Below are 288,358 nucleotides of genomic sequence, written 5' to 3'. Positions count from 1 at the left end.
GAGTTAATTGGAGTCTAATCAAAGCCTGAAAGCTCTTAAAATCAAATGTAAATAGGGTGACCAGATGTTCCAATTGTATAGGGACAGTCCTGGTTTTGGGGTCTTTATCTTATATAGGCTCCTATTACCCCCCATCCCTGTCCTGATTTTTCACATTTGCTGTCTGGTCACCCTAAATGTAAATATCTGGCTTTTTGGGGAAGAAGAGTGTGGAAAAAGTTCTAAACCTATTTTCAAGAGTGCTTGATAGTAACTGTGTAATGTTACTTAGGCTTACTGTTGCCATATTATTGCCTCCCAAGAACTTGCAAGTATTAAACTGTTCAGGTTGGTTTCAACATCCTAAGCCCTCCTAGGACCTGATCAGGTAATATAAGTAGGAGCCAACCAAGGAGATATGATTGGATCCATATCCAGCTTAGATTAGAGTTTAGATGTAGATGCAATAGCATCAAAATCTTACAAGCTGTTCCCATAAGCTCTTGAGTCAGACAGGCAGAAATTTTGCAAGATCTACTGATCTCAGGAGATACTGGCCACATTCAAAGCAAAATTGAAAAACAGGCCCCTTCTGTTTTTTGTTTCCAACCTTAACAACCAAGTCCATACAGACAAGTTTATATCCAGGGATTCGAATCCGAACACCCCACCTCAAGAGAGTTGAAGGGTTCAAAGTTTTGATTTTGAATCATCTCCAGTGAAGGATCCCCATTCCTACTTCAATTGAAATAAATGATAAAACAGCAATTGACTTCAGTGAGAGCAGGATTAGGCCCATAAGTAAGAGCTACTAACCTTGTGAATATAGAAAGTACACTCTTCTTCCGCACTCATTAGGCAATGGGAACATATACTAACGAAGGTCAAAAAAGGAATAGGAACTTCAGAAATGTCTAAAGGTCTAGCTCTAATTGTGTACCATAGTCTTGCCAGTTAAAGAGCATGAGGAAATACCTGGTTCCTGTGCTAAGCAAGAGCTTTTGGCTGAATCTGGCATTGGGTCATGAAAAGACATTTTTAACCTCCAGTTTCCTTGCTGAAGAGGGTTTGTATTTTAAATTTCCTATTACTCACTTTCAAGTTAAACACAGGCACATTCACCTTTGAATCTTGAAGATGTATTTTAATTGATTCTCTGAATATTTTAAGGTCAATTAATTCCATGGATGTTGCAAACACTGCATTTTCTTTATTCCAGCTGCTGTTCTAATCATGTTCATTAACTGGATTACTTTTACCTGCCAGCTAATGTTTTATGTTATATTAATAAATCTTCTGTTTGCTATCTGAGCTGAGTGGACAAATAAAATGAATTACCCAATCCTATGATTTTCCACAAGTCTAGCACTATTCTATCATTAGAATGTCATTCTATCAAGGGAATGAACTAGATAAAGGTGACAAAATAAAAATAAAAATATATGCATATATTTTTATTTTAAAGTGTACTGTTAACACAACCTTTCCTTGTTATAAGTCAAGTTTTTCCTTGTGTACTTTATTGTGATGGAAGCCTTATGGCGTGTTTAGCTTTCATTGTTTATTATAGCTGTCAATCATTCATATATTGTGCATGTTTATGGATTTTATATCCTATTCATATTTGTAGGAAACACCAACAAAGTGATACAATAAGATATACATCACATCATCCTACTGATTGACTGTGTAGACATATATTCTAGAAAGGCCCACTGCAAAAATAATTTGCACTTGTACTATTTCCATGTAGTTCTAAGTTAATTTTTAAAAAGCTCTGAACTTCTGCCAGCAGCACATGTGCACTGAAGATAAAATGTAACAGCAATTAATCCAATCCTTTTTGATTTAGTGTTAATTTAACCCAGTGGATTATGCTTTGTTTTACATGCAATTGTGTTGATCCTACTACATATCAGAGAGCCCCCAAATCAACCAAGCTGCAACCCAAAATTTGAATTAAAATGGTAAATAACTTTCTCCTTTTCTAAAGGATCTATTCCTCCAAAAAAAAGAAAAGCAAGTCACAAAGAGTGGCATCTTTAATATAAGGTTGATAAAATTGCATCTGAAAAATGTCAAGATTAGCAGTGGGGTGCAACAGAGCCTGCCAATAGACTCAACTGTGCATTGGTCAGTTACAGATTAAATACGTCAAAGTAAAAGGAGATGATGGCATCATCAATATGTTCAGACACAGACTGTTAGTGCAGTAAACTCCCGATCCAGCAAACATTTATGCATGTGCTTTATTATGAGTAGTTCCTTAAAGCTCAATCGGAATTACTTATGATATTAAAGTTAAATACATGCAGAGGTGTTTGGGGCCTGACTACTCAGAATCCCCCTTTGTTTTCAAAATAATACTAAAAAGGTTCAAAATGATCAATTTTATTGCAATGGCAACCAATGAGTTAAGAACTACTAGGACTAATTGTATAATACTTCCATTCTAACACAATTCTTAAACTGCAGGACTAATTCAGATACTTGTTGTGGCCTATCTGATTAGCGTCTGGCTGCTTTATTTTCCATTACACACAGCTTTCACTGCCATTTCAAGCATATAAGGTTTTCTGGGCATACATCCCTTCATTATACTTCCATTATCAACATGTTTTGGCGGTTACGGGATGGCCTAGATTCATAAATGATATCATTTGTTCACATGGACACCAAGCAAAGTTCAACTGTAGTTCAGCCTTAGTTAAGAATTCATTAATAGACACTTCACATAAAGCACTACCATGTTCGCTGTCATATTTCCCCTCCCCCCACCTTTTTTTTTGCAGCTGAGAATAATTAACTGTTCCTTTGTGAATGTCATTTGTTCTCAAGGAATTAAATGCCACCTTATTTCCCAGAACAAGAATTCAACTGTCATAATTATAGCTTCATTTCAGGAGAAAAAAAATCATAATTTATTACAGATTGTTGAGCATGTGTGATAGGTTTAAATGTCTTTGAAAGTAAATTGTGGCATGTCATGAAGGGCTTTTGCCATCACTGTAATTGAATTATAATTTTGCATTTAAAATTAACAATATTCACCCATTGTTCTTTTATTATGTAAGACTCTGGCAGGGAATTTAGAATTGTGTGTTCAGTTCAGGTCACCACAGTACTGTTATGATGATACATGTATAATAGTTTAAAAAATAAAAATGATACAGGAAGGGACACTGAGGCGAACCCCAGCACTAAAAATATGAGCTTGAGGTTGAAAACTGTGTTAAACTAAATCTCTGTGGCCTTTAAAAGGAGATTTAAGAGAAGATTTATTTGAATTATATTAACTTTAAAAAACACAAAAATAACCAAGATTACTTTAATGTCACAACCATGATTTAAAACCCTGCCCCCAATAAAAGACAATTCAGAGTTAATGTTGAACTACTGGGACAAATTCTACACTCTTACACACCAGTTTAAAGCCAGAGTAATTCTGTGGAATTACTCTGGATTTATACTGATATAATTAAACAGAATTTGGCCAGCCATTCTTACCACCTCACTGTGCAATTGTATCCTTCCTATAATTCCTACATTTACCTTCTGAATCTGAAATCCCAGGGTATCTTCACTTTGCCCTGAACAATCCTATAAGGTTACACACTATTAAATGTCTTATGAATCCATCCTAGAAGTGGCAGTGTTTCTGTGGTGGCTACAATATTTGGATTTCATAGAATATCAGGGTTGGAAGGGACCTCAGGAGATCATCTGGTCCAACCCCCTGCTCAAAACAGGACCAATCCCCAATAATATGGGCATAATTCTGATCTTCATTGCACGTGTGTATATCCAGAGTAACTCTACTTAGGTCAATCTGAAATGTTCATGGAATGAAATGGATAGCTGAATCTGGGACACTTATTACACATGATATTTATTTCATCATTTACAAGCACTGGCCTTGATTTTGACCTCAGCAGTTTTATACCAGCATAACTCCATTGACTTCATTGGGTTTCACACCTCAGTTACACCAGTGTAAACGAAAACAGAACTAGTCCCCTTAATTAAGCATCTGTCACACACCTATATGAGTAGGGTGATATTAGCTCTGTTTTACAGATGGAGAAACTGAGCAAGAAAGGTAAAGTGATTAGTTTGTCAAAGGCTACAGAAGAAATATGGGATTCGAACTCAAGACCTATAGAAACCCACCTTTGGGCTCAGTCCTTTTAGACCACTATGCCTTCCTAAGGCAAGTACTCTCTGTATGCTCCATAGAGTTTGGATACTAACCCTAATCCCCAAAACGAGCTTCTGTTTTCCACTTCTTCTCTCTTCCGGTTGCCTGTGTTTGTCTAGTGCCTTGACAAAGCATTCCACTGTCTGAGTATATTTAGAACACTGGGGTTGCAGCATCATTAACAGTGTCATTATTTAAGAGGAAAAATGAGAAAATAAACCTGGTTTTGTATTTTACAGGTTTCCTTGCACACGGAAACAACAAAACAGACTATTTACCATCAGTATGGGTGTCTAGCAGGAAAGCCTAAAGCTATGAAGTGAACCTCAAGTTTTAAACAAACAAAAAGTTAAATGTTTAAACGTAAAGAAAGCTCCATGGGCGATGGTGTCTCAAAAGGCACTGCCTTTCCTGAGGCTGCTTGCTGTGCATGGTGTGCGCTCTGTACCATAGATTAGGGGGGGACCCACACATTACCCACCCTAAAATGCCCCAAAGCGGAGTGAGGCCATGCTACCACCTCCTCCACAACTCTCATTTGGACAATTTGCCTGCCAGGTGTTTTGCTCAGAGGGCTGTGATTATGATTGGGCCTTGCACAAATTGGGGGAGATTTCTTGTGTCCCATGCCACCCGCACATCCATGTAAGAGCAAATCTCATTCTACCCCTTGGTATGAAGGAGTAGAGTAAATAGAGCAACATAAAATTTAGAACACAATCTTGTCCTTGGGAACCCAAGGAAATCAAAAAACAAGAGAAGGACGTGGTCTTGCACTGACCACAATAAATTTTTCCACAACCTACAATAGATGGAACAAGAAATTGTACATTCCTGATGCTGAAGGAATGTATGTCAGAACCTAAAACTGTTGAGAAATTTTTTAATGACAGTTCATGCTAGTGAAAATATCGTCACATAAAGCTGGCAAGGTCAGTGTCAACCTGGCTTACCTGTCATGCAAGCGCCAACCATGCATGATTTATTTGCCTTGGCTAGTCGCTTATGTTCCCAACTTTCCAAGGACTTTCTTTTGTATCATCGTTGGATTATACGGGACAAGCATAATGTAGCTTATATTGTATAGACATTGATTTTAGAGACTGTAATCTGACAATGCTCTGAGCCGCTTCACGTTAGAAGACCTCAGGAAGTATTTCCTTTGATTTCCTTCACATATGTAAACTATGAGAAGCTTTTCTTCATTCATCTAATCCACCCATGCAGCAGAGTGTCCTTTCACACACTGAAAAAATCTACAGCCACCTGATCAAAGTTATATCCGACTGAGCAAGCCAATTCCAGTCAGTACTCTTGCTCTCATTCACCATTCCCTCCATTGTGTGCTTCTGGGAATGTTGGGTGTCTCCTGCACAGGGGTGTAAGTTAAAGTGTGTGTAGAGAGAGAGGGAATTTGGGAGGTATGGGAGAAGGGGGAGATAATATTTCCTGTTTACAAGCAAGCAGTTTGATCACACCCCCACACAGCTGTCAGAGTTGCCAATCATGGAAACAGGCACCCACAGCTGCAACCAATAGAGAAAATATAACCTGCTACTAAGAATACAGAGAAGGAAGGGGAGGTAGAAAGGCCTGGAATAGCAGAGGGGTGACCACCCTACACTAGGCTACCTTCAAGAAAGCAGCCAAGAGATTGAGGGAGATAGAAAGCCCTAAAATTGAAGGGCTGATAGACTTAATTGGAGGAGAGAGTCCAGGAAATGTCCTGACTGAGAAACAGACTAAGGAGGGTCAGTCAGGAGAAGCAGAGCCCCCTTCCAAAGATCACAGTGAGAGATTATGACTGTTGCTTTTTGGGCTCCTTCACTGCTGCAGAATTGCCTCAGTGAAGGGCTGCCCTGACTCACCTGTAACATGCCTTCTGTGGCAAGGCACTTCCTTCACCAAGCTCAGTGTTTTGCTTAGGGTGACCAGATGACAAGAACAAAATATCGGGACACGTGGGGGCAGCCACAGGCTTCCCCCCTTCCCCCCCCCACCACCACCACCACGGCCAGCTCTAGGTTTTTTGCCTCCCCAGCAAAAAAAAAAAAAAAAAAAAGGCAGAGCACCAAAGCAAAATATCGGGACAAATGGCATCCCAACTGTACATCGGTCAGGACGCGGGACAAACAACTAAATATCGGGACAGTCCCAATTTTATCGGGATATCTGGTCACCCTAGTTTTGCCCTGTGGCCATGTGAGAGCCTGGAGTAAATCAGTCCCTCTCCAGAGTTTTATTCCTCACTTGTGGGTTATTTTTCCCCAGTATTTTACAAGGTGGGCTACAAGGTAGCCCATGCAGCCCTCTTCAGACAAACCAAAGGAACAGATTCATAACACAAAAAGAGTATTCTGCTCCCTGTCTGGGGTGGTGCCTTGTTATGCTGATTCTGGGGTGCCAGTCATTCCCAAAGTCAGTCAGGGGTGCTAGAACAATTTGTATAGTGAGGGTACTGAAAGCCATTGAATCAAAACTGTAAACCCTGTATAACCCACTTCAAGTGCAAGTTCCCGCACCTATTAAATCAGTTAACTTGGTTGCTTTTCCCTAGAGGGAGGAAATCTACCTTCCATCTAGGAGAAGGTGCTGGAGGTGCTCTCTGCTGTTGGTAGCCTGCTGCAACTTGTCTTCCCCCCCACCCCACCAGAAGAGAGATTTTTAAAGGTCACAGACAGCCCTTAATTGGGCTTAGGAGTTCCTAGTTGACCTGAGGTAACCTTTCAGCTCCTGGGGAAAATGGCTTTTACCATTCTAGGGCTGACACACCTCTCCTCCACCCTCTCTTACAGCTCTCACTTTGAACCTGTCCTTGTTATTATTGCTGTTGTCCCCCATACATACTTGTGACCTGGGCTCAGTGGATCTTCCCCATGGGCTGGGGAAGGATCCTTTAGCTGTGGGCGGCCTTGCATCTGCCCACTTCCCAGAACTCAACAGGACCATCTCTTACGGCTCTCCAGTTTGACTTTGTCACATTTCTTTTTGGCTAGCTGCCCCCCCCCCAGTACACACACACTCACACATACCCCTACCTGCTTAAAGCCCGAGAGCATCTAACGGCAGTTAGCAAAGCCAACTATTTCAAACTCTGCACTGATTTAAATTTACTTTATCTTTTATGCCTAGTCTCTAAACTAATTTTCATCCAGTGGATGTCACTACAGACTTTGTCCCGCTCCTATGCGCGAACCAGGCAACCAGCAGATGCTGGAAATCTGGAACAAAGCTATACATGGCGTATGTACCCATTTCTTCCAGTGCTCTGATCAACTACCATTCTTAGAGGACACGTTTAGGAGTTGTTACTGAGGCTGATGTTTTTGTCACTCATATTCTGGTGGTTTAGACATATGGCTAGTTTTGCCATCCACATAGTATTGGCACTAACTGAGAAATATGGTTAGTAGTTCTAACATTTCACTGACAATGGCATTCAGATACCATGGAGATCTGAATGCCATTGGCATAAGCATCTGAATAGAAAAGAAAATGATGCTGTGATTATAGTGAATTTTTAATGGTAGCAAACCAAAACTACATTTAAATTCATTCTATGTCCATTGAGTATTATGAAGTGTGATGATACTCACTATAAACTGAAGCAAAATCACCTACATATGTTAAGTAATAAGAACATACACAAAACTTATCAGGTAAAAACAGCTTTTAGCCACAACAAAACTGGATGAGATTCAAACCAGAGACCTAAGAGTGAAAGGCTCTCTTTGTCTCATTACCAGTTGCCTGAATCATCCAAGCCCTAATGCTCACATTTTTTGAGCTCTCCTAATTTGATAAGAGTTTTACAATGGATTAGATGTATGAAATTTTCACACTCTGAAATCAATTGCTATACAGTATAACATACAAAACAGCAGGGTCTACATGTTCTATATTCTTTTATTTCACACAATTTTTGGCAACTTGTCATTCAACAAGGGATTTATTACTGATATTCCCTTTCTCTAGGGAGACAATGTAGTGTGATGGGACATTGGTTTTGCAGTGATCAGAAATCATCTTCCAGATAGCCATAAAAATTCATTTCAATTTGATCAACCTCAGGCAAAGGTTATCACCTACTCCAGCTTATGCTTATTTTAATAGTAACAAGTGACTTTTTAAAATCTTCAGTAATATGAAATTACTGTCATTTGAAAGAACTGTTTAGGTTCCTTGACCAGAAGAGGCATTTAACTGTGTCATGTGTGATGTATGACACATTTAATTGCTCTATGCAGCTATTCAAAAAGCATTCAGAAGTAATCATTTAGCATTAATATCCTGGGGCACTCTGAGGTCACAGTACATTAAAAACTAATTCAGACTGGTTCGAGAATGCATTTTTCATATACAGAGTAACATAATTCTTTTAGGATAAAAGTGATAGTGGCTCTGCAGCATTTTGAGAGACAGGGTGATCTACATATCTGTCAGTGGTATTGTTGCAAAAGCAGCAAGTCAGACCTTTTTCTCATCATAACTCAAACTTATGATGAATGAATATTGTCACGTCTAAAATAGCTTCTGTAGCAATTTGTTTTATAATGTATTTTTAACTCGAGATGTTTGGTTCTTCTTTTGTTATTTTCCCACAGATCAACCTGCTTGCCATCTTTTCCTGGACAGACCATCATCTAGTAATTCTAACTTGTCTGCAGGTGTTGGTTTCCATACAGAAGAGCAAAAAAAAAATTTAGCTTAAAATGACATTTTAGATTATGGAATACAGCAAGAAGCACAGAGATAATGCCTCTGAGGGAGCATTGTGTGTGTGTGTGTGTCTCCTCTGTACATAATGCAGCAATCTCCTGAGAACAGAATGCCAGCCCTTTTGCAGCAGGGAGGGGAACTTCCCTCCATTTAAGAGTGCAGTACATAGAAAAATCATAACAGACACCAGCTACATGCACCAGAAAATGTTGTTCAGTGTAGAACATGTTCATAACCAGTCCTGCTGCAGCCACTTTATTATCCTCACACGACACAAGAGATGTGCCACCAGATTACAAGTCAGGGCTCTAATTGGAAAAAGTAGTGGTGACACTCATTCAAGAACAGCCCACAATCCACGCCCCACCCTCCTGAGATGCCAAAATGAGATGCCACTTGTAGCAAATTGGGGAAATCTTCAAAAAAAAAAAAAAGGTCAGGCGAACTTGGCTGGTGTTACAGTCTCCATACTGACTAAAATCAAGGATTGAAGCAGGGATCTCCAATGCCAGAAGGGTAAATTTCTAAAGCTTGAACTAAAGAGCTAGCCACTTTGCCTGAGTGCGGTACACCAAAACCCCAAATCATAACAGCCACAAGCTACATGCACCAGAGAGTTCTATTCAGTGTAGGCTAATAATGCTATTCAGTGTAACAGACTTACATCCTCTGTGGATCAGGCACATGGAGGAACACGGTGCGACATAATGCACACTGACCAGTGGGATACACAGGCTCCTAGTGGTTTCTTCCCTCTCAGTGAGATGTGGATAACGCTCTTGTGCTGGTCTGGGCTAAGGCATAGAGCACGGCAAGCCTGTGCCTAAGGCAATGGCTCCCAGGGTCTGACATCAGAATCTCTACTTTCATTTTTAGACATTGTTTCTAGCCCTTATGGTCGCAAAGAAAAGCTTGAAAATATGAACCAAGTGTAACCAATGTAGTGATGTCTGCTTCAGTCGAGTCTGCAAACAGCCTCCAGCAGAGGAAGGAGCAGCAGACCTCAGAGGCAGGGAAGAAGCTGCCCGTCCTCTCATACAGCACCTGCCTGGCTGTTGCTGCTCTAGCAGTGGGACTGGTTGGTCAGGAGCTCTGAATCACTCATTGTGAGAGATTAAATGCACCCTAGAGCAGTGGTTCTCAACCAGGGGTCCAGGGTCCCTGTGGGGCCACAAGTAGATTTCAGGGGGTTCAACAAGCAGGGCCAGCATTAGACTCGCTGGGGCCCAGGGCAGAAACCCAAAGCCCTGAGCCCCGCCATCCAGGGATGAAGCCAAAGCCTGAGCAATGTAACTTTGTGTGGGCCTCTGTGGCATAGGGCCCCAGGCAATTGCCATGCTTGCTGCCCCCTAGTGCTGGCTCTGGTTTTTATATGCAGAAAAACAGTTGTGGTAGCACAGGTGGGCTGTGGAGTTTTTATATCATGTTTGGGGGTGGGGCAGCTCAGAAAGAAAAATTTCACATTTTTAAGGATCTCTCTGCAACCACAATGACTAAAGATTGAAAGTAAATAAACAAACAAAAGTCAGTGAAAGCTCAGGGTCTGGAGCACAAGATGGAAGCCTCAAAAAAAGCATCAGGTCACAGACCTGCTGTGACAAGACCCAATTTGGTGGCCTAGCAGATAATTCCCAATGATAGAACTTCCCCATCATGTCTAGCTGTTCTATAAGTGATCTTACATAGCCAATCCTTTTTCTAATATTACTACTCTCTTGCATTAGGGAGAAGTGAACAGTTTTATGGGATGTCATTAAAAACTTTGACTTTAAAAATAGCAGGGGTTTCTATGGTCATTTTTTAGAGCAGAATTGCACTCTTTTTTAAAAAAAAGTGTTTTTGTTTGTTTGTTTGTTTGTTTGTTTGTTTTTATAAACAATGCTTTAAGCTCTGCTACCCATAAAAACTTGTTAGGATAGCTGAAACTGTTCAAGTCCTGATGATGTTTACAGTGCAATGCAAAATAGGTATATATAGCCCATATGAATAAAATATTTTACATATCCATTGGGGTACTATTAGATAGATGCTGTAGCCATGATACAAGAGTAATGTACCTAAAAGTTTGTTAACCAGTAAAGTAATTCTCTGTCCACAATCTCTTCTCTTTGTTAAATATGTATATATACTTTATATTTTATAGATAGGTATTACACTTTTGGAACCATTCCACTTTGTCATACAATTATACAATGGGGACACAGATTATCAGTAGGCAGGGCCTTAGGAAAGTGTGAGGAAAAATATACTGCATCTCTGCAATGGCCAATTTGCAGACATCAGGTAATTCAGATTTTTTTTAATCAAAATTACCAACCACCAGATCACACGACAAATTAATTAAATACCAAATTTTAATGTGAAATTACTGTTTTTAAGCAATTGCACCACAAAAGAGATTCTCGTTTAACATTTTTATACTAAAAAGGACTAAGTTCTGGTCTCTACATCACAATTCAAAATACAAATATGATTTGATGAAATATTTCAAAATTTTGAAATATTTCCATTTCTCAGAGTTTCTGTTTTGTGTGACTTTTCGTGACATTTTTCCTGAGAGCACATTTGAATTTTTTTTTTTAACTAAAATTTGGGTTTCAGTAAGAAATCACTTTTTTCACTAAATGAAAAGTCAATGATTTCAAAAATGATTTCAGCAAAAAAAATTTTTAAAAAAATCAGAAAATTTTGTGAAAATTTGAAGATTTTCAATGATGGTCAACAATTTTCCTGAAAAGTTAGATTTTTGAAAAAGGTCATAAACACACACACTGCAAAAATGTTGACTAGCTCTAATTACAAAACATAATGTGCATAAAAATTCTTTATGATTTTTAATATAGTATTTTCAATTCCTTTCATTTAATGGTTTAATGTATTGTTTTATGTAACTGGGGTTTTGGGGAGTGGAAGGGAGGGATGGTAATATTTCACAATTACAAAGGTCCTTAACAGGTTACTTCTTGAAGATAAGGGAAACCATAACAAGTGAGAGCAACAAACAAGGGAACGGAATGAAGGGGAATGGTTACAGACAGACTATGCAGTTAGGCCCTGATCCTACAATATCTTATGCATGTGCTTAACTTTACTACCATCAATCAGTATTTTCAAGATTAGGCCCCTAGACTCCTAATATTTCTGAATCCCATACTTAAAGCTAAGTAGATGCTTAGATGGCCTTCCTTTGGTATGCTGAGGGCCTACACATCCCAAAGTACAGTAGGCTGACATTATTGAATTTGAAGGAACATGACCCAAAATACATAAACAGATTTACAGACTGGCCTTTTATAAAATGCCAGTTGCTGCACTTTAATACAAATTTTTCCCAGACTGTCGCAATCTCAATAGCACCATGGAAAACAATAAAATGTGCCAAAGTAATCAGCATTTCCAGTCACAGAACCTGGCTTCAGGGTACCATGGAATTCTATGGGCTCTGACAATAGTTCCCTAGTCCATCGGACAATGGAGCAAGCTTTTAGGCTGATTCTGCTCCAATTGAACTCTCTGGCAAAGCTCCCAGTGAGTTTAATAAGAGCAGGATAATGAACCTTGTATGCTTTCTCCACAAGGCAGAATGGTGGGTCAGGTGGTGTGGTGGTGAATGAATTCTAATGGCTTATCCTCAAGTCTAACGCCTCCTTTCTCCTCCCCAATTCTGGGCTCAGCTGGGTATTCGTTCAGTTCCCAGCAGGGCAACTGGAGATTCCCCATCAACAGGGAACCCCAGCTGCCATGCTAGGACAGCTCTCTATCATTTTTGCACTGCCAAAGTAGCACAAAGGGGATGGAGGCAGGGGTCACAATCTGTCCTTATTTGCTTAAAATGCAGTTCCACCCTGAAATGTAATTCAATAAAAGTGGAAACCTTGGCTTTCCATGTACATAGTGATTCCAGGTAAAATGTGTTGTTTACACATATGATGTTTTTCTAACCGGCAGCTCAGCAAATTCAACCTGTACTCAGTCAAGGTGCGTTATTTCTATCCTGTGCACCATCAGCAGTAACAAACATCCTGTAAGTCCAGCACTGCTTTTGGCTATCCGTGTGCAACCCCATTGGAAGCTACAGAACAAATAGGATATGGAATGAGTAAGACAAAATGTGAAACCCTGTTTTGTCATTTGTATACTGTCTTCTTTCAAAGCAGACTCATACTTTAAGCAAATCCTTCCAAACATAAAGAAACTAATTAAAAATATCCTGGGATGGCATACTAGCCTCCCCACTTCTGAGTCCCAGTGATGGAACAAAGTCCTGCTCAACTGCATTTTAATTCAGTGACAGGAAAGATCCACCTTGAAAGGTCAGTGAAATAAAAAATCTTTACGTTAAAAAAGGTAGAAGGAATAAAAATAGAAAAGTAGTGTAGACATTGTCCAATCTAGGCAATTACAGATAGCATTCTCAGGCACAATTTTTAGTATGCTTAATAAGTTTTCTGCCCAACATTTGATATTCAGTTCAGGCAATCCATATTCAGAAAATACTATGCAGATAGTGTGATAATCTTTTACAGTGTAAAGGCAATGAATTCAAAGCCTGTTTGCTGCAGCTGGTGTTGCTCACCACAGAGGACAAAATAGATAGATTAGTTTGGATACACAGCAATTGTCTTTGCATTTACATTGCTCACTGTTTCCAAATGAGAATCTGGGTCCTACTTGCCATGTTTTGTAATTCGTTACTAGGCCTTTTCCAGTGTGTGACTTTGAACTCACATAAAATGGAATGGAGCTGGAAGGGGGAGAATGATGGTAGTCGGTCAGGCCAAAGACACACACAGGCAGCTGGAAAGGATGGGAGACAACACAGCCCCCTGCAGCCCTTCTCATGTACACTCACCTATTTATGAGGGTCTCTGAATGATCCTGCTCACCCCAGTCCTCTGGCTTCCCTCTCCCACCACAGGCACTTCTGCATGTGTTGCAGTAGCCACTGAGATCTCTGCATGGGGAGAGGCTAGGGACAGGATGGATAACAGAGTGTGGATAGAGTAGAGTCTCTGTAGGTCTTCACTGCAGAGAGGCTGAACGGCTACTCTGAGGCCAATGATGTTCTAGCCTGACTGCCCTCATAATGGTCAAGGCCAAGCATAGCTCCCTTATAAATGATTAAGCAGCATCTACAGATCTCACAAATTGGGTCCTCAGATCATGCTAAGCATCATATAAGCAGAAACTGCACAAAGTTCCTTCCAGGTCTCGGGAAATAGTCTCCAATGCTGGCCAGGGGCACCTCCACTATGTATCACATGATAGCTTTCCTACTAACCCACACTCAATAGAGTACAGGAATTACCATTATTTATACCAAACCCAAAGATGTGTTTGAAACCTCAGCAGCAAACAGACAAAGTCCCTCCGCAATGAGCTTTCAACTTAGAATGTAAAATATGACTCGAAGAAGGGAGAGAAACAACAAGGAGTAGGCTGGGGAAGGAGTCACATAAATAAGATCCTGCAGTGGCTTCTGTACATCTGGGTAACTTTTTTATCAGCTTAATTTAATTAGTTCACTTCTTTCCTGTAAGTCATTTCACTTGAGGCCTTAGCCTAACCAGAAACTGAATCCAGGTTTCAGAGGGCTGCAATCTATGAATTAATTCACTGCACCTTCTAGCCCCCATATAGATCCAATTTTAAGTGCAGGAGAACAAAATAAAATTTTCTGTGTTAAAAAACACACACAGGAATTGTAGCACAAAGAAATCAGAACAGCAAATTTAATGACTTAATATTGTACAATATAAAATCATTCCAGTTGAATAACTTTTAATTTATTATAATACATAGATGCCAATTATGCCTGATTTATTAAGAGAAGTTCAGCGGTACCAAGGCCTATGTTTGACTGGTTGCCATAGCATCAAGCTTTTACAAGGACATCTTAAGGATCATTAAAGTGTCAAGGTGACAAGTCCGACACTCAGTGGATTTAATAATGGATGCTAATAATGTTACCTCTTCACATCACGAAACATCTAGGAGTCAAGTTAAGTGGCATAAATTTTATAGATTTCTCTTTTTTATTTTAGATATGTTCTAAAAAGGAGGCCAGCTGAAGCTGGTGTAACTGAATACAGTATTATTCATCCTACATTCTGCTCTCTCGTGTGTGTTCCTGACAGATTTCCTAATGATTGTAAAATCCAACTTGCAACCATCCCACACTGGCTTGTTATTTTTCAGAACTCATAGGCTAACACACTATTGAGCTTGGCCAACACTTGCAAAAGAGGCCTCCAATGCGGGGCAGGAAGTGGTTTGGTGGTACTCTTTCCCCCTGTGAATCAGTAGCTAACCAATGCCCCAGCAAGTTGCTATGGGATGCTGTGATGCAGGAAACACTGTACACAGGAACTATAAAATGAAGTTCCTGGCTTGTGCTCATTAAAGCCATCTTGAGGATATACTCAATATCTAAAAAGGAATTGCATCACAGCTGACAATAAGCACCACCAACTCATTTCTAATAGGTCAGAGAACAACTTTTGGCTGGTAATGACTTCCAGCCACTTGTATAGACTTGTGCCAAATTCAGGTCAGTAACCCAGAATTGCCCAGTGTCTAAATGAACACTATCTGGCTGAAACTTATTACAGGTGTGTTGGTGGCTGTGCAGTTCAGCACATGCCTGGGCTTTAAGGAGGCATGCACAAGAACAACTGTGACACCCCTTGAAAAGGTGCATCCCCCATTTGTTCCAACTGCTTCCCCTAGCCCCACCAACATTATCTTAGTCTTGTGTGGAATGAGTGTCAGCCAATACAGGCCCCAAGATCATCAAGGCACAGGTTAGTCATGCCACTGATCCAGTTAAGGCATACATGATGGAGACATAGAACTGGGTGTCAACAGCATATTGAAAGTACTGCAGCCCTTGTCTTCCCTAACCCTCCTCTCAGTTTCATATGAGCACTGAACATGTGCAGGGGCACCACTCAGGGAGGGCAGTTGCACCTCTCCCATTCCTGTGCTTCATACCATGTGTTAATTTTAGGACTGATATGTCTATCTCAATACCACCTGAGCTAGAGCTCAGTGCCATCCCTAGCAGTGGGAGGATGGGACCAAATGGCCTGGGGGGAAGAAGTAGTGGGGAGACAGGAGCTCCTGGACACTGGGGAGAGCAGCCGGGGCCCACCGCCTCCTGAGAGGGAGGTTGATAGGAAAGGGGCCAAGACCCCAAAAGATCCTGAGGCAGCTCCGCTCTGTGCAAACAGGCCTCTCTCACCATTACCTGAGCCTGCAGCAGCACACACTCACCAACTACCACCATCAGTCTGCCTCCACCCACCATAACGAGTCAGTTGTCAGGAGCCTTACCTCTAGAAGCAATCCCACCTAATACTCTAAGAGAAAGTCAGCAGGATCCAAGGGAAATTATACCCCTCACGTGGATGACTGTGGAGGAGCAGAAACTATACTCCTTACAGCCTAAGTGGCCCCTGAACCTCACTGAATGTTGCCCTCCCCCAAATACAATCTGAAATAGTGCCACTAGACAAGAGAGGTGACAATATCAACCCATGTGGCATCCCACACCAGGAACACTTGGGACAGAGGAACAATGGCCTACAGCTAACTTTTCTCTCACAAAGATAAAAAGAGCCACTCAAAAGCAGCTCTGTGCTACCCCTGCTAGTGTTTGCAAGTAAGCCAACAAAATCCCATGGTCAGCTGTATCAACAGCAGGTGAGAGAGACAAAAGAATCAGCATGGACACTTTCTCTCTATCCTAGGAGGAGATCATCAACTAATGCTACCAGTGCAGTTTCTATCCAATACCCATGTCTATAATTCATATAATTCATATCCAGGAAATCTGGGGAATTAAGAAACTGCCAGGGTTGCCTTTCCACAACCTACAAATGACCAATATCAAGAGTTAATATTTTTGAGCACGAGTCTCACAAAAGCTTCCTTAAAATCTGCTGGAGCTCTGCCCCACTAAAGGGAAACATTGACACTCTTGACTAAAAATAGACCCTATACCTCTCACTGGCCTTCAACAGCCAGGAAGGACAAGCATCCAACTTGCAGGTTATAGCATTAAGCTGCCCCAGCACCATGAGTGATACCAGCTGAAACTCAAAAAAAGAGAACATAACCCCACTACTTCTCTTTAGAGGCTGAAATTCTGGCCCCATCGATGTCAATAGCAAAACTCCCATTGACTTTATTCAATGGAGTCAGGATTTCAGCAAGGGTGTTTAGTACCACTCCTCTCACATTCACAGAGCATGACTGTTTGCCCCTGCAAAAGGTGTACTAGTTCCCCACGCCCTTTGCTTCCTTGAGAACTTGCAAAGCAGAAGCCAGGATCTTGCCCAGGTTGTGTATTAATAGGATACTTACAACCTGATCAGGCTTCAGAAGTTACTATGATAGAGGCACAAAAGAACAATGAGGAAATTCAAAGCTGAAATCTATGTCCTAAACTCAGCCTATTGTGCTCAGATAGTACAGAAGTAACAGAGCAATGCAAAGTGTCACACACTGTGTTCAGTTCACAAGAAATAGATACAGAGGCCAGAGTGTCCATGCTAACTTTTGAATTCCTGGTGTTTCTTCCCCATTGTGCATATAATCAGTCCCCTTCTGATGTGTGCATTAAACTCCTGAGTTTGCGTTGATGAAAGTTACATACATCCCATTGAAAAGATTTTTCTCCTCTCTGTCTATAGCGTGTTCATTGTTAGACTCTGTAGTCAACCAGACTCTCAAATAGCCAGTGAAATGGAATTCTAGCCCTCTGTATCTTACAGCAGCATAAGAATTTTGCCAGATATTTCAGGCATGCTTGGCAGAAATTAAGGGGTTTAACCATAAGTTTAGTTTATTCCATTCACCACATCTCTTCAGAAATACATATGCCTCTCATGCTGGTCATGTATTTGGCTCCAGGTTAAGTTATGCTCTTTGAAAGGTATTGTGCAATCTAAACCCTCTGTGTAACTATCATGTTAAAATGGAAGCCAGCACTAGCCATATTCTTCACCATGAATTTGTGTAGAAGCAAGGAGAGTGGGGTTTCTGAGGGAGCAGGGTACATCTTTTATAAATGCAGCTGGGCAATTTTTTTTAATTCATTTGAACTTTTAAATGAATTCTCTTTGGCACATCTGCATCCTTTCTGTGTTCATTTTCAGCAAACATCTAAGCAATCAAGTTTATTAGTACAAATATTTTCCAAAAGAGAACTTCAAAAGTCCAGGGATAATTATTTGTGCCAAAAGTGCTTACCTGCTTACCGAATCATGGTACAGAAACAATGTGATTTAGGGTTGTGTGATATATGAGCTAACACAACTAAACACCACAACTAAAATTCTGAATACTTTGTTAAACCACGGTGTAAAATATCAGAAAAGACATTCATCCAATAAATTTGGGCAGAGAATAAGTCTGAGGAAATGGCAATTGTCTCCTGGATGTTCAGGAAACAGAAAGAGCAGCCAAATTCATTGAACAAATTGTTTGTTAAGAATTATTTTCTCACCTCTACTTATCACCATCTTTGCCAAAAGCCTCTAAAGGCTCTCAGAGCTAGTAGATCAGCACTAAATGGATGCTTCATAGTGTAACGACTGAAGGAGGAGTAATAAAAATGTACTCATATCTGCCAAAACTAATCTGTTAATAGGAAAGTTTGTGGCAAGCATTCTGTAATTCATATTTAGAGAAAATGGAGCTGTTTTTTTCTTAAGCAGCGAGATGCCTATTGTGCAGGTAATTATAAGAAGGCCTATGTTGACCTGGCAATGAAGTAGTGTATCTAAATACCTGAAGAGAAGGAGAAAAACAGAAATGAAAGCTGAGGCCCCATCTGTTAGGCTGTAATGATTGGGCTATTTGAAGGCAGAAAGGTTTGTCTGAAGCAGCTGGTTTCTATCCAAGTGACCTTTTAGCATTTCTGCTTTTGCCATCTGACAGATGTGTCAACTCAATAATTTCAAAAGCCCCTGAGTAAATAACCAATTGTGAGCAAGGATGACCCAAAGCGATGACAAAATGGGTGCACACAGCACATTATAGAACATAATACCTATTGAAAGAACTGGGAACATTATCAAAGGGGAAAAAACATTTTACTCTTTATTTTTGAGTAAATGGTTTTCCTGCCCACAGATCAGTTGTTTTCGAGATTGTGAAATGAATGGAAGGATATTGTGATGTGGTTGCCTTTGGAACACTTCTATAAGCTGGTTGCAGGACTCAGGTGGTGTCTCGGAGCTCAAAATGGACTCCTGCTCCCTCACTCAGTTCACAGCTGGGAAGAAAGACTGAAGGCCAAAGCTAATTGGTTTGGTGAATGATTGGGAAACTGCAGAGAAGTGATTGCAATCAGACCAGGTCTGATAGAGTTTAAAGTCTTCTAAAGAGTTTTCAAAAAGAAGGGATGCAGATGCTGCTTTTAACGTGAAGGTGAATGTCAAAGCAATACTGAGACTACTGAACGTGCTCTGTTTTGAAAATGCACCAGAGATTCTGCTTTTGATTCACACCATTATATAATACCTCTTCCACAGTGCTATAGAGCAGTGGTCCTCAACCAGAGGTCTGGGCCCCCTAGGGGGCCTCGAACAGATTTCAGGGAGGCGTCCAAGCAGGGCCAGCATTAGACTCACTGGGGCCCAGGGCAAAAAGCTGAAGGCCTACCACATGGGGCTGAACCCCAGGTCTCTGAGCCCTGCCACCTGGACCTGAAGCTGAAGCCTGACCAATGTAGCTTTGCGGGGGGTCCGGGACATGGGGCCCCAGGCAATTGCCCTGCTTGCTACTCCGTAATGCTGGCCCTAGCTTTTTTATGCAGAAAACCAGTTACTGTGGCACAGATGGGCTGTGGATTTTTTATAGCATGTTGGGCGGGGCGGCAGGGGCTCAGAAAGAAAAAGGTTGAGAACCTCTGATATAGAGTGCGCTCAGGTAAGTATCACATCTACTAAGTTTAATGGTATTAGCATAATTTCCATTTAAAACTAAAAGGGGCACACAGCTCACCCATTGCCAAATCAGTCCAGACCTCACTGACAGAGAGCAGTATTACAAAGAGAGGATTATAGCAATGTCAGTTAATGCTGGAAACGTAGCTAGGTCCATTTACTCTTTCATTATGATATGGTCAAAAGGGTTAACGAAACAAATGCTCTCTCTCTATACCAGTGGTTCCCAAACTTGTTCCGCCGCTTGTGCAGGGAAAGCCCCTGGCGTGCCGCGCCAGTTTCTTTACCTGCCACGTCTGCAGGTTCGGCCAATCATGGCTCCCAGTGGCCGCAGTTTGCTGCTCCAGGCCAATGGGGGCTGCTGGAAGCAGCGGCCAGTACATCCCTTGGCCCATGCCGCTTCCAGCAGCTCCCATTGGCCTGGAGCAGTGAACCGCAGTCACTGGGAGCCGCGATCGGTCGAACCTGCAGACGTGGCAGGTAAACAAACTGGCCCAGCCCGCCAGGGGCTTTCCCTGCACAAGCAGCGGAACAAGTTTGGGAACCATTGATCTATACCATTGTTAACAGGTAGAAGGTTTTAAAATCCCTTTCAGTCCAAGGAGACTAGCCTTGTGGCTAAAGTCCAAACAGTACTTGGAGTCAGGAGATCTGGACTCTGTTAAATACTGGCTCTTCCATAGACCTCTATTAAATCCTCTGCTCACCTGTTTCCTCAGATGTAAGAAAGACAGGGAAATATTGTAAGCCCTATCTCAAAATGCTGCTGTGAAGCCCAACTTGTTGATGTTAGTAATGTGCTTTATGATCCTTGGAAGGCTCTCAGGTAAGTTTAATATTTTCTTTAAAAATACTCTACCTGACCTAGATAGATTGAAACTCAAATGAAAAACCATTTAAGAAGTTTTAAGGTTGATAGTGTTGGTAGTGAAAACCCATCTTACAGATAATACAGAGCTGCTATAAGTATCATATTCCAAGTACATTTGTATTAGGAGTCACAAGTGTCTGTACAGATACCAAGTCAAAATCTCACTTCACTGCCGATCAGAAATTACAAACACAAAGGTCCAATTCTCAGGTAAAATATATTGGATATGTAGGATATAAAATGTTCATTTGTTTAAGAGAGCTTTGGGGATATTTAAAGATCAGGCTCAAGTTCCCTGGCTGAAAATTTAAAAATTTGAATTAAAATGTAACACTATAAATAGCAATCATTCCTGAAAGCACTCTGTTAGATTAAAAATGTATATCTATGCTCTTATATCATGCTCACCACAATATCTGAGTGCTTTTATATATATGCTAAGTCAGTAGTATTTAAACCCATTTTGCAGGTGCGAGGCCGTGGAGAACTGGACCTGCAAACAAAATTTTGGGGTGCAGGGTTTAAGTTAACAGAATTTTTTTCAAACCTCCAGAAAGATTATTTTTCAAGTTGCCTCCAATTTTATCCTCAACTGGTTTTTCCATTTTGTGTTCAGCATCTAATATGCCTCCAGCAATAGTTCACACATAGATCTGGGCAACAGAACCTAGCTTTGATTATATAAGGATAGTTTTTAAATCTAGAATCATAGAAATGTAGGGTTGGAAGGAACCTTGAGAGGTCATCTAGTCCAGCTCCCTGTGCTAATGCAGGACCAAGTATACCTAGATCATCCCTGATGGGTGTTTGTCAAACCTGTTCTTAAAAACCTCCAATAATGAGGATTCCACAACCTTTCTTAGAAGCCTATTCCAGTGCTTAACTACCCTTATAGTTAGAATGGTTTTCCTAATATCTAACCTAACTCTCCCTTGCTGCAGATTAAGCCCATTACTTCTTGTTTTTGGCATCCCTGGGTGGGCCAGAGGCTACAACACAAGCCTTGCCCGGATCCCTTGCAGGGACCGGCGAGTGAGGACTCCGACCGACGCCCAGTGCACACCGGTGTGATTCCCGGGGGCCTCGGAGGGGCATAGCCCAACCGGCCCCGTAGGGCACAACGGTGCAACGCGCCTGATAAGTGAAGAAGTGCTGTGGGCGACGGTGTGGAACCGGTCCTTCGGATAAGGTAGGAACCTTTTGAAATCCGGATTGTTTGCTCTGTTTTGAACCTGGGAACGCCCAGAGTTACCCTGTAGGCAAGGGACAGGGACAGAGCTTGGGAGGGAGGGCACAGTGTACGCCCCTACAGTGTATCCCAGCAAATTGGAAGGTATTTGGATCGGATCCGATGACTAAGAATAAATTAAAATGATACTGTACAGTTGACTGGCCTCAATATCAACTAGAGGACCAGGAGCGGTGGCCACCAGGAGGGTCAATTAATTACAATACGATCCTCCAGTTACTTTTGTTCTGTCAGCAAACAGGGAAATGAAATGAACATCTGTATGCGCATTTGTTTTTGGCTTTGTGTAATCGATCAGATGTCTTACAGCAATTTAATTTGACTCCGACTGGTTCAGTAGTGGCTAATGTTAGTCCCCAGACCCCCACCCCAACTGTGATGGCAGGTCCAGTGTCCCCTTCGGCCCCCATACCCCCACCTGATAGGGCCCCTACAGTGGGTTTATATCCTTTACTTACTGAAACTAAGATCTCCCGTACTGGAACGGGTGAGCGTACGGCCACGACTATGCAGGTCTATACCCATATGCCCTTTAACCCTATGGATTTGGCTGCTTTCAAAGTACAGGCAGGGGAGTTTTCCACCAACCCAAGTAGATTTATTTCAGTTTTTGAGGGCTGCCTTAGCAGCTATAAGCCGGATTGGGATGATTGCAACGTCCTCCTGCGCACTTTATTGTCTGAGGTCGAACGACAACAGGTCGTGTTCAAGGCAAGGGAGGAGGCACAGAGATGGTACGATCAGGATCATAATAATGTCTCTGACCCAGATGAGCAGGTCCCCCAAGTAGACCCCAGGTGGAACCCAAATGAGCCTGCAGATATGACCCAGCTTACCACCTATAAGCAGTTGCTTTTGCATGGACTCCGTCACTCGGCTGTCCGACATAATAATTGGGCAAAACCGTATGAGCTAATGCAGGATCTAAAGGAAAGCCCAGGGACCTTCCTACAGCGTATTCGGGATGTTATTCGACAGAACACCAATGCAGACCCCGATGATCAGGAAACTGAGGCAATCATTAAGGGGATTTTCATGAGCAGAGCAGCCCTGATATTAAGAGAAAGTTACAGAAAAAAGAGGATTTAATGGGCATGACCATGGCACAAATCTTAGAGACTGCAAACCGAGCTTATAGTCTAAGGGAGGCAGACAAGGAGAAAAAGCAAGTTAGAATGATGGTAGCGGCAGTACAGGCCGGCACTACGGGAAGTGGCCGGGGAGGAAGGGGCCGTGGACGCGGACGTCCAGGCCCGCAGGAGAGATGACTGGGTCGCAACCAGTGTGCCTTGTGTAGACAAGAGGGACACTGGAAGAATGAGTGCCCAGAGAGGAATGGAAAGGGGGGCGCCCCTATGATGGCAATGGAGGAACAGGAATAGGGTGTCAGGGGGGACAGACCACCCTGCCCCCGGAACCCCGAGTAAAGATGCGGTTGGGAAGTTAGGAAATAGACTTTTTAGTGGACTCTGGAGCGACACGAACTGCCGTGAATCGACCCCTTCAGTTGCCGGTAGCAGACTCCCTTACTGTGGTGGGTGCCACAGGTAGAGGCACCAAGTGCTCAGTGTATGCCCCAGCGGAATGCGCTTTGGGAAATAGGACTATATCTCACAAGCTGGTCTGTCTCCCCGAGTGCCCGACGCCTCTGCTGGGACGGGATCTGCTTTGTTGCCTAGGCGCCACCTTGCAGTTTACTCAAGACGAAATAACCCTTACCCTACCCCCCGAGAATGCATGGATCATGACCCTTACAGTTGAGCCCTCAGCTATGCAAGCCCCAGAATGGAGCCTGTGGGAAGACGGGTGTACCCTCTAGTGTGGGCAGCGGGGGTCCCAGGAAAAGCTACCTATCAAGTCCCTGTTAAGGTTCAGCTCCTGCCAGGAAAAGGCCCGGTGCGAGTTAAACAGTATCCAATTGTGAGGGAAGCCAGAGAAGGTTTACAGGACACTATAAATCGGTTCCTAACATATGGAATCCTCCAGGAATGCCAGTCAGCCTGGAACACTCCCATCCTGTCTGTACAAAAACCTGATGGCATGTATCGCTTGGTACAGGATCTGAGGGCAGTTAATGAACAGGTTAAAACTCTGCACCCCCTGGTTCTGAATCCATATATCTTACTGGCTTCTGTAGGAGGCGAGTATACCCGTTTTTCAGTCCTTGATTTGAAAGATGCGATCTTCGCTATTCCCGTAGATACCTCGTCCCAAGAAATCTTTTCTTTCGAGTGGAAGGACACAAAAAGGGTTAAAAAGTAACTATGCTGGACAGTATTGGCCCAGGGATTTAAAAATTCCCCCACCCTTTTTTGGCCAGGGATCTGGAAGAGTGGAACAACGAGGAGGGGGCTCTTCTTCAACAAAATGTAGATGATTTTTTAATTGCTACAGTGGGCCTAACCCCATGCCTCAAAGCCACTGTGGGTCTCCTGAATTTTATTGGCCTCCGAGGATATCGGGTATCGAGACACAAGACTCAAATTGCCCTCCCGATGGTACAGTTCCTGGGATTCCACATAAGGCAGGGGGAGCGTCAGCTTTCCAATGAGAGGAAGGAGGCTGTCTGCCAGGTTCCTGTTCCCATTAATCGTAAACGACTCAGAGCCTTCCTGGGTGTGGCGGGGTTCTGTCAGATATGGATCCTGGAATTTGGACTGTGGGCTAGACCCCTGTATGATTGTGTAAAAGGAGCAGATCATGACCACTTCTATTGGACCCCAGAGGCCGACGGCATTTAAAATCTTGAAAAGGAAGCTGATGGAAGCTCCGGCTCTGGGCCTCCCGGATCTCACTAAGCCATTTCAACTGTATGTACATGAATGAAAGGGGGGGCCCTAGGAGTGCTCACACAGTTGTTGGGAGCATGGAAACATCCCGTGGCCTATTTCTCTAAGCAGCTGGACCAAGTGGCAAAGGGATGGCCAGCGTGCCTGCGGGCAGTTGTAGCCACAGCCCTGATGCTGGCTGAAGCTGAGAAACTAACTTTCGGAGGGACAATACAGATATATACCCCTCATATGGTCCGAGCCTTACTGGATGCAAAGGGAGGTCTTTGGCTCACCCAGGCTCGGAGGGCTAAGTACAGGGCTAAACTTCTAGAGAACTCTGAAGTTACCTTACAGTCTTGCCCCTCCCTTAACCCCGCCACCCTCTTACCGGTGACTGAGAAACAGGAACATGATTGTTTAGAGATCATAGATGCCCAATACTCTAGCCGCCCGGACTTAAAAGATATACCCCTCCTAAATGCAGATCATGACTGGTATACTGATGGTAGCAGCACTGTGATAAATGGGCAAAAGAGGGCGGGCTATGCTATCGTAACCCTCCATGACACTGTGGAAGCCAAGGGTTTGCCCACTGGGACCTCTGCCCAGCTGGCTGAACTAGTCACCCTTACCCGTGCGCTTGAACTGTCAAAAGGAAAGTGGGTCAATGTTTTTAGCGATTCAAAATATGCCTTTGGAGTGCTATATGCTCATGCTGGCTTATGGAAGCAAAGGGGAATGCTGACAGCTCAAGGCTCCCCAGTCAAGTACGGGCCCCAAATCCTCTGGCTCCTAGAAGCCATAGAGCTCCCCGCAGAAGTGGCAGTGGTACACTATAAAGCCCATCAAAGGGAAGATCAAGATGTGGCCAGGGGTAATGCCCTGGCAGATAGAGAGGCTAAGCATGCTGCCATCCTGATATCCCCTCAGACTGAGAATGCCCATATGCATGCCCTTATCCCATCCGTGGGGGAGCTTCCAACCCCCCAGTACTCTGTAGAGGAGAGACAGCTAATCGACAAACTCGGTCTCCAGGAAAAGGAGGGATGGCTCCATTCCCCGGAAGGGAAGGTCCTTCTACCGAAGGGCCTGATCCAGCCAGTGTTACAGAAATTACATCAAACCACTCATGCTGGCAGGGAAGCACTTATCCAACTGATGGGAAAATACTTTACAACTTCTGGACTCCGACCCCTGGCTACCCAGGTACAGGCAGACTGCTTAGTCTGTCAAAAGAATAACCCCCGACCAGGACATCCAGGGCCACCCGCTGCTCTGGAACCCACTCCGGGCCCCGGGCGGGTGTGGCAAATAGATTTTACTGAGTTTCCTCGGACCCAAGGGTACAAATATCTTCTTGTCTTAGTGGATCAATCAGCGGATGGCCAAAAGCCTTCCCATGCCGCAATTGCACTGCCAGGATGGTGGCCCTTAAGTTTGTTAAGGAGGTCATTCCTCGCTTCGGATTTCCCCAGTGGATGGAATCTGACAATGGGACCCATTTCACATCAAAGATCGTCCAAAGCATCTCGAATGCCTTGCAGATCCCCTGGAAATTCCATACACCCTGGAGACCACAAGCCAGCGGCGTAGTAGAGCGTACCAATCAGATCCTTAAATGACATCTTTCAAAAGTGTGCCAAGAAGCCTCCCTGCGATGGCCTGATGCCTTACCCCTCATCCTGCTCCGCATCCGCGCTCTCCCAAAGGGTAGATTACGGCTTAGACCCTTTGAAATTATGTTTGGGAGGGTATGGCCTATGAATGGCACACCGGTTCTGTCAGAGGAGTGGGAGCTGGGTAATGGTTTTTTGTCTCAGTATATGTGTTCCCTGTCTGCTGTTCTCTTGTCTCTTCACAGGTATACTAAAGACTCCCAGCCTCTTCCCTTGGAGTCTCCCATCCACTCCTTACAGCCCGGCGACTCTGTGCTTGTTCGCACCTGGAAAGACGAGCCTCTCCAGGAAAAGTGGAAAGGACCGTACATCATCCTGCTGATCTCCCATACGGCGGCAAAGGTCGAGGGACACAAGAACTGGATTCATCACTCACGTCTGAAGGCAGTACCCACCCTTTCATCAGCAGAACAGTGGACCGTCCACCCCGTTGACTCCTCATCTAGTGATGATCTCAGGCTAAAGTTATTGTTTAAGAGACATAAACAGCGGGCACCTTAGCGCCAAAATGGGCCCACTCAAAAACTGGAAAACCTGGACCCGGAGGACACCAGTAATAATTAATCGTGTAACCCTGTTATTTTCTATGCTGTTATTTCTAAACTGTGCATATCGGGAACATAATTCCTTTGTTTTACTTGCACACCATGTTGCTACTTTAACAAACCAAACTGATTGCTGGGTGTGTGCTCTGACTCCACAATCCCCCAGAACAGGAGTGCCCCTTGTCATGCTGCCCTTAACCCTAGCAGAATTAGCCGCCACCAAAGAGCAGGAAAGTAGAAACCGAACGGACTCTCTGTTCTGGGATAAGATCTCTTTGCAGCAAGCTACCTACCAGGATCAGGAGTATTCAGCTGCAGTGCTCACTGAGGGAGTGTTTTGTTTTATCCGAAACCAATCTGATCACTATAGATGTCCTGTGGGAAGGAGCTCCTGTGTTATTACACAGTGGGCTGATGGATATTGGATAAAAACCGAGAGGGGAGGTCAACAGTGTGGATGTAATGGTTCCTCCCCTTTTGGGGAAACTCTTACGAATGATCCTTCCACAAAAAAAGGGTCAGGAAATATAAATTGCCGTTCAGTTAATATTACAACTATAGCAGGCCAATGGTGGGTTTGCAGCGGTCCTTACGGTGAGTGCAATTTGAATGGCACAATTAGGAACACCCCCCCTTGTATCCACTTGGGAGGATGGGAAGCCCCCCTGGGGGCATATGAATTGTTTGGAAAAGCGGCCTTAAATATCCCAGGAATCCCTCTAAGAAACAGTCCCTACTGGGCCCGACAGGGCCACTATTTTGTATGTGGCTGAAAGGCTTACAAGGTATTGCCAGCCAATTGGACAGGTAGCTGTTATATAGCTTATGGACAGGTTTCAGAGTAGCAGCCGAGTTAGTCTGTATTCGCAAAAAGAAAAGGAGTACTTGTGGCACCTTAGAGACTAACAAATTTATTAGAGCATAAGTTTTCGTGAGCTACAGCTCACTTCATCGGATGCATTTGGTGGAAAAAACAGAGGAGAGATTTATATACACACACAGAGAACATGAAACAATGGGTTTATCATACACACTGTAAGGAGAGTGATCACTTAAGATAAGCCATCACCAGCAGCAGGGGGGGAAAGGAGGAAAACCTTTCATGGTGACAAGCAAGGTAGGCTAATTCCAGAAGTTAACAAGAATATCAGAGGAACAGTGGGGGATGGGGTGGGGGGAGAAATACCATGGGAAAATAGTTTTACTTTGTGTAATGACTCATCCATTCCCAGTCTCTATTCAAGCCTAAATTAATTGTATCCAGTTTGCAAATTAATTCCAATTCAGCAGTCTCTCGTTGGAGTCTGGTTTTGAAGCTTTTTTGTTGAAGGATAGCCACTCTTAGGTCTGTAATCGAGTGACCAAAGAGATTGAAGTGTTCTCCAGCTGGTTTTTGAATGTTATAATTCTTGACGTCTGTAGGAATGCATGATAGAGATCTTGTAGGTGTTTGTCTCTGTCTGAAGGGTTGGAGCAAATGCGGTTATATATAGCCAAGCTCTACGATATAACCGCATTTGCTCCAACCCCTCAGACAGAGACAAACACCTACAAGATCTCTATCATGCATTCCTACAACTACAATACCCACCTGCTGAAGTGAAGAAACAGATTGACAGAGCCAGAAGAGTACCAGAAGTCACCTACTACAGGACAGGCCCAACAAAGAAAATAACAGAACGCCACTAGCCATCACCTTCAGCCCCCAACTAAAACCTCTCCAACGCATCATCAAGGATCTACAACCTATCCTGAAGGACGACCCATCACTCTCACAGATCTTGGGAGACAGGCAAGTCCTTGCTTACAGACAGCCCCCCAATCTGAAGCAAATACTCACCAGCAACCACACACCACACAACAGAACCACTAACCCAGGAACCTATCCTTGCAACAAAGCCCGTTGCCAACTCTGTCCACATATCTATTCAGGGGATACCATCATAGGGCCTAATCACATCAGCCACACTATCAGAGGCTCGTTCACCTGCGCATCTCCCAATGTGATATATGCCATCATGTGCCAGCAATGCCCCTCTGCCATGTACATTGGCCAAACTGGACAGTCTCTACGTAAAAGAATGAATGGACACAAATCAGACGTCAAGAATTATAACATTCAAAAACCAGTTGGAGAACACTTCAATCTCTCTGGTCACTTGATCACAGACCTAAGAGTGGCTATCCTTCAACAAAAAAGCTTCAAAAACAGACTCCAACGAGAGACTGCTGAATTGGAATTAATTTGCAAACTGGATACAATTAACTTAGGCTTGAATAGAGACTGAGAATGGATGAGTCATTACACAAAGTAAAACTATTTCCCCATGGTATTTCTCCCCCCCACCTCACCCCCCACTGTTCCTCTGATATTCTTGTTAACTGCTGGAATTAGCCTACCTTGCTTGTCACCATGAAAGGTTTTCCTCCTTTCCCCCCCCCTGCTGCTGGTGATGGCTTATCTTAAGTGATCACTCTCCTTACAGTGTGTATGATAAACCCATTGTTTCATGTTCTCTGTGTGTGTATATAAATCTCTCCTCTGTTTTTTCCACCAAATGCATCCGATGAAGTGAGCTGTAGCTCACGAAAGCTTATGCTCTAATAAATTTGTTAGTCTCTAAGGTGCCACAAGTACTCCTTTTCTTTCTCTGAAGTACAGTGCTTCCCAAAGTTCCCCAGGGGGCAGTCTCACTCCACAGCATTCCTGAGGTAGGCTTGGGCCTTAAAGTCACAATATGTTTCTTACTTCACTTAAACAATGATTGCAGAGGCAACTGCAGAAGAAATTAAATCAAATTATATAAATCAAATATTAAATTATATTATGCTGGAATGATGAGAGGACCTTGACACCTGCCATAATGCTGCACAGTAAGAGGGTTTTATTTCTCCGAGGCACAAGCCCATGAGACCTACAAGATTAACAGGGCCAGGCCTCCGAGTTTTCTGCTAAAACAGCAGAGCCATACTATTATTTTCTGTTCTGTATAGGTTCTTTTATTGCACTTATGTAACCCACGCACCTCCTGGGTGTGGTGCTCTGTCCCATGTTATGGCACTGAGACCACTTAGAGATGAATGAGTCTGCTACAGCCTTAGCTAATGGCCATGTGGCTTTTAGCTCATGCAGTAGCGGCTCCTACACTAAGCTCCCAAGGTCCCAGGTTCGATCCCCCCATTGACAACCAGGATCAGTCTGTGTTAAAAGTGGGGGTTTGTCCGGGATATCAACTGGGAAGTATTTGAATCTCAGGACACACTTCCTCAGCTAGGGGAAATATGTAACCCACACACCTCCTGGGTGTGCTCACCAACTGTTAGATCGAGATCGCCTGGCCGATCATGGAGCCTCAGAGTCAATCTCAGTCTCAGTCTTGGGTTGCCAACCCTCCTGCAGCCAAACCAGGAGATTGGCCATTAACAGTCCAGTGGCACAGCAGGGCTAAGGCAGGCTACCTGCCTGCCCTGGCCCTGCACTGCTCCTGAAGTGAGTGGGGAGTGGCCTCAGAGAAGCAGGGGGGCAGAGGAAGGGCCTTGGGGAAGGGGTGGGGCTGTGGGCAAGGCAAAGACTTGCCTCTTAGAGTCACATAGAACTTTGAAGAATATATTTAGGTTGCCTGTTGCAGCTGAGTTTAAAAACCAAAGAATGAAGTTAAGCTAGTTTTAGACACTGATGATGATGCAAGGGCAATAAGCACTTGATCAATGTGCCACACCTTTATTAATCCCTGAAAGCTGCCACAATGCCACACAGACCCTAACCCATCTTTATTATAAAGCCTCAAGAGTTGGGTACTTGATACTAGGATAGAAGAACTCATCCATAATTATAACATTATGGGTGCATATTTTTCTTTATCCTGCTCTTTAATAAAACGCTTGACATAACTCTTCTTGAAAATCATGGATTTTTTTTTCATTACAGTAAGCTGTGTGTCATAAAAATGAAGTTTCACAATGAATTTCAATACATCCGGGAACTGGCATTCAATAGCCTCATGTCAGGAAAAGCCTTATAAAAGAGAGTCAATTAGCAAGAAAGCAATAAGCTTTCCATTTCACTCCAGTCTTTACAATATGGGATAGGGAAACAAACAAACAGGAACCCTGGATTCCAAGAATTCTTCATAGCCCTCTGTGCAACTACAATCTTCTCATTGAAGTGAACTGGAACTGCTATATCCAGAGTCTATGATTGCTGCTCCTAAGAAGGTCAGAGGAAGAGCCAAAAGCAACGGGAGCCGCACCTTTTTGCTAGGAGAAAGGGACTAAGGATGTGTTCCAAACTGAGTTCCCTTTTATGGTGGCATCTTTCAACATCAGCCAGCTCGGCCAGTCTATAGCAAAGTCTTATTATAAGTAAGGCTACGATTTTCTCATGGATATTTTTAGTAAAAGTCAGGGGCAGGTCACGGGCAATAAACAAAAATTCAGGGAAGCCATGACCTGTCCCTGACTTTTACTAAAACATCCCTGACAAAATGGGGAAGGAGGAAGGTCCACGAACTGCAGCCTGCCACCCCTTCCCAGTTTTGACCAAAAGGCTAGGAGCTGGGGGAGGGGTCCCCCGCCACCTGCAGGACTGGGAATTGCAGGGTCCCCCACTGGCAGCTGAAGCTGGGGAGCTCTGGGGAATCCCCCTGCCATGGCAGGCTGGGACCTGGGGTGGGGTCCCATGCTGCCCTGCAGGGCTGGGAAGCCAGGTTGGCTGGGAGCTGTGTGGGGGTCCCCCACTGCTGCCGTGGCTGGGCTGCTGCAGGGCCCCAATGTCATGGAGGTCTCAGAAAGTATGGAATCCATTACTTCTGTGACTTCCATGACATACTCATAGCCTTAATTAATTATATGTTATGATGGATAGATTGTGTAGCCTGAAAGATCTGTTGGACTTCCATATACAACTCCAGGTCTGAAGGACTTCAGTCTGATAACAGAGAAGAAATACACTGTACTACCTTCAAGGAGAGCTTGATTTTGTTCTCGTTAAGGTGTTTTTGGTCTGAATGACTTGTTTTAGATTAGAAAAAGCACATTGTTACTAACCTTTGTGCATGAAAAAAAATAATTCCAGCTGCTGAACACACAAAATGAATCCACTGATTACATGAGCAACAGTTTCTGGTGCCTTCACTTTAAATATAATTTTGTCAGTAGAGATGGCCAAAACATGCTCATTTTAAGGGATCACCACTATTTTCATACTATGGGCCAGATCATCAGCTGAGCAGTGCTTAGTGCATCTGAAGAGGAATGAAGGGCACACTTAGTTTTTTCCTACCTTTCTATCCCTCATATACTGGGCATAGCCTGGAGCTGGTTCAGTTATAATGGCCCCATAGCTTCTCTTATTTGAGCTGGCAGTAACTGGCCACCTGGAGCTATTCTTCTGGTTCAGAATTTCTAAAGCATGTTGTCCTCTAGCCACCCTATCTCCTCTGCCCCACAATACTCCAGGGAGAATAGGAACTGGTGGCACCATGTCAATGATGGCAGCTTTCCATCACCCAGATATTCTCCTGCGCAAAGAGAACCCCAAATTTAATATTAGCTTCCCATCTCCTTTGTCCACAGAGCAGGCTGAAAGAACAGATTGAGGCCAAGGATCAGGTCTGTCTCTCTAGCTTTGGATGATGTAAAATTCACCATGTTCCTATTGTATGAATCCTTCCAAAATATAGATACACAAACACAGTGAGTTTCTAAGGATATTGTTCTATGAATTCCTTTTTGTGTTACCATTCTATCAAAGAAGACCAGATGATGTGTCTATTTTCCCCCCAAAAGCTAATCATCTAGTTTATCCCATTGCATTAAAAGAAAAAGTGCACATATTCTCCCTCACCTCCCATGCCTGCTGGCTTGATTTTCCTCTATTTTTTTAAACCTAGTCCTACGTAAAAATTGTGCATTTTCTCTTTCTCACTCCCTCTCCTCAGAGTCAGGCCCAGCTCATATCTGTGCTCTCCCGCTCCACTGAACCCTCTGGAGGTGGCCAACATTGTAAATGAGACTATATACTTTCAAACTTCTTTTTTCCTATCTATTCTCTAAAGTTTCTCCTGGCTTTTTATGCCCAACTCTTGATAACCATGTTACACTTCGAGCCAGACACCATCCTGTATTAAATAAACCATACACGGGATTTAGAAGACATTATTTCGCACACCATCAGTTCCCCGAGAGCAATTTCACTGCAGGGCTGTATAAATAATAGTTGCATACTGAAGTGGAGAGAGAATGAACACTCCGTGCAGACAATACTGCAGAATGCAAGGTAAGCAAAGACAAAAACAGTGGCCAGAACCAGCAAAACAGAAGGTAGGTATACAAGCTCATTTCTGTGTCTTTACACCAGGGATTGGCAACCTTTGGCATGCAGCCCATCAGGAAAATCCGCTGACAGGCTGGAACGGTTTGTTTACCTGCAGTGTCAGCAAGTTCGGCCAATCACTGCTCCCACTGATGGTCTCTTACATGTTAAATCCTTATGGTCTTCACCTTGGATGGTCTCTTACATGTTAAATCCTTATGCAAAATAATATGCTCCACCATGTATTTACCTGTGCCACTGAGTACCTTTCCCAGACCTGAAGAAGAGCTCTGTGTAGCTTGAAAGCTTGTCTCCCTCACCAACAGAAATTGGTCCAATAAAAAATATTACCTCACCCACCTTGTCTCTAATATTCTGGGATCAACACAGCTACAACACTGCAAACATCTCTTGCCTATGTCCTTTCCCTGATGGTGCATTTTTGTTGGCTGGGCTCTGTTTGCAGGTTGAGGATTAGGAGCAATGTCGCTTGTTACATTTGGATGTGTAATAAATATGTGATATTATTTATGTAAATAGTTTCCAGATACCATAGTGAGCAGTGCTCAGCAATTTTCTATAGTAATCAGTTAAAAGTAAAGTCAGATTCCATACTCTATGTATTGTACCCATCACCACAGTAATGGTATCCAAGTATCAATCTTATCAGAGAGAGAGAGAGATTTTCAGAAATGTTGCACAATTGTAACTTTAAACACTTAGGAAAAAAAAATAAATGGCTCTCTGAATAAAGATCAAACATCAAGTGACAGATGCCTGATGTAATCAAGTAGTAAGGTTATTAAAAGCAATATATAAAAAGATAATATTTTATTTAAAATAAAAGGCCACCATTTTAAACAGGCTGACTATTTTGCAAAATTCTAGTTAATTTAAGACTTCAATGAATGTATATGGCTCTCATATTTCACTATTGTACTACAGTACAGCTTCATTTAAGACTGTAATGATTCTGTTTAGAATTCATCCAATACTGATTCCAAGTAGTACTGTATGTTTTTAATAAAATAAATACACTGGTGCATTATTAATTATTATTATTATAGTAAATAATTTCATGCCCATCATGTAAATACTTCAGTGCCTTAAACAAAAATTAAAACACTAGAAATAGTGCCCCCCCATCTTATTGTTTTAATAGCTTCAACTATACCGAGCTGAAATATCACAAAAATTTTAAGGTGGATATTTTAAATACTTTTAATGTTTTAAGGCTTGATTTTCAGAAAAGAAATACATCTGACTCAGACACTGGAAACCTGCACAAAGCTGTGGGGAATCTCAGGAGAATGGAGCTCTGGGTTGGGTAATGCGTGTGGGCTTCCAGAGCTCATAAACCAGCTATCATTTTTATATTGAATCGTACCCTTGTGGATTGCGGGATGCTATGATAAAAATTATTGCATAAAGTCTATTTTTGAGTAATATATGTCTGTGTCTAATAAACATCTCTTCTAGATAAATGTAGCTGAGATACTAATAAAAGCAGCACTATGAAGAATAGAGAAACAATGTATCCAAATCCATTAAAGACCTTCAAAAGACAAAGCTTTTGAAGGAAGACAGTTAGCTGCTCTTTCCTTTTTTTTTTCCTTCTTTTTTTTTTTTTTAAAGAAACCCTTCTCCGAGTTGAAGAGGACAAGTGACTGTAAAAATGTAAGCAGTCAACCCCCGATGAGAAATAAAAATAGAAAAAGGGCCATTAGGCCCAGAGATGTCATCTGTGTCCCTCTTCTATATGTCTGTGCAGAGGATGTGAGGCAAGGCAAAAAAAGCAGTGAACTGGCCCACGTCCCTGCACAAAAGTATATTATGTTATCATACCATCTGTTTTTCAGTCAATACTATGGTTTCTTACCCCTCAGTGCCTAGACATTGTCTTTGCAAAGTTATAACATGGGTGTTAAGTCAGTATTTTGTTTTAATGTTCATGGCTAAAAGAGCAGAAAAGAATAGTGCTAACTTAACTGAAATTTTAACAAAATAATAGTAAAGAATCATCAGTATCTTTGATATGTGTCTGAGGTTTTGCGATAGTCCCATCACAGTAGCATCCGAGTGCTGTTCAGGCTTTGATGCTGCAAGTGGACCCTTTGAGGTCTGTCCATGTGGTTCTGATTGTAGGATGGGGCCATAGACACATTTATATATATTAATGGTTCTCAGCCTCTTCCGTTCTGAAACCCCTTTTTCCCCTGACACAATACCACTCTCATCCAGATTCAACCTTTGCTCGTTTAGCATTATGGAAAGGGCAGGGTAGTCACAACCTCCTGAGACCTGTTTCTGAGCCTGCAGGCAGGGGATGCAGGGCAGTGGGTGCGGGGGTGGCTGGAGGCAGGGCAGGGCTGGGCTGGCTGCAGGCAGAGGGTGCGGGGGTGGTTGGAGGCAGGGTGGTGGGTACTCACGTAACCCCAGCTTCAGAACCCGCTGTCATATAGACATTCTTCTGGTGTGTTCCTTCACTAGGCACATCAGTTTATTTTTGTCTACGAAGTCTGGACACAATCCCAGCATCATTTGTAATGGTTTTGTTCCCCTTGTAACCTTTTCAGGGTGTATAAGTGTAATATTTAATAATATGCCTTGAAAAAAAACTGTATTCTGAAAATGGACAAAGGTTTTTTTGAGTGGAAACCGAATAATATCTTTCTCCAATTTTCCCAACAGACCTGACTGAAAACAAATACATATACATACACTCATCTCAAAAATAATATTTCTGGGAAACGCTGAAGGTGGTCAGAGAAAATTATTTTCTCACAACTGCCAACATACAAGTTCCTCGTCTAATTGACTGAAAGACTACAATGCACCTGAAAAAGCGTCACAAGCCACTGCCACTTTTATCCAATGGCAGTTTCAGTTTGAGAAAGGGAAAATAACAGATTTTATATTAATAGGTTCTGTAATACAAATTAAGTTGCTCATAAAAAAAAATTATAGTCATAAGAATGAACAAATGAGCAACCATAAATAAAAAGGAAGGAAATCTGAAGTATTACAGGGTTCTAAATGTCAGGAAATTTTCACCTAAAAAGAAATTATTTTATTTAATATATTTATTTATAAAGGGGGTTACGTACAGTGGTGAGCTGGTTGATAAATTTTGAAACAGTTTTTAGAACTGGTTGTTAACCCGCTTCCTGCAGGGGGCGCTGAGGCTATGATGGGCTCTGGCTGGGAAGTGATGTAATTCCTCCTCCGGCCGCCAGGGGCGCTGTGCTGCGGGAGCCATGTGGGCTGCCGCCTGGCCCTGGGCAGGAGCCCTGGTGCTGCTGCTGCTCCCCTGGCCCTGGGGTTCCCGCTGCTGCCTGGTGAGTCCCCGGCTGCTCTGCTGGGCCTGGGCTGCGTCCTGCTGCTCTCCCTGTGAGTACCCAGCACCCTGCCCACCTCCAGCCACCCCCCGCACCCCCTGCTCGCAGCCAGCCCCCATCTCCAGCCACCCCCTGCCCTGCCTCCCCGCCTCCAGCTAGCCTGCCCGCGCAGCCAGCCCTGCACCCCCTGCCTCCAGCTAGCCCTGCCCCATGCCCCTGTCTGCAACTGGCCCCACATCCACTGGTGCCCTGCAGTTCCCAGGGCAGTAACCCTGCACACCTGCTTCAATGAGGGGGGCAGGGAGCAGCTGGGACCCACACATGTGCACACCCTAGGGTAACCAGACAGCAAGTGTGAAAAATCAGGACAGGGAGTGGGGAGTAATAGGAAACTATATAAGAAAAAGACCCCAAAATCGGGACTGTCCCTATAAAATCAGGACATCTGGTCACCCTAACACACCCCCAGGGAGTGGCGGGGACCCACACATGTGAAACGAAGCTCATTTCTAGTTCAGGCCCATCTTTTTAAAAAAGAACTTTAGACAGGGTTAACATACATCCGTATTTTCCTGGACAGGTCAGGCTTTTTGGTTCTTAAATCGCCGTCCGGGAGGAATTTTTAAAAATACAAATGTATGGTAACCCTGTTGGTACAAAAAAAATACATACTGGGGCACATCCCTTAGATCAGAACTTTTTATAGGGAACCGGTTGTTAAGATTTTGGCAGCTCATCACTGGTTACGTACAAAATAAAAAAAACTTTGATCAAATAAAAATATATCTTACACAAAAATATAATGGAAAATAGAAGAGTATATAAAGGATGTTTGTACACTAAGTTCTCATGTCAAATAGCATGGAAATATTGGGGGAAACAATAGTTAGTAAAAGAACCTCTAAAAATGTGTCTAACTTCAGCCATTTTCCTGTTTACATTTCATCTTGTCTATGATCAAATGCAAAAAAAATATATATATTCCATTTAACTTAGGTTTACAAATTACTTTGAGACAGGTTGGCAATGATGGAAATAGGAACAGTTATAGAAGTAACTGAAACAGACTAAGCCCCTGATCTTCCTCCAACTGACCTCAATCTAGAGCATGTAAACTAGCTTCCTAACTTGGGCAGTGCCCTTTACTGGAGGACACTGTGAAATAACCCGAGAGAACCAGCTTGCAATGTTATAAGTTTATATCAGATTTTATTGGATGGAATTTAGTTGTCTCTAGTTTAGCCTTTTGTTTTTGATCTTAAGAGTCACAAAGGAAAGGATTCTCTATCCCAACAATGGTTCGTCAAATCTTTCCACTAGTCCAGCATAGGTCTTGAACTCAGAAAGCAAACATGATTCCCAGCAGTTATCTGGGTCCATATGATTTCTGTAGCTTGAAAAGTTTTGTCACACACAAAAAAAAAATTGACTGTCCCTTACTTTCTTCTCATTTTTAAACTGACTTCCTTCATCTCCCTCAGGTCAATGTCCTCAGACCCAAAAAGAGCTCTTTTGATAATTGGTGCTATACAGAGAAAATCCTATTAAATATATACTTTTCCTTAAATTCCTGGCTCCCATGTCATATAAAAAAGTGGAAGTGGGCAGAAATAGTGATTTTGCATTGTGCTTTATCTGTAACTCTTGAGTTCATGATGGTGCCTCAGCATGAAGACAAAGCACTGGGGTCCCTATAGATATAGGGATGCATGGCTGGTTAGAGGAGCAAGCATTATATGCAGCATGCTCCCATGAAAAGAATGCTGAAAAACTGCCCCAATAGTAAATTCTGGATAGACCGTTTTACCCCCAGCAGTTGAGATAGATCTGCGTAGTCCCAGTGGGGGAGCCAATGGCTGCAAATTAAAAAACAAAAACAAACACACACTGTGTTGCCAGGGAAGTTGGAACTGGGAGGGCAAACCAAGGATGAAAGCTCTTTGGGCCTGGTTGAGGATTTGTAAAGTTTGCACCTGTGTCCACTTCTGTGAAGCTGCCATTCCTGCCTACCCAACAAGATAAATTGGTAGAATAAAAGTGTATTGACTTAGATTAAGTAATATCACTCTGCGGCTTCTGTGCAGAAAATTGACATAAGGCCTATGAAATATTAAGACCAAAATTTTCCAAAGTTATGAGTGATTTTGGATGCCAAACTTGAGACAACTTAAAGTGGTCTCGTTTTTAAGAGTGAAGGAATAAGCACTTTCTTAAAATCAGGCTCCTTTAAGATGTCTAAAGTTGGGCACCCAAAAACTGAGGTAGCCAAAATCACTTAAAAAAAATTATGGCCTAAATATTTAGGGCCATGTATTGCCCCAAATGTGCATGTATCCAGGGGTGAAAGTAACTTAAGGGATTTATCAATATGCAGGGTGGCCGGGGTCCTGAGCAAGGGGGAGAGGGGGGGCAGCTCAACCGGAAGGGGCAGGGCCTCAGGAGTGTTTTAAAGGGCCCGGGGCTCCCGGCCACTGCCACTACTACCCCAGGGCTCCGGCAGCGATTTGAAGGGCTCAGGGCTCCAGCTGCTGGCACAGTAGTGGTGGCTGGGAGCCTGGGGCTCCAGCAGCTATTTAAAGGGCCTGGGACTCCTGGCTACTGCTACCGTGGCAGCGACCAGAGCCCAAGGCCCTTTAAATTGCTGCTGGAACCCCATTGTAGTGGCGGCCAGAAGCTCTGGAGTTCTGGCAGTGATTTAAAGGGCCAGGGGCTCCAGCTGCTGCCAGGACCCCCTGGCCCTTTTAAAATTGCTGGGCCCTGGGGAAGCTGCCCCTTTTGGCCCCCCTCATCAGCAGCCCTGCACCAACCAGCTCTTACCAGTACACCGTACCATACCAGCTTACTTTCACCTCTACATGTATCCCTTCCGGCGACATCCACTGGAGTTAAAGCTTCATGTGTGAGCCAAGGGCACTATGAGGTACTTGCTGACCAAAATCTCTCTAGCTACCAAGGATTTGTTCAGCTCACAATATGTTAATGAGCAATTTCTCTTAGTTTTCGCAGACATACTGGAAATATCCAGATTGTACAATTCATTTTGTGGCCTCCCTTGATAGAAAAATTCAAACACTATTGCTGGACAAACTATTAATTCCAAGTAGTTTATTCGCTACATTTTTTTTCTATTCATGAAGCTTCCTTGAATAGATTTTGAAATTACAGATTTGTTATTCAGAATTGTTCAATGAATTTATGAACACTTTACACAAACATTTCAGCCGATGGGTTGGTGGCAAGGTTCCTTCCCCACTTTGAACTCTAGGGTACAGATGTGAGGACCTGCATGAAAGACCCCCTAAGCTTATTCTTACCAGCTTAAGTTAAAAACTTCCCCAAGGTACAAACTTTGTTTAACACCTTTGGTGGTGGTGGCAACACAGGGTTCAAGGACAAGGCAAAGAACAGGGAAAGAGCCCACTTGGAGACGTCTTCCCCAAAAATATCCCCCCAAGCCTTACACCCCCTTTCCGGGAGAAGGCTTGATAAAAATCCTCACCAATTTGCACAGGTGAACACAGACCCAAACCCTTAGATCTTAAGAACAATGAAAAAGCAATCAGGTTCTTAAAAGAAGAATTTTAATTAAAGAAAAGGTAAAAGAATCACCTCTGTAAAATCAGGATGGTAAATACCTTACAGGGTAATCAGATTCAAAACATTGAGAATCCCTCTAGGCAAAACCTTAAATTACAAAAAGACACAAAAATAGGAATATACATTCCATTCAGCACAGCTATTTTACCAGCCATTTAAACAAAAGGAAATCTAACGCATATCTACCTAGATTACTTACTAACTTTTTACAGGAGTTCTGAGCTGCATTTCTGATCTGTTCCCGGTAAGAGCATCACACAGACAGACAGACAGACCCTTTGTTCCCTGCCCTTCAGCTTTGAAAGTATCTTGTCTCCTCATTGGTCATTTTGGTCAGGTGCCAGTGAGGTTATCTTAGCTTCTTAACCCTTTACAGGTGAAAGGGTTTTTCCTCTGGCCAGGAGGAATTTTATAGCACTGTGGACAGAAAGATGGTTACCCTTCCCTTTATATTTATGACAGTTGGGTTGCACATGAAATATTCACTTTGGCTATTTGACCATTCTTTGCTATAGTTGGTGTGCGATTGGTCAGCTAGGTCACAAGGATTTTGTTTCAAGGTGAATGACAAACTTTTACAAACAAAAATCAAAGTGATGTCAAGTTAGCCATGAAGACATTTCCAACATAAGCCTTCTCATAAACAAATATCCAGATCAGTATGTCTGGATCTCAGAGACTGAACATTTAAAAAAAAAATCACTTGTATGAATGTACATGGAAAACTATCAACGCAAGTTTGCAGGTTTTTAGGAAAACAAATGTTTGAATTTTTTTTTTAAAAGAATTCACCCATATCAGTATGTGAATATGTGGCATTATTGCCTTTATGGAAAAATGCTACAGGATTTAATAGGGAATTTGATTATTTCTATAAATCTTTTGCAACATCCTACAGAATTTAACAGAAAATTATATCCTTGCTATAGACTTCTGTTGGAAGGTTTTTTTTTAAAAAAAAGCTATATAAAGAGGGTGACCAGATATTCCGATTTTATGGGACAGTCGCGATATTTGGGGCTTTTTCTTGTATAGGCTCCTATCAGCCCCCACTCTCCATCCCGATTTTTCACACTTGCTATCTGGTCAGCCTATATATAATAATCTCATTCCCTATTACATTCTACAGGGTTTTAGACTAATTTCTATAGAACACTATCAGTTTCACCCCATCAGATCCTTAGGACATTTAAATAGAGATCTTTCTCCACGTGAAATCCAAAGTCAAAGAGACACTCAAGCATTTGTTCACCATTTTTACCCTTCTCCTTTCACCCTACTGTAGTGATTAGTAGGAATTTGGTTTTAAGAATGCCATTAGAAATTATTTATTTCAAAAATGTTTTCCAAGGTAGGAAATAATTTCATACCCTTTTGAACTTGCAGGCAAAAAAGTCTTACATCTTGGGGGATTGCCCATTAAAGTAACATGTAACCTTACTCATCTGCCATGCCACTAAAATGCCTGGCAGAATCCACATTGTTTTAGCAAGATAGAGCTTGAGTATGTATCTAATTTAGGAGATTAACTACTTTGTGGATCTGGATAAAGTGTTCATTTGAAATATTACAAATAATAAATAAATGTATTAATTATTATTATTATTATTATTATTAATTACAGCGCCTAGGAGCTCTAGTCATGAACCAGGACCTGATTGTGCTAGGCGCTGTAGAAATACAGACAAAAAAGACAAATCGGGTCCCAAAACTTACAATGTAAATATATGACAAGAAACAAAGATGGAGTCAGACAGACTGATAGCGGACTACATGGAAACAATGACAATATACTGGTCAAAATGATGGGCAGTGGTATCAGTGCAGCAGCTGCCTAATTGTGGTCAAGATTTTTGTAGATATCATGATAAAAGTTTTACAGAGGGTTTTGAAAAAGGAAATTAGTTTTGTGGATGTTGATGAGGAGCTCCAACCAAGTGTGAGGGGCAGCATGGGAGAAAGCACAAAGGTGCTTATTTGAAAATGGAATGAAGGATATGTTTGAAGACTACTTAAATCATATCGGGAACATTGTTTGGGCAAATACCTTAAGAAATAAGAACATAGTAGTTAATATCAATATACAAAACTCTCCATAATGTTTATTTACCTTTATATAGATAGTCACAGCTATAACATATGTGAAGCAATCACAGTTTTCAGCACATGGACTGCTTGTTAGTTTGTGTTTTGGTTTTGTTGAATCTCTAAGAAAAACTAATGAGTTTCCAGAAGAGGTCTGAATGCTTTGGGGCTAACTGTGATTTAAAACTGGCAGTAAAAGAAAAGACGACAGGGAAGGTAGTTGGTTAATTGACCTTTATTGTGCCTTCTGGTTCATTTAGAAATGGAAATTAAATTAACATGATAATTCAGTCCTACTGTGTTAAGACTGCTATAAACCCATTAAATTTTACGGCCATTGATTTAGCATTTTTTTCTATTAACTGGGTTTAATTTTCAATATTGTCATGCAGGTTCTGAAAAGTGGTTCATTCACTCTGGTTCTTTTAACTTACCAATGTGTAGCTGTTTTATGATAGTAGCTTAATTATTGAAGAGCACAGGCCTTAACCATCAAAATACATGTAGTAATTTTGAAAGTGACTCTATACAAAGTACATGGGAAACTAGGAAAACCCAGAAATAGACAGGCTAAGTTAAATTCCTTAGTAAAACTCAGCTTGACCTTACACCCATCACCCACAAATATAGGACACTGAAATTTAGCATCAAAGGAACAAAGGAAGAAAAAAGATCTCCATTGCAATGTTCTCTGTGTCCGGCTAATAGCTTAAAAATGTTTTTTAGTTTCCTATGATATTAATGATAGTGTGGATTGTTTAAATATCCTAAAGTGCAGAGGCTCATCCCATTTCTTATTTCCAAACACATCATCATTTTAGCTAAACAGGATGATTTTCCCCCCTAAACCTTATTTCTTTCTCTGCCCTTCTGAAAGAAAGATGCAAACACACCACATACTTGTACAATAGAGGAACTTTATTAGACCCATACGTTTGCTGTTGGGCCAGGCTGAGCCCCATAAACCTATGCTTGCACTCATGTTCAGTCCCTAGACCCACAGAGGACCCTCTATGCATCCAGGGGTCATGCATGGGGACAGGAATAGATGTCAATGCATCATCCCGCTAAGAAATCTTCTATGAGAAAGTGAATTCAGCATAAAGCTGTATTTTGATTTTTTTATGGAGCACCCTCTATGATTGGAAGGGGTTGGGTTAGTGGCTGCAGAAGATGGGAGAAACAGTCATGCAGGGACCAACTGCATTAATGCCTCTGTCTCCAGCAGAGCCAACAGAGTCCAAGGCAATTTCAGTGTTTAAGATTTCTTCTATGTTTCTTCTATGATAGGAAAGGATGATCTGGTGCTTAGACCACAAATCAGGAGCCCTGGATTCAATTTCCTGCTCTACCCCAGCCTTCATGTGTGACCTTGGGCAAGTCACTTACTCTCTCTATGGTTCACTTGCCCACCTGTAAAGTGGAGAAAATAGTACTCACTTACTTCACAGGGGCTGTGTGAGGGAAAATACATTAAAAGATTGTGAGGTGTCTTACCTTGTGGTAATGGGGGCCATATAAGTGCCATAGATAGATCCCCTTCAACAGGAGAATTTAAAATAAACCTTGTGGAGTTTTCCCTCACACCTTGTTGCCACTCCCATGGGTTTTACAGTGGAAAAGGACAAGCTGGCCCACTGCACTTTTATCTTGAAAAGCAGGAGTTAATTTCAAAGGGCCTGATCCTGCAATTGGCTCTGTAGGCATATCCCTGGCACCCACATGCAATCAATTGCAGAACCAAGGCCTAAGGTGTTTTATCCTTTTTATTTGGTGGACAGATTGTATTTAGATCATGAATGCTTTACCAATATTCAATATTGTCAAAGGCTATATTTATTCTTGCACAATACCATACTTTTGTAGAACAACTACAGATCACAATGAAATCACTGCATCTAAAGGAGAACATATAGCAGAAAACAAATTCTTACCCATGTTTTAGGTAACAAAGAAAATACAAGTTTATAATACAAAGGTAGATTTTAACCATGCAATATCTATAGCCAAGATCTTCTTTGTAGGAACACTTAGCATTTATCCAGTGCTTTTTAATCTATGACCTTAAAATCCTTTATAAAAGCAGTAAAATTGTTCTCATCTTACTGCAAAGATCAAAGTGAATTGCCTAGTACACACTGAAAGTCAGGAGCAGAGCAGTGAATAGAATCCAAATAAGATGGTTACCTACCTTTCGTAACTGTTCTTCGAGATGTGTTGCTCATGTCTATTCCAATAGGTGTGCTTCAGGTACAAGAGGTAGTCTAGCATAAGGGGAATAGAGGCTTGCTGCGGAGAGATCCCTTTCTGTAGGGACCAAATGGAGAAATGCTTCCACTTCACCAGGTATGTTGTGTGAGTGGAGGGCTTCCTGCTCCCCAACAGAACTTCCCTAATAGAGTCTGAACACTACAGTTCAAGCTAGTTCAGCCATGGAGTTTCCACTCCATGAAGTGGAGGGACTCCAGGATGGGGTGTTGTAGTTGGCTGTGATTCTATGTGATGAGGTCCGGGGGCATAGGAAGGGCCACTAGCCTGTCCATTGATAGGTTCAGCAGCGTGGTGAACCAGTGCTGTCGGAGCCACGCTGGTGCTATGACGATCATTGAAGCCTGTCCTGACGGATCTTGAGGAGGACCTTAGGGATGTATGAGGGGGAAGGGCGGGAATGCATATAACAGGTGATTCGTCCACAGTAGGTGAAAGGCGTCCACTATGGAGCTGTGGCTGTGATTCTGAAAGGAGCAGAACAGCTGACATTTTCTGATGCTGTATCGCAAACAGGTCTACATGGGGATAGCCCCATCTCTGGAAGATCGAAAGGGCAATGTCCACTCTGAGTGTCCACTCATGAGTGTTGAACAAGCAGCTGAGGTGGTCCGCTAGTTCGTTCTGTACTCCCAGCAAATACGAGGCCTGTAGCTGGATGCAGTGTGCTATGCAGAAGTCCCACAGTCAGAGAGCTTCCAGTCACAGGGGAGTGGAGCAAGCACCACCCTAATTGTTTATATAGAACATCACTGTGGTGTTGTCTGTCAGTACTGAGACACATTTTCCCTGAAGATGGGCCTGGAACATCTGGCAAGCCAGGCGAACTGCTCTCAGCTCCCTGATGTTGATATTCAGCGATAGTTCTGGTGTGACCACATGCCTTGAGTTCTGATACTGCTCAGGTGCGCTCCCCAGCACATCTGTGACACATCCGTGACCAGCAACAGTGAGGGCTGAAGTTTGGCAAAGGGTACTCCCGCACAGACCTCCTGATGTTGAAGCCACCAGCTAAGGGACTTGAGAATCTTAGGTGGAAGGGTAACCAGTCTGTCCAGAGAGTCCTGGTTGGGTCTGTATACCCTCACCAAACAAGCCTGGAGGGGGCAAAGGTGCAACCTAATGTGCTGCACTACATACGTGCAGGCTGCCATATGCCCCAGAAGCTTCATGCATTTTCTGGCCATGGTAGTTGGGAACTGTGGAGGCTGTCAATGATGCCCTTGATGCTTGGGAACTGGGACTCCGGTAGGGAGGCTCCGGCCTGAGCGGATTCCAGGAGAGCCCCGATTAATTCTATTTTCTGGGTTGGCACCAGTGTAGACTTGGCACATTAAGAATGAGCCCAGCCTGCTGAAAGTGGTTGTGCCAGGGCCACATGCTTCAGCACTTGCACTCGAGAATTGCCCTTGATGAGCCAATCGTCCAGGTACGGGAAAGACCTGCACCCAGCATTTGCACAGGAAGGTTGCTTCAACTGCCATGCACTTTGTGAACGCGCATGGGGCCGCTGAAAGTCTGAATGGTAGTATGGTGAATTGATAATGCAGGTCGCTGACTACAAATCTCAGGAATCTCCTGTGTGCTGGAATAATCGATATATGAAAGTACATGTTCTTCCAGTTGAGGGCAGTGTACCAGTCTCCCAGATCCAGGGAAAGTATGATGGTGTCCAGAGAGACCATATGAAACTTCATCTTTCTTATGAACGTGTTGAGGTTTTGCAGATCCAGGATAGGCCTGAGCCCATACTTAGCCTTGGGGATGAGGAAATATTGGGAGTAGAACCCTGAGGAACCTCCTCTATTGCCCAGTCAAGGAGAGATTGCACCTCTTGTAGCAGGAGTTGCTCATGAGAGGGGTCCCTGAAGAGGGACAGGGAAGGCAGGTGGGAGGGCATAGAATTGAATAGAATATCACTCCTACCATGTTCAGGACCCAGTAATCTGGGCCCAGGCAGAGCAGAAGTGGGACAGAGGATTCACAAAGGGAGTGCAAGGATCCGGGATTTGGCCTGGCACTCCATCCCAGGGCACACCTTCAAAAGTTCAGCTTAGAGCTGAGGGGATGCTTGGAGGAGCCCTGACTCTGGCCGGAGGAGGACTGTGGGGGACGCCTCCTGTTGTTTCTGCCCATCCTTCGATTATAGGCCTGCCTGAGGGACCTGGATAGAATCAAGAGAGGGGCTGGGGCTTGAAGGATTTTCTCTGGGGTGCCGGTGTGTGAATTCCCAGGGACTTGAGGGTTGCTCGTGAGTCATTGAGACTGTGCAGTCTCGAGTCCGTCTTGTCAGTGAATAGCCCCTCACAGTCAAATGGGAGGTCCTGTATGGTATTCTTGACCTCCACCGGAGTCCCAAGACCGGTAGCAATGAGCTACACCTCATTGTGATGCCCGTAACCATGGTTCGCACTGCTGAGTCAGCGGAAACTAGAGCAGCCTGGAGGGAGGTTCTAACCCCCACCCTGCCCTCTTCCAGGACTGCAGCGAATTCCTGTCAGGATTCTGACTGAAGCAGTTCCTGAAATTTAGAGAGGTCTTTCCATGAGTTGTACGCATAGCAGCTAAGTACTGCCTGCTGATTGGCAATTCGAAGCTGGAGCCTCCCTGGTAGACCTTTTGACTAAAGAGGTCCAGCTTCTTAGTGTCTTTATTCTTAGGGGTGGTCCCCCACTGCCCCGCCATGCTTTGTGGTTTGCTGTGTCCACTACCAAGGCCCTGGGTGGGGGGTGGATGAAGAGGTGCCCATACCCCTTCTGAGGGACAAAGCAACACCTCTCTACTCCCCTAGCAATTGGTGGTACAGAGGCTGGGGTTTGACAGAGCAACTCTGTGGTGTTCTGAATGTTTTTTATAAGTAGAAGTGCCACCTTGGAGGAACCTTCCAGGGGCACGTATGTCCACCATGGGGTCTGAGTCTTCCACCACCTCCTCCATCGTCATGTTCAGGTTCTGGGACATCCTCCTAAGGAGGTCCTGGTGGGCTTTCATGTCCATCGCCGAAGGGACATGGTAGTGCCTGCCACTGCCTCATCCGGCAAGGAAGAAGACAAGGCTTGAGGTGGGATGGGGTCTTCTTGCCCCTCCGGTTTCCTGGTGATTTGCTCAGGGACATCCATCATCACTTCTACTGGTGGTACGGGAGCCACCATCACCGGCATCTCTGACCTTGAGCTCGATACAGGAGGCCCGGGGTGGGTCCTTGGGAGCCCTGGACTGATCAGGGGCAACGGATGTCACAGAAGGAGAGATATGGGCAATGGAGACCACCGATGCTGCCCTGGAACCATGCCCTTGGCCCTAGTGATAGGCCCAAGGTGTCCAAAAGGACCATTGTATTGGTCCCTGCCACTAGGGAGGCCAGGACACCATCGGTACCAAGTGATCCTCCATCTTACGGTGCTGAGACCAGTGCCGGAATTTCGACCAGTACCGCCTGCATCGGGACACATACAACTCCGCCTCTGACTCCAATGAATAGTCCGAGCCCGACCAGGGCGGATGCTGACACTGCCTGGGAACGGTACTGCGGCGATAGGGAATGGTGCTGCATCATGGTCAGCTTGCTCCCGTGCTTGATAGGAGGTGCTTCCATCAGTGCCACAGATGGTGCCGGAAGTGGTGAAGCAGCCAGTTCTTGCACTGCCTGCATCTAAGCCAGTGCATGGGAATAGGAGGCCAGGGACTGTGCCATCATGGCAATTAAGTTCCGCACAGCCTCAAAAGTGTCTGGTGTAGAAGGGAGGTCCAGGTCCTCCTCCAATTCTTCCCAGACCAGAGAGTCCACCAACACCGGACTCAACGGACCACCCTTCAAGGCAGAAGTCTAAAGTGCCAGGACCGATGGACCAGCCTTCTGGTGTCCCGACGTGGGACGCACCACGCTGGAGTCCTGTCTGCTCTTCTTGGCAGTGGAGTGGCCCCGTTCTACCTTCTTCTTCTTATGCGGCACCAGGGATTGTGATCGGTGCTGCATCGATGAGCCGGCCTTCCGCACAGGGGAACAGTGCCAATACTCAATGTAGAAGGGTTTGGCCAGAGCTCGTCCCTCTCCGGGGTGGCAGGGAACCACACCGCCTTGTTACATCTGTCTGGTTCTGTCGGGGAACTGGTCTGGCTGCGGGGTCTCGCGCCGAGGCAGCAGTAGAGGCAAAACAAGGGCTACGCACACCCGATTGGCGGGCAGTAGCGAGTCCCACACTCCGGTACTTGGACAGAGTTGGAGCAAACCATTAAGCAATAAGCCGAGGCCCTGGGCTAGGGCAGGCGGCAAAGAGTCTGTGGCTTAGGCCCTCAGGCAAGGGCCGAGTAAACAAGCAAGTTCGAAAGGCCCAGGCCCTGGGTCAGGGCGGGGCTGTACAGAGGCAATGGCTCAGGCCCTCAGGCAGGGGCTGAGCAAACAGTTAAGTTCAACAAGCCCAGACCCTGGCCCTGGCGGGCCTGGGAGAGGGGGAGACTGCCAACCACCCGTTGGGTGGCAGGGGGAAAGCAGGCCCACCCATTCCACTGCATCCCAGCCCAGGGCCCTAGCAGCGGCAGAAGGCCTGCTGCTTTGTCAGTGGGGATCCTGGCTGCAACACACTGACGTAGGCTCTGGGTGTGCTGCAGCCAGACTACGGTTGCCTGCCCCCGGGCTACTTCCTACCTCCCCCTCCAGAGGTACCTGCATCGGGACAATGTCCTCCAAGGAATCAAGCATGATGGGCTCCTCAGGGTATCCAGCGAGCAGTAGGCTGGGCAGCTCCTCTGGGTAACTTGCCACGGACAGGCTTAACCACTTCTCCGGGTTCTGGTCGGCATCAGGCCTCGGCTGGTCTGGCCAGTCCTCGGGTCAGTTGCTAGTTGCAGGAGTCTCCCAACCGGGAGCTAGGCCACCAGTATCTGGCTTCTCTTGTGGCTGGGGCTCTAGTGAGCTCTGGGGGATGAGCGCACTTGTCCTGCACCTGTCCTGCGCCTGTCCTGCACCTTGACCTTTGGGGGGGGCGAGTGCAGGCTCCACTGGCTCCGCCCACTTTAGCGTCTGGAGGCGCCTCTCTGGGGCGGTGGGGAACCACACCACCTCATTACACTCATTATGTGGGTCCTTCCTCAGTGTTGAGATGTCCTGCACCAAGGCCAGTGCACCGGTTGGGACCAGACAGCAGACTATCAAGAGGAGCTTGAGGCAATAGTCTCTCTCCCTCTTAGTTGTGGGCTTGAAGCCTCTGTAGATAGTGCACTTGTCTTGCAAATGACCCTCTCCCAGGCACTTCAGATAAGTGGTGTGCGGATCCTCTCTGGTCACACTTATCATACAGCTTGAACTCCTGGGGCTGCGACATGCCCCAGCAATGGGGAAAAATATCGGGGGAGGGGGAACCATGCAACATAAATGTACTAAAGAACTAACTGACTAACTAAGATGAAGGACAGCAACTATATACAGGGGAAACCACTAGGAAGCACTTGCTAAAACAAGAGACCAGTTGCTCCAAGGACCATCACTGGCAGTTAGAAGGAACTGAATAGACTGCGAGTTGGCAGGGACCTATATACACACCGCCACAAAGGCCCACTCCATGGGGCTCCACAGCCAACCCACCAAGTACCGCTAGGGTACAAACTTCCAAAAACCATGCACAAGGCACATGCACACACCTATTAGAATGGACATAAGCAATCACATGAAGAAGAACTAGTGGCTCCAAGCCCTGTGACTTAGGGTATGTTTATAGTTTGAGCTGAAGGTGGAAATTCCAGCTTGAGGACACATAGCTGCACTAGCTCTAATCAAGCTAATGAGCTAAAAGTAGAGTGTAGCCATGGCAATACATGCAGGACTCACTGCTCCAAGTACGTACCCATCCTAGGTGCCACGGCATGTACCAAGGAGAATAATCCTTTCCTGCTGCTTGCACTGCTGCAGCTACATTTTATTTTTAGTGCATTATCTCAACCAAAGCTAGTGCAGATATGTCTCCTCAAGCTGGAATTTACTCCTCCAGCTCAAAGCATAGGCATACCCTAAGTCCTAGGAGTCTCTAGATTCAGGTTCTATTCCCAGCTCTGCTACTGTACCCTCTCTCTTTAAATGAACAGTAGTGAAACCTTCAGTGAATCCTATTCCACACAAATATGTAAAACTCTTCCATTTCTAAAGGGTAGTGTACATTATTCAAGTATTGCTGCATCAGAATCCATTTGCTGAAGGATGATGATTCTAAAATCATTTGCCCCTCAGAAATTGAAGAAGCAATTCAATGGAAGAATGATTTTGTGACTACAGAATCCACATACTCGTGTTTAATTTGAACACTTTATGTTACTTTTACTTCTGACCTATCCTTCATTGTTTTAAGAGGTAAATTTTTCCTTACATGTGTAAGCAGGGTCTGAATGAGCTCTCCCCTGACATCTAGTGATAAGCGGGGGAGTGGGGAGGGTAGGCACTTAGAGGAGAGGAAAGTGATCAGGAACAGTCAAAATGGATTCACCAAGGGCAAGTCATGCCTGACTAATCTAATTGCCTTCTATGATGAGATAACTGGCTCTGTGGATGAGGAGTAAGCAGTGGACATATTATTCCTTGACTTTAGCAAAGCTTTTGATATAGTCTCCCACAGAATTCTTTCCAGCAAGTTAAAGAAGTGTGGGTGGGATGGACTATGAAGTGGATAGAAAGCTGGCTAGATCATCTGGCTTAACTGATAGTGATCAATGGCTCCATGTCTAGTTGGCAGCCAGTATCAAGTGGAGTGCCCCAATGGCTGGTTTTGTTCAATATCTTCATTAATGATCTGGAGGATTGCATGGATTGCACCCTCAGCAAGTTTGTAGATGACACTAAACTGGGAGGAGAGGTAGATACACTGGAGGGTAGGGATAGGATACAGAGGGCCCTAGACAAATTAGAGGATAGGGCCAAAAGAAATCTGATGAGGTTCAACAAGGACAAGTGCAGAGTCCTGCACTTAGGATGGAAGAATCCCATGCACTGCTACAGACTAGGGACCAAGTGGCTAGGCAGCAGTTCTGCAGAAAAAGGACCTAGGGGTTACAGTGGATGAGAAGCTAGATATGAACCAACAGTGTGCCCTTGTTGCCAAGAAGGCTAACGGCATTTTGGGCTGTATAAGTAGGAGCATTGCCAGCAGATTGAGGGATGTGATCATTCTCCTCTATTTGGCATTGGTGAGGCCTCATCTGGAGTACTGTGTCCAGTTTGGGGCCCCACACTACAAGAAGGATGTGGAAAAACTGGAAAGCATCCAGCGGAGATCAACAAAAACGATTAGGGGGCTGGAGCACAAGACTTATGAGAAGAGGCTGAGGAAACTGGGATTATTTAGACTGCAGAAGAGAAGAATGAGGGGGGATTTGATAGCTGCTTTCAACTACCTGAAAGGGGTCCCAAAGAGGATGGATATAGACTGTTCTCAGGGATACCAGATGACAGAACAAGGAGTAATGATCTCAAGTTGCAGTGGGGGAGGCCTAGGATTGATATTAGGAAAAACTATTTCCATGGAGGGTGGTGAAGCACTGGAATGGGTTACCTAGAGAGATGGTGGAATCTCCAGCCTTAGAGGTTTTTAAGGTCAGGTTTGACAAAGCCCTGGCTGGGATGATTTAGATGGGGATTTGTCCTGCTTTGGAGCAGGGGGTTGGACTAGATGACCTCCTGAGGTCCCTTCCAACCCTGATATTCTATGATTCTAAGACTTCAGGAACAGAGTATATTTGCACAGACACTTCCTCTGCTTAGATGCACAGCATGATGGAACTGCTTTGCCAAAAATATCACTTTGGGCTGGTGTTAGACTACAAATCATTGGCAATACCAGGAAAGATAAGATGGTGTGCCACTGAGAAGCAAAGTCAGGAAAAATACTTCTCTGTATTATATATATTTACTGAAGGACTACAGATCCTAAATTCTCAATTACTGAGGGGCAATCTACACTCATTGTTTTATTTGCTTTCCACAAGCTACTCTTAATATAACCTTTTATGGAGTGATATACTCAAATATTTAGATGCTAATATCTAAAATGTATCCTTAAATTTAATTAACCTTAATTTGGGATATTTCAGATGTTCTATATGTATTTTATGACTTTTAAACCAAACTTTGTACTTTTAAGTATTATACACAGATGTATAGAAACTCGTTCCTTAATGTGTGAATTAGATAATTTTAGCATTCGCTTTAATAAAAATGTTGAGTGCAGGGATAATGAAATTTTGTTAACCTTCTTGTACGAGTAAAGGGCAGCAAAACTGTACTTAGCTTGCCCTGATTGAGGGGTCACCCTAAACTGAACCTCACTCGCTAAGCAGATGATAAGGATGCCAAATCTCAATGGAGGAGAGAAGGGGTGAGGATAGGTGTTCCTACCTGGCAATATGACTTCTTTCCAAAGAGTCCTAGACACCATTTGACCTTCCCCCTCCAGTGTTTAAAGACAGAGCCAATTAGACTCAATTAAGAGTCATTGTTTCTGTTCAGTGATTACCAAAATTGAATCACAATCAAGCAGGTTTAGGGGCTACAGCTTATACCTGATGTAGGGACAGTGGTGAAGTGAAAGACAATGCAGAGGCTGTACAGGCAGTGAGGTTCCCTGCTACCCAGTGAAATCACTAACAGCTGAAATCACTAACCTCAGAAATGGCATTACAGAAGTGGCATTTAGTGTCCAACAGCGGTAGCCCATGGCATCAAGCAACCAGCAGCAGCAGAGAGAGGCAGCAGCAAACAGCCAGTTACAGAGGCACACAGCAACCACAGAGACATTGCTCGATGCCCCCCCTTTTTGGAGCGGGAGGGGGACCCCTGTGAACACGTCTGAACTTGGCATCTTCGCTAACCAAGAACAGACAACTGTGAGTGGGGTGCAATGGAGGGAGAGAGGAATGATGTGTCAGAGACATACATTTGTTAAACTTTCAAACCTCAAGGTAGGAAACTGAGGCAAAGGACACTGCTTAACATACTGCGGGGTCAGGTTTTGCTTATGGTTGCATGCTTTTGAATGTGGTTGTGGTGTTTTCCCAAACTAATGCTTGGTTCTCTTTCCCTTTTAATAACACTTCTCTTGTTATTCACAGACTCAGTGCTTGCAGTTGGGAAGTATTGCCTCTTAGACGTACCCTGGGGTGATGTTAAGTTTTCCCAGATTACTGGGTAGGGGTTCGAGGCAGTTCTGTTATGTATTGTTAAGAGGAACCCCAGATACTGAACCCAGCCCATGTTGCTGCCAACTTCACCTGCCTGAAGGGTTGCAAACACATCAATGCAAAATTCATATTATGAGTATCCTGTTTGGTTAACTTTTTCAATGATAACATAAAATGGTTGTTCACCACTAGTTTTCCATAATAAAATACTCCCCTGCACACTAAATTAACTTGAGCAATATCTAAGTGTATGCACAATAGGTTACCTCAAATCACAAAAGAATTGAGGGGAATATGATACTGACACAAATTCCAGTGCCTGCCAGCCAGTAAAAATACAACTGGTCTAAATTGTTTTCAAAGCCTAGAGGCACACGCTGAACTCCCCATGCACCAACAATGTTCTAATATGACATGACGCTCCTTAATATATCAGAGTTAGCAGCAAAGAGGAATAAAATTGTTTCATGCCGCTGTTGGCAATAAACACCCGTCTGTGTTAATTACACTTTATGTTTGATAGTCTTCATTCAGTCAACATTTACTGCACTGTAGTCTCTTCACAAATTAAGTAATACAAATAGTGTACATACAAATAATAAACCTGGGAATAGCAGGAAGTTCCAAATAGTGGCTGCCAGAAAAACGTTATATCATATAGTCACAAAAGGCCATGTTGACCCCTGCTGTAACTCCAGTAACCTCACAGAGTTTACACTAAGCTAGAATTTGGCCCAGTGTGTTGTATTGGGATGAGTTTGTTGTTGGTTTGTTGTTGTGTGCGCTTGTTTGCTTGCTGTGTGCCTGCTTGATTGAAGTTTATAGTGTGGGCTGTTTAGTGACTGTGCGCTGAGCCTAGCGGCATGCTAGTCAATGCTGAGAGCTTCCTAATGAGGTTCTATAACAGGGGTGGGCAAACTTTTTGGCCTGAGGGCCATATTGGGGTTCCGAAACTGTTTGAAGACTGGGTAGGGAAGGCTGTGCCTCCCCAAACAGTCTGGCCCTCGCAACCTATCCGCCTCCTGACTGCCCCCCTCAGAACTTCCACCCCATCCAGCACCCCCTGCTCCTTGTCCCCTGACTGCCCCGTCCTGGACACCCCCCACCCCCAGAACCCCACCCCCTATACAACCCCCGTGCTCCCTGTCCCTTGTCAGCCCCAACCCTTATCCACACCCCCGCCGCCTGACAGGACCCCCAGGACTCCCACGCCTATCGAACCGCCCCCTGCTCCCTGTCCCCTGACTGCCCCCAGGACCCTCTGCATCTCTCCAACCCGCCCCACCCACGCCCCCCCGCTCCCCATCCCCTTACCATGCCACTCAGAGTAGCAGGACTGGAAGCTGTAAGTAGTACACCATAAGTAGCACATTCCTACAGGGAGCAATTTAATACACTACACCAGTGGCTCTCACAGCTGCGCTGCCCGGCAGGAGCTCGCAGCCCCATAGCCCAGAGCGCTGGTGGCATGGCGAGCTGAGGCTGGGGGGGGGAACAGCGGGGGGAGGGGGGACAGCAGGGGAGGGGTGGGGGTTAGGCTCCCCAAGCAGGAGCTCAAGGGCCGGGCAGGATGGTCCCGCGGGCCGGGTGTGGCCTGTGGGCCGTAGTTTGACCACCTCTGTTCTATAACCTGCCACCCTTTGATTCCTAATCGCTTTAGGATCCCTTCACAAGGGCGAAGGGTTAACTCAGGGAGAACAAGAATTTAAAAACCCAGCTTCTAAGCAAACAGAGAAGCTAGCGAACAAGGAGCAGCTAACAATGGAGTTTTGTGACAGACTTTTAGAGAGGGAACAACCTAATAACAGTGATACCTAATAAACAGTCTCTAAACATAGGCCAATAACTCCTCCCACTCCCCCACCCCCACCCCAAAAATACATACATACATACATACACAAACAAACAAAAATCAGCAAGAGTAAAAAATACTTCAGGCAGAAGTCCAGTAGCAGAGTGGAAACTATCCAGTTTATGCACTGAATGCAGTATGTATGACTACCTGTCTTGTGGGCAGGTGACATGTATGTGCATTCAATACAAGCAGATCATGGCCCTCAGAGACTGAGTATGGGCTCCTGAGACCAGAGTGGTTGAACTGGAAAAGCTAAGGAAGACAGAGAGGTTCATAGACAAAATTTTCTGGGACCCAATAGAATGGTCCCACTTCCTGTTTGACAGCCTCTGGACTGTTGAGGAGGATGAAAGTCTCAGAGAAGGAGAACATCAAGGTGGAGTGGAGGGAAACAATTCCATAGTTGAGACCCTCCTTCCAGATGATGTCATGATATCCTCTCACACTGAGGATCCCACTCCAGATGAAGGGACCCCTGTTATTATTAAGAGACAGGTAATAGTAATAGGGGAGAATCAATTATTAGAATTAAAGATAGTTGGGTTTGTGATGACCAAGAGAACAGCATGATGAATAACCTGCCAGGTGCAAAGGTTGCAGACCTCTCGAGACATCTAGACAGGCTTATGTACAGTGCTGGGGAGAAGCTGGTGGTCATTGTACATGTAGGTACCAATGTTATAGGGAAAGGTAAGAGAGAGGTCCTGGAGGCCAAATTAAGGCTGCTAGGTACGAGATTAAACTCCAGGACCTCCATGGTAGCATTCTCTGAAATGCTTCCAGTTCCACTTGCAGAACTGCAGGGTCTCAATGCGTAGATGAGGTGATGGTGTTTGGAGGAGGGGCTTAGGCTTATTGATAAGCAGACTAAAAGAGATGGTTAGAAGGGGAAAAAAAGGCATCCTTTAGAAATTGGAAGTTAAATCTGCATGAGGAAAATAGAAAGGAGCATAAACTTTTGCAAGGCAAATGAAAAATTATAATTAGGCAGGCCAAGAAAGAATCTGAAGAGCAACCAACGAAAGGCACAAAAACTAACTGCACATTTTTGTAAGTACATCAGAAGTAGGAAGCCAGCCAAATAGTCAGTGAGGCCTCTGCATGACCAACACACTGAAGCAGCATTTAAGAAAGACAAGGCTGTTGTGGAGAAGCTAAATGAATATTTTGCATCAGACTTCACTGTAGAGGATAAGAGAGAGATTCCCACACAAGTCATTCTTTTTAGGTAAAAAATCTGAGGAACAGATAGAGATATCAGTAGAGGAGTTTTCGGAACAAATTCGTAAATTAAACAGTAATAAATCACCAGGACTAGATGATATTCATCCAAGAGTTCTGAAAGAACTTAAATATGAAATTGCAAAACTGCTAATTGTGATATGTAACCTATTGCTTAAGTCAGCCTCTGTACTGTTTGACTGGAGGATAGGTAATGTGATGCCAATTTTTAAAAAGGCTCCAGAAGTGATCCTGGCAATTACAGTCTGGTAAGCCTAACTTCAGTACCAGGCAAATTAGTTGAAAATATAGTAAATAACAGAATTATCAAATATATTGTTGAACATGATAAGTTGTGGAAGAATCAACACTTCTTTTGTAAGGGGAAAATCATGCCTCATCAATCTATTAGAATTCTTTGAGGGGGTCAAGAAATATGTGGACAAGGGTGGACATAATGTACTTGGACTTTCAGAAAGCCTTTGACAAGTCCCTCACCAAAGGTTCGTGAGCAAAGTAGGCTGTTATGGAAGGGAGAAGGTCCTGTTATGGATCAGTTACTGGTTGAAAGATAAGAAATAAAGAATAAATATAAATGGGAGAGAGCTAAATAGTGGGCTCCGTAAAGGATCTGTACTGGGACCTGTGCTGCTCAACATATTCATAAATGATCTAAAAAGGGGGTGTAAACAGAGAGGTGGCAAATTTTTCAGACAATACAAAATTACTCAAGATAATTAAGTCCAAGGCTGACTGAGAAGAGTTACAAAGGGATTTCACAAAACTGGGTGATGGGGCAAGAAAGCGGCAAATGAAATTGAATGTTGATAAATGCAAAGTAATGCACATTGGAAAACAAAATCCCAATTATACATACAAAATGACGGGGTCTAAATTAGTTACCACCACTGAAGAAAGATCTTGGAGTCATTGTGGATCATTCTCTGAAGCATCAGCGCAATGTGCAGTAGCAGTGAAAAAAAAACTAACAGAACATTAGAAACTATTAGGAAAGGGATAGATAAGACAGAAAATACCATAGTGTCACTACAGAAATCCATGGTATTCCCACACCTTGAATACTGTCTGCAGTTCTGGTCACCCCATCGCAACAAAGATCTATTAGAATTGGAAAAAAATACAGAGACTGGCAACAAAAATGATTAAAAGGTATGGAACAACTTCTTCCATATGAAGAGAGATTAAAAAGACTGGGACGGTTCAACCTAGAAAAGAGATGCGGGGGGACACAACAAGAGGTCTATAAAGTCATGACTGGTGTGGGGAAAGTGAATAGGGAAGTGTTATTTACCCCTTCACATAACACAAGAACCAGGGGTCACCCAATTAAATTAATCGGCAGCAGGTTTAAAACAAACATAAGAAAGTACTTCTTCATACAACACATAGTCAATCTGTGGAACTCCTTGCCTGGGGATGTTGTGAAGGCCAAAAAGCTTTTTTTAACTGGGTTAAAAAAAAATAAGTTCTTAGAGGACAGGTCCATCAACAGCTATTAGCCAAGATAATCAGGGATGCAACCCCATGCCAGGGGTGTCCCTAAACCGGGGATACTGGGATAAGATGACATGGGATGGATCACTCGATAAATTGCCTTGTTCTGTTCATTCCCTCTGCAGCATCTGGCACAGGCCACTGTCTGAAGTGGACTAGATGGACCATTGTTCTGATCCAGTATAGCCACACTTATGTTCATTTAATGTTACCATAGTATATTTTATTTTGTATAATGTTTCTCATACATACTCTTTCCCAAAAGATGTCCCTGACCTGCTGTAAACAACACAACTGCAGAGTTAAATAACAAATAGCAACTAGCAAGGGAGAAATTAATGAGAATAGGCCTTGGAGAAAAGGGGTTTTGCTAGTTGAGGCTGCTGAAGAAATTAACTGACTCAAGTGTTGATCATTCTCCTTTGTTGGCCAGCTTCACTCACTTTTCAGTCCTCAAAGGCCCTCTGTCAGTCTCCCCAATGAATGGGAAGGTTCTGGCCACTTTCTTCCATCACAATGTCCCTGGATGAACTTTTGATCCTGGGGGCTTTGGCACTGGGTTTCTGCTGGTAAAAGCCAATGTGAACCTGAGCTAGACCTGGTCTGTTGAGTAGAACTATAAAGTTGTTAGAAATAGGGGATCAGCTTCAGCAGTCTCTTTACTGAATGCACAATAAGAATAGCTCCTTGTCAGAGTTCACAAACACTGCACTCAGCATATTACACCATTCACTACTGTGGAAGAAGAGGAAGTACACAACAGAACTCAATGAGAAAAAAAGGACCAAATTCAGTTCTGGTATAAGCAATCGGATTCCTTCATCCCACACATAATTCCAAACAGGCCTCGCCAAACAAAGGGTAAATCCTCTCCTCTTTTGTTAAAAAAAGTCTAAAACCACCAGAACCCACTGCATAGAGCTGTTCAAAAATGTTCCTTCAAACTGTTGTATTCATTTTGGGGGCTGAAAAATTGATAACCCAAAACCTGAAAACCAAAAACCCCAAATTTTTGATGAAAATGTTGAACAAAAAGGCTTTTTTTTAAATTTTTATGAAATTTTCATGGTAACAAAATAATTTTCTGACTGGCTGTACCACTGTGGCTCCATACATGGAGAGTTGACTACAGAAAGGCCACGCAGAGTGCTGTAAACCCTAGGAATACTGCAGATTACTCTCCAGGGGGACTCACTTGAAGGAAGCACAGTGGATGTGGGATGAGGAATGGCTAGTGAGCAGTACCGGATTAACCCATAGGCTAATAAGACTATAGCATTAGGCTCTCCTATATTTAGGCCATACTTTAAGCCCTAATTTTTTAGGCACTTCTATTTTTAGGCCCTCTGTTCTATATTGAAGTAACAGCTGAGTGACAGTAGCGGGGCCATTGGAAATTTTTTGTCTCGTTAGATATTGCTTTGTTTGTACAAATTAATCCATTGAGACTGTGAATTCAATTTATGGTGGTTGTGATTTTGTCTTTGTGGGCTAAGTTTGTGGGCCCAATCAATATTGAACTTTGTGCACAGTAGAAACCATGTACACTGGACAGTAGAAACCATGTCGAAGAAATGAGGATGGCAGAAATTGAAGGAGGCCAAAGAAAGACAGCAAAGACAAGAGGTAGTGCTGAAAGGTGTTCCTTCTCTCCTAATCTTTTTTGCTCCTACTAAGTCTGGTGGCGAAGAAGTCCAGGCAAATACCAGCCCAAGTGAACCTACTGTTCCTGCATCTGATGAAAAGGAGCAGTCTCCTGTGTCTTCTCTAGCTGGAGTTTCACCCCACTCCTCTGAAGATTTTCCCAATGATAGTAATATAAAAATATCCTCCTCCAACGATCCAGGTGAGTGAGACATGTCTTCTCAAGATCTCACTGCATATTGGACTGAGAAGGGCCCACAGAAATGCCAGAACCTTTTCATTGACAAAGTGAGAGTACACCAGTCAGAATTCTTATCTGACCAAATCAGTGTTTGAATACATGAAGCCTAACAAACAGATTGGCAAGCGAGAACGGCTCATCTATTCGCCTTCTGAGAAGAAAGTGTACTGGTTTTATTGCCACCTATTTTCTGATACCAAAAAGCGGGGAATGATCTGCAAAGGCTTCAATGATTGGAAGAATACTGCATACATTACCAATCATAAAATGAGCGAGCAGCATATATTGTCAGTTAGCAGCTACCATGCCAAAAAGAAAGTTAGTGACAAAATTGATACCCAAATGGAAAACCAGTTTTTGGAAGCTCATGCTTATTGGAAGAATGTTCTCAGACGCATAGCTGAAATGATAGTTTTTCTTGCTGAGCATGGTCTGCCATTCTGTGGCTCAGATGAGACTGTTGGATCAAAACACAATGGCAATTACCTTGGATTCTAGAGCTAATCGCCAAGTTCAACCCTTTCTTAGCACAGCACATCAATGAACACACAAATCATGGAAAAGGCCATACATCTTATCTATCAAAGACTATTTGCCAGCAGTGCAATGAATTCATCACAAAGACAATGCTATCAGCCATTGTAGATGAGATCAAAGATGTGGGATACTTTTCAGTATCCATCGACTCAAGACAGGATGTGTCATTTGTAGATCGGCTGATGGTCATCTTGTGTTATGTGCTACCCAGTGGACCAGTTGAGCATTTCATGACCCTCATAAACATCACCAGCCACACAGGGGAGAAATTGCCTCGTACCTCGAAATTGCCTCAATTTCCTCACTGAAAATGGGATTGAGATTAGCCTTTGTCATGGCCAAAGCTATGACAATGAAAGCAATATGAGTGGCATAGGCAAAAATTCAGGGATGTAGGCAAAGATAAAAGAGTGCAATGCTTTGGTTGATTACATTTCATGTGCTGCACACTCACTCAACCTTGTTGGCCAATCTGCTGTGGATTGTTGTGTTGAACCAGTTTCCTTTTTTGGATTTTTCCAAGAGTTGTAGAATTTTTTCTGTAAGAGATGCAAAGATCCTGAGTGATACAATGCACACTTTGGAAACTGGTATTTTGTGTGAGATATGGAATGATATATTTCAGCTATTCAGCAGGTGCAGTCTAAGCTTGCAAAGTGCTCAATTGACCTTTCCACTGCTATAAACCTAATGAGGAGTCTTGAAACTTTTTTTTAACAAATGTGGGTTAGTTTTGAGGAATATGAAATTTAGGGGGCTTCAAGAACTGCTAACCATGAGTATAAGTCAGCCAAATGCCACCAAAGACAGAAGACATGCAACAATTGCAACTGCACTCTTCAGTGACAAAGAGCCTTCAGAGTTAATACCTTCATCACAATCATTGACAAACTGAAGAGTTCATTAGAACATTGGATCAAGGCTTATGAAAATATTGACAAAACCTTTAGCGTACTGACAAATTTTTTGCTTAACATTGCAAGTTCCGAAGTCAGTGAAGATATCAAATATCTGTATCAAAAGTTCCCAGATGATCTCCCAGTCAATTTTACTAAAGAATTTCTTCAATTTGTTGAATTCACATCACTCTCAGATATAGAGAAAAGATGATGAAAGCAAATCTATTTGGCTGTACCAAGCTATCACTGAATCCAATGTGACAGAATGTTTCCCAAATTTTGAAAGTGCCTTACGGCTGTATTTGTCACTAATGATACCAACTGTAGTGGAGAACATTCCTTCTCTCTTCTAACAAGGGTCAAAAATGTCCTCTGATCTTCCATGACTCAAGAGCATTTCAGTGCTTTGTCCCTCTTGAGAACTGAGAATGAAATCGTCAGGTCTTTGAATTACGATGACATCATTCATGACTTTGCCACAGATAAAACTTGGGCAGGGGGGTTGTTTGTTTAAAGAACTAAGTGTAGTGAGAGTAGAATAAATTTATTAATTTTACATAAATATGTATGTAGATAAAAGTTTGAGGACTTCATAATTTTGTTTGCAATATATAATTCATACTTAAGCCCTTCCCTCCCATTAGCCTTAGGCCCCTCATAACCTTAATCCAGCCCTGCTAGCAAGTCCACAATCCACAGATTCACTGACCAGCAACACAGCAGGCTACTGTTGCTACCACATCCCGGAGGCTGCAGTGCTGGACGCAATTATTTTGTGCTATGGCTACAGGAAGGAAGATTCTATCCCATAAATTCCTGTACAAAGTCAGCGTTTATGGGGGACAAGACTTTAGCCCCAAACTTGTATGTTTTTATCAACTCCGTACCACTTTGCTATTCTTACATTGTCTTTGAGTTTCCTTGTTTTTGTGGGTTTAAACCAGGTAATTAATAATGTGGTTTCTATTTCGTGGTTTAATTCTAACATCTGTTGCAAAACATTATACCGGCACAGCATTTGGATGTCCCAATGACTGTCGCAGATAGGCTTTGGAACACAATCCACCTATAATACCCTGTCTAAAACCAAAGACCAAAAAACATGGTCTAAAGTGTCTAAGCAAAAAAAAAAAAAAAAAGACTCTAAAGGGAGTGAGAGAAACCACTGAGAGAGATTTTTTAAATTCAATCCAGATTGATGCTGCTCAAAAGCAGTTACTAGCAGCTTATAGCTCTTCTGTAGCCTTTGTGAAAACAATTGGTGGTCTCAATGATGTTTTTATCATGCATTTTCCACATCACATTTGGCATCCTTGTTGGTGATAATTCTTGACCTTTCTGCTGATGACTAGGCATGGAGAGCGAACTGACCTATATCCCAAGGGGCGAAGCCACCCCCACTACGTCAGTGTCAAGGCACATCGAGAACTCTACATTGCCACATCCCACGTGGTACGCTGTGGGGCAGATTTTTCAAAGTAAAGCACACGCAGGTGCATACCTTCCTGATACATACAGAAGCTCGAAAGCTTGTCTCTCTCACCAACAGAAATTGATCCAATAAAAGGCATTAACTCACCCACCTTGTCTCTCAAATCAAATGATACAGCCTGGTAGGCACGTATCTGGCCAAGTGTGTGTGCACAAATATCTGATTTGCACATGCATATTGTGTGTTTGCTCAGAAAAAATAGGTACGCACACGTCCCTAACTGATAATTTGACTTTATGAGTCCAGTTGTACCATCAGTTTATATTCTTCTACTTTACCTTCACTGAGTTTTTGGAAACTGTTTACAACAATATGTACTTTCAGCCTGTGTCTAGGATTACCTTATTTCATGGGCTTAGGATGGTCACATGAAGGCATGCAACAAAATGAATGGTTCTGGAAAGTGAATTAATGTTAAAATAGTAGCAAGCAATTATTTTTAATTAATTTTTTTAGTAACTGAACTTTCAGCATAAGCCTACACAATCTGAAACAAAATTACTTTAATAAAAAACACAGCTGATTTATTCTGTAAGCCAAGTGTATGGCAACCTATGACAGCATATTTTTTATCTCAAACGTTGCAGATCAATACAAATCTTATTACAGACTAAAAATGATTAATGTCACATCATAACTGTAAAATGGACATTGTAAAATTAATCCCTCTTTGCAACAAAGAACCCATACATTTAGAGGAAACACACATTGGTTCACTATCTTCAACCAAAAACCTCAGTGAGATGAAAACAGTTTAGCTTGGATTCTCAATTGAATCTAAAACCAAATATAATAAGATCAGTAGAAAACATTTGCTTTGCCTGATCTTAGTGGCTGTGGGGACTCTTCTGTGATTGAAGACTGATTTCTGCATTACACAGTAAAAGTTTCTTCTGAAGCACCCCATTTTCACACTGTTATGGCCCTGCTTGCTTATAGCGTTAGAAAAGTCTCTCGCTATTAAAAAGAGGAAAGATGTATAATTTAAATTCTAGCAATCAGGTGTTTGATATCTGTCCAGTATGTGTCTTTACATTAATGTCAATTAATATTAAAGGCAAAGGAACCGCTATAGACGAGACCTAAAAAAAAAAAAAAAATAAGAGCTTCTACAAGAGTTTCTTCCAGTACACACTTCGACTGTGATACTTTTTGTTTCAGGATATTTATGTCATGCTTTACAATATAAGTGCAATGACCCAAATTATGTTTCTTAATAAAAAAATCCTGATACATTAATCAAATCTGTTGCTTTAAAAATACCCTCCCATTTCACTCCTCAAATGAAAAATTTTGCCAAAAAGGTGAACGGAATATATCAGGCCTGCACAAGTGCTATTAAGTTGTTTGTAAATCTCTCACGCTAGCTATTTTGAAAAGAACAGATAAGCTTTTGTACTCTGACTGAACATTGGTATATGGACAGTATGTGGCTGACAATTATGTTGTGTCCTGTTGCAGCCAGGGGTTGTTACAGGCAACTGTATTAGATACTTATGGGGTGAGAGGGAGTATGAGGGAAAACATCGGTTAGAAACTAAAAGATTGAAGCTTTGAGCCCCCACAGTCTGGAACCTACATCCTATGCCCAGAAAACAGAGGTCATGAGAAGAACCAGACCACAGCTTTCAGGGATGACACAATCCAGCATTAGGAATAAGTTGTTCATTCCACTCTCAAAAAAGAAGCTCTGCCAACAAGTTTGAGCTTAAGTCTTTAAGCCTCCTTTAGATCGACAAGACTGAAATATGAACACACTGAGTTTAGGAAAAAAATATGCTTATTCCTATAGGTACCACCAGAATCATTCTTCGTGCTGCATTCTGGGCCAAAGGCACCTCTGCACTAACAATGTTGGCAAAGCTGCAAACACACAATTGCAGCAATCCAAAGTAAGTACAACAAAAGCAGGTAGAACTTTCTCCAAACCACAGAAGTCAGGCAGGATTTCATTCTCACTATACTTTTCAGATAATAAAAAGTTCTTTTAAACAATATTTTTAATATGTTTATCAAAGGAAATCTGCAAATTCAACATTAACCTCCCAAATTCCTCACAGATATAGAAATGGAAATCAGAGAATTCTGCACAGAAATCTGTTGAAGTTTTTGGATAGACAGTAACTCCTGCTGAGAATCAAAAACTGTCTTCTCCAGTTTTAACTTGGATTGAGCTATAGACCACTGGAAATAATTCATCTTGGAAAAATCCAACTCATGCAGAAAGCAATCCTAGGTAGATGTCATCTTCATAAAAGGGAAAGGCAAAGTTGTACTTCTCAATAAATGCTCCCAAGGATAGCAAACCTATAGGAAACAATCAAATTGCATACAGAACAGGTGTTTCATGATATGAACTGAATTTAACACAATAAAATTAATCATTCAGATGAGATATTGCAACAAAGCTAACACTGCCTAGAAGACAGGTGAGCAATAGCTTTCAAGGTGACACTGCAACCTCATTCAATGCAGCCAAAAAACTTGCAGACCGCAAGTAAGATTACATTAGTGTCACTGCCCTGATGAGAAGCAGATGCAACTTCATACAGCATAAGTGAATTAATTGCAGAGTTAGGTCCTGACTTCCTTTTCTACTCTAAAGAATCAGTAGGTTACTGAGAAATGGCCAACAATTATTCATACTGCCCACTGAGAAGATCTTTAGCACAAACCACGTGGGAAACAGAGAAGTGTGTTCTGTAAGGACCAAGCCCTCTCCTCTCCACTGTGGCTGCTGAAATAGTGCAGTTCCACTATCCTGAGCAGGCAGGATTTGGAGAGCCCATGCAAAGAGACTCTCCCATGGCTCCATAGGAAGGCAGAGACAGATGAAGAATCTGCTGCTGTGCTAAGAAAAGTGGGTTCATGGGAGCTACCCCTTCCCCTGCTTCCCACTTCAATGTCCAGCACGATTACTGAGCTAGGAATTAATGAGAGGATTGTGGGCATTTGCAACACCAGAAACAACAGGACACACACCTTTGCACCATGAATCCAAATCACAAGTGGTCAGCGTCTTTTGCAGCAATCTAATCAACCAGTTTTTTGAGACTGGCCAATTCATTCTCCTCAAAAACACTGTCTGGAGCAGAGCTGGTCAAACTGTAGGTAGTGAGCTACTTACTTGATTAATTTAATTCATTTGTTTGGTTGCAATTTTCCAGAGGTAAACTCTGATCCTTCCAGCTGAATGAGTTATTTGTAAATGGCTGACTAACACTTTGTCTCTATGCAAAATATATCCCAGTCTATGGGATGTTCTCAAACTGTTCACTAGTCACATGATCATCACTTATCATGCTGTTCTGAATTGTCTCATTATATTGCCTACCACAATATAATAGACACGCTAAAAAGAATGGCTATTTGTTATTCTTCGTGGGGGACTGGTCACCTAAACTACAGGGAATATGCTTCAGCTTCCAAACTGAAACTTTACAAATGAAGAATCCCCATATTCACACATATATGCTCGTGGTTAGATGTGAATACAGGTATTTCACCAGAATAGCCATTTCCCTGTTTGCTGCAATGTTTGTGAAAACAGTGAGTAAAAAGGGCTATAAACATGCTTACATTGAAAAGTAACTCAGAATTCACAAGACTGTGTCTGAACTACTTTCCTGCACATTTCACTCAGCTCGAGTCAGGAGTGTCATTCTGTAGACAACATCCTGTGCTGTATAAATGCGAGTGCAGCAGTGGGTCTGGAATTTTGCAAGGGAGGGATGTGCAGTAGATAAAATAAATATATAATTCTCATGCAAAATACTATACATGATAATTGTGTCTTTAGGAAAGAGACCTAATGCTTCATACAAATAGTAACCAGTAATTCCATGCTGTCTAACTATAAAGTTCTTCTTTAAAAAAAAACTAACCTAGTTTGAACCAATTATTTTTCTCAGTTTTCTATTGAAAATCCATGTTTATGGGAAATCATTTCATTTTTTAAATGATAAAATATTCTGCCAAGATACATTTTCCTTTTTAAAAAAGGAAGCAAACAAGCACCAAACAAGTTTTCAATTGATACTTGAAAAAATAAGCTAGTCATAAATACTTCCTTTTTTAATAGCACAAACAAAATTACAACTAAAACACAAAGCAACCAGAAAAGTAGCAGCTAGGGAGTCAGTGTGGCCTGGAGAATAGTGCACTGGATTGGGTTTCAGGAGACCTGATTCTATTGCTGACTCTAATACAGCCTTCTGAACAAGTCACTTCATCTCCCTGTACCTCAATTTCCCCATCTGTAAAATGGGGATGATGATACTGACCTCCTTCATAAGTGCTTGAGGTGTACTGATGAAAAGTACTGTATAAAAAGCAGATATTTGTTACTATTATTAAATTTTCAAATGAAAAAAACATGCTGGCCACAAACAAAATGCCCCTTTTACCAATGAAGGTATGATTGGCAAACTACAGCTTTTCCCCTCTTTAAAATGATCAAATGTGCTGGGGAGTCACTCAGGCCCCAATCCTGCAAACACTTACAAACGTGCTTAACTTTAAGCACAAGCAGTTAAATTAACTTCAGTGGGGCTACTCATGTCAGTAAATTTAAGCATGAGTGAATGTTTGCAGGATTTGCCCTTCATTTCTGTCCACATTCTGCTGGCTTTTAGGTTATTTTCCATTTAGATGCTGGAAAGGGCAAGAAGGAGAGGAGAGAGAAATCACACAGTCACCAGAGTAAACATGAAGCCCTTCAGCAGCCCCCAGACATCTGGTTTATTTGAAAAGTTGTCCCTCAAAGCATTTTTCTCCTGTTCCCTCACAGCTCCCTCATAACTCTAATTCCCCTCAAACACCTCTCCATGTTCATCCTCCCTCGTGCCATCTTCCCTGTTTGTTTTTTTCTTTGTCCCATCTACTCCCACTTTCAATTTCCTCTAAAGGACTGACCTCTGCTTTCAGTCTCCATGGAAGCCTCTTGTTGGCCGTAGAGAGGTGGATGCTGGAGACGGAGCCAGCTGCCTGAAGTTAAGAAAGAAAGCTGACAAGGACAAGAGGCGTGAGCTGATGAACAGCTTGGCTGCCTGTCCGTCCCAGGGACTTGACTAGTGCAGCAGTTTTATGATCTGTTTTTTCAAAAACGGACATGGTCAGAACCAAAACAGGGCTGTTGGCAGCTCTGCGGGGGAGAATTGCTTTAAGTTCTCAGATCTCTTGTCCTCTAGTCATTCAAGTCACAAAGAGATTGAATGCATCAGACTTGCTAGCAGGAAAAAGAGAATTCAGTAAGCAGCAACCAGGTACAAAATGGCCACTTCTGGGCCCAGCTGCTTCTCTCTGCTAGATTTAAAGGGTTAGAACCTGAGATGAATACTGGGAAAGAACGTTTCTGTAAGAAGGCAACCTTGCACTAGGGAGAGTTAGTGAGGGTAGTTACCACTGAAGGGGCCTCTGTATGCTGCCACTATAACACACTATGTTTTCACTGAGTGGTATCTGCACAGGTTGCCTGGGTCTCTGTAAAGCCCAACACTGACTTCCTGTTCTTGGGCCTGCACCTTTGGCAGAGTTAACAAATGAATCACCCCTGATGTGTTTATTAATAAATGCTTCACACTCCTGTAGGGTTTTTCAAATTAGCTCCAAGTGTTGTACAAAGATACATTTCAGGGGCTTGTGCAGCTTACTCTGGGAATCCTGTTCTCCTCACCTCTGCCCCTCACCCCATCAGAGGATGGGAAGGGTCTGTCGATGTCATTAGTCTCTGGGCCAGGGCAAGAGAGTGGGACTGATTCTGCCATCCAGTGGTTAGGGCACCTACCAGGGAGCTGGGAAATCCCAGTTCCAGTCTCCCTGCTGCAATTGCTCTTTCATTATTTATTCAAAGTGGAACAACTTCAACAGGAGAGACTGAGGTCACTCCCACATCAGACTATCCCATATCTTCATGGTTCATGCACTCTCTGGAGTGGTGAGAGACCCTCTGTTCAAATCCGTTCTCCCCTTCTGGTAGAGAAGAGGAAATTGAACCTGGGTCTCCCACAACCCAGGTGAGTGTTCTAATCACTGGGCTAAAAGATATAAGGTGGCTGCCACCACCATCCCTGTTTCGTATGGAGTGAGGCAAGAGCCTAATTCATTCCCTCAAGAAATGTCTAAGCCTTCTGACTCCAGGTGACAGGGTCCCATTAGTGGATTGTTAGAAGAGCTAGGCATCTCCCTGCAGCCCAGCTCTCAGAGATAGAAGCCTTACTCCTTTCCTTGGTATCTCCTACTGGCTAGTTTAGGCAGCTCCACACATAGCCTGCTGACTTTTGTTGATCCTATTCTAGGACATATATCTCTCCATATTCATTCGCCTACACACCTAACTCAGCTTTGTGGATTGCAATGTTGTTCCTCTAATTTTCTAGGGCCTGTGACATTCAGCGCTGCAACGCCTACATCCCTTTGTGGATTCCACCCTCTTCATTCATGCTTTTTGCTATGGCAATAGGCTCCATACACATATTAATTGTATGTTGCAAAGATTATTAACACTGTTGAAATATTTGTGTAACTCCGCTGTGTGGGGACACAAACCATCTTACAGTTGTGTTTGACTGTAACTGTGTTTGAAAACTCTTTCAACCACAGTTCCGAGTTATAATGTGCACAAGTCCCCTGCGGGACACAACTATGTCAAATTTCCAACCTGCTTGCTGATCACTCTGCTCCATGACTTCATACATCCAACTATCCTCTTAGCCTTCTCATCCATGGTGACAAGTTCATTATCCAACCCCTGACCTTCCTATCCCATCTGGGGGCCTCCCTGATTCTCAGCTGCATGCATCTCATCATTCTCATAGTGACCTCATTGGCTACAGACCCATGTTAATTTTTTCCACACCCATCAGCCATGTTTGCTCCCTACCCACCTGATACCATGAATGACCCTGGTAACAGAGTTTAAAGCTGCCTAGTGGTCAGACAGACTCATGGCTGCAGGTACCTCTCTCATCTCTTTCATATTCCTTGTCTGTGAATGAGTTTACTGGCAGGAATGTTCACAGAAGAAGCAGTTTTAAAGCAAATATTAGAGATATTAGAAAAATATTGCAGAATCTTCATAGAAAATGAATTTTGAACTCTCACTATTGTTCACAACAGAAACCTGATTGTATGAGTTATAGTCATCCAATCAGAAACAGAAACAATAATATGTCCAATCAAAGCTAACCAGAACAGCTTAAATCTTGATTTTCCAATACTTGTGACAACTTGCTGGCAAACAATCTACAGACCAAGCATTATTTATAGAAATTATCCAGTGAATAACTCTGAATCATGAATAAATTCAAGAAAGTTGTAGGAAGTTCATCCATAATTAGCAAAGAAAGAGAGTCTAAATTCATAATATACATTATTTTCTACAAATTATTCTCTCAACTCTAGGTTTGTAATGAAAGAAGTCAGTAGTGGTCAAGGTGGAGCAAGATCAAGAAGATTTATGGTATATTCCAGCAGATAACACAATCTTAGCAATAGAATATGTGCAAGTGAAAACTACTTCCCATATAGGTGCTTTTTATATCTTGGTGAAGAGATTATTTTGATTGTAAGCTCTTTGGGGCAGGCAATCTATTGGTTTGTGACTTGTACAGCACCAAGCACATTGTCTTGTTTCACAATTAATAGGGAATAAGATAGTATGTAGAGTAAAATTGGGCACAGTAAGCAAACATTGATTTGGTGATGGAAAAATACACCAAACAGTGAACATATCAGTGCATCTTTACATACCAGCACATACGTTAAATGGACATCAGGACTTCAGAAATCAACAAATCTGATATTTCTTTTGGAAAACCAGCTTTGTTTTTTGTTAACCCTATAAGAATTAACTTGAAGAAAATTTAAGTTTACAACAATAATAAACCCAGTATGGGATTAGTAAAGTCTACTGCACCTACAGTTGCGCCACCAAAGGAATGGGGTTAGTAGTGATGTAAGTTACACTTTGGTTGGTCAACATAAGTAAGTGAATGTGAGCTGGTGCAATTTACAATCTGAAGGGGCCAAAAGACAGGGTTGTAGAGAGAAAAGCAAGTAGCTGGAGTAAGAAGGTGTTAAATCAACTGACATACATTAGGCCAGATACAATGGAGCTGATGCAGGAAGTTGTAGATTACACCTACATGTGCTAGCATGGCCATTCCCATTCCCAGGGGGAATATAACACAATGGAAGACAGTGAGCAGTGTTACTGCTACCCTCTTTCTGGGTTTGCACCACTAAAAAACAGTGTTAGTGTTTAGCCAGAGACTCCTCTCAGCAGAGTTTACTGACAGAATGGTACTGTTCATTGGGTCTCCCACATGTTCTGACCATGCCCATTTCCCATAGTGCACTGCTCACTTTTGGGGTGAGCAAAAACCAGAATTTCTGTCACATGGTAAAATCTAATATTTCAACATTTGTTTTAATCCCAAATCAGGACAAAAAATTTAAATATCAAAAATTTTCACAGAATGAAAAATTCCAAAAAATTTAAATTTGGAAATGGCTAAATGTTCAGAGGAAAGACTAGATTACATCATGAGAGCTGTAGTCTAGCCAGGAAGCCTGGACCATAGGAGAGAATCAGGCAGGGGGCACTCAAACTAATTCCCATGAGGCAATGCAGCATCCTAGCGAGATGCAATTTAATGTTGAACTGACTCAAAACAAAATGTTTCAGGTCCAGTTCAATAAAGTAAAATATTTCATTTTGGTTTTCAAAAAAATCATGTTGATGGAAAATTACCAACCATCTCTAGGTTGTACTCTAGGTTCTCTGGGAATTTGTGTTGAAGTGCATGAGGAAGGGAAGGATCCACACTGAATCTGGGGCCTGTAGTGGAGAGTCACAGGTATGTGTAGCTATATGCTGCAGTGAAAAGCCTGCTGCACTCACATTGCAGTGTATAGCTACACATGTCAATGAAAGTGGGGAGACAGCAGGGAAAAGTTTCAGCAGATCCCCGTTACCAGAGACTTTAACTGCAGCAAGGAATTCCCAGCTGCCTCCCCACCTGCCAGAGCCTTTCCCCATGGAGGAGAAAGGCTTTAGCAGTGGGGAGCTGGCAGAGCCCTTCTTCACTGCCCCCTGCTGTTGGAGCCTTTGCCTTCAGTGGAGAAAAGCTCCAGCAGCCAGGAGTTAGCAGAGCCTTTCCCCGCTCCCTCCCCGGAGTCTTTCCCTGAGGCAGAGGAAGGCTCCAGCCGTGGAGAGCTGGTGGAGTCTATCCTTGCTGCTGGAGGTCAAGAGAAAGGCTCTGGCAGGGAGGAGACAGTGGGAAAAAGCTTCACTAACTCCCCCGCTGCCAGAGCCTTCCTCTGCTTTAGGGAAAGGTGATGGAAGAGGGAAGGCAGTGGGAAAAGGCTGAGCCTTTCCTAGCTACCTTCCTCCTGCCAGAAAGGATCCAGGAGCAGGGATTTGGTGGAGCCATTCCCCCTGCTGGAGTCTTTCCCTGCAGAGCAAAGAGCTCCAGCAGCAGAGAGGAAGCAGGACATTACATAGCTAAAATAGCAGTGTAGATGGGGAGGCATGGCTGGGCAAGTAGAGAGCTGTGTAGGGCTCACACCTTTCAGGTGCGTCTTTACTCACCTAAGATGTGCCTCCTCGTCTACAGTTTCAGAGTAGCAGCCGTGTTAGTCTGTATTCGCAAAAAGAAAAGGAGTACTTGTGGCACCTTAGAGACTAACAAATTTATTTGAGCTTAAGCTTTCGTGAGCTACAGCTCACTTCATCGGATGCATTTGCTTATGCTCTAATAAATTTGTTAGTCTCTAAGGTGCCACAAGTACTCCTTTTCTCGTCTACAGTGCTATTTATACCCGTGCTAGGGAGCCTATGTGGGTATGTACACTACATACTGCTGAAAGAAACATGCAGTGTAAATGTAACCACAATGGAAAGGATTCACGGGGGGGGGCAGATTTGCTTAAAGCATTGCTAGTCGCTCACTGATTAATCAGACCACAGTTTATTGAATTAGTAAGATTCATGATTGGAAATTTGAGGAAGGTACCTGTGATACACATTATGTTATGAGACTGAAATCTCTTACGCCCTGCTGACAATTGTATAATGAGCTGAGTATTTGGTCCCCTCTGCATTACTTTTTTTTCATTGTTTCATGTTTCTTGGCAGTTGAGTTAGAGTTAGCGAATATTAGGCCATAGGGAGAATGAGGGTGGCATGCTCTCAGGAGTTAGAGAACAGTTTTCTGCTTGAAACTTTGAGAAAGTTAGAAGGCAGTAAAAGAAAAATGTAAAAATGAGAAGCAAATGTAAAATCTCCCCACCCCCACACCCTTCACCACCACTACACACAAACTTTTCAACCATCTGGGAGAAGGCTAAAGAAAAGACCACAGGCTCCATGTTTATTCGGAGATCCCAGGATCCTATGCAAGAAATGCAGAAGGGCTGTGGCCATAGCTGCTATGGGACATTATTATTTATTGAAAAATATTGTGGGGTATTTTAGAGGTTCCTAAAATATATGGGACCAGATCTTAGAACCCATTCTCTTCGCATGAAGGGACTGGAAAGCTAGTTTAAATAGGCAGCTGAAGATTCTTCCAGTGTAGGGGGAACCCTGGAGTGATGTACAGCCAGCAATGCATTGAGTGTGACAAGGCCAGAACAGACTGGGCCATGACTGTGATAGGAAGTGTCTGGAGTGCCCTGTCTCTGGTCATTCTTTGGCATTATAATGGACCCTATTGGGTTGTTACAAGTTGGCACTGCGGGGGCATTGGTCACAGGATAGAAGGGACAAAAATATGGTGAAAGCCATCTTGATCCGACCCCTAATGCTGCCCTGCACACCTGAGTATAAAGCCCATTATTTACAACTGACTCACAGATGAAAGGGTATGAAAAACATAAAGAATGCCAACAACATTTCTAAAAACATTAATAAAACATGTGACATATACAAAAGATACAGTAGTGCAATGTGGTAAAAAGAGTTCATTGGCACACATTTGGAATGACCTGCATAAATCATTTTGGCTTTGCTATTTGTAATCCTATCCCAAGCCCATTCCAATACAATATTTACAACTCACCAATATTACATATATAGTGTGTGTGTGTGTGAGAGAGAATCATACAGTAGATGTAATAATAATACTTGATATTTACAGATCACAGTCCTGGGCCACCTTCTGACAGCTTTGGGCAGCTGCACCAGCACAAAGCAGATCTAAACCTGACTGATGCACCCAGCATTAGGGTATCCTCAGGAAGCACAGAATTAACATAGCAGTCGGTGCATGGGGTAGTGGCTTTGGAAAAGGCTGTTTGGTCAGAATGTCCTTTCACCTATTGTCTTTGTGGCACCTTAGAGACTAACAAATTTAGTCTCTAAGGTGCCACAAGGACTCCTTGTTGTTTTGCTGATACAGACTAACAGCTACCACTCTGAAACCTTTCACCTATTGGTTCACCTGGCTTCTGTAATGGCACCTTGGCTCCTCTGGCAACTGGCGCCAATTAGAGCCACCTGGAAGTAGTGGCAGATGAGCCCAGTGCAGAAGAGCCCCAAGATCAGGGGAATGTAAAAGGTACCTTTGTGTCCATGTCTCCTCAGCTGTTCCAAGCTCTCCCCATTCTCAGCTATGGATCTGGCCCATAATATGTAGTGGTTTTCATCTGAGCTTTCCAATGGTTGGCATATACATCATTATTTCCATTTTACACATAGGATTTATCTCTAGCCAATAGAGGTACATATATGACATTAGAACTTGTGCCAGCTTCATTTTACAGAGTCACAGAACAATTAACTAGATTACTGAATCCATCCCCTGCAAGTGCAGAGTACAGGAGGATACATGGGTTTTGCTATTGACTTCACTGTTAACAGAATCCAGCCCAGTCGTTCAGCAGATCTGTCTATGCACATATTTTCAATCCATCTCTCCCCCCATGTTATCTAGACAACAAAAATGCATGAGATTAGATAACATCAGATAATCTGATACTACCATTAAACCTAGATTCAGTGTACTGTGCATTCAGATTATCATTATAAACCTATATATTTAGATACTCTGATCTAACTGGCTACTGATTGGAACACATGAAATTGCTCATTTTTCCCCATTAAACAATATTTCTTTTACAAAATTTTTGCAAATGTGCTAGCAAATATCTGAATAGAATTTTAGAACATCACACACTTGGGAGAACTTATGATGTTACCATAAACGGATACTAACTCTATACAGATACCAACACTGATGTGAGCGTAAACACTGTCCCACACAGAAAACACTCAAAGTACTGTACCTTTATACATTTTATGGTTTTTATGCATTACTACCATTGGAAAAACAGTAACTGTGCATTCAGATTGTACTGAAGAGTACTGGAAGAAGTGCTTTGAGGTACAATTAGTTTAGTTAACTTAGCTAATTTAGTTTAACTTTGCTTTATGCTTATGTATAATTCTACATATATCACCTGAACACTGCTGTATTCATTACAGATAAAATAACAGCATGTGCACCAGAAAGAAAAAAGAAGAAAATGTGACTTAACAGCAAAGCAAAATAAGCAGATCTTTCTATTCATCAATTATTGTTGCATCCACAATATTCTGCTAAAAATTTGTCAGTTACTGTTCCTTTAATTTTATTTATTTATTTATTTTTGTTACAGATGTTGTTTCAGGAAATGATAAATATGTTGTATCATACTATTTTATGTTTTTTAAAAGGTGACCTATACTTTCCATTTCAAACACGGATTCTTTAATGAAAATATTGTAATGTCAGTCCATGCAAAGCAAATGCATATTAATATGCGTTTACATCTGTCTCATATTAATATTCATGCCTGAATCCACATCCCTACACAAAGCCAATTTTCTGACCATCTGTGTGATGGCTGGTGGATGCAATGAATACATTTTATTTGTGAGGGGAGCGATAAATCATGTATCTTCAGTTTTTCACCAGCAATCTTTCCTCTTAGGTGCTAAAATGTTTTTATCGCGGTTTAGAATTTTTAAGTAAACCAAACTGATTAACCCCTGAGCAGTTCATGCGGAGTCATTGGCCTTGTGAAAGGCAACAGGAAACATAACGAGAAGTACAACTGTGTGACAGAGCAAGAGGTACTGCAATTTTAGCAGCTTTATTTCATTGCCTTTTCTTCTTGCTTTATTCTTTTTTCAGAAATATATTCCATGTGATAGTTTAGAGCCAATGTCTGATATCCTTACTCATGTTGATGAGTACCTTACTCTGAAAATAGTCTTATTCATTTCAGTGGGACTGTCCATGGAGTTAGGAGCTACTCAGCACGAGCAACAGTATCAGAAGCTGGCATTTTTGAGAATTGAGTCTCATTATTTCATAACCTGACACAGCTGAGGCTAAGTGACTGACATGATAGCTAGTTTCTAAAGCAATCATTCTGTATCATGTAGTAACGTTCAGAGTGCACAATGACATTTTCTCCACAGAAATTAAGCTCTACTACTAAACTCCCCAAGGACGGATTCAGCTCTCCATTACACTGGTGTCAACCCAAAGTAACTTTGGTGTCAGCAGTGAAATTACTTTGAGAGCATGCATGCCAAAACAAGGTTAGAAGTGAGGATTAACCAGAGATTTCCAAGGTAGTCCATAACACAAATACAGCCACATCAGGGAATATGCTTACAGCACATCTTTACCCAAATCCAGGTAAAACAGGTTTCAACGTTAGTATAGACATTAACTGTAGCTTATAAGAAGGCTAAAACCTTGTTAAAGACCATCTGGCCTTTTACATGGTTATGCAAGAAGGTTAAGATCCAGTCTATGTCACAAAATGGAACCCTGTTGCAATGAGACTTGGAGGAAAACCAAGGTGAAACCGGATGAACTGATATGGCTGTATTTGTAGTATAGACAGGGCCTCTGCTATTTTGCAGACTTTCCCAGCTTGTTTTGAGAATGAAGCAATTTACTGCTCTGCAAGACAAAAATCTCACTGTTGTTAAATTTCCATGCCAAGAAAACTACGTATTTTAAAAAGATCCTTTGATGATTGTGTTGTTGTTTTGTCACAGGATTAGAAAGAGGTGAGAGGGAAGCACAGAGGTCCTTTCAATATCCATTGTGAGTTTTTCCATTGACTTTAGTATGCTTTGGATCAGTCCTAAAGAGAGAGATGCAGGACCTCCCAAAGTCTGCTGGCTGTTGTACTAACAAAGAGGAAGGAGCAGGATGGAAGCATACGAGCAAGGATAACTATTATCACTTAGTAGTGGTGTTATATAGGTGAGTTCATGTCCCCTTCCTGCCAGGACACTGCTGCTTCCATCTTCCAGACATTCCCACTGCCTGCAGGGCTGTCTGCATCTTCTTGCCTTTATGACTGAGAGTTCAGATTACAGGCACCTGTAACTGGGATCATATTTAAAAAGATGAAAACATGCTCTATTCTCCCCTGTTCTTGTGGTGCTGCCCCTTTCCTCACTCCCTGGCCCACCAGAGTTCACATTTAACCCCATTGCATCCACTGTCAGTTTTTCAGAATCCAAATAATCCTCCTTATCATTTGAATCAACAGATAAACAAATGCCTCTAAAACATCTGCCCCACATGCCATCATTAACTGGCTGATGTTTTACACTTCCTGTAGCAGAGGTGGCTCCTGAGGAGAGATCTGAAGGAGGAAAAGGAGCCGTTGTTCAAGGAGCACATCCCATGCACAGAGAGCAATATAGAGGCTTGTGAGAGAAGCTGACAAATGGATGGACAAGGCTGGGCTCACTGGGGAGGAGCAGAGGAGATGGGGTGATGCCGGAACAGTCAAGAACAGACACAGGGAGAGAGGCAGCATTGCAAAAGCCCTGGAAGATGAGAGTAGGAGGTGTTGGTAATTGGTAAGAAGAAGGTTGTCAGAAGAGATGGAAAAAACTGAGGCCAATGTCTGAAAATCTGGCCCTTTGTGTTCTCATTGGGAATGCTGGGCTTATCTTAAGACTCTGCTATGGAGAAGCAAGTCCACTGGGAAGAACACAGATGGTCTGGGTTAACTGGCTTCTTGGGAAGGAAGGAAAGAAAACATTTAAAACTTTTTAAATTAAAAACAAGAGCCTAATACTCTTTCTGGATACACTGGAAAAAATTTTAATGTGGTGTAATTCCAATGAAGTCATTTCAAAATCACTTCCATAGAGTTATGCCAAAAGAGAATTTGACCCAATATACCCAGTTCCCTGTTTAAAAGTCGGTTGAGGTGGTCAATACATTTTTGTAAAAATAGATTAGGGAATCCATGAAGAGGGAGAAGAAAGTTCTCTCCTCCCTCTAATGTAAGTCAGAGTGTGCCAGCAGCATATAACCTACTTCTACCTTCAAGTCTACAGCTGTATATTAGTTTTGCTATTATTTGTGCACTGAACTTGAGAAAATGAGAAAAGGAATTTTGCATGAATTTCACACATCATCTGCATAATTAGTCAGAAGTTAGTTGTAGCTCAGATAAATGGGCACAATTGTAATAAAGGGTTCAAATAGTGCTGCAGAAAATAAGCAAGACAGTTATCAGTTCATTCAACACATTTCAAGAAAATATGCTTGTAATGAAACTCCGGCTGACAGCAACATTTTATCTGATTTCTTTTTTTATTTGTGTGTGGTTCATAGGATTATTGAAGGGTGTAGAACCTTTCATCTCTAGGGTTCATTAGCTTCATTCATGGTCAACAGTAACTGAAAAGAGTTATTATCCAATGGGTGTTGAATGACCTGTGAGAAAAGAGTTTAGTTGTTTCATTAAAGTTCCCAGAGCATAGGCATCTTTATCACATACACCAACATCACAATTAACACTATTTTTATGACCACCAAAATTCCCACACATAGAAAAGTGATTTTGATGAAAACACACTCTTATGTAAGGATGTAAATAAATATATTTAATATTTCAGGAGATAGGTTCTTAACTTTAAAGCATCAGAGTCAACTTTTACCCACTTGAAAAAACAAGAATTGCAGAAGTGACTCAAAAACAAGTGGTTTCTGCCTCCTTTATTACTGCTAGTCTCCCTGATTTTAAAATACCCATGAAATTTAGACAAGCCACCTATTCCATCAAAACAGTAATGGATAATAAGGTAATTGACATTGAAGGGGACTACTCATACTTGAAGTTATGCACGTGCTAAATGTATTGTTGGATTGTGGCTGAAATTACCATTGTCACCTTTCAGGCTATAACTGGCCAGCACAAGTGCTGTGTGTGCAGTTTTGCTATACAGAACATGCAGAGTGGGTGCTCATGTGCAGAATACAACATCTGGGAGAGGGGAAAAAAATACAATCCATGTTATGTGAGCTGGGGACATCCCATAATGGAAACTTTTGGGCTCTTTGTCTACACCAAGATTTGACTATGTTAAAAAACAGGATGATTGGCAATAATTTTAAAAAAGACAGAAATCAATTCTGTAGTCAGAGGGATCCCAGATTTTCTATTGTATTTCCCAGTGGCTAACAAATTTAGCCTGCCAGGAGATTTTAAATGTCTCTTTAATCATACTGTAAACATACAGAAAACATATACAAGCTGGAGAATTGCAATGGGACAAGCTCCTGAATTAAATTCCCAGCATTCCTTATTCCCAGAATTGCAAGCAACTCAAACTGATTAATCTTTAGTTATATTGTCAAATTACACTCTATGTCCACTTCATTTGAACAGAAAGTAGATTCAGCCCTGTAGGTTCCAAGTTTCAGAAAATCTTTTGTGTCCAGTCTTGAATTTTTTAAAAAAATATTTAGACTATATTTCCTGGAATGCCACACACACTCTGGGCTTTTTATCCCTCTGCTTTGGTCAACAAAAAATAACCAAAACATTTGCAATACTGTCCCCTTAAAGATGATCTCCATCAGTATTTTTAGTGCATAACACTAGTGAGATTAATTACGTGAGAAAGAGAGGGATGATCTCAGATCAGCAATTCAAGCCAAAGTAAAGTCCAAGATCCCAATTCTCAGTTCCTCAATCTTTGTGCTTGGGGCAGGGATGGGACAGAGACAGGACAAAGAAGGCTTTAAGCCACATTTGTGCTCCAAGTAATCTGAGACTATGCAGTACTATGTTTTGCTTCCCATCACACCTTACTGGGCCATGAGGAGCAAAGAATGGTCTGTGCTGTGAAGTGCGCACCCAAAATGCCCCTGTTCCTCTCCCTGTGCTGGCTGGGGGCTGGAAGCAGGGCCAGAGCAGATCACTTACACAAATCAACACTGCTTGGAAGGCCTCCTGTGAAGGTGTTGTTCTTGGGGGAGCATTTCTACCCACTTCAAGAATGCCAAAGCAAGGTAAAGGAATCCTTAGTGTAACTGTGAATCAAGCCCAGAGCATTTACACTAGCTTTAAACCATAGCTATTTAGGGACTGGAAACCACAAAATGCTCAGGGTTTAATCTTGTCAGATGTTATAACTTAAGCAGGCTTGGGCCTAGGCATTCTTAGGTAGGAAAACCCGTGTGGTGGCTGATTTGCTAGGTAACATTCTACCCTCTGGCTCAGGACTGAACTATTTTCTTTTCCTACTAGAGTTCCATTCTCTACAGTGACGAATTTTTCTGCCCCAGTTGATGATCCATTCCTTGGGTAAAATATTCTTCTAGCCCCATCTTCTCATCTCTCCCCGACACACACACCAATAAAACACATCAATTCTGTACTCATTCCTACCCGAGGGCTCCATGCACTCCTCCAGTACTAGCACTTCAGGCTCCAGGCATGGGCTGTGTAGACAGGCACAGCAATGACAGAAAGCGCATGCAGCGGCTCCCAAAATCCCGCCCAATTAAGAGCAGCTTGGCCCTATCGTCTCTCCTCCTCCTCGTATGCTGCTGAAATGTCTCTTGAAAAGGAGAGGGGGTGAGGCTACAGGAGCTATGTAGCTCATCTGCCCCGTGCACCTAGAGGCACTGGTGAGGAATGCAAGAAGAGTGCTCCACTCATAGCAGATCCTCAAAGTCATGCTCAGGCCTGAAAATCGGAACAAGGCAAGCTGACCATCCCTTTTTGGCATGGGACTGAAACAATTTTGTGCTGCTTCTTCCCCACATTTAACCTGTTCTTGACCACCATTATCACCACACAATTCAAGAAGAGTTAGTGAGATGATTCTTTGGGATACACCACAGACTTAATTAACTAACTTTACTTAACAGGTGTTTATGAAGAGAAAGGGTTGGGGAATCTTTAGGTCCCCACTAACCTCCTGCAGCTGAAGTGGATTACAAGCCCACTTAAGTTAGTGGAAAAACACTGATTAACTTCAATAGGCTTCAGATTAAATCTTTAGCTACTGGTTTACATGTTAAATGCCAAGGTCCTCCTTTACAGGGATTAAAGACATGCTCCATTAGTAAGAGGCTTACCCAAGACCCAGATCATCAGCAATCTTCTGCCTCTGTGTTGTAGATTTATCCCTTCTTTTCACTCTATCCTCTTCATCTTTCTGTTTCTCTTTTCTCTCCTCTGTCTTTCTAGCAGATATTTTCTAATTTTTAAATCAGCAATTTCCCTACCTCTCTCCTTCATTTTGAAAGATAAGAGCTGCACAGTAGCTTCATTGTCTCCCTTCTCCTTTTTCCTCCTCAACCTTGCTTCTCATTTTTCTCTAAGGTCCTTTTCTCTCTTCCATCATGGTTTTCAGGAAAGGTTTGCAAAATATTTGTACTAAATTCAAAGGACTTAACATTTGAGCAATTTTTAAATTATATTGCCAATTGGAAATGGGTCCTGATTTTGCATTAAACTGGATAATTTCCAAGGAGATCAGGACCATTTTGAAGTGAAATGGATTTCATTGAATTTCCTTAGCTTTCACAACCAAATTACTGATTTAATGAAAATACAAAAGTGCTGGGTCTGTGAAAAAAGACAAAATACAGTTAGAAAAATGGCATGATAAACACACGGTGATTTTACACAGTCCTTGTTGTTCCTGTCCCTCCTCTTGCAATGTCAATCTTCTCTTCCAATTGCCAGTCTTACCTCACCCTAACCCTTTGTCTTTCTTCTGCGCTATTCACTGTCAGGTTGATCTTGTACCCCTGTGATTCAGGTTCTCCACATGGTAGGACATAGTACCACACTAGACACCTGCATGGATGATTGCTTTAACTGCCTTAACACTGTGTCAATTATAGAACTCATTGGAAATTTTCTGATGAAACACTTTTCCATGAGAAAATGCAGATTCATCTAAATCTAAACATTTCTTGGGAACATGCCAATTTTGACAAATCTTCTGAAGGAACACAAGCAGAGATCCATTGGAACACTACCTGCCAGCTCGTCACCCAGCGCCTCGGCAACCTTCATAGAATCAATCATAGAATCACAGAAGATTAGAGTTGGAAGAGACCTCAGGAGGTCATCTAGTCCAACCCCCTGCTCAAAGCAGGAGCAACCCCAACTAAATTAGTCACTACCCGTTGAGCCCGACGATCTAGCCAGCTTTCTATCCACCTTGTCATCCATTCATCCAATCCATACTCTTTTAACTTGCTGGCAAGAATAATGTGGAAGACCATATCAAAAGCTTTGCTAAAGTCAAGGTATATCACATCCACCACTTTTCCCATATCCACAGAGCCACTTATCTCATCATAGAAGGCAGTCAGGTTGGTCAGGCATGACTTGCTCTTGGTGAATACATGTTGACTGTTCCTGATCACCTTCCTTTCCTCCAAGTGCTTCAAAATGGATTCCTTGAGGACCTGCTCCATGATTTTTCCAGGGACTGAAGTGATGCTGACCTGTCTGTAGTTCCCTGTATTCTTCCCTTTTTTAAAGATGGGCACTATATTTGCCTTTTTCCAGTCATCCAGGACCTCCCCCAATTGCCACAAGTTTTTAAAGATAATGGTCAATGGCTCTGCAATCACACCTTCCTGGTGGACTTCAGCAGAATCAGTGTTACCCAGGGTTCTTTCAACCCAAAGCTCTTGGTAACTATTACTCTGTGCGAGGTGGTGTCAGGAAATAAATCAGGGGAGACACGGCCGTCCGACCGATAGATGGTTGGCACAAACAGGACAACACAAGAGTGCTTTCACTTAAAGCTAAACTTTACTTATTCTCAAGCACTTATACACACCTCCACAACAGGTTAGTAAAACACCCCCAACCTTGATAATTACCACAGTTGAGTGTGGCTCTTAAGTGACAGCGGCAGGCTTTCTGGTGGCCAAATCTTCTGTCTGCTGGTGGGGACTGCAAGATGTATCCAGAGGGAGAGTCCAAAAAGAGTCCAACTACCTCAAACTTTTTCCCCTTATTTATACATTATACAATACAATTATTTATACAATAGAATGACATGTCCCTAAAGAAAACTTGTTAAGCAAGCAGTTCCAATGGTCAAGCAAGAGGCTCCTTCTGATTATTGATTAACCAGGTGTGGGTTTTTCCAGAGTTTGCAGCCTTGAGGCCCCAATTGACATTCCTGGGGCACATCCTGCTCTTCTAAAATGCATGTATCAGCCACTTCAACACAATTCTTATCAGGAAGGACATGGGGTCAAGCTGCCCTTTCTGTGGCACCCAAAACCCCCTCCCCTCCTGCCTGGGTCAAACTGAGACTGCTGATTGGCCAATTTACAGCCTGCTGACTTAGCTGCTTTTAGCAATAAGCCATAGTGGTTTCAGGCACTTTACTGATTTGCTGACATCTTCCCATACATCAGGACCTTAGGGCTTTGAGGGTCCACAGCTCTAGTGGAGGCACTCCAGAACTTCCGAGCCTTCCAGACTCCCTGCTGTGGAGCCAGGAGACTAGCATTTCTGGGAGCCCCACTCTAGCCAAGGCTCTTGGGGTTTAGGTTTCCAGCTCCAATGCAGGGAGCCCTGGGAACCACTGCTGAGCCGGGAGCCTCAGGGCTTGGGCTCCCAGGCACAGATTCATTTAGATATTTTCAAAACAAAACATTTCAATTATTTTGAAATTAATTTTTCATAATTTCCCTGCCACATGCAATTGCAAAATTTTTGCTGTTCATTCTGAAATGGAATGCATTTTTTCCAAAATGTTGGAAGTTCCCAAGGAAGGGGAAAATTTTGACTTTCAGCTACTTCTGATCAACCTTTTTTTTTTCCTTATCGTCAATTATTATGGTAAAGCGTGAGTGAGTAGCTTTTGTGCCTAGGCTGGTAAATTTTCATTACAGTTCCACAAGTCCTCAATCCTTGAAAAAAATTGGAGGAACTTAAACAGAATCCTCTAAATCTGACCTAATACAGACATTTAGGGATAGACTCACAGCTATGTAGCTAGGAACAGCAATGCAGTTAGGCTGATGTAAGTACCGTTGAGAATCTGGTTCATAATTACTGCATTTTCAGCTGGTCAGGGTAAGGCATCAGTTTAAATTTTGCAAACAGAAAGCTCTGGGCTTTGAGAAAGGCCTGAGGTGTTCTGAGAAATAATCTTGAGAGACATTTTGTATTGTAGGCATTTCTTGTATCATTTCATTGGTTGTAATGTTATATTAATGAGAATCTGTTCTAGAACCAGAGCTTTTCATTTTTATTAGCCAATGTAAATGAGCTTTTTAGTACTGTGTCTCTGACAGATCTTTGGTTTTCATGTAAAGTGTGCCAAAACTTTCTGACCAGCATTCAGTAAAAAACTGTTTGTCTGACCAGCATTTCAGTAAACTGAAAATCCAAGAAACTCATTTATCATTAAAAATTCACATCTCAAAATTAGCTGCCATATCATCTAGCATGTTGAAATAATTGTATTATGTTTAACCCCTCAATAACTCAGCTACCTGAATTACTGCCAAATAATATCTTCCATTCTCCTAGGCTTTCATTATACTGACAAATATCTGTGTCACTACATGAGCTACAGGTTCCTCGGAATGAGGGTGTTCCTTGCAATATTATTGCCAGCTGATCCCACGAAACATCATGAATGATTTGTTTGCTTTATGATGTTGGCTTCCTTTGTCCTGAATTCAGCAGTAACATCTTGCTAATTCTGTGTTTAAATCTATGGATACTAATGCCCCCCCTTTTTGGATCTCGTCAGTGAAGTATCAAAGGCTTAGAAAGACTAACAATAATTTATCCATCCTCAGGGCTCATACAAAACTGAGGATTAAAATCTCTGCAGTACATAGGCTGTAAATTATGCATTGCTCTGGACATTGCTATGAGTAATTCTGCTTCACTTGAAATGCTATGATCCAAAATCTGGAAAGATTAAAGATTAATTTCTTTCTTGATTCATTACTGAACATGTTCTGTTCTTTTTACTTATGTCTCTATTCTGTTTATGCACAGAAAATGTTTTATTCATGGATCAGTATATAATTGTCCATGCTTGTGCCACAGGATCCATTCAAATGCCTTGACATTATAAATATACATCTAATTTTATGTTGTTTATGATTACAACAGACATTAACTGTACCATATTATGTGTATTTTTATGATATGACACTAAAACAGTTAATAGTCCACAAGTTCAAATTCTGAAGCATAATAATCACTTTCTGATTACAAAATGCACAGATACAGAAGTATAATAGCCAACCACGTTGATACCTCTAACAGGCTCTATTAAGGATGGATTTTATCCACAAAGCCATTTTGATTTTTCTTCTTTCATATTAGTAAAGTTAAAAGGTTCAGGGGCAAAAATTACTGGAAATCTACATCAAAATTGTCAAGGAATCATATTCTCATCTTGGGAGCTTTTTATCACTGCCAATTATAATCACAACATAAGATTTATTTTGGTCTGGATAAGGATTTTCAGTACAACCGGAAGGACATAAGATTCTGCTAATACACCCCTGCAAATATACAGTCATAGCATACAATAAAGCTTCTAATTAGCTCTGATGTGACATTGCGATCCATTCCAGTTTACCAGTAAAGTTAAGGGATGGTGTGTGTATTTGCTTGTTTTGAATATATTGAACACTTTGTTCAGATTATGTTCTGTTCACACAGGAAAATACATCTGCTCTGTCAATGATATAAAATGGGTATTTCCTCAGGGGTGTGTAAAGTGTATATAAATCTCAGCATCTGCCTGATATTTGCATAGATGCTGCTACGTAGGTCACTTGAGCACTTAGTTTTCTTTGTGATGTGGGAGTAATGTTGGTTAGTTCTCTACAGTGTAATGAAATCATGGACATTTTTGCTTACATGTGTAAAGCTTTAGTTGTTCTGTGAATAGGGCCCTACTGTACATTATGACTCCACATTGCATTTATGGTTTAGGTCCACTGTATTTACATAATTAGAAAAACTGTTCACGTTTCATGGTATTACAATATAGGTTTTATATACCCACATTAGATATTTTATGTTAATTAAATTAATAATTTACTTATATTTTTCTGCAAATGAATCTTTGTAAAAATACATCGTTGTTACAATTAAACTTAGCTTGTAGAAAAGCACCATTTTGTATTACCCAAAGTCTCGTTTTTCTTCAGAAACTCCCCTTGCAGCAATCCTCACCGTAAGTCATTAGTTTAGCACATCTGCCCACTCTAATGGTTGCTCGAGTGTACACATACCTGACTGCCATCTAATTTAGACATCACCAATAGGACACTAATGTTAATGTCTCCTGGGCCAGTTAAATCCTAGATTATTGACTAGTTACAGTTATCGGTTCATTTGGTTGTTGGATTTGAACCAAGTGCACCTGAGGTCATAAATAGGTCAAATGTTTATACATATTTCAGAGGAACCAAATATTCTTGTTGTACTGATAGCCAAAAATAAGTATACATATAATTTAGAATTTGTTCTTGCAGAGCATTGCACTGAAATTTCACTCACATGCAATATCCCTTTTGTTTATCCAGGCAGAGGTGTCTAATTAGGCATCATGTTCTTCTCAGGATGAGCTGCAATTTAAAAAAATTGACACAATTTAGCATCAAGAAAACAAACTGCTGCCATCACATCTCTGATAATCTTTTATAAACATAAAAAGAAAAGGAGGTACATCTAGGCTACACTATTTCTAATTAAAATAGTAAATAGAGATATGACAAACGAATAAATCAGAAACTGTGTATTTCCATTGGGTCAAATTCAGCTCTAATGCAGTGGATGCAACTCTACTGCTATTAGTGGAGTTTATATGTTTATACCAGAGGGAAAATCTTGCTTTTTTTACTCAAGCAAGTAGCTGCCTTCTTTGGTAAAACTATCCAGATGAGAAAGGCAAATAGCAATTGATTCCAGATCTGAATTTGGCCCCTTGTTTACCCTGAATAGTAGCCTGTGCAATTAACAGGACTGCATGTGGCCTAAGGTACTACTTATGGTGAATAAGGGTGACAGAATCTGGCCCTGTGCAATTTTCCCCCACTCTGGTTATTTTACATGCGAGTTAGGATGCATATTATGCCCTTAATTCAAAAGGCTATAAAGAATTGTGCACTAGGATGCAAACTGGATTTCACTAAGAGGTTGGATTTACAAAATAAAATATGTGAATATAGGAGAAGTAAAATGATCCGATGATCAAATTCTTACAGCTTCTACATAAAGGACCACGTATACTGTACAACCCAGTGGGCTTGATCTTCCAAATCTTGCACACCAAAATATCCAACTGTCTTTAATGTGAATTTTGCATCTTCAAGGAATTGAAGATGAGGCCCAATGTTTGAAAATTTCATACATTCAAAGGTGCTTGCTAAAATGAAAAGCTAAGGTTACCTTAGCTCTTGGTTACAACAAGTGAAAAATAAAAAAACAGAAGAAAAATAACCACCAAATCTTTCCCCTCTATAGTAATGTTTTTGTTTTGTTTGTTTTAAGAATAAGGATCAAAAGTAGACATTTATTTTTCCAGCCAAATTGCTTAGAAAAAGTGCATCATGGCTTAGGAAAAATAGGTCAGTGTGATGGAAAAGCTACATTTCCATTGAAAACATTAAACAAGTATACATACATTCATGTGATATGTTTGAAATGTGCTACTTTCACAGGGTGCCATGTCATAACTATTTGTATTGAACATTACATAGAACACATGGAAAGTGTAATAATTTGCACACCTTCATTTGTTAAACCTTTTTCATTCCATAAAGCAAACTGCCCCTCGTCTGCCCATTGACGCTGGGTGAAAGTTGCCATCTGCTGAAGTATACACACATGGAAGGATTAAGAAAGCAGCTGCCAGTTCCACTGATCCCCAGGAGGATCAGACAAGATATGGTGAGATATACGATAGCTCCTCCCTCGTTTTTATCATAAGTAACAAATACCACAATAAATGGGGAGTGATGAGGAACAAAAAAAAACAACAAGAAGAAGAAGAATGTAGCTACAAATAGCAAAGTCATCCCCAAGTATCACTGCATCTTGGAGAACTGTTGTTCTGGGAATGGTTCTGCTATTAGCAATAAAGATTTGCAGTCTTACTAGATGTGGATAACAGTTTTTAAATTGTCAAAGTATTTCACATACTGTAGTTCTATTTCACAATTCCATTTCCTCATTAAAAAGCCAGAAAAATGCCTAAAGTAATTAATTTTCTTTCAGGCTTATTTTCTTTTTTCTAATTGTATTGGTCCCCCTTCCCATGACCTGCATGCATCAAAAACTCCCACTGTCTTCAATGGGAGGTATGTGCACATAAATCATGCAAGACAACCACCAAATAATCATTGTTTGAATATGCACCATGTAATCACTTTTCCTTGTCTAAAACAGCAATGGTAGTGGCAGGGTTTCTAGCCCATTTTTTGAATGACACTTTTTATGGATGCAGAAGCACTGAATGAAGAGAACCAGTGTGAACTCACTAGGACTTCCTCACAACAATTTTTAACAATTCCCTAAGTTAGAACTCTGCTCTATACACCAAGCCTTCAGACACTGTGTGTGGAAAGATTCCCAAACACTGACCTAAAGAGGAGAAGAGGCTTCAGCCTTCACACCCAGTCATTAGTCTTTCTTCTGAGGTTGCCAACAAGGATGTCAATGTATGTCCATTATACTCGTAGTGTTTGTGGCAGTTGCCACTTGTATACTAGGAACTGGACTTTACACTACTAACTCATTTCATACACCAAACCATTGACAAATTGTCATGTCTAGCACTATCAAATGGATCCAGATTCAGTTTGGTGAATAATGGGAAAATGGCTCCATATTTCATTATCCTATTCTTTAAACCATCCAGAAATTTCTCACATACCAATCTTAAAGTACATATGCAATCAATCCCCCTTTCCTATTCCTATCATGTAAACAGATGACACAAGCAATAGGTTAAGTACTACAATTTGTTATTTCTGGGCTTTTCCATATGATTTTGTAACCAAATCTGAGGTTCTCCAGCATGTTTGTTTGCATACAAGAATGTTTCTTTCTGTGTCAACATGCATCTATTTATCCCTACCCCACCTCCAAAACAGGCCCACTCAGAGATATATTCAAGAAAGTGTTTATTTTGTTCAAGTATCCCTGCAGAAAAAGAGAGCAGAACTACAATCTGTGCCTCTAGCAGCCTCATCTCTCCCTGGTCTGATTCCTGCCTACTACAGCTTATGGGCCTGAACTTCTTGTCGGGTAGACGGGGGTGGGCAAAGGACACTTCCTGAGAAGAACATGGAAATGCTCCTAGCATGCCTCAGATTGTAGTCCCAGCTATACAGCTACGCTAAAGCACCTTGCCCTTTCAGAAAGCAGGAGAAGGGCATAGCCCAGCCTCCAACCTCATCCATTTTTCTTTTTTTTTTTCCTACTCAGCAACTTTTTATGCTGGGGCAATCCCTGATCATTCTCTTCTATTTACAGTCGCTGTAAATGTTTCTGCTGCTCTACGCCCAGGGCACCATTGGCCAACTCCACAATCCCTGGGCTGTACATATGACAGAAAGCATTAGTTTCCCATAAAAAAAGCCCCTTAAACACACTTAACTTGAAAGACTTTGTACATTTATGGAGGAATATGTACATAACTGAAAGAATTGACCTCTCAAGTGCAGCATAATCAAGATTCAATGCTGTATTCCAGAGAAGTCTTCATTAGAAATTTACACACTGTAATAAGGGTCTGGACTCAAAAACTGTAGCATTGCAAAAGAAAAAAAAAGTATTTTTTTTTCTGTTAGGTTTACACCACCATTTTTCTTTAAATAGATTCTTAAAATAATCTTATCACTTTGAAGTGCCAATTACATCTCTGTTTAACAGAGCAAAATAATTAAAGAGAAAATATTATAGAAGAACTTGCCATCAACTGGAGAAGTACATCTCTTGTTTTTAAAATCTACCATTAGAACTATTTTAGAGTACTCTACAATAGTAAACTATCTCAAATACTGATAAGCAACTCAGTCAAAAGACAAATCTAAATCTGAGATACCAATATTACAATCTATACCCAATCCTGCAGTCCTATCACACTCAAAATTCCCCTTGACTTCAGTTCTAGATACAAATGACAGGGTCAGCAGGCTCCCTCCTGCAGCAAGCCACAGCATGACAGGCACACCTGCCTCAGTTGCCCCTTTCAGATACCTCAACGACTCCATATCAGGCTCCTTTGCTTAAACAATACCCCTCCTGGAGATGAGTTTATTACCAAACATATTGATCAGCATTAGCGATGCTCCTTGATCAAAGGGATAGCCTGGAGAGGCCGGTACCCAAGTAACCAACAGGAGGTAGGGGATGGGATGGCCTAGCCACAGTTATAGCGGAGAGAGCCCATGACAAAATTAGCCGCCAAGGTGAGGAGAGCTTGGATGCAGTGAAAGTTCAGTGGCAGTGGGAGGAGTCTGAAGGATTATAACAATTAGAAAGGCACCAAGTCCCCAGGAAAACTAACAAACAGAATAAAGAAAACCCAACATGCCTAACAAACATTCCCTAAACTTAGGTTACATTCAAAAAAACCAAGGGCAAAAGGGGAGGCAGAAAACCAGCAACAGAGTGGAGGCTACCCCATTTATTGTATAGAGTACAACATGCATGATTACATCCCTCATGGGCACATAGTGTAAGAGTATGCATGGTGCAAGCAACTCACAGCGCTCAGAGACAGAGTATGGGCTCTTGAGGCTAGAGTGGCTAAAATGGAGGAGCCAAGATACACAAAGAAGACTTTCAGGAAAACAGTAGAGTGGTCCCACCACCTGTCCAACAGCCCCTGTGCTGTTAAGGAAGATGAAAGTCTTGGGGCAGGAGACCATCAAGCTGGATTAAAGAGAAATGACCCCATAGCTGGGATCTACCCTCCAAATGATGTCATGGTATCCTTTCAAACTGAAGATATCCCTCCAGGGGTGGGGACCCCAGTTATTAGAAAGATACAGGCAATAGTAGTGGCGGATTCAGTTATTAGAAACATAGATCGTTGGGTTTGCAATGATCCAAGAACCACAGATTGAATTGCCTGCCAGGTGCAAATGTTGCAGACCTTTCAAGACATCTAGATAACCTTATAGGCAGTACTGGAGAGGAGCCAGTGTTTGTGTACATGTAGATACCAGTTACATAGGGAAAGGTAGGAGAAAGGTCCCAGAGGCCAAATTTAGGCTGCGAGGTAAGAGATTAAAGTCCAGGACCTCCATGGTAACATTGTCTGAAATGTTTCTAGTTCCACATGCAGGACCAGGAAGATAGGCAGAACTGCAAGGTCTCAATGCATGGATGACATGATGGTATAGGGAGGAGGGATTTAAATTTATTAGAAACTGGGGAACCTTTTGGGGAAGGGGTGGCCTATACAGGAGAGATGGGCTCCACTTACACCAAAATGGAAACAAATTGCTGGCATGTAAAATTAAAAAGGTCATAACTGAGATTTTAAACCAGGGGTTAGGGGAAAGCTGACTGGTGTGGAGGAGCACACTGTTTGGGCAAAGACATCCCTTAGTGATAAATTTATTAGAGGGGAAAGTCTATATCCAGTAAAGAGATATGAAAGGAGTTAGTAAAGTAAAATTAGGAGCAAGTGAGGAACAGCCAAATGAAATAGAGTCCCATTTAAATATAACCCATGAAGGCAAGCAACTTAATATTGATAACATGTACAAGTGCTTATATACAAATGCTACAAGCCTAAATACTCAGTTGGGTGAACTAGACTGTCTGGCTTTAAATGAGGATATTGATATATTTGACCTCACAGAAATGTGTGGGAAGGAGGATAATCAATGGGACATGGTGATACCTTGAGATTAAATATATAGGAATGACAGAGTAGGTTGTGCTGGTGGAGTGTGACAATACATGTTAAAGAAACCCTGGAGTTAAATAAGGTAAAAAACTGTACCATAGAATCTCTATGGATAGAAATTCCATGCATGAATAAAAAGAGTATAGAAATAGGAATATACTATCAACTACCTGACCAGGATGTAACAGTGACTGTGAAAAGCTAAGGGAGGTGAAATAAGGGAGGCCAAATCACACCTGGAGTTGCAGCTAGCAAGAGATGTTAAGAGTAACAAGAAGGGTTTCTTCAGGTATGTTAGCAACAAGAAGAAAGTCAAGGAACATGTAGGACCCTTACTGAATGAGGGAGGCAACATAGTGACAAAGGATGTGGAAAAAGTTAATGTACTCAATGCTTTTTTTGCATCTGTCTTCACAACAAGGTCAGCTCCCAGACTACTACACGGGGAAGCACAGCATTGGGAGGAGGTGACCAGCCCTCTGTGGAGAAAGAAGTGGTTTGGGACTATTTAGAAAAGCTGGACGAGCACAAGTCCATGGAGCCGTATGAGCTGCATCCGAGAGTGCTAAAGGAGTTGGCGGATGTGATTGCAGAGCCATTGGCCATTATCTTTGAAAACTCATGGCGATCGGGGTAGTCCCAGACAACTGGAAAAAGGCTAATGTAGTACCCATCTTTAAAAAAGGGAAGAAGGAGGATCCTGGGAACTACAGGCCAGTCAGCCTCACCTCAGTCCCTGGAAAAATCATGGAGCAGGTCCTCAAGGAATCAATTCTGAAGCACTTAGAAGAGAGGAAAGTGATCAGGAACAATCAGCATGGATTCACCAAGGGCAAGTCATGCCTGACTAATTTAATTGCCTTCTACGACGAGATAACTGGCTCTGTGGATGAGGGGAAAGCAGTGGACATGTTGTTCCTTGACTTTAGCAAAGCTTTTGACATGGTCTCCCACAGTATTCTTGCCAGCAAGTTAAAGAAGTATGGGCTAGATGAATGGACTATAAGGTGGATAGAAAGTTGGCTAGATTGTCGGGCTCAATGAGTAGTGATCAATGGTGCCATGTCTAGTTGGCAGCCGGTATCAAGTGGAGTGTCCCAAGGGTCGGTCCTTGGGCCGGTTTTGTTCAATATCTTCATAAATGATCTGGAGGATGGTGTGGATTGCACCCTCAGCAAGTTTGCAGATGACACTAAACTGGGAGGAGAGGTAGATATGCTGGAGGGTAGGGATAGGATACAGAGGGCCCTAGACAAATTAGAGGATTGGCCAAAAGAAATCTGATGAGATTCAACAAGGACAAGAGTGCAGGAGTCCATGCACTTAGGACAGAAGAATCCCATGCACTGCTACAGACTAGAGACCGAATGGCTAGGCAGCAGTTCTGCAGAAAAAGACCTAGGGGTTACAGTGGACGAGAAGCTGGATATGAGTCAACAGTGTGCCCTTGTTGCCAAGCAGGGCTAGCGGCATTTGGGCTGTAGAAGTAGGGGCATTGCCAGCAGATCGAGGGACGTGATCGGTCCCCTCTATTCACATTGGTGAGGCCTCATCTGGAGTACTGTGTCCAGTTTGGAGCCCACACTACAAGAAGGATGTGGAAAAAATTGGAAAGAGTCCAGCGGAGGGCAACAAAAATGATTAGGTGACTGGAACACATGACTTATGAGAGAGGCTGAGGGAACTGGGGATTGTTTAGTCTGAGGAAGAGAAGAATGAGGGGGGATTTGATAGCTGCTTTCAACTACCTGAAAGGGGGTCCCAAAGAGGATGATATAGACTGTTCTCAGGGGTAGCAGATGACAGAACAAGGAGTAATGATCTCAAGTTGCAGTGGGGGGAGGTTTAGGTTGGATATTAGGGAAATCTTTTCACTGGAGGGGGTGAAACACTGGAATGGGTTACCTAGGGAGGAGGTGGAATCTCCTTCCTTAGAAGTTTTTAAGGTCAGGCTTGACAAAGCCCTGACTGGGATGATTTAGTTGGGGATTTGTCCTGCTTTGAGCCAGGGGTTGGACTAGATGACCTCCTGAGGTCCCTTCCAACCCTGATATTCTATGATTCTATGAGGTTGACAGGCTACAAAAGCAGAAAATGCAATAATAATGGGTGATTTCATCTATACCATCTTGATTGGATAAATGTCACCTCAGGGCATGATGCAGAGACAAAATTTCTAGATACCATAATTGACTGCTTCTTGGAAAAGCTAGTCCTGGAACCACAAGGGGAGAGGCAATTCTTCCTTAGTCCTAAATGGATCACATGATCTCATCCAAGAGGTAACTGTAGCTGAACCACTCAGTAAATGACCATAATTAATTAAATATAACATCCTTCCAGGGGGGATAATAATAAAAAAAACCCACCACAGTAACATTTAACTTTAAAAAGTTTAAAGTTAAACAACACAAAAATTAGGATGCTTATTAGATGGAAATTAAAGACAGCTGTGATAAGGGATAAATACCTGCAAGCAAATGGGGACTATTTAAAAACAACCTGATAGAGGTTCAGATTAAGTGCATATCCCAAATCAGAAAAGACAATAAGAGCACCAAAGAATGCTACCATGGCTGGAATGATGCAGTCCATTGGAGACAAAAAGACATCCTTTAAAATTGGAAAGTCATATTCTAGTGACAATAATAGGAAGGAGCACAAACTCTGGCAGATGAAGTGTAAAGAAAGAAAGAAAGAAATTGCTAAAGATTCAAAAACTAGCAGTAAGAATTTTTTTAAGTACATCAGAAGCAGAAAGCCTGCTAAACAAACAGTCAGTGGAGCCACTAGATGCCCAAGGTGTTAAAGGTTATTGCAGAGAAGATAAATGAATTCTTTGCATCAGCCTTCACTGAAGAGAATGTGGGTGAGATGCCCAAAAATGATAGCTCTCATATGGGTGACAAATCGGAAGTACTGTGACACACTGATGTGTCAGTAAAGGAGGTTTTAGAACCAACTAATAAATTAAATAGTAATAAATCACCAGAACCAGATGGTATTCACCCAAAGTTCTGAAGGAACTCAAATATGAAATTGAAGAACTACTCACTGAAGTATGTAACCTATTGCTGAACCAAGCCTCTGTACCAGAGGATTGGAAAGTAGCTAATATAACACTGATTTTTAAAAAGGACTCCAGAGGCAACCCTGGCAAATACAGGCCAGTAAGCCTAACCTCAGTTCCAGGAAAATTGGTAAAAACTATAGTTAAGAGCCGAATTATTAGATACATAGTGTGATGGGGCAAGGCCAGATGGCTATAGAAAAGTAGTCCTTTTGGGATCTGGGAAGTGGGCAGGCAAAGCCCGTCCACTGCTAAAGGATCCCCCCCAACCTAGAAGGGGGACCCACAGGACCTAGATTCCAATTAATTTCGGGGGACAATTAATGAAATAACAGGGACAGGGGTGTGGTCAAAGGGTCAAACGAAGGGAACCGGATGGGGACACCGAGCAGAGAACCCCGGACAGCGCCCGCTGCTCCTCAAAGGCGTCAAGGGAGTCAGAGGAAGCTGCCCAGAGGAACTCTGCCCTGATACGTGAACGGACCAAGGATCAGAAATAGGCCCCAAGTCACAGGGGACTCCATCGGCCAATCTCCTCACTCTGGTTTTATAGATGGCCATTTTAGCTAGGGCCAGGAGGAGGTTGACCAGGAGATCCCGTGACTTTGTGGGGCCACGGATAGGGAGTGCATAAATGAGAAGGTGAGGGGAGAAGTGCAACCAAAAACGTAATAAAATATTGGTGAGGAGCCGGAATAGGGGCTGCAGCCTGGCACACTCCAGGTATATATGTGCAAGGGTTTCCCTCACGCCGCAAGAGGGGCAGGTGTCTGGGATTGAGGTGAACAGCGCCAAGTACACGGCCGTGCTCACGGCTCTGTGAAGGAGCCGCCAACTGAAATCCCCAGTGGGTCTCGGGACTAAGGTGGAGTATAGGCTGGCCCACCAGGGCTCCTCACCCTCCAAAGGTGGCAGGAGGTCCTGCCATTATGTATCGGGGCGGGACACAAGGGTGAGGGCGTGAAGGGTGTGGAGCATGAGCGTGTAGAGATGTTTTCTTGCAGTTTGAAAGCAGACCGGCTACATCTCGTGCAGCCAGTTTACAGTGAAGGAGTGAGGGGGTCGGTTGGGTACACGAGGCAGGGGTCCAATTAAAAGGTCCGGCGGGCCTGGGGTAGGAGGTGGGCGGGGCGTGCCCTCGTGCAGGACCCGGTCGAGAGAAACCCGAGCAGCGGGCGGCAAAGCGGCCTTCACCTCCTGAACTATGCGCTAGGGAGTACAAGGTCTGGAAAGCCCCAAATGCTGAGCGAGCGTCAGGGGATCCAGCCAGTCTCCCCGGTCATAGTCCAGGAGGTCTCCGACTCTTGTGACTTCTGCCAGGACCAACCTCTGGCGCACCGAGCGGGACTCCGCCACCTGCACACAGAGCTGGGGGTTGTGTAGCAGGGGCTCCATGAGGAGATCTGCCCCCTCGGTGGACGCCACGGACCTGGTCGTTGAAAAGAATTTCCAGATCCGGAGCAGGTCCTGGTAGAAGACCAGCAGCCCGGAGAGGTCTCGCGGAAGACCTCTTGGATGGAGATAAAGGAGCTGCCCGTCGTATCGGAGCCCTCGGAAGCGGCGCAGGAAGGCGTGCGCCACTATGCTCCATGCCGGACTACCTGCACCATAAAGGAGCCTCTGCAGGGCCTGGAGGCGGAAGACATGGACCTCAGTAAGTGAACATTTCAGGCCCTCACCTCCCTCCTCCAGGGGTAAATAAAGAACCCCTGCAGGGACCCAGTGCAGTCCTGACCAAAAGAACTCCAGAATCGATATCCGGAGGTTGGCCAGGAAAACCCGGGGCTGGGACCACGGTGTTGAGCTGGTACCAGAGCATGGACAGGACTAGTTGATTAAGCACCGGCGCTCTCCCTCGAAGGGAGAGGCACTGGAATAGGCCTATCCATTTCTGGAGCCGCTCTATCACCCCGCCCTCTAAATTCTGCCAGTTCTCCGGCGGAGAGGGATGCGTGGCAGAAAGGTAAACGCCGAGATAGGGCAGCAGACCCGTGCTCCACCAGATGGCCTGAAGCGCGGGTGGGAGGGAGCTCGCCTGCCGCCAGTCCCCTACCACCAAGCCAGCGCTCTTGACCCAGTTGACCCACGCGGAGTAGGCTGTCAAATAGATGGCCTGGCAAGCCTCCATCCGTGCAGGGTCGCCCGGGTCCTGGACCACGAGGAGCATGTCATCAGCGTACGCCGAAAGGACCCGCCGCAACATCGACTTCCGCAACACCAAACCTGTCAAGCTCCTTCGGAGGAGACAGAGGAAGGGCTCGATTGCCAGAGCATACAGCTGACCTGAGAGGGGGCACCCCGCTGTACTCCTCGCCTGAAGCTGGTTCGGTCAGGGTCCAGTTGAGCCTGACCAGACACTCTGCGGAGGCGTACAGCATCCGGAGAAAACCCACAAACTGGGGTCCAAAGCCAAACGCTTGCAGAGTTCTGAGGAGATACCCGTGATCCACCCTGTCGAACGCCTTCTCCTGATCTAAGGACAGGAGGGCGAACGACAGACCATCCCTACACCCGAGTTCCAAAAGGTCCCGGACCAGATATAGGTTGTCGAAGATGCTGCAGCCTGGGACAGTGTTGTTCTGGTCTGGGTGGACCAAGTCCACCAGCACGGACCCTAGCCACAGCGAGATTGCTTTTGCCACAACTTTGTAGTCCGTGCTGAGAAGCAAGACGGTACGCCAATTTCGTAAACCGCGGAGGTCCCCCTTCTTCAGCAATAAGGCTAGCACGGCTCGCCTGCATGAAAGAGGGAGGACCCCGCTCTGCAAAGACTTGGCCCAGATGGTGACTAGGTCTGGGCCGAGGACGTCCCAGAACATGCAGTAGAACTCCAGGGTCAGCCCGTCCATGCCCGAAGATTTATTGGTGGGCATGCGACGGAGGGCTTCCAAGAACTCGGCCAGAGTGAGAGGCAGCTCTAGCCGGTCTCAGTCACCCACGCTGACCGTCGGGAGCTCCTCCCAGAGCACTCTGCAAGTTTTAGGATCGGTTGGATCCGGGGAGAAAAGGCTTGCGTAGAAGGCTCTTGCCCTCCCACACATCTCCACCGCATCCGTGAGGGGGGTGCCATCTTCTGCCAGTAAGCAGATGACATGATTTTTAGCTCCCCTCTTTTTCTCCAGGGCGTAGAAGAAGTGGAAGCCGCAATCCATCTCCCAAAGAAGACAGATGCGGGATCGCACAAAGGCACCCCGGGCCCGATGGTCCTCGAGGGTCTGGAGCTCCTCCCGCTTCTCCCGGCACGCTCCACAGAGCGGCGGATACTCGGGGCTGGCGGCCAGACGCCTCTCCAGTGCTAAGACCTCCCGTTGCAACTGCTCTATCGCCGCATCCCTCCGTCGGCTGGCGCCCCGGGTGTAGTCACGGCAGAAGAGCCGGGCGCGCACTTTCCCTAGGTCCCACCACCGCTGCGCCGAGGGAAAAGCACGCCGCTGCCCTCGCCAGGCCAGCCAGAACTCCCAGAAGGACACCACGAAGCCCGCATCCTCCAGCAAGCTGTTGTTAAAATGCCAATAGGCCAGCCCCGGCCTCTCCGCGCAGAGGGAGGCTGTCACGGTGGCTATATGATGGTCAGAAAATGGGGCTGGCCGGATGCTGGAGGAGTGGGCGCGTGAAAGATGAAAGCGTGATAAATAAATGTGGTCCAACCGGGAGTGGCGCGACTGATGGGCCTCCACCCGGACAAAGGTGAACGTGGAAGTGTCATCCGGGTGGTGGTCGCACCAGATGTCCACCAGGGAGTGGTGTTCGACTATCTCCTGGAGGACGGCGACGGCGGCCGGGCTCTGCTCGATCCCCGAGCGGTCCCGCTTCTCAAGGGTGATGTTAAAGTCCCCTCCCAGGACCAGGCACTCCTGAGGATCCAAGGTGCCGAGGAAGGTGGACGCCTGCTGATAGAATTGCAGCCGCTCTGGGCTCACTGCCAGGGCATAGATGTTGACAAGGTTGACTACGAGCCCCTCCATGCGGACCCAGAGCTGTAGCAGGCGGCCCGGCACAGCCTAGGCAACCCCCAGCACCTCGGGCCGTAGGTCGGGGGAGAACAGGGTACTCCAGCCGTACGAACTGTGAGATGGCTAAAGTAGACCCTGTCCCACCAATCCAGCCACCAGCTGTCTTCGGCGGTCGGATCCGTATGGGTCTCCTGCAGGAAAACAACAGAGTAGATTCATAGATAGATTCATAGATACTAAGGTCAGAAGGAACCACTCTGATCATCTAGTCCGACCTCCTGCACAGCGCAGGCCACAAAATGTCACCCACCCACTCCTATGAAAAACCTCACCCATGTCTGAGCTATTGAAGTCCTCAAATCATGGTTCAAAACTTCAAGGAGCAGAGAAGCCTCCCTCCAGTCAACCATGCCCCATGCTACAGAGGAAGGCAAAAAAACCTCCAGGGCCTCTCCAATCTGCCCTGGAGAAAAACTCCCTCCCGACCCCAAACATGGCAATCAGCCAAACCCTGAGCACATGGGCAAGATTCACCAGCCAGATACCCAGGAAAGAGTTTTCTATAGTAAATCAGATCCCATCCATCTAATATCCCATCTCAGGGGATTTGGCCTATTTACCCTGAATATTTAAAGATAAATTACTTACCAAAATCCCATTATCCCATCATACCATCTCCTCCATAAACTTATCGAGTAGAATCTTAAAACCAGATAGATCTTTTGCCCCCACTGCTTCCCTTGGAAGGTTATTCCAAAACTTCACTCCTCTGATGGTTAAAAACCTTCGTCTGATTTCAAGTCTAAACTTCCTGGTGGCCAGTTTATACCCATTTGTTCTTGTGTCCACATTGGTGCTGAGCTTAAATAATTCCTCTCCCTCTCCTATATTTATCCCTCTGATATATTTATAGAGAGCAATGCCACCCTGTTGCCACCTCTCTCAGGTCAAGACTGCTCTCCCATAGCCTTCTAGCTTGGAGGGAGGTGGGAAACTGCTACTCCTGCTGCTGGGCCTTAAGCTCTCCCTGCTGCTCCAGCTGCTCCCCAGGCTGGGCCAGACACCCCCCACCCCCTGCTACTTAGCTGCTGGACCCCCCACTCTTGGGTGCTACTACTGCTGCAACTGCATCCCCGAGGCGGGGAGGGGCTGCTAGCCCACTCCCCAGAGAGGAGGAGTGAGGGACCCCAGCCACTGCTATTGTGGACACCACCACCACCTGAGAGGGGTCCTTTCTGCCTGCCTGGACCATCACCTGGAGTTCCTGGAGCTGCTGCTGCTGTGGAGTCTGCTGGCTGGAGCTGCTGAAGCCCCGAGGAGGAGAAGAAGACCATCTACCAGTGGAGGAGCACCTAGAGACTTTGCAGACCACCGTGGAGGGGGCCCTAAGACTGAGTAACTTTTGAACTGTGCTCTTGTGGTGGGGGTCTTCACTGTGTTTCCAGAGACACAGGGGGTGTGGTGTGGAGCTGCCCCCCTATCCATCTGTGTGTCCCCCCCAACCCCTACCACTGCTAGCACCACCGCTGCCCCCTCCACCACCCCCACTGGCTGTATACCATCTGCCTCAGCTCCTGCCTCTGGACTCAGCTGCTTGCTTGGCTTGCCATACCCTATTTCCACCCTTTGGGCCAGAAGCAGTAGCCAGCTTAAAAAAAGATTTGTGCAAGTGCACGTGGGCACATGTGCCCACCCCGGGACTGCCTACCCCCCAGCTTTGCCCTTTACTACCTGCCCCATTTGCCACTTGTAGCTTTGCCCCCCCTTTTTTATTCCAGCCCCCCGTACTAGCTTCAGTTTGTTTGCATGCACCACCCATTTCCTTCTGCAGCCTTTGGTTATTTGGCCCACCCCGGCCTCTGAAGCTAGCCCCTTGGTTTCCCTGTTCTAACTCCAAACCGCTTTGCCCCTCGCTCCGTGTGCCCATGCCCCCTCCCATGCGCTTGTGAAATTCCCCATTCTAGTTGCAACCCTCTTCACTGCACCCCCAATGTTGTTGCATCCCCCCCTCCCCTAGTTCACCAAGAGGAGCCGGAATTCCACCTTGTGTCGGTGACTGACCCCTAACCCCTGATTGCCCCCCGTCCAGCCCACCCCTTTTGGCGCCCTCCTCCCCTGCCTGCAGCCGAGCGGGGAGGAGTGGTCGACCTGCTTCCCCTCTCCCCTCCTCCTTCTGGTATCTCCCCTTCCCTCCCTGCTCATGATGGCGGGGGATGAGATGGGTGGGACCCCTCCAGCAGCCAGAGCTGCCCCTCCCCCGCCTGCCCCTCCGTTACCCCCCAAGCTTCTACCTCCGCTGCCGAACCATCTGCCATCACCCCCGCTGGGGCACCGGGGTGACCTCCACTGCTGCCACGTCTCTCACCCCCTCAAATTCTGGGGGAGCTCCCCCAACCGGCAGGAAGGGCCAGGGGAAGAAGAAGGGGAAGGACCCTGCCAAAAAGACCAGGCCCTCCATGGCAGGGGCTGCCCCCAATGCCCCGGCCCCACCGCTGGCTGGGGAGTCCCTCCCCGCTGTTCCCTCCACCAGCTCTGCGGGTGTCGCTCCTCCAGCCCCCAGGGCATATTCCCAGGTGGTGGCAGCCCCACCGCCTGCCGCTACTTCATCTCTCCTGCCCACCGCCTCCACTACAATCTATAGCGGCCGGGGCACCTTTCCCACCATGACCAGGAAGCACGGCATCCGTTGCCTCCTGGTGCCTGCCTCGCTCCACGTGGAGACCTATGTGCGGGTGTTGGCGAGGGTGGCCCACGGCCATTGTGGCGGCCTCCAAAATGTATGGCAAGGTCGTCTTCTTCTTAACATCGGAGGCCGCCGCCCAGGAGGCGGTGGAGAAAGGCCTGGCTGTGGGGGGCGTTTTTGTCCCATTAGAGTTGCTAGAGGACCTGGGCGTCCACCTGGTCGTGACCGCCGTCCCTCCCTCTCTCTCAATACCGGCATTGGGGAGAAAGGGAGGGGTTGCGGTTTACGAAATTGGCGTACCGTCTGGCTTCTCAGCACGGACTACAAAGTTGTGGCAAAAGCAATCTCGCTGTGGCTAGGGTCCGTGCTGGTGGACGTGGTCCACCCAGACCAGAACAACACTTTCCCAGGCCGCAGCATCTTCGACAACCTATATCTGGTCCGGGACCTTTTGGAACTCGGGTGTAGGGATGGTCTGTCGTTCGCCCTCCTGTCCTTAGATCAGGAGAAGGCGTTCGACAGGGTGGATCACGGGTATCTCCTCAGAACTCTGCAAGCGTTTGGCTTTGGACCCCAGTTTGTGGGTTTTCTCCGGATGCTGTACGCCTCCGCAGAGTGTCTGGTCAGGCTCAACTGGACCCTGACCGAACCAGTCAGCTTCAGGCGAGGAGTACAGCGGGGTGCCCCCTCTCAGGTCATGCCGCCCTGTTAACCGAAGGAAGGAGAGCACCTGGGACCTGCGGAGACCCATCCTACAGCCACGGGTGTTCAATGTTGCGATGGTAAAGGGTGCCATGAGGAGGGCTGGGGGGGATGCTCGCCGACAGGGATGCTCGTGGCTCCCGGCGGGCCGCGCAGCAGTCCGTGACCCACCCCGTAGGTGAGTAAGGAGTCACGGAAGTGGCGGACCCGCTGGTAGGCCGCGGCGCCCTGTCTCCCGGTCCTTTTCCCCTCCCCCATGAGGGCCCTTGCGGCCCGGAGGATTTGATTAAAGTCCCCCCATCGCTGGAGGGCAAGCTGGACTTTGTTGCGGGAGCCACGGACGTCTTCTAGGAACTCCCGCAACTCCTCTTACAGCGCATGGGGGGCTGGGGTTATGGTCTGGTTGCTCCCCGATGGGGCCCTTGGTACAGCCCCCTGGTCCAGCGAGATGGGCAGACAGGGTGCGGACCCCCGACGGGGCTCTTGATGGGTTGACCTGAATGCTGGGGCGATAGGGGGCAGCGGAGGGAGGATAGCAGCCCCTGATGGGTCGGGACGGGCAAACACAAAGGCCATTCCCTGGGAGTCATCTGTTGGAAAGGGGAAGGAGACTGTCCCAGGGGTGGCAATAATATCTCGGGAGGTGGGCGGGAGAAGGGCAGGGGCAGGGGTAGAGGTGAGAGTCTGGATCGGGAGAGGGCTCTCACCGATGCCGGGCGCAAGCTCTCTGGTGGATTTGGCAGCCACGGCATCAGGAGGTGGACTTTCTTCTGTAGGGTCCTCTCCCGGAAAGGAGGTTGAATGCTCCTCACCAGCGAGGGATGCCCCTGGTGGCTCAGGTTCCAGCCGCGTGGCACTGGCCGTCGCCTCAACTGGCTTGGTGGCTCTCAGCGGGGTGCCCTCTGCAGCCGGGTTGATGGAGGAGTCCAGGGGCTCCTCGGAGGTGGGAGCAGAAGCAACGGTTAGGGGAGGGAACATGGGGAAAGGGGGGCTGGAATGAAGTCGCCCAGATCGAGGCCCGCTGGCATAGGATCGTCCTCCCCCTGGGTGACCGGGGTCAGACCCAGGGCCTCGATCTCCTCATATATAGAGGGGAAATTGTTTTCCGCTACCCCGGGATTCTCCCCGCCGGCACCTGACGCGACGGTTACTTCGGGGCACACTGGGGTTTCAGATGGTGCCTCGGGGGTCTTGGAGGGGAGGGACTCCCGTGGAGGGGAGATGCCGCCTTCCAGTGCTGCCACGTCTTCCCCAGCCGGCTCTGGTGGATGGAACACACCCGTGGGTAGAGCGGAAGGCTCGGCATCGGTGCCCCCCTTTCTGGTCTTCCGGGGGGGCCTCCGCGTCACATGGGAGGAGCGGAGCTCGAGCCTTCCGCTTGCCCCGCTTCCCCTGGACTAGGGCCCAGCCCTCCATGGCATCATCCAGGAGCTGGCTAGCAGGGGTTGTGTCAGGGGGCAGAGGCGATGGCTCAGGGACTCGAGGGGGTAACGGTGGGGCAGCACAAGGGAGGGAAGATGCCCCTTGGGGCGGGCCCTCTCCCATGCTTGGTGGTGTCCCTGCCCCACCCTCCTCCACAGGCCCCGCCAGATTGCAAACAGCGGGGGCGGGGTTCTCCCGCTCGTTTGGGCATAGTGGGGGAGGTGCCCCTTGGGCCCGAGCGGGAGCAATGGTGGACTGGGAAGGAGGAGGGGTGGTTTCGGGCGCCGGGCAGCCAGGGGCGTTGGCGATGACGGGGCCGGTGCCCTGCCGGGGCTCGGGGATCCTGGATGGCCCTTCTTCCCGAGCCAGGGGGCAGTCTCTCCGGACGTGCCCCATCGCCCGGCAGAGGTAGCACCGGGCCTCCCCCGTGGAATAATGCACCCTGTAACGGGCCCCCTGGTAGGGGACTAGGAAGGACCCTTCCAGTGCCTCTCCGTCGCGCGCCGCCGGCGGCAGTTGAAGCTGCACTTGCCGGCGGAAGGAGAGGACGTGACGGAGGGTGGGGTCTTTGCAGCCCAACGGGAGAGGGCTGATGACAGAGATGGGCTTTCCCAAGGTAGAAAGGGCGGGTAACAGGGCGGCATTGGGGAGAAAGGGAGGGACGGAGGTCAGGACCAGGCGGACGCCCAGGTCCTCTAGCGGCTCTAAGGGGACGAACACGCCCCCCACCGCCAGGCCCTTCTCCACCGCCTCCTGGGCGGCGGCCTCCGATGCTAAGAAGAAGACGACCTTGCCATACATTTTGGAGGCCGCCACAATGGCCGTGGGCCCCACCACCCTCGCCAACGCCCGCACATAGGTCTCCACGTGGGGTGAAGCGGGCACCAGGAGGCAACGGACGCCGTGCTTCCTGGTCATGGTGGGAAAGGGGCCCCGGCCGCTATAGATGGTAGCGGAGGCGGTGGGCTGGAGAAAAGATGTAGCGGGAGGCGGGGGGGCTGCCGCCACCTGGGCGTATGCTCTGGGGGCCTGGGGAAGGACACCTGCAGAGCTGGAGGAGGGAACAGCGGGGAGGGGCGCCCCAGCTGGAGATGGGGCCGGGGAATTGGGGGCAGCCCCTGCCATGGAGGGCCTGGTCTTTTTAGCGGGGCCCTTCCCCTTCTTCTTCCCCTGGCCCTTCCCGCCGGCTGGGGGTACTCCCCCCAAATCTGAGGGGGTGAGAGACGTGGTAGCAGTGGAGGTCACCCCGGTGCCTGTCGCTGCTGGTGCCCCAGCGGGGGTGATGGCAGATGGTTCGGCAGCGGAGGTAGAAGCTTGGGGGGGTGACGGAGGGGCAGGCGGGGGAGGGGGAGCTCGGGCTACTGGAGGGGTCTCACCCGTCTCATCCCCCGCCATCATGAACAAGGAGGAAAGGGGGACACCAAAAGGAGGAGGGGAGAGGGGAAGCAGGTCGACCACTCCTCCCCGCTAGGCTGCAGGCAGGGGAGGAGGTCGCCAAAAGGGGTGGGCTGGACGGGGGGCAATCAGGGGTTAGGGGTCAGTCACCGACACAAGGTGGAAATTCCGGCTCCTCTTGGTGCACTATGGGGGGCAGGATTCGACAACATTGAAGGTGCAGTGAAGAGGGTTGCAACTGAAATGGGGAATTGCACAAGCGCATGGGAGGGGGCATGGGCACACGGAGCGAGGGGCTAAGCGGTCTGGGGGTAGAACAGGGAAACCAAGGGGCTAGCTTCAGAGGCTGGGGCGGGCCAAACAAACAAAGGCTGCAGAAGGAAATGGGCGGGGCAGGCAAACAAACTGAAGCTAGTAAGGGGGGCTGGAGCAAAAGAGGAGGCAAAGCAAGTGGCAAAATGGGGCAGGTAGTAAAGGGCAAAGCTGGGGGGTAGGCAGTCCGGGGGGGGCACATGTGCCCATGTGCACTTGCACAAGTCTTTTTTAGCTTGCTGCTGCTTCTGGCCCAAAGGGTGGAAATAGGGCGTGGCAAGCCAAGCAAGCAGCTGAGTCCAGAGGCAGGGGCTGAGGCAGATGGTATACAGCCAGTGGGGGTGGTGGTGGAGGGGGCAGCGGTGGTGGTAATAGTGGTGGGGGTTGGGGGGACACACAGATGGATCGGGGGGCAGCTCCACGCCACACCCCCGGTGTCCCTACAAACACAGTCAAAACCCCCACCACAAGAGCACAGTTTGAAAATTACTCAGTCTTAGGGCCCCCTCCACGGTGGTCTGCAAAGTCTCTAGGTGCTGCTCCACTGGCAGATGATCCTCTTCTTCTCCTCCTCGGGCTTCAGCAGCTCCAGGCAGCGGCCTCTGCAGCAGCAGCAGCAGCTCCAGGAACTCCAGGTGGTGGTCCAGGCAGGCAGAATGGACCCCTCTCAGGTGGTGGTGGTGGTATCCACAACAGCAGTGGCTGGGGTCCCTCACTCCTCCTCTCTGGGGAGTGGGCTAGCAGCCCCCCCCCCGGGGCTGCAGTTGCAGCAGTAGCAGCACCCAAGAGTGCGGGGTCCAACAGCCAAGTAGCAGAGAATGGGGGGTGTCTGGCCCAGCCAGGGGAGCAGCTGGAGCAGCAGGGAGAGCTTAGGGCCTAGCAGCAGTAGGAGTAGCAGCTTCCCACCTCCCTCCAAGCTAGAAGGCTATGGGAGAGCAGTGGGAGGGAGAGAGAGAGTGAGAGATTCGCTCCAGGCTAAACAAATCCCTGGTACCAGCATAAGTGAAATGGCAGCTGCTCCAGGTCAATTAAGACACCTGGGGCCTATTAAGAACTTTCCAGAAGGCAGAGAGAATGCTGTGTTGATTGGGACACCTGAAGACAATTAGGGGCTGGCTGAAACTAATTAAAAGCCTCCCAGTTAGTCAGGTGGGTGTGTATGTCAGGAGCTGTGGGAGGAAGTTGTGCTGTTGGAGAGGCTGAGTAGTACACACCATATCAGGCACAAGGAAGGACGCCCTGAGGTAAGGGTGAAGTGGAGCTTGCGGACGTGAGGGCTGCTGTGGGGGAAGTAGCCCAGGGAATTGTACATGTCATGTTTCTAAAAGGTCATCTACCATAGCTGATACTATTAGGGTCCCTGGGCTGGAGCTCGGAGTAGAGGGTGGGCCCGGGCTCCCACTCCCACCTTTGCTCCCTGATTAATCACTGAGACTGGGAGACAACAGAGACTGTGCAAGGAAGGATAACTTCTCCTCACCTCTCTCGCTGGTTTATGATGAAAATGGCTCAGTAGACTGTGACCCTTGTCTCTAGAGAGAGAAGGGTTACATGTAGAATCACAGTGAGTCTCTGAGGATAGCGAAATCTGTGAGGAAACGCGGGACACACGGAGGCAAGGATGGAGCTTTGTCACAATAGATAAACACGTTTTGTTGGGGAAGAGTCAACACGGCTTTTGTAAAGGGAAGTCATGCCTCACCAATCTATTAGAATTCTTTGAGGGTTTCAACAAGTCTTTGGATAAGGGTGATCCAGTCTTCCATATGAACAGAGACAAAAAATTTAGTGCTGTTTAACTTAGAAAAGAGATGACTAAGAGGGGATGTGATTGATGTCCATAAAATCATGAATGGTTTGGGGAAAAAGTGTTATTTACCCTTTCCCACAATATAAAAACCAGAAGTCACCCAATGAAGTTAAAAGGGAGCAGGTTTAATGTAAACTAGAAGAATTAATTTTTCATACAGCACACAGCTAACCTGTAGAACTCATTGCCATTGTATGTTGTGATGGCAAAAAGTATAACAGGGTTCAAAAAAGAAATGGAGATTACTTACTGTAACTGGAGGTTCTTTGAGGTGTGTGGTCCCTGTCTGTATTCCACTTATGGGTATGCCTGGGCGCTACGTCCCCAAGTCTGGAAATTCTTCAAAGCAGTGTCCGTTGTATCACACATGCATAATAGCTTCCCTTGTGCTCTCAATTGAGGAGGTACGGGTTGATGCCCCTTCAGTTCCTCCACTTACCACAATCCAACAGGATCCAAAGCAGGGGGGAAGGAGGGCGGGTAGTGGAATACAGATAGGGACCACACATCTCAAAGAACCTCCAGTTACAATAAGTAATCTCCGTTTCTTCTTCAAGCACTGATCCCTATCTGTATTCCACCTGTGTTGCCATAGGTTCGAATGGGGGACCTGTGATAGCACAAGGTTAAGGTCCCATTGAGATGTAGGTTTAATGACCGGTGGGAAGGTCCTGATCAAGGCTTTCATAAATTTCACAGTACTTAAGTGTGTAAAGACAGAACTTCCCTCCACTGGAGGGAGGAAAGCACTAATCACTGCTTTGTAAAAATTCACAGTAACTCCACTAAAGTCCACAGAGTTACCCTGGATTTATGCCAGCATAACTGAGAGCAAAATCTGGCCCAATATTAACAAGTGACTGTTTTTTCATTCTCTTGTTGCAAGACATTCTAAAAAGTTTGAAAATCACTGTTTTTATCCTTTTCCATTTGGCAAACATGTTTTTTTCTCCTTTTGTTTTTAAGAGAGATTAAATTAACATGGATCTTGTGGTTTACTTCCCCATTTATGTGCCAGCATAATCACTGATGATGTCTGTATAGCATTGGGACAAGGTCTGTATTTAGTTAACAGATACTGAGAAAGCTCAGATAGTTTATTTGTTTGTCCCCCATAAAACTATGAAAGTTTAGAAATAAAAGGGAGGGGGGCTTCTGGACCAACATGTCTGGCCTTTTCTCTCTCTGTCCTCCTGCCCTTAGTTGACCTTAAATCCATCTTAATGTAGTTTTCTCCTCACAAACAATAGTACATATCTTTTGACCTCACTTATATTCTTTGTTTCAGTTGCCTTCCACATTAGCCTAGTCTACAGGTTTATTGTGCATTATGTGAAATACTTCTTCCTGAGCTTCCTGCTTATACTGTTACTTTATTTTTAGCAGACACTGTGACCCCTACTTTTAACTCCCTGCACCAAAGTGGTATTAGGTGTAGGTATTTATAGATTAATCAAATTACCCCTCAATCTAGTTATCTTAACAAAGTGAAGATAGAGTTCCCTCAGTCTACAACTATAAGGAATGTTTACTAATTCTTTAATCATTCTCATGACTCTTCTCTCAACTATCTTTAATTTATCAACATCCTTGTTGAATAGAGGACACCAGAGCTGGACACAGTATTCAAATAGCAGTTGAACCAGTGCCAAATATAGAGGTAAAGTAATCTCTTCTCTCGCACTTGAGATCCCATTTATGCATCCAAGGATCACATTAGCCCTTTTGGCAACAGATTCACACTGGGAGATCATATTCAGCTGATTATCCACCATGACCTCCAAATCTTTTTCCAGAATCTCTGCTTCCTAGGACAGAGTCCCTCAACCTGTAAATAAGGTCTATGTTCTTTGTTCCTAGATTATACATTTAAAGTAAGCCATATGAAAAATTCATATTGTTTGCTTGAGCCCAGATTGCTCTTTATCAGTCCAGATCGCATTCATTATTTACTATTCCCCCAATTTTTGTCACTTGCAAACTTTATCATAGATGATTTTATATCTTCTTCCAGATCATTAATAAAAATGTTAAGTATAGTAGGACCAGGAATTGATCCCATTCAATGATGATTCCTGTCATAAACATACAGATAAGGGTAGCATAAAATCCCTCCTGGGCAGCTGTGCTGAATCTTTTCCTGTAAGGGGTTAAGAAGCTTGAATAACCTGGTTGGCACCTGACCAAAAGGACCAATAAGGAAAAAAGATACTTTCAAATCTGGGGCAGGGAGGTTTTGTTTGTGCTCTCTTTGTTTGTTCCCTCTCCTGACGGAGAAAGAAGCCAAGCAGGGACAACATCTCCTGAAAATATACCTGAAATAATCCATCTAAGAATTACAAAAATTGCAAGTGAGACAAGGAAATGCATTAGGTTATCTTTTGTTTTAGCTTGTGAATTTTCCCTATGCTAAGAGGTAGTTTTATTCCTGTTTTTGTAACTGTGAAGCTGAGTCCAGAGGGGAGTCCTCTGTGTTTTAAATCTTTTTGTTACCCTGTAAAATTACCTTCCATCCTGATTTTGCAGGTGTGATTCTTTTACTTTTTTCTTTATAATAAAGTTCTTCTTTTAAGAACCTGGTTAATTTTTGTGTTCTAAAGATAAAGGGTCTGGTCTGTACTTACATTAAAGGCAATTGGTTGGTATATTATTCTCAAGCCTCCCAAGAAAAGGGGGTGAAGAGGCTTGGGGGGATATTTTGGAAGAATAGGGATTCCAAGTGACCCATCCCTGAATTTTTGTTTAAATCACTTGGTGGTGGCAGCCATACCATCCAAGGAGAAGGAAAGGAATTTGTGCATTCGGGAAGTTTTTAACCTAAGTTGGTACAATATAAGCTTAGGGGGTCTTTCATGCAGTTCCCCACATCTGTACCCCAGAGTTCAGAGTGGGGAGAGAACCCTGACAATTCCCCATTTACATTTTGAGAACTATCAATTAGCCAACTTTTAATCCATTTAATGTGTACCATGTTCATTTTATATCTCTAGCATTTTAATCAAAATGTCATGTGGTACCAAGTCAAATGCCATACAGAAGCCTAAGTATATTGCATCAACAGTATTCTTTTTCAACCAAACTTGTAATCATCAAAAAAAAATCAAGTCAGTTTGACAGGATCTATTTTCCATAAACCCATTGTCACAGTCCAAGGCATAGGCGGTCACACCTATTGGTTGGAGCAGTAGATGGCCAAGCCTAATGATTGGAGCCAAAGTCAGGACCTAGGAGTCAGAGCCAAGGATCAAAGCCAGAGTTATGAACCAGGAATCAGGACCTGAACAGGACTGGAGTGGACTAAAGCATGGCAGGAACAGGGCTGGAGCAAGGACAGGAACAAGGAGGCACACAGACAATCACAGCTGAGGGCATAAGCACTGAGCAGTCATCAGCCTAATGCTGCTACTAGGCTTAAGAGCACATCTGTTGGTTCCTACCGCCAATCAGGTAATTCTGCTGCAAGCCAACTGTGATTTAGCTGTGAGTCCTCTGTTGCTTACTAGGGAAGTGGAGCTAGCCAATCCCAAACTCAGCTATAAGCCTTATTTCTTGACACCCCTCTTGACTGGCATTAATTTTATTATCCTTCTTTAATTTTTATTAAATCGAGTCCCATGTCAGCCACTGCATTATCTTACCAAAGAGTGATGTCAGGTCATCCTGTTTACACTTATTAAATATCTGCATAACATTAGCTTTCTTCCAGTCTTCTGAAACTTCCCCAATGTTCCACCACTAATTGAAAAATCAACATTAATGGTCCAGCAAGCATCTCAGCCAATGCCTTTAAAACTCTTGCATATAAGTTCTGCAAGCCTGCTGGTTTTAAAATGTCTAACTTTAGTAGCTGCTCATTAACATCCTTCTGAGACACTAGTGAAATGAAAAGAGTGTTATCATATGATATGACTACCTCATCTGTTTTTTCCCCAAATATAGAACAGAACAGAAATATTTATTGAACACTTCTGCCATTTCTGCATTATTATTGATAATTCTACCATTTTCATCTAGTAATGAACCAATAACATTGTTAGAATACTTTTTGTTCTTAACCTACTTTCAAAAACTCCTTATTGTCCTTAACTCTGCTGGCCATAGCACTCTCCTTGTGTCCCTTTGCTTCCCTTATCAGTTTTCTTCGATTCCTAGATTTTGATTTATATTAAATACTATCAGCTTCCCCTTTCTTCCATTTTTATAGCTGCCTTTACCTCCCCTCTAAACTAGGTCATTTTTAACCTTCTTTCTCTGTTGAGAGAATATGACTTTTTGGGCATCCAGTAAAGTGTTCTTGAACAATTCCCAATTATCATTTATGTTTTTCTGATTAAATTCTTCCCCTTAGCTGATGTCTCTCATAACTGATTTCAACTTTATAAAATTGGCCCTTTTAAAGCCTCAAGTATATGAATCACTGGTCTGGACTTTATTGTACTTCCACATGATAAATGTGATCAAGTCATGATTGCTTGTACATAAATTACCATTAATTTTTATTTCTAGGATCAATTCCTCTTTATCTGTCAAGCTGTTGTCTAATATAGAATTCCCCTCTGTTGCATGCAACACTTTTTAAGTTAGGAAATTGTCATCTATAATATTTAGAAATTCCTAGGATGTTTAATATTGGCAGCATGATATTTCCTGCAGATGTCACTTAAATTGAAGTCCTCCAGGATCATGCAGCTTTTTTCCCTATACATTACAGATAGGGGAGTAAGGAGACTGTCATCCTGTTTCCTAGTGTGAACTGATGGTCTGTAGCAGATCCAATTACTACCCCCATCTTGTGCTTTATCTGTTATAACGCTGATCCATAAGCATTCAAGATCATTTTCTTCCAAGTTATCCATGACTCGGAAATAGATTATGCCATTTTTGACATAGAATGCCATTCCCGCTTCGCTTTTGCCCACTCGTTTTTTCCTAAATAGATTATAACCTTTGATTTTAACTTTCCAGTCATGACAATCATCCCTCCAGGTTGCATTTGAAATGAACAAGCAGAGATTCCTCCCCCAGAAACCATGGAACCCCAAGGTCCACTTATTCCTAGAGAAGATGTAATACCTGCAACAAGGGAAAAAAGAGGAAGGTGTAAGACAACAATAAACCAGCACAGCAAAGTTAAAGACATGGGTCCTGATTTACCAAGGTATTCAAGCACCTAATGATACAATTAGATTCGCAAGCACACCATTTAGGCATTCTTGATATTTTTTATAAGAGTAGATAGGTACAATATAAGCCCACCTAAACATTCTAAGTGCCCTTTTTCCTCATGCACCTATGTTCTAGCCATTGAGCACCTATTCGCATATTTAGAGAACTTTAAAAAAAGAATGGTGGGACAAGAAATGCAGGGCAAGCATGAGGGAGACTGAGCACGAGTTAGAGAGATACATTTTTGGGAAACAGAGATAGATTGGTAGGCTAGGATTTTCAAATAGACCTAAAGGAATAAAGTGAAAGTTGCTGGCAGTTGGGCACCTTACTCCACTAAGAATCTTTGAACATCCCAGCCTAATATACTATTAAATTATTATTAGCAAATAAAGAAATATAAAATTCCTCTTTATATAATGATGTCCCATTATCTGTCTGTATGTGCAGTGAAATGTTACAGTTCTGTTTCACTTTGGACAAGTCAGCCATGATCTGAATCACTTTTTGGTAGTGGTATTGTAACGAACTAAAATGCTGGTTCAAAGATGAGACCAAATTCAGCTCTCAACAACATAAATGGAGGGAAATGCTGAATTCATCACAGAGCAGAATTTGGCCCATAGTTTTTAATTTTTTTAGTTTAAATGATTCTCCACAGGGATCCTACTCAGTCATATTGCTGTGGAATTGCCACTTCCACTTCACTTTGTGTTGCCTATCCTTTTCCTCACTTCTATTCAAGTGATTTAATTTTCTAGCTGATGTCTTAATAATAACCAAGTTTATGTCACTCCAATTATATCATGCTTCCATTCCACACATATGCTTCTAATTTCAGGGGGAATCTTATTAGTATGATCCTCGCACTGGCACAAAATTCATTTGACTTTTCCTTCTCCACTTTCTTCTGTCTTTTCCCTCTGCCTCTTTTCCCTATTTTGACATGTAGCTTTTTGGCAACTAAAACATTCCCACTGTGTGTGGACAGCTTAAACCCCTCTACCACTATCCTCCTGTTTCAAAACTGACCTATTAATTATTTATAGTATAATCCTGTTCACCTGCCCTCCACCTAATGAAAGGTCAGTCATATCCCAACAACAAAAGGCATCATGATGAACCCCTTTCCTGCTCCCTCCCTTTAATCAAAACTCTCAGGTTTTGGATGTGTCTGAAACCCTTAAAAAAGCCAGCATTGCATTTCTTTTTCTTCACTTTCCAGTCAAGATACTTGAACCTCATCCTGAATCTCTCTTTCATTATTCCTCCCCCTTATTTTTTTTCTGCCTGTCTAATTTCTGATTCTTTTCCTGCTCTGCGCATCTACCCAGGCAAAGATATCCTGTCTTTGACACAAGGCAAGTAGATCACACTCGTATAAGCTTGATCACTATCTATAAAAAGCACCAATCAATTCCCTGCTACCGTACTTCTATTCTCCTGCCATCATTTCCTTTCTGCCTCTAGCAGTAAGTCCTTGGATACCACAGGCTTGTTGTTCAGAACTCCCTCACAATTACCCAATCCCTGCTGTTGCTAAAGGCTCCTCCATGTGCTTTAACATCATACTGTTTCAAACAGTACTCAACATTAAAGCACACCAGCAGGGTAGACCAAGTACAAGCAACATGTTAGTGAAATTTAGATATCACATCCCCGTAGAATACATTACCCCACCTTGTAAAAAGCCCTTAGTCACTCAGAAACAGTTTTGAGTCCCTGCCCTCTCTGTTTCTGTTACAATAAACTGTCACGGTTTCCTGACAGACTATCAGTTTAAAGATAGGTTGAATTTGGGGCCTATACTATGGTACTTAGCAGTATATGGTACCTTTAGGCTCAAGCTTCCCACAGCTCTTCATCTGCAATAAGATTAAGGACTGAGATATAGTTTATACAGATTCAGCAATACAGATTAGGGGCCAGATTTTCATTGGTTACACTGAAGTAAATCAGTGGAGTTACTGTCAATTTACACCAGGGTAACTGATCAGAATCTGGCCTAATTATGTAGTCTCTCAGGAGGATCTACAGTAAGGAAATCCAAAGATGCTTGGCTTCCTTCCAAGACAGCAGCTAAGAGCCAAAAGAGCAGACAATATTATTAGCATGTATATAGTGCTTTATATTCTCATCTGTGCCCAGTATTTGCCTAGAGCAGCAGAGGGAGGAAAGTTGCAAGGGAATGACCCCTTGATTCTGGGCCCGTTTCTACCCCAGCCCCAAGATAGATCAGATTAGCCTCAGGGCTACTCTCATCTGCAGTAGCTGGCTATTACACTTAAGGGGCTATTTGCCAGTCAAGGGTAACCAGAACACAATAGAGCTCCAGTAATGCCCACCCTTCAAGACCCTCAATACACCCACCTCCTACTTTTGGGGGTGCAGCAATGTTGATATCTCCATACCAGGGGAATCCCCAGCTGGGGAGATCCAGGAGCTTTCTGGCCTTTTTATGCCACCAGAGCAATGCAAAGGGGCCAGAAAATATTAGAGACTCTGGCCCCAAATGCTCTGCTGACTGATACCACTGTGAGCCCCTCAGAGGACATCAAAAAGGAGAATATGGCCCCAAATGTTCAATGTACTATACAGAAAAGAACTAGTCAATGCAAGTTCACCTACCTTCAAGAAGTGCCATGAGGATTATTATCCCCATTTTGCAGATGGGAAAACTGAAGAAGAGAAGTCTGAAGACTTGCCCAAGGCAGAAGTATGATTAGAATGCAGTGAAATTCCTGTCGCCCAAACCTTTGCTCATTTCTCTAGACTACACAGCTTCTTGATTATTGTAATAAACAATCATAGAATCCTAGAACTGGAAGGGACCTCGAGAGGTCATCTAGTCCAGTCCCCTGCAGTCATGGCAGGACTAAGTATTATCTAGACCAGTGGTTCCCAAATTTGTTCCGCCGCTTGTGCAGGGAAAGCCCCTGGTGGGCTTGGCCGGTTTCTTTACCTGCCACATCCGCAGGTTCGGCCTATCGCAGCTCCCAGTGGCTGCAGTTCGCTGCTCCAGGCCAATGGGAGCTGCTGGAAGCGGTGGCCAGTACGTCCCTTGGCAGCCACTGGGAGCCGCGATTGGCCGAACGTGCGAACGCGGCAGGTAAACAAACTGGCCCGGCACGCCAGGGGCTTTCCCTGCACAAGCGGAGGAACAAGTTTGGGAAACACTGATCTAGACCATCCCTGACAGGTGTTTGTCCAACCTGCTCTTAAAAATCCCCAACGATGGAGATTCCACAACCTCCCTAGGCAATTTATTCCAGTACTTAACCACTCAGACAGTTAGGAAGTTTTTCCTAATGTCCAACCTAAACCACTCTTGCTGCAATTTAAGCCCATTGTCCTATCCTCAGAGGTTAAGAAAAACATTTTTTCTCCCACCTCCTTGTAACAACCTTTTATGTACTTGAAAACTGTTCTCATGTCCCCTCTCAGTCTTCTCTTCTCCAGTCTAAACAAACCCAATTTTTTCAATCTTCCCTCATAAATCATGTTTTCTAGACCTTTCATTATTTTTGTTGCTCTTCTCTGGACTTTCTCCAATTTGTCCACATCTTTCCTGAAATGTGGCACCCAGAACTGGACACAATACTTCAGTTGAGGCCTAATCAGTGTGGAGTAGAGTGGAAGAATTACTTCTCGTATCTTGCTTACTATACTCCTGCTAATACATCCCAGGATGATGTTTGCTTTTTTTGCAACAGCATTACTCTGTTGACTCATATTTAGCTTGTGATCCACTATGACCCCCAGATCTCTTTCTGCAGTACTCCTTCTTTGGCAGTCATTTCCCATTTTGTATGTGTGCAACTAGTTGTTACTTCCTAAGTTGAGTACTTTGCATTTGTCCTTATTGAATATCATCCTATTTACTTCAGACCATTTCTCCAGTTTGTCCAGATCATTTTGAATTTTAATCCTATCCTCCAAAGCACTTGCAACCCCTCCCAGCTTGGTATCATCTGCAAACTTTATAAGTGTACTCTCTAATGCCATTACCTAAATCATTGATGAAGATATTGAACAGAACCAGACCCAAAACCAAGTCCTGCGGGACCCAACTCATTATGCCCTTCCAGCATGACTGTGAACCACTGATAACTACTCTCTGGGAAAATTTTTTATATATATATAAAAACATTGTTAATGATGTCATTAGATAACAATGTATAACCGTCCAAGTGGGTGTAATGTCCCACAAGCATAAACCAGGCAATTGAAATAGAAAACCTACCTCATAGATAGAAATTCCACCCTGTCGCAGCACCAGTCCCTGCCCACCTTTCATTTTTTGGTTTGTTGTCTTTTGGTTTTAGGAAATATACTGCTCAGGAGAGATGGTAGAGATACAATCCTGAATACTGGGCTTCTTCATCCTCCATGAGGACAGTCATAGTGCAAGTTACCGCGCAGTGCTCTACCAATGTACCTCAACCCTCTCATTGAGGGATGATTACTAGATTTGACAGGATAGATCAATCTGTCTGCCATTCAATCTTAGACCTCTGCTGCAATTGCCAGCAGGACTAAAGCCACTGTTCACTACGGAATGGAGTAGGACCATCTACTGTCTGACAGCTGTCAGATGACAATTTTCAACCACTAAGAATCTGGCTGGATTTGAACCAGTGATCCAAAGTTAAAAAGCTCTGTATTCCATAGCTAATTTTTTAAAACATCCAGTCCCCAAAAGATTATGGCACAAATTCTACTCTCACTTCTGCTTGTGCAGCCCCTTGAAATCAGTGGGTTTGGATGGATGCAGATGAATGCAGACTTTGGCCCCATATGTAAACAGTGCTTCAATTAGTATATCAGCTGGAAATTTCAAAGCAGTGGACTTTGGTCTCCTTTCACTTACACCAGTTCTCTAATGTTGATCCATTGATTTCTGGAGAGTAACTCTTCATTTACATGAGTGTAAAGGAGGAAACAATGAGGCCCTAAATCTGAAATTTCATCCCTAATTATGAGTAATCAACAAGAGTCCTAATTTAGGGCTCCATCCGTGATACCCTTACTGACACTGAATAGTACCTTACACCATGAGTGGCCACATTGAAGTCAATGGGTGAAATCTTGGCCTCACTGAAATCAATGGCAGAACTCACATTGATTTCAATGGGACCAGGAATTTCAGCCAAAGGGACTACCTGTGAAGTAAGATGCTATTCATTATCAGTAAGGGTAACACAATCTGCTCCCTGATCCAGCAAGGTAGGGTTGAGGTTTGAGAGACAATAAAAACATCTCTGGCTATACAATTCCAGAAAACGGACACAAGTGAACCTGATTCTGCCCTCACACAGATGTAAATCTTGAGTCCTCTTCTTACTGGATGCATAGCTTGCAAAGCCAATTTGCAGCAGTCTCATCAGCAAAGTACATAGCCCTCAGATCACCTTCAAATTTGGTCAGAGGACAGTCATCAGTGATGTGCAATATTGTCCATCTTTGGCCACAGTCACATGTAAGATCCTCCTGTTGACCCCAGGTGTGAAGACTGGCTGTACATTGACCCTGCCCATTTATAATTGGTTCAGAAGGGTCCATGAGCATCATGGCAAATCAAAGCCAGGTACACACATGGTCAGGTCAGTTATGAGAGACTGGTTTCTGATGTCAGCTGCAGACCATTCTTCAAGCCACAGTGATGTAATAGAGAAATCTGGGCAGGGCAAGAGAGCCCACAATGGATACCTTAATGACAAACACACTCTTCAGTGGTTGAAGAGTTCTGTGTGAGTGGTAGTCTTGAGTTTGCCCTGATCTTCTCAAGTGTCCTGGCTGTAGCACCCTCATGATGGATGTGTGGAGGAATGATGTTGCTTAATATGGGGAGCTACAGGACTGATGTGGGTCCAATTTGTCCTATTTATGATGAGCATGGTTGAGTGTAGTTGTGAGTCAACCAACTTGATGTGAGATAAATGGAACCAGACCAGAGCAGGGTATTCTGCTGCAGAGTAACGGGGGGGCAATGGAGCAGTGTTCTGTTGTACACCCAGTGAGGAACCATACCAAGGAAACTGAAGATCCAATCAGCGGACCACTTTTGACCAATCCGCGGAACTTTCTAGACAGAACCTCTGTCACTTGCCAGCAGACATTCCTGATGCAATTCCATCCCTGCAACACTTGTACTAGTACTACGCACGCATTAGATTACCCTTCAGAGAAGAAACTTGCAGAAGACCCAAAATAAAAACCCCAAGAAGAAATTGATTCAAGAAGCAAAAAGGAAAATCAATTAGTTGGAAAAGAGATGAGAACACAGAGCAATAAAGTCAATATAAATTTAAAAAAATATAGAGGAAACAGAAAACTAAGAGAGAATCAGAGACTGAAAAACTGCTTAGAGGAGGTGATGATTAAAATACAGAGGAATCTAGTCATGAGTTTATATAAGCAAATCATATATAAATTACTCCTGAATTACACAAGCATAAGATCAGAATCAGGCCTATTAACTCAAAGTAAATCATAACCTAATTTAAATTTTAATTTTAATTATTTCATCCAGCCACCCTAATTTATGTCTAATACTTTATTCCACCAGAACTGTGACTGAAATCAGAGGCTTTTTGAAAGACCACATAAATTATGTCATACAATCTGTCTTTAGCCACTATTCTGCTGACATGCTCAAAGAATTCTAGTAGTTTAGAGACACAAAATTTTCCTTTACAGAAGCAGTGTTCATTTGTCCTTGTCATATCATGTCATTTGGGTGGCTTATAAATCCATTTTAAATTAGCATTTCAACCAAATTACATGAAGTAAGGCTTACTAGTCTGTAATTCCCAGGATCATCACTTAACATCTTTTTTAAAGATAGTTATATTTGCTATCATGCAGTCCCCCAATGTATTGTACTACTGCAGTGGGGATTCCTGATGTTAAGAGCTGATATAAAGAACTGCGCAAAAGAATCCATCTGCAGTGTGCACGCACACACACACACAAGAAGTTTTATTATCTTGGAAAATCCAAGAACTAGACTACTGGCAATTTACCAGTGAACTATTTACATATGTACAGCCATAGAGCACTCTTATAAAAACCTGACACACACAGGATTATCTGGAGAATCATACTTGTGAGAAAAAGAAATGCAGGGTTACAAAATATCCCAAATAAAGTGATGAAGATTTCCAGATCACATTTTAGGCCACTTTTTCTTGCAACTCATACATCCATAAGGACAGAGCACAGGATTATCTGGAGAATCATACTTGTGAGAAAAAGAAATGCAGGGTTACAAAATATCCCAAATAAAGTGATGAAGATTTCCAGATCACATTTTAGGCCACTTTTTCTTGCAACTCATACATCCATAAGGACAGAGCCACTGGCTAGATTACAAATCATGAGAAGACACCAAGAAAATATTTGAAGATGCCAAGACATTACACAGTCCAATATTGCTGCAACTAAAGCAACATCTCTATAGAAAATGAAGCCATTTGCTGTTGTTCGTTTTTCAAGAAGGTTTGAATTGTGGTGATTAGTTGCAGCAATATTGGACTGTGTAATGTCTTGGCATCTTCAAATATTTTCTTGGTGTCTTCTCATGATTTGTAATCTAGCCAGTGGCTCTGTCCTTATGGATGTATGAGTTGCAAGAAAAAGTGGCCTAAAATGTGATCTGGAAATCTTCATCACTTTATTTGGGATATTTTGTAACCCTGCATTTCTTTTTCTCACAAGTATGATTCTCCAGATAATCCTGTGTGTGTCAGGTTTTTATAAGAGTGCTCTATGGCTGTACATATGTAAATAGTTCACTGGTAAATTGCCAGTAGTCTAGTTCTTGGATTTTCCAAGATAATAAAACTTCTTGTGTGTGTGTGTGCGTGCACACTGCAGATGGATTCTTTTGCGCAGTTCTTTATATCAGCTCTTAACATCAGGAATCCCCACTGCTGATTTTAACAATAGAATATGTATTTGTGTTAGCCGCTCAACCTCTTCATTCTTATGTGCCTTTAGAATTTTTGATTGTTATGCCATGCAGTCCTGGAAGCTTGTTGCTCATTAATTTGTCAATTTGTTCCTGCATCTCCTCTTTTGAAAACTCAATCTCTGACATAATTTCCTCTTTATTATTTGATAAGAGTAGGTCCAGTGTAAATATCTCCCCAACATCCTCTGTGGAGAAGACTGATGCAAATAAACTATTTAGCTTTCTACAATGTATTAATACTCCTTAATTGCTCCCTTAATCCTTTGTTAGTCTAGAAACTGACCAATTCTCTCATGTTTCTGATATACTTAAAGATTTCTTGTAATTTGTTCTTGTTTCTGGACATTTTCTTTTTAAATTCCATCTATTTAGTTTTTGAGAACAGTGTGGGGTTGTATTTGTTACTCACTTCTCAGATACCACAGGAATACACTTCAAAATGTGTAGCAGCCATATTTTGCGAGGCATTTGTATGCAATGCATGAATGTGCACACACACACAAAAATAGAATCAGATACCTAAAGGCTGCATACACATGCTACATGTATATTGACTATATATGTGATAGAGAGAATAATTAATGGACAAGTGTGAATTGTGGGGATACAATTCCATCAAGAAGCTCTAGTAATATCAAACCAAAAAAGCAAAGCTTGACAGGTTTGTGTAGTCCTCAGCCTCTGCGGAATTATAGCCCTGTAATTCAGAAATTGTTATTTACTTCATATAATATATACATCCATCTCCCCAATCCATTCCCATCCTGCTCCTACTGACATCAAACCTCCTCCAGGACAAGACCAAATCTCCCTGACAGCTCCCAGTCAGTGAGGCACTCACATTCCCTTAACATGAAAGGCCTCACAGTGGCAGTTGCAGCATCAAGGAGGGGGTTAGAAGCTGGTTCTCTTTAACTGATTTTAAAGAATTTCTGACAGGGGACTTCTTTTTGTGACTTCTGAGAGGTTTTGGCACTGGAATCCATGGATTTAGACTTAGTGTACAATATTTGCTAGGAATTTTGTTTGAAATAGTATGATTTTTTTAAATTAAAAGTTATCCAGTTTTGCAAAAGAATTATGTGGCCTGCTTCTGATCTCACTAATTGTAATGTAAAACAGGAATAACTGCGCTGAACTCAGTAGGGTTCCACTGGTGACACAGCAATGAGAGGAAAACCAGACACTGTACATCTTCCCTCCATGTACTTCTCTACTCTCTGAATATACATCCTGGGCCAAAATTTCCTACTTACACTGAAAGTCAGTGAAGTTACACTGATGTAAAAGTGGCATGATTGCAGAATCAGCCCTCCTGTCTGCTCTGTAGCTCTCCTCTCTCCCTGTCAAATTTAACTCTCACTTACCCCAGGATAAATCTTGAGTTACTCTGGATTTACACTCAGGTACATGAGAACAAAATTGATCCTGTGTACAATAGCAATTCGCTTTCTATTTTAATAAGGCTTGGAACTATGTAATAACTATCTGTGATTAACCACTCAAAAATGACTTGAGACATTGGTTTGCTTCTATTTTCTAGACAAGCTTCCTTCCCAAAGGAAAATAATATGCATTCAAGTCCAATTAAGTCAGCTGAAGTTTTTAAAGGAATACGGTAAGATTTCCTTTTACCATTTTACAGTGTATATGTTTACACTCATATTTTGGCCACCAGCAAAGAGATATGAGAACAGGCACAACTCTCCACTGAGTCAATGGGCTGCTTAGGCCAGTGACAAATGTACACCATGGACAGTAGCACACATTGCCAAAAATTAATGTTAAAATGAATAGTTCATCTGTTGTTCCATGGAAGTGGGGAAGAGGCAAGTTACCCAAATAAAATAAATAGCTCAATAGATTTGTTTAAAAATATTAAAATTAATATCATATCACCTGACATAAATATAAATGGAAGGGTAAACACCTTTAAATCCCTCCTGGCCAGAGGAAAAACCTTTTCACCTGTAAAGGGTTAAGAAGCTAAGACAACCTCGCTGGCACCTGAACAAAATGACCAATGAGGAGACAAGATACTTTCAAAGCTGGAGGGGGGGGGACAAAGGGTTCTCTATGTCTGTGTTGTCTTTTGCCAGGACCAGAGCAGGAATGCAGGTCAGAACTCCTGGAAAGGGTTAATAAGCAATCTAGTTAGATACGCATTAGATTCTGTTTTGTTTAAATGGCTGATAAAATAAGTTGTGCTGAATGGAATGGATATTCCTTTTTTTGTGTCTTTTTGTAACTTAAGGTTTTGCCTAGAGGGATTCTCTAAGTTTTTAATCTGATTACCCTGTAAGGTATTTACCATCCTGATTTTACAGAGGTGATTCTTTTACTTTTTCTTTAATTAAAATTCTTCTTTTAAGAACCTGATTGCTTTTTCATTGTTCTTAAGATCCAAAGGTTTGGGTCTGTGTTCACCTATGCAAATTGGTGAGGATTTTTATCAAGCCTTCCCCCGGAAAAGGGGTGTCGGGCTTGGGGGGATTTGGGGGAGAAAGACGTTTCCAAGAGGCTCTTTCCCTGTTATATTTGTTAGACGCTTGGTGGTTGCAGCAATAAAGTCTAGGGACAAAAGGTAAAATAGTTTGTACCTTGGGGAAGGTTTTACCTAAGCTGGAAAAAATAAACTTAGGAGGTTTTTCATGCAGGTCCCCACATCTGTACCCTAGAGTTCAGAGTGGGGAAGGAACCTTGACATCACCTCTGTAATTTAATTAAATAAATTTATTATTAGTTTTTAATAGCTGTGAAATTCCTACAGACTACTAATAGACACTTTACACAACCAGGCTATAAAATCCCAAGTAACAACAAGAAGAAGAAAAGAAAAGCAAATCACCATCATTTTAGTTATGTTATTCAGACTATTCTAATGATCAAACTCCATTTATGAGATGACAATCACAGCAGGGTTATAAAGGTTCTATGTCAGAGCTCCCAGCTGTTTCATGCAAACCATAAATAAACAATAACTGCACTTAGTCAGTGTTCATTGAAATAACTCCCACTACCAATTCCCTACCTAATACTGATCCAGAAGATTCAAAGTGGTAACATCATTCTGTATAACTAAGACCTAAGATAGTGCTAACCATCAAGCCTGTGTCACCACTGCATTACTGTTACCAAACTCACATCTGCAGCTATGCTTACAAGATAAACATCTAAAATAGTTGTCATCAGTGGCAGCTCTAGTACAGAATTTCATAGAAAGGTCTTTAACATTCCTCAGTTGCATATTCAGTTGCTAATGAAGGACACTTATAAAAGTGCCTTTCAATCATCTCAGGTGGGTATTCAATTAACTGTCCCATCCTACTCATGCACCACACACTGTCAGATCCTCTCCACTATATACATGCCTCCCTGATGTCCTGTCTGGCTATTGCTTTGGAGGCTTTTATTAAACTCACTGAGAGTTGTGGGTGCTCATCACCTCTAAGGATCAGGCCTATTGTTTTCACAACACTAAAAAGTGCCATTATTATTTCCATATATGTAAAAGAAAAAAATCTAAGGCTTTGTCTATGCACAGAAGTTGAACCAATTTAACTTAAATTGATTTAAAAACTGATTTAGTCAAATCAATGAAGTCTTGTGTGTGGCCAATCTCATATCAGCTTAAACCTAGCTTGTTGATTTAGCTTGCACCAGTAATATATTGATATATACCAAGTTTAATCTGATCTAAGAGTGTCCACACACAAAAGTCCATTGATTTAATTAAAGGTATGAGTTAAAACAAGTTTAGTTAAACCACGGCAGCTGTGTGTGTTAGTCAGGAATAAATTGGAAGGGTGAACTTTCCTACTGATACACAGGCAGAAAACAAAAATACAGCTATATTTGGGAGATTAAAGATAGTGACAAAAGCCTCATTGAAGTGTAGCAATGAAGTACAGTGAACACAAAGGGTTAATCATGCAATGGCACAAACTAAAGCCCTGACCTACTGAAGGTATTCCTGAACTATTATTCCAGGGTCCTGTAAAAGATTATGTGGGTTTGATCAGTCTAGGTTTGCTGTAAATTGGAAAACACTTAGACACTTTAATAAGAACACTTTCCCCTCCCCTATAATCTATATAATATTCTCCTAAGTATCTCCAGGAGACTTTTTAAAAATAATGGAAAATATGGAGGAATTCCTGGCTCCATTCAAGTCAATGGGAGTTTTGCAATTGACTTAACTGGAGTTGGATTTCACCCCATATTTATAGCATATAGGGAAATATATACAGTGACATTCATGATGAAAGTGCCTGTAAAAACTTGGTGATGCTTACGATTTTTGTTTACTGTTTAATAACTTCAGCATGATATATGATATATATGGCATGTCCTTACGCAAACCTGTTCATTACGCCACCATCCCTACCATATTCAAATCTCTGCTAAATAATCATTTCCATCACTTTGCCTACAAGTGATGGGGAAGGTAGGTAACCAAATCAAGATGCGTACATACCTCACTGTAGCCATGTTACCTTATTACCATCACCCTTGTCCTGCCTCTCCTCTTCCTTCTGCTCCCCCAGAATCTTTGTTATGACCCTCACTTGTGTCATATTTACAATCTTTGGGACAGGAGATACAATCCTATACAATCTTTGGGACAGGAGATGCCTATTTACTTGTTTTGTGAGATGCCCCAAATTTTGATGTTTGCAAAAAAATGATGATATAAAATGTTATGCAGCCACATACAATAACTTGATCTGAAATCTTTATCAGCAATAGCAAGCACTATATATCTAGGGAACCAAATCAGGACTTGGAGCCATTAGACCCTAGTGAGTAGAAGCGTAGGTAATTAAAATGACAATTTTCACAACTTTCTCAAAGAAATAAATTAGTGTAACACATAACATAGCCTAACACTGTCTGTGGGCCAATTAGAATAAATATAGTCATTAGCTAATTGTTTAGTAAGCTGTAACTTCATTCTATGTTCAGCTAAAAACATCTTTGACCATTTGGCTAAGACAAAAACTGCTAAAATTGATTCAGATCACAGCAGTTCCAGAAGAGAGACTGCAATTAAAGAACCAGATACAATTTTCCAGGATAAATGGAATGCCTGAAAAGGAAGGAATATTATGTTAAACATACTAAAATTACCTAGTTATAATTCAGGACAAGGTAGTACTTTTGTCTGTCTGCAGTTTTTCCATATAATGATTACAAATATTGTAGTCCTCATTGGAACATCCTGTAGAATTAAACAGAGATTGTTAATTTTTCTGTACAATTTTCAAACAAACCTTTAGAACTGTTCAGCAGTGATATAATTATATATTGAACTCTATAGGTTAATTTAAAAATTCTACAGGAAGGATTCCATTCCCTATTATGCTCTGTAGTTTTTAGAGTCATTTCTATAAAAATATATTTAATTACTATTGAAGCTTATTGGTTTCATCTCTAAAGTTTAATTCTGTATGACGTTTCCATATGGAAAGGCTTTCTTTTATAAAGCTACAGCTAAAATAAGGTTATTTTACCATGGTTGTAGAGAACCGCATTTAAAATGCCTAATATTGTTTGGAGAACACTGCAGTTCACTGAGCCAGATCCTGTCTGTGATGTGTCTATAGTATGGAGTCCTCCTGGAGGTGTGCAGTGTAGAACGGCTCTGCAGCAGGGAGGTTCTACACATAACCTGTGGCAGAATCCCCACTCATGTGCAGCTGCATAATGCCACCATGGCCACTAAACCCCTCCTGGTGCCCAGGGTACAGAATCACATACTCCACTACACCAGGTGTCAAGGTTCCTTCCCCACTCTGAACTCTAGGGTACAGATGTGGGGACCTGCATGAAACACCCTCTAAGCTTATTCTTACCAGCTTAGGTTAAAAGCTGCCACCACCAAAGTGTTACATAAAGAACAGGGGAAGTGCCCACTTGGAAACGTCGCCCCCCAAAATATTCCCCCAAGCCCTTCACCCCCTTTCCGGGGGAAGGCTTGATAAAAATCCCACCAATTTGCATAGGTGAACACAGACCCAAACCCTTGGATCTTAAGAACAATGAAAAAGCAATCAGGTTCTTAAAAGAAGAATTTTAATTAACGAAAAAGTAAAAGAATCACCTCTGTAAAATCAGGATGGTAAATACCTTACAGCGTAATCAGATTCAAAACTTAGAGAATCTCTCTAGGCAAAACCTTAAGTTACAAAAAGATGCAAAAACAGGAATATCCATTCCATTCAGCACAACTTATTTTATCAGCCATTTAAACAAAACAGAATCTAACGCATATCTAACTAGATTGCTTACTAACTCTTTACAGGAGTTCTGACCTGCATTCCTGCTCTGGTCCCAGCAAAAGCATCACACAGACAGACAGGACCCTTTGTCCCTCTCCCCCCCCCCCAGCTTTGAAAGTATCTTGTCTCCTCATTGGTCATTTTGTTCAGGTGCCAGCGAGGTTATCTTAGCTTCTTAACCCTTTACAGGTGAAAGGGTTTTTCCCCTGGCCAGGAGGGATTTAAAGGTGGTTAGCCTTCCCTTTATATTTATGACACCAGGGTACTTCACTTGGAGATGATATCAACATCCTCCCTAACTCCACGGCAAGAGGATGGATTCTCCTTGTGATATACAGTCCACAGGGGAGGAAACTAAAAATGCCTACATGCCAAAATGGAGCTGCAAGCCAGGGAGTGGAGTTGGTCTTAATGGCAATCAAAGGGGTAGTCCCCCTCTCAGAGGTCTCCTTCCCTTCCAAGGGGAAACTTAGTATTTTTAAGGAGAATGAGTCCAATACCTCATCTCCAAGCTTGTCTCACCCTGAACAGGAGATCTGTGGGGCTAATGCTGCCCTAGAGCTTTCTTAAAATTCGCAGTCTCTATGTTGGAGAAGAGAAGTTCAAGATCTGAGGATAAGGGGGCAGCAAGTTCATGCGAACTGAAATTAATGTGAGTTTTCTGGAATAAGAAATTCAGAATCAGATGAGTGAGCCTTCTGCTTAGCTGCTCTCTAAGGACAATCCCGCATAAGCTCCACTTTCAGAATCCCCATTCACTTGACAAGTGGGTGGAACATAATTTAGCTGCCTTTTTGATAGTGTGCAGCTCTAGAAATCAAAGTGTGGCCTCACCTTCTCTTTACCAAATCTCTATGAAGAAGAATGATTACCTCCCCAGCCCTATATGCAAAACCCCTCCATAACTGTCCCTATATTACTGTTTTTTTTGGAATGGCATGCCACCAGTAAACCAATACCTAACTCTCTTTACCCACACATCACATCTGAAACCTAGAACAAAATTCCAAGACTATGGTTGTGTCATTTATGATTGTTTCTACACTGCAACGTGTCCATCCTACACAAAAGTCTGGTATTATTGGCCAGGAGTCTTAACTCACTTGTGACATTTTCATAATATTCCACTGGCTTCTGCCATAGTCTGTGTATCCTCACAGAGCACATATAATATCTGTGCAGAGTTATGAAATTACACAATTGGATGTTACAAAAGTGACCACATTACCTTCCACTGACGAGAAAGACATTCTTTTTGGTTCAAATTAGTTTTTCATTTATCCCTAGCCAAACGATGCTCGTGCTCTCTATTTTTTAACTTGCTATTTTAATGAGAATATTTATATTTTTCCTCAAAAACAGAGCAATTTCATCCTACCACAGTTGTCTTTTTCTGTAACATAAATATGATGTCTAATGTTCAAGTATATATAAAAATTCTGTGAGGATGAATATCCAGTCTTATCTAAAATTACACAGTATACTGCACATATAATTTTTTCTAAGAATCAATGTATACTTCTCTACCCATCACTTATTAATAGGCTTACCATCTGTATTCACCTTTAAATTCCATCAACTAATAGACTTGAGCCTGACAACATTGTGAACAGCTTTAATAATGTGAAAAAACTGATAAGCAATCCGTTTAACATTGAGGAATTTAACCCAATACCAAAGAGATTGTATGAATAGATTTGTTGCAAAGATTTAAAAATAAATTGATTTAGTTAGATGAGACGTTCATTTCACAGGCACTTATTTTAAAAGCTAAACTTCCCCAGCAGCACAGAGTTAACAAATGGTGCTACAGAGCACTACAAATCCCATGCAAGCTGACTCACACAAGATAACAAAACTATCTGAACTTCAAAGAACTCTATTTTTTTTATTATTCTAATGGCTTCTCCAATTTTGAGGAGGCGAGATCTCAGAAGTGTACAGTATACAGAGGGTGATGTATGGAGATGGATGGATGACCGGGTTATAAATCAAAGTCAAAGGGTTCTGCTGACAAGTGGTTTATGTTCGCACCTGAGCTGCAAAATTCATCTGAAACTAAAGTGATTTATCGAGTCAAATTCATTATTTTAATAACCAGCTACTAGCCCATTCCAAAACAAGAATGATCATTGCAGTTTTGCTCCTTCTCTTCTCTGCTTCCTTCTCCTTCTTGTCTCATTTTCCTCTTTTCATGGCTGTCATGTGGAAACCATGTTCCTTATATCCTCAGCTAACTTGCACACTATGTTCATTTGTGTGTCCATGTGTCATTTTAAGTCTTACATGCATCCTTACAATAAAATTCTTATCTTGCTTAATGGTCACTGAAATACTTTTCTCCCCTTTTGGCTCAAGCTCCAGCCCAAGCCCAAATGTCTACACAGCAATTTTTTGCCTCACAGCCTAAGCCAGCTGTAGCTGTGCCACAGGGCTTTTATTCCAGTGTAGATATACCCTTTGGCATGTAACTCAGAAATTAGGTCTTGATCCAGCATCTGTCTATAGGAGCTCTTTCCATTGACTTCAGTAAGTACTGAACCAGCCACCTTGATCACTAGGACCCAAATTCTGGAAGCAGCAGCAGCTGCCAGCAACTTCAATGATCAGGCTGCACACTGGGAATTCTCCAATAGGTGCAGGAGGGGCTGAAGGGGGAACAGATCCTGTTCACGTAAGATGCTGATAATAATTGGACCCATTCTCTGGTTACTACTGCAAGCTCAAGTCAGTGGTGAAACTGAGATTAGAACTCAGGAGTGCCTGGCTTTCATTCAGATCGTACACTTGCTGCCTCTCTAAAAGTATTGCCAAAATTCATTCATTTATGATACACGGCTGAAGAGTATTGTTGCAGTTGACACTTTGAATAATATGTGTTTTTAAATGATTTACTGTTTCCTAGATTTGAAATATAAATTGTGGATTTGGCAATATCCGTGGCCAGATATCAAATATTGCAATGTTGAAAATAAGCTATTATTGTTTCTTTGAGTTTCAAACAATAAATATGGAAAAAATTCTCAGGTTTACAGACATATGTTCAAAACTAATGAGCTGTAGATTTAATACCTTGCACTCCATCGAACTATTTAACATTTCTGAGATCAATATTTGATCTCCTTTATTTTACATAATATGAAGGAGCTTATCATATTTGAGAGAACTATTTTTTTTAAAAAACATGGTGTATATTTTGTACTTGAGGTTATGAACTACTTGATAGGGAATTTCAAATTGTGATTTAAAGATCTAATAGACTAGGGAATTGTACCATATTATGTATTTTAATAAGTTTTTTATTCCTCTTTTCTGTTTCCTTTTTTCTTCCTAAAGAATTTAATTAAAAGAATAAATGTAATATTTAGAAATAGATATTACTCATCCCCACAACATGGAATATGTTAGGCTTTGACAATCCCTTACAAATGAAATGAAAATGTGACACAGTATGTCATGTTTCTCATAATATGTGAAATATGTCTTTAATCAGACACAATAAAACATTATTTTGCTCCCATGGCTGTATATTTTAAAGCTATCTCTGTTCAGTAGGATCCCTCCAGGTCTTTATTTCCTGTCACGGTTACTGTAACTCCTCTCTGTCCTTTCCAATATTTACATCACCCCTTCCACATCATACAAACTGCAGCCTCAAAAGGATTGTCACTTTGTCACACCCTTTTCGACTGACTCCTGCCCTCTTCCACTGCAGCAAGTTCAAGATCTTTGTTCTTACCTGGTAGGCCCTATGTCACCCTGTCTCTCCTTAACTAATAGCCTAATATTTTATTGCATAGTTCCCTGCCTCCTGAGTTCCATCAGGGATGTCAGCCTTGACCTCTTGTTTGTCCTCTTCTCTCACAATCATCTCTGTACTTTCTGCCAGGCTGCTCCCTATGCATGGAATACCCTTGTTGAACTGCTACACGAGGGCCCTCTCATCATTCATATCTCACTTTATTTTAGTTATTAAACAAAATACTGTTTATTCCATCATGTTGTCCATTAGCCTTTCTAAATTACATTGTAATTTTATTGATAATATCCCATCCTGTCTCTCTCAAACCCAGTCTTGGTATCCCCCAGTAATGTCATGTCTTAAATAAGTTTTTAAGCTCCTTCTGGCTAAGATCGTGCCTTCTCTGCATTTTACAAGTTCATCATGGCTAGGTCTTCTTGCTGTTATGGGGTACGTAGCATAAACTTGGGCACTAAAATATTTTTATTAACTACACAACGATACATGTCTCCTCAATTATTTGGAACCTTATTGTGAGTAGGAGTGTAGTCAAAGTGGATCTCCGATACTATTGGGGGAGGGGCACTGCTCCGGATCAAGCAATGACCTTTCCTATACCCCTTCCTTCTAACATGCTCCACCTCTGATGAAAGTGTCACTGCCAGATGCTTTCTCTGCTTGTAAGCCTAGAATGAAGCCAAATTCCCTATATAACACCTTCCAAGGCACTGAAGCAAAACAGACTAATTGGATCCTAGCTCCTGAGGATTCCGTTGTAGTGGCATAGGGCTGTCCTAAAGCCTCCTACATCACACCTGCCCCCAGCCATCAGCACAAGGGATGCAGCTAGAAGCCAGGGAGAAAGTTATGGCATGGAGCATCGCCATTAGCTTGCAATAATCCTGATACTGCTTGAAACCATGCTGGGGATGGGTTTCAGGACTGAAGAGTTGCAGAGGGCTCCTTTCTGGTCCCTCCTCCTTAGCTCTGCCCAGTGTTCCTTGGACCATATGATTTTAACCTGCTACTGCTGACCCAATTCAGTATTGACATAAATGGTGGGTGTAAATTACACATTGTTAAGTCACTGCAAATTAATGCAATGAAACATAAGTCACTGTAAGAGAGTGTAAGCCGGGATAATTTACACAGTCAAGGGGGTTGTAGCAGGAAGTGTAACCAATAGGAGCATATAAGAAACTATAATAAACCAAAGCTTCCTCCTTCTCTTTCCTTCTAGAACTGTGCAGACTTTGGTAGACGGCTCTCAAAAGCAAAAAGTATGACAGCAAGGTGTCTGCAACCTCCTCTTCATCAGGGTGCCCACAGCTGACCAGCATAGCCCTAACAGTGGGCAGTCCTGTTGACAGGGTGGCTGTGCTAACCACTGGGAGGAAGGAGCAAGAAGGAGTTGTTCTCAGCCTCTAATGACTAGTCTCCTAGGGAGCCTCCAGCAAACATTAAACTGGCCTGATCGAGAGACATTAGTCTCTAAGGTGCCACAAGTCCTCCTTTTGTTCTTGCGGATACAGACTAACACGGCTGCTACTCTGAAACCATTCCAAAGGAGTGAGGCAGTGAAAACAAAGTCAGCCTTCTCCCATTGAAAAAGCTTCCTGGGATAGAATGGGCCAGGCTTGCCCAGTCAGATGCATGCCAAGAAGGATAAATTATAGTGGCAACTATACTTAAGGTTACAGCAGGACTTCCTCTGCAGCATGGGACACGGGTCACTTGCAGGTTTAAACTAGTGTAAATGGTGAATTGTCTATAACTTGAAGTCTTTAAACCATGATTTGAGGACTTCAGTAACTCAGCCAGAAGTTAGGGGTTTATTACAGGAGTGGGTTGGTAAAGTTCTGTGGCCTGCAATGTGCAGGAGATCAGACTAGATCATAATGATGGTCCCTTCTGACCTTTAAGTCTATGAGACTTTGTTTTAGAGATTGACATTTTTAATTCCCCTAAAATAGATATGCTTAGTCAGATTCCTTTCAGATTTGATGTGCCTCAGGACGGTGCAAGATAGAGTTAAGTGACCTAAATTTGAGGTCATTTGAACTAGGTTTTGTGGAGATATAACCCCACAGAAATAGCCATTTTTCAAAGAGTTTCTAGGTGGTTTTTTTGTGCTCAGAACTAGAGACCCAACTACTGATCTGTCAAAATGGTCTCAATCTGTCAAGTTTTACTCAGGATAGTGTATGGCACCCACTAAGTCTTTGGCGGACCCACACTGAGAATGTATTTATAAAAACTGTACATTTTCTTAATGTGGATGTGTAGATGTACAAACTGGAAGGATTACAGTGTGCACACACCAATAAAGAAAAAAATGTTAGGGTTTCTATGTAGCCACTTTATACTTGCCTGGGTAGTTTGAGGAAATGTGCTGACATAATTGGCCCCACTGAACACCCCATCATTGACATTTCTAGTCCAAATTTTTGTACTCCTGTGGCAGTAAAGATTTGATAACTCATGCTGCTTGCTACAAGCTCTCTCTGTGATAACATAATGTGTTTGTATTTTATGGGGATATTTACTGTGAACACAGCAGAATAGTAAGCAGACAGTCTATCTAAAATTTTTGGTGTGGGCGCAGAGGAGCTGGAGCAAGAGCACCTTGGGGAGGGAACCAGGTGAGGGGACAGGGAGAAAGCATGTGGCTGTGGAGAATTTGGACAATGAGAATGGCAGGCAAGCCTTGGATTGGTTGTTTGAGAAAAATCCATATTTTACTAGCCCCTTTTGAAACTTAACATTCAGTGGATGATTTCCAAGCCAGAGAGAATCCAGCTCATTGTTTGAAAGCTATGTTGGTTCTGTACTGCTAATTGTAGTAAAAGGTAGTAAAACTTATTCTTGTCAGTACACTAATTAGATATGATTCAATAAACAACAGGAACTTATTTGCTGAGTATGATGCTATGATTTTAAAATAGTCACTTTTCAGAAAAGAACCACTCTTAAGTATGGAAAGTTCTAAACATTTTAATTGTACCTGTAATAACTATTAAGTATAATTAAAGTTGAAAGCCACACAACCATACTCAATTCTGCTGCAGGACTATGGAACACTTCTGTGGCCTGCGCTGTAAAGTACCTTATCTCAGCCAAGTAATAGTGTAGTAAATAGTCTAAACTACAATACTATGTATGGCAACATTTGTGCAAAGTTACAGAAATCAGAAATGTACTATCATGCTTAGAAACAGGACCAACAAATAGATACAACAGCTACAACATTGCACCCCTCATCATTTTCACTAATACATAAAACTTATCAAAAATAAAACCAACAGCTTGGGACATAAGAAAAGTAAACCTCTTCCTATGGAGACCAAACTTTTTACAGTAGTTCCCTAGGTAATACACCTCAAAGATATCACAGCTAGTCTACATACTTCACCTCTTGACTTTTCTGGATGCCTTAGTGTGATTTTTTTCTGACACAAAAGTTACATAGACTGTTCTATGTGGACTTCGTGAATTTTAGATGTAGACAACAAAAGCTTATTTTTTCTACACTATGTTTTATTCACTACCTGATGAAAAGAAGATTTGAAACTATGGGCCAAAGTCATTCTTTTGCCTTATCTATATTAGGGCAAAAAGAAAAGGAGTACTTGAGGCATCTTAGAGACTAACAAATTTATTTGAGCATAAGCTTTCGTGAGCTACAGCTCACTTCATCGGAGTGATGAAATGCTCAGATAAATTTGTTAGTCTCTAAGGTGCCACAAGTACTCCTTTTCTTTTCGCGAATACAGACTAACACGGCTGCTACTCTGAAACCTATATTAGGACAGTGAACCATTGCTGACAGTGTTTTTTCAGCCACAGAACCCCCGATGCAGCACTGAGAACAAATTGAGATCTAAGACATTTTCAACAATATTTCAGAAAGTGTGATTGAAATGACTCCTTCTTTGCACCAGCCTAGCCATTGCATCCCAAGTGATATTCACCAGAGAAATGGGCAAATGCTGAGAGAAAGTATGATTGCTGTTCTAGCCTGCACTTGAGAACAAAGTGGTCCCCAGCATCCCCAGGATAGGGGAGGCATAAACCATCCTACTCCCATTGCTTATTATCCTGGGCTCAGGGATGAATTGTCCCTACAAGTCCAATTGCACAGGGTTTAAAGGGTAATACAAAAACCTGTAAACATGACCTATGTAATCCTTCTGCCAAATGGAGTCGGCAGCAACAAGGGCTGGGTTCAATATCCAGGGGTCCCTCTTAATAATATAATACAGAACCAGTGTGAGCCTCCACCCAGTAATCTGGGAACATTAAAAACCATCCATGGACACCTCTCAGAGGCAATACTTCCCCACTCAGAACACTGAGTCTGTGTATAGCAAAGAAAACTTTTAATAAAAAGGGGAAAGGATTAATTTGGAAAAATGTCACAACCATGATTCAAATACATCTGACCATGAGCAAAACACCAACCAAAAATTGATCACTTTGGCAATACAGCTCTGTCTGCTCATACCTAAGCAGAGGGGTGTGTTCATGTAAATACAGTCTGGTCCTGAAGCCTTTTTCCCTCCCCAGCTCATTACTAGCTGTCAGGGGATGGATCATCCAAACATTGCTTATATCTAAAATACCTTTTCAATACACAAAGATGTTATATATTGGAACATTCCAGAGCTGAATGATATAATGTGGGCAAGGGGAGAAGTCTAACACTCCAATTTTGAGCCCTGTATGGCTGAGATAACTTTAAAGGTATGACATTCAAGGCATGATTCTCAGTGACACTAAAGACTCTTTATGATACTCTGGCTGCAGTTGGAAAAAACAGCCCCGTAAGAATGCCCCGTGTGCCTCCCCAACTGGCGTAATGCTAGTATAAGAGGAATATACTGCTCCTAGACCCTAACATAAAGTGAAGATTGGGATTTGGTATAACCAGGATGCACTATGCTCTGTTTCCCAGGGCTCACGGGGCCTTGAGAAGCAAAGTATATGATACAGCAGCCCTGAAGTTTCTCTAACATACACCAGGGACCAGGTTGTTCCCTACATAGCCCCAGAATATGGGGAGCACAAAGATGGTTTTAAAGTCTGTCCCAAGCAAAGCAATAGAATGACTGAAGGTATGTACACACTGGAGCTGGAGGATGCAATTTCCAGCTTAAATAGACATACCATGCTAGCTCTGATCAAGCGCTTATGCTAAAAATCAAAGCATACCTGCAGCAGTGCAAGCAGCAGGAGGGACTAGCTGCTTTAAGTACAATCATGCAGGCATGTGCTCAGGGAAGTTAGCCCATCCTGCACACATGCTCTCACTGTTGCATTTCTATTTTTAGCATGCTAGCTTGATCAGAGTTAGCATAGATATGCCTACTTGAGCTGGAAAGTATACCCTATAGCTCCAGTGTAAACATACCCTGAGAATCAAGACCTGTACCTACAGTGAAGCTGTTACTGGTCCAGGCATGAATCTTGCTTATTCTGGACCTCAGGCAGGTGTAATTTTGAGAATAAATTCCACATTTGAGGAGATAAGGAGAAAACATTTTCCTAACAGGTTGCTTAAAAAAAATTAATGAGGGCTATTTGAAGTTGCATAGGGGATTAGAATGTGAGATGGATTAGTGAGCAGAGCAGTATTCATGGCTTTATAGTTTGCCACATCTCTCCACAGCTTTATCACATGCATATCACCACCATCTGTGTGTGTGTGTGTGTGTGTGTGTGTGTGTGTGTGTGTGTGTGTGTGTGTGTGTGAGAGAGAGAGAGAGAGAGAGAGAGAGATTCTTGTCACTCTGGGCCATTTTATATTCTTAATTTTATATACATAGCATTCGCTCCTTACCTCTGCTCGCTGACATGGAGTCACCTTATTCCAATCAAGATGAACCTGCACTGTCCACTGAGATTACTGTAGATACCACTTATTGGCTCATTAGTGGATGGCTGATATCGAAGAGTTGTGTAATTCCTACAACTTGCACTTTAATTTCCATTAAAAATTAGTTCAAAGATACCAAGGTTACCCCTAAATCTGCATTCCCAGCACCGCAAAACTTTGTAACCTTGCCCCTGAAAAGCTCATAGACTGAGTACATTTTTAAGAACAGTGGATATTCAGATGCTTTAGTTAAGAGGACTATAGAAATACCTATATATAAATTAAATTTAATGTATTATAAGTGGATCTTTTATTTATCTTTTCTCTCCCTTTTGGTTGCATTAAATCCTATTTGTGAAGTTATCTGCATTTATTTCCATTAGAGAGGGCACTCCCACTTCTCCTACTCTGGTCCTTAGTCACAATGTGTGGGCAGAAAGAAAAAGTCACTCACATTCCGTTAAATGCCACAACAAAATAAAAAAATAAAACTATTGATCTGATATTTAGATAAATACTAATACAATTATGTCATGTACTCTTTTCTATAACTGAATTGTGTCCTCAAAATGTTAATAGGAAACATGATGTTTGTATCTATAGTTCATTTCACTCCATTCAAACAACAAGGAAAAGATTGATAATAGGGGTCTAATTTATTTGATACGCAGCACTTATTCACTTAAAATACAAATGAGGGGGTGGAGGGAAGGAAGCAGTAGAGGCCTGATCCTGTTCCCATTGAAGAAAATGGGAAGATTCCCACTCACTACAATGGGAGCTGGATTGGGTCCTTGGGTTGCTAGCAATGTATTATCTGAATTTTGTATTTTCTCATGTTGCTGAAAAGCAGTCATTTGCTGCCCTCTAGAAGTAGATTATTGCATATACTCTACTTTTATGCAACACTCTTGCCATTTTTAGCCAGCCATCTGAGTTTAAGTGAAAATACATATGACAATGCAAAACAATATGGAAATGTTCCTTGTTTTTAAGTACTCTGGATAAATAGTAAGAGTTATAATGCAATATATAAAACTTTTAAGTTAAAGAAACTAACTTGTGAAGTTCATCCACTGCTACTTCACCTAGTGTTGGATCGGGGCCTAGAAGAGGAAGAAGTATATAGATGTGATAAAATGTGGATTATCCCAGAATTTCAGGTTCTCAGTATTTTGGTAACATATTCATGGTAATCTGGTAACCTACAGCAGATCATATTACTTTGTGTCACTATTGGAATTATTGCACACAAATCTACTTCCATGAATCAGGTTACATAAATGGTTAATCCTGATATTGTGGTGTCAGTTCTTGAGGTACCCCCTTCATTATTTCTCCTGGGAACAATAAGCAATCTTTTTACCTTAGTTACACCTGTGTAAACCCAGTGACCTCAGCAGGGTTGCAAGGTGTAATTAAAGGGAAAATTTGACCCAGTGTGAAAAAATATGTTGCCACCTCTTTAAAATACATTTGCAGAAGTTAATTGGTTAGAAGGGTGAAGGGAGAAAGAGGATGAACAGGGGGTAATGGCAATAAGAGATTACATAGAGGTGGGATTTAATTTTTTATTTTATTTGTTCCCTGTTGAGTTTATTCAAAAGCTCTTGCTGCAGTGACAAGTGTGATTGTCTAATTTCCAGTATCAGGGGATAGCCGGGTTAGTCTGTATCCACAAAAACAACAAGGAGTCTGGTGACACCTTAAAGACTAACAGATTTATTTGGGCATAAGCTTTTGTGGGTGCATCTGAAGAAGTGGTGTTTTACCCACGAAAGCTTATGCCCAAATAAATCTGTTAGTCTTTAAGGTGCCACCAGACTCCTTGTTGTTTTTGTCTAATTTCTAGATTATTTGCTGGTATTTGATTCCATTTTACATCCCAAAGCCATGCATGTTCCCCTCATTGCAGAGAGGGTCCACAAAAACCCAAAATAAATAAAAAAAATTACTCATAATTAAAACTGCACACTTCATTGCAAAATCAAAAGTTAGACATCTTCCAAGAAAAATTTTGCTTAGGGACTTTTTTTTGTGAAAGGGGCTTATTTTTCAGTGAATATTAGCCTATTCTTAGCACCAGGTGGTCTTTATTTTTTTTAAACCACAAACTTTTATTAAAAGAAAAGGAGTACTTGTGGCACCTTAGAGATTAACAAATTTATTTGAGCATAAGCTTTCGTGAGCTACAGCTCACTCTCTAAGGTGCCACAAGTACTCCTTTTCTTTTTGCGGATACAGACTAACACGGCTGCTACTCTGAACACTTTTATTAGCTACAACTCCTGGGCATGTCATGCCACCTAGGTGCATTGTGATGACACAAAAAAGAAGGGGGCTTTGTTAGGCTCTGCTAAAATTACCAGGTGTTAACTCAGCATGCTCAGAACTAGAAGTGATTTTTCAATCCCATGTAACTTTTTGGTGTTTTATTCACCTGCTCCAGACCTAATTAGGGGCCTACTCCTCAGTAAGGACTAATTGCATGTCAGGTTTGGAGGGATTTTGTTCAGTTTTTTAAGTTATTAATGAGAAAAAATAAAATGCTGTAAAAGTATCTGATTCTTGCCAACTTCCAAAGACCCAAGAATGGCTAATGGGGTTTTCTTCAAATTTAAAAACAACTCCCCATCATCTCTGGGCTAAAGTTAAAGGGAGATTTGGGTGTGAAAATGGGTGCTTAAAATAAAAACCCTGATGTAATCTTAATTATCTTGCAATCATTAATATTATTAATACCACCTACCTCTAATATAGCATTTTTCAGCAGTAGATTTTAAAGCACTTTTACAGAGGTCAGTATCACTATTCTCATTTTAATGATGGGGAAACTGAAGCAGAGAGAGGAAGTCACTTGCCCAAGGTCACCCAGCAGTCCAATGATGGAGCCAGGACTAGAACTCAGGTCTCCTGAGCCCCACTCCAGTGTCCTAGCCACCAAGTGGCAATGATATATAGATTTTTCTTAAGGGAAGTGTTTATTATCATGCTATCAACACAAATTGAAAAGTTGCAGCTGAAATTTTCACGAATACAAACACTGTCCCAGTACCCAGCATGTGGCAAACTGCCAGTTGCTATTTATCTAAGCCTTTATACCATGCTGATCTCTGTATTATCTGAGTTACTTGATCATATAGTGAATAATAGATTTGGTAGCCAAATATTCCAAAAGAGACTAGTGATTTGGGATGCCTACATTTTTGTATGCCCAACCTGAATTTCAGGATGTGCTGGGAACCCATCTTCTGAAAAATCAGGCCTCTTTAGGTTGTCTGAAGTTGGGCAACAAAAATCTGAAGCATTCAAATTCAACAGCCACTTTGGAAAAATCTTGGCTCATATCCAAATTTTTTGGTCACCATACCTGGAACCTAGTATCAGAGAGGTAGCCATGTTAGTCTGTGTCCACAAAAACAACGAGGCGTCCGGTGGCACCTTAAAGACTAACAGGTATATTTGGGCAAATAAATCTGTTAGCCTTTAAGGTGTCACCAGACTCCTCATTCTATACCTGGAGCATGTTTCCTCCTACCCTCTCTAATACTAACCACAGTGTTAGTAGCAATGCTAATGTTCCATACCTTCCAGAGCCATTCTGTATAGTGCTTCCTTTGAAAAGTTGAATCAAAAGTTCTAATAATGCTTGCAAATACTGGCTCTGTAAATCAGTTACCCAGCTATTGACTAGTCACCCACTTTAAAAGCTTGATTGCAGGTGAGCATGGCATCAATTGCCAGTAAACAAGGGAAGCTCATTCTCCTCATACATCAGTTTTATACTATTTTTTCTTCAATTGACTTCACTGGAATTACTGCATCAATGTAAGTGGCATAGGACCTGACCTTGGAGCAGAAGACCATCTGGAATGGCATGTGGACAGCTGATCTAGTGGCACTTTGGATCCCCCAGAAGGGGAGGAATATACTGTGACCTGGATGGAGGGCTGAGTCACAAAGAAGAAGCACTGTGAATCGCACAGAGTAAGGGGTAGGAGGATGCAGTGCAAACAGTTGTTGGAAGGGAGGTGTCAGACCTGAAAGGACCTAATTCTCAGATGGAGCCACAAGGAAGTGCTCCAATGGTGAGTGGACCCCATTACACCAGGGTCCTGACATCACCTCTCTCCCTCCCTCCCTTGCAGTGACCTTGGTATGCCAGAAATCTGGGTTTAGCTGGGTGTGCCCTGTGGAGGGCACTGACTTTTTCAGGGGCATGTACAAGGTGAGCTGGTTCCCAGGTCTGCTCCTTGGCCCCATAGCCTTCCCAATCAATTGAGGTACCACAGCTTCCTTCATCGTATCTGGGAATCTATAATCTGTGACAAAATACTTTTTCTTGCCCTTGAATCTGAACTGGAGGTGGGGGCGGGGGTAGAGTTGTGTTTTGTTAGGGAAGGAATTGTCAGACAATGATTTCAGGAGGAAAGCATAAATACAGAATGCAGCTTGAGGGATCAGGAAAGCCAAAGCTTGAAGGTTCATGGATTGATTTGTCTGCAGATTTGGTAAGGACCCACATACTGGGGGTCTAGTTTGCAGATGGGTCAGTCTATCTTAAGGTGTGTGACCAATAGCTCCAGCTTCTGTCCCACAGCAAATAAGTGGGACTTTGCTGTTGGTGGCAGTCAGCATAATGCTTGTGTTGCCTTGGCTACATCAAGATGTCACTTTAGCTCCCCTTGGATTTGTGGTACACCAGGTCCACTGCTGCAGAAACAGTGGGTGCTGTGGGCAGTGGAGGATGAAAACAGGTGAAAATCACAGATAGCCAAAAAATGGGTTCATCTAGAGGTCCTCACTATTATATGCAAATTCCACACATGGAATCTGTCACCTTGGTGGAAATTTGTGAAGCACCCTAGTTACTATTCTAGTACTTGGTTCATCCTTTCTGGTTGGCCATGTTCGTGGATGATAGGGAGTTCAATAGATGTATGAAGACACTCTTCTAGTAAGTGCAACACCTCCTTCTAAACCATGACACAAACTGGGTTCCCCTGTTTGAAGTAGTGTGGTCTGAGAGACTGTGGACGCAGAAATCATGGGAGATGAGGAAGCAGGTGGTGTCCTCAGGAGGGTGAGTTACGTGCAGGGGATAAAAAGTGCCATCTTTGTAAGATGGTCCATCACTGTCAAAATGGTACAGCAATCCTTGGATTTAGGGAGTTAGACAATGAAGCCCGTGGTGATCTGGGCTGAGGGCCTTGCAGAGCTCTCAGCATGTATTAGCATTCAGAAAGATTTAGTTTGAGGTCACTTTATATGGGTGCAGGTGTCACATGATCCGAAATAAGCCTGAACATCAGACCGTAGTTTTGGCCACAAGAATGATCAACATGTTTGGCTTTTATCTGGCTGAAAGGGCGCATGCAAGGGACATCGTGGCATAAGCAAAAAGCTTCCAGACAAGGGTATTCCTGGGGGGGACAAATATGCTCATAATGATGAAAGGAGTCAGTCTCCCTGTGTAGTTTCAGCTGAGGGTTTGGTATCAGAGGTTAGGAACTCCTGGGCAAAACCCAGGTGTGGTGCCTGGCTGGGAATCCTAGGAACCCTGGTCTGGGAGCCAAAAGGCAGTTGGTTTGGCAGTACTCTGAGCTAAATATCACTATGTACCATTGCCAGGTGATACTTGGGTCATGCTTGGCCAGCCAATGATTCCAAGTATCCTAGGAGAGTGTGGGGACTGCATTAAGCTGAACGGAAAGACTTCATGGTGTTTCTCAATTACTGCTTCCAGAGCTGGAGTTTCCTGATTCATAGGACCAGAGGTGGCCATCAACTGTCTCAACCAGATCAGAGATGGTCTTAGATTGTATAGGGAGACCAAGTACTTAGGCTACTGTGGCATCCATGAAATTATTCTCTTCCCCAGAGTCAAAGCCCACTGGAGGGAAAAAACCTGTCTGGAGCCCTAAAGTCAGAGTTGTAGCTGCAGCTATAGGTGAAGGGATGATCTTGAGGAGGTGGAGAGGATGCCTGGAAGGACTTGCCGAGTGGGGTTTCCTATGTTATCCAAGCTTAACCCCCATTAGCAAGGCTAGGCAGGGGCATTTTCCCAAAGCCACTCAGTTCAGGGCCTAGTCTCGGTAAATAGAAGCCACATGGCCCATGCTGCCACAGTAAAAACCACAAATTATTTTGCCATTACAAATCCAAAGTTACATAGCAAAACTCTTCCTTCTATACATCTTTAGTAACATCTGCATTCCTAACTATACACTGCAACATGTGCTTCATGTGCTTACTTTTCAGGAACCAATCTTGTGTAGCATACTCTATCCATGTATAACCTGGTCTCTACATTCCAGGTTTATCTTGTCCATTGTCCCTACCAATTTGTTCCTGCTATCTTAGCTAGACTGACTCCAGTTTGATGCTTATGTAAGCCTTCTGGAAAGTGGAGGCAAGCAACAAGGGCTAAGTTCAAAACCTAGGGGTTCCTCTTAACAATACAAAACAGAACTGGTGCAAGCCCCCATTCAGTAATCTGGGAAAACTAAACCCCACCCTTGGCACTTCTAAGAGGCAATATATTCCTTCTCACAAGCACTGAGACTGTGTATAACAAAAGAAAGCTTTAATTGGAAGGGAAAGGGAATCCAGCATTAATTTGAGAAAACACTATGACCACATTCAAAAGTATGTAACCATAAACAAACACCCACCCGACAATATGTTGGGCAGTGTCCTTTGCCTCAGTTTCCCATTTGCAGTGTGAAAGTCCAATGAACAAATGTCCCTTTGACATGCCATTCCCTTTTCCCTCCACTGCATCCTATTCACAGCTGGTTGGTTGTCTTTGATCAGCTAAGGCTCAGAATTCAGAGGGGGCATTCATGTGGGTTCACCTGCCACCCCTGAAAAGGAGGGGGTGTCAAGCCATGACTCCGCTGCTGCTGCACACCTCTGTGACTGCTTATGTCTGTTGCTGTTATCTCTGCCATTGTCCCTGCTGCCACAGCTGGGTGCTTGCTGCTTTTTTCTCTGCCACTCACTGCCACTTCTGTAATGTGGTGTTGTGAAGTTCCATGGCTTAGCCCAGCTCTTAGTGATTTCATTGGGTAGCAGGGAACTTCACAGCTAATGCAGCATCTGCACTGTTTTCACTGCAACATTGTCCCCATACTAGGCCTAAGGGTTAGCTCTGAGACCAGCCCATCAGTGACTGAACTCTGGTAATCACTGACCAAAAACAAGGACTCTCCATTGAGACTTATTGGCTATGTCTTTCAATACTTAAGAGGGGAGGGCCAAATTGTGTCAAGGATTATTTAAGCAGACACCACAGGTGGCCTGAGCAAACTGTAATGCCCAAGAGTCAGGTGGGTCAAAGGGCAGTCTAGATCAGTGGTCAGAGTTCACACAAAAGGTCCGATATCCAGGAGATCCAATCCAAGGGGAACATATAGCAAGGCCGAGTCAAACAGGGTCAAAGAAACAACCAGCAGAGAATGGCTTATTGCTCAAACAAGGCCAGAAAGGAAGCAGGAAGTTTATATATGGTCATCAGGTAATCAGGGTCAAGACTATTTGGCCAATCAGGAAGCAGGTCATGGAACTCTAGAAGCTGGTTTACCCAAGTCTGTGAATTCCATGGCAATTCAATAATTTGGTACTTCATGACAGCTAAGACTGTTTCCCAATAACCCTGTGGGCCTGGGTTTGAGACCAGTGTCTTGATACCTATGCCATTAATTATGCTTATAGTTATAAAGATTTTCCTATTGTCTAACCTAAATTTCCTTTGCTGCAGAATAAGCTGATTGCTTTTTACCCTACCATCGGCAGACACGGAAAACAACCGATCACAATCCTCTTTATGACAACCTTTTACATATTTGAAGACTGCTGTATTTCAAGTCCTAAACAAAATAACCAAGAGTAGTTTAAGTTTAGCAGTTTTCAGTATCCATAAAAAATGCCCAACCATGAGTTTACAAGATTTTCTAATCTAGTCAAAGGCACAGTTTTAAGATAAATAAAATATGTACTGGATGCCACTATGTGATAGTTGTTATCACAAACCAATATCCTTGTCATTATCCCATTTTAAGCCAGCACTTCAACAGCAGGAAATATTGATTTAATGTTACAAAAGTTAGTGTCCAGATACAGCAGTTTGTTGGGAACCTGATACTACTGCCGGGGAAAGAGATAAAATATTCCATTAGGGTCAAATTCTATTCCTACTTTCATGGCAAAACTTCCATAGGCAGCAGGTTTAAAACAAATAAAAGGAAGTATTTTTTCACACAGTGCAATCAATCTGTGGAACGCCTTGCCAGAGGATGTTGTGAAGGCCAAGACTAAAACAGGGTTCAAAAAAGAACTAGATAAGTTCATGGAGCATGGGTCCTTCAATGGCTATTAGCCAAGATGGGCAGGGATGGTGTCCCTACCTCTGTTTGCCAGAAGCTGGGAATGGGCGATAGGGGATGGATCATTTGATGATTACCTGTTCTGTTCATTCCCTCATTGGCCACTGTCAGAAGACAGGATACTGGGCTAGATGGACCTTTGGTCAGACCCAATATGGCCATTCTTATGTTCTTATTTTTTTCTAATGAACTTGTTTTTAACTAAAACACCCTTGTGACACTTCTACCTCAAAGTAGCACCCTGGAGCCCCCATATTCACCACTGTGAATTATATGTTTTTATACAATGCATGCCTTGTGAGGTATCATTTGAAGAGTCTTGATCTGTTGAATATTAATATTCTGTTGGACTGTATGTACTATCATTGTACGTGAAGTTATGAATATATATATGTTATATTGTAAGGCTGGGAACACCCACAACCAGCCTTTCAGTTACAACAAAGGAATAGCCATCAATAGCCAGCCAGCATTAATGGCCCATCCACACACAATCCAATATCCTACAGAGGAGGAGGCATGTATGTCCTACGGGCAGACTCACCCATGTGACAGCAAAGATCTTTCCAGCAAATTGGAAGAAAGTATAAAAGAGAGACAGTGACATCATCACTTGGCCTTTTTCTCCTCCCTTCCCCCACTCTCAACACCTGGAATAAGCTCTGGAGGAAAAAGACTGTGAACTGGGGGAGATTGGTCCCTGGCTGGAAGGTAGTCCCAGCCTATGGATTAAGGAACTGTAACCTGCTTGTACCATCTGTCAGGATGAGAAAAGTTGTGTGATTCAATTTTTGATTAGACTAAAATTTTGGATTTAGCAAGTGTGTTTACTTTTTATTTTCTTAACGTAACTATCTCTGACCTTTATGCCTACCATTTATAATCACTTAAAATCTGTCTTTCTACAGTTAATATGTTTGTTTTATATTTTACCTAAAACAGTGCATTTTGGTTAAAGTGTTTGGGAAATCTCAGCTCAGTTTACAAAGGCAAGTGTGTGTCCATGCCACACTGAGGGAGTGGTGAACTACTTAATGAACTTGCACTGCCCAAGGGAGTCTTGAGCAGTGTAAGGCAGTAGAGTCCTGCGGTGCAAGACTAAGGAGCTGGGGGCAATTGGCTGGAGCCTCTCTATTGTTGGTTCATGAGTGGCTGGGAGGTCATTCATGTAACTCAGTTGGCTGTGTCCTTGCTTGTGGATGTCTGTGTAAGTGCAGTACCTGCCAGAGGTTTGTAGCTTGACATCAGCATCACAGTATGAGAGGCAGCCCAAGTTGGTGGGACAGAGGACTCAACAGTCCCACAGTCCATGTTGCATCCTGGGGACCCCATCACAACCCTGAACCTGGAACTGATAACTGCTACATTAGCAGATAATTGTTCCCAGAACCTGTCTCTTGATCTTGAGAAAAAAAGACAGAAACAGAGCTGGTCAAGACCCCTGGTTCAAGCAAGGGAACTGTAGGAGCCTCTTCTGAAAAAATGAACAAAAATAAAGAGGAGAGAACGGGGGGGGGGGGGGGGAGGGTTTAAAAACCAACATAGAAGTTTTTGAAATTACAATGGCAATAGCAGAGTTCACCTGGAATTAAATTTTTTATGCTCATTTTAAGAATGTCGGGCACCTACATACTACATTTGATTGATGTGCCTCAAATTTGATAGAAAGATGGAGAGGTTGCTAGCATAGCTACATCTGCAAATAGAATAATAATAATAAACTTAAATAATGTAAGAGAATATGTAAGAAAACTTCTGCAAATTTAAACAAAAATAATTCAACTTGAAATAGGAACATTCTTATAAAGTTATAAAACATAAAAACAATATGTGCTGGGTCAAAAGAGGCAGTCAGACCAACACATATGCAACAGACCAATACTATATAAGACCCTGATGATGCAAGCTAATCCTTGCAGATGGACTTCTGTGCCCATGTGGATCCGTTTGTAGTAACACACCTTGGCCTATTCCATTATCTGAAATGAAGACGATCGTATGTTGCAGTGATGTCCTACATATATATCCAGTCTATGCTAACTGCTGAAATGCTGCTACATTCCTGTCCAGAGGGGGTTGCACTCCAGAGATGGCTGAAATGATTTCTGGATTGCCAGATTCTGCCCTAGTTTGTGTGCTTGAGGCTTGCACACAAGAGGTTCCTGTCTGTGATGATGGGCAACCGTTTGCCATTGCTGAAAGACTCGTAGCATCCCTCAAGGATCATATCTCCCACGTTGTTCAACGTACAGTGTATGGGTCTGATTCAAAAATCCTAGTCCAGTCAGTCTTTCACTTCAACGGGCTTTGGGTAAGAGTGTACGTGAGGCCTCTTGATGAGAAGATTTCTAAACTCAGGGTCAGACGATCATCAGTGGACACTAGATAGGTAGCTGCGTATCTCTTGCCCAGGAATGCGGCAAATTCTCTCTGTACCCTGGAGGAATACCGGAGGGCAGTGCCAGCTGGATGTCAGAGCTACCTTGTCCTCAGCCCTAGAAAAAGAGAAGTATGTGGCTGGCGGGTAGAAGTGGTCATTATTAGGACACAGAATCGCCGTTTATGACCTGCTGGGAGGCAGTGAGTCTTGGCAACGTTCAGTCAGACTCTAAGCCTAGGAAGGCGTTGGGGGAGGGCCCGGCTCAGCAGCCCGGGCCGTGGGCGGCGCTCGGTGGCCATGGGAACTGGGTGTCAGCGGAGCGTGCGCCGCGGCTCCCCTTCTCCCCCGGCCGCCATCATGATGCTAGGCCGCGGGCTGGACGCCAGGTAAATGCGGTGCCCCCTGCTCCGCGTGCCTGGAATGGCGCCCCCGCCCCCGCCCCCGCCCGCGCGTGGCCGCGAGGTCTGGGCTGTTGGAGCGAGGGGGGCAGACGAAGCCCCCGCTATTGGGGCGCGGGAGGGGAGCAGGCAGACGGAGTCCCGTTGGCGGGAGCGGGCGCAGAGTCCCTCCCTGTTATTTGTGGCCAGGCTTGCGGGGAGGGGGAAGAGGGAGAGGTTGGCTCTTTGGCTTCCCCAGTCTTGATTTGTTACCCATCGGCCGCAGGCTTTTGAGACAGGGTACCCTGAGGGGTTTTTTTGGGGAAGGGCTGGGTTTATTATCTTCATATTAGCTGGTTTATATTTGTCTAAAGTTGATGAGTCCAGTCTTTATGTTGTTATGTTAATGGGGGAGGGGGGGGAAGAGGGGTTTTTGCCAAAAATAGCTTTTAAAAACCTAAATACAATAGTTTGGGTAAGCGTAACACAGGATGTTCAAAGTGAAAATAAAGCCGGATATATTCCAACAAAAAAGTATAGTAACCTGCACCTATACATGACCAGTCTCGTTCTGCTCATCCCATCTGTCTGTTTTAAGCCATTTCATACTGTGCCCATCACTATAAAGTCTAGGCAACAAAATGTATCTAGGGGTTTAGTATGCTGGGATAAAATGGAGACTAGGTGCTAATATAATCAAGCCTTGTCCTCTCAGTCCTTTTATTGCCTTTAAGTAGCATTTTAAAAAACAAACTAACCTTTTCACACCTTCCTTTAAGGAATTGTAATTTGTATCTGTCAGGATTGAATGCTGTTCACATGGGGAAACTGTAGGCACAAAAAGAAAAGGAGGACTTGTGGCACCTTAGAGACTAACAAATTTATTTGAGCATAAGCTTTCGTGAGCTACAGCTCACTTCATCGGTGAATCCGATCCGATGAAGTGAGCTGTAGCTCACGAAAGCTTATGCTCAAATAAATTTGTTAGTCTCTAAGGTGCCACAAGTACTCCTTTTCTTTTTGCGAATACAGACTAACACGGCTGCTACTCTGAAACCTATAGGCACAAAGTTGCTGAATGTTTGGGCAGACCTGTCTTAAGTTCCCTCTCATTATTTGAAGGGGGGAGGTGGTGGTTATATGTAAACAATGTCAGACAGCTCAATAGGAGAGGGGAGGGACCCCTCACTAGAGATTAGGTTAGTGTTAATTGTGGAAGAAAGATTGTATGGTGGGCTTTTCAATGAGATTTTTTTATATTCTCACTCAGTTTGAGAAATATCCCTTATTTAGATGGTAGTAGACTTGAGAAAAGCATTGGGAGCTGGGAGACTATCCCCTAGTATTTGTCTTTAAAAGAAAACAACCTCCCTACCTCAAATTGTGCCTGCTTACTTTGGGGTAATATAAACTGATCTTCCTCTGCAGTGGTATTTTCTTCCGAAAGACTCAGGATAACATACACACATTCATTTTCAGCATGTATTTTCACATCTCTGTCTTGTCAAGAAAATATAGACTGTGAGACAATACTCTGGTCTTGAAGTATTGAATTTCCTTTGATTTTTTGGGGTTTGGAAGGTTGGTGACAATGGTCAAAATTAAAAGCCAGGATCATTTCAGGCTGTCAGAATCGCTACTCACACAAATGAAAGAGGTTTTAAATTTTTCCTCCAAATAAGTGAGATGTGAGCAAATTCCAAGGCTAAGGATTTTGTCCTGTGTTGCTAATAACATAGGGCTTGATCTTCCATACCATACCAAGCACAGTGAGCAGTTTTATTGGGGATAATAGGACTTCTTATGTACTCTGCAATTGGTAGTTAACATTTGCAGAATTGGGTTATTGTGGGCACCAATGAATCCATTGAGAATCATATGAACTTCAGCAGCAGTAGAATTATGTTGCCAGTAGCATTGAAGTGCTACTATATGTAGGATCAGCAGAGTTGAGACCCTCAACTGAAGGCACTTATTAAACAGAGACTGAAGTATCAATCAAAATATGAATGCCAACTGAATAAGTCTTGACTTCAATTTATGGACTGCTTCGCGAAGATTAATAAGTATAAAATATACAGGTGTTTGGTTGGAAGTTGAAATTTAAGTCCTATTCAGAACCCATCATTAGCTTGAGTTTCTGAATTAATTAATAAAATTCTTATCAAATACATAGCTTTGTATTAGTATTAAAATACATACTCATATAAAAAGCAAAATATAACCAATTAAAGTAATTTACATATATATTATTTTACCCTTACAGTTAATACATTCAGTCAAAGATGTTGATATGTGAAAATTTACCTTGCATATTTTTGACGATCCACCCTGTTTCACAAGACCATACCTATGAACTCTAAGGAGGTTAGGTAGAGAAGGTACCTGCTTCCAGGACTTCCTAAGCTCTATTGGAGCATAGTATTTGAGTTCCATTGGGCAGGCACATATTTCTGTAAATACTCCTCCTCCCGCCAACCCACCTAACCAAAAGGCTCACATAAAATTTTATGCACCAGAGTTTTACTCTGCAACATTTTATGTTGTTGGTATTGCATAATGAATACTTTATTTGTTTGCTATTGTGAGGGAGATAGCATTGTAAATATTTCTTACAATTAGGGTTTTTATTTTTTGTTTTGTTTAAATAATTCATACTCTTTGTGCTAGATTTTATTTACCTCTTGTGAAAGTTAGAACCATTAAAACTAAGGCCCTGATCCTGCAATCAACATGAGCAGAGCCCTATGCCTGAGCAGAACCCCATAAAAGTCAAGTTGTTTTCTGGTACTATGCCTGCCTCAGTGTCTCGCTGCTGATTTTTGTGGGGTTTACGTTCATATTTTCCTGTTTTAAAATACTTTTTCTCCTCTGTTGCTGTGTGAAAAACCTGCATTAAAACAGGAGAAACAGACTAACAATACAAAAGAAACATTGGAAATGACTATACTCAAACTGTTGTGAATTGAATGAAGTTAAAAAACAAGGGGAAACCCTTTTTATTCTTTCAGTTATAGTAAATTAGGTATAAAGTTTGTAAGTTTAAAAAAATTCAGACAAGTGAGGCAGGTTTTTTTTTTAAATTTGATTATCTCCTTTAAGTCACTGAGACTTCTAAAATACTGAATGGTTTTACTTCACACAATAATAAAAATGGATCTTTACATAAGTGGTGTAAAGATCCGTTTTATTTGTATTTAGTATTTGTTGTCATGCCTAACAAATTTTTTAAACTTTCACTTTGAAAAATTGAAATGAGGGTAACTATGAAGTTGGTATTGAGGACTTCAGGGGAAAAAAATGAGTTCCTGAAGCTGATAGACTTTGTTTACTTCTATAGTTACAGAACTTTACTTTCAAAACCAATGCACACTGGCACTTTTGAGTACATTCCAAGGAAGGATCACTAGACTGTGCATCAGGAGACCTGGCTTTTGTTCCCAGCTCTGTCACATTCTTGCTGTCTGTGAGTTAGGATAAATCAATTCACCACTTTGTGCCTCAGTTTTTCCATCTGTAAAATGGGGATATGGATACTTGGATTCTTTGAAAAATGCTTTGAGAGCTACAGATGAAAAAAGGTGTTTCCATCCATCTATTCAAATAACTTGTTCTACTACCAATGATAGATAGAGACATTCAGAGACTTGCATGTAAGTTCTAATAATGGTTTAACATTCACACATTAATGTATTGGGGATTTTTGTATTTTAAGAGATTGGGGTGGTTTTGGGTTAGGGTCCTGGACTAGGACTCAGGGGGCCTGGGTTCAGTTCCTAGTTCTTCCACTGATTTCCTGTCAGTCTTGAGCAACTAATTTAAGTGAGATCATTCATGCTTAAATTTAAGCTTGTGTGTAAGTGTCTGCAGTATTGGGGCTTTAATTTCTCTGGGACAGATTTTTAAATGTCTGTAGATGTCTAAAGATGCGGATACATCGCTACTAAGATTTCCAAAGCACCTAACTGCATAGGAGTTTTATGAAGATTTTCTCAAGTATGTGGATGTATCTGGTTTGGGTCTGCAGTTACGGCATTTTTACTTTTTAAAGTTCAGTTTGGTGAGTCTTAGGCTGAAATATAAATTTCAATTTTTTATTATTTGATTTGTCTTTTTTAGATAAGCAAACACCACATCAGAATATTAAATATAATTTTCCTCTAATAATTTTCCATTTTGCCCAGAAGTAAAATGACCAATTTGAAATATGTTGTTTATGGTATAGTGATGACAGTACTGTCAAATCTGTTTAATCTGTATGTATTTTAATCATGTTGGTTTTTTTGCTTGTTTTTCATTTTTCCTTGGTCTCTAGGGACAATCAAACTAGACAAGTACGAGAAGCTGTTTCAAATGTGGAAAAACATTTTGGTGAATTGTGCCAAATATTTGCTGCATATGTACGTAAAACTGCTAGACTACGAGACAAAGCAGACCTTCTAGTAAATGAAATATATGCATATGCAGCTACTGAGACACCAAGCTTAAAACTTGGATTGAAAAATTTTGCAGATGAATTTTCCAAACTTCAAGATTATCGCCAAGCAGAGGTATAGAATTAAAGCTGTGCATGTTGTTCTTGCAAACTTATCTTTTTAATATGATTACCATAATGTATATCTTGGTTCTCTCTTAAGACTGAGGAAAACCACTTTTAAATGCATTAGTAACAAATGCCTTAGGAACAAAGCTAAATAAGCTCCACCAGCTTTCATAGTTTACCCTACTAATGACCTTTCTGAAGACCTAGGCCCCAACTGTGAAATGCCTTACACACATACTTAACTCCATGCCTTGTGAATAGTCCCCCTGAGTAGCTTCTCACACGTTTTGAAGAATGAGGGACAGATACCAGGTCTTCAGTGGAGATGAGAAGAGCCAATGGATTTTATTGGGCTATAGATTATGCTTAATAAATATTTGTTTTTTGGTTTTGTGACTCGGGCTGTCTTCTGGAAACTGGAATGATACTGTAAGTCACCTCTTCTGCAAAATCTATTAAATGTTATTTGTGTTTCTTTTTTCAATGTTAAATTATTATGCTTTGTATTCCCAAAATTAGGCTCCTGAAAAGAATTATGCAGATGATTAACTTTTCATGTGTGAATAGTCTCTTTGATTTCAATAACTTGACTCACATGAGTCATCCCAAACACATAATTATTTTGTAGGATTGGGGCCCTAAGAATAGTTTGACACTGTCCTGAAATAGGCCATTTTACCCAGATGAGTTTGGTTCATGATTTTAAGATCACTCTAAACAAAGCTTATTTTGATGTTAAAGGTAACATGCAAAAGAGAAAAAGTGGCCATTTATTTATTGGGATGGGGATGTTCTACATTCGTTATAATATGTAAAAAGGCCTCAATGTGTTTTAAACTTGTTGTTTTTTTGCTCATATTTTGAATTAGAATTTAGGTATAATTCACTTTGTTATCAGTTATTGTAGACAGCTGGAAAATGGGTGAGTTTATGACATCAAATGTATCAAGGCAGTGTTTCCCAAACTTGGGACGCCGCTTGTTCAGGGAAAGTCCCTGGTGGGCCAGGCCGGTTTGTTTACCTGCTGCGTCCGCAGGTTCGGCCGATCATGGCTCCCACTGGCCGCGGTTTGCCTTGTTACTCAGAAAGGGCAATTGAAAATAAAAGTGCTATATCTGGTCCTTTCACTGTGTATTTAGGGCCAGATTTTTAAGAGTATTTAGCCATCTAGAGATGCAGATAGGTTCCTAGTGGGATTTTGGAAGCATGTAGATGCCTAACTCCCATTGATTTCAATGAGTTAGGCATCTAGGCACTCTTGAGAATCTCATTGTCACAGTTTCCAAGGTAATTGCACTTCTGCCCCCTTCTTGATTTCTTTGAGGAAACCCCACTCAGGTCTCTACCTGTCACTTTTCTCGGGGTGGGAAACCACATTCCTCTTACTCCAGATCAGGGATTTAGGCTGTAATTCCTCCTTCAGTTCACTGTGGTCATCTTAATAAGTTGGAGTCTAGTTCAGAACCTGCTGTCCTGTTCTCTTCCTGAGGTAATGACAGGATAGAGCAGTGACCAGCCAGCTTGTTCAGAACAAAAGCTTTATGGAGAAAACGTACTGTAAAACAATAAATAGCTTATTGCATGCTTACAACCTAATACTTCTCTACCATACATACCATCATACCATACCCTGGTCAGTTTCAGTCCTTTAGACCCTTTCTGCAGGGTCTGTCTCTCTTGTGCACAGTGTCATATCAGTTCTTGCATGGAGAGAAAGTGACTCCTCTTCTATATCAGGCTGGTCACTTGATATAATACTTTGTTTGCTGGGTGTCTTGAACCCAGTCAAAACAAGTATAGTCAGTTTCCTCCAGAAGGTGATACTTCTCCACTCCAAACATGTTTACCTGTCAAAGGTTTTGCACTAATTACCCCCCAGTGGCTTTAGTTCCTGCTAGTTCCTTCATTCAAGCTAGGCAACTTCCCCACAGTCACTACCGCTTGTCTTGTTTCAAGAAAGAAATTAACCCCTTCACGCCTGCTGAATAACCATACAAAGGGAGAAGGGAAATGGTTTTTGTGTTTTTTAATATGCTCAATTATCAGTAGCCCTCTAAGTTCTCCACATCTGCCCTTTAGGCCCCTAGATACCTTTAAAATTGTGGCCCTTCAGTCAAGCCATTTTCCACCATTCCAACAATTAATTGGGATGGGGAGGAAAAAGACAGACCGAGAAAAAGGTAAAAAAGAGAACAGGGAATGGCTACATAAGTTCCATCTCTTGTTATCCATCTGTCTCTCTGTCTCCATTCCCCTTCTCCTCTTTGTGGGCATCAACTTATGCAGCAGCTTTCATATGCATTTTGTCAGAACTAGCAAGTGAAATAGCTCATAAGGACTGCTGATTCCATTCATTCTTCTGCAACAGCGCCAGGTACTTAAAAAGATTTTGAAGTTCTTTAATTCATAAAAGTTCCAGGAATATTAGCTTAAGAGCCTTTTAATTTCCACATGCTGTAGTCATCTAGTGTTGCAGATCTCCAGTTTCAAACCTGGTTTCTTTGATGAGTAAAAAAAGAGGAAGATTAGAAAAACGTGCAGAGGATGCGAGGAAAGTCAGGAGACAAAAAGCCAGCGAAGAAAAATAATGGGATTTAGTTCCGTAAAGATTAGGATAAACATTTATGGTTCTAAAAAGTCCAGTTCTTAATGCAGTGCTTAAGTCATGTCGAACTTTGGAACAATTGAGATTATTTATAGTACCCTTCACAGTCATGTTAAGCAGTTTTTATTTGGATCTTAAGCTTTGTTCATTAATAATAATTAGGAAACAGGTCTGTCCCCAAAATTTCTCTTCCTCTGTGGAACCTAACTTTAACTTGGCTGGCATTTTTTCTTTCATCACAACATTTTTTTTTAAGATCCCTGGTTTTAAAATCGTTGGTCTGATTTTATTTGTAATTGTAGAGCTTTACTGGACTTCATTGGAGTTGGAACTTTGCTTTATAAACTGTGTAGCAACAGAGGTCTTTTTATGTTACTTAACAAGTTAATGTGCCCCTATAAAAGAGATGCATATCTATATAAAAGAGAGCATAGTATTATGAAAGGCATAATTGTAAATGAGTGAATAAGGATGACAGTTCATTGATTGTCTGCCTGTGTCACACACTTTATTATTACAGGCACTAGTATGCTATGGGGTCTATAGTCATTCAGTAGAAAGTCCTTGGCCTCAAAAGCTCACAGTTAGGCAAGACAAAAGGGGAGGTAGAAGCAGAGAGAGAGAGGAAGGACAAGGTAACAATAAGTTCCATTTTTGTATGCAGTGATGTTGTAGCTGTGTTGATCCCAGGATATTAAAGAGACAATGTGGGTGAGGTATATCTTTTATTGGGCCAACTTCTGTTCTAAGGTAACAATAAAACAGACACAATATTGTATGACATGCATAGTCATAGCTCCATTACCTGTCTAGCCATTTTTATCTGTTTTTCCATGTAGAAGGTATTAAAACAAAATTTCAAATGTAAATATCTGTGAATGCCTTAATATATTTGCATAATATTTCTGATTTTTTGAATACATAGTTTGCTGCTCCCGTAGCTTTCAAAAATCTGGAGCTTTGCATCTAATAAAGCATATTAATGACAAACAATTTAAAATCCATAATCTAACATTTAAAAACAAATACGTTTATTTTTAATCTCTTAAGAGCTGTAGAATTTAAGAGACTTAACATTGTCTATTTCCAGTAGTCAGTTCTTAGAATTCCCAGCCTCATTTGGTATAGTGCTATTGAAATAAAAGAAGTTACACTAGGGATTAATCAAGAAAAGTTATTTCTTGATTAGTTTTATTGGTTCTGCTTTTTCCTATATAAATACATGTAATATATATATATATTCCTCTGCTTCCACTGTTTCTTCAGTGAATGTGGTTAAAATCCTAGTAGGATAGAATCAACATTTCTCTTAAAGCAATCAGTTTTCTAGAAATATATTTAATATGCAGAGGACTTGGATAATTTGACTTTTTTTCCAGGTTGAAAGGCTAGAAGCCAAAGTTGTTGACCCTCTGAAAAGTTACGGGACCATAGTAAAACTTAAAAGGGTAGGTACTATATGGTATATTTTCTCTCAAAATTTAGTGTATTCTTATACCCATTTTTGTGAAGCTTGTTAAGTATACCAAATTATTTAAACTTTTCTTATTAAAAATAATTATTACAACAAAAATGTATAGATGTGTAACTCACAACAATACATTGGAATTGCAGCCCGGAACATGTTTGAAACTTCAGGAAACAGCTGAGAGGAGGGGGTCCAATCCTCTAGAGAAAAGTGTCCCAATAGGGGGAGGGAGGACAGAGTGGTTTATAGAGTACATGTAGAATAGTGTGCATGTGCAGCAACTTGCAAAAGCAACAGAACTCCATCATATCACATCTCAGAACTCCAAAATGGCATTCCCGAGATATGTAAAACTTGTTTGCAAATGCTTTAGGACAACAACTAAATTTCTGTGTATATGAAATAAAGAGACTTTACAATGTTAATTGAATGAACCCTTCACATTTGAACTAATTTAATTTGAATTAAAACAAGTCTTTGTGTCATTTGGAAACTTTATCAGCTGTGATTTTATATTTACTTCCAGGGCATTGAAGAAAATGTTGAATAGCATCAGGCCTAGTCCTGATGCCAGTAGACCCTCACTTAAAATACCCCCATTTAGTGATGATTCTCCATTGACAACTACTTGTTGAGATCTGTTAGGTAGCCAGTCCTTAATCCATTTAACATATGCTCTCTTGATATTGTATAGTGCCAAGTTTTAAATCAGAATGTTGTGCAATACTAAGTCAAACACCTTACAAGTCTAATTGTTATATCTACACAGTACCTTTATCAACCAAATGTATGATCTCTTCAAAGAACTAAATAAGGTTTGTTTGACAGGACTTGTTTTCCTTAAAACTATGTTGATTTGCATTAATTGTATTCCTATTTCTAAATTCTTTATTAATTCAATCCAGCATCGGCTTCTGTTCTATTTTGCGAGGGACTGACGTCAGGCTAACCAGCCTATAATTCCATGGATCACCCTGTTTGCCTTTTTTGAATATAGGCACAACATTATTATTCTTCCAGTCTTCTGGAATTTCCCCAGAATTCCAAGATTTACTAAAAATTAATATCAGTGGGCTACAGATCACCTCAGCTAACTCTTCTAGGACTCTTGGGTGCAAGTTATTCAGGCCAGCTGATTGAAAAATGTTTATCCTGAGTAGATATTGTCTAACATCCTTCTCAGTTACTAATGGACTATAAAGTACTTCATTCTCATATGATATGAGTACATCATCCTGCTTCTTTCCAAATGCAGAACAGAAATATTTATTGAGCACCTTTGCTTTTTCTGCATCATTAACAACATTTTACCATTTTAATCTAGTAGTGGGCCTATAACATTGCTAGGCTCTCTTTGTTCCTAATGTACTTTAAAACTCTAGTCCTGCCCGCTGTGGATTTTCCCTGATGTTTTTAGCTTCTCTTATCAATCTTCTGCACTTCATACTTCTAATTTATATTGATTGCTGTTTCTCCTTTTTCCATTTGTTATATATATTGCTTTTTTATTTCTAAATGCTGGCTACACTTTGCCACTGAACCAGCATGGGCTTTTAGCCAAAGTCAACCTCTTTCTTGATTGTAGAATTGTGGCTTTTTGCCCCTCTACTAAACTCTTCTTTAAGAACTCCTGATCTTTGTTCACATTTTTCCCTCCAAAAATTTAAAAGATGGCACACACAGCCTGGGGCCCAATCCTGCAAGGTGCTGAGCACCCTTAGTGCGCATTGATCTCCTTTTCAGGAAGTGCTCATCATTTCACAGAATTAGTCCATAAAAACCTGGTTTGATTTAGAGCAAAAAAATTTGTCTAAGTTTTCTGGACAACTCATAAATGCAGACAAATGTATTTCAGATACCCTTAGCTCTATTTCAACATATACAGAATGGTATAAATATATTTGCAGGATGATCTCAAAGCAACTTTAACAGCAAAGAATCGAGAGGCTAAGCAGTTATCTCAACTGGAAAGGACACGTCAGAGGAATCCATCAGATCGACACATTATTGTATCCTTTCTGTTTCTAATAAATATAAGAAGTAATTGATTCTCCAGTAATTAAAAATATTGTATTTAGAAAGAGACGTGAAAGCAATTGTCTTTAAAGTGATTATTTCATACTTTGATCATGAATCACAAATTCTTTATGCTATATTTTGAGACAGCTAATTGGGTATAGCTTATAACATTTGCTATAGTAGCATTTATTTAACAAAAAGTACCTGAGAGTATCTGACATGTTTTCAGTCACCATATTCACATTTTCAATTTTTCCACATTTTTCTGTCATTGATAGTAGGTTTAAATATCTGTTGTATATGGTATCTGAGGGTTATGGAAAGATTATATCCAATTGTGAGTGATAAGTCTTTAGAAAGTAAGTGTGGGACAAACTTTCTCCATATGTTTTGTTTAATTTTAGCGTAGTTTCCATTATTTTGTCTCCTTACCACTCTGGCAATTATATTGATCTTTCCTGGAGCCATAAAGACATGAACTTTCCCCAGAGTTACTGTTGATGTTGCTTAGTGAGGCTGATTGGGGTGGGAAAATCTGTAGTCTACCAGCTCAGACCCATTTTAGGCACTAAGGCGTAACCCATCGTCTAGAAAAACTTCATTGCTACCACTTGTTAGGTACATATCTGGTGGTCATCACCAGGGTGGATGTAGATTCTGGAAATGGTACTGTTTTTTCTATATCACATAATGTTGTTTAAACATTTTCGGCATCCAAACGGAAAAAAATCATAAAATCACAAAAAGAGCCCTAACTCAAAGAAACAGTCTAATTTTGACCAAAATTGGTAGAAAGCTTCTAAATACAATTGATAATGTAGCTATGTACTCAAAAATAGTGCTGTTTTAGAAAGTTTGGGAAATATTTAGCCCCAGGTGATATATTTTATGCATTTTTCCATATTTTTTTGCCTTTGGTTAAAGCAAGTCTGTTGCATATAATGGTATGAGCTTGTTTGTACCATGTAATACATCAAAATATTTGACATTATTTTTAGAATGGACTGATTTGAGAAGGGATTGGGGGTTTTTTGCCTGCTATTTATATGAAGTTGTGCAGATAAGAAGACCCCTACCTCCTAATTATAAAATGTTATCAATATTTAAAATGCCATGGCAGACTTCATGACCAGCACCCAATCACTCTGCCAGCTGATAGACACTTAAGTTACCGAAGGAAAAAATTGTTCAAATACGCTTCTGGGAAAACTATATAATGGATTTTGTCCAACTATTAATGGATTACATAGAGACAATGAGAGATGATATCATGTTCGTGGAGCGTGACACATTCACAGAGATGATTCCACTTGACTTCCAGTGTGGTCATGTGAATTTTGCTAGATGGGGTTGTATAAATGTAGCAGAAGACAGGCTTATGGAGGAGGAGAGGCCAGATACATATCATGCCTTAATTGACAGTCTGGGAGCAGTAGACCGGACTGCCTGACCCTTCAGTGGTATATGGCATGGTGTGGCCATTTGAACAATCTCTCAACAAGGATTATGCGAAGCATCCACATCTTTGCACTGAAGCTAAGGCTCTGACCAAGTGTTACTTGACTCATTAATAGCTATGACAAAACAAATGTGTGGAATGCAGCCTTCAGCGGCAGATCTCCACAAAGAAACAACCATAGAGTGCATGACTGCTGATGAAAATGTCCAAGATACTACCAAAGTTGTGACTGAAAGAATGACAGATCCTTTTAGTACTGAACCTGGAACTAGTCAAGACAGCAGACAGCCACTTGTGTACATTGCAATGTCTACTGTGTCTCCACCTGAAATTGCAGAAAGCTCGGGCATAATAAGAGGGAGCGGGATAAAATAAATGAAGTAGTTTGTAACCAGTCGAGTGCAAAGGGATAAGGTAGACCTCTTTGATGCCATAAAAAAAAAATATAATCTCAAATCATTTGGTAATCTCAACAAACCCATTGAGCATCTGAAGCAGACAGCACAAGCAATAACTATTGTCAGACATTCAGTAAGCTAACTGCACTTGTCAAGTCCAGAGATGTTGATGTCCAGGGTTTGTTGAAGTATGAGTTGGCACTTCTCCCACTTTCCTTCTTCAATTTGGATGGATTGCTAAGAAAGACCCAAAAGAGCAACACATAATCTTGGCTGGATTAAAATCTGTCAGTGGTTGAGCTACTATCAGCCGATGAGCCAACATTAGCTATTTATTGACCTCATGATGCTTCTGCAGATGGTGTACACTGATACTGCCAAGTGCAAAACTTTTGGGGAACTGTCTGATCAGCTGCTGAACATTATCCTTTGATTAAAATGTCAAGACACTGGTCTTGTTGGTGACAAGCATGCAAATGAAGAATCAGTCATCTGATGAGAGAGACCTCAGGGGGAACGTCCAAATGCAAGTTTGGAACCCCACTGTGTTAATATCATTACTAAAGCACTGCTTGAAGATTATATCAAATTCAAAGAATAAATCAGACATTACAGAATTTCTTCTCTATGACTGAATTATGAAGTATGAAGAGAGATTGTTACCTGGTTGTGAAGTATACCTTGCTGCTAGATTTTTATGATATCTCAAAAGCAGTAAAAGTAGCATCTGGTAACCATTCTGCAATACCAGAACTCAAGGCAGATCACAAGGAAGCAGATACACATGTTCTTGCATGTTGCTCATGCAAAGCAAACACTCAGTAAATAGGGTGCTAATGTGGAGCTTAGATCCAGATGTTGCATCTATGTGCCCAAGATATTGGTCTACTCTTGGGGAAAATGAATTCTATTTCAAAACTGGTGTTGGCCAAAAGAAGAGATTCATTCCCATGGACAGAGTGGCTATGGAGCTGGGAATGGAAATGTCTTACACTGCCAAACATTCATGCTGTCAGTGGATGTAATTCTACTTCAGCTTTCATGTACAAAAAGATGACTCAAAAAGAAAAGGAGTACTTGTGGCACCTTAGAGACTAACAAATTTATTAGAGCATAAGCTTTCGTGAGCTACAGCTCACTTCATCGGATGCATCAAATGCATCCGATGAAGTGAGCTGTAGCTCACGAAAGCTTATGCTCTAATAAATTTGTTAGTCTCTAAGGTGCCACAAGTACTCCTTTTCTTTTTGCGAATACAGACTAACACGGCTACTACTCTGAAAAAAGATGACTGAAGACAAAAATTGAGCACCCAGGGTGCAGCTCAGATAGGCTGCCTCTCTCTCCTCCTCTATGCCTCCATGATATCTTCATTGTACTGTGATAAGAAGCAAACATCTCTGGATAAAACAAGTGAGAAATTGCCACCAACAATGGTCTCCTTCAGGTAGCACCTGAAACATGCAAGTTATCAATAATACAGATGGAATCATACAACATTTCAGTATTTTTAAGTATCACCTGTCAAAAATGCAGGGGTGATATTTAGCCCAGAACATCTTGTTTCTAACATGATGGTGCTGCAACCTGCTCCAGAAGCTATCCTCACCTTTGTGCAGTATGAGCGTGAGAGTACTTGTGAGACAAGGAGATGGAAATGCTGTAGGAAGATTTGGTGTGCTCTGATACATAGTACTGTGACAGTGACAAGTGTAGCAAGAGAGTATTGAGCTCTTCAGACAGATTCTGAGGGAGAATAGTAATGTTTCAACTATCTGCAAATTACTGTGGCTATTTTTATGAGGTTAAAAGAATGTTGCATTAGACATTCAGTAGCTCATAATTATGTGTAGGGTTATATAAGAGTACATGGTTATGCTTCGTTATTCACATGATCTATTCATACAAGACATTCTGCAGCTCTTCCAATAAGAGTCATTACTTTTATAAGTAGTTTACATGTATTGTCGTATTCGAGGATGGTAAGAAGATAAGATAATTACGGATGTACCATGTGTGCTTTAGACTTATGTCTGCAGCTGAGCAGATAACATCAAAAATATTTTTGTTTTATAATTAAGAGGTAGGGTCATCTTATCTGCATAACTTCATAAAAATAGCAGACAAACTTTTCTCAAATCAACCCCTTCTACACATGACAAATATTTTGATGTATTACATGGTACAAACAAGCTCATATTGTTATGTGTCTATAGACTTTTGCTTTAACTGAAGGCAAAAAGTATGGGGAAAATGCATACAATATATCACCTAGGGCTAAATATTTCCCAAACTTTTCAAAACAGTACTATTTGAGTACATAATTGCATTTTCAATTGTATTGAAAAGCTTTCTGCCAATTTTGGTCAAAATTAAAGAGTTTCTTTGAATTTTGGCCCTTTTTGTGATTTGATTATTTTTTTCAGACTGATGTCTGATAATGATTAAACATTATGTGATAAAGAAAAACTATAACACTTCCAGCAGCTGTCTACCCTGGTGATGACCACCAGATATGTGCCTAACATGTAGTAGCAATGACATTTTTCTATCAGCTGGGTTACCCTAACTCGTTAATAAGAACGCTTTTTAACTCTAACTGGTTGACTACTATAAAATCATTAGTGGAATAGGCTGATAGAACTGCTCTCCCCTCCAAAAGCCTGCTGATTACCTTCATCATAATATGCCATTCTATATTTTAAGTATACAGAAGCGTGCATTTCTGCTATAGCATATTTGTGACAAACTCCCAGAAGGAACATTCACTGTTACTGGGTATTTTTGGTATATCAAATATTTCACATATGAACACATATAATGTGTTAAAGATAGACATTGTAGATAAAAATATTTTTATGTAAGCATATTGATTTTTTTACCAAAGATTACATGTAACAGTTGTACTGTAAATATTTTACTTTCATTTTCATCAAAAATATTTTCCTTTATTTATAATTTCAGTCACAGGTGCATGTTGTGTTTCTGAAGAGGAAACATCAAAATAAAATTTTTTAATTATTTAATTTCAAACTATGCATGTTTTAGAGTGTTGTGATACAATAGAATACTGTTTTTCCTAAGAAATTAGTATATAAAATATGTCCATATCTATTTAAAGTGGATCAAGAATAACATTCTATTACCATGACAATAATTTAATTAACATTACAGTATCTACTACTTACTCAATACCAGTAGTGACAGAACTGTATCAGACAAATACGATATGCCAAAGCTGTCTATTGCAGTACATCATGGGAGGATTCAGGAAAACAATTAGGTGCATACTTAATGATTTGCTGAACAGGGAGGGTGTTACTCATGCTTAAAATTAAGATAGTGCTAAGAACTTTGCTGAACTGGGGCCTAAAGGAGGAGATGAAGATGACGTATGTTTATTTATTACTAATTCCATAGAGCAGTGGTGGGTAATCTGCGGGCCGCATGCAGCCCATCAGGGTAATCCACTGGTGGGCCACAAGAGAATTTGTTTACCCTGACTGGCCGTGGGCATGGCCGCCCGCAGCTCCCATGGCCGCGGTTCGCCGTTCCCGGCCAATGGGAGCTGTGGGAAGTGGCACGGGCCACAGGGACGTGCTGGCTGCTGCTTCCCGCAGCTCCTGTTGGCTGGGAACAGTAAACTATGGTCACTAGGAGCTGCAGGTGGTTGTGCCTGCAGACGGTCAGTGTAAACAAACTGTCTCACGGACCGCCAGAGGATTACCCTGACTGGCCAAATGTGGGTTGTCCACCATTGCTTTAGAGACTCACTTGCTTAGCATACTTTTTTACACCAAGCTTTATAGTTCATGTTCTCAAAATTTTAGGTTTTTTTCTTGTACAAATCTTTGAAAATTCTTCTAAAGGGCTCTACATCAGTGTAAGTGATATTAATGTCCAACTCACAAGAAGTCTAAACTATAGTAACTTGCATGTGCAGGACAGCCTAATGGTTTCTAAAGTAAAGTACACAACTTTTTAAATATCAATTCAAGGAATAACAATCTTTATCTGGTTATTTTTATAAGGCTGAAAGTGATCTACAGAGAGCTTCGATGGATGCAACTCGAACAAGTCGGCAGTTGGAGGAAACCATTGACAATTTTGAGAAACAGAAAATAAAGGACATAAAGGTGTGCATGTAAATATATATAGCGAGAGCGTGAATGAGTTAGGGTAACCAGACAGGAAGTGTGAAAAAGTGGGACAGGGTGAGGGGTAATAGTTGCCTATATAAGACACAGCCCCAAATATCGGGACTGTCCCTATAAAATTGGGACATCTGGTCACCCTATATATAGTTCACATTTAAATTTATGGCATCACTCTTGATATGTCAGAATGATTTTAGTTGCTGTTTGGCAAGTTTAGGCAACACCTCCAGTTCACGTGAGTTGTGCACAAGTACTAATTGGTGCAAATACTGTGATATTCACAACTATTTCAATACCCAAATAACATTACACACAAAAACATCAACTAGTTATTCTTCATTTCATTTGGATACAATATTACCTGTTGCCTTAAAATGTCATTTAGTGTGGGGAAATAGTTTTACTTTGTGTAATGACACATCCACTCCCAGTCTTTATTCAAGCCTAATTTAATGGTGTCCAGTTTGCAAATTAATTCCATCTCCCCATGTTTATTTTTCCCACCTACTGTTCCTCACATGTTCTTGTCAACTGCTGGAAATGGCCCATCTTGATTATCACTACAAAAGGTTATTTTTTCTCTCCTGCTGGTAATAGCTCACTTTAACTGATCACTCTCGTTATAGCGTGTATCGTACCACCCACTGTTTCATGTTCTCTATGTATATAAAATCGTCCTACTGTATTTTCCACTGCATGCATCCAATGAAGTGGGCTGTAGCCCATGAAAGCTTACGCTCAAATAAATTCATTAGTCTTCTTTTTGAGGATGCAGACTAACACGGCTGCTACTCTAATACTTTTGTCATGTAAATTAATATACCTGCACACAAATAAAACCGTTCTCTTTTAATTAATTTTTAGAGCATATTTTCTGAATTTATTACTATTGAAATGTTGTTCCATGGAAAAGCTTTAGAGATTTACACTGCTGCTTACCAAAATATACACAATATTGATGAGAGTGACGATTTAGAGGTAAGACCATTCAACATTCTTTTTTTATTATTTACGGACAAGGACAAGTTGCACACTGGATCTACAAATGTTGACTAAATCAGAAAATGCATAGTACCGATTCTCATTTACACTAAGGCCCCTTTTACACTACTCCAGCTGTGTAAAGGTGCCTTAAAGTGGGTATAGATTCATATACAGATTTTTAAGCCATTGTTATCATCTCATCTAATCCTCTGAATAACACAGGTCATTAGGACTTCCTTAGCTTCTGCTTCAAGTCCAATTGCTGTGGTTGAATGCTAGAGTATTTCTTTTAGAAAAATATCCAATTCTGATTGATTAAAAAATGTCCATTGATGATGAATCCACCACAACCCTTGGTAAATTGTTTCAATGGTTAATTACTCTCACTGTTAAAAATGTGTACCTTATTTCGAGTCTCAATTTGTCTAGCTTCAATTTCCAGCCATTGGATTTTATTATACCTTTGTCTGCTAGATTGAAGAGCCCATTATTTAAATATTTGATCCCCATGTAGATACTGATAGACTGTAACTAAGTCACCCCTTAGCCTTCTATTTTATAAACTAAATAGATTAAGTTCCTTGAGTCTCTTATTAGAAGGCACAATTTCCAATCCTGTAATCATACTTGTGGCTCTTTTCTGAACCATCTTCAATTTTTCAACATCCTTCTTGAAGTGTGGACACCAGAACTGGACATAGTATTCCAGTAGCAGTTGTACCATTGCCAAATTCAGAGGTAATATAACCTCCCTACTCCTACTAGATGTTCCCGTTTGTAAATCCAGAGATTGCATTAGCCCTTCTAGCCACAGCATCACAGTGGGAGCTCAAGTTCATATGATTATCCACTAGGACCCCCCAAGTTTATTTCAGAGTCACTGCGTCTAAGAATAGAGTCCACCATCCTGTAAGTATGATGTACATTCTTTGTATCTATATGGTATGACCTTATATTTGGCTGTATTGAAATGTATATTATTTGCTTGCACCCACCTTAGCAAACAAGTCAGATTATTCTCTATCAGTGAGCTGTCCTCTTCATTATTTACACTCCCTTATCGTGTGTTTTCTGCAAACTTTATCAATAATTTTTCCAAGGTCATTGTAAAAATATATAATGTAGGCCCAAGAACTGATCCCTGCAGGACCTCACTAGAAATGCTTGTTGATGATGGTTCCCCATTCATAATGACATTTGAGACCTATCATTTAGCCAGTTTTTAATCAATTTAACATGTATCATTCCAGTTTCTCAATTAAAATGTCATGTGGTACGAAGTCAAACACCTTACAGAAGTCTGAGTATATTACATCAACACTATTACTTTTATCAACTTAATTTGTAATCTCATCAAAAAATGATCAAGTTAATTTGCCAAGGTGTATCTTCCATAAAACCATGTTGAATGGCATTAATTATATAGCATACTATCTAATAGTCTATTACTATAGATTAAGTATAGATTGAATTATTCTCTCTGTTCCAGAGTTGGTCTCTTTAAATCAAGATTGGGAGGGTAAGATTGTATTGGCACTGTCCAATGCTGTACTTGTGTTAGAGAGCTTCAGTCTCTTGGGCTGTCAATCTGGCATTTATAGCGTGGCACTAAAGTCACTGCTATTTTACCTTGAACAGGTTTTTCGGAGTTCACTGTATCCACCAGACTATCAGTCTCGTTTAGACATAGTCCGTGCAAACTCAAAGTCTCCCCTTCAAAGAACTGGTTCATCAAAATTTTCATCTGGAATAATACAGGTAAGATAGAGAACATGAATGTTAGGTTCAAGGTTCATTTCAGAATATGTGTTAAATTAGAGACGGTATCTCAGGAGCATAGTCTCAGGTGATGTAAATTGTCACTGACTTTAATGGGCCTTTGACAAATTACACCATCTGAGGATGGAGAGGGGTTCATTCCAGATACATTCAGTGAACATTTTAATTTTGTATCTTGTTCCTAGGAATTATAATAACCTTGTTAAAACTGATTAGGATTTGCATACAATAGTAAATACTCTGCTATAAACTATTTTATACAAAAAAGGAACAACTGGTTAGGGACATGTCAGAAACAAAGTTCTTCCAACACTTGGGTGATAGAAGAATAAAATAGATAAAACATTTTTCTCTTCTTAATTTTAGAATACTAACTTTGTAAAATGATTTTGTAGGAAATAAAAACTGGCCGTTGTTGAGTATGAGTTGTGGAGAAGAATTCTGTAGAAACTTTTTTTAATATTTATTTCATTTTAGAAGGGCCAGCTTTATTGCAGTGACTTTTTAGGAAATGTGAACTGACTGTGATAAGAATAAGATACAGAAATTGGGTAGGATACACTTGTCAATATTAATGATTGCAGCAAGAATGCATTCCACTTAAGGATAAATATATCAAGATGGGTAAAATGATCTAGTATGGATGAACAGGGAGATTTCATAGTATATTTTAAAATGTGTCCAATAAATTGAAAAAATATGAAGAGGGAGATGATGATGGAGAAATAAAAAAAAAAAAGTGAAGTCATGCAAAAGTTCTTGACAATATATCTAAAAATATACCATAATAGGGCAAAAAAGGAGAGTAAGAAGAAAAGGTATCTTACAGACAAAACAGTCACAGGTTGTGAGAAATTGAACAACATTTCAAAATCTCTAAAAATGAAATGTTTCAGGGCTGTGATTAGTAGTAAGTGATTAGTAGTAAGCAGGCTAGCAGGCTTTTGGCTCTCATGTTGCATTTTATGGAGCAGTCTAGTAATAGGAGCTTTTTAGAGACACAGTGACATTCTTTGAGTGGCCTCTGCACATTCCCACTCTTGAACTGCATCAACAGTGTAGTTTGGACCAGTGGAACCTTCTACTAAAAGTGCTCATTGGAGCACTCTCATGCTCCATGCCCCTCTCCTTGTGGCTCTGAAGATTTGAGGGCAGGGCTCTAAAAGAGGTGTGGTGTGATGATTGCTTCTGTTCTTTCCAACTATGGTAGCAGATGGACCAGGATACTTGCCAGGTCCTTGCACCCCCAATTCAAAGGAACATATTGTTCCCAGTGTCATCACGTTCTTAGTTTAGCTAGACATTAGTTCTTTTTTTCTTGTCTTCTTTTTTTGATGGGTTTTTGACTAAGAATCTTAATGCCCTGGCACAAGTCCTTGTTTCTAGTATGTTGGAAACAAAGACAAAGAAATCAGGGTTCAAAGGTGGGCTTCGTGCCCTGCTGCTTTTCCTGCTTTGGATACACGTGTTATCTGACCTGTTTGAGAAAATGTCATTCATCTTCTCTTTGCTCTATGTGCAGCACCTTCACCCCTACGTCCAGAAAGGAGTTGCCTTTGCCTCCAGCCTATGTTATTGCAGGAAGCATTAGCACATAAACCTTTCAGTCCTAGAAACCCAGGGATCTGCAAGGACTGGGAGACCAGCCTCAGCTTTGGCCCCCAAGGTGGTCAAAAATTCCAGGAAAGTCCTAGTGTAGGTGTCTGCCTCTTTGACTGGAGTCAAACCTAAGGTACCAGTCACTGTGAATCCATAAGCTCCGAGGTAACACCACTGCTGAAAAAGCTAATTCTCGAAAGCATATATCTAAGGAACTGATATGTCTGGTTCCATGCACTAAATTTCAAAAGTGTCCCTATAAGGCTTCAGCCTTGGAAGTCAGAGCCACAACAAAGAGTGGTTATAGAGGGCCAAGACCAAATTACAGATCTGTACTCTGGTCTGGATCAGAGGCCATTGGTTCTATACTTGAAATTTCATTGTGAGCCTGATGAGGCACCTAATGCTTCTTGTGAGCCACCAAGTTCCTACTGAAGGATCCACTGTTAATAGGGTGACTCAGTAACATGGTGGCGCAGGTATCAAGCCCCTGGAACACCCTCATTCAGATCAGGGGAACCCTTCATGCAGCATTGAATAAGTTATCCTCAATGCTTAAAGGTAAAGAAGTGTAAGATAGTGGGATGCTAATTCTTCCTTCTCCAGAAAAGAAAAGGGAGGTAAATCAGGGTAAATCAGTTTCCCTATCTATACAGATCTCTCCGTAGATCAATGAACCTGCCCCTAGACCCTCTAGTGGTTCCTCAGGGAAATGTCTCACCTTTGACTTTTTGCATACCAAACTGTTGTTGTCACCCTTGGAAACTGCCTCTGATTCAGAATCGGACCATGTCCTGCCTGATACCATTCCTTGCCCTTCTTTTGCTAGGGAAAGGACTAGGGAAATTAGAGTTATCAAGACTCTCAGTTTCAACTCCTCAGACCATAAAATCACCCTTCCTTGGACTAGGAGGTACCACCCTGGGTATTATGGCCATATTCGCCTTCCCCTATGTATTAATCTGAATTTAAAAGGGCTGAAGAAAGGCAGCTTCCAACAGAGCCTTCTCCCAAAAGAGGTCAGGTGACATATCCTGCCCTGATTTGTCACTGTCTGGTACTGAAAGAACAGTTTTCTTTACTTGTCTCAGACATACTGCCTGAAGAGGAACTAAAGGGGCCTATTGAACCTTTGGATGCAGATATGGATCTGGATGATCAAACTTCACTAGATGATAGTGTGGGTGCATCATCTTCCTCCTCTCCAGAAGATATGTTCCAATTTCACAAACACATGAAAAGGCTGGGTACTAATTACCCTGAACATCCTTTAGGAACCTTAGAGTAAACGACACATCTGTTCTTGATATATTGGGTCACCTTCTAGAAGTGAGATACTTTTTGCCAGCTATAATAAACCATCAAAAACTGGCAAGGTATCTGGTTAAACCCAGCACCTGGACAGACAATTTCTAAGAAAGCAGACAAATTATACAGCTGCTTCCTGAGGGATTCTCATTCTCCTGACCCACCCAACTCCAAATTAATTGGTGGTGACAGTTGCCATTCAAAGAGCTAAAGTGCGGGGGTCAAGTCCACTTTGTCCCTTCATTTAGATAGGTAAATTAGATGTTCAGGGGGAAAAGATGTTCTCTTTTGCCACATTGGGCATTAGAGTTGTGAACTATCAGGTGGTAATGTCCACAAGAACTTAGTAGTCTAGTCTCTCCATTGAAATGGAGCCACCGCAGTGGGACTCAGTCTGGTGATGTTCCTGAACCAGCACTTGCTAGTCAGCACTAACAAAGATGTCTTACTCTATCCTTCATTGAATTTTAGACCTCAATCAAATTACATCATTGTGGCCTCTCAGAGTTTAATGCCTAGAGCAGACTGGCACATTCATTCAGAAGGGGCTTTGGGTTTTGTGGATAAGAATACTATCTTTGTAAATTCTCGTACAGATTTTTTTCTGGTTTATGAAATGGGATCTCTGTTTTAATCTTAATGATCAATTAAACAGAAAAAACGTCCTGGTTTGGTCTTCTATCTACGTTTATTTGTTTTTTCTATTTTTCTGCATAAAATCCATTACAAATTATTGGAATCTTCAACAATAACTGTGTATGTATATAATTCTCCTGTTACATCAGATAAGATGTCTTTGCCGCTGTGACAAGGTTAGAAACCTAGCTGAGACACTTTGGGTCAGAACAGGTGACAGAATCAGGACACCTGGCTAATATTTCTAACTTTTCCACTGAGTCAGTATATGATGTTGGGCAAGTCACTTAATTTCACAGGGCCTCTGTTTGTTAGTAAAATCAGGAGTGTACAAGGTTTCTTAGTTTTAATGCTTATTAGGAACTTACAAATCCTTCAGAATTGCTATCTAATGTCAAAGTATTACAACTCTGCTGGTTAAATCTAATTCTAGATATTTCAAGCTCTCCTACATTTCCACTAGCAAAAATCATGAAAAATTGCACTAATCTGTAGCTAACCCTCAGCAGATGTGCATTAAATGGAGTGTTAGCAGAGCTGTATAATACTAAAATTTTCTAGTTATTTTATACTGCTACAGAGATAGTAGAGCTAAGATTTCTATTTATTTTAAATCTGTGTTGCTTATTTACTCTATTGATGGAGGAGTTGGTAGCTATAATTATTGTTAGCCTAACCAGAATCTGAATGACTATGCTTTCTTTATTGGAACATTTAATTCCATGCTAAGGTTATGTCAGATTTTTGTATACTTGAGATTTAGTTGCAGATCCAGGTTGAAATCTGGCCCCATTGAAGTCAATGGAAAAATGGCCACTGACTTCACTGGGAACAGGATTTCACCCTTGTTTCCTAAACCAGGTTTACTGCAGAGTGGCTTTCAACATTTTATATAGAAGAATAATCTTTGGCTTTATTCTGTTTTTGTGCAAGACGACTACCTCACCATGGTTTTACCAGGCAAGGTCATTTAAAACCCTATAATTACACTAGCAATTGCATAGTGATTTAGACTTATTTATTAACCCTCATAATATCCCTGGAAGGTATTGTTGTATTATCCCCATTTTACAGATGGGGAAATTGAGACACATATTAGATACTTAACCTCTCTATGTAGGATACACTGGACCCTCGCTAGAACGCGGGTCCATGCGCAGTACCAGGTTAATGCAGGGACTGCGTTACCATGGATCCCAATTTAAATATTTAAATTTGGGATCCATCGCCGCGACCGCGCTGTATGCGAATCTGCGCTATAGCGATGCGCACTCTAGCGAGGGTCTGCTGTATTTCTAGAGCATCTAAGCATGAAGTACAATAATTTAAAACTTGCAAGAGGGCATCCTCGTAAATTCTTCCAGACTGCAGGAGGACTTCCCGTATTAATTTGATAGTAATTCTTTGTAACTGACTTGCTACAAGGGCATTGGAGGATCTGGAATGAGATCTAAGATTATAACTGGAGAGTTTCTGGATGTTAGTTCTCCGCTCAAATCTCTATGGCATGTCATGTTTTTTAATACCTGCCACAGAATCTTATTTCTTGAGTAATTAACTAACCTTAATTACTTAGGATCATTGCAGGCTATTCCTTCAGTAGATCTCTGCAACTGGGAAAATACAGCAACCAACAGAAAGTAAATAGCAAATTTCTCATTGAGGAAAAATTTAAGGGTTGCTTCTTCAGTCAGTTAGTATTGGTGTCTGCCTCTTAACTTTGTTCAGTGAGTAAATAGATTTTCTGTTAATCTATATTTTCAAAAATTTATAACAGTTGTAAAAATTTGCTCCATGCTAACATAAGATATGCAGTGTCTCAGGTTTATAGCAATTTATATTTTCTTTAATTTGCAAGTTTCAACACTCCCAAGAAAAAGAATTCTGCTAGTTCCTGTGACTCAAATATTTCTTCAGTGTAAAAAAAAATTTTATTTGTTACAGACTTGACATCCATAGAGAGATGTACACAGTTTAAATGTATGAGGTTCGCACATTGTGTGTATTCAAAAAACTATTAAAGAGTCAAATGTAAATTACACACTTTTTTAAATTTGAAATTTAACAGAGCAAAGGTAGAGCAGCAAGTTGTGTATCTTCCAAACAGGTGGTGTGCATACAAATTATCAAATGTGAAGACATGTAGATGCCTCAGTTGAATTCTTAACTTTGAGCACATTGTTAGTAAATGGTTTAGTTGACATATTCATAACAATCCATTTTAATTTATACTAGTTTTATTTTCAAATAACAAAACTGATTTGTGAGATGTTCCCTCTACTGTATCTACTTCAAAAACGTCAAGTTCATACTCAGGCAGCGACAACTCTGAGCTTAAAAATGAGTATCAAATGATATATTCTAGTATTACATTTTAGAAATGTTCTAGTTATATATCATACCCACTATATGAAGGCAGTAAGTGTCAATGGAATTGTAATACATAATGTAAAATAACAAGGGTCAGCTCTTAGTTGTTAATTTGTATAGGTGTACTGACAAACCATGCTGGAGTGCCTTGCTAATGTGTGGAAAAAGTGAACTGTTGCTCTAATATGTCTATCACTCAGGCAGATAGAGAATGCTTCATAACTTGGGAGCAACTGGGTAGCAATAAATAGAAAATTCTTTAAGCTTTTATCTATCATGCAGGAAAGCAACAGTAGATGTCAGAATTGATGTGTTAGGGCTTATCACACAAGTTGTATGACTTTAACTGTACTAGTATTTTTAAAGTTGTGTGACCTTCCTAGTGTGCATACCGTGGTGTTGGTACAAAGGTACTTTATACCAGGATAGCTATTCCCATATGGGATTATGCTGGGGAAAACTATTCTGGACAAAAAAAACCCAACCCCTAACTGAAATAGTACTGGTGCACAAAGTGTGTGTAGAACAGGCCTTAGTCTGCCAAATGGCATGAATACTAGTTTGAACCCACTGTGATCACTTGCTCCTTATAATCTTTATAGTTCATTTTTAAAAAACAGGTTCTGTGTAGAATGGAAATCCAAGTTCTAAGGCTCCCATAAAGGAAAACTTCACTGTAATATGCAATATCCTAATCACTAAGGGCAGGGTCATTAAACATGTTTAAGTGCCAGAAACAGAATAAACCACAATTAAAAACAGGAAACTGCCATTTTGACAGTGTCATGTGGCAGATTAGGACTGAGAACTCAAGTGCCTTTAAGAAAACACTGAAAATCAGATTTCTTAATTATTTATTAACAGGTCCATTATTTTATAACAAATCTTATAAAACTTGTTTTACAATTTTAATAGAGATAAACTTAGTATTATGCACAAATACAAAATTATAAATTGATCTATGCAAGTCCCTAAAGCTGTACTGACAAGACCTGCTACCAGTCACTTTCTTCATATTTATGCTATTGATCACATATTGTGGTTGATGCTTTTCTATTCTTCCTCTTCCATCTTTTCAGTTGATAGCACCAGTTAGTTTTTCATATCATGTTTAGGTCTACACTTCTTTTTCCTACATTTAGATGTTACCTGTTTATTAGTCATCCTATCAAAATCTACACAATATTAAGCTTTTTCTCCTCCTTCATCCTATTTTCCTTACTTTAATATTTCAGTTTTGAGTTCGACTTTGACTATTGTTGAAGGTGTTTCTCCCTTCCTTATTATTCAAAAAAAGTTCTCAAACAATCAGATGTGGTGTTGGGCAATGACCATCTTCCCACAAACTCCAAAACTTCCACAGACTTCAAGTAGTTATGTCAGTAGATTTATGGGAGCCACTCCTTTTCTACTAACTTACTATAGTAATTTTAGCAGCATCTGAGTATAATTCTTTATGGCTTTTACAAAACAGTTTCAGGACAATTTAATAAAAATAATAAGGGGTTTTCTGACAGCTGACACCCTGTTATTTCTCTCCCATATAGAGTCTCCAATGGTTTTCCAAACAGTCTTAATCTTTGGGCAGGTCCACAATATATGGAGAAATTACTCCCATTTCATTACATTCTCTCCAGAATTTGCCTGTCCCTGTACCATAAATTTGTTTAATTTTAAGGGGAACTAAGTACCCAAAATAAATAAATTTGTATAGTTTTCTTTTGTTAATGTGTTGAGGTGTGGGGAATATTGCTGCATATGTTCTCCCATTCCTCAGTTTTGGTGTCTATGTGTACATCAACTATCCATCTTTTCATGAACGTAGTTATTTCCTGTAAGGGCTATTCCACACTAGAATTGCTTCAGTGATTCCAGAAGACTCGAGAAATGCTAACATTGTTACAGTCTTTAAGAGAAGATAAAGTCAGACTGTGGAAACTATCGAGGCATTGCCTTGCTATCTACAGCAAGGAAAATTCTTGCCCATAACTCTTAAACTAATTACTTCCCCTTCCTGAGGAAATATTGCCAGAATCTCAGTGTGATTTTAGACCATCCTGCAGGACAACTGACATGATCTTCATTGTACGCCAAATTCAGGAAAAGTCTCGGGAGAAAAATCAGGACATGGCCTTCATTGATTTGACAAAAGCCTTTGACTTTGTCAGTCACAAAGCCATGTGGAAGGTGTTGGCCAGATTTGGCTGCCTTCCAAAATTTATTAAGGTCCTAAGGCTTCTCCATGATCAGATGACTGCCACGGTTCTCTGTAATGGCCTTGAGATGGAATCTTGCATTATCAAAACTGGGGTTAAGCAAGGATACATTGTTGCCCCAACCCTGTTCACCATCTATTTAGCAGTTATTTTGGTCCTCGTTAAACACCGACGACTCAATGGAGTTGACATTCAATACAAAATGGATGGGCGACTCTTTAATCTTAGACTTTAATCTAAAGTCTTCAGGGCATCCATTACTTATCTTGTATGCTGATGACTGTGTCATCCTCGCGCACGCTGAGAATGACCTTCAGTCCACACTGGATTTTCTTGCACAAGCTTACCAAAGCCTAGGACTCTCACTCAATATTGAGAAGACTAAAGTTCTCTATCAACCTCCGACAGGCCTTGCACATGACCATCGAGGGTCAGACTTTGGAGACAGTTGAGCACTTTTGCTACCTCAGTAGCCAGCTTTCTCAAAACACAAAAATCGACAGTGAGATCCAGCACAGGATCCAGTCTGCAAGTGCTTCCTTTGGGAAATTGCTCCAATGCATTTTCATGGACCGTGACCTACGGCAGGACACCAAGATCCAGGTCTATAATACAACTGTTGTTCCCACACTCCTCTATGGGTGCGAAACTTGGGTGACCTATTGACAGCACCTCAAGAGTCTGGAGAGGTAAGCACCAAAGATGCCTGCAGAAGATCCTTCACATCAAGTGGCAAGATTGCTGCACTAACGCCAGCATCCTCACTGAAGCCAATGTTACCAGCATTGAAGCAATTATCCTCATGCACCAACTTCGCTGGGCTGGACATTGTGTGCGGATACCAGACTCTCGCCTCCCAAAACAAGCCCTCTACTCCATGGTCAGAGATCCCGTGGTGATCAGAGGAACGCTACAAAGACACACTGAAAGCGTATCTTAAGAAAACTGATGTGGACATCACAAGCTGGGAGGAGCAAGCCACCAACCGACCCCAATGGCGCCATGGCCTCCATCAGGCAATGGCCCACTTCGAGGAGAAGCGCCTTGCCCTTGAAGCTGAAAAGAGAGAGAGAAGGAAGGCAAAAGAAAGAACTTTCTCCCAGCAGGCAGCTGGTTTGCCACAAAATGTCTGTACCTACTGCAGGTGGGTTTCAGTTCCACGATTAGACTCCTGAGTCATCTCAGGACCCGTATGTAAATCCGTGATAGAGATCATCCTTGAATCGAGGAATCACCAATCAATCACAGTGGTGCAGCTAGTGTAGATGTTCTGTGCAACTGGAGAGATCTCTCCTGTTGGCATAATAAATCCACTTCTGTGAGAGATGGTAGCTATGTCAACAGGAGAAGCTCTCTGGCTGCCATAGCGCTGTCCATACTGGCGCTTAGGTCGGTGTAACTTGCACTGCTCAGGGGGGTGGCTTTTTCTCATTCCTGAGTGACATACGTGTAACTGACATAAATGCTAGTGTGTACAAGCCCTAAGTAACAGTTAAAGATTATTTTTAAAGAATGAAGGTAAACTTTTGTGTTTCATGGCTGTAGTGAATAGTTCTTCAATTTCCAACAATTTTTTCTTATGTGTGCGTTTTTGTAGGGTGCATTGAAAAATGTCTTAATAGTATATATTGATACACTGAAATTTTGGTGTTTCTTGTGAGTCATATTTCATCAAGTGATCTAAATGTATTTTCTCCAAACAGATGACAGAATTTTGATATACCTGTAATTTCCCAAATGTCTAAACTTCCTAGGTTTTTATGGTGTTAATTTCTATATTGTCTGTCATGGATATTAGAGGTGATAGGTGTGGGTTTAGCCTTCTGAATAAATTATCCCAAGCTTCTATTGTTGTTTTTAATAAAAGAGTGGTTATAAAGCCAATCCTGCCTTTTATCCTGGCCTTTATAACATAGATTGCTTAACCCTGGGGGGTTCTTATTTCTCCAAATGAATTTATTTATTGTGGATGCCGTTGATCTATGAGACTTCCTGGGACTAAAACTGTGAGCCTTTGGAAAAGGAAGCTAATTAAGGATCAGATATTCATTTTAACTACTTGTAGTTTTGTCTTGGAAATTTCATATTTTTACCAAATGTCCAGATGTCTCAATTTTCTTAATCAAAGGAATATAATTAATATTATGCAAGTATTGCATAGAAAAGTATATTTTAGAAAAGTATATTCCTAGATATCTTAATGATGTACTTACCCATTTATATTTGTATTTATCTTGTATATCATACTATAAATCAGAGCCCTCACCTACATCCAGGCACTCTGACTTGGTTATTTTAAATTCTGACTTTCTGCCAAATTTTAAGATTTCCTCTTGCTACTACTAGTGTGTGAGCTGGATTTGTAACACATACCATGACTTCTGCATATAAGGGCGACTTTTATTCCCTGTTTCTTATTGTAATTCCATTTATATTAGGATTATTTGAGTGATTGGGCAAATAAAGCCATTGCTGTGGCAAAAAGAGGTGATAAGGGGCATTCTTGCTTTCTGCTTCTAAAAATGAGGAATGTTTCTGATAATTATCCATTCACTCATATAATAGCATATGGGTTGGAATATAAGAAGTTAATCCAATTTTGAAATTTAGGGCCTAAACCAAATGTATCTGAAGTATCTTTTAAGGAATGCCAGTTTACTCAGTCAAAAACTTTTTCTGCATCTAGTTATTAAAAATAGATGGGACTCATAAGTAGTATCTGCACAGAAGATCAGGTTCAAAACTGCAAACATGATCTGATAGCTGCCTGTCTGGGCTCTGTTAATGTAGCTAGGGTAATAATTATAAATCAGATGGTTTCAAAGGACACTTGGAAATAAAACCTTAACTTTTCAGAAAAGTGCATCAGGGAGAAAAATAACCAGACTTGTTTTAATATTTGCATTGTTTTACTCCTCCAGCACCTCGGTTGGGGGTTTTTTATTTTGTTTTCAGGAATTCCTACTTTGAATGGTTAACTATAGGCATGATCCCCGCTACCATAAAAGAGGGAGAGTCAAGTTTAAGCCCTTATGTCAGTAGCAAGGGGGAATGGACAGCAGAGGCTCTCCGAAGATGGAATAAAATTGGACAGCAGTCACATCAGATATAGGTTATGGTTGGGGAAGCAAAGAAAGGACATATACATTGCACCCCTCCACGATAACTAGTAGCAGGAGGGCAGGGACAAAAATACCATTTCATATGCATGGAAAACTGTGGTGAGAAAGGAGTTCCGATATTGGTGGGAAGAGGGAGGTTGCAGAAAGAATACCAAGACCATACCTTGTGGTGATACTTTCTCAGGAGGAAGACATGAATATTCCTCTGGAGCTTGTCATTGCTGATTCTTGGCTAACTGAAGAGGTTGGATTCTATTTTCCTAATTGTTACAAGGCCTCCACAGACTTCCCTGCACAGCTGGCTTGCGATATCAAGGAAACAAACTTGGATTTCCCACAGCCTGGTCTACACTTAAAAGTTAAGTCGACATAGCTACAGCATGCAGGGGTCTGAAAAAGTCATCCCCCTGAGCGCTGTAGGTATGTCAAACTATGCCCCCAGTGTAGACAGAGCTAGGTTGATGGAAGAATGGTTCCTTCAACCTAGTTACCATCACTTGGGCAAGTGAAGTTCCTACAGCAATGGAAAAACCCCTTCCATCACTGCAGGAAGGATCTACACTTTGGTGCTATGGCACCTTAGTTGTGTCGCTGTAACAGCCATAGCCTAGACATGGCCCACCTAGCTGTGTTGAACTGCTACTAGCTCATTAACTCTGTCCCATAAATGTGTATTTATTTTTCTTTTACTGACACTGGTATCATATGTGCAACATTTTAAAATCAGTCTCTTCAGTTAGCTAGCTGAAGTTTTTATTATGTACTGTGTCTTATGCTTGGTATTATATTCCTTGCTGGAAATTTAGATTTTTTTTTAAAATAATACAACCAGTTCAGTCCTAAAACTGCATGGATGCGGGGTGGGGAAACTTTTTTCCAAAATGTCATGCAAAAAGTATGACTTATGCGTTGGATTCCATTTTTAGCAAATTTCTAACAGTCGGCTAAGAAAAGAGGAGGAAGATGATGAAGAGGAGGAGGAAGATGATGATGAATTGGAAGCTACCAAGGAAGAGAGAGAACTTTGAGAACTGTTCTAAGTTTTTTGTTTTTTTCACATGACAAGAAGGCCTGTCTTTGCTTAACAGCTTTTATATTTTAGATAATGAGAATTTCACTGAGGTCATCCATTAAAATAATTACAACAAGGCAGCAAGAAATTGTCAGCAACATTTAATCCTTGTTTGTTTGATTGACTATTTGTTACTTGAACAGCAAGTCAGTCTTGAACATTGTAACTAAGTGTTCTGAAAATGTATGATTTCAGTGGACAGAAAATGAAAAGCAAATAACATTTCAATAGAAGAATTACACTACAAGATTGAATAGTCTATATAATTTTAGTTAAACTTCATTTTTTGTCTACTATTGCATTCAATATTTAATTGCAGTGTAATATTTAATTATTGCCTAGACAGATAGTGAACACAAGGATCCTTATTTTTACGTCTAGCTGAGCTGTATTTGTCACAGGATTTGGGTATCTGTATACTAGCTTCATTTCACCCACTCCCTCCCAATCTTGGGGCTAGGTTGTAATGCAGCTACTATTGCAGCTTGTGCCTGGCTATCCACAACACCAAAGAGCTGCTGTGGTAGCTGCAAAGCAGAATATAGACGTGATCCTGGCCTTGCCAATGCCCCTATGTCATGGACTAGGGCGCAGGGTAGCATATTGCTATCTTCTACCTTTCTGTTTCTTGGGGATTCCCCCAAACTGGGGAAAGCCTCAACTGGCTAGTTAAAAGAGCTTTATGGGTTTTACACCACTGGAGTGGTGCAAATGGCTTGTATCAGAACCAAGGATCTAGTCCAAGAGCTCTACTTTTTCATACAGCTTCCTTTTTATGTGAAAGTGCCTTCATGATAAAAGAACCATAGTATAAGTATACATCACCTTTTCATACTTGCCTTTTATACCAGTCAATTCAGTTACTGATTCTTACCACTAGAGTAGTTATGGACAGTTGATACAAGATTTCAGTGTATTTTCCTATATAAGTATCTCTTCTTATACACATTCCTGGATCAAATTTATATTCAGTATTATTGTATCGAGTGAAAGTCTGTCTGCCAGATAGTTATTTCAGTATATTATTGATCTTGAACATCAGTATTTACTAATCTTAATCTGCAGTTATTGAAACTATCTATGTACATGATGGAAAAATAAAGGTTTTTAAGGAAAAATGTTTTCTTTGTCATTTGGAATTTTGACACTTATCTGTATCCAGGAATGAGTAACACATAATCTAAATTAGTATCTTAAGTAGGCACTAGCTAAACTAAGTAAAATATAACTGGATTCTCTGGCACGTAAGATTCTCTTTTAGGTACTATGGGGAAACAAAAGAATGCACTGAGGAATAGTTCACAATTTATATTACATGGACAACTGTAATCTTCAAGTGTTGATACTGTAGGATATTATAATACACACTTGTTTTGAGGAAAAACAAGACTTGCGTCAATGTATCACTGGTGAAAATCCAAATGAATCTCTTAAAACGTGTTGTAATTCAGAAAAAATCTGATAGGAACATGTAAAATAGTTTTAGGAATGACATGTTACAGTAAAAGAATAGCCAGGAAACAGTTGAGGAAAAGACTAAACACTCATATGTGGACCTTAGATCATATCCTTTCCATTTCAAATACTAAGTCATCTAATCCATCACCCAAATAGACAAACTAGTTGACAGCTTACTGGGATAGCATAAAAGTGAGTTTTGTGCTGTATTTTTAAAAGGGGTGGGGAATAAAAGAGGCAATTAGGATGTTCCAGACAATCTCCATCTTTGAAGGTGACTAACAGTCAAATTGGCCCAGTCTAGGGAGCATTAGCTAGGTATAGTGAGATTAAATTAAAAGTACAATAGAAGAGGGCACAGTCATGAAGAATCTTAAGAATTGTTGAGCACAGCAGAGGGCTGGATCTGGCCTGTAAGGGCTTTCAATCCGGCCCACAGGATTGCCAGGCCCATGGTGCAGCAGGTTTAAGGCAGGTTCCATGCCTGCCCTGGCCCCGCACCATGCCTGGAAGCAGCCGGCACCACATCCCTGTGGCCCCTGAGGGAGGAGGGGGCAGAGGGCTCTATGTGCTGCCCTCACCTGCAGGCACTGCCCCCGCAGCTCCCACTGGCCGGGAATGGGAAACCGTGGCCAGTGGGAGCTTCGGGGGTGTTACCCACAGGTGAGGGCAACAGCAGAGCTGCCTGCCCTGCCCTGCCCCACCCCCCCAGCTACTGTTGGACATGCTGGCCACTTCCAGGAGCAGTGCGTGGCCAGGCCAGGCTCCCTGCCTTAGCCCCGCTGCATACCACTGCCACTCCGGAGCTGCTCAAGGTAAGTGGTGTCGGGCTGGAGCCCACACCCTGAACCCCTTTTGCACCCACACCCCAAAGCCCTGCTCTGAGTCCCCTCCTGCACCCCAAACCCCTACCCCTTGCCTGAGCCCCTTCCTGCACACTGCACCTCCTCCTGCACCCCAACCCACTGCCCCAGCGCTACATTCATGGCCCTGCATACAATTTTCTCACTCAGATGTGGCCCTTGGACCAAAAGGTTTGTCCACCCCTGTTGTAGCAGCTGAGTGTCAGAAGTCTACCAAGATGTAACTGCATATAAGAGGCATCTGCTTCTGTGTTTTCAGAGTAAGGCCAGAAGGGACCACTGTGGTCATCTAGTCTGCCCTCTTGCATATGACAAGCCGTAGAACTTCCCCAAAATAATTCCTTGAGCATATCTTTTAGAAAAAATATCCAATCTTAATATAAAAGTTGCCAGTGATAGAGAAACCACCATAATCCTTGGTAAATTGTTTCACTGGTTGAACAACTAGCTAGGGATGTAAAGGGTAACGAGAAAACATTTTATAAACATATGAGAAGCAAGAGGAAGACCAAGGACAGGGTAAGCCCATTACTCAATGAGGAAGGAAAGACTAACAAAATACAGGTATGGCCAGTGTTAAATGCCTTTTGGTTCAGTTTTCACCAAAGAAGTTAGCAGTGACTGGACAACTACTAGTGAACAGCAGTGTCAATGGGATAGGAGTTGAGACTAAAATAGGAAACAAGAAGTAAAGAATTACTTAGACAATTCAGATGTCTTCAGGTCAGCAGGGCCTGATGAAATACATTCAAGAATACTTAAGGAAATGCCTGAAGAGATTTCTGAGCCATTAGTGATTATCTTTTAGAACTCATGGAGGACAGGAGAGAGACCCTGAGAACTGGAAAAGGGCAAATATAGTATCTATCTATTAAAAGAGGGAATAAGGACAACCCAGGGAATTAGACCAGTCAGCTTAAATTCAGCACCTGGGAAGATAATGGACCAAATAAATTTGTAAGCAATTAGAAGAAAACATTGTGATCAGTCAACCTGCATTTGTCAAGAACAAATCAACCTAATATCCTCCTTTGGCAGGATACCAAGCCTTGTGGATAAGATGTGATACATCTTGACTTTACTAAGGCTTTTGATACTGTCTCATATAACCTTATAAAGAAACTAGAGAAATAGAGCCTAGATGAAAAAATTAACTGGGGATTGTACAACTGGCTGGAAAACTGTATTCAGTAGTTATCAATGGTTCACAATCAATCTGGATGGATAGATCGAGTGGGGTTGCACAGGGATCTGGCCTGGGTCCAGTTTTATTCAGTATCTTCATAAGTGATTTGGATAATGGCATGGAGTACACTTATAAAGTTTGTGGCCAATACAGAGCTGGGAGGGGGTTATAAGTGCTTTAGAGGACAAAATTAGAATTCAAAATGATCTGGACAAATTGGAGAAATGATCTGAAATAGAAAGGATGAAATTCAACACAGAATTAATGCAAAGTACTACACTTAGGAAGGAATAATCAATTGCACAAAACAGGAAAAAGACTGCCTAGAGAGGAGTACTGCAAAAAAGTATCTGAGTTGTAGTGGATCATGAACTAAGTAAGTCAACAATAGAACACTGTTACAAAAAAAGCAAACATTCTAGGATGTAGTAGTACGAGTGTTGTGAGCAAGACATGAGAAGGCATTCTTCCACTCTATTCAGCACTGATAAGACCTCAACGGGAGGATTGTGTTCAGTTCTTGGCACCACACTTCAGGAGAGATGTAGAAAAATTGCAGAAAATCCAAAGAACAGCAACTAAAAATGATTAAAGGTCTAGAAAACATGATCTATGAGGAAAGATTGAAAAAACTGGGTTTGTTTAGTCTGAAGAAGAGAAGACTCAGGGAAGACATGAGTCTTCCAAGTACATAAAAGGTTGTTATAAAGTGGAGGGTGATAAATTGTTCTCCTTAATCACCAGGGACAGGGCAAGAAGCAATGGGCTTAAATTGTAGAAAGGGAGATTTTGGTTAGCCATTAGGAAAAAATTCCTAACTGTAAAGGTAGTTAAACACTGGAACAAGGTCATTGAGGGAGGTTGTGGAATCTTTACCATTGGAGATTTTTAAGAACAGGTTAGAAAAAGACCTGTCAGGAATGATCTAGATAATATTTAGCCCTGCCACAGTGCTGGGGAAGGGACTAGATGAACTACTGAGGTCCCTTCCAGTCCTACATTTCTATGATTACCCTCGCTGTTAAAAATGTATACCTTATTTCCTGTCTGAATTTATCTAGATACGACTTCCAGGCATTGGATTGTGTTATATTTTTCTCTGCTAGATTGAAGAGCCCATTATTAAATATTTGTTCCCCATCTAAGTATTCATAGATAGTAAATGGGTAATTTAATTACAATCTGTTTGTTCAACTAAAGAGATTGAGCTCCTTGATTCTGTCACTATAAGGCATGTTTTCTAATCCTTTAATCATTCTCCTGGCACACCTCTTCACCTTTTCCCATTTATCAACATCCTTCTTGAATTGTGGGCACCAGAACAGCACACAATATTCCAGCAGCAATCACACCAGTTCCAAAGATGGAGATAAAATAAGCTCTCTGCTCCTACTCAAGGTTCTCATTTATGCATCCCAGGATCACATTAGTTCTTTTAGCCACAGTGTCACACTGGGAGCTCATGTTCAGCTGACTATCCACCACAACCCCTAAATCTTTTTCAGAGTCACTGTTTTTTATGATACAACTTGGGCTACATTCTTTGTTCCCCCATGTACAAATTTACATTTAGCTCTATTAAAACACCTACTGTATGCTTGTACACAGTTTACCAAGCAATCTTTTTAAACAGTAGTTTTAATTAGAACATAACTTGACACTGAACACTTGTTTCAGCCACAATACTGTGAGTTTTGCCTGGTTTCTAAATTGCTCAATTTAATAAGGATTTTGAAAAGTGACCTGCAAAAGTGCAAAATATGGACTTGTTCTCTTTTGCTGTATTATGACGCATGAGAAAGATATGAAAGGTTTGTTTTAATATTTCCTGCTTGTTTCTTAGATTATAGGTTCAGATATTTTCTATGTAAGGGCGTGGCTACGCTTGCAGATGTAGAGTGCTTTGAGTTAAACCAGCCTTCATAGAGCACAGTAGGGAAAGCGCTGCAATCTGTCCACACTGACAGCTGCAAGCATACTGGCGTGGCCACATTAGAAACTCTTGCAATAGCCACAGAGAGCAGTGCATTGTGGTAGCTATCCCAGCATGCAAGTGGCTGCAACGTGCTTTTCAAATGGGGGGTGGGATGGAGTGTGACACACAAAGTGTATTGTGTGTATGTGGGGGGAGAGAGAGTGGGTTTTGGGGGGGCCTGAGAGCACATCAGCATGCTGCCTTGTAAGTTCAGACAGCAGCAGACCCCTCCTCCCGGCCCCTCTCTCTCACACACAGCATTCCACACTAATGGCTTGCTTTGTCTCGGAGCAGTTAAGTACGACAACTGTCAGAAATGGAGCTTTCAAAGGGCATATCCGCATTCCTGCAGCAAGCTCAAAACAATGACAAGAGTGTCCACTTGACTTAAGGGGATAATGGGAAGTTTCCAGAGGCTAATCAGAGCGCAGTAATGCAACACCCCATTCACACTGACGCGCGGGCGTTTCAGCCAAGGCACAACAAGTGTTAATCTGCCCACCGAGGTGGAGTACCAGCAGCGCTCCAGCCATGGAGTCAGAGCACTCTACGTGCCTTGCCAGTGTGGATGAGTAGTGAGCTAGGGAGCCCGGGGCTGCTTTAATGCACTCTAACTCGCAAGTGTAGCCAAGCCCTGAGAAACTAGAGAAGAGTGGTCAAACATCACAAAAGACCATAGCTGAGAAATGAATTTTTAGTTCCACTACTTTGTTTTTGTGGCCATCTACATCGCCCCCTCCCCCTCCCCACCCACTTCAGTTACTGTGGGGGCGAGTTTTCTGTATACATTAAAACCTCCGTTCCAGTAAAACCAGGGGAATCTAGATTTGACATTCTTGGAATTTCTAAGGCAGAAAGATCCATTATAACTATACTTCTAGGCTTTAATACATCAACAAATTCTTGAGTTAATATACAATTCAGAATAAAATTAATGTGATCAAGAAATGTGTGAAATATTAACCCTTTGCATACAATTTAATTCCTGGAACTGTGTGAGGAGGTATAAAGTGCACTTCTTCAAGTGCCATTTACAATAAAGGATCAAAATGTGAGATGTCTCCTCCAGTGCTCATATTTGATTATACAGTTTAGAGGATTTTACCATAACCTCAGTTCAAATTGATAGCAGGGGAGGGGGAGAGAAAGGTGAGGTAGAAAAGTCAAACACTAGCCTTCCTAAATAAAAGCATAGTATGGAGCATAAAAACACAACGAAATTCAGGAACTGACATGAAAGAACAATTTTTTTATTTTTTTTTTTTCAGTCTCACAATCTGTAACTTGTGAATCAAATGCTCAAGATTCTAGTTGGGAAGCCTTTCCTCATTATTCTAGGAGATCTGAAAACTGACCTCACAGATTTGTATTTTCACATTCTTCTAAAACTGTCAAGAAGTACTTCAGGTGCAGGTACTGTACAGTGAAAAAATTGAGTGAAAATGACACCTCCTTCAGCAGACCTATGCTCCTATGTAATACAAGGCATTTGATTTTGACTAATCCATTTTTATTATCAGTGGCATGTAGAACTGTTCTCACTTCTGCATTATCAATAGGAGTAACTTAGCTCTGATTGTGGAATATTTAAAAGATAGGAATGAGAAGGCTGCACAAATGCTGGGTTTTAGTTCTTCAGCACATCTTCCCTAGCACTTAAGGCTTTGGGGTCACTGATGGTAGCAGAAGCCAGGCTCCTTGATTACTACTACACACCAGCCACTACCGAGTATATATGCTGCTCTTTGAAAAATACCGGTCAGTTCTTTCTTGACTTTAATCAGCAATGAGCATACCACTCTCCTGCAAACCTCAGCGCTTAATCAGATCCCAAATATATCTTGTTATCCGCCTTAATGCACAGGTACCTGAGACCTACCTGTTCCAGATCATTAGCATGGTGGTGGTGTTGGCATGCCACACGCTGCCTGAGCCTAGCTCAGTGAGGTTAGCATTTGTTCTACTGGTCCAGTACTTTCCTTGCCGATGAGTTATTTACTGTACTTCAGGCATGGCATCTAAGAAGGAAGACTGCTCAGCAGCTTCATGCCCTGTCAGCACAGCAGAAGAGCATCAAAAAGAGGAGGACCATGATTGTTGTTTCCTCTGCTTCAGAATCCACCACAATGTGCTGCACCTCCAGAAATATTTGCAGACTACTAAAACACCAGCCCAGTGTCTCAAAAGATACACAAAAAGAAAAGGAGTACTTGTGGCACCTTAGAGACTAACAAATTTATTAGAGCATAAGCTTTCGTGAGCTACAGCTCACTTCATCGGATGCATTTGGTGGAAAAAACAGAGGAGAGATTTATATACACACACACACACAGAGAACATGAAACAATGGGTTTATCATACACACTGTAAGGAGAGTGATCACTTAAGATAAGCCATCACCCACAGCAGGGGGCGGAAAGGAGGAAAACCTTCCATGGTGACAAGCAGGTAGGCTAATTCCAGCAGTTAACAAGAATATCAGAGGAACAGTGGGGGGTGGGGTGGGGGGGAGAAATACCATGGGGAAATAGTTTTACTTTGTGTAATGACTCATCCATTCCCAGTCTCTATTCAAGCCTAAGTTAATTGTATCCAGTTTGCAAATTAATTCCAATTCAGCAGTCTCTCGTTGGAGTCTGTTTTTGAAGCTTTTTTGTTGAAGTATAGCCACTCTTAGGTCTGTGATCGAGTGACCAGAGAGATTGAAGTGTTCTCCAACTGGTTTTTGAATGTTATAATTCTTGACGTCTGATTTGTGTCCATTCATTCTTTTACGTAGAGACTGTCCAGTTTGGCCAATGTACATGGCAGAGGGGCATTGCTGGCACATGATGGCATATATCACATTGGTAGATGCGCAGGTGAACGAGCCTCTGATAGTGTGGCTGATGTGATTAGGCCCTATGATGGTATCCCCTGAATAGATATGTGGACAGAGTTGGCAACGGGTTTGTTGCAAGGATAGGTTCCTGGGTTAGTGGTTCTGTTGTGTGGTGTGTGGTTGCTGGTGAGTATTTGCTTCAGATTGGGGGGCTGTCTGTAAGCAAGGACTGGTCTATCTCCCAAGATCTGAGAGAGCGATGGCTCGTCCTTCAGGATAGGTTGTAGATCCTTGATGATGCGTTGGAGAGGTTTTAGTTGGGGGCTGAAGGTGATGGCTAGTAAAACCTCTCCAACGCATCATCAAGGATCTACAACCTATCCTGAAGGACGACCCATCACTCTCACAGATCTTGGGAGACAGGCCACTCCTTGCTTACAGACAGCCCCCCAATCTGAAGCAAATACTCACCAGCAACCACACACCACACAACAGAACCACTAACCCAGGAACCTATCCTTGCAACAAAGCCCGTTGCCAACTCTGTCCACATATCTATTCAGGGGATACCATCATAGGGCCTAATCACATCAGCCACACTATCAGAGGCTCGTTCACCTGCGCATCTACCAATGTGATATATGCCATCATGTGCCAGCAATGCCCCTCTGCCATGTACATTGGCCAAACTGGACAGTCTCTACGTAAAAGAATGAATGGACACAAATCAGACGTCAAGAATTATAACATTCAAAAACCAGTTGGAGAACACTTCAATCTCTCTGGTCACTCGATCACAGACCTAAGAGTGGCTATACTTCAACAAAAAAGCTTCAAAAACAGACTCCAACGAGAGACTGCTGAATTGGAATTAATTTGCAAACTGGATACAATTAACTTAGGCTTGAATAGAGACTGGGAATGGATGAGTCATTACACAAAGTAAAACTATTTCCCCATGGTATTTCTCCCCCCCACCCCACCCCCAACTGTTCCTCTGATATTCTTGTTAACTGCTGGAATTAGCCTACCTGCTTGTCACCATGGAAGGTTTTCCTCCTTTCCCCCCCCTGCTGTGGGTGATGGCTTATCTTAAGTGATCACTCTCCTTACAGTGTGTATGATAAACCCATTGTTTCATGTTCTCTGTGTGTGTGTATATAAATCTCTCCTCTGTTTTTTCCACCAAATGCATCCGATGAAGTGAGCTGTAGCTCACGAAAGCTTATGCTCAAATAAATTTGTTAGTCTCTAAGGTGCCACAAGTACTCCTTTTCTTTTTGCGAATACAGACTAACACGGCTGCTACTCTAAAAGATACACAGTCAATGTTATAGTTTAAGCCATCCAAGAATGCTTAGTGCGACCACTGCCTGCATCAATGCAGACCTGATCCAACTCAAGGAGACTTTCAGATTTTGGGTTTGTTCAATCTGGATGCACTACCCCCATCTCTTTGATACCAGGGAAGTAGAGAATTTATCTAAGCAGGTAGATAATATGTAAAAATACTGGAGAACTAAGCTTCCAGCTACCTTTTCCTAGTACAATAATGCATCCTTTCTTAGTAATTTTCCTCTATGCCAGATGAATTGAGTATTGCTATGTACTTTCCTAAAGAATCTATCTATCACTTGTATGATGAAAGAAACTGAACCATGATAGAATATGGCTGTAGCTAACCTGGAAAGCCAAAATGTAACACCCAAGAAAGCCCAAACATGTTAAGAAAGCCATGATAGGTACATATTTTTCATGGCAACATTTCTTAGTTAAATAATGTACTTTTGATATTTCCACCAATGGAGGTTGCAGGGAATCAGTGCTTACTATTGCATCCAAGACAATAATTATAAATTATGGGTGACCTGCAAGGGGTTTAAATTTTGCTTCTTAATAGTGTATGAAGTGTATGACCTTTAAGGATTTTTGCCATAGAAAAGTCAGGGAATATAGAGTTCGGTCTTTCCTAAGGATTTCATTGATGTCCCCGTGCTCTGAGTTTATATGGTAAAGGGGCAGAGGTCTAAATCTTTATCAAAGCCATCTTTTCTTTTCACCGTTCATTAGTCACTGGAGTTAAACATGGTAAAAAAAAATGTGTTTTAAACAGTCTAACCAAAATATCTTCCCTGATACATTAGTCAGTTTTATCTCTTACTGTGTACAATTAATGAAAAAGAATCCAGCTTTCCCTATCATAACTGTTGGTTCTAGCCTGTTGATAAAAAAAAACTTGTCAGTAAAATATATAATTAACTACAGCCCTGGAGATGGAGAAGCCATTTTACATAGACAGCTACATAGAACTACACACTTCAAAGAAACAGCAAATATGTTGTAAAAAGAAAAGGAGTACTTGTGGCACCTTAGAGACTAACAAATTTATTAGAGCATAAGCTGTAAATGCATCCGATGAAGTGAGCTGTAGCTCACGAAAGCTTATGCTCTAATAAATTTGTCTCTAAGGTGCCACAAGTACTCCTTTTCTTTTTGCGAATACAGACTAACACGGCTGCTACTCTCAAATATGTTGTGAGATTTTTGTATTTTTACTTCCAGCTGCCTGTTAGTAAGCAGCATAAAGGTTCTATAACTTCAAAAATGCAGGAACTTGGTTGAAAGAGTTAGCAATTTTTGTCATTAGTTTAGATACTGTGTTTTGTAAGAGCTGGAAGAATTGTGGACTTTAAAATACGTTAAAAGTAGTATACCGAAATCTTACCAAAAGCTTTTTCCAGATGCAATTCATTATAATTTGTATTTGTCACTGCAATGACAGATTTCCTGTCCGGAAATTTTTTCTAACTCAAGATTAGACAAAATTATGTTCAGTTTATTTTGACAACTCTCTGGAGTAGTAGTTTTGATATTAAGTGCTATTTCAAAATAAAAACTGGCAGGTGGACTCAAAACCAGCTTACTACTGAAACTACTTTCAACTAGAAATTTAAATGTGAGGCAAGAGTAGGCATAATTTTTAAAAGTAACTCAGGAGCCTAAGTCACTTTTGAAAGTTTTACTGTATCTCTTAATTTCTCGTCTCATAGATTCTCCATGCACAGGCAGAACATTGCCATTTCCACCTTTAAAGCAGAAGTATTGAAAGCCATTTTGCTACCCTTTGAAAAAAGATGGGACTACTCACAAGGAACAATTCAAAAAACACAGTTGCCATTTAAATTCTTTATTTTAAAAAAATACAAGGGATAATGGTGCTTGCTTTTCTTCTTCTATTCCCTTTTATTCAAAGTAGGGGGTGGGAGGGAAGGTTAAGTTCTCAGTGGTTGCTTCGAGGAATTTGCATCAGCACATTTCTAAAATTAGTACACAAAATAAATTTATTGAATGACAGAAAAAACTGAAGTAGCAATAAAGCAGCCAGAAGTTTTCCAGCGTTTGGTTTTAAAAATTTGGTAATTAAGCTTTTCCTATAGCAATTTGTTTAATGTATTACAGGTCTCATATAAAGTTTTATGCAAGTTTGTGTTCCTATAAGTATGTAACATTCAACAAATCACCATCATAACCAGACTTTATTTTGATCTTAAAATCCAAACTGATTTCAAGTCACTATTGCTTTCAGAGTGTCCCAGATAAGATTAGTTAGAGGGAAAAAAATGCACTCTATTGCATGCTTGTATGATATATGAATGTTTCTAATTAATCAGCCCCTCCACTTTCAATTCAAAAGGCAGGCTGTTTCATCTACTATGCCTTTTTTACTGCCAACAACTGCTCTTTCTTATTGACAGTTCTGGCTCTTCATCTGCCCCATACAAGAACTGCTTTAACCTTTCTCCATTGATATGCAGTGGCACACAGTAACCCTCACATCCAATTCATACAAAACCCCAGAAATTCATTGGCCAAGGAGTAAGAAAGCCTAAGCTGCTCTCTTTCCTACAGTACAGGAATGCTGGCAAACCCTCATGGAACCCACATGAACAGTGCTTTCCATGAAGAAGGATCCATTACATGGCATCAGCAGAACTTAGTTATTACAAAAACTCAGAAGACCTGTTTTAAAATACAGTAATAACCCACAACTCTGTATAGTTTAGAGCTGTCAGTAAGAGGGCCACTATCACAACTGAGATTTCTTTACATTATTACCTTACACTACTTACAATGAATCAAAAATTGTATATTCATATTTACTGTTTGAATTGTATGAAGGTAGTTACAGCGGGAAATTCATGAATTAAAATGATACTGTGGGGCACTCTGACAGTCAGATAAAACACAGGGTAGACTTTTAAGCATCTGAATTCTATTAGTTCAGTTTTGTAAGTCTCCCACTCAATTTAAACAGTAATGTTATGATCTTGCTATTTCTTATAATGCAAAAATATATCACAATTAGAGGGAACCTTATTTTCTGAACCACAAAAGAAACAAGCAACCTCACTTTCTATTCCTCGTTTCAGTTTTAAAAGTAGCAGCATATTACCTAGAAAAGCATTCTAAACATCTAGTGAGCAACATAGATTTCAGAGCAGCAGTTCTCAACCCAGCAGTTCTCTCAATCTGTGGCTGAGCTGTGTCCAAAAAAAATTCAAAATTTGCCACTTTGGTCTGGCAGGGGGCGGGGCTGGCTGAGGGACAGACAGTGTCTCGCAGCCTGCAGGAGCGCTCCTGCCAGCAGGGGGCTGGTGAGTGCCGCAGGGGGGCAGGGTGCAGGAAAGTGGTTTCTGGGCAGGTTGGGAGGGGAGAGGGAGAGGGCACGTACTTGGAACTGGCGTTTTGCAGGGGTCTGGCAGCACCCCCAGGTTTTAGGAGGGGTTCTGCTCCTGGCCCCATACCTCAGGTCCTGGCTGCTAGCCCGCACCAGGTGCTCTGCTCCAGGCCAGGCGTCCCGGGTTGCTGGGTCCGGCTGCCGGCCCCACGCAGCAGGCTGTGCTCAGGGCTGCGATTCTCATCCCACTCTGTGAAGGAATCTCTGGGCGGGGGGCACTGTGCATAGGGGACTATGGGAAGTTGGGGGGGGGGGGGGCGCACTGTGGTTCTCAACCTGCGGCCCAAAATGATAAATAAGTTGAGAACCAGTTTTAGAGACAAAACTGACCAACATGTGCAAAGAACGGTGTATATTGAATATCCATTTTTCATCCCTTTATGAAAGATGGTCAGCATGATTCTGACCAAGGGTTCAATGAATAAATGTACACAAATTTTAAACAGGTAATCCACACAGCTGTAAAGCCTTTTATTTTTATTTTTTTTAAAAAGTTGCACAGCCAGCTAACATGAACAGGAAACTAATTTTATGAGAATAACTTGAGATGTCTGTGACCACGTGAAACTGAACAAGACTAAACAGTTTACATAAGAAATTCACTCATGTTTACAGTTTACCTATTCTAAATATATTGGGTTGACAATAGCCCCAAGGATATTTACTAATGAAGGTGGCACTGAAATTGTTCTTTGACCAGTCTGTACAACCAAGTGAACCAGCAGTTTTACATTTTCAAATGATGCAGAGTCATAGAACCATGGAATGAAAGCAAAACTAAAAACTCCCAAATGCATTACAACTCCATGTTTGTATGTCTTAATATCAAGGATATGCACCTTACAAGTCAACAGACAATCCATTCAGATTACTGATCTCTTCATCTGCCATAAAAATAAAAATAACATAATACACTTCTAAGATGTCTTCTAAAAAACCTTACAGATGTCAATTTGAATCAATGCAAAATAACTAAACATGACACTATTTACAACTTCCTCTGTTTATGGAAACTGTTTCTTCTGCATCTTCCAGTAACAAAAAATTGTAAATAAGAATCCATCTTACTGCATCAATACTGTGATGTCTAGAATTTTAATTTGAGAAACATTTTCTCTCTTTAAAGCAAGCTTAGCTTAACTTTGCGGGGGCCAATTGGTCTATCATTTAGCTCATTAATAGCAGCCATTGCTTCCTCATAATTTGTCATAGCAACAATGGCATCACCTGAAGGTAATCCGTGTTCATTACATTGTATAGAAACAGACTCTGGAATGACACCATAACCATAGAAAAAATCCAAAATTTCATTAGGGGTGGCTCTAAATGGCAAGTTCTTTAATCTAATAGGAGTTACACGATCAGAACCACCACTGAAATTTGGATCGGACATAAATCTTCCCTCAGAAAAGCCTCCCATGTTATTGTTTCCATACTCCATCCTACCAAAAGGTTCGCCATCACCACCAAAATCCATAAAAGGTGGAGGACCTCGAAAATCCTCAGGAGGTCGTCTAACATCAGAAGGATGCCTAAAGCTCCCAGGAGGACCAAATGAGTGCATAGGTAGTCCTTGTGGCTGTCCAGGTGGTGAACCAGCTGGACGGGAATGCTCACCTCTGTCATATGCCTGTGAATGAACCTGCATTTTTCCACTTGGTGCTGATGGTGGAACATTTAAACCAAACTCCTGCATCTGTTCTTCAGATATAAGTCTTAATAGTACCTCTGTTCCCAAGAACCTTCGACGATTTAAACTTTCCGCTTTCATTGCCTGTTCTTCAGATTTAAATTTTACCAATGCTTCTCCCAGCCCAACTCCTTTGTCATCATAAAGCAAGTAGACATCATCTTCATCAATAGCAAATCCTGCAAAGAACTTTTGTACTTCAACTTTTGTCACATCAAATGGAAAGTTTCTTATATATATGCACATCTTTGGGCCAGAATGCCCCTCCCGATAACTTTTTTCTGATACAGCCTGTCCAGGTCGATCGCTTTCTTGTGAGCTCTTCTTCTCATATGACTCAATTAGTTTCAACATAGATCTTCTAGAAATAGGAAAAATGTAAACAGGACGATTGAAAAGAGACATCCTGTGATGTTCCAGAGCAATATTAAAATCTTTCTGATTCTTCAACATCAAAAACGCATTTCTTGTCCTCCTTTGATGCTTGTCCAGTAAAAACTTGATCTGGTTGTTAGATATATCCAGCTTTCCAAAGAAAGTTCTCAGATCTTTCTTCTCAAGATAGGTAGGTAGATTTCTTAAGTGTAAGTAAAATTCCTGGCCACGAGGTGAACGAGAACGTGTTCGTCTCCTTGGAGGAGATCTTGAATGAGAATGTTTTCTTGAATGAGTATAGTTTGAACCTCTTGTTGGAGAACGTTCTTTGCTTAAGTAATGAGCAATCTCATTCTTCATGTCTACCCTGCCACCATATTCAATCCACTGTTCTTCAGTAGCTGGACTTATTTCTATAAATCTTGGACCCATGTATTGTCTATGACGTTTAAGTCCTTCTAAGGCACCATGAGGTGTAGCAAATTTTACCAAACCATCACCATTATTTAGGCCATTGCGACGTTTTATAAAGATCACTCCCTCTACTCGTAATCCAGAAAAGAAAGCACGTACTTCATCTTCTGTTGCAGAGTACGGTATGCCATGTAGAAATAAATAAACATCATCTGAACTCAGTAACTCCTTTCTTGACTGGTTATAGTTTGATTTAGGTATACTTGGATCACCGTGTCTTGTGCCATTGGCGTGAAAGCCAGACTCTGGGTGATTTGATGGAACATAGCCAGATTTATTTATTCCTTTTGTAATAGCTGCAACTAAATTTGAAAGGTTCCCAACACCTGATGCACCAGAATTACTACCACCTGTTCGTCTAGACCCAGACATTGGTTCTCTTCCCCCACGATCAAATCTTTTCCGGCTCATTTCTATTGTATTTTGCATTTCAGTCTTGCTGCTGAGAAAGAGCTCTATGGGGGAGTCTTTGATAAGCTCTCCTGAACAGCTCATGGCACGTCGTGCATCTTCATCTGTTGCAAATATAATAAAAGCCTCCCCAGTTTCTCCTCCAATAATATGCACTCCTCCATCAGGAATATTCAATCCCGAGAAGAAACGGCGAATATCTGCAGGACCCGCAACAACAGGAAGCCCCTGTAAACGGATGACTACAGCCATTCTGAGCTCAACCCACAGCAAAAATCACCTGCAGACAAAAAGGTACACATGATAGCAAGTCTTTAGTACTCATCTATTATAGTATCTTAATACTTAAGCTAGAGCCTTTTTAAGGAAGGTCCCTGCCTCAATCAATCAAGATTTATGAAATCAAAAACTCTCAAATTCAAATCAATCAGTGACCCTGTTTTAATCTTAAAGTTGATTAAGTAGTCAGAACAATTAGCTACTCCACCTAGATGTACACACATAACTGTCAATATTCCCTATCTTAAGGGCAACAAAATCCACATAAGTCACTCTTCTCACCATCCAAGATAAGTAAGGAATGCCTCAAGTCCTTCATGGCATGGTTGCTACCTGCCAGAAATCTCTACCTGATACTAAGGACCAAAATCTTCTGTTTTAGTATTAACAGGACACTTTCCATCATAGCACTGTGAAGTCTAGGTAGAAGATTACAGACAAAAGAATAACTACTTCACTGAGAATTAAAGTAATTCATCAACAATGATGAATTTAGACTTTCAGACAAGCTGGTCTATCAACTGACCAGTTCTGCTCACCAATGGATAAGTTTAATCAGCGTTCAACAACGTTGCCTCTTTCAAGTAGTCAGGATGCTAACTGCAGCAGCCACATGCACTCAGGAGAGTACGTCCTAATTCCCAGTCATAAGTATGTGAGAAAAGGCCGTGCGTGATCTTTGACAATATTCAGTGATAAGCATTAAGCTTTAGGCAGCTTACCTGTTTTTGCTTGGAAGACCTGATAAATTCTGTAAAATCAACTTAACTGTGGAAAGAAAATGAAACATAATTAATGGCTGATATTTGTATTTTGGTTTACATATTGTGCGACGTTACTGTGGCATGTCCATATCAATGGATAACATTAACAGCCAAGCACTGTAATGAAACCACAATTTTGAGAACTATGGAGAATTCCTTCCTTGTTCCAAGAGAAATATAAAGTGAGACATACTGTACTTCGGCACACTGCTATGCACTCTGTCTGTGAATCCATTTTAGATGTAGGAAAGAAAAAATTCAAATGTTAAGGGTGACGTCTGCAAATGATGTAAACATGCTGAGATTAACTGGTCATCAATTGTGCCACACTGAACTGTTGAAATGCAACAGAACTGCCAATAAGATAGAGGGAAAACCCTCTGTTACTTCATTCCTTGAAAGATGTATAAATCCAGCTCAAGATTACATGTCCAATTCTTCTGAAATCCACCTGCTTTTGACGTGCACGACAAAACATGCTAATCACCACCAGTCCAATATTGCACTGAAGATAGACAATCATATGAAAGAGCCAAAAATTCCAAACAGATTTCAATGAGTACATGAATTTACAAACAAATCTCATTTGCAAGGTTTTCCCCCCGCAAGTGCTTGCTGCATTCCAAACATGCAACCAAGAACCACTGAATGTGCTCTGACAAGCTACAGGATTATATAACACAGCTATGTTACAGAAACAAGGCAAACCTATGCACTACCAAATTATTACTCTTTTTTTTAACAAGCTGCTACTGACAAGTAGTTAAGAATGCTACCACATTATACAGAAAGCCCTAGCTTATCAAAAATATAAGATACCATACTGACCACTTAAATTTTTCAGATTTCTGATCCACTTACACCTACTAACCACAAAAGGTGATCACTTCACCTGTATTAGCACAAAAAAAGCCCAAATTTCTGTAACTGAAAGACCTTATTTTACTTCTAAACTGTCTGAATACTTTCTTTCTATAGACAAGTCTGTAAGCCAGAAAGACTGAATGTTTGATAATTGCACTTGGAGATAAACAGCTCCTCACATCTGTATATGCTATCTTCTCAATAGATGAAACAGCAATGCCAACGTGCAAGGAAAGAATTCAATGGGAGAGAGAATTCTCTGAAAGGGCCTTCGTTTCTTGAAAAGTCAAATCCATTTGCCCACTAATTCATGTAGCATCCTGATGTAGTATTTCAGCAGTTTTCTAGCACCTTTCTGTGTTCCTATGACCAAAAATTATTTCCCAATATTTTGTCGTCAACCCAGAACCAGGTATGCTCAGTACTCCTGTGATGACAGCTGTCAAGTTTTGCCCATCATACACCATGGACACAATATACAACTTCTCATGCTTGAACCAGTCAAGTTAATTTCAGATCACCACATAAAATAAAATCAACATTAAGCTGTTCCAGAAATGCAAGTTAATCTAATAAACTTTTGCTAGCTGTTCATCCAAACAATCAAGAGATGGTAACAAATGTAGACAAGTCATTAGATGGCTGAAATGAATAACCCAAAGAAGTGAAATGTAGTTAAAAAAAAAAAAAGGTTTTTTTAAACACATGTAAGTTCAAATCAGCAGTAGAATGAGGCCTCCAAAGAAGAACAAATGTTTAGATAAATGGATAAGGCTTTTGGGAAAGCCCTACATACTCACCAATTCAAAGCACAAAGGCTTCATTAAATAATATCTTCAAAAAAGCATCAATAAGAAATACACAAGACTAGGACCATACTTTCATTTCATTACCTAGCAAAATCTCATACCATACTCACTTTCACTACCAATCAAAAAGAATAAAACATTTCATAAAACTAGCTCTCCATAACACTGATGCTTACTTATCACTGTATAATTTCACATATCCAGATCCCATGCAATCAAATCATGGTCTGGGAAGGACAGCTGAAGAAAATCCAGCATAAGCCAGGGGATGACATTAACTGAAACTAAATAAACTAAAGTGGGTGAACAATGCTTATGAATTTTATTTAAAAAAAACCTGGTAAGTCGGTAAGCCATTCCCTATCTCAGCTGCTGGCAAAAAATGGACTTAACAGTCAAAGCAAGAAGTTTATCAACTGGGAGATTTAGTTTCACTGGAGCAACAGCTGAGTGAAGTCTGCAGACAGGCCCGTTGCACGGAAGGCTTCGGCGAGGCGCTGCTATTTAGGCGAAGCCAGTAGGTGTCGAGCCTGAGCCAGAGAGCGGTCCCACAAACTTAAGGCCTCAGTCAGCATCCCCGCACTCCTCAGCCCGATTAGGGCCACTGCCGACACATCACAAGCCTAGAAAGCACAGCACCTTCCACCTCCAAGCGGGCACGACCTGAGCGCCTCCAGCACCAGCCCGCACGTTCGCCGGGATCCTCCGTCCAGAGGCCAACAGGGCCCGGAGGGGTCGCTCCCCCCATGCCAGGTGCGCCCCAGTCCCGCCAGAGGCCGTTTGTGATCCGATCCTGCGGAGAACAAGCCCGGCCTCCCCGCGGCACCGGGGCGGGGGGACAGAAAGGGGGCGGGGGGAGGGGGATATCCAGGCTCACAGGTGAGGAGGACCATCCGGAGCGGCCGATAGGCCTCCATGTGCGACAGCATCACAGGGACCAGGCCAGGACTCCGGCGGAGCCCGCCTAGGCAGCTGGAGAAACCGGCAACGTCTCTCCGGCCCCGTGGCCATCTCCCAGTGCAGACCCTCCGCCCCGGGGATGGGCGGCCGGCCAGCGGCCGAGAGCACTGCCCGGGGAAAGCGGATCTCCCTCAGCCCGCTTCCCTCGCCCCACCCACCGTACACACCGCTGCCCGCTACACGTGAGAGAGGCTCCCCGCCGAGCGCCTCACTCGGTGTCCCTGCAGCTCCGGAGAAGCAGCAACAAGATGGCGTCGTCCCTCTCTTTCCCCTTTCCCAACTGACCGAGCCCACACGCATGCGCGCCCCCTGCGCCACAGTTCAGCCTACACTACACATGCGCGACCCTGCAGCCTCCTGCCGCCCGAGGGCTTTACGCCAGGCTTATCTTTACGCATGTGCAAACTCCGTTCCTATGGCAGAGTGTCACCGCAACCTCTTCTTGTAACCGGAACCAGTGTGCGTGCCTTGCAACGGTTATCACCGCCTCTCACTGCGCATGTGCTAGTTCATAGGCGGCCGGCGCATGGAACCTCAGTACGCATGCGTCTGTCCTTTTCGCGGCTGTCATTGCTTTCCCCTTTCACCCGTGCTTGGTTCACAACTGCGCATGCCTAGCGTGTCCTCGGCTGCTCCACTTTTCCTTTGCCAACGTCTGTGGGGGCAGGGGGCAGGTGCTGGGAGGGAGCTCCCGCCTCACAGTCGGCAAAGGGCCTGTCTAATTCAGATTGAGGGTGCAGAGTCCGGGCCTCCCTGACCTTCAGTCTCATGGTCTATTTTGGCATCTCCTTGGCATTACCAATTATTCCGATCTCTCCCTCTTGTTTCCAGGGTAGCATCCTCCCATCCTGTCTTGGTGCTGGCTGGAATAGCATTGACGTGGGGTTGGTGGGCTGAGTGTTTTCTGGTGGGACGAGACATAGGATACTAGTGACGGTTTCAAGCTAAATGAATGGGTTATAAGGTCCCTATTGTCAGTGATTGATGCCTCAGGCTAGGTCGACACTGGCAGATTTTTTTCACCCAGAGTTTGGTCAGTGATAAAAAAAGCACTTAAAGAAAATTGCTGTTGTGTGTTCATGTTGTCTTCCACTGTCGGCAGAGCGCGTTCACACTTGCGGCACTTGCCTCGGCAATGAGAGCAGTGCACAGCGCAGCTCTCCCCCCCTCTGCCGCTCGGTCTTGTGGGAAGATGGAGGGGATCGTGGCACATCATGAGTTCGGGCTCATTGCCCCGTGATGCACTGCTTTCCGTCCCAGCATTCCATGTGCTTTCGTCTTCAGTTTGCAGCATTTTTCAACATCCCTTGTTTTCTGCTTGCCCCACCACATCTATCTGCACGAATGGGTCCTGTGCTGATCTCCACTGCTCTGCAAGCTATCACTAGCACATTGTGAATAGCAGTTCAGTTATTCTTGAAGTTACGAAGGCAACGGCAGTCACAGTTGCCTGATGCAGTGTCCAACATGGAAAGCAGCAACATTAGGTTACTTTTGGCATTCACAACACAGCTGAACACAGTGGAACATCATTTTTGGGCTTGGGAAACTAGCACTGAGTGATAGGATCGCATTGTTATACAGGTCTGGGAACTTTCAGATGCGGAAAGCCACCTTCCTGGAACTGTGTGTGGCACTTGCTCCAGACCTGCAGCACAAGGATACCCAAATGAGAACTGCACACTCGGTGAAAAAGCATGGGACAATTGCAGTATGGAAGCTGGCAACTCCAGACTGCTATCAGTCAGTCGCGAACCAGTTTGGAGTGGGAAAGCTGACCACTGGGGCTGTATTAACACAAGTGTGCAAGGCAATGAATCACATCCTACTGCAAAGACCGTGACTCTTGGCAACATGTGTGAAATGTGGATGGCTTTGCAGAAATGGGTTTCCCTAACTGCGGAAGTGCAATAGATGGAACGCATATTCCAGTTCTGGTACTGGGCCACCTTGAGACGAAGTACATCAATCGGAAGGGGTACTTCTCCAAGGTTTTTCAGGTGCTTGTGGATCCTCATCGGTGTTTCACTGATATCAATGCAGGATGGTCCAGAAAGGTGCATGATGCATGTATCTTTAGGAATAGTGGCCTGTACAGAAAGCTGCAAGCAGGCACTTTCTTTCCAGACCATAAGGTCATCGTAGGGGAAGTCAAAATGCCCATAGTGATTCTGGGAGACCCGGCGTCTAAGTTCCCTCTAAGCTGCGTGGCCGCATGGCTGTGCAGCTGTCTATTAAGCCCCGCACAGGGGCTCAGGACTGCGGTGAGGAGAGATGCCTCTCCCCCAGCATGGACCTGCTGCAGCAGGGAGAGGCGTCCCACCCCGAAAGCCCCAGTGTAGACCTGTCATGGTGGGGAGAGGCGTCCCTCCCTGCCGGCCCCAGCACGGACCTGCCCTGGACTTGCTGTGACCGGGGGAGAGGAGCCCCTCTCCCAGTCTGGCCCAGGGCCAGGCCCACCAAAGCTGCTGGAAAGAGGAACCCCTCCCTCTGCCCAGCCCAGCCCCGCTGGAGCTGCCGTGCCTGGGAAGCAGCGTCTCTCCCCCAGCCCCGAGCTGCTGCGGTGAGAAAGGGCTGGGGGGAGTCATCTCTCTCCACCGCAGCCTTGGGTCAGCCTGCACCCCAAACCCGTTATTCCTGGCCCCACTCCAGAGCCTGCAGCCCCCTGCACCCAAACACTCTGCCCCAGCCCTGACCCCCTTCCCACGCCCTGAACCGTTCATCCTCAGCCCCACTACCAGAGCCCACACCCCCAGCCACAGCCCTCATACCCCTGCACCCCAACCCTCTGCCACAGTCCTGAGCCCCCCTCACACTCAAACTCTCAGACCTACCCTCACGACATGAATTTTGTTATGTGCATCAATATGAAGGTGATGTGTCACCTCTATCACCTCCATATTGGTGCACATAACAAAATTCATTCCGCACACAGACATAAAAAATTAGAGGGAACACTGCCCGGCATACCCCTTAATTGCATGGCTCCTGAAGCTGTACATGGAAACCTAGATAGCAATAAGGAGCGGTTCAACAACAGGCTCAGTAGGTGCAGAATGATCATGGAATGTGTGTTTGGCCGGTTAAAGGCGGGTTGGCGATGACTATATGGGAGGTTAGACCTCAATGAGGAAAATATTCCCATGGTTATAGCCGTGTGTTGCACGCTGCATAATATGTGTGAAGGGAAGGGCAAAAAGTTTACTCGGGGTGGACTGCCGAGGCAGAATGCCTGGCTGCTGATTTTGAACGGCCAGATACCCCAGGGCCAGACTGCCTAGCTATGCGGGGAAATGCCCAGCATTCAGAAACAAAGCCAGCATTCTACATTTCTCTGCCCTCAACCCGCTAAAGAACTTCACAAAGCAAAACCACTTACCAGGGGACTCCTCTCCTGCTTCTGGCTCACCAAAGAGCGGCTGCAGAGACTGGTTAGACACCTCTGGAGTGAAGAACAGCCCCTGACTGGACTCACCATCGGGCGACTGTGCCATGGGCTCCACATCTTTTTCAGCCTCCACCTCTTCATCAATGACTTCCTCTGGATTAGGTACACTTTCCACTGGCTCCAGACCACCAAAGTATCCACAGTGCTCTTGGTGGTGGTGGTGGAGGTGGGCTCGCCTAGGATAGTGTCCAACTCCTTGGAGTAAAAACGGCAGGTCTGGGGTGCAGCACTGGAGCGACCGTTTGCCTTCATCACCTTGTGGTACCCGTTCCTCAGCTCTTTCATCTTTGCACGGCAGCATATCCCAGTCATATCCCTTTTCACACAAGCTGCACGCAATCTGGCCATAGGTATCGAAATTCCTATGGCTGGAGTGCAACTGGGACTGGACAGCCTCTTCTCCCCAAACACTTATCAGATCTAGTAGCTCCAGTGGTCCAAGCGGGAGATTGTTTGCTGCATGGAGCCACCGTGGTCACCTGGGAGGATGTGATGTGAGCTCTCCATGCTGCACAAACAGGAAGGGGAATTTCAAAATTCTCAGGGTTTTAAAGCAGGAGGGATGGAAGGTTGTTTACCTGGCAGCAGAGTTGAAACTGCTGACCAGAGTGGTGAGGATGGGCATTGTGGGACACATTCTGAAGGCCAATAATAGTGCTAAAATCAAGCACGGTGTGTACACTGGCACTAGAACGATAAAATCTTGGGGCAAAAAGCCTTATGACACTCATTGAAGTGGTTTTATTACAGCGCGGCAACTGAGAAGTTTTGTCGCAAAAATTGGCTTTGCAGTGTGTACAAACTGCTGTTTCATTGCCAAAAGTTGCCTTTTGGTGAAAAAACTTACCAGTGTAGACAATGCCTTAGAGACTGGGCATTATGAGAGAGCATTAAGTCAGGATTCTGCTCTCCATTTGAATAGCAACTATCTTCAATTTTGGTTTGGAAATAGGTTCCAGTTTTTCTGGAAAGAGTTCTCCAGCTTTCTAGTCTTGCTGCATGGGAACATAATTTTCTTATTATTTTATTGTGAAAAATACAAGATAGTTGGTGGAACACAACATGTAGGTCAATTGAGTTTATATGACAGCTGGACCTCTTTGCTGTCTCCAGGAGAGATGTTACTCGTGCAGGAAGATAAAAGTCTCTGTCAACAGGTAACTAGACCCTTAAGAGAGTCATTGTTACTGCTGAAATGTGTATCCAATTGGGAACTGCTAGGGAGCAATTGGTGTGATAAACTTGATATGAGTTTGCAATAATACCACACAGGATCATAAACTGTCATGTAATTTTGTGTCTGGAAAAGGATGGTTAGGAATAACAATGAAGACATCTATTGTATAGAAGTTTTGGTAGGGTTTAGAGAGGCATGAGGGGTACAGGTGAGTTTTGGTAGCTGGGGAAAAGGGAGAAGAAATTACCCTCTCTTTTTCCTTCTCATCCAGCCATTTTTCTTCTGCACCATAACCTTGCCCATCTTTCCAAATAAAAAGTAAAGCAGGATACAATCAAAGGTGAGCTGAGAGAGAAAGGTATCTAGAGTTGTGACCCCTTTGCTGTTTTAGGCTCACTGCTTCTGATTTTACCTTTGCTTTGCAGGCAAAAAAAAAAATTAAATCTATTTTGATACAAGTTTATTTCTCCTGCCTCTGCCTTGGTCTATACGATCTCCTTTTACTGGGTTCTTTGACCTTATATTTTATGCTGTTCTTATATTCCCCTTTCTTTGTTTCCTTTCTCCCAGCCTACTCATCTATTTTTCTTCCTTATTTCTCATCCTATTCCTCCCTTCCTCCCATTTAATCAATGGACACAATAATCCAGGGTACAAAATATATTGGAATGACTGAACATGTCATGCTTGTGCAAGAGTAGCTCTATATGTGAAAGAAGGCGTAGAATCAAATGAAGTAAAAATCTTAAATGAACCAAACTGTACTATAGAATCTTTCTGCATAGTAATTCTATAATCAAATAATAAGAATATAGCAGTAGGGATATATTACCGACCACCTGAGCAGGATGGTGATAGTGACTGTGAAACGCTCAGGAAGATTAGAGAGGCTATTAAAATAAAAAATACCTCAATAATAAAGGGGGATTTCAACTATCCCCATATTGACTGGGAACACGTCACCTCAGGACGGGATGCAAAGATAAAGTTTCTTGACACCTTAAATGACAGCTTCTTGGAGCAGCTAGTCCTGGAACCCACAAGAGGAGAGGCAATTTTTGATTTAATCCTAAGTGGAGCACAGGATTTGATCCAAGAGGTGAATATAGCTGGGCTGTTTGGGAATAGTGACTATAATATAATTAAATTTAACATCCCTGTGGCGGGGAAAACACGACAGCAGCCCAACACGGTATCATTTAATTTCAAAAAGAGGGACTCCACAAAAATGAGGAAGTCAGTGAAACAGAAATTAAAATGCATCCGATGAAGTGAGCTGTAGCTCACGAAAGCTTATGCTCTAATAAATTTGTTAGTCTCTAAGGTGCCACAAGTACTCCTTTTCTTTTTGAGAAATTAAAAAGTACAGCACCAAAAGTGAAATCCCTGCAATCTGCATGGAAACTTTTTAAAGATATCATAATTGAGGCTCACCTTAAATGTATACTCCAAATTAAAAAACATAGTAAGAGAACCAAAAAAGTGCCACCGTGGCTAAACAACAAAGCAAAAGAAGCAGTGAAAGGCAAAATGGCATCCTTTAAAAAGTGGAAGTTAAATCCTAGTGAGGAAAACAGAAAGGAGCATAAATTCTGGCAAATGAAGTGTAAAAATATAATTAGAAAGGCCAAAAAAGAATTTGAAGAACAGCTAGCCAAAGCCTCAAAAAGTAATAGCAATGTTTTTTTTAAGTACAACAACCAGTGGATCCACTGGACAACCGAGATGCTAAAGGAGCACTCAAGGCTGATAAGGCCATTGTGGAGAAACTAAATGAATTCTTTGTATTCAGGGCTGATTCCCCACTCTGGCACTTTGAGTAAAGAAGGTGCGGGCCCGCAAGGATTTTAAAAATTCATATGGGCCACTCTAGGCTGGTATTAAACTTCCAAGCTCACAGCTTTTCTCTGACCTTAGATGGGTAGATGCTGCCACCACCCAAGTGCAAACCACCCCCCACCCCACTCCTTTTGAGAACCCAGGAAGGAGCATTTGGGAATTCTTCCTGTGCGGTACCCTCAAGCCCTTTCACACACACCCCACCCCGAGAAGAGCTCAGAAAAAAACAAAGGAAATCAGCTGTTGCCACCAGCTAATTAAACAACATGCACAAACCTCTTAGGGACACAAAAATTCAATCCTGTTTTTAAAAAAGGTAAATTTTATTAAAAACAAAAAGAAAGGAAATACATTTGGAATTTAGGCTTTTTGCTAGATTTTAAAAGACACAATTACAAAAATTAAGCATCAAGATAGCTCTTTTGAGATTTAGCTTAAAGATTACAAGCAAAAGAGAAGCATTTGGATTTAGCACAGAGGAGTTCACAAGCCAATAAGAAAGAAAAGAAATAACCCTCATCGTGTTTATTTTAGACATTCCTTGATCTTGGGTTTTAGATAAGTAGGTTTGAGGTATGAATTTGTGATTTTCATACCTGGTTTTAAAGCTGCTTACAGCATTCCTGCTCCATGTCTCTGCTCTCTGGAGAACAACACAAAGGGAAAGCTTTTTTCCCAATTTTAAAAAGTTCTAGCCCTCCCATTGGCTCTTTTGGTCAGGTGCCCACTCCCTTTCCTTTACCTGGGGGACTTTCTTATCCCTTTACAGGTAAAGCAAGCAGAGAACAACTATCAAGAGGGACTTTATAGCTAACAGGCTGGCTGGGTGTCCATAAAAGGGAGCTACCCGCCACTCCCTTCATTTATCACAGCATCAGTCTTCACGGCTGAGGATGTGAGGGAGATTCCCGAACCTGAGCCATTGTTTTTAGGTGACAAATCTGAGGAACTGTCCCAAATTGAGGTGTCATTAGAGGAGGTTTTGGAACCAATTGATAAAACTAAAGAGTAATGTCACCAAGACCAGATGGTATTCACCCAAGAGTTCTGAAGGAACTCAAATGTGAAATTGCAAGACTACTAATGGTAGTCTGTAACCTATCATTTAAATCAGCTTCTGTACCAAATGACTGGAGGATAGGCAATGCGATGCCAATTTTTAAAAACAGCTCCAGAGGTGATCCCGGCAATTACAGGTCAGTAAGCCTGACTTCAGTTCTGGGCAAACTGCTTGAAACTATAGTAAAGAACAACACTGTCAGACACATAGATGAACATAATTTGTTGAGGAACAATCCCTCACCAAAGGCTCTTAAGCAAAGTAAGCTGTAATGGGATAAGAGGGAAGGTACTCTCATGGATCTGTAACTGATTAAACGATAGGAAACAAAAGGTAGGAATAAATGGTCAGTTTGCAGAGAGAGGTAAATAGTGGTGTCCTCCATATTCATACATGACCTGGAAAACAGGGTAATCAGTGAGATGCCAAAATTTGCAGATAATACAAAACTACTCAAGATAGTTAAGTCCAAAGTAGACTGCAAAGAGCTACAAAAGGATCTCTCAAAACTGGGTGACTGGGCAACAAAATGGCAGATGAAATTAAATATTGATAAGTGCAAAGTAATGCACATTGGAAAACATAATCCCAACTACACATATAAAATGATGGGTTCTAAATTAGCTGGTTTCAGAGGAGCAGCCATGTTAGTCTGTATTTGCAAAAAGAAAAGGAGTACTTGTGGCACCTTAGAGACTAACAAATTTATTTGAGCATAAGCTTTCGTGAGCTACAGCTCACTTCATCGGATGCAAATGAGCTGTTACCACTCAAGAGAGATTTTGGAGTCATTGTGGATAGTTCTCCAAAAACATCCACTCAGTATTCTGCAACAGTCAAAAAAGCAAACAGAATGTTGGGAATCATTAAGAAAGGGATAGATAAGACAGAAAATTTAATTTTGCCTCTATATAAATCCATGCTATGTCCACATCTTGAATATTGTGTGCAGATGTGGTCACCCCCATCTAAAAAAAGATATATTGGCATTGGAAAAGGTTCCGAAAAGGGCAATATAAATGATTAGGGGTATGGAATGGCTTCCATATGAGAGATTAATAAAACTGGGACTTTTCAGCTTGGAAAAGAGATTACTAAGGGGGGATATGATTGAGGTCTATAAAATCATGACTGGTGTGGAGAAAGGAAATTAGGAAGGGTTATTTACTTCTTATAAACACAAGAACTAGGGGTCACCAAATGAAATGAACAGACAACAGGTTTAAAAAAAAACAAAAGGAAGTATTTCTTCAATCAATGCACAGTCAACCTGTGGAACTCCTTGCCAGAGGATGTGGTGAAGGCCAAGACTATAACAGGGTTCAAAAAAGAACTCGATAAATGCATGGAGGATAGGTCCATCAATGGCTACTAGCCAGGATGGGCAGCGATGGTGTCCCCAACCTCTGTTTGTCAGAAGCTGGGAATGGGTGACAGGAGATGGATCACTGGGTGATTACCTGTTCTGTTCTTTCCCTCTGGGGCACCGTGACCTGGCCACTGTCGGAAGACAGGATACTGGGCTAGATGGACCCTTGATCTGACCAGTATGGCCGCTCTTATGTTCTCCCTCTTTCTGCCACACTCGCCCAGTCTCTAAATTAACTAGTAGTCTTTTGTATTTTTCTCCCTCACACCCCATTGTGCTTTTCTAAACCTGAAGTTCCGCTGAGGGAGGGGACGGGTGGGAAGCAGTCGCACAGCCACCAGCCCACCCTTTCCTCTCCTGTGCAGCTCCCTCTGATTCCTAAGAAGAAGAACCCGCCTTGACCTGTTTCTGGCCCCTCTGGCGGTCCGTAGCTGGGGGCCGTTCTTTAGTCGTCGGGGGAGGCGGGGCTCGCCCAATCATCGCGGGGAGTCGGGACGCTTAGAGGCTGCTGGGATCTGAGTAGCCATGGCGACGCGCTGTGGCGCCGCTGCTCTGCTCCTGGTGCTCAGCGTGCGCCTCTCGGCTGGGCAGAGCTTCTCCCTGCCTCTGCGCCAGCCGCAGGACTGCGGCCATGCCCGTTACTTCGATATCTCCAGCCTGGCGTGCGGCCAGTGCGGGCCCCACCAGGGGCGGAGCGCCTGGGGTGAGAGCGGGGGGAGGGGCCCTGTCTCCCAGCAGGCGGGGCCGGGTGTGTAAGAAGCCTCGTCTGCCCCCCTTATCCCCCCCCGCCTAGGCACTGGGGGTGGGTGAACCCCCATCTCTTGGGGGGAGCTGCCCTTGGAGGCTCAGCTCCCTCGCGAGGTGGCGGAGCCTGGCTGAGGGGGTTGCATCATGTTACGGCCCGCCCCGGCCTGCGTTCACGAAGTACCCGTTGAAGCCGTGTTTGTGGTAGTCCCTGGGAGCTGAGTGGCGCTAAGCGGGGGGGGGGTTGTTCAACGTTTGGCTCTTACGACACTGAAGCGTTTGGTTTAATTCATCTTTTGCATGGCAGAAATCGGGATGTTCATTCTTTGCACGTGAGCTACTTGCGAAGTGGTGGCAAGTCTCCAGTGATCACACATGGATAGTGGGGAAGTGATGCTTCTAGGGGAAAGTGGTGATCTAGGGCATTTTGTCCTAAGCCTTTTTGTTTTTCACAGTAGCATAGGTGGGTTGAATTTACAGTACATCCCCCCCGTCCTGGGGCAATAGCTTCACCTTGTGGGAACGTTGCAAGACAAGTTTCTCATTTCTGTGGTGTTTAGTGTTTGTGGTTTTGGGTTTGTTTTTAAGAATAGGAGTAAACCTGAAATGTAGGTCTTATTTTTATTGTTTAGTTCTACCACAGAAATATTGCTGAGGAAGAAATTCGGTCTCTTCCAAATGTGTGAATCTTGGACAGATATGAAGCAGAGAAAGAGGAAGGTTTAAAAAAATACATCATTTTGACCAGAATGTAATTCTGATGTGATCAGCTTTTTCATTTCGTGTAACAATTTACCCAAGCGACAAGCCTAGAAATGAGAGAACAAAGTTTTGTTAGTCTTTTCCTTTTTGTGTTAAATATGCATAAATGTGGTGCTCATTAACTGAAGAGTTGATAGTATTAATCAAAGTTCTTTTCACAATATGTGGTCGATATACGATGATGTTTATAAATATTTCTGGGTCTTTGACACTTGTAAATTTCTGCAAACATTTACTTGATCAGATAGGTCCAGTACTGTAGAACCTCAAAAAATACAGACTCCGGAGTTACTGACTGAAGGGTCACAGGTCCCTGTATCTTAAAGGTAGGCACATCTGGGCTGCCTGTTCCCCACAACCGGGCAGCCACTTATAGCTGTGTTGAATGCTGTTTTCCCCTCTACCTCTCCCCGGCTGGGAGGAGGACAAGCTTGCAAGCTCAGAACTTGGGAAAGAAACTTCTAGAACTGCTACTAAAACCTGACCTGGAGTGTAAGCTGCTGGAGCCCGAGCTTTGGAGGAGCAGCTCAGTTTTAAAGGACCACAGCCTGCACCACGCACTGACACTGCGATGCCCCAGGGTGCCTCACTCATCACCCTGGCAGCTGGGGCCACCCTCACTCACCGCCAAGCCACTGCAGAGCTGTGAGCCCCTGCTCCAAGCGGTCCGCTCTGAGGAGCATCCAATAAAGCAGGGGTGGTCAACCTGAGCCTGAGAAGGAGCCAGCATTTACCAATGTACATTGCCAAAGAGCCCCAATAATACATCAGCAGCCCACCATCAGCTCCCTGCCTCCACTTCCAGCGCCTCCCCCCCTCTCCCCGCACCTCCTGATCAGCTGTTTTGTGGCATGCAGGAGGCTCTGGGGAGAGGGGGAGGAGCAAGGGCATAGCAGGCTTAGGGGAAGGGATGGGAAACGGGGTGGGCAGGGCCTGTGGCAAAGCCAGGGGTTGAGCAGTGAGTATGCCCCGGAACATTGGAAAGTTGGCGCCTGTATAGGCACTGATTCCGGGGCAGGAGCTACAAGGAGCCGCATATTAACTTCTGAAGAGCCGTAGGTTGGCCACCCCTGCAGTAAAGGCTTGTTCAGAGTTACGAACAACCTCCATTCCCGAGGTGTTCGTAACTCTGAGGTTCTGCTGTAGTTCATTTCAGGTTATTCAACAAGTTCAGTGCAATAAGTAGTTCAAAGTTATGAAACAGATTGGGACCTGAAATAGCAGGAAAGTTTACTAGGTGTGAGAAAGGGAAGATCTACTACAGTAGAACCTCAGAGTTACAAACTGATCAGTGAACCACACATCTCATTTGGAACTGGAAGTATGCAATCAGGTAGCAGGAGAGAGAGAGAAGCAAATACAGTGCAGTAGTGTGTTAAACGTAAACTACTTTACTATGTAGAAGAAAAATACTGCTTTTTTTTTTTTAAAGTTTCACAACTGTATTAAGTCAATGTTCAGTTGTAAACTTTTGAAAGAAGAACCGTAACATTTTCTTCAGAGTTAAGAACATTTCGGAGTTACGAACAACCTCCATTTCTGAGGTGTTTGTAACTCTAAGGTGATACTGTTTTATGTGATCTGTCCAGAGCTGAGAGCATTTAGAATAGGTTCTGTTTTGAAATGTATATACATAAAAAATTCAAAACATGTTGTTGATACACGAGTATTGTATATTCATGTGAAGAAGGGAATAACAGGGATCAGAAAAGTTCTGAGAATTTTTTTTAAATGACATTGTCAAATTGAGTATTGACATAGTTCAATATTTTACATGTTTAATTTTATATCAGCTTTTGTTTTGTAATAGAAGTAGCAATAAATGTAAACAACAATCGGTGGCCCTTTCCTATATGTCATAGTGTACCCTGTTCCTCTGTGTCATGGTGTGCCCTCAACTTTCACAGCTGAAATCAGTGGAAGTTGTGAGCACTACACACTTCACAGGATTAAGACCATGGAATAGTATTTGCAGTATTTGAGGATGGGTTATTTTACTATTCATGTTTTGAATAAAGGAAAAAATATATTTTAAAAGTATTGAATTTAAAATAGCTTACAAAATAACTTTGAAGATCTTTGCACACAAAGAAGACAGTGGTTTTCCTGGTTATCTTTAATCTGTCAGAGTAATTCTATTTTTGAAGGGTAAAAATTGAACTCTAACACGAACATTCTAAAAGAAGTGGAGTGTTTTTACTGCAGTTCTTATTCAAACATCCTAGTTGTTTAAGTAGGAAATTGTGAGTCCTCATTTAAGAGCTGTAGCAATTGCTCTACAATAGAGTTGGGGTTTATTTGTATAAATTGGGGTGAAAAATAAACTATTTACTTTTTAGGTATTTCATGTGTATGTCTACCAGGATTCAAGATGGTTTCTAATAATGGTGGGCCTTCTGTTATTTGTGAAAAATGCCCAGAGAATATGGTAGGTATTAAGCTTTACATATTGTGATATGATACATTTTTGCAGTTTTTACAAGTCCTCTATAAGTTTTTATTTTTTTAATAAAATTTATTACAAAATTTATTACTTAATTTTGTTTGGAAAATTTTAACTTAATGTTTTAATGGCAGTATTTTTATTTAGAACTATTCAAAATTTTGTGTTCAGATATTGGTAAGAGTGCCATATTTATGAAACTTGTGATTCATCTTACAACAGTTTTTAGCTGTCTATGACAAACGCGGGGAGCTTCCTTTGAATGTAAGATGAGAAAATTGTTTTTAATTTTTGTGGGAATATTTGACTTCTGTAATGTTTAAAAGCTGTATTTTTTTATGTTTGCAGAAGTGAGTCATTGCCAAGAAAATTTCAGTGAGGCTAGAACAAGGATACTGAAATAAACAGTAGTAACCAATGTAAATAAGTTGATAGGCAAGCGTAAATCTGCCTTGAATAACTTTTTGGTTTGCTTATTCTCTCATACAACCAAATACTTTTCTAACTAAACAAGTTGTAGAACACACAGGTTGCTTAAAAGCTGACCAATTTAAGCATGATTTAAGAAAAAATGTATAAAATGTCATGAGTGAGCAAACAACTTAAGGGTATTCTAAATTTTGGTTTAATCTCTTATCAGTCTTTTGTTTCCTTTATGGCTATGTCTACACTGCACTTTCATTGGTAAAACATTTGTCGGTCGGGGTTTGAAAAAACCACACCCCCTGAACGACATAAGTTTTATAGACAAAAAGCAGTAGCATGGACAGCGCGAGATGCTCTGCCGACAATGAAGCTACTGTCCCTCGTTGGGGGTGGTTTTATTTTTTTCGGCAGGAGAGCAGCTACACTGTGTACCTTACAGCAGCATGGCTGTAGCAGTACAGCTGTGCCCCTGTAAGGTGCGCAGTGTAGACATAGCCTAAGTGACTGATGGCTGTCTCTCTGCACGAAGACCACCCCTTCAGGAAATCCCTAGGCTCAGTTGTTGGTTTTTTTGCTTCTTTTTTCTTGTCTATTTTTGGCATTTGTTTAGATCAAAGCTGGAAGGCCACAGTCTAGGCATTATGGTAGTCTGATCATCTTATCTCTATCCTTAACACGAGCAGCGACTTTTACATTGATCTTCAAAGATATGTATCTTATTAACTTTTGACTATTACCTAGTAAATTCTTATTGCCTATCTAGACTAAGTAAACTTGTGACTTCATGTCAGCTTCTTTAATCTCACTGTTTTAAAGACAGAGGTGTTTCTTGTCGCTCTAGCAAACCTCCTCAGGCATAGCTCCATTTCTGCCTTCCTTCTTTATTATAACTAAGGCTTACTATATCCTTCTGTTGCAGGGTGGATTTAATTTAAATTGATTTAAATCACTAGTCAGGAATACTCGGTTTAATCATGGAATTCTACATAAAAGTGCATTCTTCTTGGTTGTTATAACCTTAATACATATTCTTCACAACTCAGAGATAGATGTATGTTTCATTTTTAGAAGGTACACACTATACATTTTTAAAGTTATTTATTTTTAAAACTTTTCAGATTAGTTTTACAGCTATATCAGAAAATGAATGATTGGTTATTTCATTTACCAAAGGTAATTGAAGCAGATATTTATGAAGTCACTGAGAAATGAACTATCTCCAATTCAACAGGTTAATCATTAATATTTGGAGGATTTTCTTGCCATGCTGTATTAGGAGGAGAACATCACCAGACAGAAACATAAATTGTTTTATTTAACTAAATTTTAAATTTAATTTAAATAAAGTTATGTATTCTGGATTTTTTCTTCAACAGCAAACATAATATTTTAACAAAACAAGCATATGAATTTAGTTAAACATTCAAGTGTTTTAAAAACAGGTTTGTTAAAATTGGTTTAACTAAAATAGTTACATGCTTTTTTTTTTTTTAAAGCAAAAATTAAATTGACTGTCAGTCAGATCAACATGAGAAACTTAAAATATTGGCTTCTGCAGCTAATTCATCGTCTTCACTTCCTTTTCCTCTTTGTTCATAATCTGGAAAAGAAAAACACGCTTTCCTGCTTTTTCAGGTCCCAAACAATTTCTCAATTTGGAATGAATTAGTCCAGAGGAAGAAAATATTCTTTCTACACCAGCAGAAGAAGCTACTGCTGTTAAAAGTGAGATTATCACTTCTCCGATTAAACAGTCTCCGATTCCAAGTGCTTAAGTGACTTCCACCAATTCACTGTTGTGACTTTCTTTAAAACATCATCAGCAAACATATTTCTTGAATGGTTCACCCTTTGCTCTGAAGTTTATTATAGTTGGCATTATAATGGGATGATTCCTGGATGTCCATGTCATAGCTAGCTCCTCTTCAGCAGTTAAGGTTTAACCCTGGTACTGAGTATTGAGAATATTTACAAGAAAATAAGCTGGAGATAGTGCTTGTCCCATTTGTTTTTTTTTAATGCTTGTAATTTAACTCTGTCATTGCATATTTCTCTTTTTAAGATCTCCCTCAGTTCCTTCCTAATTTCAACAGCATCAGCAATAAAACAGCTATTTCCCTGCATTTTGTTCAAGGCTACAGAAATAGGCTTCAGGGTACTCCGCATGCATTCAACATTTCTCTTAAGCCCAATGTTGAGCACTTTGGCTGACAGTGCCATCTATTTTTTTTTCATGATTTTGTTCACAAACTCATCAGATTAGGCCAGTTCTTGATATAGTGCTTAGAACAGTCCCCTACTGAGTTCCATCCCACGTCTTGTGGGAGAGTTAGCATGGTTCCTCCCACTTTTTTCAGAGCAGCTGCTGCAAAGTGGTTGTTACAAAAGTATTTTACAATTTCAATAACATTAGCTTTTATTTCTGGAACACTGAAGTCTTTGGCTAGGAGGTGCATCAAATGAGCACTGCAACCGTATGCTATTAGCTTTGGGACTCTCTTCACTTTTCTACGTTTCTTCTCATCTTGGATACATTTGCAGCATTGTGTCTGACCAAGCTGCATACTAGACATTTGAATTTTTTTCCCCAGTTTGTTATAGCTTTTCTTGTAAGAATTCTGCTGTGTGCGAACATTTCCTGATGTCTCAATTGTTTCCGTAAGGAAGACATTTGTTGTCACACAAGCACATACAACAGGGTCGTTCTAGACATTGTTCCACCCATCAAGACTCAGGTTAACAATTTCACCCTCTAGACCTTTTGCACACTGCTCAATTTCTCTTTCATACACTTTATCCAGCAATTTGCCAGCAACATCTGCTCTGTTGGGTGGACTGTATCCTGGTCTTAATGACTGGACCATGTTAATGAAGTGTGGGTTCTCAATCATACAAAAAAGAGAGTTTGTTGCATAAATAAACTGGGCAATTTTCCCATCAATTACCTTTCTTTGTAATCTGCTGGTTCTTATCACAGATTTATCTATGATTGTTTCTGGATGATGGAGATATTTTTTTTTTTCTTTTTGCTACAGGTGATATACTGTGGTTATGTGACATACATGATGTGACTGAAATGGTATCATTGTCAGATAACTCTCTGAAACTGTAAAAAATGATGGTGCTCTTGAAGGTAGATAGTATTCAGAATCCTGTATGTTGAGGGTGGCTTCTCCTAAACAAAATAAGTCAATGCAGTTATTTAATTATTATTACCATACTGCTCATTTAGTATTACTCATTGCATTCACTGACTCTCAATACTACTTTAAAGATGGAATTGTAAAAGGAAGATCTGCCTATTTCAGCTATTTATTTTTTAATCACAACTGCATCTAAAATGATAGTACCATAGAGTAACCACTTTATTTTTTGCTCGAACATGAGAATTCAAGTATAGGTCAGAAGGAAGACAGGTAGTCCTTAAGAAAGAAGTATGAAATAAAAAAGTTTACCAACCTGAAGATCCTGCATGTTCAGACATGTTCCTTTCATCATCTTCAACGCAGCTTCCTCCTGAGAAGGAACACTTCTTACGATGTTGATTCATTTGGGCAACCAGGCCTTGCATTTCTTTGTTGCACTATTTGCCTTTTGCACGCATGCCTGTCTTACCCACAGGTAGAGGAACTTCATTAAAATATTCCTAAACTGGGTCTTTTTTATGGCCTGCTGCTATTATTAGTTTTCCTTTCTAGTGAGATAATGGTATGGTAGATTTCAAATCAATGAAGGCTACGCTCATAAAGACCTCAAGACTTCTGGAATATGCTGCTCAAACAGTTTCACTTTTGTTTCTACTGCCTGTTGCTCCCTTCTCACATTTATCTCCAGACTTCTTCTCCTTGTTCAGATCTATTCCGGCGCCAACAATCTTTTATTCATTGAACTTTTTGAAACTTTGCACTTTTAGAGAGAGATAAGGGATTGACTTTGCGTACACACATTTGCAGAGGGACAATACTGTTGAGGTCTGTTGTTTCCCGCCTCTATATATTTATTTAAAAACATTTAGCTGTTAACAAGCGTGTTATCTTTAGAGACACAAATCTACAGTTTGAGAACTGCAAAACTAAACATCTCTGATGGTATCTTCTAGACTGAGCACTGAGTCCCATTGGATAAATGCATAGATTATTTAGGTTAATCTTCCCAGAAGCCCCTGGATCCCCATAAGATTGGGTCCCTAATCCATGAACTATTCGCAAAAAGAAAAGGAGTACTTGTGGCACCTTAGAGACTAACAAATTTATTAGAGCATAAGCTTTCGTGAGCTACAGCTCACTTCATCGGATGCATTTGGTGGAAAAAACAGAGGAGAGATTTATATACACACACACAGAGAACATGAAACAATGGGTTTATCATACACACTGTAAGGAGAGTGATCACTTAAGATAAGCCATCACCAACAGCAGGGGGGGGAAAGGAGGAAAACCTTTCATGGTGACAAGCAGGTAGGCTAATTCCAGCAGTTAACAAGAATATCAGAGGAACAGTGGGGGGTGGGGTGGGAGGGAGAAATACCATGGGGAAATAGTTTTACTTTGTGTAATGACTCATCCATTCCCAGTCTCTATTCAAGCCTAAGTTAATTGTATCCAGTTTGCAAATTAATTCCTATTCAGCAGTCTCTCGCTGGAGTCTGTTTTTGAAGCTTTTTTGTTGAAGTATAGCCACTCTTAGGTCTGTGATCGAGTGACCAGAGAGATTGACGTGTTCTCCAACTGGTTTTTGAATGTTATAATTCTTGACGTCTGATTTGTGTCCATTCATTCTTTTACGTAGAGACTGTCCAGTTTGGCCAATGTACATGGCAGAGGGGCATAGCTGGCACATGATGGCATATATCACATTGGTAGATGCGCAGGTGAACGAGCCTCTGATAGTGTGGCTGATGTGATTAGGCCCTATGATGGTATCCCCTGAATAGATATGTGGACAGAGTTGGCAACGGGTTTTGTTGCAAGGATAGGTTCCTGGGTTAGTGGTTCTGTTGTGTGGTGTGTGGTTGCTGGTGAGTATTTGCTTCAGATTGGGGGGCTGTCTGTAAGCAAGGACTGGTCTGTCTCCCAAGATCTGAGAGAGCGATGGCTCGTCCTTCAGGATAGGTTGTAGATCCTTGATGATGCGTTGGAGAGGTTTTAGTTGGGGGCTGAAGGTGATGGCTAGTGGCGTTCTGTTGTTTTCTTTGTTGGGCCTGTCCTGTAGTAGGTGACTTCTGGGTACTCTTCTGGCTCTGTCAATCTGTTTCTTCACTTCAGCAGGTGGGTATTGTAGTTGTAGGAATGCATGATAGAGATCTTGTAGGTGTTTGTCTCTGTCTGAGGGGTTGGAGCAAATGCGGTTATATCGTAGCGCTTGGCTGTAGACAATGGATCGAGTGGTATGATCTGGATGAAAGCTAGAGGCATGTAGGTAGGAATAGCGGTCAGTAGGTTTCCGATATAGGGTGGTGTTTATGTGACCATCGCTTATTAGCACCGTAGTGTCCAGGAAGTGGATCTCTTGTGTGGACTGGTCCAGGCTGAGGTTGATGGTGGGATGGAAACTGTTGAAATCATGGTGGAATTCCTCAAGAGCTTCTTTTCCATGGGTCCAGATGATGAAGATGTCATCAATGTAGCGCAAGTAGAGTAGGGGCATTAGGGGACGAGAGCTGAGGAAGCGTTGTTCTAAGTCAGCCATAAAAATGTTGGCATATTGTGGGGCCATGCGGGTACCCATCGCAGTGCCGCTGATTTGAAGGTATACATTGTCACCAAATGTGAAATAGTTATGGGTCAGGACAAAGTCACAAAGTTCTGCCACCAGGTTAGCCGTGACAGTATCGGGGATACTGTTCCTGACGGCTTGTAGTCCATCTTTGTGTCCTTGCTTACAGACAGCCCCCCAATCTGAAGCAAATACTCACCAGCAAGCACACACCACACAACAGAACCACTAACCCAGGAACCTATCCTTGCAACAAAGCCCGTTGCCAACTCTGTCCACATATCTATTCAGGGGATACCATCATAGGGCCTAATCACATCAGCCACACTATCAGAGGCTCTTTCACCTGCGCATCTACCAATGTGATATATGCCATCATGTGCCAGCAATGCCCCTCTGCCATGTACATTGGCCAAACTGGACAGTCTCTACGTAAAAGAATGAATGGACACAAATCAGACGTCAAGAATTATAACATTCAAAAACCAGTTGGAGAACACTTCAATCTCTCTGGTCACTCGATCACAGACCTAAGAGTGGCTATACTTCAACAAAAAAGCTTCAAAAACAGACTCCAACGAGAGACTGCTGAATTGGAATTAATTTGCAAACTGGATACAATTAACTTAGGCTTGAATAGAGACTGGGAATGGATGAGTCATTACACAAAGTAAAACTATTTCCCCATGGTATTTCTCCCTCCCACCCCACCCCCCACTGTTCCTCTGATATTCTTGTTAACTGCTGGAATAGCCTACCTGCTTGTCACCATGAAAGGTTTTCCTCCTTTCCCCCCCCCTGCTGTTGGTGATGGCTTATCTTAAGTGATCACTCTCCTTACAGTGTGTATGATAAACCCATTGTTTCATGTTCTCTGTGTGTGTGTATATAAATCTCTCCTCTGTTTTTTCCACCAAATGCATCCGATGAAGTGAGCTGTAGCTCACGAAAGCTTATGCTCTAATAAATTTGTTAGTCTCTAAGGTGCCACAAGTACTCCTTTTCTTTTTGCGAATACAGACTAACACGGCTGCTACTCTGAAACCCATGAACTATTGGAACTCATTTACAAAACTTTTCTTAAACATTACTTGAATATATTGTTTCATACTATAGAATTAGAATTTATAAACCCTATTCCATGATGAGATATCTTTGAGCTATAATGTATATTAATTAAAACTATCTTTAGATAAAAGAAAAGGAGGACTTGTGGCAACTTAGAAGCGATCTGTAGCTCACAAAAGCTTATGCTCAAATAAATTTGTTAGTCTCTAAGGTGCCACAAGTCCTCCTTTTCTTTTTGCGGATACAGACTAACACAGCTGCTACTCTGAAACCTATCTTTAGATAAGATTTTTCCCTCAAAAAGCATTTTTGATTTTTTTTGTCATTGGTTTTTTTTTTTTTATCCACCCTATTCTGTTGTCTGTAATCTGGCATTCATTCTTGGACCCTATGGTAGGTTTTATGCAAAGATAAGATGGGAATAGTGGAGAACGAGAGTGACATTCAGTTCCCAATTCCCCCCTTTCCCCCTCCCCCCCAGTCATGCTGTGCAGTGGTGGTGTAGCTTAAGCTACACGTGTGTGATCACCATGGATGTACGAGACTCTATACAACTGCATAGGTTCTAGGCTGCCATTGCTTGACCCTCAACTCTTCCATTTCCACTGTTTCCCCATCTCCTGTGTGTGCACATTTGGCTATAATTAGGGCCCTACCAAATTCAGAGTAATGAAAAACACATCTTGGACTGTGAAATCTGGTCTTTTGTGTTTTTACCCTATACTATACAGATATCGCAGGGGAGACTAGCATTTCTCAAATTGGGGGGCCTGACCAAAAGGGGGGGTCAGAAGAATATTTAGGGGGGCTTGTGGTATTGCCACCCTTACTACTGCACTGTATGGTATTGCCAGCTTTACTTCGGCGCTGCTGCTGGCAGGGTGCTCCCTTCAGAGCTGAGTGCCTGGCTAACAGCTGCCACTCTCCCACCAGCAGCAGCGCAGAAGGGTAGTAGTACCACAACCCCCCCTACAATAATCTTGTGCTCCCCCTAATTCCTTTTTGGATCAGGACCTCAACAATTATAGCACTATGAAATTTCACATTTAAAAGTCCCATAACCATGAAATTGACTAAAATAGACCATGAATTTGGTAGGGCCCTACCTATGATCACTTCTGCATTGGTGATAAGTTGTCAAAATCCATAGCATTCATTTTTTTATTAGATGATGTTATGCCATTTCTGTTGTAAAACAAGCACTTCTAAACAACACTTTTATTTCCAAGATGGCATAATGGATTTCAACTAATGCTTTTAAAAAAAAAAAAAGGCAAACTAAAAACCTCCTCTATACTCTAACTAGGTACAATATTGTGACCTCAAACTTCAGAAAAGATCAGTCAGATCCTTAAATCTGAATGGTGCCCCCTGAATATATTGATGGTTCTCCTTGCTAGGGTCTCTAGTATGTTCTTCAGACAGCTTTGTGAATGTTTATGCACGTTACAATACCTAAATAATTTCTATTTTAAATAATGTATGTGTTCAGATTTTTTTTTCAGTTCTAGAGGACTTTTATAAAGGATTTTACATATGTTTTAAACTTTATAGAGTGGCATTACTGAAGATGGATGGAATTGTATTACTTGTCCTAAAGGCTTAACTACAGAAGGAAAATGTAAATGCGCCATTAATGAAATTTTAGGTAAGAAATCTATACTCAATATGAAATGTGATGATCTTAAACAATCTGATTTTATCAAAACAGCATTGTGTATTACTAACAAATTAATAAAAAAACGGCAAGCCAAAGTTATCAAAGTATTGCTGTTTACAATTCTAATGTGTGTTTAAAAAAAAATATTCATCTTGGTTTTTAAACCCATGGCCCCCAAAAAGCACAAACCCATAGCAGACAAAACTGTGTCCTCTAGCCATTATTCCTTCATCTGAAAGTTGCAAATAAAACTAAAGACTGATTATTCTTATGGACCCCTTCTGCCTACCCCAGGCAGTAGCAGTTCTGACTGAAGTGGAAAAAAATGCAATAATAACAGCAAGTTTATCAAAATGTACTAGTTAAAAACAAAGATAATGAGTTTATAGCCATGTAATACAGAAAGAAATTACTCATCCGCTCAGGAACAGCAGGATAGTCTGGATAAACAAACTACCCTGGATTAAGGATAGTTTGTCTCATGCCTCTTCTGAGACATGTGTTCCAGTGCTGCAGCCCTTAGTTATGTGAATGGTTTCTGACTTGAAAATATGGATTGCAGGATGAACCCATAGCCAGTCGGTGTCCACCCCAAGAAATCCACTGATGCATATCAGTGGCCACCGTAAATACACTTCAGTGTCCATTTATGCAATACACATTTATGTTGTTCCTGCAACACTTCTTTATAGATAAAATTGGCAAGCGTAGAATTATCTAGGTTTTTTTTTTTAATAGACCTGCTTGAAGCATAAAAAGCTTTTGTCAATTTGGTATATTTAAGATCTTACTCATGCTGTAAAGCAGCAACAGTTCTGAAAAACTCTTTTAACAGGAATTATTGTAACTGAATCATGTGTCTCCTTTTTGCAAACCCTTTGGGTGTAGAGAAACCTGATTATTATTATCTTGCATTGCTCCTCTTTTCAGAGTAAAAACACGTCATCCATACCTCATAGCTTGCTTTCTGGCTACTGGCTTACCCGGCTCAGGAACTTGCTGTAGAAATGTTTAGTATTGGTTATCCAAAACAGTTAGTTTTTTTTTTTAACAGGAAACCAGATGTCCTTTGTACTAGGTTCCATTCTTCTGATCACTGATTTAAGTCTTAAAAATGTGGCCTTGAGGGTGGCTTTAGATACACTGACTGTCATTTAATTTTAAACTGTATCTTTTTCTAAGAACCAGAAAACAGTTTTTAGCCTGAAACATCTTCCTTTAAGCATCATGAGGGTTACAAATACATTTCTTATCCCCATAGCAAATAGTCTAAAACTATAAAAGTAAAAAATATGGAAAAACTTAACAACCCCAAGAGCTTTGGGGGGCGGGGGAATCTTGCATTTGTGATATGTTCACATGTGCATCATCTTTGCACAGCATCTGTAATTTAGTTCTTGAACACTATTAATCTGTAGTTTTATTAGTTGCCTTAGAAAGCTTAAATTTTGAAATTTAAGCTTTCTATCTTGTCTTATAAAAATCAATGATTAAATTACTGCTGTTCAAAGAGAATTACTTCCCACTCCAAAATTTTGCAATTTAATTACAAATATCCTGTTTGTTCTTTTGAATATAAATCCCTCCTTAACACAAGTGTAGAGAAACTTGCTTCATTTTTTGCCCTTGGTTTATAAATAAAACTACTACGGGGTGGTGTGTGTGTGTGTGTGTGTGTGTGTGTGTGTGTGTGTGTGTGTGTGTGTGTGTGTGTGTGTGTGTGTGTGTGTGTGTGTGTGTGTGTGTAACTGACACAGGATACTTTTTGTCATTTGTGACCCAGGAGTTTTAGAAAATGCCAACTGATTTTTGTATTAATTTCTGAACCAGATTTTCCTAGATATGTTCTTTAAAGCATTATTTTTGTAAGCAGCTTTATAACCTATGCGGAATACTCTATAGCGGAGTCTCAAACTCCATTTACTTTAGGGCCAGTGCCAGTCCTTCAAATCCTCCCAACAGGCAAATAATGTCACTCATGCTGCCCAGAACCCACCCCCCCCCCAAAAACCTCTGCCTCCAACCTGCCTAAGGCTCTGGGAGGGAGTTTGGGTGAGGGAGGAGGTTCGGGGTAGGGGATTGGGGTGCAGGCTCTGGGAGGGAGTTTGGGGGGGGTCTGGGGTGCAGACTCTGGGATAGATTTTGGATGCAGGCTCTGGGCTGAGGTGGGGGTGCAGGCTCAGGGAGGGGTGGGGAAGGGATGGGGGTGCAGGCTCTGGGAGGGGATCGGGGGTGCAGCACTTATCTGGGGCTCCAAGGTGGGGGGGGGCCGGGGGCCTCCATGCGCTGCTGCCCCCAGGCACTGCCCCTGCAACTTCCCATTGGCTGCAGGGGTGCTCGGGGCAGTACGGTAGCACGCAGAGGCACAGCCTGCCCCACCTGGGGCCCACAGGGAGGGGCCGGCAGACCCCGCTCAGCTCCGCTGCGCTATTTTAAATTACCATGGGAGGGAGGCCTGGGGGCAGCAGGTGGGGCCAAGGGAGAGACCCTAGCACCCAAAAACTGCTGGAGCCCTGTAGGCCACATTCGGGAGGTTTGTGGGCCGCAGATGGCTTGCAGGCCGTGAGTTTGAGACCCTGCTACTATGGCATGTTGTTGCTCACATTTACATTTTTTTTCCCCCCACTTAGTGGAAAGAGATGTTAATGGCAAGTTGTTGAATGAAGCATTGTGTATACGCTGTGATGCAAATAAACCATCATTCTCTGCTTCAAATGTCTTAGGAGATAGGTAAGTATTCTTGCTTCTAAATTTATGTATTCAGATCTGCTTTGTATAGATCCTGATGATGTGATTTAAATGGAACACTCCCCAAGAACAAACTAGCTGTTGGATAAAATATGAATACTTCTGGTTAATTGGGGCATTCTCTCTTGCATATAGTATAGGTGTCCTTATTGCTTTGTGGCAATTTAAATAGCAGTAAGACAAGATGTTTCAACTCGTGTTCAAGTCAGCAGGAGTTGAGGTTGCTAAATATCTTGTAGGGCCATATTCTAAATTTGAAACTCCAGTCTTTCTTCTGACTTATGGTAGAGTGGGAACAAACATGTCTTTATGTTAATATATACTGCTTTATTTGTTGCTAATGAATAATAGTGGAAATGAACTGGTAACATTAATTTTTGTCCAGCTCCCGTTGAAAACCACAGAAAGCTTCCCACTGACTTCGTTGGGATTAGTCTCAGGCCTCTAATAAACATTGTGCTATGAACACAGAAAGGGAAGGGAAAAAAAGACTCTGTATACTTGAGCTAAAATGTGATCCGAGGACTTCATTTGAAGTTTGAACATAAGAAGGGCTACTACTGGATTAGACCAATTGGTCCATCTAGCCCAGTATCCTGTATTCCAACAGTGACAAGTGCCAGATGCTTCAGAGGGAATGAAGAGAATAGGACAATTGTTGAGTAATCCATTCCGTCATTTACTCTGAGCTTTCTAGCAGTCCAGATTTAGGAACAAACAGGGCATGGGGTTGTGTCCCTGACATCTTGGCTAATAACAATTGATGGACCTGCCGTGCTGTAGCCCGCGTTGGTCCCCAGGATATTAGAGACACATGGTGGGTGAGGTAATATCTTTGGTTGGATCGACTTCTGTTGGTGAGAGAGGAGCTTTCAAGGTTACACAGAGCTGAAGAAGAGCTCTGTATAAGCATTCAAACTTACACATTCTCACCAATAGAAGTTGGTCTCTCTTCTAGGGTGAACAGCCCTGGTCTTTTTAATCTTTCCTCATATGCAATCTGTTCCATACCCGCACCCATTTTTGTTGCCCTTCTCTGTACCTTTTCCAATATATCTTTTTTTGAGATGGGTGACCAAATCCACATGCAGTATTCAAGATGTGGGCGTACCGTGAATTTATATAATGGCATTTTAATATTTTCTGTCTTCTTATCTATCCCTTTCCTAATGGTTCCTAACATTTTTAGCTTTTTATTTTATTTTATTTTATTTTTTATTTTTTGCCTGCCACTGCACACTGAGTGGAAGTTTTCAGAGAACTATTTACAACTGACTGCAAGATCTTTCTTGAGTGGTAACTGCTAATTTAGAACCCATCCATTTTCTATGTATAGTTAAGAAATTTTTTTTTTTCCTAGTGTGCATTATCTGGCACTTATCAACACTGAATTTCATCAGGCATTTTGTTGCCCAGTCATCCAGTTTTGTGAGACCCCCTTTGGATTTCTTCATGATTGGCTTTGAACTAAACCGTGGGTTGTGACCCAGTACTGGGTAACAGCATGTAAGGCACTGGCTCACCTTGCTCTGGTCAGTACTGCCAACGAGGACACACTGTTGGCGGTGCTGCCCAGCTAAGGCAGGCTAGTGCCTGCCTTTTCTGACACCATGCTGCTGGCCGCTTCCTGGGCGCAGCAGTTCTGGCTTCTAGGCAGAGGAGCCACGGGGCTTTGCCAATGGGAGCTGGGGAAGCCACAAAGCTGCTTGCGCGCCTCCGCCTAGGAGCAGGGCCGGCTCTAGGCACCAGCAAAACAAGCAGGTGCTTGGGGCGGCACATTTCTAGGGGCAGCATTCTGGCACCAGCCATGCCGCCCCTAGAAATGTGCCTCCACCTGCTCTCCTGAGTGCGCCGCCGCCATTTTGCTCAACAAGCCTGGGAGGGAGGAGAAGCCGAGTGGCAGCGCGCTTGGGGGAGGTGGCGTTGGTAGAGCGGAGGTGAGCTGGGGTGGGGAGCGGTTCCTCTACCCCCCTCCGCTCCATGTACTTCCCTGAATGCGCTGCCTCTCCCTCGCCTGAGTGGGAGGGGGGAGAAGCAGAGCGGCGGCATGTTCAGGGGAGCAGGCAGAGCGGAGGTGAACTAGGGCAGGGGGTTGCCGAGGGGGAGCCGCAGGAAGCAAAGGGGGGGGAATGCAGCACACTCGGGGGAGGAGGCAGGGCTGGGGATTTGGGGAAGAACTTGGGAAGGGGCAGAGTTGGGGCAGAGCCGGGGGGGGGCACGAAAAAACGGGGGCAGACAAAAATTTTTTTGCTTGGGACGGCAAAAAACCTAGAGCCAGCCCTACCTAGGAGCCAGACCTGTTGCTGGCAAGAAGAAAAGGTGGTAGGCTATATGTCACAACTTGTTTTGTAAGTGTGAGGCGGATGTCCAGTGCAGGTACTCCATAAGGAAGGCATCCAGTGATCAGATAAATGTCCTGGTAAAGGTGCTAGATAAAGGAACAGAACGGGGGAAGGGGATTGGGGACTCCTATTATTAATACGGCAGGGAGCCAACACCTGCCCCCCTCCCCCTCCCGTTCCTATAGCTTACCTTAACCCTTCTACAAGGGGGGGTGGATGGTAAGATTCAAGCCATGAGTTGGTGGGGACCTGGATGGACAATGAAGAGGGACTGGTGGAAGCCCTGGGTAATGATTTGAAGAAGCATGGATTTGCCTGCACTGTACACTTTATCTGCGATGTAGTCCAAGACATCTATATAATAAAATTGTAGTCTGATTGAAATCCATATCAAGTGTCTCCTGTCCTTGTGGTATACCCAGATAACTCTGTGTTTACCCCTTTTTCCAGATCATTTATGAATATGTTAAACAGCACTGGTCCAAAGACACATCCCTGCTATTTACCATTTTCCATTATGAAATCTGACCATTTATTCCTACCCTTTGTTTCCTACTTTAACCAGTTACTGATCCATGAGAGGATTCCCTCTTATCCCACGTCTGCTTACTTTGCTTAAGAGCCTTTAGTAAGGAACGTGGTCAAAGGTTTTCTGAACATCCAAGTAGACTATATGCACTGGATCACTCTTGTCCATATATTTGTTGACCCCCTGAAAGAATTCTAGTAGATCAGTGAGGAATGATTTCCCTTTACAAAAGCTGTGCTGATTCTTCCCCAACATCATGTTGATCTCTTGTGATTCTTGCTACACATTACACTCTCCGTAACTGAACAAACTTGTTCTAATCTAACATTTGAAGAGAATACCTTGCTTAACATTATAAAGTCTTAGGGTTAACCTTCTTTTAAGTGATTTCTTCATGTTTATATATTCGTGTGATTTATAGGTGTATAAGATGTGAACAAACATTCATCAATATAAGTGAGTCTTGTGACTGTTCGGACCCAAATATTTTGGTAAGTGAAACAAACAGTTTATATCAAAGTGTAAAGGAAAAAAGTTATGTTGTAAAGTGTCTTACATATATATATTTTTAACTGGAATTTGTCTTAATTTTATCTTTTCAGACAGGAGGGTTATGCTTCAGTAACAGTAGAAACTTCCCCTCAAAGCCAGTTGCAACTGTACGTTATGGACAGCTAGTAAGTGTTTTTGTTCTTAACGTTATCAAGCTTCATGTTATCTATTATGATTAGTTTTGTTTTTTTTTAATGCTGAAATGTTTTAAAATAAACATTTTGTTACCCAATTTAATTTTATTGGAACATTTTCTCATGCCTGGTATTTGTTTTTCATCTACTTATGTATCTTGCAAAGTCACTTTTTAATTCTCTATGCTCTACCCCAATCTGCTGCACATGCAGTAGTCTCTCAGTAAGATGGCATATGTGAGGAAGTATTTATCTATGGTCAATTGATTTAATTAGGGCCTGAAAATCTAGAGGTCTGGGTAATAGTCCTGATTCTGTGAATAACTTGCTGTGGGACCTTGGACAAGTCATCTAAATTTTCGATGGCTCCATTTCTGTGCTTTTTTGTTTTTTGTTTTTTGTTTTTTTTTTTTTTTTTAAAAAAAACCCTCACACTTGCTTACCTTTTGAAAAGTACTTTGAGAGCCTGAGATATAAAGCACTATATAAATGAAAGGTAGTTATCCAGAATTACTCAGTAGTGAGTGTCAAGCGGTGCTAAAAGTCAGCCAGGAAGCCCCTCTCTAACTAACAGAGGAAGAAAAGATCTTTTATTAAGTTTTAGTGATAGTTATAATGACCAGCAAAAACCACTTTGGCTGGTGCAGGTTGGACGTCAGCCCACAGATGAGAGAGTGCTAGAGACAACAAGTCTATGCAGACTTGATAACAAAACAAGTCTGAGTAAAACTGCATTGGGTGTTTGATCTCTTTCCAGTAGCCTTTAAAAGCGTATGTTTGTGTGAACGCAAAATGGGTTTCAGCCTGAAAGCGAACATAAGAATTGCCATACTGGGTTAGACCAGTGGTCCATCAAGCCCAGTATCCTGTCTTCCAACAGTGGTCAGTGCCAGTATTTCAGAGGGCAATTGTTGAGTAATCCATCCTGTCATCCCCTCCCACCTCATAGCCATCACTGGTTTAGAGACACACAGACCATGGAGTTGCATCCTGACTATCTTAGCTAATAGCCATTGATGGACCTGTCCTCCATGAACTTATTTAATTATTTTTTTGAACCCAAATTATACTTTTGGCCTTCACAACATCCTCTGGCACAGAGTTCCACAGATTGACTGTGCATTGTGTGCAGTACGTCCTTATGTTATGTGAAGGGGTAGATAACACTTCCCTATTCACTTTCTCCACACCAGTCATGATTTTATAGATCTCTTGTTGTGTCCCTCCCTCTTAGTCGTCTCATTTCTAAGCTGAATAGTCCCAATTTTTTTTAAACTCTCCTCATGTAGATGCTGATCCATATCCCTAATTTAGTTGCCCTTCTCTGTGTCTTTCCAATTCTAATACATCTTTTTTGAGATGGGGAGACCAGATATGCACACAGTATTAAAGGTATGAATGGACCATGGATTTATATAGTGGCATTATATTTTTTTTATCCCTTTCTTAATGGTTGCTAATAGTGTTAGCTTTTTGGACTGCCACTGCACACTGAGCAGGTGTTCTCAGAGAACTATCCACAATGAATCCAAGATCTCTTTCTTGAATGGTAACAGCTAATTTAGACCCCATCACTTTGTATGTACAGTTGGAATGTTTTCCAGTGTACATCATTTTGCATTTATCACCATAAACATTTCATTGCCATTTTGTTGCCGCCCAGTCGCCCAGTTTTGTGAGATCCCTTTGTAATTCTTTGCAGTCAGCTTTGGACTTAACTGTCTTGAGTAATTTTGTATCGTCTGCAAGCTTTGCCTACCCCCTTTTTTCAGATAATTTATGAATATTCTGAACAGTATTTGTCCCAGTACAGATCTTTGGGGGATCCTGCTATTTACCTATTGCCACTGTGAAAACAAGCCATTTATTTATATCCTTGTTTTAATCAGATCCATGAGAGCACCTTCTCTCATCCCATGACTGCTTACTTTGCTTAAGAGCCTTTGGTGAGGAACCTTGTCAAAGGCTTTCTGCAAGTCCAAATACACTAATATCTGCTGGATCACTCATGTCCATAGAATTATTTGAGGGTGTCAGCAAGTATAACAGATTGGTGAGGTCTGATTTCCCTTCACAAAAACCATGTTGACTCTATCCCAAAAAAGGGTACATCTCATCCTAGCTCTCCTTTTTAAGGTTTTGTAGACTGGTTATCAACATCACCATGTAGAGAAGGACAGAATTGGTTCAAGGCATCTGGAAGATATGTCAGATTATCGCATCATGAGGATAAAGTCTGTCACTTTTTACCCTTTCTGTGGCCCTGCACCCAATATCTAGCTTCTGCGTGTGGGGAGATGTGAGCTAATTCATGTACAATTTTCACTAAACAGCTGATAGCCACTCCATCCCCAAACTGTTGAGAGTTAGCCCAGTTTACTTTAGTTTGGGGGAAGATATATATGATAAGAACTATTTGCAAGATTATTGCAAATGCCATTAGAACTATGCAAGTTAAATACTGTATTGCTCAGTTGGAAGCAGTCTTCAAAAAAGCTATGATTAGTGTCAAGTTGCATTCAAGATTGAAACGGGTTGCTGCCTGTGTTGAAACTGTACCAACATTCTGTGTAATATGGTAAAAATGTGTCAGCTGTGGAATCATATAATAGTTGAAGGTATATTTTAATGTCACTTCAAGTAATCGCCACACTAACCTTTTCGCTCTGTAAAATCAGTAAAACAGAGCTATAAATTAAAAAGAAAGGACCAGGCTTCAGAACTATGTTCACTTTCTTCTCTTATAAACCACAGCGATTATGTAATTCAGTTGCCTTCTTTCTACATCAGTCTTTATCCTTTTGTCTACACTGAGATAGATGAATTCCTGTCTAAATTATGATCTGTGGGCAAATGTAAGCATTTCAGACTCTATACTTCCCTGAATCCACCGTGGATCTCCCACTGATGTAAGTTGGAAGTTTGCACAAAGATCCAGAGTAGAATATACTTTGCTGTAGTAACTAAAAATTTAGTTACCACTGTTTGTTGAGTACTTTATTTAGCATCATTCAGTGAGAAAATTTAATACTAACATTATCCTATCTTCCTGTCCCTATTTGTTTCTCTCCATCTTCTGTCTTTGTGCATCTCCTCTGTCCTTCCCTCCTTATTTCTTTCATGTACTAATATGTAATTCTCTTTTCCATGTGCTTAACTCCTGACTAGAGCTGAATGAATAATTTATTTTTTTTGTTTAGTAGTTTTTAACTGAAACTGAAAATTTTATTTGAACAAAATGTTTAGAATGTTGATTCAAAACAAAATATCAAACCAAAAATGTTGATTCAAAATGAAGTGTCAAAATGGTTCATTGACATTTCTGAAATTGTTCTCAGCTTTTCAGCTGAAACTAGTGTCAAATTCCACCCGATTTCACAAACAGTTTTGATACCCCAAAAGTTACATTTTTAGCAAATTTGATTTGCTAAAAAAAATAAAATTTCCTACGTATTCTCCTAACCCTTCCTCAATCCATTGGTAACTGTGTAGTTAATGTTTACTTAATTCTCATCATTGGTCTTTAGCATTAAGGCTTCAGTAAAATTAACGAGCAGAGGTGGAGTTCATACCTCTCAATGCTGGGTTTTTGGTTTTTTTTCAGGCTGTCTGCAGGCTCAATGACAGTTCTATATTTATTTACGCTTAATTCATGCTGGATGATTTTCTTGCAACCATGAGGGTAGAAACTTTAAACATAAAAAATATAAAATGAAAAGCTAGAGTGTGAAAACTGAATGAGTCATGAAAGCCGCATAAATATATCAGTATGACCACATATTGACTGTGATATAAATGTTATCAAGGTAAACTTCAGGGATCATCAGCTGCTAGTCAGCTTGTCAAAAGGTGCTGTGAAATCTACAGATACTCTATAAATGGGTGTATGATTACCAACATTATAAGCATATTAAAAACTGAAAATGTGGAGATGGCCTAAGTATATATAAGAATAAATGTGTACTGTAATAATTGTAATATTTATATTAAAATCTTGATTCATTTCAATTTAAATGAGGCTCCTGCAAAATTTCTAAGCCACCAGTGGGCCACAGAAACCAGAGACCTTCCAAAGTGTTTATAGCCAATTTATTACAGAGTTCATGGGGAGTCTTGGACTTCTTGGTCTAATGTTTAGTAGTTTATTAGAAGACAACTAGCTGACGAGGTCTAGAAGGTCAAAGGACACTTACTATGTGCATTGTCAGTCTAGAAGTGTGACTAAAGGGAAATGGGCACAAATAAGATTTGAAGTTTTTTCTGCAAAAATGCTGGATATACACACAGATGTAGTTAATGATGGAAGAAAACTCTTTTCTGTGCATGAAAATATATGGTTCCTCAAAATGCCAAAGCTAGTGAACGTATATTATTGGTGGAAACCTGCTCAAATTTTAGCTGTTTGAAAAAGCAGCAGTAGGATCCAGACTTGAAATTAAGGAATACTGCCAGTTAGTTTACTTAGTTTTTCCATAGATTAAAGCAGCGGTGTAAATAGAGAGGTTTTGGAACAAACTGATAGATTTAAATAGTTATAAGTCAACAGGACCAGATGATATTGACCAAAACTTCTGAAGGAACTCAAACATGAAATTGCAGAACTACTAACTGTGGTATATAACCTATCCTTTAAATCAGCTTCTGTACCAGATGATTGGAGGATAGCTAATGTGAAGCCATTTAAAAAAAAAAAAAAAAACCTCCAGAGGTGATCCTGGCAATTACAAGCCAATAAGCCTAACTTCAATACCAGGAAAATAGGTTGAAACTATAGTTTAAAACAAAAAAAACCCAGAATTATTAGACACATAGATGAACACAATTTGTTGGGGGAAGAGTCAACATGGCTTTTGAAATCATGCCTCACCAATCTATTAGAATTCTTTGAGGGGGTCAGCAAACATGTGGACAAGGTGATCCAGTTAATATAGCATGCTTGGACTTTCAGAAAGCTTTTGACAAACTTTTCACCAAAGGCTCTTAAACAAAGTAAGCAGACCTGAGATAAGAGGAAAGTGTCTCTCATGTATCAGTAACTGATTAAAAGACAGGTGTGATGGCATGACTCACCACTGCGATGCCTCCTTCTGGGTGTCTCGGGAATTAGCACTGCCCCCCCTCTCCTGGTCATGTCTCTCCCAGTGTCACCTCTGTTCCTGGACCCACTTCACTTCCAGGACCGCAGCGTCCTCTTCAGTGTCACTGCCCTCTGGCTGTGCCACACTTTTTCTCCCCCCCCCCCCTTCCAGGGGGACCTGCAGTCTGCTGTCCAGCCACTTCCTTCAGTGGCAAACTACAGTCCACAGACTAGCCACTTGCCACATGGCTCCAGCACCCTCTTTTTCCTTGCATCAGGGTCTCAGTCTGCAGATCCCTGCAGCCTCCCAGGAACTGCCTTTAGCTTGCTGGGTCTCTGCCTGCAGCACTGCTCTGTCCAGGGTACTTGCTGCCCTCCACCTGCAAGTTAGCCAGCCCTTCTCAAGCTCCAGGAAGTGACTGAAATTGCTGTTCTTCAGCCCTTCTGAGGCCTTGGCTACACTTGCGAGTTACAGCACAATAAAGGAGCCCCGGGTGCGCTAGCTCACTACCCATCCACACTGGCAAGGTGCGTAGAGCGCTGTGACTCCTACAGCTAAAGCGCTGCTGGTACTCCACCTCGGCAAGTGGAATAACGTTTGCTGCGCCCCCATGGAGCACTGCGGCGCCAGTATGGATGCCCTGGTCCTATAGTGCACTCTGATCGGCCTCCAGAAGTGTCCCACACTGCCTGTGCTAGCCACTCTGGTCATCACTTTGAACTCTACTGCCCTGCCCTCAGGTGACCAACCATCAGATCTGCCCTTTAAATTCTCTGGGAATTTTGAAAAATCCTTTCCTGTTTGCTCAGCCAGGCGTGGAGTGCTCTCAGCAAATCTTTCCAGGTGACCATGCCTCCACTCGCCGGGCGAGCCCCAGTATGGAGCAATGGCGAGGTGCTGGACCTCAGCAGTGTTTGGGGGGAGGAAGTGGTCCAGTCCTAGCTGCGCTCCAGCCGTAGGAATTATGATCTCTTCAGGCAGATAAAGGGACATGATGGAAAGGGGCCATGACCAGGACGCACTGCAGTGCAGGATTAAAGTGAAGGAGCTGCGGAATGCTTACCACAAAGCCCATGAGGCAAACCACCGCTCCGGTGCTGCCCCTGAAACCTGCCGTTTCTACAAAGAGCTGGATACTTGGGGGCAACCACTCCAGGGACCACCATGGACACTTCAGAGCACAGTGCAACAAGGCAGGAAGAGGAGGAGCAAAGCTAGATGCATGCAGCCAGGAGCTGTTCTCAAGCCAGGAGGAAGGTAGTTAGTCGTGGCGGCCAGTGCTTGGGGAAGGACGAACACCAGAGGAGGTTCCCGGTAAGCAGCTTTTATTTTGGGAAGGAAGTTAATCGGTGCAGGCTCTTGTGCAAGGAGGGTTAGGGCTGCATGCAGGCCTAGATGCAGAGTAGGGCGTTGATGTGCTCTCTCACATTGCAGTAATCCACCTCAGTGATCTCTTCAAAGGTCTCATTGAGAACTTGGGCTATGCGCTTGCGCAGGTTTCTTGGGAGGGCCACTGTGGTCCTTGTCCTAATCAGGCTAACTTGTCCACACCACTGTGCCATGAGGGGCGGGGGGACCATTGCTGCACACAGGCAAGCTGCATATGGGCCAGGGCAGAAGCCGCATTGTAGTAGAAGACCCTCCCTTGCTTCCCAGGTCACCCTCTGCAGCGAAATATCTTCCAGAACAAACTCCTGTGGAAAATGTGGGGACCGTGTTCAGTATAGGGACCCCCTGCTGCTTACCGGTCTCCCCAAGGCATAGAAACCCAGAGGACTGTACAGCCATTAAACAATCAGTCACACTTGACCCTGTACTCACCATTTTGAGGCTTCTGTGGGTTATGTGCACTCGCTTTGGGACAGGCAAATTATGCTATTGTGTAGACTGTGTTTGCACTTAAGTACAGGGGAATCATTGCTCTGTCTGGTGTGAACAATGCTGCCTCTGTTAAGTGTTGCATTTTGCCTTTACAGATGCAACCTTGAGATCTCAGTCTGTTATCACCAGCCAAAAGACTCCAAAGAATCAAAAAGAGGCCACATAGAAGCAAGGAAGACGTATTGCATGAAGTAATGCAGCATTCAAGTAATGAAAATCAAAAAGTGCAGGAGTGGTGGGAGAGCGAAAGGAGGGTCCGCCAGCAGAATGCGGATCGCCAGCACCAAAGTACAAAGCGGCTGCTAAGCATCATGGAGCGCCAAGTGCACTCGGTAGCAATGCAGGCGGAGCACTACCGCACCCGCCCCCTTTTGCCCCCTGCAGCCCTTGTCTCAAAACTCTTTCCTTGTGCCCCCATGTCATCTTCAACCCACTTTCCCCAACATCCGGGTTCTTACCGCCACCAGCTGCCTCCAACACCTGTAGCTTCACCACCCAGCCCTGAAAATGACCCTTACCCGCTGCACTCAACCCCCATCACCATGCAGTATAGCCATCCTGAAGTGCAGCACACATTGCACAGCACTCCAGACAGGAACTATGCAAACCTGTGATTGTACCATTCCCCACCCCCTTGCCCTTTCTGTTTCCCAAGCAGTTGTGTGTCTTTTCAATAAATGGATTTTTTGGCTTTGAAAACATTCTTTATTATTGCATAAAGTAAAAGATACCTTATCCCAGGAAAGAAACAGGCACTGCAAGTCAGCGTAGCAAACACAGATTCCTACTAACATTGGAACCACTGCACTTCACCCCTCTGCAGGGCACCAGACATTACTGGTTGCTTTCATCCTCAGATTGCTCCCTCAAGGCATTCCTAATCCTTGCAGCCCCACACTCGGCCCCTTTAATAGCCCTGCACTCTGGCTGTTCAAATTCAGCCTCCAGGTGTTGAACCTTCAAGGTCCATGCCTGAGTGAATCTTTCACCCTTCCCTTCACAAATGTTATGGAGGGTACAGCACACTGTTATAACCCCGGGGATGCTGTCATCAGCCATGTCCAGCTTCCCATACAGAGAGCGCCAGGGGCCCTTTAAATGGCCAAAAGTGCACTCCACAGTCATTCTGCACCGGCTCAGCCTGTTGAACCGTTCCTTGCTGCTGTCAAGACTTCCTGTGTAGGGTTTCATGAGCCATGGCATTAAAGGGTAAGTGGGGTCTCCCAAGGATCACAATGGGCATTTCGACTTCCCCTATGGTGATCTTCTGGTTTGGGGAAAAAAGTCCCAGCTTGCAGCTTCCTGAACAGGCCAGTGTTCCAAAAGATGCATGCATCATGCACCTTTCTGGACCAGCCTGCGTTAATGTCAATTAAATGCCCACAGTGATCCACAAGCGCCTGGAGAGCCATTGAGAAATACCCCTTCCAATTAATATACTCTGAGGTTAGGTGGACTGGTGCCAGAATTAGAATGTGTGCCATCTATCACTCCTCAGCAGTTAGGGAAACATATTTGTGCAAAGCCAGCCTCAATGTCATGCACGTTACCCAGAGTCATGGTTCCTCTGAGCAGGATGCTATTAATGGCCCTGCAAACTTGCATCAACACAATTCCAACTGTCTGTTTCCCCATTCCAAACTGGTTAGTGACTGATTGATAGCTCTCGAGTTGCCAGCTTCCAGATTGCAATAGTCACCCACTTCTCCACCATCAGGGCGGGTCTCAGTCTCACGTCCTTGTGCCGTAGGGTGGGGGCGAGCTCCTCACGCAGTCTCATGAAAGTGGCTTTTCTCATCCGAAAGTTCTGCAGCCACTGCTCGTCATCCTAGACTTGCATGATTATGTGATCCCATCACTCAGTGCTTGTTTCCCAAGCCCAAGAGCGGCGTTCCACAGTGGTGAGCATGTCTGTGAATGCCACAAGCAAACTCGTGTCATGCATTACTCAAGTCGATATCTGAGCCCTCACTGTCACTTTGGATCAACTGCCAAACGTGACGTGCTGGCAAGATTCGTCAGCATACTCCTCAGCAGTTTGGGCTCCATTCCCACAGACCGAAAGGGAAAACAGAGTGCGCAGTATAAAAAACGTTGAAAGATGGTGCCCAATGTGAATGAAAGCAAAGGGAATGCTGCAATGCAAACTGATGCATCGCGGGGCGTTGGGACTTGCAAACCTTCCTGTGTACGTGGGCCAGCCCAGGAAGAATGGAGGCTGGGGTCCCTGACAATGAAATCCATCTTAAATCTGGTACTTTTCCATTTAAAAGGAGGGATGGGGACACAGAGACGTGAAAAGATTCCTAGCTTGTGCTAAAGCTATAAAAGGGGGTGGAGCAGGACAAAGGGAAGCCAGTCATGAGAGAACCCCTAGTTACCACCTGTAATGGCTGCTTTTTAACTAACAAGGACTGTACCTGGGGAAAGGATTGGGCCCAGATTAGGAAGGAGTCTAGTCTTAATAAAATCACTTTTGTTTATTAGTAAACCCAGAGTAAGTGATTAATCCCCGGGGGAGCAAACAGCTGTGCATATCTCTGTGTTAGAGAGTGGACAATTCATTAATTTACCCTGTAAAGGCTTTATACAGAGTAAAATGGATTTATCTGAGGTTTAGATCCCATTGGGAGCTGAGTGCTGGAGTCAGGTAACCTGCAGAGCTGTTTTCACTTAAAGCCTGCAGCTTTGGGGGCATGGCTCAGACTCTGGGTATGTGTTGCTCAACAAGGCAGGGTTCTGGAAGTCCCAAGCTGGCAGGGAAAACGGGCTCAGAGGTAATTTCAGCGCATCAGGTGACAGTCCCCAGGGGATCTCTGTGACCGAACCCATCACACCCAGCTCTCAGGCATCCGTTTTTTATCCCACCTTCTCCAAAGGGGGTAGAGTCTTTTTATATGGCCCTCTTCATGACACCAGAAACGAGCCCTTTGCCTCCCCTTGGCCTTGGGCCTCCCATTGTCCTTCCCTTGCTCAGCCCCATCCCCGGGGTAGCTTCGGCCCTTCAACTAAGAGGGCACTCCCTGTTGCCCACAGGTCCAACATACTCACTTCCTCCCTGTTCTCCTCACAAGAGGGGAATCTCTTGGGCTCTCATCCCTTCCCAGCCTCTGGGAAAGGCTTCTATCTCCCACCCCAGTAGGGGCACTCTCTCTTCCAGTGTCCATGTTTCCCACAAGCATAACATTCACTTGTCCCAGCCACTGGACCCCTGGTCCTGATGCTCGGCTTCCTCCCTCTCTCTCCGCAGCCTCTGTGGACCCTCCCAGCAAATTGAATAGGTACTGCTGCTGCTCTGCTAGTCGGGTGATATAGGCCTGCACGTACTCCTGTGCCTCCTATTGTCTCTGGGTTGTGAGCACCTGCAGTAACAGGGCCTGAAGCCACCTTTGCTGCTTGTCAGCCTCTTTTTCACAGGGGCACAGACTTTGGAGTCAGTCTGGGAAGGCACAAGAACCCTTTGCAAAGAAGGCCTCTGCATACCGCCACTTTATTGTCTCCATCTTCTGTGTCCCTCAGTCTCTCAACTCTGAGGCAAGCAATCGTTCCCACAGTTCTCTATCCTCCCCTTATATCAGAGGCGACTGTGTGCCCACATTCTCCATCATGTGTGACGGGGCATGCCTCACCACTGCAGCACCACCTGCTGGCTAACTGGGGAATTAGTGCTGCACCTTCTTCTGGTGGCATCTTGTCTTCTGTCACCTCTGTTCCTGGACCCACGTCCCTCCCAGGATTGCAGCGTCCTCTTCAGTGACACTGCCCTCTGGCAGTCCACACTGTTCCCCCACTTCCCAGGGGACCTGCAGTCTACTGTCCGGCCACTCCCTTCAGTAACAAACTGCAGTCCACGGTCTAGCCACTTCCCACATAGCACCAGCACCCTCTTTGCCTTTGCATCAGGGCCTCAGTCTGCAGATGCCTTCTGTCTGCCAGGAGCTGCCCTTAGCTCTCTGGGTTTCTGCCTGCAGCACTGCGCTGTCCAGGGTGCTTGCTATCCTCCACCTGCAAGGCAGCCTGTCCTCATCCCTTCTCAAGCTCTACAAGTGACTGAAACTCCTCTGTTCTGCAGTCCTTCTTATACGTGCCAGCAGAGCCCTTATTGGCTGCTCCTATAAGCTCTTCTGTGACTGGCTGCCTCCTGCATAGCATCCCTAGGGCTGCTTTTAACCCCTTTTCTGCCAGTGAGGGGCAGACACCCCATCCCAACAGGAAACAAAAGGTAGAAATAAATGGTCAGTTTTCCAAATGGAGAGGTAAATAGTGGTGTTCCCCAGGGATCTGTACTGGGACCAGTGCTGTTGAACATATTCATAAATGATCTGGAAAGGGGGTAAACTGAGGTGACACAGTTTGCAGTCAATACTAAATTACTGAAGATAGTTAAGTCCAAAGCATACTGCAAAGAGTTAAGAAGAGATCTCTCAAATCTGGGTGACAGGGCAGATGAAATTCAATGTTGATGAATGCAAAGTAATGCACATTGGAAAATGTTATTCCAAGTATACATACAAAATGATGGTCTGGTAGCAGTTCAGACCCACCCCTGCGGCGCCTCCTGCTCGTCGTGCTGAGAATTAGCTCTCTTGGACCACCAGGGCGCCTTTTCTTAGCGGTGTCTCACTCACCATTACTTCCACTTCCTCCACTGTTTCAACCCGCATTGCTTCCGGACCACAAAATCCTCTTCAGGACACAACCCTCCAGCTGTGCCCCAGCCCGCTGTCTCCCCCATTTTGGGGGACAGGCAGTCCTCAGTCCTTCCACTTGCCTCAGCAGCCAACAGCAGTCTCTAGTCTAGCCCCTGGCTTCAGGGGAAAACAGTCTGGATTTAGGCCACTCTCCTAATTGGCAAGTAGGGGTAAAGGGATGGGGGGAACCGAGGCCCACCCGCTACCCTGGGTCCCAGCCCAGGGACCCTATAGCTGGCAGCCACTTACTGCTGCTCCTCCTATTCCCACTGCCTACTTTCCCTGGGCCTCTTCCCCCATAGCCCTAGCCCTAGCCCTTCACGGCCTCAGTCTGGCCATGGTCAGCCAAGAGCTCCGCTACTCGGCCCAGCACTACAGTATCTCCAGTGCTCCTTGGCGGACAGTCCTTCCCCATTGTCCTCCAGGGAGAGACTGCCTCTTGCTCTGCTGAGCAGCCATTTATATATGGTCTGCTCTAGCAAGCCTTCTCCGGATTGGCTGGGTTCTGCACAGCCTCTCCAAGGCTGCCTTAACCCTTCTGCCTGTGTGGGGCAGCCACCTCACCACAGGTCTAATCAGTGGTAACCACTCAAGAAAGAGATCTTGGAGTTATTGTGGATAGTTCTCTCAGAACATCTTCTCAATGTGCAGCAATAGTCGAAAAAAGGTAACAGAATTTTAGGAAACGTTAGGAAAGGGATAGATAAAACAGAAAATAAAATGCCACTATATAAATCAATGGTATGTCCATATCTTGATTACTCTGTGCAGTTCTGGTCACCCCCTCTCAAAGAAGAAATATTAGAAATGGAAAAAGTACAGAGGAGGACAACAAAAATGATTAAGGATATGAAACAGCTTCCATATGTTGTTCAGCCTCAAAAAGAGATGACTAAGTGGAGGATATGATAGAGGTCTATAAAATCATCAACGATGTGGAGAAAGTGAATAGGCAAGTGTTATTTACCCCTTCACATAATGCAAGAACCAGGGATCACCCAATTAAATTAATAGGCAGCAGGTTTAAAAGAAATAAAAGGAAATACTTCCTCGTGCAAAGCAGTCAACCCATGGAACTCGTTGCCGGAAGATATTGTGAAGGCCAAAACTATAACTGTATTTTGAAAAAAAAATTAGATAACGTTCATCAGTGGCTATTAGCCAAGAGGGTCAGGAATGCAATCCCATGCTCTGGGTGTCCTTATGCCTCTGACTGCCAAAAGCTGGGACTGGAAGGCAGGGGATGGATTACTTGATGATTGCCCTGTTTTGTTCATTCCCTCTGAAGCACCTGGCACTGGCCACTGTTAGAAGACAGGGTAATGGGCTAGATGGACCATTGGGCTGACCAGGTATGGCTATTCTTGTGTTCTTCTGTTCAGAATTGAAGAGGGCTTTATTATGAAAGAGAGGAGAAGAAAAGTAGTGTGTTTAAAGCAAGATTAGTCATGCTTTCTGAAAATGTCTGTTTTTCTAAATAGTTTGTTACTGAAAACACAGGCCTTCAGTTTGTATTTCACAGACAAAAGATACCTTTTTTCATTTTAGATCTGTCTAGTTGCATTATTTTCCTTTTTATTACGGTTATCAAACTCAGTGAGTTTTAGCAAATAAAGCTCTGAAGCTGTTGCACATACATGAACCCGTGTACCTGCACATAGCCCCTTTGAAGTCACTGGAACTCCTCAAGGGCAGTTCGATCTGCCCATTCGTAGCAGCATGCAGGTTCAAAGCTTAAGTCTTCCTTTTTTGGTTCAGGCATCTTTCTTACTGAAGCAGCACAAACTTTTCCTTTGCTATAGTCTACCTGTTTTGTACCAGGCTGTAGCGTTAAGTGATAGATCATTTCCAAAGGGACATTATTTTTCAAGAAAAAGAGCTTTTAGAAAAGTTAGAAAAATAGTCCCAAGTCTTTCAATTGGCATGCCATATTATTTTCCAGACTCTGATATATTGAGTTAATTGATGTTCTATTTACAGCTGAAAACAGATGCTGTAATGCAATGGTTCCTTATTTACAGGGTATAACAGTGGTTTCAGCATGGTTTCTGAAAAACCTACAAGCATCAGCAGCTGCTTGTTGGGTAAGTTTTCAGCATGTTTTGAATTTGTATCTTGTGTTTTACTTAGAAATTGTAATCTGAGAAATCTGAAATACATAATACATGACACTTTAATTTTTGAAACTTGATGTATTCAATTTATTTTTAAAGAAAACTTATTTTGGGATGACAGTATACAAAGAGGAGAAAATAGGTACTGTGGTTTTTTTAGACAGTATTCAATGCAAATGGGAGTTATAGTATAGGAGAACAATTCCCAAAGAAGTGAAGAATCTTCTTAGAAAGACTACCCCCTCCTAAAAAAATAGATTAAAAGATTATGAAAATGTATTGGTCTTTTAGTTTGATTTATCCTACAGGTGAAGCCTTTTGTTAATTTACGAAGAGTAAATTTGTTTTATTGAAAATTAAGATTTAAATTTAATTTTTTAAAAATAATTCGTTACTTTAGTGTTTGCTTTTTCTTTTATTAGCTCAGCTTTGGTTGACTGGAGCCTTTTCTGACCATAGAGAAGAGAGAACTTATGGTTAAGGCACTAGACTGGGACTGAGAAGATCAGAGTTCATTTTCCTGCTCTGCCACAGATTTCTTGTGTGATCTTGGGCAAATCACTTAGCCTCTTTGTGCCTCAGTCAGCCATCTACAGTAATAAGTAGGGATGATAGTAATAGTTCAGTGTTTTGTTTATGAAGTACTTGGACTCTTAGAGGGTGGGGGCCACATATATACCTACAAATAGATTTGGGTCTTATACAAGTCACAGCAAGTGACTAGAACAAAAGGAATTTAGGAAAAAGAGATATAATGTGTTAACAAGGTTTTATTTGAAAACCTAGAAATCTAATATACTTAAAATAAAATAAAAAACCCTGCATGACCAACGGCTATTCAATGATATTCATCATTGGTTCAGATTTTCAGTGATGGCTTTACCAATTGGCTTTCAATTAATCATTGAACTTTAATCTCTATGAACAGAAATAATCACCAGTCTGCCTTTTCTGCTTTCTCCTATGTTATGTAAATCTTCAATATGATGGAGCATGCACTGAAGATGAAGTAGATGATGCTTGTCAACTTGCTCAAGTTAGATATGTATTGAATGTTCTTAGATCTTTGGAGAAATAATCTTTGACATAAAATTTGAGCAATCTGAATTATAAAACAAGGATTTTTTTATCCCCAAACTTTGAAATTACTATTCCATTATATCATCTGTTTGCTTTAACCTAAAATTAAAAAACATATAAAATCTGAAAATCTAGGTGACCTGTGTATAAAAAGGTGATAATACTGACTGTATGTTGCCATACATAATCCAAATATAAATGTAGAGAGTGTGCTTGGAGGAAGACATTAGATGTAAACAAAGCAATAAACTTCAGAGTAAAATTAATGCCTTAGGGATGAATTGTTAAGGTTTAAAACTACCTCATTTTTGCCATACCAACAAGATCTGGCTATCAGAAATAGTTTTCTTTACTGTTTTTTTTTCCTTGTAGCTGTACTCCAATCTAACATCATGCCAAGCACTTGGAAATATGTGTGTGATGAACATGAACTCATTAAGCTCTATCACTAGTGATGCATGTGGTCTGTTTCAGTATGTCTATGCAAATACAGCAGGGCTAGGCACTGTTCATTCAGTATCCTTCTGGTATGTTACATCTTCTATAATTTTATCGATTCACACTTTTTTTTCAATATTAATGTTTACATAGAAATTAGTACAAATGTATAGCCTTGCATAAAATATTAAGGCCCCGTGAAGAAAACAAAATGTAACTATTTGCAGGAGACAGAATCTTCCATGGCTGTACTATGGTGACCAGCCAGGATTAGCATCTCAAGTACTTGATACAACCCAGTTCCCTACAAGCTTCAGTTTTAAAGGAACAAACAAGGTAGGCATTGTGAGGTACAAGACATGATGATATTTAAGGGCCAAATTCATCTCTGGTATAAAGCCATTAAAGCTAATTGAGTTGCGCAAGGAATGGATTTAGCCAACATTTTAATACAGAATGTCCTTTTTTAACAGGATATTCAGTTGATTCCTTATTTTGCACACAATCCTCATAAATTTGTTTAAGTTAAATGCTCTCTAAAATTTGAATGAAATACCAAAAAAGAGTGCTGGTTATAATAAGCTGTCTAGCAATTACATTTTCAAGTTCATCTTAAGTTCTCTTATAGTTGAATTCATAAATAACAACCATCATCAAGTTTTCATATACAATTTAGTCAGTGGGTTTTTAACTAACATTGCAATGCTTTTATGTTTGTTTGTTTATTTATTTATTTTTAACAGTTAAACCATTATTTTCATGTTATGGCTAAGTGTGTATTAGTCATAATTTATTTAATTCTTCAAAGGGACAATCATTTGCTGTGGAAATATCCTTTGGATGCTAAATACCTATTTAGAAAATATGCCCTTCTCTGCATTCTGTTGCTGAGCAATTTAAAACAAACAAACTAGCTGCTGTTTTTAGAACCTAACCAAAACATTGTTGTCCTCCTTATGCTTATTCTTCACCAGCAGCCACCTTGGATATACCTTGAGGAATGTATTAGTCCATTGATTATTAAGCAGATCCCCTGTTAACTTCTTTGGAGCGTTTTGTTTAGAAATCCATGGCATAATATGGCATCCAGTATTTAGGGAATAACCAAACTAATGTCTCACTAGAGCTGAGTGGAGAAAAGTATTCTGTTTCATGAGGTATTTCGCTCCTTTGAAAACTAGTTTCATTCTGATTTGGAACAAAAACCAACAATTTTGAAATTCTTCACAAAAGGGAATCCTTGACTGAGGCAATCTGCCTGGCAAGTTGCCCCAGGGCTACAGACTCTGGAAGCCCTGAGGTTCTTGGCCTTGAGTATGTTGGAACCCTGCCTGGTTTCTAAAAGAACTTCATCAAAATCAAACTGTTTCCCTGGAACATTTTGATTTCAACAAATCAGCAAATTCTTATGGAAAAAAGTTTTAGTCAATATTTTTCTTACCATCTTTACTTTTCACATCACACTGATGCTGATGCTAGAAGAGTTGGAAAGTAAATTTTAAAAGCATGGAACAAAGCATGGAATCTTAGAACCAAGATTAATATTTGTATTTACAAAATAGAAAAGGAGAAAATGAAATGTTGTATGCAAGGTTCTAGTAAACTATTGAAAAATGGGATGGATGTGCCTAAAATGTATTATTCAGTCTTTTAAAAGAGTTTGTCTTCTATTGTCAGAATATAAAACTGCAGCTTATTGCAGCTTCATATGATGCAGAGGGAAACTTTCTTAAATGGCAAAAATTGGAAGGAGGTGTCTTGCAGGTAAGTGTGATTTTAATTACATTGTTGCTGCACTATCAAAATATTGATTGCCTTTTAGATAAGAGACCAAGATGGAGAGGAGCACAAATACAGCACCTGAGTGTTCAGATAACTACAGTTACTTTAGTGCAATCTTACTCTGATCATGGAATTGCCTATTTAATAAAAATAGCTTTTTAGAGGTGGTTTCTTGTTCAAGGTGGCCTCTTCATATTCCCATTCCCACCAATGTAACTCCTGAGCCCCTAGAAACCTTCTAGAGGGCATGGGCTATTGGCCTCCCGTGGCATCAGTCACTCAGAGCCAAGGTCCCAGCCACCTCAGTTCTTTCCTTTCCACAAGCAGCTGTGTGTGCATGGCCCATGATTTGTGAGTTGTGATAGCATGAGCTGGTAGGCTCATCAGGACAGCTGTTGGAGAATCTCAAATTGCTGTCACTATGGAAGAATGGGTTCGTTGCAGGTTTCAATATCTTACCCTTCTTTACAGTATTCCCTAAGGATAAGACTGTCCTATTACTGCTTCCAAATTTACTGCAAATATGGTGTCTGAGTTTCTTCCGAATCAGATCACTAAACTCCAAAGCTCATTATCACCCATGGGAAACTAAACTCTCTGTCCGAGTTGCTAAGGCTATGAGTTTTTATTTGGATAAGACTACTGTTCATTTCCTAAATAGAAAATGTTTTGTAGCTTTTGGGAACCAATGTAAGGGAACTTAGTACCTGTCTTAATGTATTAGATTATGCATGTCAGACTAAAGCAATATCAGTAATATGCCTATAATGATTCCAGGGGTTCTACTCACATTTACACAGTTCTGGTCTCTCTCAATTTGGTGCTTGCTTTGGCAAGATGGCTCTGCAGTCCTCATTTAATCAGAAATCAAGTCATCTTCCTGAGAGTTGCACTGCTTGCTATGTTCCCACAAGTGCGGGAAATGAAGAGGCCACCTTGAAGGAGAAATAATTGTTTCTTGCCAGGGTAATTCTGGTGCTTTGAGAGAGTCACATCTGCATATTCATTCGGTCCACTTACCTTCCTCTCTTCCGTGGAGTTCTTTTCTGGCGTTTAGCCACAGGAACTGATGCAGTGAGGCTGCATAGTTTTTGTAATCCCAGGTCTGAACATTCGACACCATGAGAGGATGTTCATGCAATCCTGTTGGACATTGCATTCCACAGGGTTGAGAAGTTCGGTGGTGAAGCGAAGAGCATCCCACAAGTGTGAATAAGCAGAGGCAATACTCAAAGTACCATGGTAAATAATTGGTTTTATTCTGTTTTCAGAATTTAAAATAAGTATCTCGTCTTAAACTAAATAAATCCTAATTAGAACTGCAGGTGTATAAACTATGTAGGTATTGTGTATTCTACAAGTTGCAAAAGTTGTGCCTTTGAATTAATGTACACAAAAATGTCTGAACTAATGACTCTTTTTGTGCAGCTTTGTCCTGACACATTGACTAGACTGAATGCTGCTTATACTTTTGGAACAACTTATCAACAAAGTGTAAGAATGAAGTAAAATTTTATTTTGAAGCTTATAGTTGGGTAATTTTTAAGTCTTGTCAGTGTGAAAAGAAGTGAGTAAGTTGATCCATGAGTTGTGGCACTAGCTTTTCTATTGTGAAACTGTTGCTTATTCTACCTTTTAGCATACTGAGTGAAATGAGTTTATTTGTTAAGTCTCAGATACCAATCACATCACAGAACAATGCAGCATTACATACCATACAGTCAGTGAAGTCTGGTGAAATAAGCATGAGACTTGGAACAGTGAGGGATTCTTTTTTCTTTAAATCTCTGCTCTGAAGTTGACTCACTATTAATAGAAAGACACAATATGCCTGAAATCCCTACACTCAGATTCTTTGCATATCACATAAGAATGGCCATAGTGGGTCAGACCAAAGGTCCATCTAACCCAGTATCCTGTCTTCCGACAGTGGCCAATGCCAGGTGCCCCAGAGGGAATGAACAGAACAGGTAATCATCATGTGATCCATCACCTGTTGCCCATTCACAGCTTCTGGCAAACAGAGTCTAGGGACACCATCCCTGCCTATCCTGGCTAATAATCATTGCTGGACCTATCCTCGATGAACTTATTTAGTTCTTTTTCACCTTTAACTTGTCTCACTCTCCCTTTTTATAAAATGGAAATAAAAATTACTTACTTCACGGTGGGGGAGTTTCTTAGGTATATTGGTTAACATTTGTAAATTTCTGTGGAACTGTGTAGCACCTAGCACAGATTTATTTATTCATTGTTGTTATAATTATTGTTAATTAATTTATCTGCACTTGGAAAAATTTCCTAACTGAAGTAGCAAAGAAAGTGCATTATTTATTGCTGTATAATAGCAGATCTGTTCTAGCTGCTTTTTGGGTGATGTGAAAATCTTACAGTACACCACTTTAGTTTTCACATAATTATTTGCCCAATTATTCATAAAAATGTCTCTGACCTCTTTTAAATTGTCTTTACCATTTTTATACATATATAAACATAGAGTTCACTTTTATCTGTATTCAGATAGATGAAGATAGAAATGGAAAGCTATTGGCCATTCAGTGTGGATCATTGATTTATGCCAGCTTGGCTCACCCCTCTGTGGTGCTGGTTTTTTTTGTTTTGTTTTGTTTTCATGTTTTGGTCCATACTTACTGAAGTTGCTTTCTTTGTCTGTGACTGGGCAATGCATATAGCCACATGAATCCCTTTGTTGGATGTAAATATAATAAACGAAGGGTATGTCTACACTACAGCTAGAACTGAGCTTCCCGGTGCAGGTAGATAGACATGCTCTAGCTTGACCAGAGTTAGCACGTGTGCTTGGGATACGAGCAGATTTGTACTCCGGCAGCTAGCTTGAGCTGCCACCTGCGTCACCCCTGTTTACACTGCTACAGCGTTGACATACCCTTAGACATAGATTCAGTAGCTGAAACTGGATTATAAAGGTTGTATCCACATCTAACTAGTACCTTACATATTAAGCTGCATTCAAAACTATCCAATGATTAGAAGAGGCTCAAGTTCTGTGATAGAACAGGATCCGATGAAGTGAGCTGTAGCTCACGAAAGCTTATGCTCTAATAAATTTGTTAGTCTCTAAGGTGCCACGGGTACTCCTTTTCTTTTTGAGAACAGGAAAAAAAATTGTTAAATGCCACAATATTTGTTCCATATGTTTCTTTAAGTATGTTTGTTTCTTCTTCTTTATATAAAACAAGAAGGGGGGAAACAACTAAAGGCTTACTTTCTGAGTTTGAGAGTAGCAGCCGTGTTCGTCTGTATTCGCAAAAAGAAAAGGAGTACTTGTGGCACCTTAGAGACTAACAAATTTATTAGAGCATAAGCTTTCGTGAGCTACAGCTCACTTCATCGGATGCATTTGGTGGAAAAAACAGGAGAGATTTATATACACACACACAGAGAACATGAAACAATGGGTTTATCATACACACTGTAAGGAGAGTGATCACTTAAGATAAGCCATCACCAGCAGCAGGGGGGGGAAAGGAGGAAAACCTTTCATGGTGACAAGCAAGGTAGGCTAATTCCAGCAGTTAACAAGAATATCAGAGGAACAGTGGGGGGTGAGGTGGGAGGGAGAAATACCATGGGGAAATAGTTTTACTTTGTGTAATGACTCATCCATTCCCAGTCTCTATTCAAGCCTAAGTTAATTGTATCCAGTTTGCAAATTAATTCCAATTCAGCAGTCTCTCGTTGGAGTCTGTTTTTGAAGCTTTTTTGTTGAAGTATAGCCACTCTTAGGTCTGTGATCGAGTGACCAGAGAGATTGAAGTGTTCTCCAACTGGTTTTTGAACGTTATAATTCTTGACGTCTGATTTGTGTCCATTCATTCTTTTACGTAGAGACTGTCCAGTTTGGCCAATGTACATGGCAGAGGGGCATTGCTGGCACATGATGGCATATATCACATTGGTAGATGCGCAGGTGAACGAGCCTCTGATAGTGTGGCTGATGTGATTCTGGGTGGACTCCTCCTGAAGGTCGAAACAGCAGCCTGGATTTCTACATAGACTGCTTCCGCCGACGTGCACGAGCTGAAATTGTGGAAAAGCAGCATCGCTTACCCCATAACCTCAGCCATGCAGAACACAGTGCCATCCACAGCCTCAGAAACAACTCTGACATCATAATCAAAAAGGCTGACAAAGGAGGTGCTGTCGTCATCATGAATAGGTCGGAGTATGAACAAGAGGCTACTAGGCAGCTCTCCAACACCACTTTCTACAAGCCATTACCCTCTGATCCCACTGAGAGTTACCAAAAGAAACTACAGCATTTGCTCAAGAAACTCCCTGAAAAAGCACAAGAACAAATCTGCACAGACACACCCCTGGAGCCCCGACCTGGGGTATTCTATCTGCTACCCAAGATCCATAAACCTGGAAATCCTGGACGCCCCATCATCTCAGGCATTGGCACCCTGACAGCAGGATTGTCTGGCTATGTAGACTCCCTCCTCAGGCCCTTCGTTACCAGCACTCCCAGCTATCTTCGAGATACCACTGACTTCCTGAGGAAACTACAGTCCATTGGTGATCTTCCTAAAAACACCATCCTAGCCACTATGGATGTAGAAGCCCTCTACACCAACATTCCACACAAAGATGGACTACAAGCCATCAGGAACAGTATCCCCGATACTGTCACGGCTAACCTGGTGGCTGAACTTTGTGACTTTGTCCTGACCCATAACTATTTCACATTTGGTGACAATGTATACCTTCAAATCAGCGGCACTGCGATGGGTACCCGCATGGCCCCACAGTATGCCAACATTTTTATGGCTGACTCAGAACAACGCTTCCTCAGCTCTCATCCCCTAATGCCCCTACTCTACTTGCGCTACATTGATGACATCTTCATCATCTGGACCCATGGAAAAGAAGCTCTTGAGGAATTCCACCATGATTTCAACAATTTCCATCCCACCATCAACCTCAGCCTGGACCAGTCCACACAAGAGATCCACTTCCTGGACACTACGGTGCAATAAGCGATGGTCACATAAACACCACCCTATATCGGAAACCTACTGACCGCTATTCCTACCTACATGCCTCTAGCTTTCATCCGGATCATACCACTCGATCCATTGTCTACAGCCAAGCGCTACGATATAACCGCATTTGCTCCAACCCCTCAGACGGAGACAAACACCTACAAGATCTCTATCATGCATTCCTACAACTACAATACCCACCTGCTGAAGTGAAGAAACAGATTGACAGAGCCAGAAGAGTACCCAGAAGTCACCTACTACAGGACAGGCCCAACAAAGAAAACAACAGAACGCCACTAGCCATCACCTTCAGCCCCCAACTAAAACCTCTCCAACGCATCATCAAGGATCTACAACCTATCCTGAAGGACGACCCATCACTCTCACAGATTTTGGGAGACAGACCAGTCCTTGCTTACAGACAGCCCCCCAATCTGAAGCAAATACTCACCAGCAACCACACACCACACAACAGAACCACTAACCGAGGAACCTATCCTTGCAACAAAGCCCGTTGCCAACTCTGTCCACATATCTATTCAGGGGATACCATCATAGGGCCTAATCACATCAGCCACACTATCAGAGGCTCGTTCACCTGCGCATCTACCAATGTGATATATGCCATCATGTGCCAGCAATGCCCCTCTGCCATGTACATTGGCCAAACTGGACAGTCTCTACGTAAAAGAATGAATGGACACAAATCAGACATCAAGAATTATAACGTTCAAAAACCAATTGGAGAACACTTCAATCTCTCTGGTCACTCGATCACAGACCTAAGAGTGGCTATACTTCAACAAAAAAGCTTCAAAAACAGACTCCAACGAGAGACTGCTGAATTGGAATTAATTTGCAAACTGGATACAATTAACTTAGGCTTGAATAGAGACTGGGAATGGATGAGTCATTACACAAAGTAAAACTATTTCCCCATGGTATTTCTCCCTCCCACCTCACCCCCCACTGTTCCTCTGATATTCTTGTTAACTGCTGGAATTAGCCTACCTTGCTTGTCACCATGAAAGGTTTTCCTCCTTTCCCCCCCCTGCTGCTGGTGATGGCTTATCTTAAGTGATCACTCTCCTTACAGTGTGTATGATAAACCCATTGTTTCATGTTCTCTGTGTGTGTGTATATAAATCTCTCCTCTGTTTTTTCCACCAAATGCATCCGATGAAGTGAGCTGTAGCTCACGAAAGCTTATGCTCTAATAAATTTGTTGGTCTCTAAGGTGCCACAAGTACTCCTTTTCTTTTTCTGAGTTTGAAGTCTGTGCACATGCAATAAAGTACAAGTGGCTTGTATAAAATCCATAATTTTTAACTAAGTGCTGGAATGTCTTGTTGCATGCTGTTTGTAAGAGACAGATTTCTTAATTTGGTTGGGGGAGTAATTCACAATTTTTAAATAAAAAAATTCATTTTTATCATCTAATTATTTCATTACATATTTTGATCACATTTTTTCTATAGTGTACAGTTTCTGTTTCCAAGATGTTATCGGATTTTGCTACTCCAATATTTTATGATGTGTATCTTGAATATCATGATGATGATAGTGGACAGCAATATCTGTGGGCCGTGCCAGTTTTAAACTTAAATCTTCAATACAATGAAATGTCTGTGAATCAAGGTAGGAATATCATACTGACTACACTTTCTGTGAATTGAATTAAGTTACATACCATCAGTCAAAATATAAATGAATATGAGTAAACCAATACTTTTTTATTGCTCTTAAAAATCACTCCTCCATTTTAAATATATCACAGTTTACCATAGTTGTAAAAATCTTCTTAAATTTTAGAGCCAAAACCTGACCCTCTTTCTGTGCAGGAGTAAGAGGCTTTGGCTACGCTGGCCTGACTGATATTATGTACAGTCATGCCAGTGCATAAAGGCTCATGGAGGATCTCTGGAATTTGGGAAATGAAGAAGGAGCTGGCAAGGCATTCAAATCTATGGGGGCTCCCTCCACTTTAACATACAGATGGATTTTCATTTTATTTTTTGGAGGGGAGTGGAATAGATGAAGTATTGTCATTGACAGGGATCCACCATCTGTTCTCCTATAGCTCGCCTTACCTGATCACTCTTGTTACAGTGTGTATGGTAACACCCATTGTTTCATGTTCTCTGTATATAAAATCTCCCCACTATATTTTCCACTACATGCATCCAATGAAGTTAGCTGTAGCTCATGAAAGCTTACGGTCAAATAAATTTGTTAGTCTCTAAGGTGCCACAAGTACTCCTTTTCTTTTTGTGGATACACACTAACACAGCTGCTACTCTGAAACCTGTCATAGGTGGGAATGGCATAGCAGGGATGTGAGCTGATCCAGACCTGAGGTGGCAGTAGAGCAACAGGAACAACGGACTGATTCTGCTTCTTTTCTGGTGATCTGGGAGAAAGGATTACTCCCTACCTCCACCCTTGCCATTTCCTACAGAGTTCCTCAGTACACTACCTGCTTACTTGAGATGTACACTGAATATAGGATTTGGCCCCTAATACAGCTGTCCAGATGAATGAGCGTGTATTTGTTTAAAAGCGTGATCCCATATACATGAGAAACTAGATACAGGAATCTTGCATAGCACATTAACATCCTATGGAAACTAATAATACCGAATACCATGTGGAAGAAAGAAGGTTGCATACATTTGTGTAGGGGAGGCAAATTTCTTTTGAATGCGTAAAATATTAACCATAATGGGTTCATGAACTTATTTTGTTTTTAATTTAATACATAGCCTTCCACCTCAAGCTCATGAGAAGGTTGTATTACTGCAAATGTAGATATCCCACTGCCACTTTTATTCAAGCACAATAGTACTATTCATTTACCTTGTTGCTTGAATAATGAATAGTACTAATAAATTTGGATCAGATCCACTGGCTTGTTAAATCAATGTTGTTCTGCTCTGGAAGCACAAAGGAGACTTTTAAAGCCAGTTTAACCAGCTACCTGTGGATTCCCCCCACATAGTGAAGGTGTGGATATGGAGCTGCCTGATTCCCAGCTGCCAAAACATGTAATGGCCTAGTTTTCAGACATACAGAACAGCTCTGAGGTTTTCACTCTTGTGCCAAGGATCAGGGCTGGTGTCTGGTGGCCATGGGTTTAATGTCACTTTTGCTCTTGTTCTCCCCTCCTAGATACACCAGCATTGAAGCAGAGTAGAGCATAGCCAATCCAGTGAATTTAGGCCATTATATAAAGTGTATGTTTCTATCCTAGACCATTATGCACAATATTATATATGTGAGTATGTATAAAAAGAAAATCCAGTTTTTGTTCATTTTTCAGAAAATAGTAATTTAATTGAAACCTACAAAAGCCAAGGAAATCCTCAGATAAGGTGTCGTTCACACTTCATAGTGCCCATTGACATTCCAGAGGTCTCCAAACATACATCACTTATGCAGATGTTGTATCAAAACTAACATTGGTAGAACAATCTGCATTTAGTGTCTGACCACTAAATTAGCATAAATTGCTTCCTGCAGTATGTAAGTTCTCTCCTCCCCTTTTTCTCTCACTCTGAATGGAACCTAGCCTTAAGTATACATGTAAAGGGAGGCCTGTAGACCTATTAGCCTGCATTGAGGGACCATCTCCAAGAGCAGTGTTTTGATGGATCTGAGAGGGAAGATGCTCAAGTGCACATTAGCTGCCTTTTCAGCAGTGCTGGCTGGCAGTCACATATGCTGTATTCTGTACTACTCTGGACACTGGGAATTGGACCAATACCTGTAGAGAGAGGTCAGGAGGAACAAAGGGGTGAGAAAAGGAGAGCTTGTTGGGAAGGAGATGGTGGAAAGGAAAGTGTGTACTTAAGAGTAAAAGAGATGGAAAAGGAGAAAAATAATTTAAGGCATGGGAAAAATAAAAAGTAGGAAGAGAAGGGTGAGAGAGAATTTCTTAATACAATCCTAAATACAATTTCTAAAGAATTTCTTAATACAATCCTATTCAAATAATAGCAATAAATATGTATAATCATTAATACAATGATGTAAATCACTTCAATTTTAGTCAGACTTATTTCATTCCTGTTGTAGTTTTGAATTACTGTTTTTAAAGCATTGTATAGTTTTACCATTTCTTTTTCATAGGCAGCAATATGAACAATTGGCTTTTGACTCGTCGGATGTTTTTGGTGGATAGTTTAAGTGGACAAGAGAATGACTTGGGAAGACAACCAAGAATAATTCGAATTGCTAGCAAAATAATGATCAGGTGAATAAATGGCAGTGTATGTTTTACATACATAAAAGATGAAGCTGACCTAATGAAATGCAGTTGCACTATTACTGCCAAGCCTACAGATTCCATCCCCGGAACAGAGGCCTGTCTCAGTGTATCCTTTGCTACTTTTCTTATTGCATAAGTAGAAGGAAGTAGGCAAAAATTCTATAGGACATTTTGAAGGCTCTCTCCCTGATCAAAATGAGAATGTTCAAAACTGGACTTGCATGTGCTGAAGTTACCCTGGTTCTCGTCCACCATTTAAGATTGAGGTCAGGATTCTGTAGTCGGCTAAATCCATTTTTCACCACATAAGCTGTGCACAAAGTGAACTTAAAATGGTAGGAGATGGCCAGTGGAGAATTCCTCTGTGTAGGTAAATGCAGATTTGAGGTGACACCTTGGCTTCTGGAAAGCTGGAATCATTAGATCTAGTCTTCTGCTGAAGTCCAAAAGATCCTGTTGGAAAATAGGAAACCTTTGACCTGCCAAACCTAGTTGGTAGAGTGGAAGAGATTCTCCATGCAGACAGATCAAACAGTAGTAGATTCAAGAGAGTCAAATGCTTTTATCATAGAGTGTATATTACTTTGAAACAGTCAAAACAGTCTTGAGCTTTCAGGGTCCACTCTAAGGTATACAGATGGAACAAGCCTTTCTGAAAGGGTTATTCCATGTACTTCCTCTGGTCCAATGAACCACATCTGCCTTGGGATGTGGATCATAAGATTCTTGCAAAGTTCATGAACTCTTGTTAGTCTGTTCTTTCTACCAGGTCTCTGTGAAGACAGTTTTTAAAGTCATAACATAGCACAGCACAGAGAATCAGAGCTATAATACTGAGAGCTGATCCACTATGTTTCAGAAGGAAAAGTGTTCCTATGCCTTCCCCCTGCCCAAGTGATCTCTGATTTCCATCTCAAACAAGCCTCTATATCTTGTATCTTTTCTTCCAAGCCTCAGTTGTATCGAGGAAGGTCATGCTCCAGTATTTTAGATGTTCGGGGGGGCTTACATTTGTTGTTTATATTGAGCCAAACCTCTCCCCAGGTTCCCCAGACATGTTTTGATATGTGAAGGTAGGACCCAGGAGTTAGTCCATCTCAGCTCAAAGGCTGTCCAGATTGATCAGACTATGTAAAATTGCTATGAGCTGGGAGACATTCAACTACCTATGCATACCAGAAGACATAAGGATAGCCATACTGGTTCAGACCAATGGTCAGTCTAGTATCCTGTCTTCTGAGAGTGGTCATTGCCAGATGCTTCAGCAGGAATTAACAGAACAGGGCAATTTTGAGTGATCCATACTCAGTCTACTTCCAGCTTCTGGCAGTTGGATGTTTAGGGACACCTGGAGCATGGGATTTTGTCCCCATTAGCCACTGATTAACCTATCCTCCATGAACTTGTATAATTCTTTTCTGAACCCAGTTATACTTTTGACCTTCACAACATCCCATGGCAACGAGTTCCATAGGTTGACTATGCATTGTGTGAAGAAGTACTTCCTTTTATTGGTTTTAAACATTTGGCTGATTAATTTAATTGGGTAACCCCTAGTTCTTGTGGTATGTGAAGGGGTAAATAACACTTCCCTATTCACTTTCTCCATACCATTCATGATTTTATAGACCTTTGTATTCCCCCCTTAGTCGTCTCTTTTCTAAAATGAACAGTCTCAGTCTTTTTAATCTCTCCTTGTATAAAAGCTGATTCCATACCCTTAACATTCAAATAGATCTAAGGCAGCCTCTATTAAATATATATGCACTGTGTCCGTCAGTGAAATATGGAAATGTGCTGCTTGGAGGTTATAGATTCTTATGTAACATTATTTTGTCAACTTTTGCCTCTAGATCTCATGCCCAATCTGAAAGAGCAGTCTTGCAGTTGCTTTTAACTACAACCTTTGGACCATCTCTTGGCGATTAATTGCTCGTTAATCTGCTAAGAGTGCGGCAAGTTTTGAAAGGAAAAAATGGTTACATAACATACTAAATGTGGTTATCTTAAATGATTGCTCATATGGAATCAACACTTCCTCCTTTACCTTCCCCACTTCTTCAGAGTCCCCTGAATTAAGGGAAGAAACTGAAAGACAATGTGGGGTTACTTCCACTTGTATACTCTGAGAATTCTAAAAGGCAGGGATAAATATCTATCTAGAGGATTCTAAACTTGAGTGTTAAGAGCACATCCATATGAAAAGTCACCTTGGAGAATCAGTTACTATGGTAAACTTTTTTTGTAGAGAGGGTGAAAGTGCACCTTTGTATTCCAGTCACTTTTTAATTGCCATAGAATGTTATATTTCTAAATCCAATGTTATTGATCAGATTTTTTTGTTTTATATTTAGAATTTTACTTTCCAATCAGTTTGTGTTTTCCAGCTACACATTTTTTTATTTGCATTTCTGCAGTATTCGTCTTATTCCCAATACTCAGAGAGGAACTATCTATCCCCCTCTAATTACCATTGCCTACAAGGATGTTCTTGTCCAAAACCCAGATGCCCAGAGTGTGATGGTGAGTTCTTTGTTGTTAATGAACAAAATTATTAGGGGTGCTCTTTGACAGTTACATTTGAGTTTACACTTTACAAATTTAAAGATGAAATCAGCAGAATTTCTAAATCTGTTCAGTATTAAGATAGTAGATCTCAATAAAATGTAATACATTTTAAAAACAAAACAGTTGAAAACGTTTTCCTTTTCCACTTTCCTTATTTGAACCTTCTGTACGTTAAAAAACAAGTCATCTAAGATTATGTATTTGCTTTACAGTGGTATAGCATGCTGAAGTACAAATTAAAAAATAGAAACAGATGTATTAAGAATTGAAAGAAAAGGCAACTCTTGTGAAATAAAGGCACTGAATTATAATATTTTGATCAAGAAATAGCATATTTTCCTCTAAAATCCATGTATTAACAGGAAGCAAATATGGCGTGGGTGTTCTGGCTTAATCAAATTTAAGTACTGGTAAAAGATCCATTTCCACCTACTTCCAGACTGGAGATCTTCCCAAAGTCACAAAGCTAAACTTGGGGAGATTCAGTCTGAAACCGCAGGACAAAGATTTACTCTCTCCTTTACATATTCTTTTGACCTCAGTCCATTTTTTTAAGAGCCGATGTACAGTCTGAGGAGAGCTATTTTAGATCCTTTAATGTTGTTGGTTTCCTTTTACATTGGTGGAAAATCATATGTGACTGAGCAAACTAATTATTAAGGGCTTGCTTTTTTTTCCTTACATCAGTGTAACTCAGTCTACTTCAGTGAAGTTATCCCTGATTCATGTTGATGAAGGAGCAATATCAAGCATTCAGTAATTTTTCTGGGGAATGTGAAGGATGTACACCATTATGAGGATAGCCGGAACACTGGTTGTAGCAGTTGAGTTAGTTTATTATTTGTATTTATTTACTTTTTGTATCCTAATGTTTAGGTTTCCTTCTCAGTTAATTATGAAATGAACCAATCAGAGGCTCAAATTCAGACAAATGTAAGTCTCTTGCCTCCCTTAATCTGTCAGCGTATTTGTTAACTTTTATATAAAAAAGACAAAACAAATCTGCAAACAATTTGTTTTCATTCTCTTTAGATTGCATTGGGTGTGCTTGGTGGACTGGCAGTTTTATGGTCTCTTCTGAAGACTGCTGGCTGGAAGAGGCGGATAGGGAGCCCTATAATTGACTTGCAGGTATGAAAACTGGTTGTAATGAAAACCAATTTTCAACTATAGTATTAAGTACCAAGTGAACTATATAACTTATTATGTATTACAGTGTGTATAATTGTGTGTGTCTTCACACACACACACATAAAGTAATTTTCCTGTTTTAGAGCTCTATGTAATACACTTTTATAATTACAGACAGTTTTGAAGTTCTTGCTGTTTTATGCTGGAGACCTTGCCAATGTTTTCTTTATCATCACAGTGGGAACAGGGCTTTACTGGCTTATTTTCTTCAAAGTAAGTAGAATTTTCAGATTTGTGATACAGATATTATTTTTTGAGTAAATACATTGCATTCATATTTTTACACACCTTTATTTTCCCTTTTTTGCCATTTCTGGTCAGACTGTCAAGGCAAGTTATATACATAATACTCTGTGTTTTGTGCCTAATCTTTGTGTTTACCTCTTCCCCTCCCTTGAGGCTTCATAGTGCCTGCAGTGTATTTAATGAAGTTAGTCAAAATCTTTCAAAAATTCAAAAATATTACATGAGAAATTTCAACAAAATTTATTCCAAAAACGTTCATTGTTTTCAACCAACTCTGGTATTTAGTATGATATTATGCATGCAGTCTATATGATTTAATTGTAGCTCTTCACTTACAGGCACAGCAGTTTGTCTCAGTTCTTTTACCACTTCCGTCTCAAGAAGAGGATTTTGTTACGTATGTAGGATGTGCTTTTGCTCTAAAGGTAGATGTTTTGCTGTAATGGCAATCATAACATTTTAATGGATGTTGTTTTTCACTATGCCTGTTTACAAATATCTTGAATGTTATATTTTATTAATAGATGGAAGAAATCCTTTTGGGCAAAATCATTTTTCCTTAAAAAATTATTTTTCCTGTCTTTTGAAGGAAAACAGATGAATAATCACCTATAGGAAGTCTTTCACATTCATTTAAAAGTACAGGGGAAAGAAGTATGGACTGGATTAATGGACTATAAGGTGGATAGAAAGCTGGCTAGATTGTCAGGCTCAATGGGTAGTGATCAATGGCTCCATGTCTAGTTGGCAGCCGGTATCAAGTGGAGTGCCCCAAGGGTCGGTCTTTGGGCTGGTTTTGTTGAATATCTTCATTAATGATCTGGAGGATGGCGTGGATTGCACCCTCAGCAAGTTTGCAGATGACACTAAACTGGGAGCAGAGGTAGATACGCTGAAGGATAGGGATAGGATACAGAGGGCCCTAGACAAATTTGAGGATTGGGCCAAAAGGAATCTGATGAGATTCAACAAGGACAAGTGCAGAGTCCTGCACTTAGGACGGAAGAATCTCATGCACCGCTACAGACTAGGGACCGAATGGCTAGGCAGCAGTTCTGCAGAAAAGGACCTAGGGGTTACAGTGGACGAGAAGCTGGATATGAGTCAATAGTGTGCCCTTGTTGCCAACAAGGCCAATGGCATTTTGGGATATATAAGTAGGGGCATTGCCAGCAGATCGAGGGACGTGATCGTTCCCCTCTATTCAACATTGGTGAGGCCTCATCTGGAGTACTGTGTCCAGTTTTGGGCCCCACAGTACAAGAAAGATGTGAAAAAATTGGAAAAAGTCCAGCGGAGAGCAACAAAAATGATTAGGGGACTGGAACACATGACTTATGAGGAGAGGCTGAGGGAACTGGGATTGTTTAGACTGCGGAAGAGAAGAATGAGGGGGGATTTGATAGCTGCTTTCAACTACCTGAAAGGGGATTCCAAAGAGGATGGATCTAGACTGTTCTCAGTGGTAGCAGATGACAGAACGAGGAGTAATGGTCTCAAGTTGCAGTGGGGGAGGTTTAGGTTGGATATTAGGAAAAACTTTTTCACTGGGAGGGTGGTGAAACACTGGAATGCGTTACCTAGGGAGGAGGTGGAATCTCCTTCCTTTGAGGTTTTTAAGGTGAGGTTTGACAAAGCCCTGGCTGGGATGATTTAGTTGGGGATTGGTCCTGCTTTGAGCAGGGGGTTGGACTAGATGACCTCCTGAGGTCCCTTCCAACCTTGATATTCTATGATTCTATGAGGTGGAAAGGGACTTGGGTAAAATAACAGTAAAAACTGTATCAGAAACCAAAACATTGTATTCTAAAGAGAAGAATAAACATCACTATATTAAATCATGGCCAAAAAATGTTCCTAACCATCAAGTACAATTAATTAAACTCTCCCTTTGTAGAGTGGCAACTTGTTTGTAGACCTCAGAATTTAGTGGTTTCCCTGCATGGGAAAGTATTTCAATTATGCTGGATTTTGTACTAAAAATAGTAATATGCCCTATTGGGCAGTCATTTTCATCAACTTTTCTTCCCTAGTAAAGTGACTGGAACAAGTCAATTTTTGTCATGCATTTTACATTGCTTACATTTTCTTGATAACACTAGACATTGCACATATCACTATTGTGCCGATTAAGTATGAGGTCCCGTAGAGGAGCTGTACTCCATGATTTACAATAATACATAACTCTTTAAATATTTCAAATGCTTTACAAATTAATTTATGATGGCATCAGAACTTCATAATAAAGTTACAACCTTGTGTACAGTTGGGAGTATTATTCATTGTTTTGTTACATTAAAGGAAGAGTATCTGTTTGTTATGACTTTATCTTTTCGTAAATGCTACTGCAAATTTATTTTTACTTACATTTCATTGTATGATTTTCTTAGGCTCTGCAATTTTTCCATAAGCTGTTTTCTCAACTTACTGTAGATGTTTTCTTTATTGACTGGGAGCGACCTAAAGGCAAAGTCCTTAAAGCCGTTGAAGGTAACTTGTTTGTATAACTAGCTTCACTTAAATTCAGACATTACTTTCTCAAAGAATAACATTTTGAAAGCTTTACCCTTTGTATTTTTTCTAGCTGAAGGTGGCATAAAAAGTGCTGCTGCACCTGTGAGCATATGGAGGACATATTTTATAGCAAATGAATGGAATGAAATTCAGACTGCGAGGAAGATAAATCCACTCTTTCAAGTGCTTGCAGTTCTTTTCTTTTTGGAGGTATTTTTTAAATTAAATTTTGATGTAACATTAGGGCCAGTTTTTGATGTTTGCCATTCCTACAGCAATGGGAGGCAACCTTCAAAGATTTATCTGGAAAAATTGTCTTAAAGGAAGAAACCAGTGTTTTGGTATGGGGCTTTATATGCCATTGCTATAGTCCATTATGTAAATCAAAAAAATTTACTATTAGGGCATGTCAGCACAGAGCAGCAATGCCCATTAGAGGAGTGTGATTTATAAAGCTCACCATGTGTTGTGCACTCACTGTCCCAAGTAGACCCTGCTTTCCCAGTCCCTGCTTTATATAAATTTTTATTATTTACTGAAACTCTCAAGAAGAGGAAATTAGAATGAAAATAACAGATTTTTTTCAATGATGCTATTCATTGCTGTATTATGTATAGGTGCCTGATTTAAGAATAAGCTTTTTCTTTAATCTCTCTTCAGGTTGTTGGATTTTCAAACCTGGCATTAATGGATTCTTCTTCAAGTCTTACAAGAAGCAGTGAGAGTTACATAGCTCCCTGGAGTCGCATTCTGAGATTTGGTGTGTCTACTGTCCTCTGGCTAGTCATTGCCATGTTACAGGTACAGCTCTGGCATATGTAAATCTGAATCATCATTATGGCCCTAGTTGACCAAATCACTTAACTTGAAGAACATCAATAACTTCCCTTTCCCTTTATGTGTCTTTTTAAGTGTTTTGCTGAATCAGGATGTATAGGTTACTTAGCATGTCATCAATTTGTCCAAGTCACCAGGGGTCTCATGGCTTCCATAAGATCTTGCCTTTCAGTCACCATCTTGAATTTCCTGTCTGAGAAGTATTCCCTTATCTGCTTTATTTTGTTTTTAAATAGTCATGGAGTGTCTTCAAATTTTAAACCAAGCTTTTAAAGTGATTGCTGAAACTCACCTCCTTGGAGGAGGGACTCAGAAAGGGAAGCAAGGTTTTACTGAGCCCAATGTGAAGCTGACAATTGCTGCAGTTTGTCATTTGCGACAGCTACATTTTAAGCTAGCTGTACTATAATTGAGAAAAGAAAGTCAAAGCTGATGTACTAATAAATAAAAATCTGGTTTGTTTCAGATCATATTCTTTGCTGTATTTTATGAGAGATTTGTAGAAGATAAGATAAGACAATTTGTTGATTTGTGCTCTATGAGCAATGTAAGTAATTTTGATTTCATCACTGCAATTGCTATTTTTTTAAATGGATTAATATATTAGAAGTTAAGAGGTTCCATTTCTTTTTAGCTTTAAATATAATGTTGTACTAGCTAATATCCAAAGCTAATGTTCTTTATCATTGTGTGTGTCCTCAGCAAGCTTGGGGTTCTTGCTGTGGTGTACAAGAAGGCTTCAAATTGCCTGTAATATGGGTTAGGTTCGAAAGAGTATACTGTCATAAACATCATACAGGGTTTCAGGCATGTAACTCCAAATAGACATATGACTATTTCTTCATGCTTTTATTTGAGAGTGAAGCAATAACAAATCAGGACAGAAGTAAGGCATGCAGTCAATTTATTGTAGGCCTTTCTAATTGTTTGTATTATAGAGCTTTTTCCTCTTAGAAGCTTCTCTGTTTTAATATGTTCCTGGTTACAGTTTCTACTTGCTACTTTTGGTTATCCATTGATTTCCTTTACTCTAATTTAAATACCCCTCACTGATGTAATCTTTCTCTTGTAACCCTACTTACTGATTGCTGTCTGGATCCACCCCAGTTTTCTTCAGGTTTAAATTCCCATCATTGAGACTTAGTAGCTGTTCTCTTATCAACCAAGGTAGAACACAACCAGAACCAGTCAATACAGCTCATTTATTTGACCAGAAAAAGTGTGGGTTTTGAATATCATTCAGCATTTTTTCTGTTTTGAGCCCTCCCGGGCTAAACCTACCACTTCCACAAAGCTTCTGGATTTTATTACCCTGTGTAGTTAAAGACCTGAACCCACGTCTGTTGTGTAAGTTAGGCTGGAGAGCTAAACTAAAATCTACTGCATGGAGGTGACCCAGATAGCTTTAAGAAGCCATATTAGTATGACAGACAAGTGATGTTCCTTACTGAGTAGATTTCTGTTATATATAGCTTGCTAGGAGTTGAACTGAAACCATTGAACTTATTTATTCTACTTCACTGAATGCCTTTTGAATTTTTTTTATTAGGACAAAAGCTATAGTTTGTTTTTTTCCAGAGTCCTTGACTTAGATTTTTCTACTCAGGAGAACAGCTTGTGACACTGGCTGTTAATAATCTGAACTCTAGGACTAGCAAAAGCGGTTTTGTGGACCTAGGTAAATTGAATTGTATGTATTGCACATAAATTGTTACTAAACATTTTTCTGACATACTCATTTTGGTATTTTAGGACCTATTTTATCCAAGTAGTAGAACTGGCTCTGCTGGTATCCATTAGTAATTTTTTAGTTTTGAATCCATGTATTAAATAAGCTATTTTTTTCCTTTTTTGTTTTTTAGATTTCAGTATTTCTCTTGTCACACAGATGCTTTGGGTATTATATCCATGGTCGGTCTGTGCATGGACACGCAGATACCAATATGGAAGAAATGAATATGAACCTAAAGAGAGAAGCGGTATGCAAAGGAAATACAAATATACATCTTTTGATTCCCTTTTTGTAACTGAATGTAGAGAGTTTGGTGCATAACAGGTGCACAGTTGTATGCCATATTGCACTCTGAGTTTGTTCTCTCCTTATGGAGAGAAGGAAGAATTGTAAGAGTTGGTCCTGAAATAGCAATCACTTATTCGTTCTTCTACTTCAAAGACTGATTCCCTGGTTTATTGAAAGTTCTGTATTTCTAAAATATAATTCTTTTTCTCATGTAGTTAGATACTATTGTTTTGATACTGCAGCTGCTTTTATACTCTTAGCCCTCTGTAAAGAGGTGTCTATTAAGAGACTTTCATAAAGAGGCAAATCTGAAAAACACTTGTACAGAAAACAGTTTATTCTGACTGCATTCTTCAATTCCAAATGCAGCTCTCTGGTGGCAGTATTAATTTATTGTAGAAATCAGCTTGAATAGATGTTTTCACACTCATCATAAAATAAGTGTCTGCTTAATCCTGCAGTGAAGTTAATTTGATATTAGTGACTTGTCATTAAATTTCAGTTTTCCAGCATCACTGCAGGATGAACTAGGGAGAAAAGGTGAGTATCCTAAAGATACAAAGAACTTTGACATTCTAGTAAATAAGATAAGGAAAAACTTAATTTTGAAATGTAGTTTTTTATCCTTAAAAAGTTCTCTTTAAATTGATTCTCCCCTCTCCACTTTTCCTTTAGTAGCTTAATTTAAAGTAATTTAGAGAGAAGCATTTTCATTATGTGGGAACATCAGTTTTTGAAACCTCAGTCTTTCCTCCTTTGCTGTTAGGTTTTTTGGGTTTGTTTTTTAAGTAGGAACAAAGAAAAAGATGGAAAGAGTTGGGAACTTAAAGGAGCATGGTGAGGGAAAGCAAAAAATAAGGGAAAAGAACTGAATAAGGAGAGAACAAACAAATTAGAAGAACTAATAAGCGATGGCTATTCCAGGACCAACTCTTACAATTCTTCCTTCTCTCCATAAGAGAAGAATTGAATAAATTGTATTCTCCTGCTTCCTAACAATAAGTGAAGAGTGTGTGTGAAGATCAAAGATGTTCTAAAACTAACAAACTGTGTGCTGGTCTAAAGTAGGAAATATCCTCACAACAACTGGTATCGGGGTTCTTGTCCTAAAATACTTTTGCTGTATAGACTTAGTGCCAAAGGATTCAAATATTCAGATATATCTAACCTTCTGTACTTGCATGAGTCATTTTTCTGCGGAGAAGCAAAGAAAGCTGCATTTGGAATTGAACAATGCAGACAGAATGAACTGTTTTCTGTACAAGTGTTTTTTTCAGATTTGCCTCTTTATGAAAGTCTCTTAATAGACACCTCTTTACAGAGGTCTTAGAGAGTCTAAAAGCAGCTGCAGTACCAAAACAATAGTATCTAACTGGTTTGTACATGCATATTTTCATTTCTTTATGCTATTTTATGTTGTTTCAATTGTGCAGGAAAATTTGTGTAGTCAAAGAGGTTTATTACCCAATACAGATGGCCAGACATTTCAGATTTCCATTTCAAGCAAGATGAGACAGCAGTATGATAGGATTCATGAAACCCTAACAAGGGTATGTATGATATTTTTTACACTGGCATTTTGCTATGTTTATATTTAAAACCAATAAGACCGACCAAGGATGTGTGCAGTCTTTAAATTAATTTTCACATCATAATATTTTTCAGAAACATGGTCCTGCTAGACTTTTAGATTCATCTGCAACTACTTTTGAACAGAGTACTAAGACATACCATACCATGAACAAATTTCTTGGCTCCTTTATTGACCATGTATGTATACAGACTTTATTTATAAGGCTAAATAGAATGAGAGAGTGAGAGATTGAGTGAGAGATGAGCGATTGTGATTTACCTTTTGGGATATAAGGTTAGAGACTGGTCAATGGAGGTTGTATTGTTACTACAATACTACTTTGCAGGAGACAAAAAATAAGTGTACTGCCCAGTAATTCCAACACACTTTTCACTTACATCAATTCCCTGGATAGTATGAATTCATTGTTTAACAGATACTCCTGGGGGCAAAATTCATGGCCCATGCAGATTTCTTTGCTTCTCCGCAGAAAAATGACTTTCTGGCGGGGAAGCAAAGGGAAGCTACAAGAGCAGTCATGCGCCCCTCGGAGCAACCAGCGGAGCGAGGTAAATCACTACGGTGGGGCTCGGGAAACCCCAGCCAGTGCCAGGTCAGACCCAACCCCAATGCATCCAGAACCCCCAATATCTAGACTCCACCGCTGAGTCCCCTGCACCCAAACACCCACCCCTCCGAGCCCACCCCCCTGTGTCCAGACCACCCCCACCCCCAGAGTCCCATACTCCTGCACCCAGCCCTCACCAGCCTCTCCCCGGCCGGGGGGTCCTACCCTGAGCCAGCTCAGCTGTTAGTCCCATCGAGGCTGGGGTGGGGGAGAAGGACACTTCCCCTGCACGGAGCAGCCGGGCAGGGGCCAGGTCAGACCAAACCCCAGAAACCTACTCTGGCTCTGCATCTCCCCCTGCTTCCGGCCCCATCACTCGTCACCTGTGCGGGGAGGAATCACTATATGGGGCACTGCTCCCCTGTCTGCCCAACCCTCCTGCATCTGGATTCCTACCCCCACTGAGCTGCCCACACCCAGATTGGCCCACATAAAACCCTCTCACCCACACCTGGATCCCCCCACACTACGTCTCTGCACACTTGGATCCTGCCATACTGAGCCTGGCTGCCCACACCTGGTGTTCCTGGCACACTTTTGCTCACCCTGGTGAGTTGCTTCACCTGCTACTCTTGAGGCAATAAATAAATTTGGAGGTTACAGTACAGACTGGGGCAGTCCTGGCCCATGCACTGTGTCAGAGTCAGGTGCAGCCTCACCACTAAGTCGGTGTCCTGGAAGTGAGTTGCAGGGTGATCTTCCACCTCCGTGCAGCCAGTGGCTTGTGCTCCCCGTGGTTATGCTGGAGCCTCCACATCTATTTATTGACAAATAAAATTTGCAGAATTTTAAAATATTGTCTGCAGAATTTTTAATTTTTTGTCTCAGAATTCCCTCAGGAGTAAACAGAATGCACAGTAGTTTTTAAATTCATACTGCTATTTTAAGTAGTAAGTACACCTTTTGTAAAGTGCACTTCTAACATTTTTTACCCTGAGGATCCCAGAGCTAAGTATTAGAGGGTTTTTTTGTTTTTTCCTCTTGTAGGTTCATAAGGATATGGATTATATTGTAAAGGACAAGTTGCTGCTTGAACGAATTATTGGCATGGAGTTCATGGAACCAATGGAAAAAAGTATCTTTTACAATGGTATCAGCTTGATCTCTTTGACTTAATATTTATTTCACTATACATGTGCAGGGTGCTATTCAGACAAATAAAATGTCATGTCCCCTGCCCTTGGGGTTCACACTCTAAATTGGAGTTTCCAACAGAGAGGTGTGATAATGAGAATTGTGAGGGTATGGGAGACACCTGCTATGCATTAGCCAGGGTGACAATACCTTGGGTCATGAAGGTTGTTCTTCAATGGCATGACTTTGTAACGTTTCAGTCTTAGGTATCTGAAGGGTTGCTACCTGGAGCTGTGTACACATTTACACAGTACTCGTTATGACTTGGCATCTAGGACTGATACTCACATTGTGGGGGGAGGGCAGGCCAAGCAGCTGGCCATCAGACCTTGTTTAATTAGAATGCCTCTCAGCATAGTTGATGATTGTATTGCTTGTTAAACTGCCTGAAGTGGGGAATTTGCAGAAGCCATTTTCTGAAGGAAAAGCAAGGTTACTCATCAGGAACTATCATGATTTGAGGCTCTTGCCTCTGCATATTCACAATATCCACTCATCTTCCCACCTTTCTCGGAGTTCTGTTTCCCTAGGTCTACCAGGTTTAGTGGAAGGAAATGAGGAGGTTGAGTCTGCACAGCTTTTTTTATAGCCTCTCCTCCAAATACTCAGTTCTGGGAAACAGCACTTATACAACCCCAACAAGCACTGCTTTCTAGAAAGTTCACGTGGTGTCAAGAGTTTGTATCTCACAGATGTACAAGGCCACACTTGAACTACATTTAATGAGCAGTAACTTTTCTTAGGGAGCACAAGAGGAACCAGTTTCAGGAGAACAGGGGAAATTCCAGGATTTCAGCTGCACTTGTTGATAAATCCTGCACTGCATCCATTAAACTAGAGCAGAGAGACTTAATGTGTTCCCCCATTTAACTTACATAATATAGGGATAACCACACATCACTTCATGTGGCGATCAGGTCTGTATTGTATTACCTGTATTTTGTGGAGCCTGTGCTATATCTGGAATCCGCAGCTGTGTGATAGTTTACAGATGACATGAACAGTTAAATGTTACTACCTAGGAGAACAAAATGGGAGAGGCGAACCACAGCCAGTGTAAGTTGGGTTTGGGCCTTTTTGGGCTAGTTCTTGAGAGAATAAAATGGAGTTAAGAGACTCCATGCAATGTGCCAAGCCACCATTAGGAGATATTTACCTTAAAATGTATGGAAATTGGCTAACCATTAGGAAACCAGATTAGACACATGCCTCTCTGAAGCTGTAGAAAAAATGGGGGAGGATTTCTCTTCTCCAATTACTTATATTCAAGTAGATCTGTTTCTTGTTTTTATGTTTCCTGGTCAAAATATTTTCTGGTATATTAATATTGTTTCTTTTTCTTTGCTATTATTATTGTTGTGTATAAATTCATGTTTCTCTTTCGGGAATATTACATATTGATAAAAGACATAGAAGAGGATAAGTGATCTGAACTTGAAAACATACTATATTAATACAAAGGGATTACTCTGTCCTGAAAACCAAATGAGGAGACATAACTAAAGACCTCCTGTTACTGAGGCCCTGATTTAGCAACGCATTTAAGCACATTTAATTACTTTGCTGAATCAGGGCCAGAATCAGCGCTTGCTCAAGATATTAGTGACAAGGAACTCAGAGGTGCATATGACATAAAAATGGCTAAATTTACTATCAGTCTGGTTCAAACTTTCAGATTAGGTGCATGTAGGTATATGAATGCAGTTGTGAATGTTGCACACCTGTTTTTGAAAATCTGGCACTTTGTCAGGAAAGCTATATTGTAGATTATATTTAAAAGTTACTATGATATTTTTGGTTGAGACCAATATCATGATTATGCTTCTGTGGTGCTTTTCCTTGTCCTAAATTTCCATTATTGTTTTATCAATGATCTTGTAATCTTAAGTATGATGACCTGTATTAGGGAACTTCACAAATTATTATCACAGAAATTCAGATTTAATTTATATTTTTTTGCAACAAGTTATTTTCTTTCTATAGATGAAGGACATTCTTTCAGTGATGTTCTCTTTTACGGCAATGAGGCCACACTTCTCATCTTCGATATACTGTTTTTTTCTGTTGTGGATTTGGCTTCCCAAAGTTTTGTCCTAGCAGCTGTTCTTACATATTTGCAACAGGAGGTAAATTTACATTTTTTTAAATCCCATATTTTAAAAATAAGGTAGTTTATCTAATTTATGTATTTAATAGGGTGTGCTCAAAGAAAACTACACTAACAAACTATTTTAAAAAATACTGGATTTTCTCCTAAAATAAGAAGACTTATGAACCAAAAAAAAAAAATTACACTGCTTTTTTATGCACCATGTATGTATAGGACACAAATAATAGCGCTCAAAAGAAAATACACAGAGCAATGAAAATTAATCAGAGTCCCAGAATAGCTAATGCTGGGACTTGCAAAGGGGCCTAAGGGAGTTAAGTGCCCAAATCCCATTGAAATCTAATGAGCAGAGCACCTAACCCTCTTAGGCCCCTTTTGGAAATCTCCACCAAAATGAATGTATTTCCATTAAGATGTAGTTTCTTCCTCTTTCTCCTTCACACAATTCCATATGTGATCAACTTGATCATGTTTGTAAATGTCACCAGTAGTAAAAAAAATTTGGAATATAAACTGTTTAAGATATGACTCGAAAGTTCTGATGTAATAAGTACAAATATAAATATTTGGAGGGTTCAGTCTTTTCCTCAAAAGGGAAGGGATGCTACAAATATAATTAAAGGATTTGTATTTTGGACATAACAAATTGCTTGATTCTCCACTCTTGGAAAAACATCTTGTATTACAGTATCATTAGTGTGACGCACAAACAATCCAGGTCATATGTTGTTACCATTATCATGATCATAGTTTACAGGTTTTTAAGAGGCCCTCGGCTCAGCCTCTTAAGTGTTGAGGGCTGCTAATCTGTCATTTAACATTTGATTCCTAAATAAAAAAGGCTAGTGTTAGTATAGGAGCCTGTCTAATGAAGGTGTACTGTTGTGGAAAGTCCAAACATTTGACAGAGTACATAATTGATTAATTATTTCGTATCATGTACAGAAACAGAATTATTTAAAATATTTCTTCCATTGTTAGAAAACTTGATTAATATTATTTTTAGATTTTTAGGTTTATTCGTAATACTTCTGGGCAGAAGAATTTGGCATCCAAAACCTTGGTGGATGAAAGATTTCTTATTTAATTGACTCAGAAGTTGAAATACTTTGTACAGGAGCTAATCATGGAATGAAGCCATCTTGAGCTACAGATTAGTCTGCAGTGCTATGTAAATATTAATGTAAAACTTTTGACTTTTTCTTTTTATATTGTGTGCTAGAAAGTTTTGTTTTTGTATAACTTTCAGATGTTTGTGTTGTGAATAGTAAACCATATGTCTTGAAATAAATGGTATGTGATGCCAAGACAGTCAGAAATCAAGCTGAGTACTGTAATTAACACAAGATAAAATCCATTTATTGCCTTCAGTGAGGGTATATGCCATTTCTTTTTAGGAGATAATTTCAGTGCTTCTGTTGCTGACTGGGGTCATAGTTTTCCTCATATATACATGTTTCTAAAATAGCTTAAAGAAATTATCCCTTATTTTCAGAATTTACTATGAAATACAATATTCATCAAATGTATTTCAGGTTCATCACAAATGAGGATCTGCCCTGAATCCTAACTACTATTTAAAAAATACTTAAAAGACCTTTGAGACTAAGTAGTTGAATCTTTCTCACTTATCTAAAACAACTTCAATGTGAAAGTTTAAACTGTGTGATTGCTGATGTAGTTTGATCCTCTTTAGCCCACCCTTTGGGTTTGTCTAATGTATCATTGGGGCAGTATTGCTTTTTTTTTTCTGCACTGATTGCACATAACAGCACATGTGTGTTTGAACGTTTGGTAGTCTCACAACCATAGAGCTGTGTGGCCCAGTGAATAGGGCAAAGGATGAAGACGCAGGAGGTCTTGATTGTGTTCCTGATCTTCTGTGGAATTAATGTTACCTTGAGCAGGTCACTTAACTGCTCTGTGCTTGTTGTCATAGCCATGAAATTGAGGCACTGATACTTATCTTTTTGAACTGCTTTGAGATGCTCTGTGGATGGAAAGGACTGTGCAAGTGCCTATTCTTATATTATTGTTTTAATATATTCCCTGATTATCCCATTTTCTGACATCATTCCCTCATGATTTAACATAGTGACCATATCCCACATAAACTACTTCAGCCATTGGAATGTAATCAGCTAAATAGTTGTTAAAATGCTGCTTACTAAAGGTTCAGGGAGATTTTCAAAGGCTAAAGGGGAAGGTGAGTGCCTAATCCCCAATTGTACCTTTGAAAAGTCTCCCTGCTAGTGTGTTTTAAAATAACATTTGTTTTTCAGTAAATGATTACTCCACTGCATGGTGTCACAGTTTCATAGCCACGCTACTTGTCTTAAGATAATTCAGCAGGGAACATGCAAAAAACATAAAGATCCAAGTTCAGAAAAGCATCTCTATTTAAGAATAGCACTTAAGTACCATTTAAGACAGTGGGACTTAAGCAGGTGTTTAATTTTAAATGTGCTTATCTGACCCAGGGCCAACATATCTTATAGAGGTATTCTATTTGAGATTCTTCTTACCTACATAAAGAGGAAGATGTCTATTATGATGCCATATCATGTCTTTAAGCTGTGGTTACCATAGATTTAAGTCTCAAAGCCATTACATATCCAGTATGCTTACTTTTGGTTTGCAAAAACAAATGCTGCTTGCTAATTCAGAATAGTTACCATTAACTGGTAAAATGTTGTGACTCTCCTGAGGTCACAGTGGAGTTAAATGGCATAATCTGAGGGTCTGACTTTCAGTGGGGCATCCATTTATTCACATGCAGATTATCACAAGACTGTATCTCCAAACACACCTTATGTGCACTAACACCTGTTCACACAGATAACTGATACTAATACTGTATATGTTTCAGAGTAGCAGCCGTGTTAGTCTGTATTCGCAAAAAGAAAAGGAGTACTTGTGGTACCTTAGAGACTAACAAATTTATTAGAGCATAAGCTTTCGTGCTCTAAACTTCAGTGAGCTGTAGCTCACGAAAGCTTATGCTCTAATAAATTTGTTAGTCTCTAAGGTACCACAAGTACTCCTTTTCTTTTTGCTAATACTGTATATGTACGCACAGTACTTTGTTCAGGCACGTTTTGTCGTAAAGAGTCTTCAGTGCAAAAATTCCAATACCTGTGTGAACAAGTGTTAGTTCACAAAACTGTGTGTGCTGGTGTGGACAAATTGGAGGCAAAAGCCTGGAAATCAGGTACAGTAACTAGGGCTCACTGTAGCTTGGTTTGTTGTTATCGTTGTTATGATAGCTTTAAAGCATAGTTCTCCTTTGAATAGTGGCTGTATAAATGACATTGTAGTGTTCTGCGGTGGTGTGTCTCAATTATTTCTTTATGAAATGTGCTCCATTGAAAAGTAGAAAAAAATCTTTATAACTTCCAACCCTGCAAACTGAGTGTTTTGCCATCTTATGTATTATGGCCAGTAATAAAAATTCTGCAACCAAAATTTATGCCCTCATGAAACCTGTGCAGCCCCATTGCCTTGAATGCCTTTGCACATGTATAATTTAGCAGATCTTAATAAACAGTTTTGTTGCTGAGGTACAAGATGATCTTGTACAAGATGGTAGCTCACTGAGTCTTGACTAACAGGCGTTAAAAGCTCTAGAAACTAATTTTTGTCACTAAAATGAGCAAATAGACCTTTGAATGCATGCAGTGCAGATCTGTTGTATAAGAAAGTGCTGTTTTTATATAGTCACTTCTCAGAGTATAACCACTCTTTAAATATACCTTCTCAAAAATATTTTGATTTATTGCTTACTTGAGTCAATTCAATTATACCTCCTCTTAATTTGTAACTAATTACTTAATTAGTAAGTTTAATCAATTAAGATTTATTACACTAGTATAGTCTGGAAATAATTCAGTGGGGAGGTACTACATAACAGTTTTTGTGTGTATCACACAATAATCACAACTCAGGTGCATAATGAAGCATCTAAAAAGTATGCTCTCTCAGTGTTAATTTGCTTACAATAAAGTTAGCTTTCTATATAATTTCTGAAGTTCTGTTTTATATTATAAATTTGGTTTGAAAATTAGCACTCCTTTTTACTTTTTAGCATTTTTTCACAATTTCTATCACATTTTATAGTCCTTTTAGTAACTTTATATTTAAGAGAGTCATTAGGTCCTAGTAGAACCATCAATACTGTCCTTGAATGGATGTGTTACCTGGCATTTTTATTTCTGTAATTGGCTCTCAGTGATCAGGTTAAGGAGCTGTTCAAAGAAAACTTGCCTATGTGAGGGGATGGATGGGTGTTCTATCCACAGCTTAGGTTTGACCTGAATACCTCTCTTTAAATAGGAAATAAGCTTTTCCCTTTCACTCTTCCTAAACGGTCAGTTCCTCTGTGAAAAGCAGCTTCCACTCATTCTTTGTTAATTTTGAGATTGAATTCACAGAAGACACTGGTTTCAGAGTAGCAGCCGTGTTAGTCTGTACTCGCAAAAAGAAAAGGAGTACTTGTGGCACCTTAGAGACTAACAAATTTATTAGAGCATAAGCTTTCGTGAGCTACAGCTCACTTCATCGGATGGTAACTTAAATACCACTTTTGGTCCAGTAAAAGATATTACTTCATCCACCTTGTCTCTCTCTAATATTATAAACCAACATGGCTACAATAACACTGCATACAACTTTTGGGCAGAGCACACAAAAGCTTTGGAATCCTTACAGTTTGGAGGGATTTTATTGAGGGGAGGGTTTCACTTGTTAAAAACAAATTCTAAGTAAATACAAAAATGTTCTTTCCGAGTTTGTTAAATATCTCTCCTCCTGTGTATTTTCTTTTTCTGGGCATCTAGGTAAGAAAGAGGGTACTACCCCTACCAAGTTGAAAGAGCTCTATGTAAGCTCAAAAGCTTGTCTCTGTCACCAACAGAAGTTGGTCCAATAAAAGATGTTACCTCACCCACTTTGTGTGGTTTCAGCTGAGAGAGACAGTTATGAAATAATTGCAGATGATGAAACCTTCATTAGACAGTTGAATTTTTCTTTCATACCTGCTTTATAATAGCTACGTGAAAAGCATCGGTTGCACTTGGTTCTCATTTTGGTGGACATTTGTTCAAGAAATAACCCTTTTTGATTGAATTTCCCAATTACATATTTTTACTAATTAATTGTAGTGGATCTTTTTCATATTTGGTTAGTTGATTTGTACTTTATGCTTGTAAACATTTTATAATAAATCATATGATATTTCTAACTTTCCATTGTACTTGTCTCTGAGGAGTAAGGGAATTTTTAAGGATTTGGGGATTTTTTGATACATGATAATTGTTCTATCATGATGATTGAGGGTTTTATCATTCCTCCTACTTCAAGGAACTTGAGAGGAACTGATCTACAGGAGAGGAATGCTGCCTCTGTGTATCATCCTTGTCCCTCAACCTGCGGAAGGTCTTTCATAGGTGCATCATGGGAACTGGGCTTTGTAGATGGTGAGTGGATAGCAGAATGGCTTCTCTGCTATATTGTGTCACCACACCTGCGGGATGAACTAGTTTATTGCTGGGTGCCGATGCCCTATGATAACAGTGCTAAAAATGTCAATATAAAGTAAAAACAACGTACAATGACTAGGTTGCATGCCCCAATACCTTTTAGAAAAGGGACTGAGTGTGCGGAAAGGAAAATTAAAATCCATATATAAATACTAGAAAACAGTAAAAAGGAAAAGTCTAGATTTTTTTACATACATCAAAAGGGAAGAATGAATGAAAAACAAAAAACCCCAACCAAATTCCTTATATATAGTCAGTTCTAATGCGGCTGGCTTAAATAATGATAGTAAGATTTTGCATACGCTTGCTGAACTACAGAGAGTGTCTGTCTCAGAGCCTGGGTGCCACCATTTCTTTCAGGCACAGTCCTTTGAGCAGTAGTGCTACTATGTTCGGAGATAGAGGGTTGTTCCAAGTAAAGCACAGTACAGCAAGTCAGTCTGTGGGTCACAAAGGACTGGTGAAATCGCTGTCCTCAGGAAAAGCTGCAGCTTCCAAATACTGAAAAGATAGAATAATGATTCCTGATTGCTACTGAAAACTTAATTTTCATTAAGCCATGGACTAAAATTAGCCCCTAGTTACCCACCCTTTTGCCTTCCTGCATAGATAGGGTCATCACCAACAAATGAAATGTATTTCCATCCCCTGAAGAAAAATATCTATTATATCCAGGTGGACCTTCAACAAGCTACCTCTTGTCCACATCTTAATCATCTGTGACTGGGTGAGACAGTAATGTAGATTAAGCCTTCACATATTGTTGACACTGAGCTCTTACTGCCCTATCACTTCTCCTAGTGATTTGACTCACACCAACAATGTCTATAAATCTGACTCCTGGCGAACTCCATAGGAGAAAGCATCTGAGGCTGATTAGAAATTATTTAGCAGAAGCAGCTAAAAAGTACCTGACAGGAATGAACAAAACCACTCAGCTACTGTTTTAGCTGCTCTACAACACACCAGACAAACTAGTTGAAACTATAGTAAAGAACAGAATTTGTCAGACACGATAAACATAATGTATTGGGGAAGAAACATTGTTTTTGTAAAGGGAAATCATGTCTCATCAGTCTACTAGAATTCTTTGAAGGGGTCAACAACATGTGGACAAGGGAGATCCAATGGATCTAGTGTACTTAGATTTTCAGAAAGCCTTTGACAAGGTCCCTTAGCAAAGGCTCTTAAGCAAAGTAAGCTGTCATGGAATAAGAGGGAAGGTCTTCTCATGGATCAGTAACTGGTTAAAAGATAGTAAATAAAGGGTAGGAATAAATGGTCAATTTTTAGAATGGAGAGAGGTAAATATTGATGTCCCCCAGATGTCTGTATTGGAACCAGTCCTATTCAACATATATATAAATGATCTGGAAAAAGGGCTAAACAGTGAGGTGGCAAAATTTGCAGATTATACAAACCTACTAAAAATAGTTAGGTCCAAAGCAGACTCTGAAGAGCTACAAAGGGATCCCACAAAACTGGGTGAGTTGGCAACAAAATGGCAGATGAAATTCATGTTGATAAATGCAAAATAATGCTCATTAGAAAACATAATCCCAACTGTACATATGAAATGATGGGGTCTAAATTAGCTGTTAATATTTAAGAAAGAGATCTTGGAGTCATTGTGGATAGTTCTCTGAAAATGTCCACTCAATGTTCTGCAGCAGTCAAAAAAGCAAGCAGAATGTTGGGAATCATTAAGAAAGGGATAGATAATAAAACAGAAAATATCATATTGCCTCTATCCAAACCCATGGTACACCCACATCTTGAATCCTGCCTGCAGATTTGGTCACCCCATCTCAAAAAAGATACATTGGAATTGGAAAAGGTTCAGAAAAGGGCAACAAAAATGTTTAGGGGCATTGAACAGCTTCAATATGAGGAGAGATTAAGAAGACTGGGACTTTTCAGCTTGGAAAAGAAATGACTAAGGGGGGGACATGGCTGAGGTCTATAAAGTCATGACTGGTGTGGAGAAAGTAAATAAGGACGTGTTATTTACTCCTTCACATAACATAAGAACTAGGGGTCACCAAATGAAATTAATAGGCAGCAGGTTTAAAACAAAAGGAAGTATTTCTTCACACAATGCACAGTCTACCTGTGGAACTCCTTGCCAGAGAATGTTGTGAAGGCCAAGACTATAGCAGGGTTCAAAAAAGAACTCGATAAATTCATGGAGGATAGGTGCATCAATGGCTATTAGCCAGGATGGGTAGGGACGGTGTCCCTAGCCTCTGTTTGCCAGAAGCTGGGAATGAGCGATAGGGCATGGATCATTTGATGATTACTTGTTCTTCTAGTGTTTGCTCATTACCCTTCCAATTAGATGTGCATGCACCGTGTGCACGATTGTTAGAAGGTTTTTCCTCTAGCAGTACCCATCGGATAGGCTGTGGAGCTCCCAGGAGTGGCACCTTTATGACAGTGTCTATAGGTCCTTGGCGACCTGCCGCCTGCTCAGTTCCTTCTTATCACCAGTGATGGGAGTTGGAGCAGCCTGGTCTTGCGTGTTGCAAATGCCTACTTAGCGGTCTTTCTTTGAATAGTTGTTGTAAATACAGGTTTAAGAGTAGCAGCCATGTTAATCTGTATCCACAAAAAGAAAAGGAGTACTTGTAGCACCTTAGAGACTAACAAATTTATTTGAGCATAAGCTTTCGTGAGTTAGCTGTAGCTCACAAAAGTTTATGCTCAAATAAATTTGTTAGTCTCTAAAGTACCACAAGTACTCCTTTTCTTTTTGTTGTAAATAGTTACCCATTAGTGTTAATTAGTTGAATAGTACTTAGCTGGGGGATCTTCCCCGATTCCCTTTCCCCCGGATCAGGGCTTGCCTCGGTCCCAGGGCTTTAAGCCCTGTGAGAAGTGTCTCAAGCCTATGCCATGTGGTGGTCCGCATGACTCCTGCCTCAAGTGCCTCAGGGAGGGTCATCAGGCAGATAGGTGCAAGATTTGCAGGGGCTGTAAGCCCAGAACAAAGAAAGAGAGAGAGACGCTATCTGAAGCTCCTAATGGAATCTCCACTTCGCCCACAGCTGGCACCGGAACCAGCACCAGCAGCCTCTTTGCACAGCACGTCGGCATTGGTGCAAGAACCCTCAGCACTGAGGAAGGACTCTGGTAAGGACCATCAGCACCCCTCCCTGGCCCCGAGGCCCGCATAAGAAGAAGAAGGCAGACTGGCCGCTCGCCAGCACAGCACACCACACCAGTGGGGTGCATCCTGTGTTGGGACACCCCAAACCTGGCCTGCAAGTCCCACAGCTGTCAACTCCAGCCGTGACGGGGGGCCATTGAGTCCGGTGCCGGAGTACTTGGAGGGAGAAGACCTTGATCTTCCCTCCACACCAGACACATTTGAAGCGGCATGGGATCTGATTGCCATGACCGCCCGTGCCCCAGCACCAACCACAGCACCAACATTGACGGCTCCAACAATGACAGCACTGATGGTAGCACTGCCCCCCATCAGACATAGTGGCAAATCCACGATGATGGGTCATCGCTCATCCTCACCATGGCACCGATCTCCAGCACCGTTGGGTTCTGCTCTGCCTTGGTCCAAATCTGAGTACTCCTCTGAGTCGGAGGCGGAATCCTACACCTTCAGGCGGAGCTGGTACCGCTCTAGATCCCAGCACTGTTCCTGGCTCTGCTTGAGAAACGATGCACCCCAACCGGCGCCAATGGTGTTATGGCCTCCACAATGGCATGGGCTGGTGCAGTGGCCCTTCTGGACCCCATGGGCCTACCATCAGGCCCGGGGCTGGGCTTAAAGGCAACTTCTGTGGCCTCAGGACACCACAGGACTCCATCGGCCACATCAGTCTCAAGGGCTCCAGGAGTGCGAGCTGCGTCCTGAGAGGAAGACCTGGGGCAATCCAATCCTCAGACGGGAGCTGTTGTTGCTTCACTTTTGGTGCAAGGAAGGACACCTATAGCAGATGCACCTGAAACTGTCCTGGTGACCACCAGGGAACTGGAAGGGCAAGAGGTCCCAATCCCTCCCCAGGCATCTTCCTCCTCCTCCTCCTCACCCAATGAGGCGGTGGCAGGGATGACTACCTCTCTGCCAGCAATGGACACCAGGGCCCATCAAGACGGCGGGTGGCGCAAAACTTGAACCTACAGGCTGAGGAGGTCACAGAGGATTCAGACCCAATGGTTGATATCCAGGCTCCTGAGGGGCCCTTTAGGGTGTCCCTTCCTCTTATTAAGACTATTGTACATACAACTAAGGTGCTCTGGCAGACTCTGGCCTCTATCCCACCAACAGCTAGAGGGGTAGAACGCTGATATTTTGTTCCACAGAAGGGGTATGATCAGCTCTTTACCCCTCTCCAGCTGGGCACATTGTTGTTGGATGCTGCCAATCACAAAGAGTGGCAAGGACAGCCGGGTCCCACTCTGAAGGACAAGGAGGCCAAGAAGCTGGACCTCTTCGGTCGCAAGGTGCATTCTGGTATGCTTAGTTGGTATGTTTACAACTCCTGGGCCTCCCTGTCCAAGTTCCAGGAGTTGTTGCCCATGGACTCCTATTCAGAATTCACCGCGATACTTGAGGAGGGTAAGGTGGTGGCCTGGACCTCCCTCCAAGCGGCCCTGGATTCTGCGGACTTGGCTATTCGGATCATGGCCACAGCAATTACTATGCGCAAAAGCTCATGGTTTCAGTTGTTGGACCTTCCTGCGGAGATCCAGAATACCATCCAGGACCTCCACTTCGACTGTGCTGGTCTTTTTGCAGAGCAGACAGACTCATGGCTGCAAAGTCTGAAGGATTCTAGGGTGACCCTTAAGTCCCTGGGAATCCACATCCCTGCTCTGCAGAGGAAGCCCTTCAAGCCCCAACCTCCCCAGCACTTCTACTCGGGGAGCACGAAGCAAGACTTCAACAGAAGGAGGGGCAGGAACAATAGGAGAGAGCCATCGAGATCCTCCTCTGACTAGGGCCACGGTTCATCCAAACAATCTTTTGGCCCTAAACCTAATTTTTGAAGGTGCGCCAGAGGATGGAGCACCAGTCCATCTCCCAGATCCTTCTCCTCTGCTTTGTGAACTGTCTGTCCCTCTTCTACTGTGTCTGGGCCCAGATCACTAGGTACTGAATATGGTAGAGGCTGGATATTCTATCCAATTCTGTTCCCACCCTCCCATCCCCCTTCCATTTTCAGGGACCCCTCTCACGAGCAACTCCTTTTACAGGAGGTGCAATCACTTCTCGCTCTTGGGGCGATAGAGGAGGTTCCTCAGGAGTTCAGGGGAAAAGGATTCCTGATACTTCCTCATTCCCAAGGCCAAGGGCAGGCTCAGACCTATCCTAGGTCTGTGAGATCTCAAAATATTCATAAAGAAAGCAAATTTTCACATGGCCTCCATCATTCCTTCCCTGGATCAGGGGACCGGTACACCACCCTTGATTTGAAGGACACGTATTTCCAAATCTCCATCATCCCAGCCCAGAGACAATTTCTCCAGTTTGTGGTCAATGCCCAGCACTACCAGTTTACAGTGCTCCCGTTCGGGCTCTGGGCGGTCCCTCTGGTATTCACAAAGTGCCTGGCCATTGTGGCAGCCTTCCTCTGCAAAAGTCGGGTCCAAGTTTTCCCGTACCTGGACGACTGGCTCATCAAGACCAGGTCGCAAGCACAAGTGTAGGAGCACCTGGCCCTCACTCGTGCCACCATTCTCAGGATGGGCCTCATGCTGAATGTGCCCACGTCCACCTTGACCCCAATGCAGAAGATAGAATTAATTGTGGCTCTCCTGGACTCCACGCAAGCCAGGGCATCCCTGCCCAAGTCACGCTTCCAAGCTCTCAGGGACATTATTGGGAACCTCTGACGATTTCCCCACAATCACTGCCAGAAACTGCATGAAACTGCTGGGGCATATGGCAGCCTGCACTTATGTGGTCCAGCACGCCAGGTTGTGTCTCCATCCCCCTGGTGCAGGTGTACAAGCCCAGTTGGGACTCTGGACAGACTAATCACACTCCAGCCTCAGGTTCTAGAGTACCTGAGTTGGTGGTTACAGGCTCAGGTGGTCTGCGGGGAGTACCCTTTGCCAAACCGCAGCCCTTGCTAGAGTTAGTCACGGATGCCTCAGCGCTCAGATGGGGAGCACACTTGGGCACTATCAGGACACAGGGCATGTGGTCCCAGACAGAACCATCACTGCATATCAAAGCCAGAGAGTTGAGGGTGGTCCGTCTGTCATGCCAGGCGTTCCAAGCTCATCTTCAAGGCAACTGTGTCAGTACTAACAGACAACACCACAGCGATGTTTTATATAGATAAACAGTACGGTGCTCGCTCCTCTCCCCTGTGCCGGGAAGCCCTCAACCTGTGGGACTTCTGCATTGCCCATTCCGTCCACCTGGAGGCGTCATATCTGCCAGGACCTCAGAACAAGCTAGCAGACCGGCTCAGCCACTCATTCAACAGACACGAATGGTCCCTCAGAGCGGATTTCGCCCTGGACGTTTTCCGGAGGTGGGGCTTTCCCCACTTGGACCTATTTGCGACATGGAGCAACAGGAAGCATCAGGCTTCTGCTTCTTCCTGAACCTCAGCGCGGGTTCCATTGTGGACGCTTTTCACCTGACATGGGCGAATCACTTGCTTTACATGTTTCCGCTCTTCCCTCTCATATACAAGGTCCTCCTCAAAGTCCGCCTGGACAGGGCCTCGTTGATCCTCATAGCACTGGCGTGGCCCCGCTAACACACGTGGAGAACCACGCTGTTGGACCTATCAGTGGGCAGGCCTGTAGCCCTTCCCCTGTTCCCGGACCTCATCACACAAGACCATGGCAGGTTATGACATCCCAACCTGGAGTCCCTCCACCTCACAGCATGGAAGCTCCATGGTTAAACCAGTCTGAACTTCAATGCTCTGACTCAGTTCAGGAGGTCCTTCTCAGAAGCAGGAAGCCCTATACTCAAGCCACTTACCTTGCCAAGTGGAAGCAGTTCTCCATTTGGTCTATGCAGAAGGGTACTCCTGCACCACAAGCCTCAATCCCATTTATTTTAGACTACCTGCTTGACTTGAAATGGCAGGGTTGGTGACCTCTTTGATCAGGGTTCACTTGACCGTCATCTCTGCCTTTCACCCAGGGGTGGAGGATAGGTCAGTCTTTGGAAACTCAATGGTAGACTGCTTCCTCAAAGGACTGGATAGACTGTATCCTCAGGTGAGGCAGCCTCTTCCACCTTGGGACCTCAATCTAGTCCTTACCAGACTTTTGGCCCCCCCCTTCGAGCCTATGGCAACATGTTCCTTGCTCTACCTATCTTGGAAGGTAGCTTTCCTCGTGGCTATCACCTTAACTAGAAGGGTCTCCGAACTCAAGGCACTGACATCTAAACCCCTTTACACTGTCTTTTATAAAGAAAAGGTGCAACTACGTCCACACCCTGCATTTCTCCCTAAGGTAGTCTCTCAATTCCATATAAATCGGGACATTTTCCTATCTGTGTTTTTTCCCAAGCCTAATGCCAATAACAGAGATCACATGCTTCATTCCTTGGATGTGTGCACCCTGGCTTGCTATATCAAACACACAAAGCCGTTTCAGAAGAAGCTCTTCATCGCTGTCACAGAGAGGGCTTCCCATCTCCTCCCAACATATATCATCCTGGATCACGTCATGCATCAGGACTTGCTATGACTTGGCCAAGATTCCAGCCCCAACATTGACGGCACACTCTACAAGAGCTCAGGCGTCATCTCCCGCTTTCCTAGCTCAAGTGCCCATACAGGATATATGGAGGGCAGTCACGTGGTCCTCTATCCATACCTTCACCTTGCATTATGCAATTTCTCAGCAATCCAGAGATGATGCAGCATTTGGCAGGGCAGTGCTGCAATCTGCGACCAGATGAACTTTGACCCCTCCTCCAAGAGTACGCCTTGGGAATTACCTAATTGGAATGAACATGAGCAAATACTTGAAGAAGGACAAACCGTTACCTACCTCTTGTAACTATTGTTCTTCAAGATGTGTTGCTCGTGTCCATTCCAAATCCCATCCACCTCCCCTCTGTCGGAGTATTCCAGCAAGAAGGAACTGAGCAGACGGTGGGTTGGCAAGGACCTATATATACCGCCATAAAGGCACCACTCCAGGGGGCTCCACAGCCGACCCAACGGGTACCGCTAGAGGAAAAACCTTCTGACAATCATGCACATGGCACGCGCACACCTAATTGGAATGGACGTGAGCAACACATCTTGGAGAATAACAGTTACAAGAGGTAGGTAACCGTTTTTTCTGTTCCTTTCCTCTAGGGCACCTGGCATTGGCCACTGTTGGAAGACCAGATACTGGGCTTGATTGACCTTTAGTCTGACCGAGTGTGGCCACTCTTATGTTTGTTTGGTTTTTTTTAAGATTACATTTAGAAAATATATATTCATGCGAAGGGACTGAAGTAGACACTTTTCCAGCACCCCTCACATATCTCTCTTTCGGGAAAAACAGATTAGCTCTTGGGATATAAAATAGGGTTTGCAAAACTGTGCTCTATAACAGACAGTTACTTGAATTTCCATTGAACAGCTCCATATTCAAAGGTAGTTGTGACCTCACAGAATGATGCTTTTATTTTTTGAGGGTGAGGGGTTCATTATAGAGAACAAGTACAGGAGCTGGCCAGCTAGTACAGCTTTGGGGAAACTGAAATGAAAAACAGTGAAATGATTGGTTTCAGAGTAGCAGCCGTGTTAGTCTGTATTCGCAAAAAGAAAAGGAGTACTTGTGGCACCTTAGAGACTAACAAATTTATTAGAGCATAAGCTTTCGTGAGCTACAGCTCACTTCATCGGATGCATTTTGATGAAGTGAGCTATAGCTCACGAAAGCTTATGCTCTAATAAATTTGTTAGTCTCGAAGGTGCAATAAGTACTCCTTTTCTTTTTAGTGAAATGATTGTGCTGAATGTCCTCCTTGCCATTGGCTGGGGCACTTAGTGCAAAAAATGCTTTTTATCTAATGTAAAAAAATCTTTGTTTTTTCTTAAAAATGATAAATGAGATGTTTACATCAGCTCTCCAAGCCAAAAATTGCACCATCTCCTGCTGCCAGCAAACAGATCAGGGTTTTCTGAGCTGTTCTAATCGTTTCATTCCCATTGACTTCTGTTCTTGTGAGTTGGCAAAGTCAAAACACACATCATCTGAATATGGCAGGATGCAGGAGCTTTTAAAGTTCAACCAGGGCCCCACCGTTCATGTGTCGTGTCCTCTAAAAGAAAGAATCTGGCAGAGAGGAGAGGGGAATTGCACATCTATCCCAATAAAGCATCCTCAAACATAAGACCAAAACTTTCCAGAAGGTTATGTGCCCTTACATTTCATGTAATACATCTATCATGAGCTTTTGTCTTATCAAAATCTTCTCAGATTGTATGAAGTTATAACAATATAATAATATATAGCAACACCATTAGTAACATATATAGTAATGCCATTAGTTTGTCGTTAGAAGAACATTTATATTTCAAAGGTTAGATTATGTAAAACATTTTGAATCCTAAATGTAATGTGTTTTTTTCTTGTGTTACCTGCTTGTTTCATGCACTTAATCATTGGCTATCTCAGTTTAAATGTCTGGCAGCAGATGGCAGTAAATGCATGAAGACAGTCATTCAGTATGGTGAATATATTATGTCCAAACTTCTTCGTTTCAGAAAGGTTTACTATCTACTTTTCTTCTTATATTGTTCTTAATGTTATTCTTGAATCTCAGCATAGTCCAGACTCAATATTGAATATTAGAAATATGAGAATAGTTATGCTAACAACATACTGGTATTGAACACAGTCTATTTTCGGGAAGTCCAGCATTTATAATGATGGCTCCCATTATAGAGCTAGTTATATCAGAGCTTTTGTTATAATCTCCTGTTTTTAGTTCATAATCTCTGAAAATTTCAGGTCAGATGTCTTTTTTTAAGTTTGAGTAATACTTACTTTGCTATGTTTGCGTTCTAGAAAGGTACACGCTGTACTTCTCATTTTAAATAAATACAATTTTTTCTCACTGCTTAAAAATAATCTGAACTCCATAATTTGAAATGCTCAAAATGGCTAATATAAAATCTGTTATACGTGTGCATTAGTAATTTTTATTAATGTTGGAAACTAGTATATTATATAGGATTCTCAATAGTGAACATCATAGGTAATATATATGTAGAAAATGTGTGGTGAAAAAACACAGCCTATAGACAGAATTCAGTGCAGAAATGAATTCTGTATTGAAATCCTTCTGCTTCATGCAAAGCTTGCTGAACAGATAAACTAAACAGATTGAGCTCTTGAAGTCTCTCACTTGGAGGCCTTATCTCCTGCCCTAGAATAATTTTTGTGACTCTTCTGTACACTCTCCAATTTTCAACATCATTTAAAAAATGTGAACACCAGAACTAGATGCAGTATTCCAGTAGGGGTCTCACTAATAGCATATGCAGAGGTAAAATCACCTCCCTAACTCCTACTTGTTGTTTCCTTGTATATACATCCAAGGATTGCATTAGCCCTTTTTGTCACAGCATTGCCATGGGAGCTGATGTTTAGATGCTTGTCCACTATGAGTACTAAATCCTTTTTCTGAGTCAATGCTTTCAGGACACAGCCCCCCATTCTGTAGACGTGGCCTGCATTCCTTGTTTCAAGATGCCTAACTTTACATTTGGCTGTACTAAAACATACTTTGTTTGGATGAGCTCAGCCTACCAAACTATCCAGATTGCTCTGTATGATTGTCTTGTTTGGTGTGTAGAAGACTGTTGAAATTATTACTTTGAATGACAAGGATTTTTCTGGTTCTGCTTGCAAGGTAGGGGACACTGTTCCACAAATTTTATCAACTGTGATTTTATATTTACTTTCCGATCATTGATGAAAATGTTGACTAGCATCAGGCCTACTATCAATCCCTGTGGAACAGCACTAGAAACAAACTGTTTAATTACAATTCCCCATTAACACTACCTTTTGAAATCTGCCATTTATGCAGTTCTTAATCCATTTAATATATACTCTGTTGATATCGTATTGTGTTCGAATTTCCTGTAGGGTGTTTTAAGGAGCTGGAGGATCCTGGTGAAGGTGTTATCCCGAAAAATGGATTTTGGGATCCTGCTATAATAACCTGTCTATTGTCCCCTTCAGTCTGTTCCTCCTGAGGTAAAAGTTCCCAAGGTTGTTAAGGAAACACTAAAGGACATGGATATAACCCTCTGATAAAGTAATTGACACAGGCAGTATTCTTTCCAAAACCAAAATAATCCTTGTACTGATGTAACTAATAATCTCTAATACAGTATATCCTAAAAATCCTAAATGCACACAATCCAAGACACACATTCCTTATTGCAAGTTAAAGCGCAATTAAACTACAATAGCATATAGTTTAAATGATTCTAAGCAAAGCAATTTATTGCAAGTGGCCAGTTTGCAAAAAATTGCTGACCGCATATCTTAAATTGCTTTAAAGTTTACATATATATGTTGCAATTAATAACAGAATTTATGCATTCTTATCAACACACACACATACTATTTCCCCATGTTATTTCTCCCCCTACCCCACCCCCCACTGTTCCTCAGACGTTCTTGTTAACTGCTGGAAATGGCCCACCTTGATTATCACCACAAAAGGTTTTCCTCCTTTCACCCCCCCCCCCCCCTTCCTGCTGGTAATAGCTCATCTTAAGTGATCACTCTCCTTACAGTGTGTAAAACCCATTGTTTCATGTTCTCTGTGTGTGTATATAAATTTCCCCACTGTATTTTCCACCAAATGCATCTGATGAAGTGAGCTGTAGCTTAAGAAAGCTTATGCTCAAATAAATTTGTTAGTCTCTAAGGTGCCACAAGTACTCCTTTTCTTTTTTGCGAATACAGACTAACACGGCTGCTACTCTGAAACATATTAACTCTATATGCTATCCTAAACTATACTATATGACATAAATCCATTACTGCTTCCTTTTAAAAAATCACTGCTGTTGCTGTTCTGTTCCTGGTCAGTCAGCTGTGCTCTGCTCCAGCTTTCTTTTCTTTCTCTCCTTCCCTCTGCAGCAGTTTTTCTTTGGCTTCTCTGGCTGGCTTCCCAGGTCTTCCTGCATAGTTCTTTCCTTCTCAGACACAGACTTTCAGACTAAATCTTCTTCTCTTTCCACCAACTGACTGCTCTGCTCTAAGTATCTGGTTTTATATATCGCTATTTGCTGTCAGGTCTTTGCCTGGGCATGTTTTGGTCTTTGCCTGGGCATGTTTTTGCATATGCTCACTGTTGCTGTTTCCTTCCGAGTTATAACACTGCCAACCCCTACACACACATGGCTTTTTGAAAAGATGCCATCTTAGAAATTCTGGACTTTCTGCCAATTGACTGAATTTTTCACCCTATCTTAGTACAGAGCATGCTCAAGGTCAGCAGCATCCATCTCAGGGTGAAGTGACTATTATTTATTCAGAATAAAGATTTAGGAAGGCAAAATGGAGACTGGAGAATTTCTCTGGTAATACCTAGAGGTCCCACCCCCTAACCCAGATTAGTTATTCAGTTTTATTAAGGTGCAGGGTAGGCTGCGCCTTGCTGAAGCTGTCCTCCATGTCATATCACCATGAAGTTCTCCATGATAACTCTCATAGGAAAGAAACAAGATCACATTTTAGGGCCCTTGAGCTGAATCTTGGCCACTTCATGTTGAGCTTTTTCCCCTCTGAGCCTTTCTGGGAGCCCACTACCCCCCAAAATTCAAGTTCATGTCTATTTATGATGACTCCCATGGTGTTGCTAGGGGCATTGTGGATAGAATCATAGAACTGGAAGGGACCTCAAGAGGTCATCTAGTCCAGTCCCCTGCGCTCAAGGCAGGACTAAGTATTATCTAGCCCATCCCTGACAGGAGTTTGTCTTGCTGCTCTTAAAAGTCCCCAATGACGGAGATTCCACAACCTCCCTAGGCAATTTATTCCAGTGCTTAACCACTCTCACAGTTAGGAAGTTTTTCCTAATGTCCAATCTAACCTGCCCTTGCTGCACTTTAAGCGCATTGCTTCTTGTCCTATCCTCAGAGGTTAAGAAGAACAAGTTTTCTCCCTCCTCCTTGTAACAACCTTTTATGTTTTTGAAAACTGTTCTCATGTTCCCTCTCAGTCTTCTCTTCTCCAGACTAAACAAACCCAATTTTTTCAATCTTCCCTCATAGGTCATGTTTTCTAGACCTTTCATTATTTTTGTTGCTCTTCTCTGGACTTTCTCCAATTTGTCCACATCTTTCCTGAAATGTGGCACCCAGAACTGGACTCAGTACTCCAGTTGAGGCCTAATTAGCGCAGAGTAGAGCAGAAGAATTACTTCTCGTGTCTTGCTTACAGTACTCCTGCTAATACATCCCAGAATGATGTTTGCTTTTTTTGCAGCAGCCTTACACTGTTGACTCATATTTAGCTTGTAATCCACTATGACCCCCAGATCCCTTTCCGCAGTACTCCTTCCTAGGCAGTCATTTCCCTTTTGGTATGTGTGCAACTAGTTGTTCCTTTCTAAGTGGAGTAATTTGCATTTGTCCTTATTGAATTTCATCCTATTTACTTCAGACCATTTATTCAGTTTGACCAGATCCTTTTTAATTTTAATCCTATCCTACAAAGCACTTGCAACCCCTCCCAGCTTGGTATCGTCCACAAACTTTATAAGTGTGCTCTCTATGCCATTATCTAAATAATTGATGAAGATATTGAACAGAATGGGACCCAGAACTGATCCCTGCGGGACCCCACTCATTATGCCCTTTCAGCATAACTGTGAACCACTGATAACTACTCTCTGGGAACGATTTTCCAACCAGTTATGCACCCATCTTATAGTAGCTCCATCTAGGTTATATTTTTGTATTGGAGAGAGAATTCCTAACTTCCCAGTTAGATGCATTCAGAAAATGCCTATAGATTTTAAAGTTCTGATTGGGTAACCCCCTAAACTCCCCAGTCACAAGGGGTTGGTGCTGTTGCACCGGAGGGTAAATGCCCATACCATCACAGCTTTCCTGTGTTCCAGCCTACTTCAACCGGGTGATTCCTGCCTGAACCCATAACGTTATGTTACTAAGGCTGAAAGGGTAATGCTTTTGTTGTGCACAAGGAAATATGCTGTTTCACCCACTCTTTAACATATTTTTTAATGAAATGTTGATACGTGGTATTTGTGATTTATAGGGAGTTCCCCAAATTGAGCCAACACTGGCTTGGTCTGTGCTACGCTGACCCTTGGAGAAAAAGCCCAGATTGCCAAAGTGTATGGTGGGTCAATTAAATCAGAGGGCT

General features: G+C 42.0%; 3 protein-coding genes and 1 long non-coding RNA gene across 13 annotated transcripts; 2 read left to right on the top strand and 2 right to left on the bottom strand.

Annotated features, from left to right (window-relative positions):
• Positions 1 to 64,137: 64,137 nt before the first annotated feature.
• LOC119851736 lies at positions 64,138 to 68,416 on the bottom strand. The gene is made up of 2 exons (XR_005291376.1): positions 68,042 to 68,416; positions 64,138 to 65,434 (listed from the first exon to the last, which is right to left on the bottom strand). It is a non-coding gene; the product is annotated as an uncharacterized LOC119851736 (long non-coding RNA).
• A 79,221-nt stretch (positions 68,417 to 147,637) lies between these two features.
• CIBAR1 (CBY1 interacting BAR domain containing 1) lies at positions 147,638 to 180,738 on the top strand. Of its 5 annotated transcripts, XM_038392015.2 has the most exons (10): positions 147,801 to 147,875; positions 151,207 to 151,519; positions 152,182 to 152,416; positions 156,394 to 156,462; positions 158,390 to 158,491; positions 163,323 to 163,328; positions 164,390 to 164,494; positions 165,380 to 165,493; positions 167,138 to 167,257; positions 179,456 to 180,732. In XM_038392015.2, coding segments are annotated over exons 2-10 (855 nt in total). In that variant the 5' UTR covers positions 147,801 to 147,875; positions 151,207 to 151,517; the 3' UTR covers positions 179,558 to 180,732. The 5 variants fall into 5 exon arrangements, with proteins under 5 accessions (XP_043363551.1, XP_038247941.1, XP_038247942.1 ...); XM_038392013.2 differs by lacking the exon at positions 151,207 to 151,519 and having other exon boundaries at positions 147,721 to 147,875; XM_043507616.1 differs by lacking the exons at positions 151,207 to 151,519; positions 152,182 to 152,416 and having other exon boundaries at positions 147,638 to 147,875; positions 179,456 to 180,738.
• Positions 158,270 to 199,831, bottom strand: RBM12B (RNA binding motif protein 12B). Of its 4 annotated transcripts, XR_006278722.1 has the most exons (4): positions 199,436 to 199,831; positions 196,594 to 196,639; positions 167,129 to 167,243; positions 158,270 to 158,808 (listed from the first exon to the last, which is right to left on the bottom strand). XR_006278722.1 is itself a non-coding variant. In XM_038392011.2 (3 exons), exon 3 carries the CDS (start codon positions 195,842 to 195,844, stop codon positions 193,763 to 193,765), a length of 2,082 nt encoding a protein of 693 aa, XP_038247939.1. In that variant the 5' UTR covers positions 195,845 to 195,872; positions 196,594 to 196,639; positions 199,436 to 199,820; the 3' UTR covers positions 193,105 to 193,762. The 4 variants fall into 4 exon arrangements, 3 of the variants coding, with proteins under 3 accessions (XP_038247939.1, XP_038247940.1, XP_043363550.1); XM_038392011.2 differs by lacking the exons at positions 158,270 to 158,808; positions 167,129 to 167,243 and adding an exon at positions 193,105 to 195,872 and having other exon boundaries at positions 199,436 to 199,820; XM_038392012.2 differs by lacking the exons at positions 158,270 to 158,808; positions 167,129 to 167,243 and adding an exon at positions 193,105 to 195,872 and having other exon boundaries at positions 199,427 to 199,569.
• Positions 199,832 to 208,630: 8,799 nt separating this feature from the next.
• Positions 208,631 to 272,179, top strand: TMEM67 (transmembrane protein 67). 3 transcript variants are annotated; one of them, XM_043507612.1, is made up of 29 exons: positions 208,722 to 208,864; positions 209,213 to 209,368; positions 212,007 to 212,095; positions 220,874 to 220,967; positions 223,610 to 223,709; positions 227,020 to 227,089; positions 227,201 to 227,275; positions 240,956 to 241,018; positions 242,501 to 242,655; positions 242,794 to 242,902; positions 244,244 to 244,330; positions 245,777 to 245,842; positions 250,854 to 251,013; positions 253,504 to 253,627; positions 256,060 to 256,165; positions 257,087 to 257,143; positions 257,243 to 257,341; positions 257,516 to 257,614; positions 257,986 to 258,072; positions 260,038 to 260,137; positions 260,232 to 260,371; positions 260,822 to 260,962; positions 261,465 to 261,545; positions 262,861 to 262,977; positions 264,452 to 264,568; positions 264,684 to 264,788; positions 266,207 to 266,309; positions 268,337 to 268,479; positions 269,470 to 269,833. In XM_043507612.1, the coding sequence occupies exons 2-29, from the start codon at positions 209,281 to 209,283 to the stop codon at positions 269,548 to 269,550; spliced, it is 2,856 nt and encodes a 951-aa protein (XP_043363547.1). In that variant the 5' UTR covers positions 208,722 to 208,864; positions 209,213 to 209,280; the 3' UTR covers positions 269,551 to 269,833. The 3 variants fall into 3 exon arrangements, with proteins under 3 accessions (XP_038247937.1, XP_043363547.1, XP_043363549.1); XM_038392009.2 differs by lacking the exon at positions 209,213 to 209,368 and having other exon boundaries at positions 208,631 to 208,864; positions 269,470 to 272,179; XM_043507614.1 differs by lacking the exon at positions 208,722 to 208,864 and having other exon boundaries at positions 208,884 to 209,993.
• The last annotated feature ends 16,179 nt before the right edge of the window (positions 272,180 to 288,358 follow it).

This window comes from Dermochelys coriacea, chromosome 2, assembly GCF_009764565.3.
Source record: "Dermochelys coriacea isolate rDerCor1 chromosome 2, rDerCor1.pri.v4, whole genome shotgun sequence".
Classification (NCBI taxonomy): Eukaryota; Metazoa; Chordata; order Testudines; family Dermochelyidae; genus Dermochelys; species Dermochelys coriacea.
The sequence above is the reverse complement of the archived record's forward strand: the minus strand, read 5'-3'. Positions and strand labels throughout refer to the sequence as shown.

Excerpts from the sequence above, each read along its gene's own strand:
- CIBAR1 (XM_038392013.2), top strand. The coding sequence starts at position 147,787 with ATGGGAACTGGGTGTCAGCGGAGCGTGCGCCGCGGCTCCCCTTCTCCC. Across the intron at positions 152,417-156,393 it reads AAGATTATCGCCAAGCAGAG|GTTGAAAGGCTAGAAGCCAA; the intron begins GTATAGAATTAA and ends CTTTTTTTCCAG. Across the intron at positions 164,495-165,379 it reads AGAAAATAAAGGACATAAAG|AGCATATTTTCTGAATTTAT; the intron begins GTGTGCATGTAA and ends ATTAATTTTTAG.
- RBM12B (XM_038392011.2), bottom strand. The coding sequence starts at position 195,844 with ATGGCTGTAGTCATCCGTTTACAGGGGCTTCCTGTTGTTGCGGGTCCT.
- TMEM67 (XM_038392009.2), top strand. The coding sequence starts at position 208,687 with ATGGCGACGCGCTGTGGCGCCGCTGCTCTGCTCCTGGTGCTCAGCGTG. Across the intron at positions 253,628-256,059 it reads GCTAGCAAAATAATGATCAG|TATTCGTCTTATTCCCAATA; the intron begins GTGAATAAATGG and ends GCATTTCTGCAG. Across the intron at positions 264,789-266,206 it reads TTGGCTCCTTTATTGACCAT|GTTCATAAGGATATGGATTA; the intron begins GTATGTATACAG and ends TTCCTCTTGTAG.